This window comes from Notamacropus eugenii, chromosome 4 (genome assembly GCF_028372415.1).
Source record: "Notamacropus eugenii isolate mMacEug1 chromosome 4, mMacEug1.pri_v2, whole genome shotgun sequence".
Taxonomy (NCBI): Eukaryota; Metazoa; Chordata; class Mammalia; order Diprotodontia; family Macropodidae; genus Notamacropus; species Notamacropus eugenii.
This window is the reverse complement of record NC_092875.1, coordinates 107,600,295-107,888,652: the sequence shown is the minus strand read 5'-3', so window position 1 is coordinate 107,888,652 and position 288,358 is coordinate 107,600,295. Positions and strand designations below refer to the sequence as shown.

The 288,358-nt window shown below is 37.8% G+C and overlaps 1 protein-coding gene and 1 long non-coding RNA gene across 3 annotated transcripts; one reads left to right on the top strand and one right to left on the bottom strand.

Moving 5' to 3' along the window:
* The first annotated feature begins 74,263 nt into the window (after positions 1 to 74,263).
* On the top strand, positions 74,264 to 142,769 carry LOC140500442 (uncharacterized). Its single transcript, XR_011965739.1, has 5 exons — positions 74,264 to 74,607; positions 81,697 to 81,856; positions 98,867 to 98,925; positions 99,665 to 99,889; positions 139,368 to 142,769. It is a non-coding gene; the product is annotated as an uncharacterized lncRNA (long non-coding RNA).
* On the bottom strand, positions 130,228 to 234,233 carry DNAAF11 (dynein axonemal assembly factor 11). Of its 2 annotated transcripts, XM_072603043.1 has the most exons (13): positions 234,140 to 234,233; positions 216,561 to 216,728; positions 210,379 to 210,456; positions 208,726 to 208,898; positions 201,794 to 202,026; positions 194,709 to 194,894; positions 187,620 to 187,697; positions 176,556 to 176,621; positions 172,946 to 173,015; positions 169,972 to 170,067; positions 136,680 to 136,762; positions 136,369 to 136,487; positions 130,228 to 130,590 (listed from the first exon to the last, which is right to left on the bottom strand). In XM_072603043.1, the coding sequence occupies exons 1-12, from the start codon at positions 234,147 to 234,149 to the stop codon at positions 136,382 to 136,384; spliced, it is 1,347 nt and encodes a 448-aa protein (XP_072459144.1). In that variant the 5' UTR covers positions 234,150 to 234,233; the 3' UTR covers positions 130,228 to 130,590; positions 136,369 to 136,381. The 2 variants fall into 2 exon arrangements, with proteins under 2 accessions (XP_072459144.1, XP_072459142.1); XM_072603041.1 differs by lacking the exon at positions 136,369 to 136,487.
* Positions 234,234 to 288,358: the final 54,125 nt, after the last annotated feature.

Genomic DNA, 288,358 nt, shown 5'->3' with positions numbered 1-288,358 from the left:
GAGGGACCCATCCTAATGAGGGCAGGATTGTTCTGGAGCAATATGTGGCTCCAGACTAACCCCTTCCTATTTTGCCGACACTTCCCATGCATACTTTATATGGCACCAAGGTCTAATGCTTTCCATCCTTGCCCTCTGGCAGTCATGATCAATGAAGTGCACTAGACTTTTGGAGTCAGATTCAAATACCAATATTTTTACTCTGTGACTTTGAGCAAGTCATTGACATCTCTTTGGCCTCAGTTTCCTTATCTGAAGAATGAGAATATGGAACTAGGCAATTGTCAAAGTCTATTTCAGTTCTAAAGCTACAATCCTATGATCAAAGATAATGCTGTGTAGATCAAGGGATAATCTTAGACTCAGGAAGAGGCAAGTTCAGTTCCTGACTGATACTTACCAACTGTATGATAAACTAGAGGCAAATAACTGTGCTTCTCAGAGTCTCCAGGCAACTATTCAAGACTGTAAGGTAGAGGAGAGTTCTGAATCTCCACCTACGGAGGGCATTTCCTTACAAGGAGTTCCTTGTATTGATGAAATCAAGGTTGGTGCCAAAAAAAATTTTTTTTCAAATAACCTATTAAAAAAAGAAAAGTTGCTGGATTCATCATCTGCACATCATCCTTTCACCACAGACCAGTTACTGGCAACTTCTTCCTAAAAGACTAGATCCAACACAACCAATCCATTACAGCTATGATCCTGGCATGAGACATTGTCAGTTGTTGCCCTTCAAGACTGAGTCTGAAGCCAGCATTCCTCCCTTCCCAAAATTGTTGTATCTAGTGAAATGAGCACAGGATGTAGAATCCCATAAACTATGTTTCAAACCCATCTTTACTGCATACTACTTAATAGTGAGTGAATCACTTGACTATGTTCAGTCATTCCATGAGTAACATGAAGAGTTTAAGCTAGACCATCTTCAAGGTTCCTTTCAGTTCTAACTCTTGAGAATTGATGATGTATTCAGCATTGCCCTTGCAATACTCTTTTTAAAAAAATTATTTTATTCTGAAATTGAAATTTTTTCCACAATATAGAAATATAGAAAATAGAAAATATAGAAAAAAGAGTTGGTATTCCTATTCCTATCTACCCACCTATCAAACTCAAGGGAATTAGTTTTTTTCTTCCTCAGTTGATACCACTAACCTCTATCAGAGTGGGGTAAGAACTTTGATACTCCACTTTTCACAGGCTGTTAACTCCTGTTTTAACCCCAGTCTTTAACCTATTCTAAAAGGCTACCTTTTAAAATGAATGAAATGAATGGTGATAAAGTTACCCTCTATGTGTACTTCAAAAGGCACTGACCTGAGGTGCTTAATCTGGCATCTATGAACTTAAAAATATTTATAGTAACTGTATTACGATTTAATTAGTTTCTTTGTAATCCTATATATTTTATTTTATGTGATTAAAAACATTAATCTGAGAAAGGATCCATAGTCTTCTCCAGACTGCCCAGGGGGTATATAACACCAAAAAAGTTTAAGAAATTCCAATTTAGGAGCTTTGTTGGATATTATTGTCACCACCTTTGACATTCTTACACTGTTATGAATACAGTGGCAAGGAGGAACAAAAGATAGCCCAAGGACTGCAGTGGTATCCATGATCTAAAGAAAAGATGCCTTTGCATGGGACTCTAAGCCTGGGGTCTATGGAACTTCTTTATATATATATATATATATATATATATATATATACACACATACACACACACACATGTATGTATATATACATACATACACACACATGTATGTACATATATGTACATATGAATGTGTTTATATACATATGTGTATGTATACATATTTATAACTACATTTCAATATAATTGATTTCCTTGTAATTCCATATATTTTATTTCATGCATTTAAAATGATCACTTTCAGGGATCCATAGGCTTCACTAGACAGACAAAAAGGTCTATGATATAACAAAGGTCAACAATTCCTTCTACCTATTTCAGGACTGGAAAAAATGTCCTTATATTGTGTGGTTGTAGACCATCAGACTAACAATCAAAGCATCATAAAACACTGGAGCCAGAAACAAGGAATTCAGAGATCATTTAGCCCAGTTCTCTCTTTTTATAGATATGGAAACTGGTATCATGTGATTAGCCCAAACTCACAGTTTTTGTTTTCATTTTAGACTTGCTTCATTTTCATATTCACCTATCATTCTGCCATCTTTTTTTTTTTTCTTAAACTAAACATAGAATAGTTTCCTTTGTTCATGCCTTCTCCCATGGTTACATAGCAAAATTCTATGAATCATTCCCTGGAGCTCTCTAAGGGCAGAGATCAAGTTCTATGTTTCTTTTGTGATTTCCACACCACAGGATATAGAAGACGATCCAGCATACATATGATAGGCATTCATTGAACAGTGGTGAATGAAATCGAGTGGAATGCAATGGAACAGTATTACAGGAAAGATCTGAGTCAGCCCAGTTCTATGAGAATTTAGCCTTATGAAAGGAAAAATTGCGTACATGGAACATTTGTCAGTTAACAAAAGGAGATTTACTTAGCCATAGCAGGGGCAAGATATTCATCAAGGATATTAAATGAGTACACCAAGTTGATTCAGTTGAGCATAGCTTCTAGTGTTGGTCATGCTGCTGAGCTGACAGCCCAAAGCCTCAGGGCCCTGCTTAAGCTCCTCATTAGCAGGAAGTTGTATCAGCAGACCAAGCCCCAGTGCTCTAAGCACACAAGACTCAAGGACAATTTCAAAACTAGTTCAGTTCACATGGCAGGGGATATGTTGCCTACCACAAATGGAATTTAATATAATATAATGCTATGCTAGCGGAATGATTTAATTTGGGAATGGCAGCGTGGTATGACGAAATCAATGGCTTGGAGGTAATAGATATCAGAATCTTGACTCTGCCTCTTACTCTCTTTGTGACCTTAGTCAAATCACAGTCCTCTGTATCCCACTTTTCTTAGATGTAATATGAAAGGATTGGAGTCAATGACTTTTAAGGCTCCTTCCACCTCTCATATTCCAAGATTCTAAAAGATATAAGAAGTTTTCCCCTTTGGAGAATGTCATCCATAAGGAACTAGTAGAAATAATTTTATGAAATGGCCTTTAGCCGCCAGTATCCTAGAAATAAAGTCATTTAATTAATGCTATTAGTTGATCCAGGCCCAGTTGTATCAACAAAGGTGGCTGATTTTATGCAAATGAAGTTTTTAGAGTGGTGAGAGATCTTGGATTACCTAGATATGAGCAGACCATATGAGAGTACTATGTCCAATTCAAGATGCTTATGAGCTAGACTCCATCACCTCTATGGCTCCTTTGATCTTAATGAGAATTTTATTGGGGAAAAAAGAGGCTTTTGCAAGCTATATTCAACAATGGAGCAGATCTTCACCATTTCACTATTAGATAAATGATGCATAGAAAATAATATCCCACTCCGTATTTTATTTATTGATTATAAAAAAAATTGATTTGGTAGAATAAAACAGGCTTTTATAATAAGGTACTTCCCATCCATTCTCCAAAATCATTCATGATTCCTTGGAGGATAAAACAACCAAAATAATCCTATTCAATAACTATCCACTAAAAAACATCAGTGACATATAAAACAGGTGTGTGCATCAAAACCATTCGTCATTGTGATGGAGAAGATTCAGTACTGAGTACAAGTTGAAGAGGAATTCCTTGTGAATGGAGAGACCCTGTTTGCAGAATAGGTTATGCTGATTACATAAATGCCCTTATTATTGGAGAGACTTTTGAAAGAGATTTATAATTGTTCAAAGGAGTTTGACCCGGCCATCCACACAGTAAATGCCAAGAGGATGAATAATGTCAAATTCCCAGCTTTCAACATATATTTGGATGGAAGCTTATAGAGTTGTGAGTCAAAGAATATCAATGGATGATGAGTAGGAGCTAGAATTGACAAAAAGAGGGGAGCAGGCTAAGTTGCTTCCAGGAAATTGCAAAGCTTTTTTTACTGACTCCACAATCCCCATGAAAACAAAGGCCTTTCTTTTCAATATTGACATTTGACCTCTTTGGCAGTGGAACATAGAACACAACTGTCTTCAAAGAACTAAAAGTGATTACCACTCGTATAGGAACGGAGAGGTGTATGGTGGGTATAAACAGGCTACAATATATAACCAAGGAAAAACTCTGATCACTCCATCACTTGGTTCTGGGAATTTTCTCTGGCTGTGCCCCCCATGCCTGGAATGCTTTCCTTCATCATCTTTACCAATGAACTTCTCTGAATTCCTTAAAGCCCCAACTAAAATCCCATCTTCTACAAGAAATCTTTTCTAACCCTCTTATTTCTAATGCTGTCCCTCTCTTATTTACTTCCTATGTGCTCTGTATATAGCTTGTTTGTGTATATTTGTTTGTTTGTTGTCTACCCTATTATATTTTAAGTTCCTTGAGGACACAGATTGTCTTTTGCCTCTTTTTGTATACCCAGTGGTGAGCACAGTGTCTGGAACATAATAGGTTTTTTTTTTCATTTAACTTTTAACATTTGTTTTCACAAAATTTTGGGTTACAAATTTTCTCCCCTTTTATCCCCTCCCCCCCCAAACCCAAGCTTTCTAATTGCCCCTGTGACCAATCTGCTCTCTCCTCTATCCTCCCTCCCTGCCCTTGTCTCCGTCTTCTCTTTTGTCCTGTAGGGCCAGATAGCTTCCTTTACCCCTTAACCTGTATTTCTTATTTCCCAGTGGTAAGAACATTACATTTGATCCTAACACTTTGAGTTCCAACATCTTTAGCTCCCTCCCTCCCCACCCCTTCCCTTTGGAAGGCAAGCAATTCAATATAGGCCAAATCTGTGTAGTTTTGCAAGTGATTTCCACACTAGTTGTGTTGTATAGGACTAACTATATTTCCCTCCATCCTATCCTGTCCCCCATTACTTCTATTCTCTTATGATCCTTTCCCACCCCATGAGTGTCGACCTCGGATTGCATTCTCCTCCCCATGCCCTCCCCTCTATCCTCCCCCCCACCCTGCTTGTGCCCTTGTCCCCCACTCTCCTGTATTGTGAGATAGGTTTTCCTACCAAAATGAGTGTGCATTTTATTCTTTCCTTTAGTGGAATGTGATGAGAGTAGACCTCATGTTTTTCTCTCGCCTCCCCTCTTTATCCCTCCACTAATAAGTCTTTTGCTTGCCTCTTTTATGAGAGATAATTTGCCCCATTCAATTTCTCCCTTTCTCCTCCCAATATATTTCTCTCTCACTGCTTGATTTCATTTTTTTTTAAGATATGATCCCATCCTCTTCAATTCACTCTGTGCACTCTGGCTCTATGTATGTGTGCGTGTGTGCATGTGTGTGTGTGTACTCCCACCCAGTACCCAGATACTGAAATGTTTCAAGAGTTACAAATATTGTCTTTCCATGTAAGAATGTAAACAGTTCAACTTTAGTAAGTCCCTTATGACTTCTCTTTGCTGTTCACCTTTTCATGGTTCTCTTCATTCTTGTGTTTGAAAGTCAAATTTTCTTTTCAGCTCTGGTCTTTTCATCAAGAAAATTTGAAAATCCTCTATTTCATTGAAAGACCATTTTTTCTCCTGAGGTATTATACTCAGTTTTGCTGGGTAGGTGATTCTTGGTTTTAGTCCTAGTTCCTTTGACTTCTGGAATATCCTATTCCATTCCCTTCGATCCCTTAATGTAGAGGGTGCTAGATCTTGTGTTATCCTGATTGTATTTCCACAATATTTGAATTGTTTCTTTCTAGCTGCTTGCAATATTTTCTCTTTCACCTGGGAATTCTGGAATTTGGCCACAATGTTCCTAGGAGTTTCTCTTTTTGGATCTCTTTCATGCGGTGTTCTGTGGATTCCTTGAATATTTATTTTGCCCTCTGGTTCTAGAATCTCAGGGCAGTTTTCCTTGATAATTTCATGGAAGATGATCTCTAGGCTCTTCTTTTGATCATGGTTTTCAGGTAGTCCCAGAATTTTTACATTGTCTCTCCTGAATCTATTTTCCAGGTCAGTTGTTTTTCCAATAAGATATTTCACATTATCTTCCATTTTTCCAATCTTCTCGCTATGTTCTGTGATATCTGTCTTTCTCACAAAGTCCTTAGCATCCATCTGTGCCATTCTAGTTTTGAAAGAACTATTTTCTTCAGTGAGCTTTTGAATCTCCTTTTCCATTTGGCTAATTCTGCTTTTGAAAGCCTTCTTCTCCTCATTGGCTTTTTGAACCTCTTTTGCCAATTGAGTTAGGCTAGTTTTCAAGGTGTTCATTTCTTCAACATTTTTTTGGTTCTCCTTTAGCAGGGAGCTGATCTGCTTTTCATGCTTTGACTTCAAGTCTCTCATTTCTCTTCCCAGCTTTTCCTCCACCTCTCTAACTTGATTTTCAAAATTCTTTTTGAGCTCTTCCATGGCCTGAGCCCATTGGGTGGGCTGGGACACAGAATCCATGATTTCTGTGTCTTTGCCTGATGATAAGCATTGTTCTTCCTCATCAGAAAGGAAGGGAGGAAATGTCTGTTCTCCAAGAAAGTAACCTTCAATAGTTTTATTTCTTTTCTCTTTTCTGGGCATTCTCCCCAGCCAGTGACTTGACCTCTGAATATTCTCCTCACACCCACCTCACCTCCTGGTCCTCCCAGCCAGCGTTTGGGGACTGAGATGCAAATGCTGCTTCCAGCCTTAGGGCTTTTGGCGGGGGCAGGGCTGCTATTCAGTGTGAGAATTAAGTTCAGGTGGTCAGGTCGGGGCAGGGCCGCCTCTCAGGCTCAGTTCCCTCAGGGGGTTTATGTACAGACCTTCCACAATGGATCCAGGCTCCCGCCCACTTGGGGAGCCCTTGTCTGCAGCCGCCTCTCAGCTTCTATCTCCTGGGGGGGCCCGAGCCATGGGGGCACCCCACTCCCCTCTCAACCTGCCAAAGAGACTCTCTCACCGACCCCCGTCACCTGTGGGTGGAGGGACTTGTGCGGCCGCTGGAGATCCCGTCCCTGAAGCCTGCTCGGATCTGTACCTCTCCGAGCGGCAGCCGCCGCAGGTCTGGGCTGGGCTCCGCGTCTGCAGCGCGAAGGACCTTTTGCGAGAGGTTTGCAGGTCCCTCTGTGGGTGGAGGGACCCGCGTGGCCACTGGAGATCCCGTCCCCGTAGCCTGCTCGGATCTTTTCCTCACAGTGTCGCAGCCGCTGCAGGGCTGCCCTCTGCTCCCAGTCCCGACGCCCAGTCCGCAGCACAAAGGACCCCCCGTGAGAGGTTTGCAGGTCTCTCTGGAACAGAAATCTCCCTCGCTCCAATATTCCGTGGCCTCTGGGTGCAGAATTCACAGTGAGTTGGTCCCCTCTAGCCGTTCTGTGGGTTGTGGGTCCGGAGCTATGTGTATGTGTGTCTTTCTACTCCGCCATCTTGGCTCCGCCCATAATAGGTTTTTAATAAATGTTTAGTTTGACTGAGAACAGAAGTCAAAGACATTATCAAGGAACTGTAGGATAGGAAGACACAATGGGATAGTTATATGACAAGAATGAGGGTTGGCAAGTGGACAATCAAAGTCCTCCACTCATACCCTAGATATTGAGATGGCCTACAGCACATTGAGTGGACCCCTGTACCAAACTTTTAGGAGGACATAGACAAGCACAGGATGGGCAAGCATAGGTGGATGTCCATCTGCTTCATTAGTGGGAACTTCTAAATCAAAAACAGCATGGATTCATTAGAATCTTTCATATGATTCTTGATCCTAAACCCCTCATTTTACAGATAAAGAAACTGAGTCCTGGGGGGTAAACCAATTACCCAATACCAATCACACAGATAGATTAGTGTCAAAGTTGCCTTTGGATCCCAGGTCTCCTGATATCCAGGCCCAGTATTCTTCCCATCACAATATATATTTTCTTGCTTGAACTATTTCTCTGTAATTCACTTTTTTCTTTCATAAAGGGGACATATGGATATAAGCAAAATTTCTTTTTATAATTTGTTTCTCTATATTTATATAGCCCTTTTTTTCTAAAGAGCTTAAACCATGGACACATCTGTTAGTTTGTCCTCACAGGATCTCTGTGAGGTAGAAAAAAAGGTAAGGTATTATTAGCCTCCCTTTGGGAATGGAGAACTGAGAGTTACAGAATATAGGAAAGTGACCCAAAGTAATACAGGTGTCCTCACTCTAGTGAGACCAGCTTGCCATATGACCAATATTTCCCAACTATAGGTCCATGGTCCATATTTTTGCTAGCTTGTGAAACTTTTACTGCAAGAAGTCTTAAAATCTATAAACTAAAAAAATCTTCCTTCTCTTTATTCTGTTCCTTTTACCCCCGTCCCATTTCTTAACTCTTGGCCATAGCTCCCTGAGCTGCCACATTGAGACTGTGGAAGGCAAAGCTATTTACAGAGAGGCTTTAGATCTTTCTTCACCATCATTTTTATTGAGAAAGACCACAATGACTTTTGATTTGAAATATAAATAAAATGCTTTTTTTTATATTTCAGCTCACTCTCCTCATCTCCAACCCAAACAGGTAGCAATACCAGATATCTGATCCTGGATATCTCTTCTTTCATGACACATAGTATATGAAATAGTATGAGTAAGTCCCCTGAAATGCTGCCCCAACACTGACCCTAGATAAGAATACATCTTATGTAGAGGTGATGGATCCTATAGCCCAGTCAGTAAATTATTATATCTTAATGTATAAGATACATGTATAGTACATTTGATGGGGTCTGAGAAAACAGTGTTGCATAGTAAATAGAACAGGAGATTTTTAAGTCAAAAGATCTGGATTTGGTTCTTCAATACTTTGGTTAAATTTCTGAATTTCTCTCTACCACGGATATCTCATCTGTAAAATGAGATGATAACAGCAGTTGTGAGTATAAATGGCAACTCTTTCAAACTGTTATCAATTTTACTGATTGAAAGGGATGAAGATGAAGACAACTGTGACAACTAAGGAACACTAAGGAAACAACATACAGAGATAATGCACAGATCTGACCAAGATGTTCCCCTTTTCAAAAAACCAAAAATATCAGAGGCATGTGGGGTATTCAGTAGGACTAGCACCTCTGGTGTGAGTCCTTGCTGAACCCTTTTAGGACTGCTCATCACCTTTGGTGTCCACCTTTCATCCAATTCTCATCTGTGGCTCCAAGAAGCTGTACCATGCACAAGAGTCACATCATGGTAAAAATAAAATCAGCAGATGGGATAAAGCTGAGGTTGATAGGCCTCAAACTCATTAGTGCATTGGAGAGATGTCTAGAATAGGTGAATGAGAACATCCACCATTTAGAATGTCGTTCTGATAGCCATGAAGCAGGCTCTGTGGAGCACTTAGACCTTGGTCAGGCATTGAAGACACTTGTCTTGCCTCTGGACTTAGATGACTCAGGAACAGAGGATGAGACTGATGACTTTGTGCCTCTCTGCCTCAATCTAGATCCAATTCACACACAAGTTAAGACATTACCCTGGGATATCATTGATCTTCTTTAAAAGCAAAGTCTGGACAATAAGATAAAAACTCCTCAGCTTGGCATTTAATAGTCTTTACAATCTGGCTTTAGCCTCCCTGTCTAGGATCTGATATTACTCTGTATACTTTGTATACTCTATATTCAAGCCAAATGAGATGGCCTACTCTTCCCCAAGCTCAGAGTTCTATCTCCCACATCTGCACATTTACACAGGCTGCCCTGCCATGCTTATGATGAATTTGCCTTCTTTGGTTTTACTTCTTAATAAACCAGGCTCAAGTCAGGTGAAATTCTCTAGGGAAAGTCTTACATGTCCCTCTACCACTCAGTTATTAATATTCTTTCCCTCCTCAAATTATGTTGTGTTTATGTAACATATAGAGGTCACTATATAGGCTTATGATCTGATGAAGCAAATTTTAAAACCCAAGTTCATACTTATTCTATCTTTGGAACATATAAATTATTTATGGTCACACCCCCAGTTAGAGAAGAAACTATCTAACAATGGGCTATGAGCTGGGATCCCAACTCAGCACTAAAAATGATCTTTTCTCCTGTGTACTTCTCAGAGATGTCCTTTGCTGTCAACAAAGGGACATAGGAAATACAAAGACCAAAATCAACCATAGCTATTTCTGAGAAACAGCACTTGATCAAGGAGATTCAGTCATTCACAGAATAAGACTTAGAAGTAGGTGTCAGTCCCAACCATCTGAAATAAGGCAGTGGGAGAGGGAAAAACCTCCCAGTTCCTTCTTTTTTCCACCCAGACCTTCTGAGTATCTTTCATCAAGAATACACACACGCAAAAATAAAAGTTATACCATGCTGCTTGATGCTTTAAATTTCACCCCTCTGATGTCTCAGGAGAAGGTGTGAATTTGAGGAGGCAAACCACATATGCCACTACCATACTCCTATGGTCCTACATCTTGTGTGTGTCTTTGGGGGGGGCAGGGGAATACCACCACTTCTATCCTCTCTATATACACTCTCTCCTTTCATAGTTGTCCTTTTAATCTCACCTCAGTTCAAAACCTTAGAATGTTGTCTTACCTTAGAAAATAAGCAAATATTATAAAATCCCAAAAGTCAACGCAAATCCGTAACATTCTTACCCCTTGACAGAAGACATAAAATTCATTTATCTCTCCATATCTTGTATGACCTAACAGAATGTAAGCCCTTAGGGGCAGGGATTGTTTTTTTTTTTTATCTGTGTATATTCCCAGGATCTAGTTTTATATCTTACATATGTTGTTCCTCAGTCATGTCAGATTTTTCATGGATCATAGCACACCAGGCCTTCCATCCATCCTTATCTCTCAATGCCTGTCCAAATTCATGTTCAGTGTTTCCATGATGCTATCTATCCATCTCATTTTGCACATATTTGGGTTTTAATAACTATTTGTTAAGTGGAATTGTAGAATTAGATAGAGTATTGTGAAGGTGGCTGGTTGGTAAGAAATAATCAGTCTTCACTTTCAGATCCTTTCTACTTTGGAAAGGCTCCTTTTCCATAATAATTTAGGACCAGTGAGTCCATTAATCTACAATAAGTTCTCTTGTCCCTGAATGGCCTGGAACTAAATTTATTTCACATAAGTGGATATTTCAAATAACTGAGAGTTATTTTAACAACCCACACAAGAATCCTATCCTGAATTCTTTGCGACGTGACTTAGAAATGGAAAAAATCTCAGTGTTAGATCTCTAAGAAATCTATGAGATCATCTAATCCAAACCCTTCTTTTTGCATGTACAAAATTCTTCTACTTTTTACTGAAGTGATAGAGGAAGCCTAGAGGCAAAGATGTGGTGGTTCTCTAAGAACAGAGGTATACAAAATATTTTTTTAAATCCATACTATTATTTTTTTACATCATTATCTTAAATCCTACTTTGTATCATTTGCTGATTTTCAGAGATTGAAAGCTTAACTTAAATCACTGAGTTTCCCCAGTCAGCATACTCCTAAGTCATAAAGAAGTTACTCAAGGTCCCACCCTGAGAAAGCTATGGAGAAAGGCCTAAAACTCAGATCTTCAAGTGTATATTCCATTCAAAATATGGTACTGATTCTATATTGAGCCTTCCCAATGGGTGCAAGTCCATAGGTTCCTGACCATGGGCAGCACTATGGGGCAGCACCTACAGCTGGGCCCATTAATTTGAGATAACTGAAAAAAATTCCAATGATCTTTCATCTAACATAGAGTCATTCTGATGTGGGAAGAATTGTTTAGTTTCTAATTCCTCACGACCCCATTTGGGGTTTTCTTGGCAAAGATACTGGAGTTGTTTTGACATTTCCTTCTCCAGTTCATTTTTATAGATTAAGAAACTGAGGAAAACAAGGTTAAGAGACTTGTCCAGGGTCACACAACTACTAAGTGTCTGAGCCTGGATTAGAACTCAGGTCTTCCTGACTCCAGGTCCAACATCGCCTCACTGCCCCTTAAGAATGGCACTAGTCCTAGAGTCAGGATACAGAAGTTCAAATCTCACTTTGGATATTTACTAACTTCCCCAGAAGTTTTTGTCAAATATTCTTTATCCTAGTGGTCAAGGATATTCAATCTTACTATATCTCTCATTATCCTAGATTTTTAAAAGACCACTTTAATTTCTTTTCTGAGCACTGGTGGCACACCAGACCTGGAGTCATGAAGTATCCTCTTCTTGAGTTCAAATCTAGCTTCCGATACTTAGTAACTGTGTGACCTTGGGCAAGTCACTTAACCTGTTTTCCTCAGTTACCTCATCTGTAAAATGAACTAGAGAAGGAAATGACAAACCACTCTAGTATCTTTGCCAAGAAAACCCCAGATGGGTTCGTGAAGAGTCAGATATGACAGAAAACAACTGAACATCAGCAAAAACAAATTTTATTGTCTATGAAACCAAAGTGAATTGTTTGAAACCATTTTTCCAAATGCTTCACTTTCACAGTCATTCATCCCATAAACATTTATTACGTATCTATTGTGTGAAGAGCACAGAGCTAGGAGCGAAAGGAGACACAGAGAGATTAAGATTGAGCTATCATCCTTGCCTTCAGAAAGTTCACATGCTCTAGTAGAATGGAAGGTATGTGGGGAAGCCTGACTATATATGGTGCTTTAAAGTTTACAAAGGCATTTCCTACAATAGCCCTAAGAGGTTTTTACTGCTCCAAATATAATTCAATCAGAGAAGAAAAGTCACAGAAATATAAGGATGTCAGCACATTTTAGGAGGAGCATTTAATAACTGGAGCATGTCCAGAGGAAAGCGACTAAGATAGTGAAGGTGATTCGAAATCATGACATACTGAAGCAACACAGTAATTTTGCAAAGAGTCCAAACAATGGGGTTCAAATCCTGCCTCTGTCACTGATCTCTTGTATGACCTTGGGCAAGTCACTTCATTCCCTTCTGAATCTCAGTTTCCTTTTCTGTAAAATAAAAGAATTAGAACAGATGACCTCTAAGATCATTTGCAACTCTAAATCTATGAGGTTATGATCCTATGAGACTGAAGGAATTAACATTATTTAATCTGAATAAGAGATCTAGGAGAAAGATGGCAGCTGCCTTCAGGCACCCAAAGGACAGTGTTGTTTAAGAGGAAGTAGGATAATCATTCTTGTCTCCAAAGGGTAAAATTAGGACCAATGAATAGAAATTAGAGGGAGATAGATTTAAGAAAAATTTTCCTGATAATTAGAACTGTCCAATAACAGAATCAGACACCTTGGGAAATGGCCAATTCCCAAACATTGACTGAGTTCAATTACAAGCAGCAAGGTAATTTATCAACAATGTTATAAAGGGATTTCAATCAATACACTGGGGGTTGGGTCAAATGACTTCTAAGTTCATTTTAAACTTTAGGATTCCATTATTTGGATACTTCTCATGCAGATCCAACCATCTGGGGAATGTTGCATGTAATAGGTGCTTAATAAGTGCATGTTAAATTAATGGACTCTTCCCTATGGCTATATTTTTACTTTTGCCAGACCTGACCTGGAAGCAGTTTAGGGCAGGGAAACAAGCACCTTCACTCATTCTTCTCTGATCACTGGTCCGTTTGAGGGAATTGGAATATCCCTTGCTCCCCATTATCACTTCCAGATTCTCTCCCTCCCTCTTTTGAGGTTCATGAAATTCATCTCTACCACTTGATTAAAATTCTGATAGCCATTAGCCACAGATCTCCAGGTTACTCCCCTTCCTTCCTCAATGAATTCAGTATTTGGTTCACAGTTTTTCTGTCATTCCCAATTCCTGCCCTCATACTAATTAACTTTAATATACATATTGATTTTCCCTCTAACACTCCTCAGCCTACTCATTTCCACAGTCCACTTCTCCACCCCACTTTAGCCACACATATACATTTGATCTCCCATCACCCACAAATATACCCCCTTTACTTTCAAGAATTCTGAAAACTTTATCTGACCATAATCCTTCCACCTCTCCTTCTGTCTTCCCTTACTCAACACTACTCTGTCTCTGTCATGACTTCCGATCCCTTAACCCTCCAGTTCTCTCCCAGGCCAACTCCCCTGCACTGGCCATTTTCTCCTCTTTTTCCCATGTTGATTCCTTGGTGAGCCAAATTCAACTACCCACTATTGTTGTTGTTCAGTTGTTTCAGTCTCTTTGTGAGACCCTTTGGGGTTTTCTTGGCAAAGATATTGAAATGATTTGCCATTTCCTTCTCCAGATCCTTTTACAGATGAGGAAACTGAAGCAAATAGGGTTAAGTGGTTTATTCAGGGTTGCACAGCTAGGTAGTATCTGAAACCAGATTTGATCTTGAGTCTTTTTGATTCCAGGCATGGCACTCTATCAACTGCACCACCTAGCTGCCCCTGTTCTCCTCTCTTTAATCTCTAGACCCTCCCTGACTAGCCTCAGACTTGGATCACTCCAACCATTTGCTACCTTTGATCCCATGCACATGGTGCTGAAAAAGGTGGAGAAAATTATACAACCATTCTGACTGGATCCACTACAAATTTATGCTATAAATCTCCAATGAGGCCATCAGCACTGCTAGGCAATCCTAGAATACTTCTCTTATAAACTCACTATTCCACTCTCCTTAGTGCCTCTTCTAAATCTTTTTATCTTTCCTAAGTCTTTCCAAGCCTCTCCCTACTCCCACTCTCTCAGCCAAGAATCATGCCTCATAATTTACAGTAAAAATTGAGGCCATTTGCCACGAGCTCCCTCTTCTTCCCTCATCCTCACCTCCTGTCACTCAGATGCCTCCTGCTACAATCTCCACCTTCACCCCTGTCTCACATGATGAGGCTGCCTTTCTCCTTACCAAAATGGACACCTCTCCAGTTCAAGTGATCCCATTCCATCCTTTCTTCTCCCACAGTTTGACTCCTCTGCCATTCCCACTCTCTCAATGATTTTCAATCTTTCCTTCTCTGCTGGATCCTGCCTATAAACATGCCCCATGTCTCCCTTATCCTGAATAACAAGCAAACAAACTCACTTGATCCCCCCATCCTGGTCATCATGCTGTGTCTCTTTTGTCCTTTGTGGCTGAATTCCATCTATAGTTGGTGCCTCCCCTTTCTCTCTTTGCATTCTCTTGCAATCTCCCTTATATCTTCTGACCTTATCATTGTACCAAAACTACTCTCTCCAAAGTTACCAATGCCTTCTTAGTTGTCAAATCCAATGGCCTTTTCTCAATCCTCATTCTCCTTGACCTCTCTGTCACATTGGACTTTGTTGATCACCCACTCCTGCTTGATATTCTCTTCTGCCTAGGTTTTCAGGAAAACACTTTGTTCTGGTTCTCCTTCTACCTATCTGACCACTCCTGCTCAGTTTCCTTTGCTGGGTCCTCTTACAGATAACACTTTCTAACCATAGGTGTCCCCCAGGGTTCTGTCTTGGATTCTCTTTGCTTCTTTCTCTATGTGACTTTAACATGGAGATCTCATCATCTCTCATGGATCTGGTCATACCCTATGCTGTTGATTCTCAGCTCTACCTGTCTAGTCATGACCTCACTGTTGACCTCCAATCTCACATCTTCAATTACCTTTTCATCAAATCAACTAGATGTCCAGTAGACATCTTAAAGTCAATATGTCCAAAATCATGCTCATTGTATTTCCCCCTGGCCTGTTTATTCTGTTTACTTGTTGTCTCCATTAGACTTGGAATTCCTTGAGGACAGGAATCTTTTGCCTTTTTCTCTATTCCCAGTCATTAGCACAATGCATGTTAAATAGAAGGCACTTGATAAAGATTTACTGACTAACTGACTGACTGATTAGGAAGCAGAACTAGTTGCATATTCTTGTTCCACAGCTGAGCAACGAAGCAAACTTTTTCCGTGGGTAAGTAACTTGTAATTTCTGTGCCTGTTTCCAATTCTTGAAAATAGGAATAATAATACTTCCACTCCCTGCCCCACAGGATTGTTGGCAGGAAAATGTTTTGAAAATGAAATAGAAAGCACTATATAAATGTGAGCTATTAATATCTAGAATGAAATAAGCCAGAAACATCAGTCAAGATAGGGGTGAGGGACGACAACTGGAGAGGGTCTTCACATGTAAATGTCAACCTGAATCTGACTCGGAAGTAGGAGAAAAACAAACAGGACCTGAGACTAAGCACTACAGTCTTTGCAAACACAATTATCTGTTCAAAGAAACACCACCCTGTGATAAATAGTTTCTGTTTTAATCAGGAAATTGCATGACCATTAATTTAAAAAATGTTAATAGGCTATATCATGTATTTATATGCAATTTTGAAAGATTTATACCCGATTTAATGGCTGGAAATGTCCTTCAAATTTTCCATCTGCCCTGAAATAGGTTTAGCAGGCTGCCAACAGGAAAATGACTGGGCTTGGAGACATAACACCATTAGGTATGACAAACAGCACTGTGGAACTGTTATTGCATGTTAATTAGCTGATATTTTTCTTGTTGGTTTGGAGGTACAGAAAGCTAAGACTTCTTTTGCACAGACTAACTGTGGTATTATGGAAAGTGTTCTGGACTTGAGACCTGGAGTCCGAAGTTCAAATTCTAACCCTAACATCTATGACCTGGATGACCATGGGCAACCCATATGCTTTCTGAGCTTCTGTTTCCTCATCTGCCAAAACAATGGAATCCAATACAAATTCACTGGGAATCTACCATGTTTAAGGATGGATCATCAGTGCTGGTGATAACAGGTCAAAAGACAAAACAGTCCTTGACCTCAAGACCTTTCAAATGACCATTCCAGAAAATGCAGGGACTCTTTCCAGTTGAAGAAGATCATCCTTAAGGTTCTGGTAAAAATAATTTCCTTAAATGTTTTCTAGTGGTTAGCACCACAGAAACAAAATGATTGGACTTAATTTATCCATTCTTATTAGTCCAGGTCCATGACCACACACCTTATGTCAAACAAAGAAATATGGATGTATATAATTATATTTTTAGAGTAGGAAAAGACTTGAACAAATTGAATTTTATGGCCTTTAAAGTCCTTTCCATCTACAAATCTCTGATTTCATGATCGTTTAGGCCACAGGTATCACACTTGTGGTCCATAAAACTTCCCAGTGAGGCTAGAGTCAGATTAAAATGTAATTGGGATCAAAATAAATAAAATTGTAATACAATCTAGATGATGTCAATTTGTGGTTTTCTAAGTCACTATGCAGCTACAGGGATCCTTGTCTATTTGCATTTGCTGTAGGCATACTCAAACCATATCTGAAGTACAGGGTCCAACTGTAAGTGCTATCCTCATTTTGACATATGGGAAACCAAATACCAGAGTGAGCAGTTGCCTTATAGAGCTAATTTGGTGACAAATCTGTGATTAGGCCCCAGAGCCCCCAGCTCTCAGTAATATTCTCTTTCCCTAACTTGAAGGTTGCTGTAATTCTTTTTTTTCCCTTTTATAAAAGAGGCACATGGTTCCAAATGGAATTTCTTTTTATAACACTTGTTACTGGATATAGTACTTGGACTTCCTGCTTCATAGAGTTGTTTTGAGGAAAAAGCTTCAAAGACCTTAAAGTACCTTAGGAGTGTGAGCTGTACTGCTTCACTTTGCTTCTGGCCATTGTCAAATGGATGACTTGAGGATGAATCTTCCCATGTGACTGTGCTGAGCTCATATGGAGTCCAGTTTCCTCAAGTGAAAAGCAGAGTTAATAATAGCACAAACCTCACAGGATAGTTGTGGCGATCAAATATACACAAAACACTCTGCAAACTTTAAATGGCAACTGTTGTTATTATAGTCATCACACTACATGTTTATATAGTGCCTAAAGGTTGGCAAAGCACATCATATGGATTATCTCATAATAACCCTGTGAGGTAAGAACTGCAGGTATTATTATCCACATCTGACAGCTGAGGAAACTGAGACTCAAAAATGTAAACCAACTTGCCCATGGCTATCCATCTCATAAAGGTCAGAGGCAGGATTTAAATCTAGCCTTCTCTTGATTCCAAGTTTCCTGCTCTTTCCACTAAACCATAACAGCACTGGGTCAAGATGGATAGCTAGGTATATGGTCCTGTCTTGGGCTAAATGGATTGTGGTTGAGTACAAGAACACACTTGTTCAAATATATGAGCTGGTTCTAAGGCCAGTGGTTAGTTAGAGGCAGTGGGCCAGCTGTTCAGGGAGGTACTTAAGGAAGTTAGACTACAGGGGCTGGAGACAACTTTATTGGATTCCATCACTGCCTCTTCAAAGAGCTGAGTCCCAAATTCATTTAGGTTAGCACTGACATAATACTTCAAAGTTTGCAAAGTACTTTACAAGGATCATCTCATTTGATCCTTATGACAACCCTGAGTAGATAAGAAACTGAGTAGAGCGAGCTTAAATGACTTGTCACACAACTAGTAAGAGTTTGCGGATAGATTTGAACTCCACTCTTCCTGATTTCAGGTCCAGAGTTCTATCCACTGGGCTGTCTAAGAGGCCTCTAAAATATGAGATGCAAAATAATTTATTAAAATACTTATTACAATAGCAATTGGGGGGAACATAAAAATGAAACTCAATTCTCTTCATTTTGTCCCCAAATTTTCCCAACCCAACTTTACTACAGCAATCTTTTCTCTTCCCAACTTCATGGATTCTGTCAGTCTATTTCAAGCTCCTTGGAGGAATTAGTTTGAGAAGCTTGGAACTAGATGACGTAGTCTAGCTTTAATCTTCTGTGAATAGCCATTACTTGATTAGCTCTCAGCATGGCAGCCATATTAATCTTTATTCTAAGCAGACTATCTCTGTTTGGGAGATGACGCATTATAATCAAGAGAACTGAACTTGGAATCAAGGGAGATCTGCCATGGTCTCTCATGTCTGACATTTATTAGCTGAGTGCTTATGGGTAAGTTGCATAAACTCCTTGAGCTTTAATTTTCTCATCTGTAAAATTAAGAAAAATAAAACCTGTACTACCTTCTAGGTTTGTTTTTAGAATCAAATGAAATACCATGTGTCAAATGCTACGTAAATGTCAACTACCATTATTAAAAAGACAATTCTAATTATTATCCTTGACACACCCATTGCCCCTAAGCGCAAATGTGTGATCAATCCAACCTAGAACATTTATGCAACTTTCTTCTAAATCATATCCTGTCCATCTTTAAAAACTCTACAAGAATTCCCAAATAAGGCAGAAGTAGTTCTAATTGTTTACATTCAACTCCAATTAATACTCACATCTCAAGACTAAAGAGATCTTTTGTTTTAACTCTTCCCACCTCTCTGATTACTTAGCACTCTAATTACTTAATTCACGGAGTCACAGGCAGGGATGTAAATATTTAATGACCGGCTCTACAAAAATTAAAAAAAGTGTCAGTGAAATACTTTTAAGTTTAATCTGGATTATTAACATGTTTTCTATGCCTTGTTTTAAGTCTAGACAATCAACAAAACAATTTCCCAAATCCTGATTTTAGTGTTTTCCAATTTTCAAGGCTCACACTGAAAATTTAACAATCAGTTGGTCTGAGCTGACAATCTTGGTATCAGCTCAGTGCTAGAAGAACTTTAGAGATCACCTATTCTACCCCCTTCCCACTTTTAAAGAGGAGGATACTGAAGGACAAAGAAGTTAAAAGAACTACTTAAGGTCACACAGGTAAGAAATGGAGAAGGTGAGACTTGAAGCTAGGTCTTCTGACTCTCAATCCAGCACTCTTCCCTCTGTTTCACCCCATCTGGTTGGGGTCTAGGGAGAAAGTCTACTATAGTAGAGTGTTGGACTTGGCATCAGATAACTGGTCCTTCATGTCCACCTTTGCCCCTTAATAATTGGGTAATATTGACCATATAGACAAGAAACCCAAGACCCAGAGAGGTCCCAGTGGTAGTAAGGGAATAGCCGGGATTCTCACTACACCATACTTCTTCATTTGTTTATGCTAAATAAGATGTTTTGTCTGTAGTAATTCAATTCAGTAAATGTTTATTATTAATAAACATTCATTATTATTAATGGTCAGTTATTAATCATTAATTAATTGGAGATTATTAATTATTAATAAACATTATTATTAATAAAGAATTATACTTAATAATAATATATAGATGAGTCTGTGATCTCACAGACATAGGTGCTCTCTCTACCCAAGCAGATTCTAACTAGCACCTTCTTATCTTGCACAGTTTTCCTCCAAGTCTTCCATATAAATCCTCAGTGGAGGATTTATCCACCATGCTGGAGGCCTTTCTCTGGTTCCTTTAATATTTAATAGATTGTAGCGACCAGCCTTTCTGTCAGTCATCTCTTGCTCTGTGAACCTGACTGGGCAACTTCCTTTTTCAATCATGCATATCCTTCATAGCATGTATTCCACTCCTTACCTGATAATATAATATGTATAAGATATAAGAGAATATGTCTTCCCTGATTGATGATATGCTGCAGCTTAATTACTCCACCCTCTTCCACCCCCATGCAGTTTTCTATTGTCCTCTGTGAAAGAGAAGTGTAACAGTAAGCACCCCAACATACGCAGGGGAGCCTGCTATCACAAGTTCTTAGATCTTCATTTCTAAAAGGAAAGCAACTTTCAAAAGGTCAACAATCACTTTAATCAAGCATTTATATCATCCACTTAGTTCAGGGGGAAAAGTCAGCACCTAGAACTTCAGAGAAAATACAGAGAAACCAAAATCAACAGACATGCTTCCAAATGTCTGACATAAGTAATACATATATGATAGCTCAAAAGATACATCCAACTGTCTGACCATAATTACCAGAGACGGAAGCAACAACATCTGGATTTTCAAAGGGAGTTCTTTAGTGGCTTCCCAGAGTCTCCTCTGGCCAAACACTTCCAGTTAGAAAGCCTCAAAAGGAAAACCTCAGCTCAGAGTATTTATACCTTTTTAGAGCCAGAGAGCATCACAACCCTAGAGAACCAGTGCCTCATTAACTAAAACGGTGTGGACCTTCCTGCAAATCTTCCCAGGCTTATTAATAGGTGGGGAAGATCTTTTTTAATTACATTATACAATCAGAAACACTTTATACTAAAACAAAACCAGCAAAAGATCCTACTTTGCTTGCCTTTACAAAAAGGGAAACAAGCATTAATGAAGTGCATATTATGTGTCTGGCACAGGCAGAGGTGGGAAACCTCTGATCTTGAGGCCACATGTGGCCTGATAGATCCTCAAGCATGGCCTGTGACTGAATTCAAACTTCACAGAACAAACCTTCTTAGTAGAATGGTTTGTTCTGTAAAACTTGGACTCAGTCACAAAAGCCACACTCAAGTAAATAGGCCACATCAGGCTTCAGGTACCCCACCCCTGAAGGTCTTTGAAAATATTATCAGCCTAGCAGATACTATTATTATCCTCATGTTAAAGTTGAAGAAACTGAAGCAATGAGATTAAATGACTTGCCCAAGGTAACCTTTAATTGTGATTCTTCTGAAATCATGATTCATTGTGGTACAGTATCAAGAACAGAATGTTGGTGTTTGTTTTTGTTAAGATGAGTTTTGGGGGCAACAAGCGCACTGAGTGACGTACCTGAAAATTATCCCCTCTCTAGCATTCCCTGTAAGTGGTCCTCATTCAGGTTGAATTTGAACTCTCTCTAGTGAAGGGAATCTCCTAAAGAAGTCCATTCTACTTTCAAATAACTTTTATTGTTAGGAAGTTTTTCAGACAGCAAGTCAAAATGTGTCTTTCTGTAGCTTCCACCCATTGCTCCTAAATCTGTCCTTCAGGGCCAAGTGGAATCCTTCTTCATTTACTACCAGATGCAGGGCAGCTAGGTGGTGCAATGGATAGAGAGCAGGAGTCAGGAGGACCTGAGTTCAAATCTCACCTCAGACACTTGACACTCACTAGCTGTGTGACCTTGGGCAAGTCACTTAACCCCAATTGCCTCATCCTGGGTCATCTCCAGTCATCCTGATGAATATCTGGTCACTGGACTCAGATGACTCTGGAGGAGAAGTGAGGCTGGTGACCTGCACAGCCCTCCCTCACTCAAAAAACAAAGTCAAGTGCAAGTCATGTCATAATTTCTCTGATGGCATGGTCTTTGTCAACGAAGGATGAACACACTACCAGATGCATTGCTCGGTTTTGACTACATTATCAATCAATCAATTAACATTTATTAAGCACCTGCTGTGTGCCAAGCACTATGCTAAACGCTAGGGATAGTGAAGTAAATAGATAGGAAAGTAAAAGACTGTTTCTGCTCTCAAAGAATTCACAATTTAATTGCCATCACCACCACCACTGTCATCATCATCCTGATGCCTCTTAAGCAGATAATCCCCACTCCGCCTCTTTTCATCCTCCTTTTTCATATTCTATTCCTTCATTAGATTATAAGGTCTTTGAAGACAAGAGGTGTCTTTCAACTTCTTATTTCTATCCCCAAGCACTAGCACCATCTGACACATAATAGGCATTTAAGTGCTTATGAAGTCATATTGCTCTTCTTCCATAAGGCAGCCTTTTAAATACTCAAAGATAGATGTCATGTCATAGGATCATAGATACAGATATACCTGAGAAGTAATTTTTCTCTAATTCTCACATTTTACAGGTGAGGGAAATAAAGTCCACAAAGTCTAAGTGACTTTCCCAGTGTCATAGAGAAATAAATGACAGAACCATTCCCTAATTTTCTTCTCTGGGCTAAATACCCCAAATAAGTCTCCTATAACACATTATCTGGTCGTTTTTTCATCCTGGTTACGATCCAGCTTGTCAATATCCTTCCTGAAATATATCACCCAGAATTGAACACATTGCTCCAGGTGTGGTCTGACCTGGACAGAGTTCAGTGGGATGATTCCTTCTTGAGCAAATGGTAGGTTCTGGCAAAGAAAACCCTGCAGCAGCTACAAGTGCTTGGAAGAGCCAAGTGCAATTCATGTCATTATTTTTCTGATGGCATGGCCTTCTTACGCAACGAAGGACGAACACACACACATTGTACTCTGCAATTCCAGTCCTTTTCTCTCCTCAAGCCACCCACAACCCCTTCCCCTCCCACTCTCAAGTTCCTCCTTCTCTCCAATTTTATATTTCAAATCTCCTCATTAGCATGCCCTATCCTCTCCTCCTTTGCTCCACTCTAAGAAAAGGTACCTATTCCTTTTGTAAATACCAACCCTCTTGCTTGTATTCTTGATTTCATTTCCATTGGTGTCCTCAGAAGTTTGTCCTTTCAATCACTCCTTCTCTCCCTAATTTTTAGTTTCTCCCTTCTCACTCTTTTTGCAGCTGCCCACAAATATGCCCAGGTTTGCCTTAACCTTGAAACCCTTTACATGATCCTTCTATCCCTCAAGCTATTGGCCAATATTGCTCCTTCCTTTCACAGACAAATTCCTAGGAAGGAAAAAACATTTTTACATTCATTGACCCAACTTCTCACCTCTAAAATTCAGTTCTCAACTCCTTGCAATCTGGATTCTAATCATACTTCTCACTTCACCCACCCCATTAGTATTCTCTTCCCTAAAGTTGATAATTGTTTTTTTACTGCTAACTTCAATGACATTTTCTCAGTCCTCATTCTTTTTGGCCTGTCTGCAACTTTCCACACTGTTGACAATTCTCTCCTCCTGGGTATTCTCTCCTTCCTAAGTTTTCATGGCACTGCTTTGTAACAGTATTCCTCCTACCTATTAGGCTGCTCCTTTTCAGTCTCCTTTAACTGTATTATCCATGCCCCATCTCCTATTCATGGGTGGTGCTGCCCAAGGTGCTACTCTGGTCTCCTCTTCTCTCTGTGGTCTCCATTGATTATCTCATTATCCATCATAGGTTTGACTATCATCTCTCCGCAAATGATAACTAATCTTTTATGCCAGCCCTCATCTCTCCTCTTAACTCTAGTCCTTCATTGACAACTGTCTGATAGAGATCCCTACTCAGATTTATGACAAGCATCTCAAACCCAACAAGACTAAAACAAAACACTTCTCTTTTCCCCTAAATGTACCCCTTCTCCTAACCACTCATTTTATCAAAGACAGAACAATTCTTCCTCTTATTCAAGAAGTAATCTTTGACTCTTCACCCTCATTCATCTTTCACATCTAACCAGTTGTTAAGTCTACACAAGGGGCCATCTCCAGTCATCTTGATTTCTGTCTTATCATTGGACACAGATGGCTCTATAGGAGAAAGTGAGGCTGGTGACTTTGCACAGCCCTCCCTCACTTAATTCAATTCACTTGCAGGTCATAGCATCACCTCCCTGATGTCATGATACTCTTCAAGGACGAAGGACAAACAACAAGTCTTCACATCTTTCAGTCTGTCCCCTCCTTTTCAGCCAGTAATAGTTTAATAACCAACTCTCCAGGAAAAAAAAAATATATCCATGACACACTTTTAAGTTTAATCTACATTATTAACATTTTTATCACTTTCATAAGTCTAAATAATCAAAAAATTAAGCTCTGATTTGTAGCATTTGCCATCTTCCAAGGTATAAATGCTCACACTAAAAAATGAAAATTTAGCTCAGGAGTCAATTGGACCTGACTCCAATCATTTTTCTAAGGGGATAATAAATCATGTATATCATTACATGCAGGAAGGAGCATACAACCCCGCCTTCCTTCTCTTCTCCTGAACCACATTGAAGAATAATCTGTCAGCACACCACTATTGAGATAGGAGACTATAGTCTCCTAATTGATTTCCTTGCTTTTGGCCTTTTCTTTCTACAGTCTAATTTCCATACAATTGCCAACTAGAAATTCCTAAAGCAGGATTGCAGTGTTGAGCCTCCTATGCTTAGGAACCTTCAGTGTGTTTGTCTCTAGCATAAAAAACAAAATCCTCTCCCAAATCCACTCCAAAAATCTTTCCAGACTGGTTACCCATTATTTCCCCCACCTCGTACACTCTACATTTCAGCCAAATTGGCCCACTAACTTTGAACTATTCTATCTCCTATCTTGGAGTCTTTGTAGCAGCTGTAACCATTCTGGGAATGCTCTCTACTCACAGGAACTTATGGCACCTTTCAATGCTCATTTCAAGTACCACCTCCAATAAGATGTCTTTCCTGATTTCCCCACTTCTTAGTGTCTCCCACACAATTATCCTGCGTTCATTTTGTACATAATTTGCATCTACTTAGATACATTCCGTTTCTCCTCAGCCCCAACATAGAACTTCTCACATAGTAGGTACTAAATCAACCAACCAATCACTATTTACCAAGCATCCGCTATGTGCCAAGGCACTGTGATAAGTTGTGATAAGCTCAATGAATTGAAATGAATAAGGATGGTGGTGCATTAGCATTGTTATTTTAACTGTAGTGTAAAGGTTGGTTTGCAGAGGCTAGAAGGTGGAGGCAAGAAGATTACTTAAGAGACTATTATATTAGGTAAGAAGAAAAGAGAGCTTGCGCCAAGATGAATGTACCAAGAATTGAGATTAAGGAATGAAAATGGATAGACTGAATGAATAGCTAAGAGAAAGGCAAAATGATATCAATCCTATGAGCTTAGGAGAGAGGGAGGAGTAACAAAATGGCGAAAGTTGCGGGTAAGAGCAGTTTTTCTAAGAGGATGTTAAGACTTGTACAATTTTACATGAAGGAAGGAATATCCAGCCCCACCTTCCATCTGTTCTCCTGAATCTCAATGAAAAATAATCTATCAGCTACAAGGTTATTTGTTTCTTCAAAAAGCATTTGGGCCTTACATCCCATCATGCCAAAGATTATCCTCCAAGGAGACAAGAAGAGTAGGGAGATATAACTCTTGCAGTCTCTTGGAGACAAAAGCTGTGTATCATGTTTGAAGACAGGCCAGAAAATTCCAAGGAAAGTCTGAGTCTTGAAAGAATTCTTCTGTGACTGTGGCTCAGGTTCTACGTCTCTGCTCAGTTTTTCCAATTCTTAGCATCACAGAGGGAGCACCCACACTGTCAAAATCACAGATTCTTGACGTATTGAAGTGTTGAAATATCTTTAGCTGATTCATCTAGGGCTATCTTGCCACAGACTCATGGGTTGACGTCACCTCATTCTGTTCTATCTCAGGCACAGTGCACTCGCTGTTGCCTGAAAAAATGTTGTCTTTTAGACTGGATTTGTCATGTTGAACACAGGGGAAACCACATTGTTTGACATCAAAAAAAAAGCATATAATACATGGGAAAATCATATCACATGTAACCATGACTTAAGATAAACTGAAGATAACTGCTACTGTAGATGTAGCATTAGAGGTGAGGAAGAAGACAGAAGGACTGACTTAGAAATGTACAAGGAGACAGACGCCTCTTTGAAAGATGGTGCCCTGGGGCAAAGATCCAGTTGCCTTAGTCTGTACTGTCATCTATTATTCTCTATTGATTGCAGTGAGACATGTAAATAAGTACATTTGCCTATGCTTATGTGGCTACTTCTGGGCTCTCTGCAGCTGGAGATAAGGATACCCTTTACACATACTATTTATGTGGTGCAGCCTATGGTGTCTATACAAAAATCAGCAGTCCAAGACATGCTATGATGCAGTCAGTTTCTGAAAGCCAGTTGCTGCTCAGGTCCCACTGCTCCATAAGAGGAAAGGGGAAAGACTAGCAATTATGTTATTTAAAAAATTTTTTCAGCTTATTTTTAGTTTTCAGTATTCACTTTTAGAGGATTTTGAGTTCCAAATTTTTTCCCTCCTTTCTTCTCCCCTCCCCAAGATGGCAAGTAATCTGATATAAGCTATACATGTACAATCATTGTAAACATAATTCCACATTAGTCATGTTGTGAAAGAAGAATCAGAACAAAAGGGAAAAACCATGAGAAAAAAAACAAAGAAAATAGTATGCTAATCTGCATTTGGACTCCATAGTTCTTTCTTTGGGTGTGGATAGCACTTTCTATCATGAGTGGTGATTGGGACTGTACCCTAGGATAAGACAACTGGGGCCTTACTCTAGAGCACCCCCGTTCAAGGGGCAAATATTCTCACTGCTGAGGTCCAGAGACTATTATTCCTACGTCTCAAAGTCTTCCACTAGCTTGTGCTGAGTAGCACAACCCTTTCATCTGACTCCCAGACAGATATCCCTGGTGTTGACCTCATGGTATTCCTTTCCCAGGGTCCAAGTTCCCCTCTATAACCTCAGTGGGAATGTAGGTAGGATTTTCTGAGAAAGAGGCTACCTTCTTCCCAGTGAGATTACAATGGTGGCATGCAATGTTCTCTGCACTGCCACATACCACCATATACTCTCAGCGTCTAGCAACAGAATTACTATTGCCCCACATAAAAGAATTCAAAGTTATGGCTCTGGAACCTATCTGAGATAGTTCAGGTAGAGGTTGAGTAGGGAGATAACTCTTGCAGTCTCATAATTGCCAGTCTTTTAACATGTTAGGTATCTTCCTACCTTACCTCTTGTTTCTGTCTCTATTTTATATTTTATTATTTTATACTTCCCCCACTAGAACTAGAATATTAGCTCTTTAAGGGTAAGTTTTGCCTTTATTTCTGCTTGTATTTGTTTTTCCATCACTTATCACAGTACATGACATGTGGTAAGTGCTTAATAATTTTTTTTTAATTTGTCTTGACTTGCACTCCTTTAATTGATTCACTAACTCACTCAATATGATATCTATTCCAGTCCTTTTCATCCCTTCTCAGACCTCCCATTGCAATCTCTCAGGGGAGGACCCTGTCTCATTTTTCACTGAAGAAATTGAAGCCATTTGCTGAGACTCCCCATTTTCCCTCTCCTTTTCATTTTGTATCACTAGGATATCTTCCTCCTTTATCTCTATCTCACACAACGACATAGCTCTTCTTGGCAAGACAAAACCCTATACATGCAATCCCGGTCCCATTTCACCTTCTCTTTTCCAGTAGACTGACTTCTTTATCATCACTATACTCTCGCCAGTCCTTAATGTAGCCTTTTCTGCTGTTTGCTTTCCTGTTCCCCATAAACATACCCATCTCTCCTTCATCCTTTGAAAGCATCTTTACTTGATCTGACGATCCACACTAGCTATTATCCTATATTTCTTGTACTCTTTGTCTAAATTCCTTGAGAAAGCAACCTTCTATTGGTGCCTCTACTTTCTCTCTTCTTAACTTCATTCTAAATCCTCTGCAGTTTGAATTCTGGCTTCATCATTCAACTGAAATTACTCTTTCCAAAGTTACCAACAATCATATAATTATCAATCTACTTTACTTTTTATTAATTGTCATCCTTCTTGACTTCTTTGCATCTTTTGACAGCATCAATAATCTTCTCCTGGACACTTCTCTTTAGCTTTTTGTGACAATGCTCTTTCTTGGTTCTGCCACCTTTGTTCTGTTTTTATGCCTGTTCATCCTTGTTTGTTTAACCTCCTTGCCAGGTTTGTCTCCTCTAGGTTCCAAGCCATCAACTTCCAGATGACTTCTCAGGTTACATAGCCCTTGAGCAGGACCCAGCAAAGCAAGGACAGTTCTGCACCCCTTGCCAGCAGGAAGCAGTTTCAGAAGCCAAGACATTTGCCCCTTGCCCCAAAAGAATTTTGGGTCTCATTTGGTAGAGGGGGGAATGATGGGGTACAGACTTGGGGAACCTCATCTGTTACCCTTAATCTAGCATGGCCATCCATTATCTGTTACCTCTGGATTGCCTCACCTGTTCCTACCCCGGCTCTCCATGGTCTCTTATCTCCTGATTGGCTCCAACTGTTTCCCACCCTTGATCAATCACTCCAGTCCCATTAAGATCCTACTTGGACTCCTCCTCAGGACCTCCATAAACCACTCTTCCCATCATCCCAGACTACTCAACAGCCCTCAGATTCCTCCCACAATTTTTTTGTATATAAATTCCATCTCACCTCCATAAAGGCACTCATATTCAGTCTAACTCAGACTCATTCTAACTCAGATTCTTCCTGACCTGCTTGTTAATACAAGCATCACAAATGGTGAAGCTTCTTAAGAGTCAACCCAACGTGGGGAATCTTTAATAAACTTTGTTTTACCTTGACTGAAAGAAGGTTTGGGTCAAATTCATTTGGGCAAGAGCTGGGTTGTCAGTATTTTGGAGTCCCAAGCACTGAAACCTCAAACAATATGGTTCCCTGTCCTTAACATATTTCTCTCTAATCTCATTTGCTGAACCATCACACCCACAAACAATGGTCCCTTCCCAACTAATCTGGTTTCTTCTAACTTTCCAGTCTTCTTATACCTTACTCCCTATCACATACTCTGTGATCCAGCAACACTAATCTTGCTGTTTTCCACACAGTACAGTCTATCCCCCAACTTCATGCCTTTTGACTAGATCTCACTCATGATTAGAATGTTCTCCCTTTCCACCTCCACCTTCTAGCTTCCTTCAAGACTTAAGTTTAAGAAAGAGAACAGTTTATACAACAATAACTTGTAAAAGCATACAGTTTGAAAGCCTAAAGACCTCAATGTGATGATCAACCTCTGTTCCAGAACAATGATAAACTAGACTACCTACCTCCTGATAGAAAGGTGGTAGACTCAAGATGCAGAATGAGCCATGGGCTTCAGACATGGCCAATATGGGGATTTATTTTGCTGGACTGTCCATATTTGTTTCAAGATATTGTTTTTGTTTTTCTTTTTTCCTATAGGTAAGGGAGGAGGTAGTGGAAGGGAGAGAAAAGAAATGTATTTTAATCAACAAAATGAAATAAAAAATTTAGACTAAGCTCAACTGCTAACTTCAGTTCTAGGGTCTTCCCTCTGAGATTACCTTCTATTTACACTGAATCTGTTTTGCATATCTAGGTTTCTTTCATGGTATCCCCCCAAGGAGAATGTGAGTTCCTTAAGAGCTTGTGTTTTGCCTTTCTTTGTATCGTCAGAGATCTTAATGATACAAAGATCATCAGCACAATGTCTAACACATAGTGAATACTTAAGAAATGTTTGTTGTCTGGCTCCATTATTCAAGTTCAATCATTCATCAATGGAACAAGACAATTTTCTTCATCATTTCCACAGAACTTTCTCTGTCATGCCTTAGAAACCTGCTGCTACCCACAAACATACCCAGGTTTGCCTTAACCTTTAAAGCCCTTACATGATCCTTCCATCTTTCAAGCTACTGGCCAATATTGCTCCTCCCTTTCACAGATAAATTCCTAGGAAGGAGTTTGTATAGTATGGTTTAAAGAACGCTATCCTGAACATCTGGAGAGCTGCTTCGTTGTTCCACCTACTTTTGTATAACCGTATGAACATGAACAATTCACTCTGTGGACCAGGAGTCTCTCCTGAGATGATGTAAGCTCACTGAGGACAGGGGCCCTTTTATTTATGATATCCCTAGTGCCTAGCACAACATCTGACATGTAGGAAGAGTTTAATTAATGCTTGTTGATTGACGGATTAAATGTTCCTTAATTTGTAAAAAGAGTAGTGATAGTTCCTGCTAAGCTATGATTATAGCATTTTAGAACAGAAAGGGGCCTGGAAATAAAATAAAAATAGCTAGTATTTACATTATGCCTTAAAGTTTGTGAAATACTGTACAAATATTATCTCATTTATCTTCAGAAAAATTCTGGGAGGTAGGTGCCATTATTACTTCATTTCATAGATGAAGAAACTGAGGCAGACAGAAGTTAAGTGACTTGCCCAGAATCACACATCTAGTAACTGAGAATGGATTGAGTTCAGGGTTTCCTGGCTGTAGTTCTAGAATTTCACTCCCTTCACCACTTAGCCCAATTTACTTTATAAAAAAGAAAACAGGGCTCAAGGACATTGTATTCAAAAAACTATAGGGACCATAAAGTCAGAGACCATACCTTATTGATACTTTTTTGAAATCAGTACTAATGCCACCAATCATGCTCCCAGGGTAGTGAATTTTGAGATCACAAGGACTCCTTATTAAGTTATAGGGAATTATGGGTGAAATCATGTATTCTTGAAAAACTGAATTTTTAATACACATAATAACTAACATTTATATGTTAGTGGTTTACAGATGTTTTGCTCCCTTCAACCCCAGAATGGTACTCTGAACAGATACTTAATAAATGGTTGTTGAATGAAACAGCCTAGAGATCCTTATAGGAGTGGTAGGTAAGTGTTGCAGAACTAGTGCAGAACTTGGAGAGAGAAGTCCTGGGTTCAAAATCTGCCTCTGATATTTTCTAACTTTGTGACTCTGGGCTAGTCAATTAACTTCTATAAGCTTTATTTTCCTCATCTGTAAAATGGGAAGGGGAAGGGAACAAGTGCTTATTAAGCACCTGCTATCTAACAGATAAAGTTTTAAGCACTATACAAATAGGATCTCATTTGATCTTCACAAATACTTTAGGAGGTAGGCACTGTTATTATGCCTATTTTATGACTGAGCAAACTGGGGCAGATAGAGATTATGTGATTGGCCAGTGGTCACATAGCTTGCAAATGAATGAGGCCGAATTTGAATTCAAGTCTCCCTGCCTCCAGTTCAAGAGTACCAGCCATCATGTCACCTAGCTGCTTGTAATTGGGGCACCATTATCCTACTCAGAGAGATAATAACTAAAAATGAATAACAAAATGAAAATAGTAATATTTGTATTATTGCCTCTTAGGGTCATCATAAGGAAAGTGATTCACAGATCTCTAAAGAACAACCCAGACTGGAGCTATTGTTAACAAAGGCAATATTGCATAGTGCCAGTACATTCCGAAGAGCTGACCTTGACTGAGTTGCCTCTGACCCTTGTTAGTAAGTGAGCCTGGTAAAGTCATAAACCTCTCTGAGCTTCAGTTTGTCCTGCTGGGAAATGGAGATGATATTTTACTACTTTTTTAACTGAGTTTTTTTACCACCACAGTTGCTTTGGAGAGGATCTTTTTTAAACCTCTAAGACCTATATAAATTTATACTATTATTAGATTCTTCAGCAAGGAGCAGAGGCATGGAAATGTGGCTGTATTGGTAATATCTGAAAAACTCAAACTACACTGATCTGTTTTTAAATTTCCTCTCTTATTCTAATATTATTGTTATGCTCCTCTATTATTAACTAATTTCAGAAGATATTTTATTTCATTTTCTTTCAGTGTATTAGTAATATTGATTTACTTAAGTCAAATTGCAAAAGAAATTTGTTATTGTATAGAAAATAGAGTGATGCATCAAGGAGTAACAAATGTTAGGTACACACAGAAAAAGAAACCAAAAAGAGAAGCAGGAGGATGAGAAGGAGAAGGCAAAGAGGAAGAAGCAGAAGAAGCAGAAGCAGAAGCAGAAGCAGAAGAAGCAGAAGAAGAAGAAGAGGAAGAAGAAGAAGAAGAAGAAGAAGAAGAAGAAGAAGGAGGAGGAGGAGGAGGAGGAGGAGGAGGAGGAGGAGGAGGAGGAGAAAAAGAAGAAGGACAAGGAGAAGAAGGGGAAGGAGAAGAAGGAGGAGAAAAGAAGGAGGAGGAGAAGAAGGGGAAGGGGAAGGAGGAGGAGAATACAGGAAGAAAGAGAGGGAGATAGGAGAGGGAGGGGGAGAGTTTAAGAAAGAAGTCTCCTTAGAGAAATGATCAATTGCTAAAATGATATGAGATCTAAGTTCAGGGAAGTCTACCTATTTATGGTGGTGACACTTTAAATAATTCCTATTCTCAAGGAGTTTACCCTATTCTAATAGAGGAAAACAAAACATAAAGGGGACATAAAGACTGAGGGAGGTGTCGAAACAAAGTTAAAGAGGAGCAGCAGAACAAAGTGGAGATATTGACATGAGAAGGAAGCAAGTATGGCTGGAGTTCTTCAGTGATACAGCAAGCCCAGGCAATGACTCCCTAAGCAGAAGAGCAGGATCATGGGTGAGTCATCTAGAGTAGGTGAAACTGGTGAGAAGGTAAGACTGGGCACTGATGCAGTGTATCTCCAGCATTGTCTAGTCCTTCATAACAGCCTTATGTGGAACGTGGTAGAAGTATTATTATAACCATTTTACAAATGAGGAAACTGGCATAAAAAGGTATGTGACTCACTCAGGGCTGCACAGTTATTAAGGGAGCAAATTCAATCCTACCTAACAAATCAAGTTGTCCCCAAGACCTTGGTGAGTAGTGAGTTCCCTATCATTAAAGAGCTTCAAATAGCAGCTGTATGACCACTTCTTGGGAATTATCTAGAGGGGATTACTCTTCATCTTTGGTTTGAACTATATAACCTTTGTTTTTAATTATCCTGGTTTCTAGGGTTTTGTCATTCCCAAAGCAGTGTTTTCCCCATTATATCATACTGGGTTTACAATCTCAGATCCACTGCTTACTAGCCCCATGAGTCAGACTATCCTCTTCTGGCTCTGCTTCTGACTCCCAACTTTGCCATCCTGCCTAAGCTATATTAATATCTGGAATTTCTCTATGGCTTTCTCACCTTGGAACACTTTGTCATCCTTGTAGCTTTTTTCTTCTACTGGTATGTTCCTCTGGAAACCTCCGTTTTAAAGAAGTGCCTAGATCATCTAGGCTTCATTCCTCTCCCAGCTATGAGCATTTCTGGAGTTTGCCACCATGATCCTCATTGTTAACTCCCTTTTATGTATTGTTTTCCCTGTTAGAGTAGAAGCTGCTCAAGGACAAGGACTGTCTCTCTTTTCACTTGTATCTGAATCCCCTTTGTTCAGCACAGCACCTGGTATGTAGTAAGTGTTTAATAAATACTCATTGATTTGATCCATTTCTGTGCCTCAGTTTCCTTATATGTAAAACCAGCATGATGATATTTGCCCCATATTCCTCACTGGGTTGTTATGAAGAATTGTAAAGTGCTATATAAATCTGATTTATGATTATCGTTGTTATTCTACATATTCTCTTTGAAACTGTATACTCTTGATTTGACTTCTTCAATAGAATTCTTATTCTTCTAGAGCTTTTCCTGTAGGGAATGGATCTGGATGCTTCAAAAAGAAAGCAACTGCTTGTAATTCAAGAAATTGTGATATGAAGCCACAGATGCTGTCAGGTGAGAGAACATTTCCGAAAGTTTAGAAGAGGAAATTAAGTAGTAGAGATTGGTGGCTATTTGTCAACTTGATAACAATAGAAAAGTCTGCTGACTGCCTGGGGCATGTATCCAAGACTTGATAGAGAACCTCCCAAGACGTGTCAAAAAGCATACACACTGTCCATTTCTGGTGATTCACATTGGCAAAAATGATACTGCTAGAAAGACTGTATAAAACAGAGCTAAAAATAACGTCTTGGGCAAGACACTGAAGTGCTGGGGCACAATTGGTGTTTTCATCATCATTGTAAATACAAAGAAGCAAGAGCTTCAGAAGAGAAAGGCAAATTTGGGGAATCAATAAACAGGTAAGAACAGAACACATGACAATGGTAAGTATCTTGGGAGCAGAGATGGCTTCATTGCTATCTTTGAATCCCTAGCTCCTAGCAAGATACCTGACACAGGGTAAGGGCTTTGTAAATATTTGCTTGCTTAATGGATTTGGGTTTTTCTGAGCACAGATTAAAGTATAAGAATGAAAGATGCCTGGCCAGGAAAAGTAAGGGCTACTTAGAGAGATTTTTCTATAATTCTGCAAATCTCATCTAAATCACTTTAAATGAAAAATAAAGGTGAAAGGAGACTATTTGCATGTAACACTGAGCCAGCTGAAATAATTCAAATGAATAAATTACAAAGAACTATGAAGTGATTACTACGTTCCAAGCACTGAGGAAACAAAATTTTAAAATAAGAACATCCCTACTTCTAGAAGCCCACATTCCAAAAGAAGGTAATAAAAGATCTAAGAGAATGGTGGCCATGGAGAGGTGTTCTGGTTTGAGAAATCACAGGGATGGTCAGTAGACTCACAGAGGGACAGTTTGAAATCATGTTTCCAATAGCAACAAGCAATGTTGATTGTATTACTGTTTCACAGCTGGAATTGGGATGAGGAAAGTGAAGGGGAGGGTACGTATGAAGTTATAAGGAAAGAAAGTGGATGGGCTGAAATATGAAGAATCTTTGGAAATGTCTCAATATAGGGAACCATGTTATCTATTCATCAAATGGAGCAGCACTGGCCCCAGGACAAGCATTACAGAACTGAGAGGGTTCAATGCCCTATGAGGGTACAGCTGCAGGACAAAAGTTCCAGGGGTTCAAAGGATGCAAAGACAGACAGAGTGGCTGGTACGTTGAGTACCTATCATCTAGGAACAATAACTATAGAGACGTTTCAAAGTTCACAGAAGACAAAAACCAAGAAAAGAGTCAATAATACCCATGATACCATTTGACTATTTGCAATGCATAAAATATCAGAAATGAATGAAATCCTGTGATTCACTGCTGGAGAAATGATATTTCAAATTGTTAAGAATTAAACTGGTTTCCTGGTACAAATTAGTCTTGGTGAGTTTGCACAGTAGGGGGCTGATTGCCTCTGGAGAGCCTGAAACATTGAGATTTCAGACCCTCCATGTTAGGAGAGCAAGGTGTGGGATTAGAGATGACTAGTCATTAAAAGGGAGCATGCAATATCTTTTCCTGTTCCCAGAACCTAGCACAGGGCCTTGCACAGAATACAAGCTCAAGAAATGCTTATTTATCTTTTTGGTTTTACTTTTTGGAGGTAATCAGGATTAAATGACTTGCCCAGAGTCATACAGCTACTGTCAGAGACTGGATTTGAACTCAGGTTTTCCTGACACTAGATCCAGTCCTTTATCCACTGTGCCTTCTAGCCACCTCAGTGCTTATTTATCTTGATGGTGGAGTTATATACGTAAGCCTCAGAGCATCACTTGACCAAATACCTATTTCAATTATACTGGTATTAGAAAACCAAAATTCTAGCTCTCCAACTACTGACAGTTTGGATTACTGTGGGGAGCTGGTTTTGGTCCTGAAACAGAAAATAAAATGTCTTTCTAGTGCTGTTGATTTGTTTGCTACTTAGATAAGCCTTCCCCTTCCCTGTTTGCTCATCACCTCCTTATTCTCATACCTGTTGTGGGGAGAAGAGAGGAACCTAAGACAAAGAATAAAGAGTAGCAGCTTTGGAGAAAGAAGAGGAAAATCATGGTCACAACTGCAGAACACTCAAGTGAGAAGTTTAGAAAATATTTCATTTTCTAAAAGGGGAAACTGAGTCTTAGAGAGGTGAATAAAGTTATGTGTTCAAGTCACACAAACATGACTAAAACTAACCCAGTGTCCTTTGATCTCCACCCTACTATGCCTACATAGCACTATGTAAAGGCACCTGAGTATTGGCAAAGAATGTCAAGAGAGTTACCTAACTTAAGGCAGGAGACCAACATCTGTGAGCATCATAACTTCTTTTTCATTGAATGGGGGTAATGCCCTTCTGAGGGATGATCTTTCCATTCAGAGAAGGACGTAGACAGTCACTTTCCTTCAAGTTATAAGATCAGAGAATTGTGGAGCTTGAAAGGATGTTAAGGATCATCTGGGTCTCTCATTTTTTTTAATAGATGAGGAAACTGAGGCTTAGGGAAATGAAATAGCTGGTCCAAGAGCACATAGGCAATGATTGGCTGAGCAGGGACTTGAAGAAGTATACCTTGGGTTTTCCCATTACACTAAATTCTTTGGAAAAGCAGTAATGCAGTTTGCAGTCATTGGGCTGGGAGGTAGCACAATGGATAGAGTTGGCCTGGTATCAGGAAGACCTGAGTTCAAATCTGGTCTCAAACATTTTCTAGTTTTGTGACCCTGGGCAAGTCATTTAACCCTGTTTGCCCAGTTTCCTCATCTATAAAATAAGTTGGATAAGGAAATGGCAAACCACTCTAGTATTTTCACCAAGAAAACTCCAAATGGTGTTGTAGAGAGTTGGACATGATTGAACAACAAAAATGAAGTTATTAGAAGTCTTGGTAGGGATGCTATAAGCAGGATTCATGATGTGGCATGGTGAGATGACCTCTGGAATCCCTTCTAACTCTAAGTCTAGAATGATGATTATGATAACTCTCATGATCATGAGGAGGAGGAAAAGAAGGAAGAGGAGAAGAAAGAAGAGAAAGAAAAGGAAGAGGAAGGGGAGCAGGAGAAGGAAATGCACTACTTGCTAGGATCCCCAGCTTCTTAACAACCCTAGGAGGTAGATGTTATTATGCACATTTCACAGATTAGGAAAGTGAGGATAGGAGAGATTGTGATTTCCCCAGGGTCACACAGCTGAGAAGCAGCTGAGGCTGGGTTTGAACAAAAGTCTTCCTGATTCCAGATTCAGTATTCTATCCACTGTGCACCTAGATGTAGAGGTCCTATATATATCAAATTGTGTTTAGTACTCCATAGCCAGAATCTTTCCTGTAAGAATATTCTGTTTCTTCCTTCTTCAAGTGGGTCTACTTTATAGAAGGAACAACCCACTAATTAAAATGGTAGGGGGCTAAGGTGATTTTTAATAAATGCCTTCACTTCCATGCTATGGCCTTAGATATGCCTGATGAATACTAGAAAAATAAAATTCTGCTGATTTAGGGATCAAAACTTTCTCCTCTTTTACCACTGCTTTCTGAGCTGGTTCAGTAGAATGAAAATGGCTTTCCATGGCTAAGCAGTTAATCACAGTTCTGTTATCCTATTCCTCTATGAGGCAACATCTTGCAAACTCATGTCTGTCTCCAGAGACCCCAGTTCAGGAATATACTGTGTCATTCTAACAACCTCATTAAAGCAGTTATTGGGTGAAAATAACCTCCAGTCCAGATAGCGGTCCTTAGATAGATGTTTTTCATTTAAAATTCAGTGAAATATGTTTTGGGCAAAACCCTGAAGTATCTTTCAAAAAGAATCCATGAGAAAATATCAATCCTGTGTCTGATCTTAAAACATACATAAGGTAAAAATGGAATCTTAAACTACAAAAGAAAATCTAAAATTCGGTGTTATCATCTGTGACCATGAGTTGCAATTGACGCATTCGTTGAAGTATCAATTACATTTGTATGTCTTTTAAGTGCCACATTTATAGAGAACCATTGTCAACCCAGAATGAGTCCAGTGTAGTATAACAAATATGGTGAAGACTAGTACTGGAAATCACCCTAAAGGAGGATCCATGAAAGTAATTTGGAATTTGGAATCTGAATGAGGCTTAGGATCCAGGAATCTTCATCCACACTATCATCAAATCTTTGAAGAGCTTTTGTGTTGACTCTGAAGTTTCCTTCCATCAGTGAGAGCCTATGATAATCATAAGTTTATAGGTCATCATTTTCATCCACAGCTAGAGTTTCTTTGAAGTGGAGAGAGGTACAGACTCACACTTAAACAAAATAAATAAATTAATAAACATTGATTAAATACTCAGTATGTATCACATACTGTTCTAAGCAATGGGGAAACAAAGGCAAAAATGGTCTCTGATCTAAAAGAGCTGACAAAATTGTCACAACATTAATTAGCCTACCTTAATTACACAATTCATTCTGGATTACCTTTATAAATTGAGCAACTAGTTGGCCCAGTGAATAGAGTGCTGGGACTGCAGGCAGGAAGACATCTTCCTGAGTACAAATTTGGCCTCAGACGCTCGTTAATTGTATTAGCCCGGGCAAGTCACTTAATCCTGCCGGCCTCAGTTTCCTCATCTGTAAAATAAGCTGGAGAAGAAAATGGTATACCACTCTAATATCTTTGCCAAGAAAACCTGAAACAGGGTTGGAAGAGTTGGACACAGCTAAATAAACTGAATAACAAAACAACAACTTTTCTGAGTTATCCCTTCCAAGTTTAGAAAGGATGCATAAAGCCTTTCTAATGTCCATAGTCAAATACACACCACACTTTCCTTAGACCAAAGCTAACAGGCAGAACCCATGGTAGACACACATATTTATATATGGGATAGTATGGAAATATTCATTGGTCTTCATGTTACAAATATTCCTTTGTTTTTAATTCCATAGTTTGTCCATCCTAGAACCTCCATTTTAAGGTAAGTGTCCAGATCAGCTACGTTTGCTCCTTTATTTCTCTCAGGCTCTACTGCTGACTCTGAGGATTTCTCCATCATGTCCCCATGCAGGTAACCTGTCTTCCTCGCCCCACCTCCCCCTTTGCAGGTTCTTTATGTGTATTGTTTTGCCCCATTAGAATGTTAACTCTTTAAGACAAGGGTGGTCTTTCTGCCTGTATTGTTATTCCTAGGGTTTAGTGTAGTAGCTGAGTTGTAGTAAGTGCTTAATAAATGCTTGCTGATTTAACGTCAGCTGTTCCCCAGTCTCTGGGCATATACTTGGTTTGAAACTTTTTGGTAACATAAAAAATGCTGCTTAAAATGCTTTGTACTAGTAAGTCTGTTTGTGATCCCAATAACCTTCTTGGGAGGACAACCCCAATAACTGAATCTCTGGGTCAAGGGGAAGAATAATTATTAATCTGTTTTTTGTATGACTCAATTTTTTTCTAGAAGTGTTTAACCAACTCACAGATCCAACAGAAGACTTAATGTATCTGCCTTACCATAGTCTCCTCAAGGATAAGTTTACCCTTCGTTTACCATACTTACTAATTTGATGAGTGTAGGATGATTCCTCCAGGTTGGTTTAATTTGTACTCATCTGATTATTGGGGTTTTTTTTTACATTTTCAGGTTGTTATTAATATTTTGCATTTCTTCTTTGAAAAACTATTCATATCCTTTGACGATTTGTCTGTTGACGAAAGCCTCTTAAGCTTAAAGATGTTCCTTATAGATTCTGGATGACAGATACTGATTGCAATCCAAAACTTTTTTTTTTTACTGATTCTAGTTGAATTGATCTCTTTTTGAGTATCTAGATTTTATGTAACTGAGATTGTTGATTTTTTCTTTCATGATCTTTTCTTCTTCCATAAAGTCCTATTCTATTGCTGCATCATGGTATGAAAGTGAATTAATTTTTGGAGGTTATACTATCAAAGTGCAAACTCTCAAAAGGGCCACAATCCTGGAAAGACTTCAAGTATGTGGTGGTGGCAATAAACTATAGCTACTATCCAAGGTAAAATCTAATTAAGTACATAGAGGCTCATCATGACTGGTGACTTGGTGGTGAATTTTGGGGGGTGTTACAACCCATGAAACAAAGAAAATCAGAAAGTGGCTTTTAGTTTTTGTGGTCCCTTTACCACTTCAGCAGTGGCACGCTACTGGAAAGGGGTAGGGAGCAAAAGACTTCAAGGATCACAAAGTGTTAAGATCATCTGTAAACATTAGCTAAACTCTTGGTATGCTAAATATTAGAATCATACCTCGTAACCAATGATCAGTGATTAGATGTACTAAGAGAGGAACTTGATAGTATTAATCTGGAACTTCTCATAAATGAAAGCATAAGACAGGAGGAATTTACAGACAAAGGATGGTTTTCAGATTATTCTGAGACAAAGAAATTGGAGGATTTCAGTTTATTGTACATACAAAAACAATAAGAAATACTATCATGTGGTACATTTGGTTACATTATATGGTCAAATCAGGAGGCAGAAGACATGGCAAAAATAACAGAACTATAGTGATTTTGATTATATTTTAAGACAGGAAATGATAAGTTACTGATGTGGGAGTTGTTCTCAAAGAACTCCCTGCACAAAGTCAGACTATTGACTTGATAGAATAAAAATAAAAAATAATATGGAACTAAAAATAAAATAAAAATGAGAAAACATGACAATTAAAATAATTCCAATTTGACCTATTTAAGTAAACTCTTGAAGTGAAAAAATGGAATGTGCATAGATGAATGAAATTGATGGTAATTATAACAATTTCCTAAAGAAATGTAACTGCTAGGAATCAAATATCATATTTGAGAAACTGAAGACCCTAGAAACTACCTTAGACAATAAACATTGGACTAAATGGAGAAATATGACATCCAAGGGCAACATAAATTTAGAATGTAAACCTCTTTGTAAAATCTAACGGAGAAGCCTTCATAAGCATTGAGAAAAGATGAAGGATAAAACAAGTTTAAAGAAAGTTTGGTGAGAGATAATAATGCGGAAAGTTTAAAACATTTAAGGATAAAACTGGACAGAGAACAACAGAAAGATGAAAGATGAAAAAGATCTGTGCAGAATTTTAAAGAAAAAACATTTTTGTATCATTAAGGAGAGAGAGTCAGCACATTTGGATGCGGATTTCACAGCCCAAATATATTTTCAAAGGAATAGAAATGGAACTGAAGAAAATAAAGATGAGGAAAATTATTAGACTAAATCAAGTATATTCTGACACAGTCTGAAACTGGAATCAACACATTTTTAAGAAGACTGAGGGATGGATTCTCAGAATATTTTAAAGATGGTAAGATATCATAAGGACAACTAGGTGTCACAGTGGATAGAGGACTGGACCTGGATTCAGGAAGATCTGAGGTCAAATCCAGCTTCAGACACTTACTAGCTGTGTCACTTTGGGCAAGTCACTTAACCTCTCTTTGCCTCAGTTCCTCATCTATAAAATGAGTACATTGGAGAAGGAAATGCCAAACCACTCCAGTATCTTTGCCAAGAAACACCCATGGACAAGTCCACGAGGTCATGAAGAGTTGGACATGACTGAAAGACTGAACAAACAGACTATAAACCATAGGAAAACAATTTTGAACTTATAATTGCCCCTTCCACAAATATTGTCTAGAGAATATCAGTAGCTCTTTTCCCATTCCTTATGAAGCCCTTCTCTATTAGATTTTCCATCTACTATATGTCTACTATGTCATCTGTTCTACTTGACTATGATTTAATATTGAAGAAATGAAATATTTGGATTCAGTATTTGAATCAAACTATTTTTTTTACTGCTACAAAAAAATCCCACATTGAACAAGTCTCCCTCAAGCCTTTTTTTCTACAAAAGAAACCTCAGTTACTCCAAATGAACAGTTTCTATAGTCATTGCATTATGTCTGAAAAATTCATGAGAAATAGACAGAGTAACTTCTAAATGCTTTTTAGAGCTACCTCCTCTTCTCCAGATAATTGTTCATCCTCCTCAGGTATATGGGGCAGGTAAGAATTGAGAGGAGAAGTTCCTTATCAATAGTCATTTACCACATGGCATTCAAATCAATTATCACACTATATATACAAAATGTTTACAAAAATCATATTCACACACAGAGAGTGTCCTTGATGAAGATATGAGAGGGGAACAGAGAAGCTTTCATAAATAATATTCCACATTAAGTCACACCTTTACTTTTGTAAAAATTGATTTAAAGAAATAGAGAGTACAAGATTTCCCTGAGCTAATTGTCTGACTATATTAAAAACAGTGTATATCTATCTATCTATCTTTCTATCTATCTATCTATCTATCTATCTATATCTGTGTGTGTGTGTATATATATATATATATAGAGAGAGAGAGAGAGAGAGAGAGAGAGAGAGATGTAGATATATATATACATATATATGAAGCAGTGTCTGCTTTATAGTTCTTCTCCAATTAGGTTTCTCCCTCACATCTGTCAAAAAATCATGTAAAATCTCTTAGAAGCTATAACAATAGAAATGACATCTCTTTGACCCTTTCATTAATGAATTGCAAAGGAAGCATAAAATAGGGGGACACATATTGGCCTAAGGTGCTCAACAGTTTCTCAAAGAATGTTCAGCAGAGAGTCCAAATGGAAGAAGAATTCTTTATAGTTCTCAAGATCCTCTCAATCAGTCAATCAACAAACATTTATTCGTGTCAGGTTCTGTGCTAAGTGTTGGGAACGTAAAAAAGTGTTGGGAACGTAAAAAAGTGCCTAACCTAATGTAGCTTAGGCTGTGAGCTCCTTGATACCAGGGACTATCATGTGCCTCTTTTTGCATCCCTAGAATTTAGCATAGTGCCTGGTACATAGCAGGTGTTTAATGAATGTTGATTAGCTGGCTGACTAATGGGGAAGGCAACAAATAAATAACTAGGTACTGAGACCATGACATCCGGAAGGCAAGGCCATGACTTGCAAGTGAATTGGATTCAAGTGAGGGAGGGCTGTGCATAGTCACCAGCCTCACTCTCTCCTCCAGGGCCATCTGGGTCCAGTGACAAGACGTAGATCAGGACAACTGGAGACGGCCCCAGATGCAGTGGGAGACCTTGGCCTTTTTTAATAAGTTAAGGTCTTTTCCAGGTTTCATTTTAACTAAGGCAACATCCATTCAGTGATTAAAGTTAAATAAGAAATAAGGCAAAGAATGGCCTTTTTTACCTAGTTAAAAAAAAGTCAATCTGGGAGGACAAGACCCTCTGGCTGAAACAGAAACAATTGCTATTTACACTCACTCTGAGTCATCAGGGTATGGAAGGCAATCTGAGAGGAGAAAACATTAACAGCTGGAAGAACTGGAAATGGTCTCCTGCAGCAGATAGAATTTAAATTGAATCTTGAAGGAAGAAGGGTTTCTGGAACTAAAGAGAAACTAAGAGTTGAAGGTGGAGGTGAGGGATGGGCAGATCATCCCAAATGTGGGGAATATACATTACAAAGTCATAAAGAAAGGTGAAGGAGCATCTAGGAACTAAAAGTAGGCTAGCATTGCTGGAGAAGATTGAAGTATGAGTCAGAGACTATGAGAGCAGTGCAATCAATATTGGAAAGGATGACTAGGAATGTAGTGCTCTCCAAAGGAAGCCAAGTCTCAGTGGGTCCCAGAAGATAGAAAGAACAAGGGGGAGAAAAGGTATAAAATGAAAGATGTTTTAAAATTATATAGATCAGGTACTCCAGGATGGAGTTAAAGGGATGGTGATATCTGCAGTAGAGCATTGGGAAATAGGATTGAAGTGGATGAAAATGAGCAAATCAAAAGCTGTGTTTGGGGAGGGGAGTTTGTTTCTTCATAGCTGGTTCAGTTTCACCGGGATGGAGAAAATAGGAAGGACTCGGTGTTAGCTAACTGATACATAATTAGACCAGTAAGTGGATGGGAAGAGGTCTGCTCATGGAAGCAGATGACTCAAAGGTCTACCTGGACCCCAAACCTTTGAAGTGGTGGGAGGTGCTGCTGTGTCCCCGGGACATCCAGAAGCACTGCTTAGCAAAAAAAAAAAAAAAAGTGTGAGTAAATCTTGGCAGAGTTTTGTCCCTGAGGTTTCTGGAAGCCAAGCTAAGAGGTACTGTTGTTGAGTCTTTTCAGTCATATCCAGCCCTTCATGACCCCTTTGGGGGTTTTCTTGGGAAAGATACTGGAGTGGTTCATTTCCTTCTCCAGCTCATTTTACAGATGAGGAAACTGAGGCAAACAGGGTTAGTGACTTGCCCAGGGTCACACAGCTAGTAAGTGTCTGAAGCTGGATTTGAACTCAGGTCTTCCTGACACCTGGCCTGGTTCTCTATCCAACATGCCACCTAACTGCTCTGCTAACAGAATATGTCATAATTTGCTCAACTATTTTCCAATAGGTAGGTATACTTTTTATTTCCAGGTTTTTTGTTTGTTTTTTGCTACTTTCATAAGTACTAAAAGGAATATTTTTGGATAGAAGGAAGCTTTTTATCTTTATCTCTTTGGGATATATGTCTAGCAATAGGATAGATCATGCCCTGTGCCAAAGGGTATGAACTTTTCTAGTGACTCTTCTCAAGTAATTTTCAATTGCTTTCCATAATTGTGAGTTCAATTCATAGTTCCAATAGTATATTACTGCTTCTGTCTTCCTGAAGCCACTCCAGTACTGACCATATGTCTTTTATCACCAGAATCACAAATCTCACTTTTGCAAATGTGTTGGATATGAGATAAAACCTCCAAGTTGTTTTAATTTACATTATTATTAATGATTTGGAACAGCCTTGACATATGATTGTTGATAGTTTATAATTCTTTTGAAAAAATTTTGTTCATATCCTTGGTCCACACTTATCTCTATGTAATTTAGTCTTGTCAGATTCAGTACATTGTTAGAAGCTGCTGAGTCTTTTTACATCTGAGTTTTATCATCCCGTGTGAATAAGCTATTTCTTCCATATTTATTGGCAACTTCAAATTTGATAAGCATGCCTTCACTTACATGTTGATATTCCACAACTTTCATTTTACAGAAGATGCTGAGGTCCCAAAAAGTCCCCAATACCACACACATCATTTTATCTATTTAGGTCACAGTATCCTCATGTAAAAGTAAGGCACTGTATTGAATGGCTTCTCTGTGATTCCACATTTATTGTGATTCATCCTGAGCCCTAACATTAATTCAGCTCATTCTTATGGCCAATTTAGCATCAAAATTCTTGTGACTTTTCACAATGGTTGTCTATGAATTTGCTTCGGAAAGGTTAGCACTAAGCTAATAGTCATTCAAATTTCTTACCTTTCTTTATATAGCTCTTTGCAAACATTATCTCATTAGATCCTTACAACAACCTAGTGAGGTAGGAGTTATTATCATTCTCATTTTGTAGATAAGGAAACTGATATTGGGTCTAGAGACCTAACTGGAAGTATGTGAGGCAAAATTTGAATGCACTTCTACCTGACTCTAAATTCATCGATCTAAAAGAGGTAGGAACAAATATTTATTAAGCACCTACTATGTGCCAACCACTCACTGTGCTAAGCACTTTACAAGGATTATCTCATTTGATTCTCACAACAATCCTGGAAGGTAGAGGTTCCCTCCCCCCCATTTTACAAATGAAGAAACTGAGGCAGAGATTAAGTGACTTGCCCAACTAGCAAATATATGAAACAAGACTTGAATTTCATCCTGACTCTTAAGTCCATTGATCTAGAAAGGGATTTTCTAAACCTGTCTGAAGAAATAGTTGAGATTTGAATCAGATTCTTCTTTTGCAAAGCTGGTACTCTCCAAGGTCATGCAGAATGTTTTAAACAATTTTTATTTCTCAATTCTGTAAGGTCTGGAACTTTAGTTAAGATTGAACCTTCAGGAAGGAAATAGTTTGATGGAGAAAAAGCCATTGACTGACATTTGGCACATCAGGAAGTATATCATTAAGAATGAGTCAGATCTTAGAAGCATTCTTATTTAGGAAATAATTATTTTAGGGCTCACCTCAGAGCAAGGCTACACACTGAAGGACAGAGGTACCACAAGAGACCGAGGCTGGTAAAGATTTCACTGGTGGAGCTTTTTTCCTATCTTTGTGCCTGGGGCTTTTAAACAATATGACATCTACAGCAGCTAACTCAAGAGCAGCAACTTGGAATTCAAGAGCAGAGTTAGTGCTAGGGTAGGACAACTGGGCTTTTGTCCCAGGCATCAATATTGGGGACATATTTTCCTGATCACCCCCCACAACCATGTCCCTTGATTGTAATCCTTCAAGGTCCTACAATGGTATATAAGTCCCTCCATCAAAATGCTGTGTGAGGTGAGGGGATTGGGAAGGGGATTGGGAAGGGGTACTGTCCAAAAGGTATTCCTGGACTTGGGAGGGGACATCTGAAATTAATAGCAAAGGCAGCATAAGATGAATCCTACACTCTGCCCACCCCCATAGCAGTCTCAGACCTGGCTGTCCTAAGTCTTTTCTTGTCATTGTACCCTTTGGAAATCTCCTCTACTACTCTCCAGTTCTCTCCTTCTTCCTATATTTCTTCTTATACTGTTTCCATTTTCAGGTGTTCACTGAAATGTAGTTTCATCTTGAAGACATCACATATCTTGGCACCTCTCAAAGTCTGGATATTCCTCTCACATTCCCTAAGATGGAGAGCCAGGAGGATGAGCTGGCAGATTCCTTACTTCCTAATGCTACCTTTAGATCCTTTTTCTGCCTTAAAAATTCATTTCCTTTACATTTCACTCCATCCTGCAGTGATTTTTGTTGTTGCCATTTATGCATCTACATATCACCCTCCCTCCACCCCTATAAGTTTAGTACATTCCTCTATCTCAATGTCTACCTCCTTGCTAACACCCTGGTCTCTCAACTCTTCAGCCTGTCTCCCATTACTTCTATCCCTCTACCTTCAGGCTACCTCAGCCATGCATAAGAGAAAACACCTTCTTCCCCAAAAATGCGTTTGCCACTGATACCAGCACTCCTAAAAATATTCCTAGTCAGGAAACATGGGTTCTAATCTTAGTACTGCCATTGGAAAACTATACTGACCTGGACCTCTGTTCTCACATTTATAAAGTAAGAAGATTATACTAAATAAGCTCTAATAATAATCAATATTCAAGTAGCATTGCAGTACTTATAAAGCATTTTAATATTCATTATGTCATTTGATATTCCTAACAATGCTTTGATATACATAGGGAAAGGATTAGTATTCTTATGTGACAGAGAAAGAGAGACTCAGAAAGAAGGGACAACTATGGTGGTCACTGGATTGTCCTTAAGGTGATATCCATCTCCAACCTTCTAGGTTCCAAGTTATCTTCCAGCTCTGACATCCTATACTCCCAGGTCCCTTCCAGTCATTATATTCTTTGTTCTAACATTCTATATTCCCAAATCCCTTCCAGCTCTGATAATCTTTATTCTAACTTTCTATACTATAAGGTCCCTTACAGCTCTGACAATCCTTATTCTAACATTCTATACTCCAAGGTCCCTTGCAGCTATTACATTCTTTGTTCTAACACTTTCTGTGCCAAGGTTTCTTCTAGCTGTTTCATTCTTTATTCTGAATTCTACTGTCCCTTCCCATTCTGACATTCTAAGTTTCAGTGGCATTAGCTTCCCAGCACCTAGGGCAAATCATTCGGCTTTATTTTATGTGTTACTTTCCCCATTAAAATTCACAATGGCAGATGGTAATTAGTTGATGTGCTCCCTTTTATTGTTCCTTGTTCAACACATGTGCCTTATTACTTGTTAGCCCAATAGTGAGTACCCTGTGCAACCCATCAAGGGCTTTTGAGCTTTGGGTTGCTTGCTAGCAGGATTCTCTCCCATACATTATTCACACCAGTGCTTCCCTTTCTATTTTTAATGCTTCTTTTACAGCATTTCCCTTCTCAGCTATATTTAGAATCCTGGCTGTTGTCTGACTGCCAGAGGAGAAAGTACATAGGTACCTTGAGACAGACAAATGGCGATTTTCATGCCTATTAAAACAGAGGCATTGAGCTTCTCAAAGAAAAATATGCCACAGAAGTTCAGGCAGGAGTAGTTGCATGGAGGACAGTGAATGCACACTATGGACATTGTGTTAGCCCGCTTTTCAAGCTCTAGAGTCAAAAGCCAAGTCCGTTTAACAATCTCAGCCTCCAGATTCAAATGTGTAAAGCTTTCTTCAAATAATACACTATTTAAAACAGAAGATCAAAGGATTTTAGATCAAGAAGGGAAATTAGAAATTATCTAGTCCAATTCCCTCATAGTAACATAAAGAAAAGTGGGATTTTGAGACATAAAGTGTTTTACTTGTCCAAGGTCATACAGCTAGTAAGTAGTAACTCCAAGAAGAATCACAACCAGGTCTCCTGATACCATATCTATTACTTTTTTAAAAAATTTATTTGTTTTCAGTTTTGTACAATCACTTCCATAAGTCTTAGATTTTCTCCCCTCTCCCTTCCTCCCTCCCCGAGACAGCATACAATCCTATATGGGTTCTACACATACATTCTTATTAAACATATTTTCACATTAGTCATGTTGCATAGAAGAATTAAAATGAATGGAAGAAACCATGAGAGAAAACAAAACAAAATAAAACATAACACAAGAGAAAATATTCTGTTTCATTCTGCAATCCAATTCCATAGTTCTTTCCCTGGATGTGGAAGACATTTTGCCTCAAGGGTCCATTGGGAATGTTTTGGGTTCGTGCATGCCTGTGAAGGGGTAAGTCTACCAGAAAAATTCCTCACACACTGAGGTTGTTACTGTGTACAATGTTGCCCTGGTTCTTCTCACTTCACTCAGCATCAGTTCGTATAAGCCCTTCCAGGCCTCTCTGAAGTCTTCTTGTTTATCATTTCTTATAGCACAATAGTATTCCACTACATTCATATACCACAACTTGTTCAGTCATTCCCCAATTGATGGGCATCCCCTTGTAAATCCATTATTTTTGGAGGGTAGTTGGTCCATAGGACCAACCTCCCTCATCTGACTCTATGTCAGTTGTTATAGACAAAGAGATACAAGTTGAAAAGGAGAGAGACAGAGACAGAAGGACAGACAAGGAGAGACAGACACAGAGAGATGTATGTACATAAACAAATACAGAGGCAAAGAAAAACAGAGGCAGACACATGGAGACAGAGAAAGAGAAAAGAGATTGCTACAAAGGCACTGGGTTAATCTCTGGACTCAGTGATCCCAGAGCTTATCATAGTGAGTTCCTTGCCAATAAAAGGTGGAAAATAACAGTTGAAACAGTAGATTTAAGCCAGATTCTAAAGAGTTTTGAATGACAGGTGAGTGAGTTTGCACTTTACTTAGTACATAATGGGAAGTCATAAATAGGGAAGTAAATAGGGAAGTAAAATTACCAAAATTGTGTTTTAGGAAAATTAATTTTATGGTAGTGAATTAAAAGGGAGAAAGACTGGAGACAGAGATCAGTTAGGAATTTCTTTCAATAATCTGGGTGTTAGGGCATAAAGGCATGGACAATGATAGTAAGTAATCAAAGTATAAGTAACAGAATGCATGTGAGAGACACTGAGAAGAAAAAGGAAGGAAGGAAGGAAGGAAGGAAGGAAGGAAGGAAGGAAGGAAGGAAGGAAGGAAGGAAGGAAGGAAGAACCCTCAGATATTTTTTCCACATAAACTAATATCTACCTATGCCTCTCCTTGTGAAATTAATTTTTGAACCCAAGTGTAAATAATGTTTCTATCCCCATTGTATTCCATTGTATTTTGGCCCAATAATCTTGCCTGTTGAGACAGTTTGGATCCTGACTTTGTCATCTATGTTATTCCAACACTGAATACCAGATATATTAAGAAGGAAGAGAGCAAAGCCAATGGTGTATATCAAGGAAAAGCTTTGTAAAGTGTACAGCAGCTGAGCTAAGGCTTGAGGAAATTGAAAAGGCACTGATAAGGCAGAAGTACATTCTGCATGTGGAGGGGTTGTACTTTTAGAAGAGCTGAGGAGCCCAAGGTGCCCAAAGTGGCCTATACCATAAGTAAAAATGGCCAAGGGACTAAAATTGTGGTTCAATCTGTATCAGGGTCTTCATAAACAATTACCTCTTTTGCCTAAGCTTCAGGTTTATATTTCTAATTGGCTACATAACCTCATCTACCTAGATGTCCCATCAACACCCTAACCCCTTTATGCTGCATACTGAACACAGCTTTACCCCAAAACCTGCTCCACCTATCAAAAAGTCATCTGATTTCTTTCAAAATCACAAACAATTTACTCAGTAACCCATGGACAAATCATTGGTATTTTCTTTTACTCTTCATTTGACAAGTCGTATTGACTCCATATCTAAAACAGCTGCTCATTTTCAGTCTTATTGCCTCCATACCAACTCAGGCTTTCATTACCACTCACAAATCTATTGCAATAGCTTTCTACCTGGTACGAAGGGATTTATGATTCTCATATTAATCGATACGATATATGTAATGAATATACTAACAATTTTAATTTCTCAGAGCTCCCATTTCCCAGTAGATTCTGGCTTGGGAGTCAGAGACTTACAATGCAGTTTAAAGTGATCAATCAGTTATCACAATTCCTACATTTCTGTGCTTGTGTACCTTAAGTGAAATGAATCAAAGTTTGTAAAACCTCTTTCCATCCCAGAACTCTGGTTTGGTACCCCACTGAGTAATCACGATCCCCAAGATTTGGGACAATCAACTTAAGAACTGTTCCCACAGGACTTGAAAATGCCTGCATCATCCTGCACTCATAGATGAGCAGTTGGAAACTGCTCAAAACCTGGAAATGATTGTGCTGTAATCCACCTTCCCCACCTCTTCTACTTGTGATTTATGTATACAAACTCTGTCTTTATTCAAGCACAATAAGCTGCCCTCAAGAGAACTTCAGGTTCACAAACCACATTCCTCATTCTGAAATTAATTAATTAAACCACTGTTTGATTGCTGACACACCTGCCTCTGACCTGCTCTGCTTCATCTCTGGCCATTCCCAACCAGTGAAGTAAAATTCTGTTGACAGTGGTCTTCCCAATTTTACTTCTTCCCTTTCTTTTTCTTTTCTCTTCCTCCACCCCCGGCTCTGTCCTTAGTGTGATTGTCAGATTTCTTTCCTAATACGTTTTTTTTGAGCATGCTACTGATCAGTTACTTAGGAGTAGGTGACTTGCTCCTTGACTCTGCCTCTTAGAACCCCCAGCTCCCTTGAACGGGTGAGTTCAAGTGCCACTTTCTGGGAGAAATGTCGTTTGATGTCCTCAGCTATTAGTGCTCTCCCCAAATCACCTAATATATGTTTTGTTTATTGCCTATTTACTTATCTGCTTAAATCTTATTTTCGCCTAGTTGTATGCAAACTCCTTAAGGGCAGGGACTATGTCTTTGGATTCCTAGCACCTTGGGCAGTGTTTGACACACAGCAAGCGCTTCAGGAATCCTCGCTGAATTTAATTAAACTGACAGGACAGAGAAGAGGAATGTCTTTTTAAGTGCCTACTGATGCCTGGGAAATGAAGGGAATGCTATCAACGTAGTTTACCTTGATGTTTAGCAAATTATTGGATAAAAATGTCTCATATTACTATTGTGGAGAGATAAAGAGATGTGGACTAGATGGTAACACAATTAAATTCAAAACTGGTTGAATGAGTAGACTGAAAAATGAGTCATTGAGTTTAATATCAGTATAGCAGTACATCTCCAGTGGAGTAACCTGAGGATCTGTGCTTGGCCCTGTGGAGGTTAACATATTTTATCAGTAAATTAGATAAAGGTATAGAGGAAATGATCATCTGAATCGAAGATGAACTCAGCTGAGATGAGGATACCTAAAATACTGCATGATAGTCATTCTCTTTCCCTCCCTTCCTTCATTCTTCTCCCCTTCCTCTTTCTTTCAATCCTTCCTTCCATCCTTCTTCCTTCTCTCCTTTCTCATTCCTTCCTTCCTCTCTGCCTTCTTTCCTTCTTTCTCCTTCCCTCCCTTCCCTTCCTCCTTCCCTGCTTCTTTCCTTTCTTCTTTCCTTCCTTTCTTTCTTCCTCCCTCCCTCTCTCTCTTCTTTCCTTCCTCCCTCCCTTCCTCTACCTCTCCCTTCCTCTACCTCTTCCTTCCTTCCTTCCTCCCTCCCTCCCTTCCTTCCTTCCTTCCTTCCTTTCTCCTCCCCTCCATCTCAGAAGTATAATAGTAGAAAAGGCAAAGGACCTGGGCTCAAAGACCTATGTTCAGATTCCAGCTCTTTGAACTCTGCTAAGCCTCACTTTCTTCCCCTGTGAAATGAAAATGATATTTGTCCATGATTACTGTGAGAGAGAAAAAACACTGTAACCCTTAAAGTTCTATTAAAAGTGAACTATTCTTATATTTTGAAGACTGACAAAAGCTTTTCAGTCTTCTTTCCCAAAGACATTATAAAGGGTTTTTGTTGTTGTTTTTATGATTATAGATGCCAAGGGAAAGTCATTCTGAAGAGTCATGCTTAGCTTTTGAAACTATTGAACAAACACAAGCACATGTTGGATTTAAGAGAATAAAATTGTCTTACTTCATAGGGAACAAAAAGACACTCCATGGGTCTAAAGCCTGAAGGATGGTACAAGGAATACATATTAACCACTTTTTAATAAGCCCATAAAACCATAAGAATAGAAGGGATTTATCAATACAATAAGCACGTTCTCTCGCCTCTTCCGGAAAATGAAGCTTGGAACAGCTCACCAGGCAGTTACCAGGCTTCATAATTAGAGGCAGAGCTGTCAGATTCAGCCCATCTCCCCTTGTGCCTCTGACACCACGGTTCTGAAGGCTTCTTGCACCTGGAGCATGCCTGACTGCATATCTTCTGCTGGCAGTGGGAGAGGCAGGAAGCCCTGCTGAGGTGGCATCACCAGGATGCTCTTCTATCATCAGCATCCAATCCACCTGTTCTCATTGAATGGTGTGTCGTCACAGGGAAGGCTCTCTCTGCTTCACATGCCAAGCAGACAGTTAAGAGAGCCAGTTGTCATGACAAAGGACACTCCCTCTTTTCAAGGCCAATGCTCATCTTTGGGACCCAGCAACAACAGTGCTGATAATATCGCTGCTGTGTGTTATATATTTCTTTGCAGTTAGGTAGGACTTTATATGCATTTTCCCTTTATAGTTTCACAGCTTCTCTGCAGAATAGGCAGACCAGCAGTACCCAGGGTGAGAAGCATAAGATTTGAAGTCAGGGGGCCTAAGTTCAAATCCTTTCTTTCCCACTGTACTAATGTGTGACTTTGGACCAGGCTCTTCCCCTTCCTGGGTCTCTGTTTGTTAACCTGAAAAGTGAGAAGGTGGGATTAAATGAACTATTCTAAGGTTATATCCAGCACTAACTGTAGTGATTATTAGCCCTATTTTACAGATGAAGAAACTGAGACTTAGAGAGGGAAAATGATTTGCCCAAGATAGCCTCACTAATTATTGACAGATATCCTCAGCCTTTTTTGACTGCTGAAGCAATGTGAGCCAATAAAACAATCCTGATAAATGGAGCAAGAAGAATGTCCTCCGCACCAAGCATGCCATACTGTGCGGCATTCTGCAAGCCATTTTGAGCCTCAGTTTCCTCATCTATGAAATGGAAACATATTTTTGCTCTACCTACTTGAAAGGGTTACTGTGAAGAGTTTTGGCATATTTTAAAGTACTATTTACACGCATCTCCCAACTAAAGAATTCTGATGGCAATTTGGAGTCTTAAAAGCAAGGCCAGAATAATTAAACATTTTAATTAAGTTAGAAAGCTTGAGCACAAATTTGGTGATGGATTATCATCTGATGACCAGCCTAGCTTGGTTTAGAAAGCTCGTTAGCAGAGGGGCGGCTACCAACGGATGTGATTGTTGCTGTGTCGTTGTTGCTGCAGTGATTCACAAAGGCATGAGAAATGCCATCATCATTGGGCAAAGGAAGAGCACGTCTGGTTCTAGGAAACAATATTGCTGTTTATTGTCCCATCCTCTTCTCCTGTGGTTCCATGTTTCTATTCAATGTGTTGTGCTATTAAACAGCACCCATCTACTCCTTTGCCAGGTTCATTTTCAGATACTGCTTTCAAAGTATTGGGCATGATGTAGTGGAATGGACAGATTGCATTGTATTTGGAGTCAGAGGGACTTGTGTTCAAACCTTCCTCCAGACAATAGCCATTTAACCTTGAGCAATAACACTCTCAATCTTAATTTTCTCATCTTTCCAATGAATGAGTTTGGCTTCATAATCTCCAAGATTTCTCAGGATTTACTCTGACCCTGCCATTTCAGTATCCCCTTCCCTGTTTCCACCTTTTGCCAAGATTCTGATTCCTTCTTGATTTTGTTTTTGTGACATTTACCTTTTCTGCCCAGTACAATCACGGCCAACCCACAAAAGGTTGAAAACTCTTGCCATTTATCGTGTCTCTTCACAATCTGCCCAGAATGGCATAAGCACTTGAGTCTTCAATCCTATTCAAACAACAAAGACTTTTGTTTCAGTGACATTTCAGGCATAAGATCATTGGACCATAGATTTAGAGCTAGAAGGATGTCAAAGGTCATCTAGTGTAACCCCCCTCATTTTATAGATGATGGAACTGAGAATCAGAGAGGGTAACTGATTTGCCCAAGATCATGGAGTAAATAAAGAACAGCTCTGGGTTTTTTAAGCAGGCCATTATGTTCTTGTTTTTTTGTTTATGGGGAAAATTGATTTGACTCCCTTAATTATTCTTCTGTTTAAACTCCTGATTAGGAATTCTAGATTAGTATCAGAACACCTGGATTCAATTCTTCACTCTGGAATTTACTTGTTTGACTTTGCTTAAGTCATTTCATTGTTCTGGGCCTCAGTTTCCTTATTTCTTAAAGGAGGGATTGTACTTTATGAAAATTCCCATCCACTTCCTAATCCTATGACCCTCTACTATGATGTAGTAACGAGAACAGTCAATTTGGACCCAGAAAAAAACTGGCCTCAAGTTTTGAGTGGGACAATGTAGCCTTGGAAAATCACTACCTTCCTGATCCTCAGTTTCTTTATGTATGAAATGAGGCTGATAATACTTGACTAATGTACTTCAGAAGGTTGTTACAAGTAAATTGCCCTATAAACTGAAAAAAAAATGAGATATTATTTCTCTTTGCCCTCTTAACTATAGATTATAGGTAAAACACATATATTCTGGTAGCCCTCATCCCTTATCCAAATGACTTATCCAATCACCATTTATTAAGCCCCGGCTACGATTTGGGTGAGTTTGTGTTTGTCCTTTGTTGCCAAAGAAGATCATGCCATCAGAGAAATGATGACATGACTTGCACTTGACTTTGTTTTGAGTGAGGGAGGGCTGTGCAGGTCACCAGCCTCACTTCTCCTCCAGAGTCATCTGAATCCAGTGACCAGATATTCATCAGGATGACTGAAAATGACCCAGTCTCTGGAGGTACTCACTTAGGGTGAGGTAATGCCCATTCATTGAATAGGCAAGTTTAAAAAAGCAGCCAGGGGCAGTGACTCCTGTCAATGAGGCAAAGAAAAAGAAGTGACATCAGGTTGGGAGGGAAACAGCAACAGTTATTACATCACTGTTAAATCAGGAGGGTCCAGAAGAGCCCTTAGGCAGGGGCCCCATGGTGTCTGGAGCTTTGGCGTGCAGTAGGTTTAAGGTTTTAGGAAAGAAAGGAGAAAGGAAAGGAAAGGAAAGGAAAGGAAAGGAAAGGAAAGGAAAGGAAAGGAAAGGAAAGGAAAGGAAAGGAAAGGAAAGGAAAGGAAAGGAAAGGAAAGGAAAGGAAAGGAAAGGAAAGGAAAGGAAAGGAAAGGAAAGGAAAGGAAAGGAAAGGAAAGGAAAGGAAAAAGGAATCTAGCCAGTAAAACCAAGTCAACTAGGCATCATTATGTCATAATATTATATTATTATATTATTTATATAGTATCATTATCATATCTAATCCTTTCTGAGACTTTCCAGCTGGATTCACAGGATCATAATCCAAAGCTAGAAGGTACCTCAGACGTCCTTCATTTTACAGATAAGAAAGCTGAGGCTGAGGTTAAGTAATTTCCCCAAGATCACTTAAGTAGAAGCTACCAAAAACAAGATCTAAACCCAGGTCCTCCAGCCCACACCAGTCCTCTTTCCTCTGTACTAAATGTCATCTCTATAAAAAATGTCCCCTTACAACTTAGGTTGCTTTCTTATTGTTGTTCAGTCATTCCATCCTGTTTGACTCTTGGTGACCCCATAGCATATCAATACCATCCATGGGATTTTCTTGGCAAAGATACTGGAGTGGTTGGCCATTTCCTTCTCCAAACCTCCAGATTTCTTAAATATTGCTGATAGCAGAGTTCTGGAAACTATGAGCATGGACTCAAGCAATACCCAAGCATTCCTCTAGTCTAGAGGGGAAGAGGTGGCCAAAGTCAAAGGTAGGACTGTTTCAGGACAGGGAGGGGTATACAGATTGCTGAATAGGCTGCTAGGGGTTGGAGTTGGAGCCCCAGTAGACACAGACTCCGGGTAAATAGCCAAAAGCAATTATGCATATTATCATAGCAGTTTCCTCCCAACAACTCCATGAAGTAAATTATGTAAAATATTATTACTCCCATTTTACAGATGGGGAACATATATGTACATATATACATAGATAGATATACATGTATGTAATAATCTCATGATGTAATGAATCTAATTGTTTTGTGTGACTTGCCCGGTATGAGATGTACCGTCAGAACCAGTATTCATGTCCAACTCACTTCTATTCTTACTCTAAATTCATCCTCCTTTTCACTACGCCACATTTCCTTGGCATTTGGGGGGAAGATTTGGTTATTTATAAAGTTAAATCAGACCCAGATAAGCTTTCAGGACTCAGAAGGGCCTCAGGACTTCCTGCTTTATCTGGCTTTCTGGAAAGTTTCTTTGATATGAGCATGTCTCTGTGCCTTTCTTCCTCATAATGTTCCAGTTGGGAGAATGTTGAAGGAGTAGTGTGTTGTATCTGTTTCTCCCTTAGGTATCTTGCACATTGTGTCTACACTTAGTTGTTCCTTGTTTGTCCTTCACTTTCAAAGAGGACCAAAGACATCACAGGACAGATGTATGAATCAGATTTAAGTGAGGCAGTTTCACAAAGTTGTAAGCCTCCCTCTGTCTTCCAGAGTAATCACAGTCCAGTGGCAAGACAAAAATAAGGAACACTGGTGATGGCCTGGGATGCAGTGGATGACCCTGCTATCTTCAGTATCTGACCAAGCTCTAAGGGCTGAGTCTGGGATTGTGTGACCTTTCAAATAATCATTAGTCTATTCTGCCGATCAGCCTGCAGCTTGTTGTAGAGCCTTGACATAACAAGTGAACTCTGATAGCATTTTCTTTAGCCATTTGAGCCTTTATTCAAGGACATATACTGGAGGTATAGGGTGAAGGGAAAGGAGGTTATAGGACGGAAAGGGAGGAGTTAATATCTACTAAGGCAGCCCAATACACATTGGTACTTCTTTAATTGTTAAGATATCTTTGGTGGCAAATGTAAGTGAGATGCAACTAGGTGGTCAATGGATTGAGCACTGGACCTGGAGAGAGGAAGATCTGAATCAAAATCCAACCTTTCACACTGACTAGTTGTGTGGCCCAGGACAAATCACTTTACCTCTGTCTGCCTCAGTTTCTTCAACTATCAAATGGAGTTAATAACACCTACCTCATAGGATTGGTATGAAGATAAGATGGCATAATATTTATAAAGAGCTTTGCACACTTCAAAGAGCCCTTGAACAACTTTTATATGAAGGTTAGCTATTATCATTATTAAATGTGGAGATTGTTTTGCTTGAATGTGCATATTTTATAAAGTATTTTTTTCCTTTTTTTCCTCTCTCTTAATGGGGGGGAGGGATTGTGAAGACAAGAAAATAAATGTTTATAACTGAAAAAAATGCAAACTAAAAACCTTTTAAAGGAATAATTAAAAAGTGGTTTTGTTTGTTCGTTTTGTAGAACAAGCCTAAATTTGCTTCTCCATAGCTTCTACCCATTGTGCCTGGGGCCAGATAGAACAAGTTAAATTTCTCTTTCCTGTGATAAATCCTTCAGTGTTCAAGTGATTGACACATGGGCACAGAGCTAGCATGTGTCGGAGTCTGGACTGGAACTCCTGTCTATTTGACTCCAAACACAGTTCTCCAAAACTATGTCACACAGTCTGTCACTCCCCTAGTGCTGTTATCAAAAAAAGAAAAGAAGAAATGGGGTTAGTTTGGCCTGATCTGCCTCTGATGATGGCTCTTCGTGACCGCTGCTTTTGAACATTTTTTGTCAAAATATTTTATTTTATTTTATATCCCCTACATTTCTCTAACATTTCTCCTCCTCCCTCTTCCAGGGAGCCATCATATATAACAAGTAATATTTTAAGTACATAATAAATATACAAATAACATTTAAAAACAAAGAAGAAAAAATAGTAAAATCAGTAATGAATATATTAAGAAAATATATTTTCTTATATATGATATACATTAAATATATAAATTTATAAATATATAATATATATAAATATCTGAAAATATATGTAATGTTCTACACCTTGGATTTTTTACCTGGACAAAGAAGTAGGGAAAGCTGTCTTCTCATATCTTTCCTTTGGGTCCATGCATACGCTTTGAAATTTCACAATGTTCCCTTTTTTATGGTTATTATTCTTTCCACTTACATTGTTGTAGTCATATGTATTATTTTCTTGGCTTTACTTACCTTACTGAATCAATTCATGTCATTCTTTCCATGCTTCTCAGCAATAATCATTACATTCATAGTTTCTTACAGCGCAGTAATATCCCATTACATTCAAATGTCACAATTTGTTCGGTCATTCTCCAATGAATGAACTACTTTATTTCCAGTTCCTTGCTACCACATACACACAAATGCTATTAGAAATATTTTTTGGTATATATAAGAGCTTTCTTTTTTTTTTATCAATAACCTCCTTAAGATCTATACTTAGGAAAAAAAAGATCTATACTTAGTAGCAGGATTTCGAGGTTACAGGTAATGGACAGTTTAGGCATTTTATTTGTTGTCTTTATTAATTCTCTTCCCTTTCTGCCTATTCTGAAATTTTATTTGTGATTCCATCAGTCAAATATTTAAGTACCTGCTGTGTGATAGTGATACGTACCGTACTAAGTTCTAGGGATATGAAGAGGCAAAAAAAAGGCTCTATTCTCAAAAAGTTTACAGTCTCATAATGAAAACAACAAGAAAACAAATATGAACAAGCTATATATATATATATATATATATATATATGTATGTATGTATGAAAAATAGGCAATAATTAAAAGAGGGAAGAAAATTAGAACTGAGAGATCGGGACAGGTTTCTTGTAGAAGATGGGGGTTTTAGTTAAGACTTAAAGGAAGCCAGGGAAGGCAGAGATGAAGATGGAGAACATTCTAAACATGGAGAAAAGTCAGAAAACAATTCCCAGAACTGAAAGATGGAGTGTCTTGTTCATGGAACAACAAGGATGTCAGTGTTAATGGATCAAAGAGTACGTGGTAGGGAGTTAGATGTAAGAAGAAAAAATTAGGAGGGAGTCAGTTTATGAAGAGCTTTGAGAAATGCCAAACAGAAGATTTTGTCTTTATTTTTGAGGTTATAGAAAGCCAATGGAATTTATTGAAGGAAGGGGGGTAATACAGTGGGACGTACACTTTAGAAAAATCACTTTGGTGACAAAATGGAGGACTGATTGGAGTGGGGAGAGATGAGTCAGGTAGACCCATCAGTAGCCTGTTGCGATAGAATAGGAGTGAGGTGATGAGAGTCTGCACCAGAATATGCCAGCACTTCCTCTGAAGCCATGGCAGTATTCGAGAGATATTGCAAGGGTGAAAGCAACAAGATTTGTCAACAAGATGGGATGTAGGGGGTGGGAAATAACAAATGAAGAATGACACCTAGGATGTAACATTGGGGGATGGTGTTACCCTCTACAGTAATAGGGAAGTTAGGAGGGGGGATGGTTAAAGAGAAAAATAAAGAGCTCAGTCTGGAATTTGTTGAATTTAAGAAGTCTATTGGACATCCAATTCGAGATGTCTGAAAGGCATTTACAGATTTGAGAATGCAAGTCAGCAGAGAGGCTAGAGCACCTTCTCTCACCATTGAATTTAGATTTTTTTCCCTTTCTTTCATCCTGCTTCACTCTCTCTCCCTTTGCCAACGCAGCCCCTTTTCTTCCAGAGAAAATACAGAAGTTACTTCCTTTCATGGTTTACCATTGACTTATATAGAGTGCATCATTTATTTCCCTCTATCTTCTTCATCTTGTTTCCCCTTTTATGTCAGTCAGTCAGTAAATAAGCATTTAAGTGCCTACTACATGTGATGCACTGTACTAAGCATTGGGGATACAAAGAAAAGCAAAACAAACAAACAAAAACAAAAACCTAGCCATGACCTTCAAAAATCTCACATTCTAATGGGGGAATACAACACATAAAGAGAAGCTAAAAAGAAGTGGTGGGAAAAGAGAGTACTCAGCATCTGGCAAGGTGAAATCCTGCAGCCAGGTTGGAAATGATGAAGTGGCTGCCCTGGATGCCCTCCTTAAACTGAGAATCTAAGAGGAGATCTCTAATATCTTTATCAGTAAGCACCTCAACATACATAGGGGGGCTTGCTATCACAGGTTTTTAGATCTGCATTCATAAAAGGAAAGGCAGCTTTCAAGGGATTGAGAATCACTTCAATCAAGCACATGTATCATTCCTTTAACCAAACACATATATCATCCACCTAATTCAGGGGAGTCAGCACCTTGAACTTCAAAGAAAATACAGGGAAATCAAAAAATCAACAGAAATGGCTTCCTCCGCCTGAATTCAGCAGACAGTTGGATCCCAGTTCTCTGACCATAGTTACCAGAGAGGGAAACATTGACATCTGGATTTTCAAAGAGAGGGGAGGAGGGATTCCTTAAAGCAGCTTCCCAGAGTCTTTGTCTGGCACTCAAACCTTCTTGCAAAAACTAAGCCCCAAAGTAAAACCTCACCTGAGAATATTTATACCTTTTTTAGAGTCAGAGGGCATCCCAGCCCTTTGACTCATTTCCTCACAAGAAAAAACAAAAGGTACCTGGGACCCTCCTACAAAACAACTCCCTTAATCAAGTTTCCCATAATGGGTAGGCCCATCAATGGGTGGGCTTTATATCTTTCTTTAATCACATTATTCTGTCAGAAGCACTTTTAGTAAAACAAAAACAGCAAAAGATTCTACTTTGATTGCCATCACATGTCTACACTCCACACTTTCTAGAGGAAGGCAGGGGCCCAAGGGGCTGCAGGAACTAAGGTGTTGTGCAGGTTAGAGTTGATGTGACATTGTAGGAAGATGAGTTTCTGAAGACATAATTTCCTCCCATTGTTGTATCTTACCCCACAGGTATCTTTATCTTTCTAGATATTTCCTCCTTGGGAAAGGGGTAATTTTTTATGTCTATCTATCTATTGATCTATCTATCTATCTATCTATCTATCTATCCATCTATCTGTCTTTCTGTCTATCTCTCTATCTGTCTGTCTATCTCTCTGTCTTTGTCTCTCTGTCTTTCTATCTATCTATCTGTCTGTCTATCTATCTCTCTGTCTATCTCTGTATCTATCCATTTGTTTGTCTTTCTATCTATCTATATGTTTGTCTGTCAATATATCTATCACTTATACTTTCCTTGGTTCTCTGTTTTTCTTGAGTTTATATTGTCTGGAATGTTTGCAAAAATAAAAATCTCTTTTTTTTTGTATAAATACATAGAATATTTTTTCTTTATCTTATTTCCATTATTCATTTTCTTTTCTTTTTTCATTGATTATTAGATTCAAGTTTATAGGATATCTCACATTTGTTTGCATCTTGAACTCCTTTGCTCCTCAGAACACATTATTCCATTTCCTTCTATGGTTTCTGTTGAATGTAGAATAGTTTTGTATTATGTTCATTTATTTTCTTTAGTTTTGAAGGCCTTTTTCTGAGTACTTACAGAATTTGTTTGTCATTGAGGCTATTAAATTTAACCTCTGTGTCTGGTACTTGGCAGCATTGTTTGTTTGCATACTTGAGGCAACACGTGAATTCTTTCAATTGGCCCTTTACATTCTGTATTTAGAAGTTCTAGAGAGTTTTCTTTAATTATTTCTTGTATAATAGTGTTGTGTTCAAGGTTTTTAACTGAGTTTTATTCTTTTGTATTTTGTATTCCTTTCTAATTTCAATCTTTTTTCCTCATAAACCCCTTTCATTTACTTTCTGACTCCTTCACTTTTGATGGTGAATTGCCCAATGCTGGACCTCAGAGCTGTCTTAACCTCCACTCCTGTTGGAGAATTCACTTTTCATCAGCCTCAATCTCTACCCAATTGACTTCTGAGAAGACAGAAGAGCCCCTTTCCTTCAGACTTGCTGCAGTCCCAAACACATGAATGCACGTGCCCAGTTCCCTCTGTTCTTTAGTTCTGGGGCTGAGAGCTGTTGCATCCAGCAGAACACGCTTCAATGCTTCCTCATCTTCTGTAGAGGGGATGGGCAGAGTTAAGATCACCTGCTTGTTGCTACAGAATGATGAAGTGACGATAAGAGTCAAGGCATAGGGCAGACAGTGTAGCTGTAGAAGTAACAAGAAAATTGCTAAGTGTAACCAAGGGCACAAGCTATTGTGTCAGATTATACAGTCTTGCCAGGGTATGGGTGGTGGGCAAGGGTGTGAGGAGTTAATTGCATTAAAGAGTACCTTTACCTGCTGTTAATTAATCAGGTAGTTACCTCGTGAGATTTTGAGATGTCTTGGTCCGTGCTTAGCAGCAATTACTTTACCTCTTGCACTCTTTTTTTCATGAAACACTTTATTATTTCATTTTTCATTTTGTAGGATGAGCATAACAAAAGGACAAACATGAAGATAATTAAGTGTATGTAACAACATGCATAAGAATGTGAATGTAGAAAAATTCTATGAAGCAGCTGACAGTATCCTCCAGACCAACTTCAAAGTGAAAATAGGGGGATATAGGAGAGGATAGGTAAAATTATGTTGGGAAATATGGCTTAGATTTTTTAAATGGAAGAAACAAAGGCTTATAAAGTCTCATGAGCTTCATGCCTCCAAGTCATTAATTCTTTCTTTCAGGAGAACATTGGAAAGCACTGAACATGCATCAAAAAACATTACAAGAAAGGAAAGAGGAAGGATGAAGGAAGGAAAGAATAGAAAAAAAGAAAATATATTTCCATAGGCAGGAAATGACAGATTATTGATGGGGGAATCATAGCAGAATTAATTCTTGATATGTAAGCCAGATAATCCACAAATTAGAGGAAAAACAAACATCATCATCAGATAAAAAGATGGAATAACTTCTTACACAAATTTAAGGAAATGGAGGAGGAAGGAAAGAAGGAAGGAGGGAGAGAGAGAAGCAAGGAAGGAAGGAAAGAAGGAAGGAAGGAAGGAAGGAAGGAAGGAAGGAAGGAAGGAAGGAAGGAAGGAAGGAAGGAAGGAAGGAAGGAAGGGAGTTTTGAGATTTTGGGAATTGGAAAAAAAACCTAAACATCTAGTCCTCCATCTTGTTGGTCATGAGGTCAACTGCCTCCTTTTTTAAAATGTTTATGATTCATCCCCTTAAACTAACATTAATATAGTATTTTAAAGTTTACAAACCCTTTGAAGCAGGTAGTACAAGTATTATTCCCAAAGGAAGAGAAAGCTGAAGCCCAGAGAGATTAATTGATTTAACTAGAATGATATAATTAGTGGTTAATAGGGCAAGGACTTGTTCTTAGCTTTCTTGATTCTGATGGATCAAGCTACATATAAAAATTGGGAATAGATGCTGAAAGGGGAGCTAGACATACACTAAAAATAATATAGAGCATAGAGATCTGGACCTGTAGTCAGATAAACCTGAGTTCAAATCCCACCTCATCAGAGGTCAGTTTGCTAGCTGCATAACTGTCAGTGAGTCACCTTGTCTGATGCTCAGTTTCCTTATCTGTAAAATGAAGATGAAAAATACTCATAGCTCCTCACAGGGTTTTTCTGAAGTTAAAGTGAGATATCCTATATAAATCACTTTGTAAACTTTAAAACATTATATACATTTCAGTTACTATGATTTTGTCAAGAACCATCCCTGCTCCTATGGGAAACCTGGATTTAGCTTTCATTGCCTTTTCAAACCACTAACTTGTGAAGTGCCTTTTTAAAGACCTTTATTGTTATTTTTAGCTGACCTCCTTCTCATGTTTTACAATTCACCACCTCCCAGGGCAGGCAAGACAGCAGCCCTTGATGGACTCCTGCCTCAGTCTGTGACTGGCAGTTTTGCTCCAGACGGTTTCTGAGTACTCTGTGACAATCACTCTCTCATAGTGACCTGGGTGATTAAGGAGTCTCACACACACACACACTCACACACACACACACACACACACACACACACACACACACACACACAAGAGGAGGCCTCACACACTTGACTCTCCCAAACTCTGGGATGCTCCTGCCTTCAGATTATGGAAGTAACATTACCCTGGCAGAAGCTACAGCTGGGTGGAAGCTCTTCCCCAGCCCCCTGATCCTTTGACAGACAATATGAGCAAAGCTCTGTCAAGTCAAAGTTCTTGAGAAAAGAGGAGTTTCCCCCTTCTCACTATCTCCCCCTTCCTTCAACTTCCAACCCCTTGGTAACTAAGATGTCAGCCTTGGCTGAGGTGGTTTCCAAGGCCTCACATGAAATGTCAATCACTTCTTTTCCAAAAGCCAGCAATTATGTGCTGTCAAATAATAAATTCAAGGGGTTGGGGTGGGAATTGTATACGATCTATTTATTCATTCAACAAACACTTAGTGTCTACTGAGAACAGAACATTGTGGAAACGCTCTTGTTTATATAGGATAAAACTCTTGCCCTCATGGAGAGAAAGAAAAAAATAAAGGAAGAAAGGAAAGAAGGAAGAAAGGGAGAGAGGGAAGGTGGAAGGAAAGAAGAATAAAGGAAGTAAGGAAGAGAGGAAGGGAGGCAGGGATGATTTGTTAAGTACTTACTCTGTTCCAGGCACTGAGCTAAGAGCTAAAGATAGAAATATAAGAGAAAGAGTCCCTGTCCTCAAGGAGATTCCATTCTAATCTGGAAAGAAATCATTGGATTTAAGTGAGGCAGAGTTGAACAAAAAACTCATCAACCTCACTCTGTCTTCCAGAGTCATCAAAGTCCAGTCACAAAACAAAAATCAGGGCAATTGGTGATGGCCTGGGATGTAGTGGATGACCTTGGTATCTTAAATGTTTAACCTAGTTCTAAAAGCTCCACAAAGCCTGTTTCAACTGTCTTCATGACGGTTAGAACAAAATGTTCTTATCCACCCATTGCAATGGGGGAAGTCTTCACATGCTTGGGGTAGATACTCCCTTAAATCATCAATAAGTTTGTGGCCAGTTGGTTTCCCACAATGTGGTTTAATCTGTCTGCCCACATGATTTACTGAGGTGTGACCACTGTACATATTACAGCTCCTTGGAGCCATCGGTGAGAGATGAGTGCCAAGTGGACACCAAAGATGGATGAACAGTCGTCACACCAAAGGTACTAGCCCTCCCTTAGCACCCCACACATCCCAAAAATAGCAGACAGATAGCAACAGTAAGGAAAACTCATCTAAGTAGACTACTGTTTCTTGCACTTTAAGATCAGAGGCAAAGGAGGCTGGAATAATTTGTAAAACATGATTTCACTTAGCTATAATGTCCCTGTTCCTACCCTCACAAGCCTAGATGATTGAATTAGCTAGCTCTTTACAATCCTTTTCACATTCTCTTCCTACTTTAACCAAGTAATTCTGAATCTTTGCCCCAACCCACACTTTCAAAGGAAGCTCTGTTGGCCTGTTTTCCTGAGGCTGTGAACACCATTCCTTGGCTACCAATTAAATGAACCATTTCCTTCCTCAGCTCGTGACCTCAAATTGATTTTTGATGATTGACTATCTGCCTCTTTCTTTTTATTAAGGTGTTAAGAGGAAAACACTGTATTTTAAAGGAACCACTGGCCCCTAACTCTGAAATATGTACTATAATAACAATGCAACATTATAAATAAAAGTATTTAAGCAGGGCTTTAGGGTTTACAGAGTTCCTTTATTGGGATGACTCTGTGAGGGGAAGTGAAAGGATTAATATCCCCATTTTATAGACAAGGAAACTGAGGCTCAATCAGGCAAAACTAGCTGGCTCTTTGTTACCGTGCTAGGAGTTCAAGGTCAGGTCTCCTATTTTTTAATGTAGTATTCTTTCCACTATTTGACACTGTCTTGCATGCTCCTGAATTCTTCTGACATCTTTTTAAAATTAGGACCATCTGGTGGGGGGGGGGGAGAATATAAAGGAAGGAATATTTGTCTTTGGAATATTTCCACTGCTCATTTGAACCTTCCCTCATCTCTTGCACTGTCCTCTTCCAAACATCTGAGTAATTAGCTTCTCTACATCTCAATTTCTTTATTTAATGCAATTCAACAAGAATTTATTACCTGCTATATACAAGATACACTGCTAGGTGCTGGGGAATAAGAACCCAAAATAAGGAGGGAATAAGGGATAAACATTTCATTAAGAGCCTACTATATGCCAGGAACTGTGCTAACCACTTGACAAATATCTCAGTTGATTCTCACAACAACCTTGGGAGATAGGGGTTATTTATGATCCTCTTTTTATAATTGAGGAAATTGAGGCAGGCAGAAGTTAAGTGACTTGACCAAAGTCACACAGCTAGTAAAATGTTTGAGGGCAGATCTGAATTCAGGTCTTCCTGACTCCAGAGCCAGAATTCTACCCACTCTTACCATGGTAGAGTGCATGTCCTCATGAGTAAGCATGTCTTCAAGGTGCTTACATCGTACTGGGGTGGGGTGTAATAAATACACACATATAAGCAGATATAATGCAAGTTTTCCCAAAAGTCTTTGTGTAGTTTTAAGTTAATAGCTAGTTTGGGTGTATTCCAGACATGGGAGTCAAACTATGTAAAGATACATAATTGGGAAATGAAAAACTAAGTTCAAGGATTAGCAAATAAGTCCATTTGGCTGAAATGGAGAATATATTAATAACATTATTTATATATAAATATGTTAGGGCTTACAAAGCCATTCACATATATTATCTCATCTGATACTCCCAACAACCCTATGAGGTGGGCACTGTTATCTCCATTTTACAGGAGAAAAAACTGAGGCTAAGAGAGGTTATGACATGCCCAGGATCATGCAGCTAGTAAAAATCTAAAGCAAGGTTTGAACTTGGATCTTCCTAACTCCACATCTAACACTCTGTCTTCTGTGTCACTATGGATATAAAGGACATAAATGTGAAATAAGCCTGGAAATGTATACTGTAAAAGAAGAAAATTGGAATACAGCATAGGATCAGCTCTAAAACTGGACAGGATTAGAGGCCATTGAGCCTGACCTCTCATTTTAATGATGAGAAAATTAAGGCACAGAGTAATTGAGTGACTTGGACAACCACACACAGCTAGTAAATGACAAAGCCAAGATTTAAACTATGGTCTTCTTTCATATTTCCAGCTGTATTACATACTGCTTCTCTAGAAGACCTTCTCCAGCTCTAAATCCCATGATTTGTCTGGGGTTATACACTAATAGGTGACAATGTGGATTCAAACACAGGTCTCAACTCCACTCTAATGCTTTTTCTACTTTTCCACACTAACTCAATGACTTTCCTGGTGTTCCCTAAATCATACAACAAAAAGCCTATGTTGAACAACTTATGTTTAATATTTCATCCTTCAAACATTTATTTTTGCTTATTTATGTACATTCATAGATTTGCTGATTTTGATCCCTCTGTATGCACATATGCTTGAATGAGACCCCTTCATGGCAGGGTCAATGAAACTGTGAGTTAAGCCTGACAGGGTTATCCAAGATGGACCGCTTATAGGGGAGAGTTTTGACAAAAGCTCATCCTCTGAGAAAGGAAATGGCAAACCACTCCAGTATCTTTGCCAAGAAAAGTCCATGGACAGTATTAGGGTCCACGAGGTCACAAAGAGTCAGACATAAATGAACTCAACAACACCAATGCATGAAACTGATGCAGTACATATTAAAAAGGACCTAAAATGTAGGGGGGAATAATGATATCAGAGTAGGCAACCTGATGGGACAAGAAAGAAATCGAGCCTGACAGGTATTAGATTCCACTAAACTAGCTCTGTGACCTTGGGCTAGTCACCTGTGATTATAGGACTAGCAGGAACATTAGAGATTACCTCAATCCAAAATGGCTATGAGCCAATATATACCTTTTTATAGATGAGGACAAGTAGACCCTGACATGTCTGTGAGTTGTCACAGGCTATAAAGGCAGAAAGGAACAGAGCTGGGGTAATAGAATCATGAAATTGTAGATTTTTGAGCTAGAAGTAACTTCAGAGATCATCAGTTGAAGTCTCTCCCTGACATACACACATTTTACAGGTGAGGAGGCTGAAGCCCATGATGTTGATTACTTACTCAAGATCACACAGGAACCAAGAAAGAGAGGAAATATTCAAACCCAAATCTTCTGATTCCAAATGAATACGCAGCTACAGATGCTAGAGTGGATGGAGAGCTGGGCATGGAATCAGGAAGACCAGCTGTGTGACTCTGGGCAAATCACAACCTCTGTCTGCCTCAGTTTCCATAACTGCAAGATGACAGTTAAATGAGAAAATATCTGTAAAGTACTTAGCACAGAGCCTGGACCCTAGTAGGCACTTCATCAATGCTTGTTTTCTTCAAGATTCCTTTGTAGGCTTCATTTTGCAATCTGTCAAACAAGCCAATTGGATTAGGAAAAAAAGTCTCTTCCAGCAACAATATCCTAGTGATCCCTTGATAAAATTAGACCCAAAACCATGCCAGCTGGCCAAGGTTGGTTAAGTGAAGCAAGCGGCTTTCGGAAATGGCTCTAGAAATGACCTCAGCTGCAGTTCCTAAGTGTGAAATGAGATAGCAGAGGTTTGGGGACCCATGAGCCTGCTTAATTCCCATCCATTCACTGATTTGGGTATTTGCACAGATTTCGAAGCACACAGATGAGCTATTAAACATGAAAAAGATTCCAGCCTACTTCCCTTTTCCAAGGTGAGTTATGAGATGCTACTTTATTTTTACCAACAAAAGCATAATTTTAATAGTTCAATGAAAACTGCTGAACATATTGTATAAATTGAAATAGCAATCTTGGCTGACTGATGGATATATGAGAAAGGAGGAGGGGTGCAATTTTAAAATTTCCACGATATTGTTCCCAAAACGCCTCACTAAAGACTTCTACAGGGTAATTTCCTCATCAACATATTACCCTCTCAGCTCCCTATTTATCCTACTAAGCACACCAACCCTTTTGTTTTCTTGTTGTTGTTCTGTGGTTTTTCAGTCATGTTTTACTCTTCATGATCCCGTTTGGGGTTTTCTTGGCAAGGATACCATAGTGATTTTTCATTTTCTTCTCTCAGCTCATTTTACAGATGAGGAAACTGAGGCAATCATGGTTAAATGATTTTCCCAGGGGTCACACATCTAGTAAGTGTCTGAGATCCAATTTGAACTCCAGTCTTCCTGACTCCAGTTCTGGCATTCTATCCACTGCATCAGCTAGTTGCCTCTTTTGATCATATATAAGGAAATATTTTAAGAAAATGTATTTAATGCAGTTCAGAAACATTTCATTCTATAAATGGTCACTCTCTTCCATTCATTGACTCATTAATTCAACCCACAATTACCTTCTATGTGCCCCAAAGGATACTGGGTCCTCTGAGATTGAGGAAGGACATAGTCAAATCAAGTCAAGTAAACAGACATTTAAGTACCTACTAGAGGCCATACACTGTGCTAAATACTGGAAATATAAATACAAACAGAAAGAAAGACAGACTCTGTCATCAAAGAGCTTCCATCTAATGGGAGAAAATAGAACATAAAAGCATGAGGTGGGAAGAGGGATAAAGGTATCTGTCCAGGAGCATTATAGGGAAAGTCCAAGAGAGGCATGAGTATAGCTTGAAGATGAATGAAGATATGGATTATATGAGTCTCTTCCTTAAAATAGAGACTCTGGCAGAAACCTAACAACCAGAGAGACAGGCATGTAGAGGACACTTCCAATGTATGGAGTTCATAAATGGGATGAGTTTCCAGGGCGGAGAGGTGTCTAAGGCATTGTAGACAAAGGTCCATACTCAGGAATGCATCCTGGAGATAAATGAAGACAGAGAGGGATACCAGAGAGCATATCCTTGTCTCGAAGAAATTTATCAGCTAGTGCAGGGGCTCTTAACCTGGGGTCTGTGAACTTGTTTTATTTTGTTTTATTTGTTAATTATGATAAGTATATTGCAATATAATTGGTTCCCTTTTAATCCTATGAATTTTATTTTATGAATTTAAAAGCATTTTTCTAAAAAGGGTTTCAAAGGAACCCAGGCTGCTACAAGCATCCTGGACACACAAAAATGTCAAAGCTCCTACTCTAGTTGGAGAAACTGAACTTACATGCAAGGAACATCAAAAGAAGGGTATACAAAATTGATTTGGGGATATCTGGGAGGAATAATTAATGCATTTGATAGAAGAATCAGGATCCAAAAAGATCTTGATAGCTTGGAACTGATGAGACGACATTCACAAGATGAAATTTAATAGTGATAAATGGAAAGAGTTCTACTTAAGTTAGAAAAAAATGACTTTACACATGCAGTACTGGGAGCAAAACTTTATGTGAAAAACCTTTGAAATTTTTGGTGGACTGATCACTGAACATGAGTCAGTATCATGATGTGGCAGCCAAAACATCTTAAAACTCAATTTTTGATCTATTTCAGTATGTTTCATTTGTACTGTGGCTGAAATTCCCTCCACTGATGAATATTACAGTCCACTGGTGACTCAGTAGACTATCTTTGACAGTTGCTGAGGCTGCAAAATTTATCATGATATGAGCAACAGGGGGAATCATAACCTTAATAAGACTGGCCCTCAGGCATATAGTCCAACATTATGCTCATTATGCTCAGTCTTGGCAGCACTGAAGGAGCTGTTGGCTTGTGCTACCCTGGCACAGTCTTCAGCAATCTAGGGTCACCTCCAGACCATGCTGGTTTCCAAGTGGAATTTTTTTTTTTTAATTTAATTTATTTTATTCTAAACTTAAGAAAATAAAACAAGCTTTTCCATAGCATACTAGAATAAAAATAAAAAAGCTGATTGTAGGTGAAACTACAAATCTGTTATGTACAAATTGGTATTACTTTTAAATATATAATAAAGTTGCCATGTAACTTTCTTTATTTCTCTTTTCTTCCCTCATCCCTCTCTGCCACCCTAGAGATGGTTACCATTAGACACAAATATGTATATACGTAAAACTATTCTATGCATACTTCTATTATCAAATCTTTCCCCAGTTGTAGATAGATCTTCCTTCATATGTCCTTTGTAGTTAATGTGGGTGTTTATAATGGTCAAAATGACTTAGTCATTCAAAGTGATTCTTAAAATAATATTGTTGTTACTGTACGCAACGTTCTCATGGTGTTGCTCATTTCACTCTCCATTACTTCCTTCAGGTCTTTCCATGTTTTTTTTTCTAAAATCATTGAGCTCATCTTTTCTTATAGCACATTAGTATCCCATCACAATCATATACCGCAATTTGTTCAGGCCATTCCCCAACTGGGATTTTAATGGAGGAATATAATATGAGGATGAATTAGTAGGGAATCTAGTGAACAAAGTGAAAAGGAATAATCCCTTTATCCTCTATCCTCATCAGTCCAATGTCCAGTTCTAGATGCCATATTTTAAGAGTGATGCTGACAATCTGGAACATGTCTAATAGAGGGCAACCAGAATGGTAAGGTGACTCAAACCCATGAAACATACAGATTATGTAAAAAATAAGTGATGCTTACCTTGGAGAAGAGCTTCAGGAACATTCAATATTATCTTAAAGTCTTTCATGTAATCACGTTGGAAAAGAGAAGGATTCTATTTATTTTGCTTTACTTCAGGGACAATGTTTACATAGTAGAAAGAAGCCTGGCCTTGGAGCCAGGAAGACTTGGGTTTTTGCACATGCTAATCTTGTTACCTTGCAGAAAATACTTGAATTCTCAGTTTTCTCCCTCCTCAGGCAACTCCTTAATGTCTAAATTGCAGAGAAGATGCTGACCTGAAGAAGGAGAGAGTTTTTTTCATCAATGAGTTCCCTCTACAAATGAAATCATAGGTTCCCTTGCTATATTCCCTTTCCCTTCAAAGGGCAGAACTGGGACCAGTTTGACATTCCAAGAGTTCAGATTTCTGTTCAATATAAAGATTTCACTGAAAATAGAGAGAGTCTTCCTGGACTTGATTACCTATGAAGTCTTATTCATCTCTGAAATTCTGATTCTATCTAACACTAAATATTATTGTGGGGTTTATTATCAACCCATAGTAATTGATACCATTATATTCCATAGAGATAAGCTGCCTTAATTATGAAGTCCTGAACAAAAAGGTCATGTCTCTCCAGTTCATCCTCCATTCAGCTGTCAAATTGATCTTCCTAAAGCTCAGTTCTGATCATATCAACCCCTACCCCATTCAAGAAATACCAATGGCTCCCTATTACTGCCAGAATCAAATAGGAAATTCTCTCTTTGGCTTTTAAAGCCCTTCATAACCTATTTTTTGTCTTTACAATATTCTTCCAGCTTACTCCCCTTCCGTGAACTCTGATCTCCATGATGCTCCTCATACACAATAGTCCATTTACCAAGCCTGGGTATTTTCACTGTCTTTTCCCCATGCATAGAATTCTTTCCTTCCCCATCATTTACCTCTTGGTTTTCCTGACTTCTTTCACATCACAGGTAAAATCCTACCTCCTGAAAAATCTTTCTGCACTCTTCTTTAATCCTAGTGCTTTTCCTCTGAGATTACCTCCAATTTATCCCATTTAGACTTTGTGAGTATTTCCCCATTAAGGTGTATTCTTAATATTTAGCATAGTGCTTGGCACACAGTAGGTATTTAATAAATGTTTAACAACCTGATGACAAAAAACCCTGAGTGAAAAACCTATTTACTCCAATGACAGAATACTTTAGAGTCTTTAGACTGACTTAGGAAAGACATCAGAGATGTGGGCAAAGGACAAGCTTGAAGATATCTTTGTTTTTTGCTTTGCCAGGAAGTCCTTAATGAGGTAATAGCCACCTACAAGCCCCTGGTCACTGGGAATTTGACAGAACAATGTTTCACACACTCCAGCCAAGGCTTTAAGAGCCTGTCTCTATGAGAGCACAGCCAGTACATTTGCAACATTAGCCATGGGGTGAGCCAGACTCTCTCCTCATTTCTTTTCTCTAACTTTCACCCATTTAACTGATTACAAGATATAAATTTCCCAAAGCAGATATGAGAGTAAAAGTAAATAATAACATCTTGCTTCCCCACTCATCATTTCCCTGAAAGCCTTGAGAAGCCAGTGTAACTAACAACAATTTGATGATGGGCCCATGGGAGTGGAACACTTGCCCTTCCGCTGTGGGGTTCCCTATTTCTGAGCATCCATGTGGACTGAACTCAGTCCTAGGGGAGCCTCTCCTCTAAAGAAAAGGGTCAGATGCCTTCTGGTGTTTTACATCCCTACCTCCTAACCCCAAGGAAAAGCACTTAAAGCTCAGGTAAGTCCAGGTTCTCTCCAGGAGGAAATAGAAAGATATTCAACATATTGTACAGGGAACCTATTTGTTTCCTCCATACATAAGAAATTTTTAAGACATGAAGATTCACAAATGAATACTGACCCAGAAGGGAGATTTTAGCTGAGATTTCAGGAAAGTCAGGGGAAAGAGATGAGGAGGGAGAGAATTGCAGGCATGGTGGACAACCTCCAGAATCTGGAGATGGAGCATTGTATGTGAGAAACAGAAAGGAGGCCAGTTTTACTGGCTCAGAAAGAATTGGGGCAGGGACTAAAGTATAAGAAGACCAGAATGGGAGGTGGGGTGGGACAGGTTATGAAGAATTGTAAAAGCCAAACAAAAGATTTTGTATTTTGTACGGGGCGCTCTGGACCTGGGCCTCCCTGAGAGGATAGGAGATGCCAGAGGGTCTGGACCTGCCGACGTGGCTTTGCCACGCTGGCACTGGGGCGGCCCTACTACTGAGCTGTGCTCCGCCCTCTGGGAGGAACTGGGGAGGAGCCTACCCGGAATGGGAGGAGAACTTCCCCGAATGGGAGGGAGAAACCTAAGGTATATATTCACTGACCAGGAGGGGCTCGGGGGGATTTCTTGCTGACCGTCATGTAATAAAGCTGCTCTTACCCACCTCCGGTGTTCTGCCTAGTGATTCTCCCCTCGACCCCCGAGGGGAGCCAGAGACGTCTGAAGACCCTTGGGCGGGGTGAGTAGAGGCGGTGGTCGGGGGTCGCCCCTGACAGTATTTGATCTTGGAGGTGACAAGAAACCATTGAAGATTTTTTTGTTGTTGTTGCTTTCATTTTTCAAAATAATAAAAATAAAACTACATACTTTATTATTACAGAAGAAGAATCTTAAGTCTTCAAAGACAAACTGTACAAGGACTAGGGAAGATAGAGTAGGAAGGCTTTTCAGAGAGTTTGAGGGTGGAAAAGAACAGGTAAAAAGAAAAGAACAGTACAACAGGAAAGCGGTCAATCAAACTGAAGCAGTGGTCTCCAAATTAAATTAGAACTTACTTCAAGATCTTTGTGTGGGTATCAAAAAAAGCTACTTGCTCAGTGATGGAGTATTTTGCTTTCTTTCCTAACTACCTTTTCTTTAGAGCAGAAATAGCAACCAGAAGCTTAATGGTTATATAAGGCTCTCTATGTATATAAATGTGGATCTTTTAGTCGAAATAAACAGACATCATCATCATCATCTCATTAGTAGACAGTACTGTAAAATAGAAGGCAGCTAGATAACTCAGTGGAAAGATCTCTGGATCTGGAGTCAAGAAGACTACTGCTCTGAACAATGCCTTAGAAAGGAGAGAGGTCTTAATCATGAGTACGCAAAATTGTGGGGTTTTGTTTTTTATATATAATATTTTTGCATATACTATTTCAATATAATGAGTTTCCTTTGTAATCCTATGTATTTAGTTTACGTATTTAAAACCAGTATTCTGAGAATGGGGTTCATGAACTTCATCAGGCTGCCAAAAGGGTTAATGTTACAAAAATAGTTAAGAAGAGCTAAAAGATTTAGAGATAGGAGAGCTCAAATCATGAGTTTTCATACACCTTCATTTGTTGATGTTGTTACTGTTCAGTCGTTTCAGCCATGTCCAACTCTTTGTAATCTCATCCAGGATTTTCTTGGTAAAGATACTAGACTAGTTTGTCATTTCAGTCTTCAGCTTATTTTACAGATGAGGAAACTGAGGCAAATAGGATTAAGAGACTTGTCCAAGGTCACAGCACTGTTAAGTATATGAGACCAGATTTGAACTCAGAAGATGGATCTTCTTGACTTGAGATCCAGCACTCTATTCACTGTGCCATCTTGCCACCCATGCCTTCTTTACCTCATGTCTAAAACACAGAGAACCTACTGGAGTGCTTCATTTGGACTATTTCTACCTAACCTATTTGTCCCACAGTCCTTTTGTGAGAATTAAATAATACAAGTAAAATTATTTGTACTCATTTCGTTATTATCATTAGTCATTGCCCCATATAGCAAAACTTTCCCCTGACTATCTTTAGTCCTAACTTATAGTCTCCATCCTTCCATTCTTCTCTTACTAAGTTTCTTCCAGTACTAAATCTTAAACCAATCTTTCAACATGACAGCTAACTAATTTGATTAAGAATAGATTCATATCATAAGGCTATGAGTTGGAATGGACTTTTAAAATTATGCAGTTTAAGCTCTGCTCAAATCTTGGATCCTGTTAACAATATTTCCAAAGCCATATCAATTGGATAGTTTCTTCTCCACCTCATTTGCTGGATCATCCTCCATACTTCACCCCCTAAAGCTGGGTGTCTTGAAAAGCTCTGTTCTGGGACCTCTTCTCTCTTTGCACACTGTCATTTGGTGATCTCATCAACTTCCATGTATTTAAATTATTAGTCCATATATTACTCATTACTCTCAGATATATCTATATCTATCTATACATATATCCATATCTATATCTATGTATATCCATATCTATCTATATCTATATATATATATGTACATATATAGAGAGAGAGATAGATATAGATATAGATATATACAGTCCTAGTGTCTCTCCTGAGCAAAAGTCCTACATCACCAACTGCCCATGGATACTTCAAACCAAATGTCCCTCAGGCATTTCAAACTCTTCATGGCTAAAACAGAACACATTCTTAGGGCTCCACCAGCCTTTCCAGTTACTGAATTTGTAGTTTCAGTGCTATCCTTGACTCTTTATTCTCACTCGAGCCACATATCAAATTAACTGTTGAATCTTGTTTCAACCTCTATGACATCTCCCACATCTATACCCTCCTTTCCACCCCCACCCCCACAAACATCACCATAATTAAACCTTTTATCACCTATCATCTGGACTATTACAATATCCTCCTGATTGGCTTCCTGACCTCTACCAGGCTGCTAAAATGATCTTTTTGAAATAACAGATTTGACCGTGTCATCCCCTGCTTAATAAACTTTAATAGCTCCATACTACTTGTAGGTTCAAATATGAATTCCTCTGTTTGACATTTAAAACCTTTTACAACCTGACTCTAAACTACCTTTTAATCCATGTTACACATCATTCACTTTCATACATCTTATGTTCTACTCAAGTTGTTCTTCTCACTGTACCTCCATTTACTTCTCAGGTCCTTTGTATAGAATGCCTCCCACCTCACCTTCACCTTTCAAAAAGGGAGGAGAGGCAGAGGGGGAGCGCATCCCTTGACTCAACTCTTATAGTAGCCAATTCACTGAATGGGTGTCACCTCACTCAAAGTGAGAAGCTGAACAGACCTTAGCTTAAAAGGGCCAGAGTCTTCCATTACATCCTGGGCCATCTCCAGTCATGCTGATGAATATCTGGCCACTGGATTCTGATGACTCTGAAGGAGAAAGTGAGCTTGGCGACCTTGCATAGCCCTCCCTCACTGAAAACCAAGTCAGTTGCAAGTCATATCATCTCCTTGATGTCATGGTCCCTTTCAAGAACAAAAGACAAACAACCTCTCAAAATCCCTGGTCTTTTTCAAAGGTCAACTCAACCTACCTTCTAAAAGAAGCCTTTCCTGATTATCTTGGCTCTTAGTGCCCTCTCTGCCCAACCCCTTATATCCATTTTCATCTATTTTGTGTGTATTCCTATATATGCACATGTACCCTCATCTGTTAGAATATATTTCTCATAGGTAGTGACTATTTCTCACTTTTGTTTTGGTTTTCCCAGTACTAAGCACAGTCTCTCAAACATAATAACTTAATAAATACTTGTTGACTTATTTTTTGAGCAAAAAATCTTCAAAAATCTCTGCCCAATTCCTTTCAATGATGAAAAACTCACTGTACTCTGAAGCAACCCCCTGTGTTTTTACTCATGCTGGGCCAAAATCTGTCTCCTTGTAACTTCTACCCATTGGTAATAGTTCAAAATACAGAGCCAAATAGTGCAAGTCTATTTTCTCTTCCCTAGGACAATTCCCTCCATATTTGAAGCATTTGATCATGTCTCTACCCTAAATATTCTTTCTCTCAGACTAAAAGCCCTCATCATTAGTCCTTTCAACTTCTTGTATGATGTGATTTCAAATTCCCTCAACTATCTACTTTTGGAAAAGATCCAGCTTGTCATTGTTCCTTCTAAACAGTAGTGCCAATAAATGGACACTCAACTCCAGATTTGGGTTGACCAGGGCAGAGTCAGTGGGTCAATCTTTTTATTCAGATTGAAGCCACCCATTAATGAAGACTAAGATGGAAATAATTTAATGGCTACTATATCCAAGTCTTGATTGATATTGATTCAATATCCTTACAGAACCCCATCATCTTTTTTTCACTATAACTTCTTTCCAGTCATATGTAATTCCTTATGACTTTTGTGCTATGTCATTTTTTAATGTAAGCATGGGAATTGACACTTATTACTACAGATATACTCTTGTTTGCCTCAGTTCACCCCTCTAGCCTATCATTAAACATTAGGATTGTCATCCCATGTGCTTGTTATATGTCACAGCTTTGTGTTATCCACCAATTCAATAATCAGATAAGCTACACCTTCATCCAAATCTCAGATAAAAGAAAGTATCAATCAGAACAGATCATGGTTTCATAACTCCTTAGAGGTGTGCACCAATCTATCACTTATCACTTTCTGGGTCAGATTAGTAGACTTGCTCCAAACCCACTTAACTGGATTCAAATATAGTTCGTATCTCTCCATCTTGAGGTAGAACATCCAATAGAGTGATGAGTTTGGAGTTAGGAAAAGATTTGAGCTCAAATCCTGCCTTAATCACTTACTGGATATGTAACTATGGCCAAGTCTCTTATGGTCTCTCAGTCTCAGATTTCATACCTGTAAATCAAGCAGGCTGAACTTGTTCTACCATTTTTAGTCAGCCAGTCAGTCAACAAGCATTTCTGAAGTATGTACCATGTGCCAGGCATTGTGAGATAGTGTTAGAATTGCCTGGGAGAACTGAGCAGCCTGTATGTGTCAGATTTTTTTCTTGATTCTGGGGATAGTTCTCTATCCACTGTGTTGTTTGGCATCTCAAATACACACACATAAAGATCTATATGTGTAGATTTCTAGTTAGATAATATACATATATGTATATTTCAGCTCTTCAAATAGTTACATTCTAAAAATATAACTTCAAATAATTCTTCACTACAGATTTTACAGACCAATTGGGCAAACTTAAGAACCACTTCATAGGACTATAACATCCAAAGATTTAGAGTTGGGTCATTAAAAAACACCTAGTTTAGCTTTATTTTACCTATCATGTAACCATGGCTCTCAGAGTTTTCATACAACTTGCCCCAGGTCACATTGGGTAGTTAAGTGGCTCAGTAGATAGCACACCAAGCTTGAAATATGAAAAACCCATCTCTTTGAATTCAAATATGGCCTCAGACTAGCTGTATGACCCTGGACAAGTCACCCTGTTTATCTCAGTTTCTTCCTCTGTAAAATGAGCTGGAGAAATGTCAAACCACTCCAGTATCCAGATCCAATATCAAGAAAACTCTAAAAGTGGTCGCAATGGGTCAGACACAACTGAAAAATAATAAAAGGTCACATAGGTACAAAGAAACAAACTTAAACCCAGATTCCCTAAGTCCAGGCTTAGTGTCCTCTCTACTATAAGTTTCAAGTTGAATCCAGTGACCTCATCACTCAATTCTAAGAAAATCGAATTTCCAGACTTCAAATTGTGCCAAAATCATGGGAGTTTTTATTCCTTTGGGGGCTTCCAAAAATATTGACAGCTCTTGGAAGATGTTCAGTACTAATTTGGGGGCCTTTCTTCTCTGTTCCATGGCGACAGCTTTCCCAGCAGCAAGAAGCCAAGAATTTCTGCTGTTTAAATGGAGATTGAAAAAAATATATAATGATCTCATCTCAGATCCTCTGTTTTTACTGGATTGACTCTAGAAGATGCCCATATGCCAACCTGGATAAATGTTTGTTGTTTTTTTAGCAGTGGCATTTGGAAGGCTGGCATATCACGGTAATAGTTTAATATTTTTTGGAGGTCAGCTTGTTATTGAGTAGAAATAGCCTGATGTGGGGGAAAGCACACTCATCCTAAAGATAGGAGGCCAGGGTTTGAGTTCTGACTCTTGCCAGTGACCAGCTGTGTAAGCTTGAATTAATTAGGTTAACTCTTTTGAACCTGTTTTCTTATCTATCCACTGAGGATAATACCTTGTGCACTCCCTACTCGCTGAGGTTGCCCTAAGAAGCCCATGAGATAACATGTATAACAATTTTATAACTGTTAAGAACCAACCAAATTTTACTCAACTTTAAAGTCTAGTTCTGTGTATGATTGTCCATTGCATTCTAAAATGGTTTTTCCAGCATTATTACCTCCTCCAAAAGACAGCGACTGGATTAGCATGCATGAGATGTGACCTAAAGGAACAAGATTGATTTTCTTGTTTGGTTCATTTCTTGGCTCTGAAGGCATTTTCCAAAAAGGAGGCGTATTTTTGAGTACTGGCTGCACTGCTGGAATAAATGTCCAAAGGACCACATGCATTTGGATGCATAAGCTCTGGTGTGTTTGCCAGAAGACCAGCCTCATTCCTGCTCTTGTGGACAGAGACCACAGCTCTTCTGCATCCTTTATCTGAATTTTGTTATTGTTCAGTCATTTCAGTCATGCCCATCTTTTTGTGATCCCATTTGGGGTTTTCTTGGCAGAGATTTGGAGTGGTTTGTCATTTCCTTCTCTAGCTCATTTTACAGAGGAAGCAACTGAGGCAAACAGGTTTAAGCAATTTGCCCAGGGTCACACAGCTAATAAGTATCCGAGGCCAGATTGGGACTCAGGTATTCCTGACTCTAGGGCCAGCAGTCAATGCCCTATGCCACCTAGCTGCCTCACTAGAGCTTAATCTCCTTCATTTCTGAACCAGGCCAATTCACCCCTCAAGGGTCACACCACTAAGAAGTATCTGAGGTCATATTTTAACTCAGGAAGATGAGTTTTCCTGACTCCAACCCAGGCTCTCTATTCACTGTGCTACTTTGGCTGCCTCATTTATCTGAATTTAACAACAATTCAGCAGATATTTACAAAATTCCTACTACATGTAAAGTTCTGTGACTTCACTGGGGACACCAACATGACCTATAACATGTCTTCATGGGGTTTACAGTCTTCTGGAGCACCAGGATGGTAGAGTGAAAAGAAAGTTATACTTTAAATCAGGAAGACTTGTATTCATACCTCAACTGAGACACTAGTTATGTAACCTTGGGCAAATTGGGTGACTTCTCTGGACCTCAGTTATCTCATTGGAAAAAGGAGGATAACAGTAGCACCTACTTCACAGGGTGGCAATGAGAATCAAATATTATAAACTATGTAGAGCCTTTTGCAAACCTTGAAGTATAACATAAATATTTATTATTTTTATTATTGTGTGATCTGCACAAATTTGCATAGCAAATGGAAAAACTGAAGTAGAGGAAAAGGAGACATCCAGTAAAAGTGCTATATGCAATGTGAAAGAAAGATTCCTGTCATGGGGGGACGGGTTGGCATCAGGAAGGTAAGAAAGGCACATGGTACCCTTCCCTCTTTCCTAATGATTATGTTTTTGGTTTTGCCTCGGTTCAATATCGCAGTAGTTATGACTGACCAGCTCCTCTTAGAAACCACTGTAAGAATTATCTCTATGATTCTCAATGCCTTCTCAGCTAAAATAGACTCAAATGAATCAGAGCATTGCTCCTGATCTATACTATGCTGGTGACTATTTCTTGCAGTTGCTGTCAAAAGATAGAGACATGGCTGTGATAGGAAGTGAAGAGTGGAGGCAAGCACTGCCAGTGATGAAGGGGAAGTGTTTCCTTTGCCATTCACCACACTGTAAGATGAGTTGATTCCAGGCACAGCTATTTACTCCACAACTTCCACTGATGCATGGTGAGTTGCCATAATATATAATAGGTGGGCCAATGTACAAATAGATGGATTGTGAGGCCATTATCTGTCTGGTAGAGTGAATACATGGAAAATGTCTTACTTAGGGTGAGCAAATCCATTATTCTTACTAAGTGGAGGTCTGTAGAGGGTTAGGTAGGGCAGGGACCCCTGAAATCTTTGATCTTAGGTCTTCCTTTTTCATTATCATTGTGGGGTGGGGAAGATGTTCATGGGTATAGGTTTTAGTTTGCGTTTTTGATTTGTAAGACGTATCAGAATTGAAAGAGCAAGGAATAATGAAATCTGTGTCAGATCTAGTATAGCATTGCCTTTTAGAATTGTAACAACTAAATTAGATTCCAGTTCACTCCCTAGGGAAGAGTGCCTGGAAGGCACTGAAAATTTCTAATACTTAACCTCCAGTTTCCCCAGGAGGTCACTTAGAATCACAGAATCTCAGGGTTCAAAGAGTCTCAGAGGTCCAATCAGCCAATCAACCAGGCAATAACAAACACATTGAGTCTTAGGCAGAAGCATAGTGTTTGGAATGAGAGAGATGGTATTCCTTATGATCTTGGCTCTGGTCAGATGACAGCTGTGATATGGTGTTCAGTTATGGATACTACGTTTAAAAAGAGGTATTGACAAGGGGGAGTACATCCATTGGAGGGTGATCAGAATGGTGTGAGAACTCAAAATTGTGACATAAGAAAGTTAAGGAACTGAGACAGTTTAATTCAATAAACATTTATTGCATACTTATTATGTATAGAGTATGTAATGTACACTATGTTTTATGTCAACTGCTGGGTAGCTATGATATTTAACTAAGAAATGATTCATCACCATAATCCGCATTTATAACAAACTTTAAAGTTCACAAAGTGCTTTATACACATTATCTCATTTGGTCTTCACAAAATTCCTGTGGGACAAATGCTCTTTTTATCTTTATATTATGGGTGAGAAAACTGAGCTTAAATGACCTTCCGAGTGTCACACAGCTAGTAAGTGTCTAAAGGATTTTAACCCAGGTCTTCCTGACTCCAAGTCCAGCACTCTACCCGTTTTACCACCTATGTCCTTCAAAGGACAGAGATATGTTAGGTGCACTAGACAGCTGTGAACCAAATACTATGCCAAGACCCAAGCTGTAGAAAAAAAACCATTGTTACCCTGAGGAAAATAAGATTTAATACTGTCTTCAAACACATGAAAGACTGTCATATGGCAGATAGATTAAGTAACTCCAAAAGATATTATAAGATTTTCTTAAGGGAATTACTGGGAGATAAGAGAGAGAGAGAGAGAGAGAGAGAGAGAGAGAGAGAGAGAGAGAGAGAGAGAGAGAGAGAGAGAGAGAGAAATAAAATTGACAACACAAAATAAATGTGTGTTATAGATAGGATAATTTTTGGCATGGCAAACATGTCCATTTGTAAGAAAAAAAGTCATATACAAAACCATCTGTCACTGTGTTCCCAGACTGTGTGTTTGGTGGCTGGAAACCTTCTTGTTAGTTCCTATTCCCAGGTCTGTATCTTTTCATTCTCAAGGGTACCTTGTATGGAGCCTTGTACTTAGTAGTCACTCAATACATATTTGGTGAATAAATGATTGAATGAATGACACTTGACAATTCAACATTTTGGTAAGTGACTTAGATGAAAGTATAGACAGTATACTTGCCAACAAAGCTGGGAAGGATAGTTAATACATTGGATAATAGCCTCAGAATAGAAACATCTTGACAGATATGATAAGGTAAAATTTAATAGGCATAAAGCTCTGTAAATGATTTAAGAAAATCAGTTGCATAAATAGAGGTTGAGAGAGGTCTCTCAACTATAATTGTAGGGTATTGCAAGCTCAATTTAAGTCAACAGTGTGACATAACTGCTGGAAAAGCTGGTATAATCATAAAATGCATTAAAGGGGTTCAGAAAGGAATTCAGAACATTCAGTACATACCCTTTGGAGGACTGAGGGGAGGACTAGAAACAGAATTGCACACAAGGAGAAGATATGTATGGGTTGTGGTATGAACTGTTGGAGAGAGTACCCATCAATTTTCAGCAAGAGTGAGTCAGTCAATAAGTATTATATGCCAGGAACAATGATGAGTTCTGGGGCTACAAAGAAGGACAAGAGACAGTCCTTGATCTCAGAGAATTCACAATCTAAAGGGGGAGATATGGATTTGTTGTACTCTGTCTCACATAGATATGTGAACAATTATGCTCTGAGAGCCCCTCATTCTCAAAATTATTTTTTAAAATTTTGCATTATGGAAGAAAGGGGGTGAAGGTAGAGAAACTTACTATATCACATTATCAGGGTAGAAGCCTACACAAACAAGGAGGAAGAGGATAGAATATGCATGATTTGTACATCACTTTCATCTAAATTGTTCAAAGGGAGGCAGAATGTAAACACACACATACAAACACAAAGAAATGGGCATAGAAATATATTCAGCACATTGCGAAAAGAAAGGGAACAAGGAGAAGGGAGAGGACAGGAATTAGAAGATGGGATAACGGAAGAATTAGTCATACACAAAGCTGTAACCTCACAGAGTATATCATGAAAAGAGGTTTTAAAAGGAAAAAAGAGAGAAAGAACCTATGCCTGGGATCTGTATAAGTAGAAAGGAGGAAGGCTGGGCTGGGATGGGGGGGGGGGGGGAAGGTGGAAGCAGATTACTGCAAGAAAGGGCATTGATATGCCCTTGTTTATCACTATCCTCTTCTTTATACAGAAGTGGATGGAAAGCAAAGAGAACAGAAAGTACAGAATAGAAAGGAGGTAAATACATAATTGGCAGTTAGGTGGCACACTGGCATACCAAGCTTGAAGTCAGGAAGATCTGAGTTCAAATCAAGCTTTAGACACTCATTAGTTGTATGACCCTGAGAAAGTCACTTAACCCTGTTTGCCTCAGTTTCCTCATCTGTAAAATGAGCTGGAGAAGGAAATGGCAAACCACTCTAGTACCTTTGCCAAGAGAATCCCAAAAGGGATGATGAAAAGTTGGACATGACTGAAAATTATTAAATAGCAATAAATACATAATTCACTACTATAACTGTGAATATGAAAGAGATTTATTTGCCCATAAAACAAAAGAGGAAAGCAGAATGGGTTAGAAAGCAGAATCCAACCATACATTGTTTACAGAAAACTCACTTGAATCATAAAGATAAACACATATAAAGATAAAGGGCAGGAGCAAAATCTATTATGTAAAATATCTAATTTAGAAAACACAGAAGGTAGCAATCATGATATCGGGTAAGGCAATAGCAAAAATAGACTTGTTTAAAAGAGATGAACAGGCAAACTACATTATACTAAAACGTACCATGGACAATGAATTAATATCACTACTTAACATATGCATGCAAATGGCATAGCACTGAAATACTTAAAGAAAAATTAAATGAGTTGTAGAGCAAAAGAAATAGTAAAACTGTAATTAGGCACCTCAACGTACCTCCTTTCAGACCTAGACAAATCTAACAAGAAAAAGAGAATTGTGGAACTGAATAGAACTTTAGAAAAGTTAGATAAGATAGATCACTGGCAACTACTGAAGAGAAATTTTAAAAGAGCATTTATATGTGTATTTATTAAATATGAATATGGCAGCTTTACAAAAACTGAACATGCATTAGTGCAAAAAAAACTCACAAAAATGTAGGAAAACAGAAATAATAAGCATATACTTTACTGACCATAATGCAAATGTAATTCAATAAATGTCCACAGAAATGAGGATTAAAAACTAACTGAAGACTAAGTAATTTAATCTTAAGAATTGGTAGCTCAAAGAAGAAATCATAAAATTAACAGATAATCACCAATTAAAATTACAGTAATAAATACACCAAATTTTTGAGATTGGCCAGTTGCTGAGGGGAAATATATGTCTCTAAAACATTTTGTACAATAGAAAAAAGGAATAGATCAATTAATTGGGCATGCAACTAGTAACAACACTTGAAAAATTAATAAAACCTCAATTAAAGACAAAAACATTGAAATTGTGAAAATGAAAATGGAGATTAACAAAACTGATAATTAAAATAAACATTGAATTAATCATTAAAACTGGGGAGGTTTAGGGGGGATAAAAGAAAGCATTGAAGAGTTTGATTTTTTAAAAGAAGGGCAAATAAATTACCTGAATCAAAAATTAAAATGGAGAATTCACAACAAATAAAGTTAAAGTAAAAGAAATTATTATAAATAAATTTGTCCAATTATGTGGTAGTAAAACTAACAAATTAAATTTGTTTATACTTTCAAAAAATATAAAGTGCAAAGATTATCAGAACAGGAAATACAACATTTAAATAACCCATTCAGTAAAAGAAATTGAAAAGCTACAAGGAATTCCCAAAGGAAAACAAAATCCCAGGAGTAAATGGATTTATTACAAATGAATTATATTAAAAAAAGAACAACTAATTCTAATATCAAATATACTATATATAAAAATATTCAAAAAAAAGAAGGATCTACCAAATTTCTTCTAGGATACTAACATGTTCTTAACATCTAAACCTGTAAATGTCAAAACAAAGAAAGAAAACTTTAGGCCAAGGACCAACAAACTACGATCCATGGGTCAAATCTAACCGTCCTTCTATTTTTGTATAACTCATGAACTTTAGCTAAAGCTACAGGTCATGGGCCACAGTTTGTTGAACCCTACTTATGGCTCAATATCCCAAATGAATGTTGATGCATATTGATTTTAATTAAATATTATCATAATGGCTGCAGCAAAATCATAAAGATTATGCATTATAACCAAGTTGATTTACACTAGCAATGCAAGTTGAATTCAGTATCAGGAAAACTAGAAACATCAACGACCAAGTAAATAAAAAGAACAAATATCATGTATTTTATTATATTAATAGATGCATAAAATGCCATTGACAAAACAACAGCCACTTTTATTTAAAAGGAGAGAAGGGGACACCACCATCACCATCATCATCATCATCATCGTCATCACTGTTATCCCCTTCCCTACTTCCTCCCACCCCAAATTTGAAAACAGGGAGGAAAAAATCCCATGTACCAAATAGGCAAAGTGAAACACATAAATCTAGGCAGTGGCAATGTCCAAAAACACGTTTCTACATCTTGTGTCTATCATTTCTTTATGAGGAGAAGAACATCAGTCTTCATTAAAGGTCCTCTGGATTAATCATTATTTTGATCAGAATTTGTAAGTGTGACAGTTGTTTTTTTTTTCTTTGCAATATCATTATCATTGTATACATTATTTTCTTAGTTCTGTTTGATTCATTCTGCATCAGTTCATACTACCTAGGATTCTCACACACTATATTTTTTTTAAAGCTCAATAATATTCCATTACATTCTTATACAACAATTTATTTAGTCATTCCCCAGTTTCCAATTCTTTGTTTATCTTTCTTTTTTCTTCCTTTTTAATTACCTTTTTGGAATCAGGCAGCTTGCTTTCTCCATGACTATTCCCTCCCCAGTACTATCTTCCCTCTTAACTCCACCTCTCCCTAACCCTGACTGTTTCCCAATTGAGTTTGATATATTTCTGCTGTGTGTGTGTGTATGTGTGTGTGTGTGTGTGTCTGTGTGTGTCTGTGTGTGTTCAATCACCCTTGGGGAGTTTAGATTCTATCACAGGGAAACAGTGCAAACTCAAATAAGTAGATTTAAAATAAATGCAGAGTAAATGTAAAATAATTTCTGCAGGAATAACATTAGCAACTGGGGAATTAGAATAAGCTTCATATAAGAAGTGACATTTGAGCTGATTCTTTAAGGAAGCTCGGGATTCTAAGAAACAAAGAGAGGAAGGGAGTATAGTACAGGTATGTACAACAGCTTGTACAAAGAGGTGGGAGATGCACCACGGTGTTTGGGGAAGAGCAAGTAGCCCAGGTTGGCTGGAACACATTGTATATGAAGGAAAATAATACCCAATGAGCCTAGAAATGCATATTGAGCCAAACTGGAAAGGTTTTAAATGCCAAATAGAAGAGCTTGTGTTTTTATTTTTTATTTATTTTACATATTTGTTTTTATTATTTATGGGTTATCAATAAATTATCACTATATATGTAGTATATATTACATGTATATATGTGTATTTATATTTATTTATCAAAATGGAGAAATTTGAGGAAGTGTAGAAATATGGGGCTATCTGTGTTTGTCCTTTGTTTTCTTTCTTTATTAATTAATTTATATGTTTTCAGTTTTCTACAGTCACTTCCATAAATCTTAGATTTTCACCTCCTCCCTCTCCCCTCACTCCCTACTCCCTCCCCAATAGGGAGTGCAGTTTTATATGGGTTCTACACATACATTCTTACTAAATACATTTTTGTCTTAGTCATGTTGAATAGAAGAATTAAAATGAATGGGAGAAACCATGAGGAAAACCAAAACAAAACAAAAGAAAACACAAGAGAAAATAGTTTGCTTCATTCTGTGATCCAGTTGTATATTCTTTCTCTGGATGTGGAAGGCATTTTGCCTCAAGAGTCCATTGGGAATGTTTTAAGTCCTTGCATTGCCGTGAAGGGCTAAATCTACCAGAAAATTCCTTGCACACTGCGGTTGTTATTGTGCACAAATTTCTCCTGGTTCTGCTTCTTTCACTCAGCATCAGTTCTTATACATCCTTTGAGGCATCTCTGAAGTCTTCCTGTTCATCATTTCTTATAGCTCAATAGCATTCCATTACATTCATATACCACAACTTGTTCAGCCATTCCCCAATTGATGGGCATCACCTCAATTTCCAGTTCTTGGCAGCCACAAAGAGAGCTGCTGTAAACATTTTTGTACATGTGGAACCCTTTCCCATTTTTATGATCTCTTTGGGATACAGTCCCAGAAGTGATATTGCTGGGGGTCAGAGGGTATGCACATGACATCAGAGAAATATGACTTCACTTGCACTTGACTTTGTTTTGAGTGAGGGAGGGCTGTGCAAGGTCACCAGCCTCACTTTCCCCTCCTGAGCCATATGAATCCAGTGACCAGATATTCAGTAGAAGGCCCAGGATGCAATTGGAGACCTTGGCGTATTCAGGTACTCACTTAGAGTGAGTTAATGCCCCTTCAGGGAATAGGCCTCTTTACAAAGTAATCAGGGAATGGCCTGTTTAATGAGCAAAAGAAAAAAATAAGTAAATCAGGTTGGGAGGGAAAGAGCAACAGTTACTACTGATAATCACTCTGAAGCCAGGAGGGTCCCCAAAAGAGTAATTAAGTGGAGTTTTGTCAGGGACCTATTGTTGTGCAATGTATGGGCTTCAGAGTGCACTAGGTTTAAGGTTTTGGGAAAGTAGAAAGGAAGGAAGAAAGATAGGAAGGAAGGAAGGAAGGAAGGAAGGAAGGAAGGAAGGAAGGAAGGAAGGAAGGAAGGAAGGAAGGAAGGAAGGAAGGAAGCTATCCCTATCCCCTTGTTGACCTTGAAAAAAACCAGAGAATATTTCCCCAGGAAAAATCCTGGAACAGCAGGATCAGCTGAAGGGATAAACAGTCTCTTAGCCCATGAGGCTAGGAAAATCACAAAAGGGAGTCCCTCTTGCTGTGCCTGAAGGAGACAAGTGCAGGACTGGAGCTGTTACAGACAGCACCAATTAACTGAACCAGGAAGAGATACTGAGCCAGGGAAGGGGCGGGTGGAGCCCATAATCACCAATACTGGGACCCCAGGTTTGCCTCAGTACAGCCAAGGGAATCAGGAAGACACTATCGCAGATGGAGTTCACCAACCACTGAGTTTGCCTATTGTCTAGCTCAGGAGACTAGACCTCCTGTGGCCAGACCACCCCTCACCCACACTTAACACAGCTAGCTCCAAAGTACCTCTGGTGAAACTCAGAAAGACTTCACCTGGCCTCTGCTTTGGCACACCAGCCAGCTCAACTCCAGGTAAGCTGCACCACTTTAGCTTCTAGCTGAAAGAACCAGAGCCCACAATACATAAAGCCTCAAGTTCTAAGCACAAGAACCATGGAACAGAATTCCCTTTGCCCCAGAAGCAGAGATCCACTTTAAAAGCCAGGAAAAGGGTGATCATTATGAGCAAGAAGCAAACCAGAAAAGAAAAGACCATAGAATCTTTCTATGGGGGGAATGTCCAAAACACAAATACTGAAAAGACCACCATTGAGACTGTACTCCCATCTGAAACATCAGAAGGGAATATGAACTGGTCTCCCAAAGAACATTCTTGGAAGACCTCAGGAAGTATTTTAAAAGCCATATTAGAGAAGTAGAAGCAAAACTGACCAATAGTTTTAAAAATATGAAAAAAAGAAATCACAGAAGAATTTAAAAGCAAAATTTGACAAATGGAAAAGGAAGCACAAAACCTAACTGGGAAAACTAGACAAATGGAAAAGGAAGTGCAATACCCAACTGGAGAAAATAACTCCTTAAAAGGAACAATTGGACAAATAGAAAAGGAGATGCAAAAGTTAATTGGAGAAAACAAGCAAGGAGAAGCTAATGACTCTATGAGACATCAGGAATCCGTCAAACAAAATCTAAAGAATGAAAAAACAGAAGAAAATGTAAAATATCTCATTGGAAAAACTGACCTGGAAAATAGACTCAGGAGAGAGAATCTAAGAATTATTGGTTTACCAGAGAGCCATGAAGAAAAAAAGAGCCTGGACAAATCTTTCAAGAAATCATCAAGGAAAACTTCCCAGAAGTCCTACATCCAGAGGGCAAAAGAGTCATCAAAAGAATTCACTGGTCACCTCCTGAAAGGGATCCCAAACTGAAAACACCAAGGAATATTATTGCCAAATTCCAGAACTATCAAGTGAAGGAGAAAATACTGCAAGCAGCCAAAAAGAAACAATTCAAATATTGAGGAACTATAGTCAGGATCACACAGAACCTTGTAGCTTCTACATTAAAAGATCAGAGAGATTGGAATATGATATTCCATAAGGCAAAATAACTGGGACTATAACCAAGAATCAATTACCCAGCAAAACTGAGCATAATATTTCAAGCAAGGAGATGGGCATTCAATGAAATAAGGGATCTCCAGATCTTTCTGATGAAAAGACCAGAGCTCAATAGAAAATTCGATCTTCAAACACAAGTCTCAAGAGAGGAATAAAAAGGTTAGTTGGGGGAGGGGGCCGGAACTTGTTATTCAATATGGGCAAACTGTCTACATTCCTATCAGGGAAAATGATATTTGTTAATTTTTAGAATTGTATGTTTATTATGATGCATAAAAGGGATATACATAGATAGAGGGAGTGGATATAAAGTACATGATGTGATGATAAAAATGTGATTTAAGGGCACAAAAGGATTGTAATGGGAGACGTGAAAAGGAGGAAGCAGAAAAAGGTAAATTATATCACAGGAAGAGGGACAAAACCATTTACAGTACAGGGAAAGAGGGGATTGTTAGAGATTCACTCTCATTGGATTTGGTTCAAGGAGGGAACAGCAAACTCAGTTAAGTATAGAAATCTAACTAGTTCTATAGGCAGTAGAAGGGGAAAGGGGAAAGAAAATGGAGGGGAGGCTAAAAGGGAGGGGAGAAGTAGTAAGGGAAAGGGGAAGTAAGGGAAAAGGGGGGCTGAAAGAGGAGAGGGAAGACTGAGAGGGCAGTGGTCCAAAATTAAAACTCTTATGGAGGGGAAGGGAGAAGGGAAAACTAAAAGCATAAGTGGGAGGAAAAACAATGGAGGGAAAGACATAGATAGTAATCATAACTGGGAAAGTGAATGGGATGAACTCTCCCATAAAATGGAGGTAGATAGCAGAATAGATTAGAAACCATAATCCAACAATATGTTGTTTACAAATAACACATTTGAAATAGGGGGAAACACACAGAGTAAAGGTAAAATGCTGGAGCAGAATATGTTGTGCTTCAGCTGATGTAAAAAAAAGCAGGGGTAAGCAATTCTAATCTCAGACAAAGCAACAGCAGAAATAGATCTAATCAAAAGAGATAAGGAAGGAAATATATCCTGCTAAAAGGCACCATAGACAATGAAGCAATATCATTACTAAATATATATGCACCAAGTAGTATAGCATCTAAATTCTTAGAGGAGAAATTAAGGGAGTTACAGGAAGAAATAGACAGCAAAACTATACTAGTGGGGGACCTCAACCTCCCCCTCTCTGAACTTGATAAATCTAATCTGAAAATAAACAAGAAAGAAGTTAAGAAGGTGAATAAACTCTGGATAAGGTAAATGTGATAGATCTCTGGAGAAAATTGAATGGGGGTAGAAAGGAATATACGTTTTTCTCAGTGGTTCATGGCACATATACAAAAACTGACCATGTACTAGGACACAAAAACCTCACAATCCAGTGCAGAAAGGCAGAGATAGTTAAGGCATCCTTCTCAGATCATAATGCAATAAAAGTTATATGTAACAAAAGGTCATGGAAAGATAGATCAAAAATTAATTGGAAACTAAATAATCTAATCCTAAAGAATGAGTGGGTTAAACAACAAATTTTAGAAACAATCAACAACTTCATTCAAGAGAATGACAATAATGAGACCAAACTTATGGGATATTGCAAAAGCATTTCTTTGGGGAAGTTTTATATCATTGAACTCCTACATGAATAAAACAGAGAAGGAGGAGATCAATGAATTGGGCGTACAGCTGAAAAAGCTAGAAAAAGAACAAAATGAAAATCCCCAAGTAAATACCAAATTAGAAATGCTAAAAACCAGAGGAGAGATTAATAAAATTGAAATTAAGAAAACTATTGAACTAATAAATAAAACTAAGTTGGTTTTATGAAAAAAACAATAAATTTGATAAACCTTCGGTCAGTTTGATTAAAAAAAAAAAGAAAACCAAATTACCAATATCAAAAATGAAAAGGATGAACTCACCTCCAACGAGGAAGAAATTAAAACATTAGAAATTACTTTGTCCAAATGTATGCCCATAAATTTGACAATCTAAGTGAGATGAATGAAAATTTAAAAATATATATATATAAATTGCACAGATTAACAGAAGAGGAATTTGAATACTTAAATAGCCCCATCTCAGAAAAAGAAATTGAACAAGCCATCAATGTACTCCCTAGGAAAAAATCTTCAGGGCCAGATGAATTTACAAGTGAATTCTATCAAATGTTTAAAGAACATTTAATTCCAATACTAATTAGACTATTTGGGAAAATTGGTGAAGAAGGAGTGTTACCAAACTCTTTTTGTGATACAAATATAGTTCTGATACCTAAACCAGGAAGAGCCAAAACAGAGAAAGAAAATTATAGACAAATTTCTCTAATGAATATAGATGCCAAAATTTTAAATAAAATATTAGCAAAAAGAATACAGCAACTTATCACAAAAATGATACATTATGATCAAGTAGGATTTATACCAGGAATGCAGGACTGGTTCAATATTAGGAAAACTATCAGCATTATTGATCATATCAACAACAAAACTAACAGAAATCACATGATTATCTCAATAGATACAGGAAAAGCTTTTGACGATATATAACACCCATTTCTATTGAAAACACTGGAGAACATAGGAATAAATGGATGCTTCCATAAAATAATAAGCAGTATCTACCTAAAACTGTCACCAAGCATTATATGTAATGGAGATAAGCTAGATGCATTTCCAATAAGACCAGGGATGAAACAAGGATGTCCATTATCACCACTGTTATTCAACATGGTACTAGAAATATTAGCTTTAACAATAAAAGAAGAAAAAGAAATTGAAGGAATTAGAATAGGCAAAGAAGAAATTAAGTTATCATTCTTTGCAGATGATATGAGGATATACTTAGAGAATCCCAGAGAATCAAATAAAAAACTACTTGAAATAATAAACAACTTTGGCAAACTTGTAGGTTACAAAATAAACCCACATGAATCATCTGCATTTTTATATATTACTAACAAAGCTCAACAGCAAGAGATAGAAAGAGAAATCTCATTTAAAGCTATGGTAGACACTATAAAATATCTGAGAGTCTACCTGCCAAAACAAACCCAGGAACTGTGCAAACCCAATTATAAAACACTTTTCACAAAAATAAAGTCAGATCTAAGGAAGTGGAAAAACATCAGTTGCTCGTGGGTAGGCTGAGATAATATAATAAAAATGACAATTCTACCTAAATTAATTTACTTATTCAGTGCCATACAAATCAAACTACCAGATAATTATTTTCTAGACCTAGAAAAAATAATATCAAAATTCATCAGGAAGAACAAAAGGTCCAGAATATCAAGGAATTAACGAAAAGAAATGCAAGGGAAAGTGGCCTAGCCCTACCAGATCTCAAATTGTATTATAAAGGAGCAATCATCAAAACCACTTGGTACTGCCTACAAAATAGAGGTATAGACCAGTGGAAGAGGTTAGGTACTCATGACACAGTAGTCAGTGAATATAGCAATCTACTATCTGATAAACCCAAGGACCCCAGCTTCTGGGATAAGAACTCACTGTCTGACAAAAACTATTGGGAAAACTGGACAGCAGTGTGGCAGAAACTGGGAAGAGACCAATGCTGGACACCATACACAAGAATAAAGTCCAAATAGATACATAATCTACGTATAAAGATTGATACTATAAACTAATTAGGGGATCAAGCAATAATGTATTTGTCAGATTTGTGGAGAATGGAGAATTTTTTGACCAAACAAGATAGAGAACATAATGAAGTGCAAAATGGATAGTTTTGATTACATTAAATTGAAAAGTTTTTGCATAAACAAACCCAATGCAATCAAGATTAGGAGGGAAACAGAAAACTGAGGGAAGAATTTTGCAACTAGTGGCTGAAATAAAAGTCTCATTTCTAAAATGTGTAGAGAACTGAGTAATTGTCAAGAATTCAAGTCATTCTGCAATTGATAAATGGTCAAAGGATATGAATAGGCAGTTTTCAGAGGAAGAAATTAAAACCATGTATATTCATATGAAAAAATGCTCTAAATCACTATTGATTAGAGAGATGCAAATCAAAACAACTCTGACATAGCACATCACACCTATCAGATTGGCTAACATGAAAAAAACAGGAAGATGATAAATGTCAGGGAAGATAAGGGAGAGCTGGAACACTAATTCATTGTTGGTGTAGCTGTGAGCTGATCCAATCATTCTGCAGGGCAATTTGGAACTATGTCCAAAGGGCTACAAAAATGTGCCCTTTGACACAGCAATATTGCTTCTAGGACTGTATCCCAAAGATACATAAAAATGAGAAAGAGTTCCACATGTACAAAAATATTTACAGCAGCTCTCTTTGTGGTGGCCAAAAACTGGAAATCAAGGGGATGGATGAATAAATTGTGGTATATGAATGTAATGGAATACTATTGTGATATAAGAAATGGTGAACAGAAAGACTTCAGAGAGACTTGGAAGGACTTATATGAATTGATACTGAGTGAAAGTAGCAGAACCAGGAGAAATTTGTACACATCAACAACCACAGTGCGCAAGGAATTTTTCTGGTAGACTTAGCCCTTAACAGCAATGCAAGGACTTAAAACATTTCCAATGGACTCTTGAAACAAAATGCCTTCCACATCCAGAGAAAGAACTATGGAATTGGATCGCAGAACGAAGCAAACTATTTTCTCTTGTATTATGTTTTGGTTTGGTCTGGTTTTTTTTTCGTGGTTTCTCCCATTCATTTTAATTCTATTCAGCATGACTAAGGTGAAAATGTATTTAATAAGAATGTATGTATAGAACCTATATAAGATTGCATGCCTTTTTGGGAAGGGAGACAGGAGGGAGGGGGAAAGGAAGGGTTTAGGAAGGAGAGAAAATCTAAGACATATGGAAGTGATTGTAGAAAACTGAAAACAAATAATTTAAAATAAACAAAAAAATGCAGCTTGAGCCACTTATTAGCTATATGTCCCTGGGTAAGTCATTTAACCTCTGTTTGCCTCAGTTTCTGCATCTTTAAAATAGAAATAATAGTCCCTTTCTCCTCAGAGGTGTTGAAAGGATAAAATAATGTTTGCAAAGCTCTTGGCACAGTGTCTGGTACTTAGTGGGTGTTATTATTAATTATTATATTAGTATAGATATGAATATCTATCCTAACTTAAATGTCACCTCTTCTCTGAAGTTTATTTAATTTCCCACTTAGTTAGAATCAGCCTTTCTACTTTTGGATCTCACATTGTACTTTTTGCATAGATTGCTTATTTGTTTATTATAGATGTCATGCATTATCATTATCTTATTCAAGTTGGAAGTTATCATAAAAATCATCTATTCCTACCTTCTCAATCTACTAATGAGGAAATAGAGGTTAAGCTATTTGCTTAAAATCACAATCAAGGTAGGAATGAATGAATGATGAATTAATTAATTAATTAAGCAATTATTAACCATTTACTATATACCAGACATTGTGCTAAATATATCTGGGACTGGAACCCAGATCTTCTGATACTAGGTCCTGTGTTCTTTACATTGCAATACACTACCTCTCTAAAAGACTGTGAATTCTACAGGTGCAAGGATCATGTCTCACTCAAATTGTAACTGTCCCATAATAACATAATGACTTACATAAAACAAGTGCAATAAATGTTTATTGGATTAAGTATTAATAATATGAATCCTTGCACCTTGAGGTTGTTTCATTAGAAAGCGCATTCTTCAACCCTTTGTGAAATCTGAAGAAATGGAGCAACTAGAGAGATCAAGTGAATTGTCCACTGCTCAAAGGACTATTAATACATGATGAATAGATGTGCACAAATACTGTGCATTATGAATAAATAGGAGGTGATAGAGAGAGAATTTGAACACTTCTGGCTCAAAATCAGTGGTTTCTCTCCTTTTTTTCTCAAGTACATTCTTATACTCCCTAAATTCGTAACTCATATTTGGATTTCCTTCTGCCTTTTCAGTTTCCTTATCGTCTTTTCCATTTGGTGCTTTAAGATTTGCAAAGCACCTTATACAGATTATAGTGCATACTATGTACCAGGCATTGTGCTAAGCCCTTTATATTATCTCATCTCATCCTCACAATAACCCTTTGAGGTAACTGCTATCATTATCTCCATTTTATACGTGAGGAAACTGAGTCAGATAGTGGTTAAATGATTTGCCCAGGGTCACCCAGCTAGTAAGTGTCTGATTCTGGATCTGAATTTGGGTCTTCCGGATTCCAGATCCAGACCTCATCTACTTTGCCACCTAGAAGCCTTGTCTCAATAAATTCCAATGGTTCTCTCTTACTTCTAGGATACAAGTCAAACTCTGTTTGTCAATGAAATCCCATTGCAAACTAGCCCTAAGCCTACCTTTCCAAACTTATTATGCCTTACTGTACCTCATGTACTCTATGGTGGAGTCAAAGTGACTTTCCTCCAGTCCCCATCCACACCACTCCATCTCCCAAGATCATGCCTTTGCACTGGCTGTCCCTCATGCCTGGGATGCCTTTCCTTCTTACCTCTGTCTCATAGCATCCCTCTATCCTCCACCCATTTTCCTTCAATGCATCTCATTCATCTTCTCCTATCTGAGGTCTCTCCTGATTCCTTCCTCTACCTTGGATCTATTTTGTATATACCTAAATGTGTATAGGTTGTCTCCCCCAACAAAATGTAAGTTCTCTGAAGTCAGGAATATCTCTCTTTTGTCTCTTTAGTATAGTGCCAGGCACACATGCTGCTGATTGATTGATTGATTCAAATAACATTTGGACAAATCCCTTTCCCTCTCTGCACCTCAACTTCCTCAGCTGTAAAATGAGAGGACTACACTGAATGATCTTCTCTAAGATCTAATGATCTTTCTCCTTAGAGAAAAGAAAAGATTCTTCTCATATCTAAATCCTATAATCCTCCTTTAATCTCCCCAGTTACCTGGACTTGAGGAAAACATTGCTAGAGAACATGTAGCCATCTCAGAAGGAGGTCTGATCAGATGCTGCATTGGTTTTCACAGGGAAAATACTGCAGCTGCAATTAACATTTTCATCTCCCCTGCAGAATCCCCAGTTCTGGTTGATACTGTAGGAGTTTCTGCAACAAGGACGTGGACAGAAATCATGTGCCACACCTCCAGCAGTCCCTGACCGTCTTTACATTTCACAAAGAAAGATGGAGACCACTGCTGCCCTCTAGTGATCTCATACCTCTATAGCACATCCCCTAGTAGGACCTAAGTTGACTCTTGAAAATCTAGGTATACACATAAACCTAAAATACCTGTGATTCAGTGACTGTGGACTAAAATGTGACCTCAGCAGGAACTGGAGGTGGCAAGAATAGCTTGAAACTCTATTTTATTTTCTTTCTTTTTTTTTCCTTTGAAAGAGACTATTTGTCCAGTGAAGAGAAGAGAAGGGAAGGTGAATTGGAGGTGGTGTAGGGAGAGTTATCTTCTCTCATTTTACCGATGTGCTTTGAAAATCTGAGAGGGGACAATCAAGAATACAGCCTTTGTGTAACTCAAAGAGCATTGGGCACAGAATTAGATGACCCGAGTTCAAATGCAAGCAACAGTTACTACTTAGGAGAACTTTTCCTCCGTCTCTGAAATGGAGATGATATCAGTGATACCTACCTACATGAGAATTCACAGGGTTGTTATAAAGATTAAATACGATATATCTAAAATGGTACATGTGCCTTTTATCGTTATTAAGAGTCATTTGCGCAGTTTTAGCATTTACACCAGACCCCAATATCACCAAACAATAAAGCTACAAAAATTTTGAAAATTGACATTGTCGCTCCTGTCTTAGAGTTAGGATGCTGACAGTATAATCCCTTTCTGAGGTTGCCTCTCTAGCAACTCCAGGTTCATTTTTCTTCTGGGAGAGCCCAAGCCTTCAGTACGCTAATGTAAAGCTGAATGCCTTTGTTGGACTCTGGAGTGAAATGGGACTTACTGGAATGTGGTGAGGAATGTTGTCCCACTAGTAAAGGTAAGTTTGTTTTTCTTTCAAGGGGAGTCTGAACCACAGGATGGTGCTATGAGCCTGGAGGACTGAAATATACTTGGAAAGGTGAGACTCACAAGGGAGAGAGGATAATTGTATCCAGCTTTTATGCATCTATTGTAGAGAGGATTCCTGTTCTGTCATAGATTGGACAAAATAGCCGCAGATCTTTTCCAGCTTTGAGATTCTGCAACTTGTTGGCTAGGTTGCAGCTAGAAGTTATTTTTGTCCAGTTATAGTTTGGACCAGACAGCCTCTTTCCTAGAGAAATGAATACTGGATATTTAGTTGCAAATAATGGCTTCTAGTTTCATCTAACATCGATACTTCCCAGCTATGCATCCTTAGATAAATCACTTTTCTTCACTTAGATAAGACTCAGAAAGGTAATGCAAAGTTTAATAAGAGGCTTAAAAATAAAGTTTTAAATGCTTTAATTTTTGCTACTAAAATTATGAAAGTACCAGATGAGTTATTAATGCTAGAAAATAATGTCTGATTTCAAAGTTCTACTCCCCTATAAATATCCTCAAAGATATCAAGAAATCAAACTAAGGTGATGTCTACCATTTCTCTGAGATTCAAAATTTTATGATTTAAAGAGCATTTCAGTTCTGAGACACTTGTGAAGTATTTTTTGTTTGCTTTTTTGTTTTTAAATGCATTTGTAAGATTGTAAATGAAAAGTAATCTTGTTAGATTTGGTCCAATGTTCTAACTTGTTGCAACCTTTTTAGATCTTGATTCTAACATCCAATATGTTGGTAATACCTTCTAAATTTGTATCATATGTAAATCTGTTAAGGTGGTGTTTTCCCCCCTTTATTCAAGAAACTGACAATAATGCTAAACAAAACAGGATGGAGGACAAGTTCCTGGGAAGCATGTTGGAGATCTCCTTCCAAATTGAAATTAAGCCATGGATTAAGCGTTCAGTCACTCAGCCAGTTCAAATATAGCCTTCCATCATCTCATCCACATTTCTCCATCTCATACACAGGACCGCAAAGACTGTTTTGTTACAATCTAGGTAAATTATATCTTCAAGATTATCCTTATCTGCCAGACTAATAAATCTGTCAAAAAAGAAAATGGAAATTTTGTAATGATTTGTTCTTGAAGAAGCTACATTGACTTTATTGTCACTACATCTATTTTCCACAAGTTCCCCAATCATCCTTTAAATAAGTGGTTCTAAAATTTTATCAGGAACCAAAATGAAGCTTTTAGAAGTCAGGGACTGTGTTTTCACCTTTATTTATATTCCATTATTTAGCATAGTGCCTGGTGCATAATAGTGCCAAAAAAATTGTTGTTGACTGACTTCGTTTACAATCTCTCTTATTTTTTTTTTAAATATCATGACATCTTTCTTCTCTGGACTTCTATCCCTCTTTCATCCTTCTACATCTTTCAGAGTCTACTCTTATTAGCCTAGTATCCTTTTGTCAGTATTCCCTACATAGACAAACTTCTGCACATAATTTATTTTTTTAAAAAATCTAAATTTGTGAGTTCCTTATTCATCCTCATTTCTCTTTTAAGTTTTAAAAATATATTTTCCTCTTCAGAATTATTTCTCTTTACATCTTTAGAATTTCCTCACATGACAATATTTTCTTATTACAAAATTAAATTCATCTGGCTTTTATTATTGTGTCTCTTTTGAATAAAGTATACCCTTTTAGATCCAAATAAAAGTCATGAGTCCTATCCCAAGTAGTTTTAGTGCTGCCTATGAAGTCAAATCTGCCTTAGAATCTTTAGTGTACCCTTCTTGTTACACATACTTGGTGCATTTGTGTATAACTTCCAGACATTATGGATTTTGTTGCTGGCTCTTTACAAAGTATTGAATACCTCTATTGCTACTCTTTTAATGGTATAGTTTCTCTCTATGATATCTAGTTTGGCAAGTATATGTAGGCAGTGTTTTTTCTCCTCCTTCCTCTTCAAATGTAAAGCTCTTTTGATTAGATTTGCAAGATTCTAGGACCCTTCCCCATTTTTTCATCACTCTGTTCCTAATTAGATGAGTAAATCAAGATCCAAAGTGGTACAGTGACTTGCTTCAAGTCACAAAGTTTTCATTTTTGTAGCAGAATCTAGACTTGAAAGTGGGTCCCCTGATTCTAGATATAATGGGATATACAGTCAGCACAGCTGTGTCTAATTATAAGGATTTGTGCAGTATTGGAAAGATGAGGGGACCAAAGACTAAAGAAAAACCATATGACAGTGACAGGGGTATACAAAAGATGGACTGAAAGACCAACTGAAAAAGTTTAAGTCAAAACTCATCACACAAATAGATAAATGAATAGAAAAATCCACAAAGACAGAAGGAAGAATGTTCAAAAACTCAAAAAGAGATCAAAATGTTATGACTAAGTACTATAAATTAAAGAAGATGAACACACATAAAGGAAAATGATTCAGCCAAAATGAGTCTTCTGCACGCCCCTCAGAAATCAAGGAATAACAGAAATACCAGAATGAATCAAAAGAGAAAATATTGGGAATTAATTAGGTAAGATATCAGAGCTGTCAATGTGACTGAAAAAATCTAACAGGAGAGTATAGAGATATGAAAGATATTTTTTATAAATAATTAGAGGCTCTAAATGAGAGAAAAATAAGTAATTGGAAAAAATTGACAGAAGAAAAGCAAAATACATTAAAAGAACATATGATTATGTTAATACAGATAAAGCATTTAATAAAATGCAATGCTCACATTGTCCTAAAAAGCATGGATATAAAAGTATCATTTTTTAATATGAAAAGTATATATCTAAAGCCAAAAACTAGCCTTATTTACAAAAAAGATAAATACAATAAATACAGGCATACAATAAAAATGTTCATTCTCTTCATTATTACTTGACATAAATCTAGAAATACTAGTGATAGCAATAAAATGAGACAAAGGAATTAAAGGTATAAATCTTGGCAAAGTGATGAGAAAATTATTGGTATTCACTGAGATATGATGGCTTAGTGTGAAAACCTGTGAGAATCAGCAAAGAAGCAGATTTAGGCAATAAAGTAGAGGATGCAAAATAAATCTTTAAAAATCATCAGCAGTCTTATAACAATAACAGAATTCAAGGAGAGTTAATAGAAAGGTAATCTCATTTTTAAAAAGACTAGAAAATTCACTGTATATATATGTATATATATATACATATATATATATGAAATATCTACCAAGACACATCAAATACTCACAGCAATTCATTAGAAAACACTAGGAAATTTAAAAAATGAATGTGTAAAATAATTCTCAGGATTTTCATTGCTTTTGGTTGAGTTAATTATACTCAAATGAAATTTATTAGAACAATTAATATATGACAGACTGCCAAGTGAATACTTAGATAGAGTTAGACAAAGTAACAATAAAATAAATTTTGAGTAACAAAATATTTAGAATCTTCAGGGAAATAATGAAAAAGTAGGGATGAAGGGCAAATGACATGTTTAGGTCCTCAATTACAAGTCAGCAATCATCAAACTATTTTTCTTGGGTTTTTTTATACAAGTTCTTTTAAATCTAAAAGTATGAAAAATCAGCTACCGTTCACAATTTCAACTAGAAAGAGAATTTTTTGTCAAATAAAGAATAGAGGATATCACAAAAGAAGAAATAAATAGTATTTTATAATATTTTATGAATTTTTATATTGTATTAATTAATTAATTTAATTTAATAATTGATTGATTTATAAATTTAAAATATTTTATATTTTATATTTTTAAAGTAAATAACTAATTTTGATTTTTGAATGAAATTTAAATGAAATGAAAAATTCAGAATGAATTTTGAATGAAATTGAAAAACTTTTTATGCAAAACATTTCCATATTAGTCATTTAATAAAGAAGTTTCAAATAAAAGGAAGAAAGAAAGTGAAAAATAGCATGCTTCAGTCTGTACTCAAACAATATCAGTTCTTTTTCTGGAGGCAGATGGTATGTTTCATCATTAGTTTTGGGGGATTGTCTTGGATATTTGTATTGCTGAGAATAGCTAAGTCATTTACAATTCTTCATTGAACAATATTGTATTACTTTGTACAACATTCCCCTGGTTCTGTTCAGAACATGAAATTGAAAACTTTTTACACTAACTAGATCAATGCAGGTAGGGGAAGAGGGAAACTGTCCATTGGGGGAAATTTTTGTCTCAAATATTTCTATTAAGAGTATGATAGCGAACATATAGCATATACAGTAGCATAACTGTATGAGTCATTCTCCATTGGATATAAATAGTTCTCAAAAGTAGCCTCATGAAAAATTGCTCCAGAACACAAATAATAAGAGACATCCAAGCAAAAAATATATTATGTTTTACCTCATACCCAAAAACTTGATGACAATAACAAAAGAGAGAAAGTTAAGAATGGAGGGACTTCAGGAAGACATAGCAATACACCTTTAGTGGAGCTGTGAGCTGAACTATTGAGGAGAGGAATTTAGAATTATACTTTAGCAAATTCCAAAAAAAAATTGTCAATACCTTTGGTATTGGAAGTCAAAGATGGAATGTATCCCTACGTACCACTGTATTTATTGCAGCACTTTTTGTGGTCAAAATTTATGTTCTTTTGGGCAGAACCTCACAAGATATCTTGGGATTTACAAGCTAGTTTTCTTTCTTAAGGTCTATGTTTTAAACCCAAATCACTCTGGCATTCAGTGATTGGCTAACCATAGGTTCCAACCCAAGCCCAACTGGTCATTGTTCGGGCCTTAACAGCTCAGAGTGCATATAAATAGCAAGTGTTTCTTCCCATCTTCCCATCACAGATTGATTTTTTTTAACTAGGTAAAATAGGCCATTCTTTGCCTTTTTTACTGAAGCCATCTCCAGTCATCCTGATCTTTATGTTGCCACTGGGCACAGACGACTCTGGAGGAGAGAGTGGGGCTCATGACTTTCACAGCCCTCCCTCACTTAAATCCAATCCACTTGCAAGTCATGGCATCACCTTCCTGATGTCATGTCCTTCTTTGAGAACAAAAGACACACCACAGCATTCTGTGGTAGTAACAGATTGACAATGAAGGAAATAGGAATAGTTAAATGAATTGTGGTACATAATGGTAATGGAATATAAATGCATCAAAAGAAATTTTATACACACACATATACATATATGTACATAAAATTCAGAGAAGCATGGGAAGATATATAAAATGATGCAGAATGAAATAAGCAGAAACAGAATACAGTTTACACAGTGATTGGAAATGGAATGTACAACAACAGCAAAATTAATACTGAATGCTGTGTAGTCATAATGATCCAGTTTGGCCCCACAGAGGACTTGAGGAAATGTGCCAACCTTCCTTCATTAGAGATAGGAAACTGGGTATGGAATAGTTCATATCCTATCCGATATGGTCAGTGTGTTGGTAAGTTTAGTAAACTGATTTTTTTCTACTTCTTTTTTCCTTTCTTACATGGGAAGGCTTAATGGGTAAGGGAGAGGAAAAGACATTCTCAGAGATGAATGTTATCTAAAAATAAATGACATCATAAAAATCAGATGTACTTTAGAAAAAGAGAAAAAAATCACAGCTATCCAAAAGAATAATAGATAGGGGAAACTGGGTTGCCTATTATTAGAATTTACTAAGCCAAAGCTGGATGGCCACTTGTTGAGCATATTGAAGAAAGGATTACTATTAATTTGGTAGTTAGATTACATGGTCTCTGAGGCCCCTTAACACTCTGAGGATCTGCAATTGTTTGACATAAATTAACCTTGTCTTTTCTAATAGATCTGTAAGTTTTTGAAAGCAGAGAGAAGAGGAGATGGTGGAATAGCAGGAAACTGTATAATGACCCCTTGTTTCCCCATCTCCCCACCCATCAAAAAAATCCTTCAAATAGACCTAGAAAATGCACCAAACTGTATTCTAATGGGGAAATCCAAGCAAAAGCCACAGTAAGACAATTTTCCAGTCCAAGTCAAGAAAAGGAGACAGATAAAGAGGTTTATGAACACTGAAAGTTAGGTCTGGTCAGGAAAGGTTGGACAGAGCACTCTGGTGCCTATGGAGAAGCTGTGAATCAAGGTAAAAGGAGGCTGTATATTCATACCTGGGCATGCGCAGAAAAATAACGGGCATTGCAATGGGAACAGGTACCAACTGGTAGCTCCGTCAGTCACTATCCAGTTCTGAGTCACAAATCCAGGGTAGACTGTACTATGCCTCAAGGATGGTGTTCTATTCTAGGATAGGCCATAGGTGGTATACATTCACAATATATGCTCACACTATAGAGGGAGAGAAAAACAAAACAAGATAGCAGTAGTGATGTAGCTCAGACTCCAGGAACAGAACAGGGTCTCAGTTCAGGTTTCTGCTACGGTCTGAAGCCTACAAAGGAATACTCAGGGAAGAAATCCCAAATCAAAGGGGAGCATACACTTACATTACTCTGAACTAGCCAATCTTCCCAGATGATGGATAGATTCCTAGTCCAGAAGCACTCTACTACTGCTCAAATCCAAACCAAGGGCAGGAACTTAGAGAGTTTGGACAAATCAGGCAGCAAACAGACTTTGCTCTGTATCAAACTGCTTTGGGAGCACTAAAAGTTTGCAGGTCCCCAGCCTTGGGCTTCCCTGAGGTCCTGGAACATAACACTCTATACCCCAAGAAAGTATAAACAAGCCCAGGTCAGATCTTTCCTCTAGAAGCACATAGAATGCAGAACATTGTATCTGGAGAAAGACAGAGAGAGAGAGAGGGAGGAAAGGAAGAATGAAAGAAGGAAGGAAGAAGGGAAGGGAAGAGAAGAAGGGAAGGAAAAGGAATAATCCCATCACAAAAAAGCTATTATGTTGTTATGGTAAAACAAAAAGACACTCAAGAAACAAATCTAGAAGAAAAGAATTACTTCAAAATATCTACAAGCAAATCCTCAAAGAAAAACAGAGCTTAGATAAAAATCAACTAGAATTAATAGAAGAGCTGAAGTAATTGTTGAAATAAACTTTTTAAATGTTTCTATTAATGAGATGAGAGTACTAGGGGGAAATAGAAGAAAATGAGAACTACAGAAGAAAAAAATTGAAAGGTGATTAATAGCTTGGCACGAGAAGTATAAAGCCTTGTCCAACCACCAAACACTCTGAAAATTACAATTAACCAAACAGATGCCAATGATTCCATGAGATAGTGAGAAATATTAAAATAATGTCAAAAGATGGAAAAACTGAAGAAAATCTATGGTATCTCATAGCAAAAACAACTGACCTGGAAACCAGGTCAAGGGGGGGCAGGAATCAAGAATATTGAACTACCTAAATGCCATTACCAAAAAAAAACAAAAAGAAAAAAAAGCCTAGACATCATATTTCAAGAAATATATATTTTTTAATTCCCATACTTCTTGGAATCAGATAACAAAGTAGAATAGAAAGAATCCACTAGTCACCTCCTAATAGAAACTCCAAAATGAAAATTCCCAGAAACATTATAACCAAAAATCCAGAGCTCCTAAGTCAAAGTAAAAATGCTGCAAGGAGCTATAAAGTAATCCTACACATAGTAAGGATCACACATGATTTAGCAGTCACCGAACATGATACTCTAGAAGGCAAAAAATATGACTTAGAATCCAGAATGACTTACCCAGCAAAAGTGAGCATATTTTGATTGGAGGAGAGGCATTGAGGGGAATGAAACTTTAATGAAATAGGGTAGTTCTAAGCAGTCCTAATGAAAAACCAGATGTGCATAGAAAGTCTGAAGTTCATATACAGGAGTTAAGAAACACATAAAAAGGTAAACGTGAATGAACAAAGATGAAGAAATAACAAGGAAGAAATGCTTACTTTCTAATATAAGGAGATGATACACGTGTCTCTTATCATCAGGGGTCTAAGTACACAAGGTCTGGGAGTCTTGATCTTAGGAGAAGAAGGAAAAGAGAGAGGAAGAAAAATGTACTATGGGAAAGGAAAGAAAAGTTGGGGGAAATTATTTCAGTGTGGTGCTCTATTAGAAACTGATACAAACAAGGATTAGGGGTTGGGGACAGTGGATGATGCTTGCACATTACTCTCATCTGAACTGGTCAAAGGAGGGGAAAGTACACACACACACACACACACACACACACACACACACACACACAAACAGACAAAGACTTGGGTACAGAAATACATTTCATTCAAGAGGGAAATAGAAGGAAAATGGGAGAATGAAGAATTAGAGGAAGAGTAGCAAAAAGAAGAGATTGGTCCTAAGCAAAACAAACTCTAAGAATGTACAAAAATGTTTATATCCCCTTCTGAGGTGGGAAAGAATTGAAATCTGAAGGGATTTACATCAAGTGGGGAACGATTGAATAAGTTATGTGTTACAAATAGGATGGAATACTTTTATACTATAAGAAAGGATGAAAGATATGCTTTCAGAGAAATTTGGGAAGATTTATATGAGTAAAGTGAACAGATCCAAGAAGAAAAAATATACAATGAAAACACTGTGGTAAAGACAAACAACTTTGAAAGAATTAGGATCATCCTGTGATGACCAACCACAATTTCCAAGAACTAATGATCACACATGCTACTCACCTACTCGATCCTGAATTCAGAATGCAGAATGAGATATTTTTTGGACATGAGCAACGTGGAAATTTGTTTTGCTTGACTACACATGTGCACATTTGAAATGGAGTTATTTTTTTCCTTTTCAGTGGGCAGGGGATGGTGTGGGAAAAGACAGAAAAAAAGAGAAACAGAGACAGAAAGAGTGAGAACAAATCATTCTGATTAAAAATAACTTTTTAAAAGTTTTTGAGGACAAGGATGATGACTTAAGATTCGTTACAGCACCCACCTACACATATATAAACATACACATTTACCTCAGTTTTGGACACACTAAATCTCAAAGGCTTTAACTATGGAGGTTCATGAAAGAATGTAGAATCACAATGGTATGTTCTACAGCTGAAAGGTCTTCTCAAGTACTCCTGACAATAGTGTAATACATCGCATGACAGGGCTAGAGTCAGAACATCTGAGTTTAAATCTTACCTCAGACACTTACTAGCTCAGTGACCTTAGACAAGTCACTTAACCTCTATCTGTCCCAGTTTCTGTAAAATGGGGATAATAATGGGATCTACCTCTCAGGGTTGTGGATCAACTTAGATGATATGTGTAAAGCACCTAGCACAGTGACTAGCATGTAGTATGCATTATATAAATATTACTTTTTATTATCACGATATTGGACTATTTTCAATGTAAATTAAGTGGTTTATAAAATTTGCCTATAATCTTTTAGCGGCATATAGAATTCTATGTCTATGTGTATCTGTAGATACATTTTTCTGTGCATTTCTCTCTGTATACAGTGTTACAGTAATCAAAGGAAAAAATACCTGAAGCAAATAATGTATGAATAAACAAGAAATGAATTGGGTCCAAATAATACCTCCTTAGAAAAGAAAATAGCTAAAGCTAGCATTTATATAGCATCTACTATGTGTCAGGCACCATGGTAGGTGCTACTTTTATCATCATTTCACATTTGAGGAAACTGAGGTTAATTGATATGTCCAAGATCACACAGCTAATAAGTGTCTCAGGCCAGACTTGTTCTTGCCTTTCTGATTTCTAGGCCAAGTACTCAATCAACTATGCCACTGGCTGCTCTACATATGTAGATTTTTAAATACGCTGTCTATTTAAGTTTAATAATATGCTTCTTTGTCTTTTATTATTGTGTATTTAAGTTTTAGTATTTGTTTAAAATAAATTAACAGAAAAATACTGCCTGTCCCATCCATACCTTCAAGCAAGAATCTGAACATAGCCTCCAAATGGATGGTTCAAGGATAAAGTCAAAGAAGGGGTATCCTATTAGCAAATTTTAAGGACCCTATCTGGAGCTGGGCCGAGGAATGGAGCAGAGAATTCTTTATCGGATTATTAATCACGAGAAGACTTGCCACATAACTCTTTCACTAACATTAACACTTTTCTGAGGAGGAACACCTTCCCCCTAATAAATAGCTTTCCAAACCATTCCCTGCTGTCTAAAACTGTAACAGCTGGGCTGCAGTGTGAACATCCCTATATGTACTGTGTGCATGCATGTGTGTGCATGCGTGCGTGTGTGTGTGTGTGTGTGCATGTGTGTGTTTGGGAAGTGGAGGTGACAGAGGACAGACAGGCTTTGCATTATCCAGTTAAACTCTGTTGATTCTGGTCTATTTTAACGAATTTGCCATTTGGAAATAGTTCTTAAATTTGAAACATTTTCTTCATTTACTGTCAGTTCTCATGCCTCCATCAACATGGACAGTTCAGACGAGTTAGAGACAGAGTTAGAGATACAGAAAGTCTGTCTCCTATTAATTCACAAACATTTTTAGTGTCTAATTAATTCGGATGGTTCCATCCTGGGCTTTTTTTCTTTTGATTAGTCAAGTTCTTAAACTGGCAGAGTCAAGTGTTGCTAAAGTGTCCCCAAATTAATAGCACCTCATCAAGGCTGATAGAGGGTGAGAAATTATCTTTAAAAGTGTCACCTGAAGGCTGTTAACACCCCCATCAGGTGCTACCTTCATATTTAATGGGCCTAAGCAACAAACTCTGCACTTCTAAGACGGCCCTCAGCAAAACTAGAGGTTCCACGGAGGCAAAGTTTGTCATCTTTTTCACCAATCTTGTTTTTTCTTTTTCTTATAAAAAGTGATTCCCCATCTTCTATAAGATAAAGTACAGTCTCTTTATTCTGGTATTCAAGTCTTCCTTAGTCTGACTCAACCAACTTTTCTAGCCTTATTTAACATTACTTCTCTTTACATATTCTACATTTCAGCCAAGCTGGACCAAGTGCCAGGCTGTCCAAACTACTGGTTCAATCAATCAAACAAATTAACAAGCATTTAAGTGACTGCTCTGTGCCTAGAACTCAATCAACAATCCTCCACTTCTACACATTTATACAATTCATTCTCCTTCTTGGAATATATTCCCTCTTCACTTCTACCTGTTGAAATCTTTCTCTTCTTTCCAGTCCAAGTGAAGACATCATCTCCTTGAAGCTTTCCTTTATCCTCCTCTCAATGCAAATGACCTTTTGGTCTTTTGATTTTTCAAAGACAATTGGTCTGGATCTTTCTTTTGGCACTATCATATTCTGCATTGTATTGATGTACATAATATATACTTCAGTAGACTGCGTAATCATTGAAGGAATGGGCTATTGTTTTTCATTTCTTATCATCAGGATGCAGCATAAGATGCCATAAGGCTAATTATAGCTTTATGCACCAACATTAGTTACAGAGGATAAGCAGTGAGGTAGAGAAATTCTATAAAGAATTTGAGTAGACCCTTAAAATTAAGTCATCATATGCTTCAATACTCACTGATAAAAAGACAAAAGTGGATATGGGGGAGGATCTTGGCAAATACATTGGAAAACACATTTCAGGAATGATAAATGAGAGAGACCAAAACCTTGTAGACTATACAAAAATCTCATGCTTGTAACATGAACACTTCCTTCAGGAAGAGAGCATGGTGTACTGGTTAGCAGTAGTTTTCATCACGACTCAGTTATGCAGGTTCTAGACTCACCTCAAGGGTCACTTCTAACAGGATGCCTCTCCTGATGCCCCAGTAGAGCTCTCTATGTCTTGAAATTACTTTGTCTATATTTTGTATTTATTTATCTATTTACGTTTCATTCCCTGTCTAGAATATAAGCTCCTTGATGGCAAGCATTATTCTGCTTTTAACCTTTGTATATCAAGTGTCTAGCACAAGGTCTTACATATCATGAATATCTTATAAATATTTGTTGAATTGATAAAAATGATCATTCAAATATGAAATGAGACCTCCAGTTCAGAAACATAAGAACACAAAGTGAGAAAACCTATAATTTTTAATTTGGCATCTTGGCTCCCAATTGTACCATTCCATTGGTATGTGGCACCCTTATGATGGCATCTTATTTTTTGAAAAATCAGTATTGTAGGAAAAAAAAAAACACTTGAGCTTAAACTAGAATTGAAAGAATCCTAGGAGAAAAAAAAAAAACACCGAGCTTAAATTAGAATTGAAAGAATCCTAGGAGAAAAAAAAAAAACACTGAGCTTAAACTAGAATTGAAAGAATCTGATTGAAATTGAAAGAACTAGGATGATATCCCAAACAGTCCACTTACAAGTCATGAGACTTGGCCAAGGTAGCTTAACTCTCTGAGTCATAGAGTTTTTACCTGTAAAACAAGAACAATAACATTTGCGAGACCTTTTTGAACTTTATAGGAAAAGGACCTTGTAAACTGTGTAAGTCACTATAAAAAATGTGTTTCTGCTGCTGCCGATGAGGATGATGATGATGATTTAGGAGCCAGAAGAATGTATGCTCACTATAGCTTCGTAATAGTGTTATTGATAAGCAGGTCAAAGAATGGCTCTCTTCTCTGGATTGCTCTCATTTAAGTCCACATCACAATGACCTTCTTGAGGCAGCTAGATGTTGTATTGGATAGAGTGCTAGAAAGATCTCAGTTCAGATCTTGCCTAAGACACTTGATAACTATGTGACCCTGGGCAAGTCACCACCTCTGTTTGTCTCTGTTTCCTCATCTGTGAAAAGAAGACAATCATAGTACCTACCTCCCAAGGTTATTGTGAGAACTGAATGAAATTATAATCTATAAAGCACTTAGTACAATGTCTGGAAAATAGTAAACTTCATATAAATGTTAGCTAGTATCATTGTTGATGATATTAATGCAGCATTAGGCTAAAAAAAAAACAGTGGTCATTTCTATTAAACATTAATGAACATGAACACACATATACACACACATATATGCATGTATATTTATTTATAAATTATATAGAATACTATGGCACCAAATTATGCATATTATTAAACATGTATAAAATATATATCTTCCAAAGATAAATATTTGATCATAAAATCAATATGGAGTCACTTGAATTTGAGTTAAGGAATGTCATAGATTTGTGCTTTCGAAAAAATCACTGGCAGCTGAGCAGAAGAGCAGGGGGAGACTTCAGGCAAGGGAGACCAATTAGAAGGTTCCCGCAAGGGTTCACACTAGAGGTGATGGTGCCTAGAGTAGAATGGTGGGCAATGTGAGTAGAGCGAAGAGAACCAGACAGAGAGATGCGGTAGAAGGAGAAGCAATAAAATCTGACAATTAATTGACTATATGATATATAATGAGTGTGAGAAATCAAAGATAGCAGCAAAGATTTGAATCTGAATGACTGGAGAAATGGCAAAGTCTTTGACAAAAATAGGGAGGTTCAGAAAAGGAATGGGTTTGGGGGGAAAGATACTGTAGTGGGATCTAAGATGCAGATTATATAACCAATCCATGGTTATATAACTCTTAGTGAACAATTCATTCTGCCTCACTGGAAAAGAAAGGAGGGAACAGAATGGGGCAGTAACTCACTGGCCATTGTCCCTGATTACGGGGTCTATCCCTGAGATCCTCACAGAGGGGCATTTGCTCTGGTAACAAGGTGATCAGAAGGATAGAGTGGGGCTTTGATAAGAGAGGATTTTGATAGAAATACTTCTCATGTTGAAGTAATAACTCTCCTGAAGGTCCAATATCAATCAGAGAAAGGGAGAGGTTGGCTTACATAGCCATGGGAGGATAGCAGTAAGGAAGTGTTGGTGATGATGGGCAAAGGAGATCATGAGGTTGTTTTGGAGATGAGCCTAGCAGTTGGCTTTCTCAAGGAGGGTGGAATGTGATCTTTCACTGCCCCAATTAGTTGATCATGTACCCCAAGGAGTGAGGGGATCAAGTAATCATTTTGGAGAAGGCTGGGAGCCCCATTTAGAAACAACAAAATTGAGAGAACCCTATTGTACTGAGTGAGGAAGAAAGTAATTCTACTGTCTCTGCCCTGGTAGGGCCACATCTGGAGCTTTGTGTCCAGTCCTACCAATGGGTTTGGGGAACGACATTTATAAACTGAATTTAAAGGAATGTAACCATGATGATGAAAGGATTGATGAAAACGTCACACAGGGATCATGTGAAGTAATTAGAGATGTTTGACTCAAAGAAAAGATTTTGAAGGAAGAAGGGGAAATGATAGCTCTCTTTGAGTATTTAAAGGGCCACCAGGTGAAAAAGGGATGAGGCTTGTTCTTCTTGGCCCCAGAGGGCAGAACTAAGACCAATATATGGAAGTTGCTGAGAAGTTGGTTTCAGCTTGATGTAGGGAAAAAATTCCTTGGCAATATGAGCTCCTTAAAAGTGAAATGGTCTTCCTTAGGTGGTGGGTCTACCATTACTAAAGGCCCTCCTGTGGCTGAATCATCATTCAATGACCCTTTCAAATCTGAGAGTCTGCCTCTAATGCCCATTCCCTCTTCATATGAATGACTTTGTCTGCATTCCTCACAACTGCACCCTTTCCCACCAAAAAGAAAAAAATAGATGACACTGTAGTGAATCTTTCTGTCTTCCTAGCATATATCCCTCTCAGCTTCCTGACAGTGTACATTTTCCTTCACCTCTGGTAACTCCAATGTTTGCTCCCTCTTACCCCACTACATATATACTTCTTTTCACCATGAATCTAAGTTTTTAACCCACATATAAACGCCATAGGCTTATCCAGTTATGGCAGATATCTATTCTTCTTGTAGAGACTTAGGCTGTCTGATCTTCAGAACTGAGAGGGTAATGAATACACCCAAAGTGAACATTTCTTCAAAAACATGAATATTGCTTTATCCCTCAATAAAAGCTGATTGCTATTCAGCCCTATACATTCTCGGACTCTTAAATCTTTCAGAGTCAAGAAAGAATTGAAATTAGTTGAATAATTGAGCAGTTCTCAGTGAATGAAATATGGAGACATGAAATGAAAAGAACTCAAGAAATGGAATTAGAAAAGCATGATTTCAAGTTTTAGTTCTGTGGCATTGGTTAAGTTTCACTTTCTAGGACTTAATTTCTTCATCAGTACAGTTGGTGGTTGAGCTAGATCATCTCCAATATCCTTTCTAGTCTTAACATTTCATATTTTAAGCCCCATTACTGAGAAAGAATTCTCTATGCCTGAAGTTTCATTGCACTACCACACTGTACTGGGCTCAGTAATGACAACTGATATCAGATTTTTAGGGACAGCCTCTCCCCATTATAGGAACAGGCCTTTCTCAGAGGAAATTTAGGATAATCAGAAGTTAGTCTAAGCCTGCCTTAGACTTTAAGGTGTCGCAAACAAATGGAATCTCTAAATAAGAATACTTTGAATAAGACCACTGAGTGCTGCTGTGGTATGTACAGTTGACCTGGGGAGTACAATCCTTTTCTCTGATGAATGAGGGAGGGGCTGAATAGTTCCCAGGACCTGCCTATTACCTTCCTGGGGAAGGAAGATGGTTTAGAATGTGATCTTTTCTTCAGTCACTTCCCACTCCTTTTTTATTTCCCTTCTCTCTGAAGGTTTAATCAGAAACATCCTGTTATAATAATGAGCTCACTTTTCAGTCAATGAGGAACAAGATGGCCCTCAGAGACATATGGTCCTTCCTCTGCTGCCTCAAAAAATTTATATTAGACACAATGTTATTGGCATAATCACAGTAACTTCAAGCCCTCAGTTATGAAAATTTCCTAACATTCAGAAAGATATTTGGCTGTCTGTCCTAATTTCAATTTAGTATTAATTAATTCTATTAAATTATTAAAACATTAATAATTGACTTAAATTTACTTTGATATTAATTAATATTAAAAAATATTCATCTAATTTAAAGCAGGAAATGTTGAGATAAAAGGAGAAAGTGCAGCATACTTTCACTAGACAAGTGCAAGGAAAGTTGAGGAAGGATCAGAACTTCTATGGAAATGAGTCCTTGAAGACCTGAAGTCTTTGAGACCTTGAGTCCTTGAAGAAGGGAGTACAACTGATGATTGCAGATCAGGTCCTCCATTCTAAGATGCTTTTAGAACCTAGTGGTTCACCTGGCTCTCTCCCTTGTCTGCCATAGTTCTACCTCATTCTCCTTTTGGTTTCTTCTGTGCCACCATTGCCTTTATAGATCAGCTCATTATTTCTCCACCCCTTCCTCTCAGTCTGTCCTTTCACAGACTATGGATGTCACTTTTAAAAATCCCAGGTTTGTCTCAAGTTCTCTTTCTCATTCAGAGATCTCAGTATTCCAGATGATTTTCAGAGTTGCCAGGAGTACTCCACCGTCTGAATTATAAATCCCAGGATGCCAATCAGTTCTCAAATTCCTATCATGCTTGTGGCACAGAAAACTTCCCCAACGTCAAGCACCTAAGGGTCTTACCTAAACCTTCGATCTCCTCTCAGGGTCTAGCACAATGTTCTATATACAGTTGTTGCAGTTGCTGCTGTTCCTCTGTTCTCAAAGCAGACCAATGGATAAGTATTTGCTATATGCAGGGAACTATAAAGAAAAAAATCCCTTTTCTTCTTGATATTATGGTAAAGCATGGAAGTTAAGATTTGCAAATAACTACAATACAAAGTAGAATATAACAAGTGCTGATAAGAGGTACAAACAAAAAAGATGTGAGAAATTCTGAAGAGAAAGGGAAGACTTCTTGCTGAAGAAAAAAGTGGAGGCTTCATGGAATATGTGTTACCTAAGTTTGGTCTTGAGATATGTGGAAAATTTCAACCACTAGAAACATGAACAGAAAGAAAGATAAATTCCCAGAATCAGGAGAATAGTAGGAATAATGATGTGCAGGCAGGAAAGATGACAATGGTGAATACTATAGTTTGGGAAAAACACAAAATATTGAAAGAGGAGTAATTGGAGAGAAGGCTTAAAAATACACTAGAAGTTGCAATGTTCCTTGAATTCCAGGCTAATGAGTTTGCATATTATTCTGTAGGTAATAGGGAGCCATTAAAGGATTTTGAGCATGAGAGTGACATGATGAGAACTGTGGGAACATTACTCAACCATGCATCTAAATTAGATAGCAGAGGGGAGAGTAGAGGAAGAGGAGTTAAGAGGCTAGTCTAATAATCCAAGTAACTAGAATTATTATCAAGGTAATTTACCCCTAAACACAGTATTAGAAATTACATCATTAAGGAGTGCCAGGGCAATAAAGCAAGCCATTATCTACTTTCATAGTATTTGGCTCTGATTACAAACTTTATTCAAAGTTAATATCTTCCAATTTCCAAGCAGAAGAATCAAATTAAAGGCCAAAAGAATGAGAGAGAAAAAGCAATCAATAAATAACTGTGCCACATTTAGTAAATATCTATCATGCGCCAAGCAACATGCTTGAGATACAAAGCCAAAAATGACATAGACTCTGCCCTCAAGGAATTGAAATTCTATGTAGGAAAAGTAACATATGTATATACATATATATATATATGCATGTACATATACATACATATGTGGCTATTTTATGTTTATATACATATATATCCACATATTTGTTTATACAAATAAATGTAAAATAACTTTTGGGAAAGTGAGCTGACAGATAACTCAATCAGGAATCATGTATGTTAAGTGTATTCAGTACTCTATATTCCTTGGACTAGGGATTGCTTACTTATTTTTTTTTTTTAACGACAGTAGGTAGCACTGTGGAAAGGACTACATCCTTTCTGCTTCCTTTTTCTCTTCCAGAAAGGGCAGAAGCTAAATCTCACCTGGGCTTGATTGCTTTACTCCTCTGATTCCACACTCTCTCCATTCCTTCCTATTAGCTATACCTTGTTACAACAGCTAGTTCACTTTTTAATGAGGAAGAAATATAATGACCCTCAGTTCTATGTAGTCCCTTTTCTTTGTTGTTTTATAAGGTTGATATGAGATGAAAAGTTGCTAACACAACCACGGTAGCTTGGAGCCCATGGTTTGGAAAATTGCTAGCATCCAGACAACGGTTTGACTGTTTATTCTAGTGTAAAGTTTTATGTGTCTCTAGTTAGCACTTGGCCTTTTGAAGTAACTAGGTGGCTGTTTGTAAGGTGAATAGCGTAAGTAAGGTGGATTTTAGTGTATGTGAAGCGAATTTTTGTTCTGTTTCCCAGGATTCATAACCATAATTTCCTGTCTCCAGGTATTAGATATGAGTTCCCACAATTATGGTTCAAAACATCTCCACCTCACTTGCACAGCATTATACAATGATATATAATATAAGTATCCACTGTTGTAGTGGGCCTGTGTCCCCACATGGCTCGGTGATGTGGTGAAGAAGAAAGACAGGAGGCAGGAGAAGATAGACCAACTCCATTTCTTGATCTGAGGATCTGGGTATTTATAGACAGAAACTGCAAGCCTCCTTGACATTCTGTTTGTCTCCTGTCCTAGTGATTTAACCAGTCTTATCTTAAAGACTGTGAGTCTAGAGCGCATCTATTTTACACATCCTTTGTTTTCTGTAATTCTTTTGTTTGTCTCATGGAGACAGCAACTTCTGGGGGGCATGGAGACCTAATCCGGATGATAATGAGCACAGTCTCAAAGAACAGTTTCCCCGAAGGCCTATCCTGATGTTGTCAACCGCACTCCACCCAGGCCCTCAACATACTGTGGCTGCGCAGTGAGATACAAATATGAGATGACATAAACTTCTATGCCTTCTTTGTCTTTTGCCCCTATAAAGCAGGTGGTCACTGGGCAATGAATGGGGAATTTTAGAGTTAAATGCACAAGTAGAGAATGCTGTGTGTGCTTTGATTGGCCCCCATAAAAGCTGGGGGGGGGGGGGGCGGTAATCTGTGGTTGCCTCCACTGGCCCCCATTGAGGCTTGGGAATATTTAGGGGAAACACAAGTAGTTCCTGTCTTGATTGAGCCATCGAGAGGTAGGGGTAGTTGCCCCCCCCTTCTCACCGGGCCTAGAGAAGGGTGACTAGGGAATGCTGTAGGAGTTTGTACTCTCATAACCAGCAATTCTCTTCCGAGAAAACTAGACTAGAATGAAGTAAGATTATTAACCGCTTCTCAGTGTCATTCCTATCTCACCAGATCAAGAGTGAACCTGTGCCAGCAGCCCTCCTGTGTGATGTGTTTATCTGTATTAGAGTGGCACACTGGATAGAATACTGGTCCAATGACTGGTCTTGGAGTCAGAAAGACTTTAAGTTTAAATCCAATGTCTTAGACTTGCTGTGAAATCCCTGGCAGTTCACTTAACTTCTCTCTGCCTTTGTTTCCTCAACTGTAAAATAGGGATAATAATAAAGTCAATCTAAGAGGGTTATTGTGAGGATCAATCAATAAACATTTTTTTTACATAACTACTATGCACCAGTCAGGCTAAGTGCTAAGAATACAAAAAAAAAAAAAAAAAAAAAAGCAAAAGATTATCTCTGCCCTCAAGGAGCTTACAATTTAATGGGATCAAATGAGAGATTATTTACAAAACACTTTGCACAGTGATTGGCACACGTCAGGCATGTAATAAACTTGTTTCCTCCATTGTTTCCTTTTCTGTGTTTAAGGTAAAAACTGGGATGCAAGAAGTGATTCGGCAAAAGGTACAAGCAATACATTCCTGAACAGAAAAGAAATTTGAGGAAAAAACAAATATTTTCAGGGAGTGGGGTTGAGGGTTTCCCTCACTGCTTGAAGGAATGAGTGCAACTGATAGCTTCAATCTTAATCCTCTGTTCAAAGATACTTTCAGGGCCCAATGTTCTCTCTGCATCTCACCCTTCTTTGCCACAATTCTGTTATTCTCTAATTTTCTCTTTTAAAGTTTCTGCCTTTCAGTTTCTGCTTTCCCTTGTTACCCCAGATTTTTTCCAACTCCAGTCATTAAGTTCTAGTGGAGTTGAGGCCTGTGGCTGCTGCCTTCCAACTCTGGCCTTGACTGCTTTTTGCTCTAAGTCTGTCTCTTCTAGACTTTGTGTGTGTGATGTTAATACAAGGTTAATGGTGGGTTGGGATGAAGAGTTAAAGACCTTTCCCACCCATGAATAGGTCTCAATACCTTTTGTTAATTTTGTTGATTTCTCCTGAGGCACTAGCAAAGGGTGGTACCCTCTGGCTCTAAAAAGTGCATAAATACGCTGAGGTAAACTTTTACTTTGGGGCTTACTCTTTAGAAGTGTTTGTTTGGCCAGAGGAGACTCTGGGTAGCTGTTAAGGAGCCCCTCCCCACCCTACCCCTACTTTGAAAACCCAGATGTTAGTGCTGTGTAAGTATGTAATGGTCGGGCAGATGGATCTATCTGTTGATCTGTCATGTATGTATTGCTTATGGTCAGACAGTTGGAAGCCCTGTGTGTTGGTCTTTATTTCTCTGTTTGTATTTTCTCTGAAGTTCAGGGTGCTTTTCCCCCTGCACTAAGTGAATGATATATGTTCTTGATTAAAGTCGATTGTTGATCCTTCAAAAATTGCTTTCCTTTAAGAAAAACAGATCTAAGAAGCAATGATAGCAGGGCTCCCTGTGTATGTCGGGGTCCTTGCTGTTATGGTGTTCTCTTTGAGAATTCCCACGAATGTCTGGTGTACCCTTTGGCTCAGAGATCACAAGACTGGAAATTCTGTATTAAACTGCCTAATCGTGACACTGGCAAATTGTTTTGAGAATTGAGAGGGAATGCTTGTGCCTCTGACCTGCACATCCCAGCACACCAGTCCTGGATACATTATACTTTATTCCTTATATCTGAAAAAGATAGCTCAAATTAAATACAGACACATTAACAGGTACAATAGTCTAAGTTTTCATCTCAGCCAAGTATAAAGGAAAAATTTGTAATCTTTTGAAAATTTAGAAAAAACAAAATTGACTGAAATGTAGAAAGTTAATGAGCTGTAATAATCACTTTGGGGGGTGGTGGTGGTGGTGGTGGTAGTGGTCAGTTGTGAATAAAAACACAATTTTAGAATTACAAAATCATAGTTTGAGAGTTGAAAAAGATCTTAGGAGTCATCTAGGACAACCCATATATGAAAGGAATATCCATTCTAAGATACCTGACAAGTGAGAAAAGTGAAATATGAGCAGATAATTAATTGATTTACAGCAAGATATGTAAGTTACACGAACACATTGTGTCACGCATCCTGAAGACAACAAAGTTTCCCATCAGGGAAACACTTTTCTATCATATTTCAAGGTCGAAATAACTTATGTATCCATAGCCTCTTTGCAAATGGTAAACTCTTAGAAACCCAACAGTGCTAAAGCCTTTATTATGTAAGTAGGAAGTAATGCTTGAGTTGAGCCTTGAAGGATGACCTAAGTTCAAATTCTGCCACAGACATGCTATCTTATGACCCTGGGCAAAAGTTTCATTTTCCTCTAGTTCAGTTTCCTAATCTGTAAAATGGGGCGCCTACCTCACAGGTATCAAAAGATTTCACATATTAAAACACTTGGCAAATCTGAAATTACTATATAAATGCGAGCTGTTATTATCATCATCATCATTATTATTAATTTCAGGTATGATGGACAGTGTCTGCAAAAACGCAAAAGATGGGAAACAGTATGTCATATATGAAAAACAGAAAGCAGTCCAGGTTTAGTTTTACAATGTGTTCAGGAGGGTGTCACCTGGGGTCAAGGTCTCTCCCCCTGCCAAATACTCTGGGCTTACACAGATCCAAGTTAGAACCTGAGACCTTATTAAGGAAGAAAAAGAATAAACTGCCAAATGCCTAAATTCCTACCAGAATACTAGTTTTACCTAAACTAAGTAGACGGATACAATTAAGCATCAATTAAATATAAATCTTCCTCTACTCTTTGAACACAACCCTTCAGTGACCAGAGTCATAATTTAGTACTCTAAAAACAATAATAATACAATTTTTGATTTTAATATGAGTGAAGCTGTTACTTTGTATCCTGGATAGATTTGACAAGTTAACAGTTGGCCTTTAACAGGTGTTTCCATTATGTGACCTAGGAGGTGTTTTTATAATCCATTAAACAATGAAGAAATGATAGGGCATTAACAGATTTCCCTGGAAGAGTTCCCAATGGGAAACATTTTATTCATTATAGCTTCACAAAATGTTAAAATTGGAAGGAATTTGGAGATCATGTAATCCAATACCATGAATTTATTGACAAAGTAATTGGGGCCCAAAGAGATTAAAATAATCACCCTCTTTCATGCCTCAAAGAATCAGTGTTTCTGCTTCTCACCAAGGATAACCTCTATTAGTAAACTTTATCCATTCTATTCTCCCTTCTGTAGGAACTTAGTCCTCCAATTATTACCCCTTTCGTGCATTTTCATCTTGAAACAATTAAATTTTATTTTAAAATTATATTTGATTTATTTGCAAACAATGAAATTCTACCTTCTTTCCTTCCCATCTACCTCTACTGTCTCATTGAGAAAAAAAGGAAAGCAAAATCCTGGTAACAAATGTGTATATTCAGGCAAAACAAATTCCCATATTTCTCGTTCAGGCAGGGAAGAAGAATACAGACTATGTCTTAATCTGCATGTGAGTCTATCAGCTCTATCAGAAACTGGGTAGCATTTCATCATGGTTGCTCAGGACCTGTAGATTGTATAATTCAGTTCTTTATATATAAATTGTCATCCTGTTTTCTGCCTTGTTCAGTTGTGTCCAACTCTTGGTGATCACTGGAGTATTTTGGCATTTCCTTCTCCAGGGAATTAAGCAAATAGAGGGTCACACAGTTAGTATAGGTCTGAGGTCATATTTGAACTCAAGTCTTCCCAACTCCAGGCTCAGTGCTCTATCCACTGAGCCATCTAGCAGCCCTGTTTCTGCTTACTCTGATCAATTCATACAAGTCTTCCCAGGTTTCTAGGATACTATCCCCTTCTTTATTTCTTAAAGCATAATAGTATTCTGAAGTTTCAAATGTAGAATTTATTTTAATTAGTACAGATTTTAGTGAATGAGATGAAAGTGTGATACAGCAGACCAAGGTCTGGATTGCCAGTAAGGGAAACTGGGTTCAAATCCTAACTCTGCCACTTAGTAGCTATGAAATATTAGATTTTTTTACATTAGGACAGTTTCCTGAGCTGTGACATCCAGGGAATGGGACAAGATAACCTCTAAGATGCCTATTCTAGAAGTTCTGCTAGGGTCTAGGCTATAATGAGTCTATATGATTATTATTAATTATATTAAATATTGCATTTTTATTTCTGGCCTTTCTATCATAATATACCACCAACCAGATATTCCTTCCCCCCTCACCCTGCCAAGGAAGCTTTACCTATCCTTCAAAGGCTAGGTGGCACCATAGTGTACAGAGTTCCAGACTTGGAGTCAGGAAGACTCATCTTGAGTTCAAATCTGGCCTCAGACACTTACTAGCTATGTGAACCTGGGCAAGTCACTTCATCCTGTTTGCTTTGGTTTCCTCATCTGTAAAATGAGCTGAAGAATGAAATGATAAACTACTCCAATATCTTTACCAGGAAAATCCCAAATGGGATCATGAAGAATCAGATACAACTGAAAAACAATTAAATAGAATATCCTTCAAAACCTGGTTCAAATTCTTCCATGGGAAAGGAGCCCTTGCAGTGCACAAAAATTTCCCATGCCTGGCCTATTTATTATCTTTGTAGCTTATTTGGCACTTAGAATCATAAGCCACTGGAAAAAAAAGTTTCTTACGGATAAAGCTATTTCTCTTAACAAGCCTCCTTAAGTACAATAGTAAAGTAGAAAATCAACATCCAGGATAATATATTGCTTTTTCTCTCTTTTTTGAAAGAGGCTCAGAGGTTTGTACTCAGTCCTGTACTATTTTTCAAAGGAAGCATTTATATGCCTTTTCACAATAAAATATGTGAGTATGTGTCTATAGAGAAGTGGGAGTACATAATAGAACCTCTTACGGGAACAGAATTCTAGATTTAACAGAAAATATAATTAATGACAAATTTATATTTACTACTCGATAGTTATTTCTCACTAGACAAGTGGTCTTTAAAACAGTATAGGTATAACTGCTAGAGAAATTTCTTTTGGAAAAACTGTCAGGGCAATTTTACTTGTCCTATAAGACGTTATTTGTTCATTCTCTGAATATCTCTGTTCATTTGACTAGTAGGACAAATCAACATGGATTTGCTGTACCAATGAAATTATAATATTTTAAACACAGAAGTGGTTATTTGTCATATATGAAATTTCAACCTACTTTATCCTTTAAAACCCAAGTTGCTTTTTTTTCCTAATTCAGTTGTGTCTGACTCTTTGTGACCCCACTGGGGATTTTCTTGGCAAAAATATTGGAGTGATTTGCCATTTTCTTCTCTAGTTCATTTTATAGATGAGGAAACTGAGGTAAACAGGGTCACACTGCTAATAAGTGTCTGAGTGCAGATTTTAACTCATGAAGATGAATCTTCCTGATTCCATGCCTGGCATTCTATCAACTATGCCACCTAACTGCCCCTTTTCCTTACGGATACCAAGTAATTAATACTTTATTATGGTGGTGGTAGAGAAAAAGAGGGGAGAGATAGGGGACACATGCCCATTTTTCCTTTAATTCTCTCTGTTCTATGTTTCTTCTCCCCCACCCCTTCTCTCTCACCAGCAGGGGAGGTACAGAGATTGTACAGTTAGACACTACACTAGAATAAACTGAACTGGAATCTAACTGAATTGTATGAGGCAATATAATATCTTCCACATTTCCTCTGCCTCGTACCACTCCATATCTGCCAGCTGTGCCTGAACTTACTCCTTGGTACTGCTGCCTGCTCCCTCTTCACAATGCTGCCTGATGCCCTGAGAGTGCTCCACCCTGAATCTGAACCTCTAGGGAAGCTGAGATCCTACCTGAAGATATTCCTCAATTATTAGCAAGTTCACATTCCAGTGGGCTCTCCTCATCCCCTTTCCCACACCTCACCTTAGACCATGTGCTCCTTCAAAGTCACATAAACAACCACTTTATTTGTAACTGAGAAAGCCGAGTCCCTGAGAAGTTAAATGATTTTCAAATGTCACTCTGGTAATAAGTAACTGAGCCAAGATTTGATTCTAGCGCCTTTCATCCTAGGTCTGGTGCTCCCCAGTACTAGCACCTGATTCCTCAGTATTCCCATATTGTTTCATTCAACTGCTTAACATTTTCCCCTGATGAAAGAAACCTTTAAGACTAGAATATTAGCCACTCTGACAAGTCAATAGGAGGTAGAAGGGAAAGGCTTTCCTGCTCAAACTACTTCATCCAGCTAAAGCTAAGACTGGCTGCCAATGATGTATGTTGTCCATGAACTTCACGTTGTATTTTTATTTAATATTCTTATTTTGGAGTTTTTACTCCATCAACTCCAGACCGTGAACCATCTTCTACATTTCATCCAGCTATCCATACTATCAATCTCCCTGCCATCTGCCCTGATACTGTCTCCCATATGACCAGACCTCCTGAGACAAAGCCCTGGGTAAAAATCCACTCAGTTTTGGAATGCCCAGACTAGGACTCTGTTCTCTTGATTAATGTCAGCAAAAACATAAAGGGCCCTCCAGATCTCATCATTCCCAGACCCTAGTTCGTGTTTTAAATATCCTATTAAATATCTACCTTGGTCACCTCTTTGCCATCATTCCTGTGACTTTCCAATCAAAAAAAAAAAAAATCTGTACCCTGACCACCAATTCCTTATATATGTTAAAGCTTTCTATTAGTTCCCTGACAAGAGGAATTACTTTACTTTTTATATTTGTATCCTCAGGATTTAGCAAGTAAGCAAGCACATAATTTTCTCTCCTCCCTGCCCCTCTCCACCAATTTCCACATTCCTGGCAGCAGCAGGAGCATGTGCTGTGTAGGTAAACCTACCACTAGAAGTCGTCTTTCCTTACCTCTTCTTTGCATTTCTTTCCCTAAACACAGAAGTGACAGCAAGATAGATGTCTCTAACCTTGACAGCAACCTCATATCAAGAGCTTTTGGAGCAGGGTTCAGTTGTCCAGTAGGAAGGAAGATCTGAAACAATTTCTAGGAGAAATTGATGACCCCCAAGCTATGCGCTACCTTGCCAGAAGATAAGGATTTTAAGTGAATTGCTTAGATACTACAAATCTGAGGTGAAGATGGGATTCCCATTTCACAAAATGTTTTGGTTTTAGTTATAATAACCTTTTAAAAGGGTGTTACACAAATGGGGATCACAGAGAGTCAGACACTACTAAAAGAACTCAACAATAAATGCCATACTAAGCATTTTTTAATAAATGATTTTGAATTTTTTTGTGTTTAAATATATTTTGTGGTAAAGAAAACTAATATCTTTCTGACACTTGATCATTAGATTATTATATTTTATCATACTTTGAGTATCTTTCTAGAAGAAATAGTTCCTCTATGGGAAACACTAAACAAGCTGTTTCTTAGTTTTGTCTTAGGGATTTTCCCCAGTTCTACTCTGGGGTAGGGATATAATATGCCAGAGAGGGTGGCCCTGGAAAGTCTGATTAGTCTCCCTCAGGGACATAAACCTGGTCCTTGTAAATAAACCCAGAGCTGGACCTTAGAGCTGAGAAGACACCTTCCCCCACTGTCCTAGAGCACGTGTCTTTACATTCTCTACCATTGTCATTTGACAGATGAGGAAACTGAGTCCCAGAGAGATTACTTGACTTGACAAAAGGTAGTAAGTAGCAGAGTCAGGACTCAAACTGAGGTCCTCTGATTCCCAAACTCTTTCCTTTGCAGCATTCAGCGGAGAACAAGGAAATATTCCCTTTTGACCTCCTTCTCCCCCTTGATGGATGTCTAAAAGAGACTCAGAATATCTCTTTATGCCCAACAGTCAAGGAAAGTGATAACAGAAGTCGTTTCTCTTTTTAAGCTTAGTGGAGGGAGGGGTAGGAGGGACTTTTCCTGTTCAATGGCTAATACAGCCCCCATATGTCCCTAAACTTTGTTATGAGGACCAAGGGAACAATAAAGGGATTGCTTTGTTTCCAGAGTCTAAGTTGATGGGAACCAATAAAGAGCTGCTTCATCATTCCCAAGTCTGTCAGTGCTAAGTAGGAATGCATCTCTCCGGAAGTGGATTAGGATCCATCAGATCAGGAAGGATCCTCTTATTCTTCCCATTATTCCAGCCCACAAAATAAAAAAAAGAAGAAGAAGAAAAGAAAGTCTTTGAGATTTCAAAAGTCAACCCTTATCTCTGATAAGGCATCAAGGTAGCACTTTAGTAAAAGTGTATATAAGTGCACCCCCTCTCCAAAAAAAGAGATTTTATGAAATTATATGTATCCAGTTACTTCCCCCTCTTTTGCCTTTCTCATTCATACAAAACACATAAAGTGGATGGAGTAGAATAGATGAATGGTAAATTAGGAGAAGGTCTGAGAGGATTTTATAAGACAAAAGCCAGATAAGACTGAAACACTCATGGGATACTTCTGATGAGAGCTGGGGTAATCATGATAATACTTAGAAAAGGATTCTTCACTTTACAAAAGAATTTCTAGGGAAGACAAGACTCAGAAAAGGCATGATCGTTATTTTCAAGTCCTTAAAAGATTGTCAAGTGGGAGAGGGGTTAGATTTCTTCTGACATCCCAGAAAGTCAGGAATTAGAAGCAATTAAGTGGAAGTTGCTAAAAAGTAAATTAAGGCTTGATGTAAGGAAAAAGTTGCCTAATGGAGCTATCCAAAAGTGGAAGATAGTTGGCTCCCACTCATTGGAAGTCTTCAAGGGAAAGCTATACGACCCCTTGTTGGATGTATCATGGCAGAAATTTTGCCAGGCATGGGTTGGACTAAATGACCCTGAGGTCTTTTTCAATTCTGAAATTTTTCTGGGATTCACAAAAGGATTTATTTAAATAATGAGCTCTCTTATTCAAATGGATTGCTGATTCAATCAAGTCTAAATTCCTTCCATTCATATAGATTACAACTCAACCATACCTCCCCAGCCTGTGTGATTCTTGACCACATACTCCGGAAAGTCACTAGAGGAGTCAACTGAACATACTGGAGACCTTTCTCTCTTTATCCTGACATGAGCATATCAGTGGAGTTCTCTAGTTCGCCTCATCATCCTTCACTCTGCCATGTGGCCACTCCATCTTCTCTTCCTATCATACATTTCATTGATGATATCTTTTACTACTGTTCTTAGGAGTTAATCATTGGTTATGTTTTAATACATATAACTTATGCAACCTACTCATACCCACCATGTGCCTTTCAATTGTCCCTTGCGATGTTCATTTTTAATCTTGGGAAATAATGAATGTTAGCTTAAATATTACTTGGTACATAAAAGTTTGATGTATAGACATTTTTTCAAGAATGTATCTATTGCATATTGTATGATGATCAACTGAGAATGACAGCTATTCTGAGCAATACAATGATCCAAGACAATTCCAAAGGACTCATGATGAAAAATGCTATTTGCCTCCAGAGAAAGAGCTGATGGAGTATGATTGCAAACCCAAAGCATACTATTTTCCACTTTTTTTGTGTTTTTTTCTTTCAGTCTCTTTCTTTTTTCATGATATAACTAATATGGAAATGTTTTACATAATTGCACATATATAACCTATATCGAATTACTTACTGTTTTAAGGAGGGGGGAGGTAAAAAAGGGAGGGAAGGAAAAATATAGAAGTCAGATTTTTAAAAAAATTAATGTAAAAAATTCTCTTTACAAGTAATTGGGGGAAAACATTTTCAAAAAAGAATATATCTATCGCAGATATAACACCTGCTCTGGGATACTTCCCCAATTAGCACTCCTTCTTGTACCCCAGAGGCTTCTAGGGGTAACCCTGCGAGCCTACTTCCAAGCACTATAACTTATGAGCCTCCACCTGTGCACTTCCCATTAACCAGCAGTCAGTATATCCAATTAGCTTAACTTTTTTATTCTGTACTTAAACCATAAAAAGAATATTTCTATATAAATGGCCAACTACAAAAACAAGAATTATATATACAACTGGTATATATAATAGGCTCCATTTCACACTACTCACTTTAAAAAATTAATTCCACATGTTACTTTTAATACTGACATGATTGTCTGTGTTTCCTTCTGAATATCCTACTGCTCATTTCTGTGTATTTAAAAATAAATTTTAATAGCCCTTTTGGACATAATTTTTGCTAATTTTAGCAAATTGTTCTTCTCTCCTCTTCAGTCTCTCCCCCCTCCCTATTAAAAACGAAGAGGGAGAAATCTTCTGTATCAAATAAGCATAGTCAAGCAAAATACATACACAATATGTCCAGGTCCAAAAATCTATGTTTCTTTTGGTACCTTGAGTCCAACACTTCTCTTTCAGGAGGCAGGTAACATGATATTCCCTATGCCATCAGCAGACACTAATGATCAATGCATTGATCTAAGTCCTTAAGTCTAGCTATTTTTATTGCATAATAATATTTCATCACATTAATATACCACAATGTTCCCAAACATCCCCCCATTAATAGATATCACCACTTCTTAATTTCTTTACCAATTCCTTTTCTTTTTTTTTCTTTTAATTCACTCTTCAAGCTTAGGAAATTTATTTTGATTGCATCTACTTCCTCCCCAAAGTTATCTTTATTCTTAACTCCCCCTCCCCCATTTCTCCATTTCCCCATTGAGCTCTTCCATATATGTAAATGTATGTGTGTTCAGCTCCCATTTGTCTGGTTGAGATTAGAGTGAGATTCATCTGGTGTCTGCTATTGTAGTATACTCTTCTTCTCATGTACCTTACAATTATGAGAAATAGCTAGTTCCACTCCCTTTTTCCTCCTTTCTACAACAATGCATTCCTTTTCCCTTAAAAATCTTCAGAACAATTATTAACTCCATTTCACAGAAGAGGAAATGGAGATATTGGAGATGTTTCTGCCCAGTTTTTCTTTTATTCTGTTTCCAATATTATTCCTACTATCATGCATGACCTTCGGATAAGAAAGAAAGTCCTACTGAGAAGAGTTTCTATATAATACTTCCATGGAAGAAAAGCAGAATAGCACATAACATAAGCTTATTTTGTTGTAGCAAGCTTTTATTGTGTCATTATATGCCATTTTTATGTTTGGGAAACACTTGATTTGACCTATGGTATGTCAGCACTTGGTTACGTTGTATATGGTAAGATAAACTTGGGATAGTTTTACTAAGACCTAGGAAAGCTTTTGGTATAGTTACCATTGCAAATTTAAAAAAAAAAAACAAAAAAAAAAACCTTTTACAAGATCAGAGAGGTCTAACTAGTTCATTCTAGCTTTGCAGAAAAATGTACAAGGAACTAGGCCTTTTCTTTTCCTTAGTTCCCTCTTCTTTGCCTTTCTGAGTGCCTTCCAGACCTTCCAGGTCTTGTACTGAGAACCTCCTGGGTTACTCTTGCATAGGTTTTGCTGCTATGTTAAATTCTAGATTTGAATTCATACAGATTTAGTTTGGCAAGTCTGTTAAGGTTCTTAACCCTTAGAGACGTCACCTCTATAACCTCAGTTCTAGGTGTAGATGTCAGACCTTCATAAGAAGCTTCAAAGCTTCAAGACGTAAAAGGTCTAATTTTGTCAATCACAGACCATTAGAAACACTGTTAATGTTCCCAGTCTTCCCTACTCAAGAGAAACCAACCATTATCTGGCAGCTGGAGGTTAGCATGCCCACACTCATTCAAGAAATCACCTCCCAGAAAGGTCAATGGCTCCAGTTTTGGAAGATGTTTCACGTTTAAGGGATTCTCTCTGTCTTAACTGGTTTATTGAAACAGCTTTCCTCCATGGATAAGTGCAAAGGCTGCTTCTGACCTTTATGGGGAGCTGCCTCCTTTACTCTTTTCTCCTGGCCAAAAACCTCAGTCCCTTTCCATGTGGAGGCATGCATCGAGCTTTCAGAAAGTGATTTCCTTTGCTGACAGCTAAACCTCGGTGTTACTTGCCAACATGGGTTCCCCTCCATAACAGTTTCTCTTTCCCTGCTCTAGGCTCCAGCCTTTGGTTGATCTTTCCTGGATCCAGGACCATTGTTAGAGACCAATGAAGAGCTCAAATCTTTTCCAGGAATAAAAGACTATTCTACCTTGGGATCAGATTGCCATGTTCCCCACTCCTTACATCTCTAACGCTAGAAGACTAGAATCCAGGTTCACAATTAGAAAAATTTTAAACATAAAGAAAATAGTTATCTCCCTACCAATTAACTGTAGAATAATAACTCTACACAAATGTGAACTAAAGACTACTTTCCCACTCTAATGGGCAGTCTTATAATCTACTGACCACTTGCTTTCATATGTTCTTAAAATATTTCTGTGGTTTATATGAAAAACTCAGTAGAAAAATGTTAATAAAATTTAAATAATTTCTGATGTGCTACAATAGAATCAGTAGTACATAAGCAAAATATTTTATTCTTAAAAGAATATTATTCAAATTAGGTAGAAATATAATAGAAATCATTTTGCTTACAGATTAAACTACAATGTAATTTTAACTTAATATGATGCATTTTCTGAACTGAAGGAAACAGGCCATGCAGATCATAATCAATGAAAGTATTTTCTGAGGTTTAAATCAAAGGTGGGACTTCAAGGTTATCGTCAAAGTCTGGGTCTTCAGCGCAGGGTACCACCGGAGGTTTAGCTTGGATTCTTCCAGAAGTGGATTTTTTCTCTTGGACAATATTAGTCACATCAGGAAATGAATACTTGCTGGGATCTACTTCAAGTTTCTCAATTTCTTTGTTTCTATAATAACAACAACAAAAACAAAGAGAAAGATGTTTATGGAATCAGAGATTTTCAAAGCTAAAAGCTATATATGTTAAGATAACATAATTTAAATGAAAGTTTCAAATATACTTAATTCAATTTAATAACTATGTGTTAAATACCCAATGTACAGGGATCACTGTTCTAAGTTCTGGGGAAGATATCAATTTTAAATAAGACATAATTGCTTACTACCAAAATAATAACTCATTTGCATAGTGCTTTAAGATTTACGTAGTACTGCTATCTGAACAATCCCAGGAAATAAGTAGTGCAGATATTATAATCCCCATTTTGCAGGTGAGGAGACTGAGGGGGTTTGTCCATTATTACAGAGCTCGAATCAGAACCTCAGAACCTAGTTTTTCAACATAAGACCAGTAGAGCACATAACCTCATTAGCTTACAGCCTATTAGGGAGAGATAGTGCTTCTAGAACATGAACACAGACTCTACAATCACATATGCAGTCTATAAAAGATGAGAGTGGAAAGAGTATCAGCTTTCTCATTTATTAGCATATTAACCTGAGCAAGACATGAAATTTCCCTCATCTGTGAAATGATAATGCCATCTCTATTATATCTACCCTCAAAGGTTACTGTGAGGATTACTCTAAGTAATATGATACATGTAAATGTCTTTTATAACTGTTGGTGCAATATACTTATATATGCTTTTACTTGAGAATTAATCTGTGATCTCATTGATAGGCTATCCAGACTACAGTCCAACCAAACTCTCCTACTCTGTGAGAGCCTTGTCTGTTTTCTATCACAGATGCTTTAAAGAGAATGTACCCAAGACGCCAAAGGTTTCTAAGTCTTTTTTTTTTTTAAGATACACTATTTTGGTTAGTTTTTGTAAAATATTTTTTCCAAATATATGTAAAAACAACTTTAACATTTGTCCTTGTAAATTCTGAATTCCAAATTCTCCCCCTCTCCTTCCCTTTCCTCTTCCCTGTGATGGCAAGCAATTTGATATAGGTTACACATGCCTTGTTGCTGGTGAGTAATTTCAGTTGTGTCCAATTATCTGTGACCCTGGGTTTTCTTGGCAAAGATACCAGAGTAGTTTGCCATTTCCTTTTCCAGCTCATTTTACAGATGAGGAAACTGAGGCAAACAGTTAAGTGAGTTGCCCAACGTCACAAAGTCAGTGTCTGAAGTCAAACTTGAACTCAAGTTCTTCTGATTCTAGGTCCAGCATTCTATCCACTGTACCACCTAGCTGCCCCAATTACACATATATAGTCATGCAAAACAGCTATCCATATTAATCATATTGTGGGAAATAAAACACAGACAAAAATATACTAAAAAAATAAAGTAGAAAATAGTATCTTCAGTCGACATTCAGATTACATTAGTTATTTCTCCGTAGGTAGATAGCATTTTTCATGAGTCCTTCAGAATTGTCTATGACAATTGTATTGTGGAGAATAGCTAAGTCATTCACAGTTGATCATCTTACACTATTACTGTACACTGTTCTCCTGGTTCTGTTCACTTCACTTTGCATCAGTTCATGGTGGTCTTCCAGGTTTTTCTCAAAGCATCCTGGTCATCATATCTTAGAGCACAAGAGCATTCCAAAACAATCATATAACATAACTTGTTCAGTCATTCCCCAATTGATGCTCATCCTCTCAATTTTCAATTCTTCGCCACCACAAAAAGAGCTGCTATAAATATTTTTGTACATATGTAATGGCAAGTAAAATAGGATCTTTCGCTGTTTTTGTTTTAGTATGATCAAGAAGTATAGTGTCTCTATTTGAATGTGACTGAGGAGAATCTTTCTCACCCATTGTCAGGCCTGGGATAATTTGTAAGAAGGTGCAAGCCTTTTGTTAAGGAGGCACTGGTTCTCAAGGGATATGATGCCCTCTGGCTCTAAAAAGTGTATAAAGACTCTGAGGTATTGGGTTTTACTTTGGGGCTTACTTTTGGTAAGAAGGTTTGATTGCCAGATGAGGACTCTGGGAAGTCACTAAGGATCCTCCCCCACCCCCAGCTTTGAGAACCCAGATGTCACAAATGACATATTTCTTAGTTAAAGGATTGCTACATGTACTTGGTTAAAGTGATTGTTAACCCCTCAAAAGTTGCCTTTCCTTTTATGAATGCAGATCTAAGAACCTGTGATAGCAGTTCCCCCTGTGTATACTGGGGTGCTGTTACAACATATAGGTCTTTTTCTTTTTTTTAATGTCTTCAGGATACAGGTCTAGTAATGTGTCAAAGAGTACACACTTTAATAGCCCTTTGGACATAGTTCCAAATTGTCCTCCAGAATAGTTGAATAAGTTCACAACTCCAAAGTGCATCAGTGTCCCAATATTTCCACATCCCCTCCAATATTTGCCATTTTCCTTTTCTGTCATATTAGCCAATCTGATCCGTGTGAGATGATACCTCATAGCTATTTTCATTAGCATTTCTCTAATCAATAGTGATTGAGAACATTTTTTCATATGTTATAGATAGCTTTGATTTCATCATCTGAAAACTGCCTGTTCATATCCTTTGAACATTTATTAGGTAAGGGATGACCTGTATTGTTATACATTTGATTCAATTCTCTATTTTTTTAAATGAGGTCTTTATGAGAAATTTGATGTAAATTTTTCAGTTATGACTACTGTGTATTTCCCTACACTTCCCCATTTATTCCTCTCCTCTTCCTCCTTATTCTTCCTCCCTCTCTCTCTCTCTCTGTCTCTCTCTCTCCTTTTTCACTCTATGTCTTCTGAAAATTGTTTTACTTCTGATCACCTCCCCCAATCCATCCTTCTTTGTATAACCTCTTAAATTTTTCCCCCGGGGTAACATAGATTTTTAAACCCAACTATGTATGTATGTTATTCCCTCTTTGAGCCATTTACGATGAGAGTAAGGTTCAAGCACTGCCTACCACTCCCCTTCCATGTTCCCTTCCACTGTAAAGGACCTTTTGAGACTCTTTTATATGAGATAATTTGTTCCATTGTACCTCTTCCTTTCCTCTTCTCCCAGTTCATCCCTCTTTCTGAAACTTTAATTTTATTTTTTACATAGTATCCTATCCTAGTTAATGCACATCCATGCCCTCTGTCTATGTATACGTATTCTAACTACCTTAGTAATGATAAAGTTCTTAGGTATTACAAGCATCTCTTTCCCACGTAGGTATATAAACAGTTTAACCTTAGTGAACCCCTTGTGATTTCTCTTTCCTGTTTATCTTTGCATACTTCTGTTGAGTCATATTTGAAAGTCAAATTTTCTATTCAGTTCTGGTCTTTCCATCAAGAATGCTTGCACATCCTCAGTTTCATCAAGTATCAGTTCTTTCCCCTGAAGGATTACATGCAGTTTTGCTGGGTAGGTGATTCTTGGTTGTAATCCTAATTCCTTAGCCCTGTGGATTATCATATCCCAAGCCCTCTAATCCTTTAATGTAGAAGCTGCTAAATCTTGGGTTATTCTGACTGGGACTCCACAACATTTGAATTGTTGGGGGTTTTTCTGGTAAATTGTGATATTTTCTCCTTGACCTGAGGGCTCTGGAATGTGTCTTTAATATTCCTGGAAGTTTTCATTTTGGGATCTCTTTCAGGAATTGATTGGTGGATTCTTTCAATTTCTATTTTGTCCTCTATATCTAAGATATCAGCTAGTTCTGAGGGTCTGTAAGTTTTCAATTCTTCCAAGGTGGTAGGGTTTAAGGATAGGTGTGGTCATTGCTCTCCTGGCCTCTGCTCTGGTCTGTGACCAACCACAAGCATTCTTTTCTGTCCTTCAACTGTGACCAGGGTCCCTCTTCCCCTGCAGTCATATAATGTAGTGCACTAGTGTTCCTTCTTTCCTTGAGACTGTGACTGGAAACTACATATGGACAATGTAACAGAGTTCTACACCCACTGCCAGTAAAAGGTCCCTTGTAATCTCCATCTGACCCCCTTGCCATCTGCGAGCTGAGAATTTCCGAAGCTGCTACTGCCAATTTGGTTGCCCATAAGATCTACTGCTCCCTTTCTCATGTTTTCAACAGGGATATTCCATCTCCTTTCTCTTCTCACAGTCTGCCCCAGCAATTCTCTAATTCTCAAATTCTCTATATCTACTGCATATTTTCCCTGAAGTTCTAAAAAGTTACCATGGATTCAACTATCACCTCTATGCAAATGACTCTGAAACCAATTTATCCATCCATCCATCTAGCCATTTATACAACTAACTCTAGTCTGACTCCTGACTATTAGTTTTGTATTTCCAGCTGTAAGCATCTTAAGCTCAAACATGCCCCAAACAGAATTCATTTGTTATCCTTCACCCACTTCCCCCTACTTTCTTCCAAAATTTCCTATTTTGACTGATAGAAGCACCACCCTTCTGGCAAAGTACCTTTTCAACCTCGGACTCATCTACATATATTTCCTTTTCCTCTCTCCCACCCCCAACCAATCAGTTTACTAAGCCTTGTCAATACTTCTCCTTTCTTGGCATGGCATAGTGGAAAAAATATTAGTTTTGGCATCAAAGGACCTTACTCTGAATATTAGCTCTACTATTATAATACCATCTAGAAGATACAAGAACTGGGCAGTGATTTCACTAGTATAAGGAAATTGTAGGTAAAGAATTTGTCTCTATTGATGTGGGCCAATATTTTTTTCTGCAACTTAAACTAATTGTTAACTAGAGCTCAGAGAGGTTAGATTACTTGCCTAGGAACAGAGAGGTACTTTTGAGGCAATAACTGACGATTTACCAAGTATTTTATGTACATTATCTCATTTAATTCTCACAGTAATTCTAAAAGGTAAACATTAAACTATTATTAGCTTCATGTTGTAGGTGTGGAAACTAACACTCAGAAAAGTGAGATGACTTGTCCATGACCAGACATCAAACATGTAGCAGAGTCAAGTGGCAGTGTGGTTTCTGAGACACTGATATCTGAAGCATCATTCTGGGTGAGGGAATTAGAGAGAACAGTTGTCACTTCTTAACTTAGTGCTCACATGATCCCTGTCCACAGACATCATTATCTACCACCTGTATCTAGTACCCTTTCCTCCCTCGGCCTGTCAATCCTTACCCAGCCTAAATATTTCTCACTGGCAGACATCCACCCCTACACTGTGCACATCATGTTGTCCAAGAAGAGGCAATAATAATAAAAAAAAAATACCTCCTTCTGAATGATAAAGCACCATATATAGCCTAGGCAAAAACATCTTCTATGTGATGAAAAGTGATTAGAGCATTATTAAGTAATCCAGCTGATAGAGAGCATGTTTTCAAAAGGCAACAGTATAGTTAAGAAGGTCATGCAAAGCTTGAAGAATATTCCTGAGAGTTCTGTAAGCCATCAGCATAATCACTTCAGTAAATGGAGGCCCTGTCATCAGAAAGTGACACTCCTAATATTTTGATTACCTATCCCATTACTTGTAAGACTCAAGGCTGATACCCCTTCTGCATACTGCTACTTTTTCCTGCAGTTAATTCAGCTACAATGACCTGGATGTCTTGCAATTTACAGATGTAGGAGGAATTTAAATTGCTATGTTGAAAAAAGAAAAAAAGACCTGTTTAACTGATTGGGGGGTAGGGAGATTATATTTCATCTAGAAACAAAGACCACACCTGTAGTTCAAACAAACCTTTTCTTTGGGAGCCTTTGCACAAGCTCAGTTGCCTTTAATCAGGGATATGCCCATCTCCTTGAATATGCTACATTAGAGACATAAATATAGCTTACTCTTTTTCTGTGGTTACAATATTGGCATACACATTTGCAAGGCATGTGCTGATGGTAGGAAATTTGGGGACTTTAAGTAGTTACATGTACTCTTCTTCTGGGACCACTGCAACCAGCACCTTTACAAACCAACACAAGAGTCAAGTCTCAGGTTTCTCAGACAATTTTTGCTGTTTATAGCAATATCATTTGTTCTTTTACTTTGCATAATTACAGGATGGTATACAGTATTACAGGATTAAACAGTAACATCCTCACTTCAAATTAAAATGGAAAGAAGGCAAACTAAAGTTTTAAATAAGAAATCTTACCCTTTCTTTTCTTGCAATTTGTTTCCTTGGGGATTTTTCACAGGCTTACTTGCTTTTCTGTTAGCCACAATTACTTCTCCTACCTGAGACAAGGAAAGAATAACCATAAGTACCATGTTATTTCCTGATCTATCTTCCAAAACTACACATGATATATTTGTGCGTGTGTATGTATTTACAGATTATTAAACATTAGCAAATTTTCAGCTAACAGGACATGAAAGAATCACATTTTAAACTTTGGCATGTTTAAACAAAACAAGTAAAACAAAAGCTTTTTTCCCAATCAAGAGTGTGTGTGTTCATCCTTCCTTGCCGAAGAAGACTATGCCATCCATCAGAGAAATAATGACATGACTTGTACTTGACTTTGTTCTGAGTGAGGAAGGGCTGTGCAAGTCACCAGGCTCACTTCTCCTCCAGAGCCATCTGGATCCAGGGTCCAGATATTCATCAGGATTACTGGAGATGACCCAGGATGAGGCACTTGGGGTTAAGTGACTTGCGCAAGGTCACACAGATAGTGAGTGTCAAGTGTCTGAGGTAAGATTTGAACTCAGATCCTCCTGACTCCTGCACTGGTGCTCTATCTACTACACCACCTGGCTGCCCCTCCCAATCAAGTAAGGCAAAATTGAATAGCTTCTGTGAGACTGGAGCTCCAGACTCTTAATTATGAAATAGATGACCTGTCTCTGTACAAATAATTGTCATAAAAATATCATCCTGACAAAGTAAGATAGAAAAAGACTGGTTTGTCACGTAGAAAGAAAAGTAAATAACAGCGGTGATCTGACCCGGGCAGAGCACATACAGTTGGACTACCACCACCAGACCATCAAATATTACCTTCCTAGAGATAAATTCAAAATCTACATATTCAACCCAAATGTCTTTCCAGGCATGATTCTCACATTTCTAATTCCCTGTTTGTCATTTCCACTTGGATGTTTCAATGGCACCTCAAACCTAACATGTTCTAACTCATCAGTTTCCCCCCCAAAACTACTTCTTCTAATTTATCTGTTTTTATTGATGCCATTAACATTCTCCTAGTCAAAAATGCTGACATCTGAGTAATCTCTGATTCATCCAATCATCTGCTAAATCCTGCATACTCTATTTTAAAGAATCTCTCAAGTCTATACTTACTTTTCTACCCATAATGTCAAAACTCTAGCTCAAGTCATCTTCATTTTCCTATTTGGACTACTGTAATGACCTACAATACCAGACTAATGGGTCTCTCTGACTTCCACCCCTTATCATATTCATCCTTCACAAAGATGTCAAGATAACTTTCCTGAAGTACAGTACTCATAGTGACACTGCCATGTTCAAAAACCAGTAATATCTAGGATGAAATAGAAACCTCTTAGTCTAGCACTGAAGGCTTTTAAGTATCTTGCTCCAACAGACTTTTCTGGCCTTATTTGCAGTAATATTTTTTATTCACTCCATACTGTAATAACACAGAACTATCAGCTCTTTGATTTCATCTAACATTCTCCTACTTCCATATATCCAGGCAGATTTTCTCAACCTTTACACCTGGAATTTATAGTCACTTCATTTCTTCCTGTTTAAATCCTTCTCCTTCCAATGCCCAATGAGACACCATCTATTGTTTATTGATAAATTTAAGACAAAACAATGAGTAGATAAGAAGAAATTGAAGATGAGAAGGAAAAGAATATTGAGATTGCCATCTGCTGGAGAAGGCAGGAGGGGAGAGGATCAAGGACTCACCTAAAGGGGTTGACTAGCAAAGAGGGGGCACTTCTACTGTCAGAAACTGAAGGACAAGAGGAAAGGTTGGAAGACAATGTATAGAGATTTTGAGATGAAGATACAAGGAAAAAAAGGAAGCTTACAGCAAACACCCTCAATTTTCTTCAGCAGAGTAAGAGGTTATGCTCTTGGCTTGCAGAGAGGGGAAAGTTCAGGGGACTTAGCAGTTTTTGAGGGCAGTGAGGCAGGGAATCAATTAATCAGAAATGTCAGGGAATATATGAGTAGGAAGCTAAGAGTGTTTCCATACAGGAGAGTCTAAATCACAAGGTAAAACCATATACCTGGCTACTTGTGGGGGATTGCTCGGGTAGCAACTCCAAGTTAGTTTCAGTTCCTAAGAGGAGTCCAAACTACAATATGATACTATGGATACAGATTCTGGGACCCTGAGAGGTAGAGCTCATTGGAAAAAGACAATGATATCAATTATTATCATGTTCTTGAAAGCTATTGAAGTATTTTTGTATATTATGTGAGACAGAATAAAGGTTGTTTTGTACCCAATATAGGTATCATTACTTTGAGTGCTGGTATGAGATCTGGATATCCCGGAATATTTCCACACAGAGAGGCTAGGGAGCATCTGAGATAATCAGAAAATCCTGGTGACACATCAGGGAGGTTCCTTGGAGAGACTGTAGGGCATGCACAAACACTGTATAACTTGGTCAGGGAGCTAACTTTGTTGAAGAAGAATCTATTGGATGGAGGCATTTATCATAGGCATATCTGTCAGCATCAGCCACCTCCACTTTTGTTTCAGTCACTCATTCAAAAAGTCAGAAAAGAATCCATGGGGCAAGAGACTTTCAGGACTCCTCCCTTCTGAAGCCACATGTTTCCCCCAAACAGGCCTTGATTTTTGACTTTTTCATTTTTTCTTTTTCATTCTAGGTGGGATGGAAGTATCTGGAGGGTGCCTCAGCATCCCACCATTCCAGGCTGGATTCTATAGCCAGTCCCACACTGATGTCTCAAGCAGCAATGAGCAACCTTTTGGACCTATGCCAATGAAGGCTGAAATAACCTACCTGCTAGTGATAGCATCTTTGGATATGAACATGATGGGACCAGTTTTAGGTACAAACTGAACTAAGTTGAATTTACTGCACATTCCCCCCTCCCTTGCCCCATAATGAGGTGACGTGGGGGAATGTATGCTAACAAGATATTGCGTAAATGCTTCTAAGTTTATTCTTTTTCTATCTTTGAAATAAATACAGTTTTGGAAGAACTGATCAACATTAAGAGCTTGAAGGGAACTGGAGTAAGAATTACTGGCCCTTAATAATTGGTGGAACAAAATCAGTGGGACTCAAGGTAATAGCAATAGAGAGGAGAAATAAAAAAAATATCAAAGATGTTAACCCTTGGAATTTTGAGGGGAGATACAGCCTCCCTCGCTCTGAAAGAGGGCCAGAACATACATACTACACATATATTTAGAGGCCTACACAAAAGCCATACTCCAGTTTCAGTCTATTACTTTTCCAGATCAAACTACGAATGAGGACAAAATGAGCCAAAAGGAGAGTGATGACAGGGGGGAGGGTGGACAATCCCAAGACAGGACCTAGTCCACATGAGGCCAGCTTTTAGGTTACTAGACATTCATAATATCACAAAATCACAGAATCACATAATTTAAGAGAAGAAAAGGACCTCTACAGCCATCTCCCCAACCCATGTACAAAAGAAATCCCTACTATAAATAGCTGACAAACAGTTATCTAGCTTTTCTTCCTGAAGCCCCTCCAAAGACGTAGCTCATTTCAATTTGGGCCAGCTCTAATTGTTAGGCAGGGTTGTTCTGTTTTCTTTTGTTCTGATTTTTACTGACATCAAGTCCAAATATGCCTCTTTGCAAGCCTAAGTTTGCTTCTTTGATATATATTACAGGCAACTGACTCACATCATTTGTCTCTCCACTGACCTTAAGGTAATCTTCAATATTGATTATTTAAGGATTATACAGTTATATGATTGACAGCCACATAGTATGCTGAATGTTAATGTTATAAAGATTTCTTGTGTATTTCTTTCATGGAAAGAGGAAAGAGGAAGATATCTGAACTGTTAAGATTTATAAAAGAATGTCAGAGGTAGAAGGAGCTTCAGGAGTCTTATAGATCAACCCCTACCTGAAGCATAAATCCTACCAACTACATAACTGAAAAAGAACCAACCAACCTTTCTTGACGACCTTCACTGACAGACAGTGACCACCTTTTGAGACCACCCATTCTACTTTCGTAAAGCTCCAATTTTAGGATGTTTTCCTTAAATCAAGACCTTATCTGCCCCACCTATTGTTAGTAGTTCTGTCCAAAGGGGTCAATCATAAGTGGCCTAAATCAACTGCCTAGCAAAATTGAGCATAATCTTTCAAGGGAAAAGATGGATATTCAATGAAATAGGAGACGTTCAAACTTTCCTAGTGAAAAGGCCAGAGCTGAACAGAAAATTTAATCTTCAAACATAAAACTCAAGAGAAGCATAAAAAGGTAAAAAGAAAGAAAAAAATATTCAATGAGGTTAAACTGTACATCCTGCACAGGAAGATGATATTTGTAACTCTTGAGAACTACACCTTTATTAAGGCAGTTAGGAGAAGTATACATAGACAGAGGTTGTAGCTATAATATGATATAAAAAAATTAAGGAATGAAAGAAAGGATTGTGCTGGGAGAAAAAAAGGGAAGGCAGAGTAGGATAAATTACATCACATGAAGAGACACAAAAGACCTATTATAGTACAGTGAAGTGGGGTGGGAGGGGTGAACACTGTTTGAACCTTATTCTCATTGAATTTGGTTCAGAAAGGGAATAACATACACCTATTTGGGTATAGAAATTTATCTTACTCTATAGGGAAAAGGGGAAAAAAAGGAGGGGGACAAATAGAAGGGATGACAGATTGAGGGAAGCCGTGGTAAGAAGCCAAACACTGATGAGGAGGGATAGGGTGAAAGGAGAGAGAAATGCATAAATGGGAAAAAATAGGATGGAGGGAAATACACAGTTAGTAATCATAACTGTGAATGTGAACGGGTTGAACTCTCCTATAAAATGGAAGCACATAGGAGAGTGGATTAAAAAACAGAACCTTACAATATGCTGTTTACAAAAAACACATTTGAAGCAGAGAGACACACAGAGATAAAGGTAAAAGACTGGAGCAGAATGCATTATGCTTTAACTGAAGTTAAAAAAAAAGTAGAGGTAGCCATCCTGATCTCAAAGTAAAAGAAAAAAATAGATCTAATTAAAAGGGATAAGGAAGGAAATTACATCTTCCTAAAAGGTACCATAGACAGTGAAGTAATATGCACCATATGGTATGGCACCCAAATTCTTAGAGAAGTTAAGTAAGTTGGAGAAAGAAACATACAGCAAAACTATACTAGTGGGGGACCTCAACCACCCACTCTCAGAATTGGATAAACCTGACCACAAAATAAACAAGAAAGAAGTTATGGGGGTGAACAGAATTTTAGAATAGTTAGATATGATAGACCTCTGGAGAAAACTGAATGGGGATAAAGGGTAATATACCTTTTTCTTAGTGGTATATGGAACAAACACAAAAATTGATCATGTATTAAGACATAAAAACCTCACAATCAAATGCAGAAAGACAGAAATATTAAATGCAAACTTTTCAGATAATGATGCAAAAAAATTACATGTAATAAAGGGTCATGAAAAGATAGGCTAAAAACTAATTAATCTAATTCTAAAGAACGAATGGATCAAAAAACAAATCATAGAAACAATAATTTGATCAGAGAATGACAATGATGAGACAAAATACCAAAATTTATGTGATACATCAAAAGCAGGTTAGGGAAATTTTTATATCTCTAAATGATTACATGAATAAAATAGATGAAGAACAAATCAATGAATTGGACATGCAATTAAAAAAGCTAGAAAAAGAACAAATTAAAAATCCCCAATTAAATACTAAATTGGAAATTCTGAAAATCAAAAGGGAGATTAATAAAATTGAAAGTAGGAAAACTATTGAATGAATAAATAAATCTAAGAGCTGGTTTTATGAACAAAAAAATCAATAAAATAGATAAACCTTTAGTTAATTTGATTAAAAATAAGAAGAAAACCAAATTACCAGTATCAAAAATGAAAAGGGTAAATTCACCACCAGCAAAGAGGAAATTAAAGTAATAATTAGGAGTTTTTTGCCCAACTATATGCCAATAAATTTGACAATTTAAGTGAAATGGATGAATATTTACAAAAAATATAAATTGCCCAGATTAACAGAAGAGGAAATGAAATACTTAACCCCATTTTAGAAAAAAAAATTGAACAAGCCATCAATGAGCTCCCAAAGAAAAAATCTCCAAGGCCAGATGGATTTACAAATGAACTTTACCAAACATTTGAAGAACAATTAATTCCAATACCATATAAACTATTTGGAAAAACAGGCAAAGAAGGTGTTCTACCAAATACATTTTATGACACAAATATGGTACTAACGCCTAAACCATGAAAAGCCAAAATAGAGAAAGAAAATTACTGACCAAATTCCTTAATGAATATTGATGCAAAAATTTTTAATAAAATATTAGTAAAGAGATTAAAGCAATTTATCACCAAGGTAATACACTATGACCAGGTGAGATCTATACCAGGAATGCAGGTCTGAAAACTATCAGCATAATGGACCATATCAATTTATTAATAACAAAATTCATCTGGAAGAACAAAAGGTCAAGAATAGGAAGGGAATTAATGAAAAAAAAATGCAAAGGAAGGCAAACTAGCCATATCAGATATAAAATTATATTACAAAGTGGAAATCATCAAAATTATTTGGTACTAAGAAATAGAGTGATAGATCAGTGACACAGGTTAGGTACACAAGACACAGTAGCAAATGACTATAGTAGTCTACTATTTGACAAGCCGAAAGACTCCAGCTTCTGGGATAAGTACTCAATATGTGACAACAACAAAAAAAAAAATCTGGGAAAACCAGAAAATAGTATGGCAGAAACTAGGCATAGACCAATACCTAACACCATATATCAAGATAAGATCAAAATAGGTATACATTTCAGATATAAAGGGTGATGCTATAAGCAAATTAGGAGAGCAAGGATTAGTTTTTCTGTCAGAACTATGGAGAAGGGAAGAATTTATGATCAAACAAAGACAGAGAACATTATGAAATGCAAAATGGCTAATTTTGATTACATTATATCAAAAAAAGTTTCTGCACAAAGTCAATGCAACCAAGATTAGAAGGAAAGCAAAAAGCTGGGAAACAATTTTGACAGCCAGTGTTTCTAATAAAGGTCTCATTTCTAAAATAGATAGGGAGGGGGTGGACCCAAGATGGTGGAGTGAGAGCAATGATTCACTTCAGATACCTCTGAAAGAGAATCTGACCAAATTTTGGAGGTGCAGAATCCAGTGGGAGACAAACTGTGATGGATTCAGAGCCCAGGACAGACTGGAAGGTCCACGGGAAGGATCTGTTCCGCGGGGGTGAGCCCACAGCACACAGCGCAGCACATCCAGCACAGTGGAGCTGAAGGGCCCCAGGAAACCTGAGAACAGCAGACAGAACCCGTGGAGCAGCAGCTGAGGGCAGGAGACCAGCAGAGCTGAGCTAGTGAGAGCTGCTGAGTACCAGTAGCACAGCAGCTCCTGAGACTTTCAGCCCGCAGATTAAACATCGGTAAGTCATCTATTTGAACTTCCTGGAACCAGGATGGCAGAGTGATCAGTAAATGCTCTCTCCAATCCCCTTGATGATTGTGAAAGAACCATAAAATATTTCCCCACAAAAATCCTGGATCAGCGGGAACACCAGAAGGGGCCAATAGTCTCATAACACCTGAGGCTAGGAAAATAGCTAAGGGGGATTCCTCCTACTGTGGTGGAGGCATACCAGAAGGACAGAGGATGCAGGGCAGAGAAAACTTGCACTAGGACCCAGGCAAGCCTCAGCACCAGGAGAGGAGCCCCAGGAGGGGTGGGAACATGCATTACCATCTAGGCATGCCTCAGCACTCCAGGGGAAACAGGAAGACAATAGGGCAGCTGGCACCACCATCCTCTGAGCTTGCATTTGCCTCAGCTCAGTTGAGGAGATCTCCTGTGACCAGACCACCCATCCTCCACACTTAACAAGCTAACCCCAGGGTTGATCAGGAAAGCAAAAAACAAAAACCTGCTCTTAGCTTTTTCACACAGTCAGCTCAACACCAAGTTCTGCAGCTTCTAACTGAAAGAACTAGAAGCCACAACACACAATCAACATCATGAACAAGAAAAAGCAAAAGAAGGGTGAAAAAACCATAGAATCTTTCTATGGGGAAAAGGAACAAAACACAAATACCAAAGAGGTCAGTACTGAGACTGTAATTCCATCTGAAACTGCTCACATGAACAAACAGCTCTCCTGGAACAGCTGAAGAAGGAAATAGAAGAAAAACTGGCCAATGATTTTAAAATCATAAAAAAAGAATTCACTGATGAGAACATATCTTTGAGAAGGAAAATTGAACACATGGAAAAGGAAGTATAAAAATTAACTGGAGAAAATAACTTCCTAAAAGGAACAGTTGGTCAAATGGAAAAGGAAGCACAAAACCTAAGTGGGAAAATTGGACAAATGGGAAAGGAAGTACAAAAGTTAACTGGAGAAAATAACTCCTTAAAAGGAAAAATTGGACAGATGGAAAAGGAGATGCAAAAGTTAACTGAAGAAAACAATTTGATAAAGATTGGAATTGGGCAAGTAGAAACTAATGACTCAATGAGACAGCAAGAATCAGTCAAACAAAATCTAAAGAATGAAAAGATAGAAGAAAATGTAAAATATCTAACTGGTAAAACAACTGACCTGGAAAATAGATCCAGGAGAAAAAATTTAAGAATTATTGGCCTGCCAGAAAGCCATGATGAAATAAAGCATCTGGACAATATCTTCCAGGAAATCATCAAGGAAAACTGCCCAGAAGTGCTAGATTCAGAGGGCAAAATAGTCATTGAAAGAATCCACCGTTCACCTCCCAAAAGGGATCCCAAACTCAAAACCCCAAGAAATATTGTTGCCAAATTCCAGAACTATCAAGTGAAGGAGAAAATACTACAGGCAGCCAGAAAGAAACAATCCAAATATCGAGGAGCTACAGTCAGGATCACACAGGACCTTGCAGCTTCTACATTAAAAGATCAAAGGAATTGGAATACAATATTCCGTAAGGCAAAGGAGTTGGGAATACAACCAATGATCAACTACCCAGCAAAGTTCAGCATAACATTTCAGGCAAGGAGAAGGTCATTCAATGAAGTAAAGGATTTCCAGATCTTCCTGACAAAAACGCCAGAACTTAATAGACAATTTGATCTTCAAATGCAGGTCTCAAGAGAATCATATAAAGGTAAACAGGGGAGAAAAAAAAACAAAAACGTGTTACTCAATTTGGGCAAACTGTTTACCTCCCCATAAGGGAAGATGATACCTCTTAATCTTCAGAATTGTGCATCTATTATGAAATATAAAAGGAATATACATAGAGGGAACAGGTATAAAGCAAATGATGGCATGTTAAAAATATGATTTAAGTATACTGAAGGGATTGTAACAGGAGGTGTGAAAAAGAGGAAGCAGAAAATGGTAAATTACATTATAGGAAGAAGTATAAAATTATAGTAGAGGGAAAGAGGGGAGGGAGATGAACATTGTTTGACAGGTACTCTCATCTGATTTGTCTCAAGGAGGGAACAATAAACTTAAGTAGATAATCCTAACAAGTTCTATAGGCAGTAGGAGGGGAAGGGGGAAGAAAGGCGAGGGAAGCTAAAAGGGAAGGAAGAAGCAGTAAGGGTAAAGGGCAGTAAAAGGGAGGGGGGTTAAAAGAAGGAAGGGAAGGCTGCAGGAGGAGGTCGTGAAAAGTGAATACTATTGAGGAGGGGAAGGGAGACAGCAGAGCTAAAAGCACAAACAGTGGGAAAGAGGATGGAGGAAAATACATAGATTGTAATCATAACTGTGAATGTGAATGGAATGAACTCTCCCATAAAATGGAGATGGATAGTAGAATGGATTAAAAGCCATAATCCAACAAACTGTTGTTTACAAGAAACACATTTGAAAAGGGGGAAAAACACAGGATAAAGGTCAAAGATTGGAGCAGAGTATATTGTGCTTCAGCTGATGTAAGAAAGGCAAGAATAGCAATCCTAATCTCAGACAAAGCAAAAGCAGAAATAGATCTAATCAAAAGACATAAGGATGGAAACTATATCCTGCTAAAAGGCACCATAGACAATGAAGCAGTATCATTACTAAACATGTATGCTCCAGGTGGTATAGCATCCAAATTCTTAGAGGAGAGGTTGGGGGAAATAAAAGGAAGAAACTGACAGCAAAACTATACTAGAGGGGGACCTCAACCTCCCCTTTTCTGAACTTGATAAATATAACATCAAAATAAACAAGAAAGAGGCTAAGGAGGTAAATAAAACTCTGGATAAGGTAGATATGATAGATCTCTGGAGAAAACTGAATGGGAATAGGAAGGAATATAATTTTTTCTCAGCAGTACATGGCACATTTACAAAAATTGACCATGTACTAGGACATAAAAACCTCACAATCCAGTGAAGAAAGGCAGAGATAATCAATGCATCCTTCTCAGATCATAATGAAATAAAAATTATATGTAATAAAAGGTCATGGAAAGATAAACCAAAAATCAATTGGAAACTAAATAATCTAATCCTAAAGAAGGAGTGGGTTAAACAACAAATCATACATACAATCAACAACTTCATTCAAGAGAATGACAATAATGAGACAACCTACCAAATCTTATAGGATGCTGCAAAAGCAGTTCTTAGGGGAAGTTTTATATCTTTGAATGCCTACATAAATAAGACAGAGAAAGAGGAGATCAATGACTTGGGCATGCAGCTGAAAAAGGCTCGAAAAAAAAACAAATTGAAAATCCCCAAGTAAATACCAAATTAGAAATACTGAAAACCAAAGGAGAGATTAATAAAATTGAAATTAAGAAAACTATTGAATTAATAAATAAAACCAATAGTTGGTTTTATAAAAAAATAATAAAATTGATAAACCTTTGGTCAATCTGATTAAAAAAAAGAAAGAAGAAAATCAAATGGCTAATATTAAAAATGATATGGGTGAACTCACCTCCAATTAGGAGGAAATCAAAACAATAATTAGAAATTACTTTGCCCAACTTTATGCCCACAAATTCGATAATCTAAATGAGATGGATGAGTATTTTAAAAAAATACAAATCGCCCAGGTTAACAGAAGAGGAAGTTGAATACTTAAACAATCCCATCTCATAAAAAGAAATTGAACAAGCCATCAATGAACTCCCTAGGAAAAAATCTCCAGGGTCAGATGGATTTACAAGTGAATTCTATCAAACATTTAATTCCAATACTATATAGACTATTTTTGAAAATTGGGGAAGGAGGAGTCTTCCCGAATTCTTTCTATGATACCTAAGCCAGGAAGAGACAAAACAGAGAAAGAAAATTATAGACAAATTTCTCTAATAAATATCGATGCAAAAGATTTAAATACGATTTAAGCAAAACGAATACAGCATCTTATCATGAGAATAATACATTATGATCAGGTAGGATTCATACCAGGAATGCAGGGCTGGTTCAATATTAGGAAAACTATTAGCATTATTGATCATATCAACAAAAAAACTAACAAAAACCACATGATTATCTCAACAGATGCAGAAAAAGCTTTTGACAAAATACAACACCCATTCCTATTAAAAACACTGGAGAACATAGGAATAAAGGGAACTATCCATAAAATAATAAGCAGTATCTACCTAAAACCTTCAGCAAGCATTATATGCAATAGGGATAAGCTAGATGCATTTCAAGAAGATCAGGGGTGAAACAAGGATGTCCATTATCACCACTGTTATTCAATATGGTACTAGAAATGTTAGCTGTAGCAATTAGACAAGATAAAGAAATTAAAGGAATAACAACAGGCAAAGAAGAAACTAAGTTATTACTCTTTGCAGATGATATGATACACTTAGAGAATCCCAGAGACTCAAGCAAAAAGCTACCTGAAATAATAAACAACTTTGGCAAAGTTGCAGGTTACAAAATAAATCCACACAAATCTTCTGCATTCCTATATATTAGCAACGAACTCCAACAGCAAGAGATAGAAAGAGAAATCCCATTTAAAGCTAGGGTAGACACTAAAAAATACTTGGGAATTTACCTGCCAAAACAAACCCAGGGACTATATGAACACAATTACAAGACACTTTTTGCACAAATAAAGTCAGATTTAAGTAAGTGGAAAAACATCAGTTGCTCATGGGTAGGCTGAGTTAATATAATAAAAATGCCAATTCTAGCTAAATTAATTTACTTATTTAGTGCCATATTAATTAAACTATCAGATAATTATTTTCTAGAGCTGGATAAAATAATATCAAAATTCATCTGGAAGAACAAAAGGTCCAGAATGTCAAAGGGACTAATGAAAAGAAATGCTAGGGAAGGTGGCCTAGCGCTACCAGATCTCAAATTGTACTATAAAGCAGCAATTATCAAAACCACTTAGTACTGGCTAAGAAACAGAAGGGTAGACAAGTGGAATAGACTTGGCACTCAAGACACAGTAGGCAAGGGATATAGCAACCTCCTGTTTGATAAACCCAAGGACCCAGCTTCTGGGATAAGAACTCACTGTTCGAAAAAAATTGCTGGGAAAACTGGATAACAATGTGGTGAAAACTAGGCAGAGACCCATGCCTGACACTGTACACAAAAATAAAGTCCAAATGGGTACATGATCGAGGTATAAAGATTGATACCATGGACAAACTGAAGAAGTAAGGAATAGTGTATTTATCAGATTTATGGAGAAGGGAAGAATTTTTTACTAAAGAAGGGGTAGAAAGCTTTATGAAATACAAGATGGATAACTTTGATTACATTGAACTGAAAAGTTTTTGCACAACCAAACCCAATGCAACCAAAATCCAGAGGATATAGTAAATTCGGAAAGAATTTTTACAGCTAATCTCCGGGATAAAGGCCTCATTTCTGGAATATGTAGAGAACTCAGTCAAATATACAACAATACAAGTCACTCCCCAACTGATAAATGATCAAAGGATATGAATGCTCAATTTTCAGAGGAAGAAATTAAAGATATCTATAATCATATGAAAAAATGCTCTAAATCACTTTTGATTAGAGAGATGCAAATCAAAATAACTCTGAAGTACCACATCACACCTATAAGACTGGCAAACATGACAAAGCAGAAAAATGATAAATGTTGGAGAGGATGTGGGAGAGTTGAAACACTAATTCATTGTTGGTAGAGCTGTGAGCTCTTCCAACCATTCTGGAGAATAATTTGGAACTATGCCCAAAGGGCTACAAAAATGTGTATACCCTTTGACCCAGCAATATTGCTCCTAGGACTGTATCCCCAAGAGATCATAAAAATGGGAAAGGGTCCCACATGTATAAAAATATTTATAGCAGCACTCTTTGTAGTTGCCAAAACCTGGAAATCAAGGGGATGCCCATCAATTGGGGAATGGCTGCATAAGTTGTGGTATATGAATGTAAACGAGTACTATTGCGCCATAAGAAAAGATGAACAAGACTTCACAGAGGCCTGGAAGGACTTATATGATCTGATGCTGAGTGAAAGGAGCAGAACCAGGAGAACTGTGTGCACAGCAATGACCACAGTGTGCGAGAGTTTTTCTGGTAGACTCGGAACTTCATAATAACACAAGAACTTAAAAAAAATAATAATTCCTAATGGTTTTCTAAGGCAAAATGCCTTCCACACTCAGAGAAAGAACTATGTAATTCATTTGCAGAATGTAGCAGATCATGTTTGTTTATGTGTGTGTGTGTATTACGTTTTGATTTGTTATATGATTTCTTCCATTTATTTTAGTTTGTCTACATATATTCAATAGGAAAGCATATGTACATCCTATATAGAATTGTATGGCATCTTGAGGAAGAAGGGGGGTGGTGGGAGTAGGTGGGGGGGGTAAAAATCTAAGGTTTTGGTAGTGATTGTAGAACATTAAAAAAAATTAATTAAAGTAAATAAACAAAATAAAATAGAATAAAATAGGGAACTGAATCAAATATATAAGAATACAAGTCATTCTCTAATTGATAAATGGTCAAAGAATGTGAACAGGCAGTTTTCAAATGAAGAAGTTAAAACTATCCAAAGTCATATAAAAAAATGCTCCAAATCACTAGTGATTAAAAAAATACAAATTAAAATAACTGTGAGGTATACCTCACACCTATCAGATTGGCTAATATGACAGAAAAGGAAAATAATAAATGTTGGAAATGTGGGAAAATTGGAATATTAATGCATTGTTGGTAGAGTGTGTGATTCAACCATTCTGGAGAGTAATTTGGAACTATGCTCAAAAGGTTATAAAATGATGCATACCCTTTAATCCAGCAATACCACCACTAGGTCTGTATCCCAAAGAGATCATAAAAGAGGAAAAAGAATCCACATGTTAAAAAATGTATATAGTAGTTCTTTTTGTGGCAGGAAAGAATTGGAAATTGAGTGGATGCCCATCAACTGGGAAATGGTGGAACAAGTTGTGGTATATGAATGTAATGCAATACCACTGTACTATAAGAAATGATGAGCAAGCAGATTTCAGAAAAACCTGGAAAGCTGACATGAACTGATGCTGAAGTGAACAGAACCAGAACATTATACATAATAACAGCAATATTGTGCCATGATCAACTATGACCGACTTAGCTCTTCTCACCAATACAATGATCTAAGACCATTTCAAAAGACTCATGATAGAAAATGCTATCTGCATCCAAAGAAAGAACTGTGGGGTCTTAATGCAGTCTAAGGCACCCAATTTTCACTTTTTTTTCTTTCTCATGGTTTTTCCCTTTTGTTCTCATTCTTCCTTCACAACTCACCTAATGTGGAAATACGTTTAATATGATTGTATATGTACTACCTATATCAGATTGGTTGCTTTCTTAGGTGGAAAGGGAGGGAGAAAAAATTGGAACTCAAAATCTTATAAAAGTAAATGCTGAAAATTACCTTTACATGTAACTGGAAAAAAACAAAATTCTATTAAGTGGAGGAAGGGGAAGAATTTGCTTGAGAAGAAAAAGTCTTTTTAAAAGGACTTTCCTTTAGGGGAGGGTGTGAATTAAGATTGTATTTGTCTGTTTCTGGTCCTGTTGAACTCTTTTGAGAAGATTCTTTTTTTTTAGCAGATCTTTCAATCGCATGGGCCTTATTACTTGAACTCTTGCTCTCCTATTACCATTTATTTTGGAAGTTTACTCCTTATTGGATGTTTTTGTTCTTTTCCCAGTTCAAAGATTATTTCCCTTGGCAGAGAAGAGAAACAAAATAAGAGCCCAGTAGTTTTGTTCCCTCTCAATAGTCATTTGTCATAGTCCCATTTAACCAAAGGCATTCTATTCTCTTTTTTGATCATTTTCTTGGCCCCAAAGTAGCTTGAAATGCTATTTTTCTTGTGCTTGGCATGCACTAGCCCTAGCTTATGACGAGCTTTATCACTCCTAACACTTGATTCTATTATTGTGCCACTTGTGTATTCAATATCAGTTTCCTGGAATGTCATTTTCTTTAAACAAGATTTTAAAATCCAGGTTTGTACATGATTTCCCTCAGCATGGACACTGGTCTCTTTAGACAGCCTCTTCATTTCTTCTGTACTGAATTTGTTTGTATCTTTATCTCTAAAATAGAAAATATCCCATCCCTTTGGCAGCCTTCTTTTTGTAGGTATTTTTCAACAAGGGGTTGTACTTGCCCTTCCTCTGGTCTCTGAAATCTGCTCTTCCCAAGTCGAGCGTGCATCAGATGTTGCCCACTTTTTCTCTTTCCTCATAGTAAACTCCAAAATGTAGTGGTCACATCCTTTCCAGAGCAACTAGTTCTTTCTTATGAGTCAGAATGAGGTCCAGAATAACAGTTCCCTCCATCACTTTTCCCATCTTTTGATGACTCAAAGTATATAAGGCAAATCAGCCATTTTAATTTGCAGTTCTAATTTAGATAGCGTGTTCGGGTCAATGTTTGTCTAGTTGAGGTCTGCCAATACTAAAGCATGGTGCCTCTGTGCATATTTCCTGAACTCATTATTTCTTTCCTCCTGATGATGAGCTAGTAAACTTCTAACACAATATTGTCTGTGTTTCTCCCTCTACTGACTTGCACTCAAAAACTTTGCACTATGCCTCCCCATCTCATGGGCCTATCAGCTTAATATATGAGACAACTCCACTGTTTCTGTTCTTTCTGAGTAAGGCATACCCTTACAGATAGATATTCCAGACACTAGTCACACATTTTTCCTAGTTCTAGGGCCAAAAGAAAGGCCAAATTCACAATATTAACTCCACACATGAAACTGAGAATAAGGAAGGCATTGTTATTGAGCTGTTTCAGTCATGTCCAACTCTTTGTGACCCCATTTGAGGTTTTCTTGGCAAAGATACTGGAATGATTTGGCATCACCTTCTCCAGTTCATTTTACAGATGAGGAAACTGAGGCAGGCAGGTTAAGTGACTTGCCTGGGGTCCCACAGTTAGTAGGTATGAGACTAGATCTGAACTCAGGTCCTCCTGACTACAGGACCAGCAGTGTATCTACTGCATCCAGCTATCCAAGAGAAGCTTTGACAGATCTCTAATTCTGTCTAATCTAAAAATACAGGTACTAAACTAAAAATACCCAAGTATCACTCACCTGAAAATCATATGCTTTTATATAAAATCTCCTACTTATAATGATTTCTGCACCATTTCCATCAGCATAAGAGCAAAATACTATAATATTTACATTTTTCCACATAATTATTGTATTCTATCACTATTATAATTCATATTTATGTGGATTAAATTTATTTTGTTTGGTCCCAGAGGGCAAAACTGAGAAGAGAAAATGGAAGATTCAAAGAGACAGATTTCCGCCTTAATATTAGGAAAATCCTAAAGATTGAACAATTCAAAAATAGGACGAGCTGCCTCAGGAAATTGTATGTTTTCCATTACTGAGATTTTCAAGACGAAGACTGAATCATTACTTGTTGGGGATATAGTAGAGGAGATTACTATTTTGGCATGGGTTGGAGTAATCTCTGGATCCCTTCTAATTCTGAGACTCTTTGAGGCATCAAGTTTTTTCTGGGACAGCTTAAAACTTTCACATTGCAAACGTATTAACAAGAAAGTACAGCATATGCCTAATTACTATCTTAAAAAAAAAAACCCTCTCCAACACTATCATTTTGCTGCATAAAAAAAGGACAAGGATTCTCTGTGTTTAACGAAATGCAAATAGAACAACAAATACAGAACTTTTCTTCACAGAAAATTTGCTGTGCTCCAGAATCTAAGGTTTTGGGATTTGTTTGTTTTTTTAAAGACGTTTCTAACTGATCTCGTCACAAAGCCTCTTTAGAAGCAAAACAAAATTCAAGATTTTGTTTCTGAATTAAATGTCAGAAAAATAAAGAACACCTGGAGATGCCTGGATTTCCACTATTCATAGTTATAACAAGATAATACAGCAATGCTATCTTTGACTCCTCCCTGACTCTTATCTCTCATATCAAAATCTGTTACCAAGTCTTGCTGATTTTATCTCCACAACATCTCCAGAGTCTATGTCCTACTGCCTATCCATATGGCACTAGTAGAGTTTCTCATTAGCACCCACCTGGACAACTGCAAGAGTTTCCTAACAGTTCTCCTGCCTACACTTTGCTTCTCTTTTAATTCATGCTCATATTCTTTCCAAGCTAATCATCATAATGCAAAGCTCCAGCAAAATCATTCTTCTATTCAAAAATTTTCAGTGGCTCATTATTGAATACTGAGAAAAGTTCACATTCATTTTTCTGACACTCAAGGCTCCTTTTTCTGACCTTATCTCTTATTGCTGTTCTACATGGATCCTACTGCTCCTGCCAAATGGGATACATTTCTATTCCTTGAATAAATCATGTGCTTTCTCATTTCCATACTTGTATTTCCTGTGCCTGAGATATCTGAGTATCCTCTTTTTCTCTCATTGATTTGTATTCATCCTTTAAAATTTATCTCAAGTACCATTTCTTCCAAAAAGCTTTTCAGGATCTCCCAGTTGGTTTTCTTCTAACATTCATAAAACATGGTTTCATAACTCCCTAAAGTATTTGGAATTCATTATTTTGTATTTTACACACACACACACACACACACACACACATACACACACACATTTGTGTATGTGCTATAGCCCTCTAATTCCCCAATCCCAAGTCCATGAAGCTCAATGAAATCAGGAACATTGGTACATTTAATATCTTCAAAGTAGTCACTTCATACATGATGGTTGAACTGGATATCATCTACTAATATAAGATGTAAGGTAGTCACTTAAGCTAGTAGAAAGCTGCAACAGAAAGAGAAACACGTTTATGCATCCACCATCCCAACCCCACAATTGCCCAAATTAGCCTGCCTTCCTTCTTTCAAAAATCCTTTAGGACTGAAATATTTTCAATATTTATTCAATATAAGATTAATGATTACTTGGATGTATGGGAAAGGAATAAACATTTATAAAGCACATACTTTGTATTAAGCACTTTTTATCTCATTTCATCCTCACAAAAATTCTGTGAGGTAGCTGCTATTATTTTCTTCATTTTATAGTGTAGGAAACTGAGGCAAACAGAGGTAGCAGAAAACACCACACCATCCACCCCTAGGTCACTGTAAGAACAATCTTAATCAATACACAGTGTCCAAATAAAGTCTTCTCTCATCTTGACTCCAGGCTGACTCCCAAATCCCATGGTTCCTCCTCCACCAGCTCTTGCCTGGGTTCACATGCAGGCAGCTCTCTGCTCCTGCTCCCTGGGGACTGCTCCTCTCCAAATTCTTTCTGCTTCTGCCTGATAGCAGGCTCCAGGGACTCCTGCCCACAGCTTGTGTTTCTAGGAAAACAAAGCTTAACAGGGCTATATAACAATATTTATACACATTACCAGTGCCATCATCTCAATTCACTCATAAAGACCAACAGACAGGGCTTCTGACTGAGGAATTAACACAGATCAACAGACAGAGTGCTGACATCATGAACATTCTTTCGGTTAGGCCTCCCCACAAGCAAGCTCCTGTAGCTAGCTCATGGTCACTTCTCTCTCAGCTCTTCTTCTGACTGCTCTCTCTCCAACATATATACATATACATATATGTATATATATATATGTACATACATATATATGTATATATATATATATATATATGAGAGAGAGAAAGAGACAGAGAGAGAGAGAATGTATCTGTTTCTAATCAGATTATTGATGGAATCAATCAAAGGCAAGACTCAATCAAAGGCACTTTATTGGCTAAAACTCAAACAGCAAAAGATCATACTTTGCTTGCTGTTACAGAGTGGTGTGTTACAGGACTTGCTGGACTATACATAAGGATCCTTGTGGGTCATATATTGACTCAGAAAGCCACATGTTAATATGATCTATGTTTTACTGCATTTTTATTTTGTTAAATTGTCCAATTATATTTTGATGTCATTTGGGCAGCACTCAACAGTGTTGTGGGTCGCATGTGGTCAGCTGGCTATGTCTCTTTATGTTGGAGTAATTAACTGAGAGTCAAAAGATGTGGGTCCCCATTTTGGTTCTGATGCTGACTAGTTATGTATAGTCAAGTCACTTCCCAACTCAGAACCTTACTTTTTCCATTTATAAAAATGTACAACTAGGACTGGATAAACTCCAATTCCATTTGATTCCAACATTCTATGAAATTATGCCATGTCACATAAACCCACAACAGTCATAAATACTACCTTTCCACAAGACCAAATTTGGGTATATCTATTAACATGTTATGTTAACAGATTTTCCTTATGAGATGACACTTCCCCCAATCCATTGCATAAAAGGTGCAGGGAGATGTGGAAGAGTACAAAAATGTGAAACATTGTATGTACAGTCAGATTTTTTTTTCAATATATAGACTGATTTTACCAGCTTTTTTCACTCTTTTTCTTAAAAAAAAAATCTTGTTATATAGGATGGTTCCCTGAGAAGGAGATACAGGAGGGAATTCAGACTATGTAAAAGATATCAATAAACATTTTTATTTAAAAAATCTATTGTATCCTTTTCATTATTACATTGTTAGAACTTAGCACAACACCTTGAACACAGAAGGTCTTCCTTAGTCCAGTCCTGTTATTTCATTGATTATAAGGAACCCAATGAGGAAATTGCCTCTACCAATGCATTTCAAAAAAAATGTTCTGCAACTTATAGTCTTAGAGAACCTGTTTGGGTCATTGAGAGGCAAAGTCAATTGTTCAGAGTCACAAACTCAAGACAGACTTGAACCCAAGCAATCTTGACTTCACCATGGACAGTGACTGCTTCAAACAGGCCTTAACAAATACTTTCTTGGAACATTGAAGAAAAAAAGGAAAAATAAAGAACTCTATACCTTGGTGTGTGTGTGTGTGTGTGTGTGTGTGTGTGTGTGTGTGTGTGTGTGTCCATCACTATCACCACTGGGTGTCAAAGAAACACAGAAAAAAAAAAAAAAAGTGATGACCCTGAAGTGCAAAGCCACTTGTGGAGGTCCTCAGAAACTGGGTTAAAAGGCAGACTTCATTCAGCAGTGAAAGGTTTCAGCATCATTATTCTATGTTATTACATCAATCTCTGCATGTGAAACAATTGCTCCTTTAGGAATTTTTGTTCAAGTATTTTATTTGCAGACTTTGCCTTTTTTATTCACTACTCCAAAGACATATTTCATGTAATGGTATTTGAATTTATATGTTTTTGTGAATTTATAACCAAATTCTACCATAAATAATTTCCTACAAGAAATTTCTATTCTCAGAATTTTCAATATGACTAAATTGTTTGATACCAAGAAACTGTGAACTATATCAATTGCTTTGCAGATTCATAAATCAGTCATTTGGATGAAAGCTCACAGCAATTAGGCCCAGATATTAAAATACATTATTTTTCTAATGATCCTTATATCAATGTGAATTTAATTCATTCATTAATTGTTAATTTCTTTAAAATTTTCTGCTCTTGATATTTATTACTAAGCACCTGTAGAATTGATGCTGAATATTTTAAGCACCTGGATTTTTAGGACAGAATATGTATGTCACAAATAACTTCAAAGTTTACAAGAATATTATGATTTTACCCTTGTCTCACAGAATTGAAGTTGGTGGAAGTTGCAGCAAAGCATATTTTGCCTGTCTATAAGAAAAATATGTCCTAAAAAACAGAAGTATACAAAAATGAAATTTCTTGAGTTGGAATAATAGGTTCTTTCTTTCATGATGACCTATTTGAGATATTATAGAAAGGAGTTGTATTCAGGCCTTGAATTACTTGAGATTACTTGAATTACACAGGTCATTTTTAACTGTGGGATTCTGTAATTATGAAAACAGACAGTTGAAATTTCCTGCCTTGTTTCTCACTTTTCTTTACTACAGACAGCCGGAACCACTTTCTGAAGAAAGGAAAATGCAAATTCCTAATTCCCTAGACCTCTCATAGGATTTATCTAGCAAGAATAGAGTGATTTACTTCTTTGGAAGGAGGCTTCCTCTTCTCCCATCTTCCTCATCTCCTATCACTCAGGTACTTTCTGTCATTTTCTCCTCTTTCTCCCCTTTGCCATATGATGAAGTGGCCTTATTCCTTACCAAGGAATCTCTTGTTCAAGTGATCTCATTCCATCCTGTCTTCTCCAAAAGATTGCCCAGTCTGTCATCATCATTTAATTTATTTTCAGACTCTCCCTCCTGTCCAGTAGCTCATTCCCTACTACCTACAAACATGCCTATCTCTTTCCCAATTGAAAAAATCCTCATTTGATTGTTCCTATCCACTATCACCCTGTATCTCTTGTGCCCTCCACAGGCTAACTCCCTGAAAAAGTTGTCTACACTTTCTTTCTTTCCATGCTTTTCTTAACCAACCCCTTATAGTATGGCTTCTCATCTTAAAATTTCACTGAAACTAATCCATTCATAACCTACCCTTTCCTACTTCTTCAGTCTTCTTACATCTTAACACATAATCTTAGATACAGTGACACTGACCTCTTCAGTGTTCCTTGAGAAATAGTTCAGACAAGAGGTAATAAGATCCTATACTAGGGAGGGAACTACGCAAATGGGAAGATGAGGACACTTAGAGAGATGCAAAAACAGAAAAGACCTGGCAATAGATTAGCTATGTGGAGTCAGTGATAGTAAGGAGTTATAAACCTGGAAAGCAAACAAAATCTGAATGACAGTAGAATTCCTTTTCATTCCACTAAGGTCCCTTCCAACTCTCCAATTCTATGATTCTATAAGACTGGCAGAATGATAGTTGTTTCAGAACAATAATGAAATCTGGAAGAGGGGTAGAACTGAAGGGAAAAACAATAAATTCTATTTTGGACATGTAAAGTTTGAGATGAATTTGGGATATCCAGTTCAAAATGTCCAAGAGTAGTTGGAGAATTAACACTAAGAGAGGTGGCTAAGGCTAGATATAGAGAACTAGAAATCATCTGCATAGAAATGACAACTGAACCCATAGAAGCTTGATCTCACCAAGGCAGGGGGATAGTAAAGAAAGAGAAGAGAATCCAGGCTTTGGGGCAGTTAGAGGAAGAGATTTAAAAACTTTAGTTTTATTTTAACAGATATTGTTAGATGAGTGGGGGAAAATACGAGTAAAAGATGGAATTGCTAACATTTTATATAAAATAATATAGTGGTTATTTAAATGGGAAGATCTTTTCCATTTAATAGTAGGCCCATGTGACCTGCCTGAGTCACATGGAAGCCTGAGTCACATGAATCTGAGTCACATGGAGGCTTTGGTAGGAGGAGTTTGGTGGAACAGGAAAGGTAGAGCAGGAAGAGGCAAAGCTAGAGCAGAGTTGAGAGGAAGTTAGTCATGAGAGCAGTAAGAGCTAGGAAGGACGTAGGCTGCTGGCTAGCATGAGTGAAAGAGCTTGTTTGTGATTTTGTTTAAGGGAGCCTGCTTGTGATTTGTTTAATGGAGCTTGTTTGTGGCTTGGGGATAGTGTTGCCCTCTGCATTGTTGTCATGTGTAGATTTTTGTTACTATGGTGGATTTGGCTTTCTGGTGTCTGAATAAATGTTTTGGTTCTGTCTTCCATGTGGAGAGTCTGTTGTATTTTGCAATTCAGAATTGTGCCAAGACATTCATGGCTGCCATAGGCACTGTGAATATGTTGGTGCTACAAATAATTATACATATATTTTTTTAAAAATAGAACAAAAAAAAAGAACAGAACTCTCTGAATCAACTGACTCTTCTGAAGTTGCATCATGCTTGAGAAGGTACATAATATCTGACAATACCACACAAAAGAGTATCAAAATATTATAACCTAAAAGTGGAAAAAATTACTAAGTGGCTACGGGCAGGTCACTAACCAAGGATCAGGAACCTGTGGTCTGAAAGTCACATGTGGCCCTCTCAATTGTGAAGTGCATCCCTTTGAATGAATCAAAATTTCACAGAACAAATCCCCTTAATAAGAGGTTATGTCCTGTAAAACTTGGACACAGTCAAAAGGCTGCACCCCTGTAGCACCAATGTGATATTCACAGTGCCTATAGTGGCCATGAATATGTTGGCTCAGTTCTGAATCACAAAATATAACAGACTCTCCACATAGAGGACATAACCAAAACATTTATTCAAACCCTGGAAAGTTGAATCCCAGTACCAGAAAGCCAAATTCATCACAGCAACAAAGAAACCCATCATAAGAACCAAAAAGTCTATACACATTATCAGACCTTCCCACATACAGTCACAATCCTAGTTCCTGCTTCCTCTGTCCTTCCCAGCTCTGACTAGTCTTGACCAACTTCCTCTCAGCTCTGCTCTACCCCCCTTCCTGTTCCACTCACATAGCAAACTCCTCCCTCCCACCACAGGCTCCATGTGACTCAGACTTCCACGTGACCCAGACAGGGTATATAGACCTATTAATGAATGGGAAAGATCTTCCCATTTAAATTACCATTACATTCTTTAAATTATCATTGCAACCCCAAGCACTTAGAAGACAGCAGGCTCCCCACCCCTGCACTAAGCATTCTAGCCTTAGTTTCCTCATTTGTACAATTAGAGGAGTAGACTGTAAGATCTCTAAAGTCTTTCTTTTCCCCAGAAGTCTAGTTTCATATTATCTCACTCTTAAAAAGTTAATATTTGACAAAGAAAGTCAAGGTAATATATCATTCATTCCTGTGTTTACCCTTGTCCCTGTTACAACATATCTCTGTCTACCACCATCTTCCATCTGTTTTGGTATGAATTCAGAGGATTCCTGAGGCCTAACAGATGGAATGTACTTACAGATGTTTTTGCCTATGTAAGTTTTACTTAAGGATATACAGGGATAGAAGCAACTATATCAAGATGGCCCTAAGCTGTAGCAGCTGATCTGGTTTGCTTGGCCAGTCCTGATCCTGGGAGTGCAATGACTTGTAAAAGCAGTTTGTTCCACACAGGTCAGTATGCCCATGAGAGCCAACTTATTCAGGCACCAAATCCTAAAATCAAATAACCTATCGTTTGTCCAAAAATCTCACACTGAATTATGAAATTTTAAGAATGTTTCCTCCTCTCCTGAAGAATCAGGAGTTCTTGCAGAGCTTCAAAGGAAAAAAAAATCACAAGTGGCTATCTTGTAAGTAGCAAAACAGGAAAAAAACAGATTAGTTAACTCCTTCAGTGGCTGAATATCCTGAAGAGCCTTCAGAAAAGATAATTGAGAACTCAAAAGAAAAATTCTTTCCCCTTTCTTCTCTTCTCCCACCCCTTCCCTATAACGTTTCTCTTAGATAAATGGGGAAAAAATTAGAGAAAGAGTTATAGGACATGCCACGAAAGGGAAATAGTCAATAATAAAATTAGGGAGGAAAAGGGAGGCCTTCAGCGATAAGCTTAGCAATACATTTATTAGAAGTCAAATCATATCTAAGAAGAGTAAATTTTAATTTTTTCTACAGTGACCAACCAGAGAAGAAAAGGATCTTTTGTGCTCAAAATGTGTTGCATTAAAGGAAAAATCAACTTGTAAATCAGGATAAAAATTTCTTTCCTTACACTCAGAGAATCAAGGAATCAGGCATAATCACTCAATATGAACCTGGAGTCATGTATAACTTGAATTCAGGGTGGAAAGATAGTCTGAAGGCTAAATACAACCTGGACCAGGTTGAGATCAAGCCAAATCCCTTTCACACATGATCTTTGGGGCAAAAAGTCCCTATTTAAGTCACAAGCTTCACTGGAGGAATGTTTTCCTCAACTCTGGTAACATTCCACAGTTAGATAGAGCAGCTACTCATCTTGAGATATCTAACTCTTGATTCTGCATAGCCTCAAATAAAGTCTAAGCAAGCTAGACTAGCCATAAGTATATGATTCAATTACACACTATTTTTTTACTATTGCAGCTGATTCCTATTATTAGTTGTTGCTTTCCCAAATTATGATTATTTGAATAGATGGTACAGTGTCCTATATATCTCCATCCCTAGAGCATCTAGATTACTTCTGAGCACCACAACGACTTAAGTGCTATACCAGAAACTTAAAAGGAAATGTACTTGCCTTATAATCCTGTGTGATAATAAGTACTGTATTATTCCCATTTAACAGGTGAGGAAACTCAAATACAGAGAAGTTCAGTCTCTTGCTCACAGTTAGATGACTAGTAAATAGTAAAGTATCCTGAGCAAAGGTCTTCTGACTCTGAGGCCAGTGTTCTAAGTCACAGAATACTTAATCAGGGACCCAACAACAAGGAAGTTATATATATATATATATTGAAAAAACAACAATATTACCTTGTTTATTACAGAAGCACAATATCAAAGCTTAAAGAAAACAAACTGCAAAAGGTTTGCAATACCTCTGTTGAATATAACATTTATCCAGACTTTGCCACAATGCCCTAGTTTCTTCCATTGGCAAGTTCCTCCTGGAACTTCCATTTTGAGGAAGGGCCCAGATCACTCATCCTTCATTTTCTAGATTTCACCCATATATCTGCCCCTGGGTATCTTCGCCCCTCCCCTTTTGTGTGGTCTTCACTCACTGGAATATAAGCTCCTTGAGAGCAGGGCCTATCTTTCTTTGTGCTTGTTTTTGTATTGCCCAAGCTTAGCATAGTGGCTGAACACAGAGTAAGCATTTAATAATTCTTTATTGCTTGTTGACCTGGCTTCCAGACATGAAAATAACCTTGGAAGTCCTCTGGTTCAATCCCCTCATTTTATGGATGATGAAAGTGGGAAGTAGTATTAAAGTTGCACAGATAGGTAATAGCAGAGGTTGAACTAGCTTGAACTTATTTAGAGTCTATGAAATATAATGTGAAATAATTACCAGGGTTTTTTTTTTTTAATTTTACCAATAACTGTATGCTGGCAGAGGAAAGGCTCAGAACCATGTACCCCAAGTTAGCAGAGAGGAATAAAATATGAGATATATATGGATATAGATACATAAAAGCACATGTCTTATTCATGAAAGATAAAGTGAGCTTTGCATCTTTTCAATCACTATGAGTTCATGTTGAGCTAGGTATATATTCACAGGTAATTCTGATTCAGAATGTATATAGATGGCAACTTTCTAAATCTCAATTAATTATTCTTAAAGAATGCCCAAAGGAAAACCCTGAATATCTACCTGGAATGTATGTCTAATGTGAGGATTGAGTATCTAGATTAAAGTTTAATTTAATGAATTGATGAAACTGAACAAGTCACTTGGTAAATTCAAATTTTCTGTTAAACAATTTAAAGTTACACCCTCAGTAGAAACTGCCCCAAATATTGCAATGCTGATGAAAATAAATTTGAATATTAGTGTACATAGACACAATATAATTGTAGATTACAATTCAATCTAACCAAATATCTTTTTAATGAGAATCCATTATAAACTGAGGATTGAGAGCATTGTGTTAGATATAGATATGTATATAGACATGATATGATATAGAGAAGTATAAGACATGATTAACATCCTCATCAGGCTTACAATATAGTTGGAAATACATGACTCTAATGATTAGAAAAAAGTACATAGATTTAAGGGCAATCAGGAGGCACACAGAAAGATATGAAAAAAGGAGGTCACTTGGCCTAAGCTTCAGCTTCAAAAGAAGCCTAAAATTTACAAGATAGAGAGGTAACACTTCAAACACGGCACCACTGTGTTAGTGTAGTCCCATTAGATTTAATATCAAACTGAAACATTACACTAAAACTAGATTTTTCCCAAAACGGTGCATCAGCACAGAAAAAAATGCATTTGTTAAATTTTAAACTATATTCAAATTCCACTTCTTTTCACTTATTTTGATGCCTTATTTCCTTTCCATGAAATTCAGGAATGTCTGTACATAATACAATAGGAATCCAGCAAGGCTTTTCCTAATAATGTATCCTCGGGATTTAGCACAGGTCCTGGAACATACATAGCAGGTGCTTAACAAATGCTTGTTGACTGATTAAAATTCCCAAAAAGAGAATTAGGATGTAAACCCAGATTTAGAATTCATGAGCATAGAAGCTATTGTCATAATTAAGAGTTCTTGACAAACATATGAAACAGACAGTACAAGTGTATAAATAAAGCTAACTGAGGGCAGGTGCTAGTACATCTTTTGCTTGTACCCACAGTATCCAATGCAATATGAGGTGCTTACTACTGATATTTGTTGAATGACAAGAAGAAGAGAACTGAGACTTAGCCAACTGAGACTTACACCAAACCGCAAGGCCAAGGAGCTTGATGTCAGGTCTTCTGTTTCCAAGTTCAGGGTCCTGCTACAATAAAATGCTACCAGGTTTCATTAGAAATGAAGAGCTTAACTAGGCCTTGAAGAATGGGTAGGATATAGATTGAGTAAGAGAAATATGTCTATTAATCTCCTTTCCAAGTAGAGGCATTTAGATACAGCATCAAGAGCAGAGAAAAAGTCAATCATATGATTAACAAATATTAAGTGCTTGCTATATGCCAAATACTATATTAAGTGTTGGAGAGAATAAGACAAAAGTGAGGAAGTCTCTGCCTTAAAGGAACTCACATTCCAGTGGGAGAGACAACACAGACATTTACAAGCATATGCATAATGTATATAAAATGAATATAAATTAATTTGGGGAAATAGTGCATGGGCAGCTGGGAAAAAAGGAAAGGTTTCCTGTAAAGGTATCTCTTGAGCTGAATCTAAAAGAAACCAGGGATTTCAAGAGGCAGAGGGGAGGAGAGAATGCATTCCAGTCTGAGTGACAATCAGTGCAATGGCAGGAAGAAGGAAATGAGAGTGTCTTGTGTGTGATGGAAATGTGGAGAGAGGACATTTTCTGAAAATGAATTGCAGTGCTATATTTGAGGCTCTCAAACATACCCTGAAAGTGTCAGGATGGAAACCCAGAAAAATCACCATATCAGAAATGAACTTAAACTATGTCTGAATGGTCTTATCATCAGAGTCTTAACTATTTCCAAAAAACTAACCCTTAGCAAAAGAGGTGATAATAAGCATGACCAGAGCACACAAAACAAACAAGGGAGGTAAAACCTCAAGGGAACCAGTGTAACTAGATTGAAGAAAACTTGGTAGGTAGCAATACATTTGAAGACTGGAAAGGTCAGACAGGACTAGGTTGTAAAGAGATTTAAATGTCAACAAGTTCACATTTGATTCTGGTAGTAATAGGGTAACATGACCTGATTAGTGCTCTATGAAAACAATTTTGGTGGTTATGTGAAAATGGATTGGAATGGGGAGACATCTTTCAAACTCAGACTGTCCAAACAGAGCTCATTGAGCTTCCCTTCCCCTCACTCCTCTCCTCTTCTGAACTTTCTTAGTACTTCATCATCCTCTCATTCATCCAGAACCACCATCTTGATGTCATCCTTTACTTTCCCTCTCAGTCACCCTAAATATTCAGTCTGTTGCTAGATCTTGTCATTTCTAATCTTTACAGCATTTCTCCTTCCCTCCACTCAAACAGCCACAACTCTAACTCAGATCTTCGTCATCTCTTGGGTGGACTATTGCAGTAGCCTTCTAACTCAGTCTCCTGACCTCAAGCTTCTCCCTACTCAAATCTACCCTTTTCTCATCTTCTCAAGGTGATTTTCTAAAGCCCAAGTCTGAGCATGTAGCCTTCCCCACAACAATCTCAATTGAGTTCTAGGATTTTCTGTTACCTCCAGAATGACATTTAAAGGGGAGAAGAGAGAATTCACAGTAAATGGCCTAATTATTTTCTGTAAAATATGAGGAAGGTTCTCAGCTAAGAGAGTGAGGGGAAGAAGAGCCATGAGATATTTGAGGAGGGATGAGCCTCAAAATTTGGAAGAACCATTGTGGAGAGTGGGATAATGAGCTGATAAGGGAGTTATAGTAGGATTGTCTAGAGGCTGAGGAGCCAGTTGAGGCTATGGAATATAAATCTGTTTATGATTAGATGGCCTCTGAGGTCCTTGATTGTTCTAAATTCATTGCCCCACAGTATTAGGAAAGAACACTGTTATGTAAATCCAGTTAGGAGAGAGTAGTATGCTAATAATTGTGAAGGCTACAAAAAGGGCCTATAGGATTAAGAAGTGAAAAGAGGCTATCAAATTTAGCAACTCAGAAGCCTTTGGAGGACTTTGAAAGTTTTAGTAGAATGGTAGAATCTAAAGACAGATTAAACCTTGAATGGGCAATGAGAAAATGGAAGTAAACCAATAACATGTTTTGTTAACAGATTTTCCTTATGAGAAGACACCTCATAGATTCTTTTTAGGTGATTTCTTCAAACTTGAACTGTATTACAATCTATCTTGTAAGATATTTTTAACAGAAAAAAGGGATCCCAGAAAAAGAAAATATGCTAGCAGCTGCTCTTAGAAGATAGGCTAAAAGTCTTCAGCTTCTCCAGAAGAGAACAAGGCTTGATAATGAGATTCAGCTGCCTCCAGAAATCTGGACAGAGAAATCCATCTCCACCAGACCACTCTGGTTGGTTTTCTCTTTCATAATCTGGGTCACCCTAAACTCCAATGGGGGTACAAGAACATGGGCTTATTCCCTAATGGCAACAATTCACCTACATTAAAATGTATTTATACTCTAAACAGAAGTAAGGTCTACTAGTTGGGTGGAGTACTGCCCAAGATGGAGGAGTATGTTCCCATGGATTAAGTAGGAGTGGGGAGCCTGTAGCCTGGAGGCCACATGTGGTCTTCTACTTCCCTGGTTGCAGCCTTTTGACTGAGTCTAAGCTTTACAGAACAAATCCTTTTATTAAGGGGTTTGTTCTGTGAAGTTTAGATTCAGTCAAAGGGTTGCACCTGAGGACCTAGAGGGCTACATGTGGCTTCAAGGCCACCAAGTTCCCCATCTCTGGATTAGGGTAATCTCATTTATTAGCCATGTCCTTCAGAGATTGATTGACTAACCTACAAGAACTGGTTCCTGAATGAGGAAATAAAGAAAATAAAAACAATCCTAATTTAATAATTTATTATTAACATAATAGCAAAATAATTTCTCTCATTCCTCCTTTTCTTTTGAGAGATACAGTCTCCTCAGAATCACTAACTGAGATGACAAATGCTTCATCAAGGGTTTTAAACTATAGGACTTATGAGCAGAACAATGTGAGGGGAAGAGTGAGAGAGACTGACTGACACATTGACAGGAGCTGTTGAGGGCAATCCCCTTTGGCAAGCATTGAACGCCATGAACCTCCTCTTCTACCCAGGTCAATCCATCTCTTTAGCCAGTCTCTCTAAGGCTGCTCTCTAATGGGCACAGAATCTCCTACTGAGTGAGCTGTTCCACTTCTAGATGTCATTGCTCATGGGAAGGAATTGAGAGAATGATCCCTTCCCCTTTTCTCAGTCACAAGGGAAAAGTTTAAGAGGGATTCCCTGTCCAGAGCTGGGTTCATCCATAACTGGCTGTCTTTCCCAAGTTTTAGAAATGATCTCTTTCCAGTGCTAGGGACAGCTTTCCTAATGGCAATAATCTCTTACCCAGTGTATCCAACTAGCTAAGACTTTTTAAAGATCACCAGGGATGTGAGTGCTCCTTTAGCTGGCCAACAGCTGCCTGATAATTGCAACAAGTTGATAGAAGACTATCTTCAAACCTCCTAAAGAACCAAAAATGTGTCAAAATTCTTCTACACTTTCTTCAAAGCCACTAATCGAACTTTAACACCCTTAATTAATTGTTAAAGGTCCACTCAGGGTGTGAGCCACTCAAAGTCATACATATTTTACAAAGTACAAAGTGACACTCAAAATGCAAAAGGGATCCAACCCTTCACATTCTGCAATCTCATCAAGTGGTCTGGAGGAACCAAACTGATCAGGAGTCCCATGATCAACTCTCTACAGCTATATTACCATATGTTACACCAGAAAGGCTCATCATTTCTGTAAGCAAATCCAAGAACAGTTCTAGAATGCTGTAGAAGATGTAATTACAATATTCATATATATATGTGTGTGTGTTTGCATATAGTCATTTACAGCACATATACTATATATATATTCGAGATAGAAAATGTCCTAGTTAAAAGAACATCATAAATGTACATAAAGAATCAAATAGCATAAAGTAAACAAACTCTCAAGAACAAAAAACAAATGTGAAAAACAGCTCTGATGTCAAGAAAAGATAAAATTATGAAAATGAAACAAGATAATAAGATTTTCCAATTACAAACAACTACCTAAGGGTGAATTAGGCATTTCTGGAAGCCAAATCAAGGAAATATTTCAAGGAAATAAGGTATTATTTTAGGCCACCAAAGGAAGAATTTATTAATTGTATCTAATGAGCATATAGAATGTCTAAGTCAGTCTTGGGGTACAGTGTCCACATTCAGGGAATATGATTCAAGTCATAGTAACTGTGATAATGACACATTTCCATTATCATTTATTTTAGTCATATAGCTTTCCTAATTCAGAAAATTAGGAAATTTTCTACATGACTCCAGAGAGGAGATTAGAAACAATGAGTGAAATTTAGGCAAATTAGATTGGATGAAAAGGAAAAAATCCTGAACAATTATAGCTGCCCCAATGTAGAATGCCCTGCCTTGGAAAATTAGTGGTTTCCTCCTCTTTGGAGGGTCTTCAAGTTGAGACTGATGACTAATCAGGGATCTCATAGAAAAATTCCTGACCAGGTCAAAGGATTAGATGCAACATGTCCAAAACTGAACTGATTATGTTTCTTCTTAATAGAGAAAATCATAACTTTTTTTGTGTCCTGAATCACTCTGGACATCTAATAAAACTATGGACCTCTTCTCAAGCTAGTATTTTTATATGCATGGGGCAATTCATGGATTATGAAAGAAACCAATTATATTGAAATAGTTATCAATTTTTTAAATCAAGAATCTTTAGCTTAAGAGGAAAAATAATGAATTCAGTGTTCAGGTGTTTGTAGCACCTGTTCTGTGGCTACTTTCCTTATCTCCCATTCACATTGTTGGTCCAGTACCCGAGAAGGTATCTAACTGCATCCCATTGAGTTATAGGGGTAGCATGAGTATTTTGTTACAATGAACCTAAATAACTAAAATAAAATCTATTTGCTGTCTTTGAAACTTTTAGGGTTTTCTGCAATATACCAAGGCATAAATTTAAAAATATTTATGTTCCTATCCATATCATATAAAATTCTTATAAGAAATATGTTAATTATATCCTTTAGCTTAAATTTCTATAACTATAAAATGAGGGAGGGACTATTTGATGTTCAAGGGAAAGAAGATCAGCTGGATTTAAAGCCCAACTCTGATTCTTACTATCTGTATCACTTAACCTCTGTAATCCTCAATTTCTTCATTTATAAGATGAAGGGATTAGACTAGATGGTCTCTGAAGTCCCTTCCAGCTCTAAATGTATGATCCTATAGTCCTATATATCAGAACTCTTTTTCAGTTCTAATTTTCTATCATTCTAATTCAATAGCATTAAACATGAGAACATGAGTTTCTTTAGGTAATATGATACTCAGTATCAGAGGATTCACAGGGGCAGAGATTCAGGGTGAGAAGGAAACTTAGAGATCTGGTCCAAACCACTCTTTACACAAATGAGAAAATTAAGGTGCAAAAAGTTTAAGTGGATTGTTCAAGTTCACACACCTGTCTATTTCAATGCAGGGTTCTGAACTGAGGCCTTGTATGCCTTCATTTTAATCACTATTTCTTCATAAAGCTGAAGATTTTAAAGACTATCTTTGTCTGAAATCAGTTCATTACAGACCTTTGGCATGGTGATCATCAGGTGTCCAGTTGTCTGAGATCTTTTAGCAAGACTACTATCAGGTTTCACTTCGGCAGGAAGTACAAGTTGAAATGCCTGAAAACAAACCAAGAGTAAAAGAGTGATGCAGAGAGTAAATGGGTGATTTACTTTGATAGATATCTCCAAAGTTTCCCTCTCAGATATGTGTGTGTGTGTGTATACAGACATATAAAAATAATTTTTTACTCACTTAAGAAACCTACACATAAAAAAATATCTCTAAGCCTGTATCCCTTTGTACAGCTGGTCTTGACCGTAACAATCAGGTATTTTGATTTATCTGGTTGCTTTTTTAGATTGTCAAACATTAGTTTAAGTATTTAAACAGAGTCTCTAACTATACACATAAGCGTTTCATAGCTAAATCCTACCCATAACACATATTAAAATCTGATAGTTCAATACTTGAAGTTTCTGTGATTTCTTCAGTGTGAATATACTCACCAACAACTTAGATTGCAACCCTTTAGCATTTATTCAGTGTGTGTTTCTGTGGTTCTCCTAAATTCATCACTCTGTGGCTAACCTGCTGATGAGTTTCTCTAAAAGTTGGTGTGCTGGTCCTTGCATGACAGACATATTATTCATGAGTTATGGGTTGAACTAGAGGGATGTTAAGGTCCTTTCAACTCTGAAAGGCTGTGTGATTCTGTGCTCTATCATGGGACTACAGACAAAGTCTTTCTAGGTTGGGAGGACTGGACAAAGCTTGAGCTCCACTGGAATAACTTTCCAGAACCTAGGATCTCCTCCAAGCTATGCTGAGACCTTAGAGTATTATTTAAAAGACTTATTGAGGGAGTGGGCAGAACTAAGATGGCAGAGTAGAGGAAGCATTACAGCCAAGTTCTCCCTATATTCCATCCAAATAACTTTAAAATAACACCTCAAATCAAATTATGGGTGGCAGAGCCAACAAAAGGTCAAGATAATTCCAAAGGACCCATGATGAAAAATGCTATCAATTTCCAGAAAGAAAATTGATGAACTATAACTGAAGATTCAAGCATTCATTTTTCACTTTCTTAATTTTTATTGCTTTTTTTTGGTTTCACTTTCATTGTGACTAATATGGAGATACATTTTGCATGACTTCACATGTATAGTTAATTTCATATTGTTTGCCTTTCCAGTGCATAGGGGAGGGGCTGGAAGCAGGGAAAGAAATGCAAAATTTAAAAAAAAAAGAATGTTAAAAATGTTTTTTTAAAAAAGAAACATATTATTGGCTAAAAATGATTTTTAAAAGATGCTTTCTATAAATAAAAATGATAAAAAGATGCTTTCTATACATTAAAACCAAAACATGAAAGGGATTGCATTATTTAACTTAAAACAAATTACTTCAAATTCTTTTTACGCAAAATTCAAATGTCAACATTATCATAGTACAAAGTCAATATGTAGACATATTTAAAGAGATTACGAAGCTCCACAATTTTTAGCAGCCACTAATTGTAACTGCCAGTGTAATAAACATTGGTTTCCTAAATAACTATAGTGTTAACTTGGTTAACAATTTTTCTAATTTAACTAAAGTTATCTAAGGGCAACATCATTTCTCTAAAACTAAGCATACTTTATTTAAGGATTTGAATTTTTGAACTTACATTTTCTTTTCCTATAGCATCAATGTGATATTCACAGCACCTAGAGTAGCCATGAATATCCCAGTGCAATTCTGAATCGCAAAATACAACAGACATGGAAGAAAGAACCAAAACCTTTATTCAGATACCAGAAAGCCAAATCCATCATAGCAACAAAAATCTATAAACAATAACAATGCAGAGAACAGCACTAGGCCCAAGCCTTCCCCCTGCTAGGCTTCCCACAAACCAGCTCCATCAAAGAAATCACAAACAGGCTTCCCTTAAACAAAATGCCTTTCTCACATTCACAAACTGCTGTGGGTTTGCCTGCATCCTTCAGTTCTGACTGCTCTCTCACTAATTTCTACTCAGTTCTGCTCTACCACTACCTCTTCTTGTTCTACCAGTTCAGCAAACTCCTCCCACCACAGGTTCCATGTGACTCAGACTAAGGTGACTCAGGCTTCCATATGACCCAGGCAGGTCAGATGGACCTATTAATGAATGGGAAAGATCTCCCCATTTAAATTACCATTACATTCCCCCAAAACCCTATTTCCAAACCACTAGCAGTCACCCCACATATTCAATCTCGTATATTCCTATCTTCAAAACATTTCTTATATATGTTTCTTTCTCTTGAATCACATAGGCATCACCCTGGTGCAGACCCTCATCAATTCATGCTTAGACTTTTGCCACAGCCTTTTGGTTGGTCTCCCAGCCTCAAGATCCTCCCTATTCAAATGCGTCCTCGGCTGCCAAAGCCATCTTTCTTTAAGGTGTAGGTCCAACCATGTCACCCTCCTATCCCCTTAAAACTCCACTGGCTCCTTATTACCACCATAATCAAATATAAAGTCCTCTCCATTTAGCACCCGAAACCATTCACAACCTGGTCACTTCCTAACTTTTTAGTCTTCTTATTCTTTACTCCCCTTCATGTACTCTGTGATATTGCTACGATGGTTTTTTTGCTATTACTTGTACATGACACTGCCTCCTCACTGTCTTTTCATTTACTGTCCCCCATGCCCAAATGTTCTCCCTCCTTACCTATACCTCCTGACTTTCCTGGCTTCCCTCAAGACTCAGCTCAAATTCCTTCTTATGAAAGAAACCTTTCTATGTCTCCTTCCCCTAACCCCCTGCAAGTTATCTTGTAAATACAATATCTGTATTCTTTCTCAGCTATTAGAATGTAAGCTTCTTGAGGACAGAGGCTGTGTTTGCCTTTCTTTATATCCCCAGTACTTAGCAATGCCTGGTATACAATAAGGGCTTAATAAGTGCTTGATGACTGACTAGATGATCATACTATTATGCAAATTTATACCTACCTTCCCCTTGACCATTACTCTAACATAAGTTGGCTGCACATCGACATCAATTAGAGAAGTATCCATGAACCTATAGGATTAAATGTATCAAAAGGTTGTAGTTCTTATAAAAACATAAGCGTATAGAAATGTTAATCCAGATATTCATATGTAAATTTAAATTAAGTAAATTCAATTCTATTCAACTAAATAAATGTTACATTAGTACCATATTCAATTTTTATTGTGGTGACCAATTCTCAAAAATTAAGTCTCAAGTCAAAGTTCTAGGAAAACTTCAGGTTGAAAGGAGTTCTATTTAATAGTAACTCCAGTTTTAGAGCCATTGGCATATTTGTATTTTATCTTTTTATCTCCAAATAAATGATATCTGTAACAACAAAGGTAAGTTTTTATTATATGAATATACTGTTTTATATCCCTTCACCCTGAAATGAGGTCTTCCAGTGAGTCTGCTAGTTCTACCACTTTTCAGCCAGTCACCTTGTATATAATTAATAGCAGATTATTCAACATTGCTTAAACACAGTCAATAGAGGGGCTTCTTGTACTATATATAAAGTAATACCTAGCAGAATGAGCATGAAGTAGGAAGGTCGGATCTCCCAAACTGTTTATATGACAAAGTTAGAATTTTATTGAATAGGCTAAAACATTTATATAGATATATAAGGTCTGAGTGATTGCTTTACTCATGTATCTCATAAATGTCCAATCAATCTCATAGGTATTAGATTAAGGGTGGAAAGTCCTTCAAACTATAGTGCTGTTGCACAAGAATTGTGTTGAGAAAGGCCAAGAGAATTTGGACATGCCCCCACAAGAATCTATAACTATCAAGCAATTTGAAAAGGGATGGACATGAGGAGTTTGAGCAAGTATGGCATTACCTTGGGGAACAAAGGTAGAAGTGAATGGTGGCACAGAAAGGAGATACCAAGGACAGTCATTGACTAAATAGGCATCTCACATGAGATGCGGGTTGAGGAAGTCCCAAGGAAAGGTCAGCTCTTTCCCCAATTTTACGTTCTAGTACCTGAACACATGCATAAACTATATTGTAATCTTCTTTCATTACCCAAATATTTCTGGTAAACTGAGTTTTGCTTCAACCACAAAGAAACCACGATCAACTTTAAATTTATATATATAAATCTAAGTTAGAGAGCCCAACCTTTGACTAAATATTGGGAATTTTTTTAACAACTGTGACTAAACTTATACCTTTTCCTCTAACATAAATTCCCTAAAGCTAAAACCATCACCTCCTAGGCCTAAAACTTGGGTAATTATTTTAATGGTGATGTTGCTATTATTGCTATTCAGTCAATCTGCCATGTCTGACTTGTTGAAACCCCATAGACCACAGCAGCCAATGAGTAGCTTGCCATTTCCTTCTCTAGGGAATTAAGGCAAACAGAAATTAAGTGACTTGTAAGTGTCTGAGGCTGGATTTTAATTCAGGTCTTCCTTCCCTAGGCCAAGCACTCTATCCACTGAAACATCTAGCTTCCTTTCAATAGTATTACTTATGGCCAAATGCTTTTCTGCAATTTTATTGTATTAATAAAAATTATATTAGAAAATTCAGTACAGATGAATAAAAATATGAATAACAAAAAGGTAAGAAAGAAATTATGCTAATTTAAACACATTTTTAATGTAATATTGATCACTGGAATGATAATTTTAATTTCATTTTATTATTTTGATGAAAATGCATCTTAATTCAATTCTTTCAACCTTAAGAATTTCTCGCAAGGCAGCTTGTCCTAATTCCAAGTGCATGAGCCTCGGAGACCTGAGTTCAAGTCTTGCCTCCAACACTTACTATGTCACAGTGGCTCTTCACTTCCCTGAGCCTTATTTTCTTCATCCACAAAATGGGGGCAATAATACTTCTATGACCTAAGGCTGTTGTGAGGAAAGTACTTCATAATTAAAGCAATGTAAATTCAAGATATTCTTACTATTTACATTATATATCTGATTACTCCAAGATGGCCTAATGAAGCTAAGCCCAAAAGTCAACACACACAATGACTAAAACTATGTAAATGAAGACCACACCAAAACGTAACAGAAATTAAGCTAAATGGTTGCTGCTGATTCCAAATTATTAAAGTAAAAGCCTTCCTCAGTTCATCACCAAGAAAATGAGGCTAATAATGCCTGTAGTACCTGGTTTTCTGAGTTTTTGTGAAGCTTGAGTGAGATGATATGCACAAAGCCTTTTGAAAACAAAAGCCACTAATTTTTATTGTTCCTTTTGTTAACAAATGGTGAGCTACAACGATGAAAAGTGACATCTATTTTCAGTCACAACCACTCAAGCAGGAAAGAGCAGTTTTCTTATTATGAGGGAATATACTTTGTAGAGAGCTTGTTTGTTGGAATGTGTCTGTTACATCAAAACAAAATGTTATGATAAAATGATAAGTAAATCACATGGCAAGAAAAAATATTCAGCAAAAAGATATTCAGATTAAGTTCAAGAGGGCTGACCTAAGCTAAACCAGAGGTGTCAAGCACACAGCCTGCAATGTTCCCAAGTGTGGTCCAAACCTGACTAAATTATAATTGAAAATGCTTCTAAAAATAAATAAAAACTACATTAGAAGACAAATAATACTAATATGTGGTTTTCAATACGCAGCCCAGAAGGATCTTTGTGTGTTTCTATTTGAACTAAGATCCCAATGAGCTAAACCACATCTCATTAAGTTTTCTGACCACATATGTAGGTGCTCCATGATTCACAATGATGCCCCACCAAAACATCAAGGCCTCCCAGTTCTAATGAACTTGCTTTATTTCTATGACCTAGATTGATGTGGCAGTCCAAAACATTAATGTGATCTTAGGCTGCATTTAAGTGTCTAAAAAAAAACGGAGATAATTGTTACACTGTCCTCTGCTCTGGTCCAAACACACTTGAAGTATAATGTTTAGTCTGTGGCATCACAGTTTACGAAGGATATGTACGGTTGGGAGAATGACAAATGGCTGTGACTAGAAAGGTGGAAGGCCTCAAAATCATTCTGTATGAAGACTGGTTAACAGGGGATATTTAGCTTGGAGGACAGAAGACTTAACTAAGATATGAAAATTATCTTTGAATATCTGAAAGATTGTCACCTGTAAGAGGAATTAAATATTGTCTTTGGACACAGAAATCAGCAGAATTTGTAGAGAAGCATATTAGGCTTGATAAAACGAAGCAATCCCTAACAACGTTAACCAAAAATGAAATGGAATGTCTCAGGAGATAGATTATTCTCTCTCATTAAAAAGCAAAGGTTGGAAGACCACTTGTTGGATATGTTACGTGGATTCTTGTTCAAGCCTGGATTGGACTAAATGATTCATGTTATAAAACTGGTCACAACCAGTACTCTCAGAATCAGATTGATACTAAATGTATCAATCTCCATAATCTCCCTTTTGGAATGTCTAATCCTGAGGTTTTAGCCTCTAACTGTGAATCACTGGGAGGGCTACCTATCACAAAGGAATGACACATTTTCTTTTTCACTTAGGCATGAGAATAAATAAAATCACATTTGTAAGTTAAGCAGCAACACCATAGAAAACAATAAAATACTTTTACCTATATACAGCAAGATCCAGGACAATTTGATTATTTTCTTCATCATCTTTCAAAGAAAAGTCAAGCCTAGTAGAAATAGAAAATAGAAAAAGAAACAGTTTATCCAGGAACAAACGGATAGATAAAAGCCTTACCACAGTATATTTAAAAGCAAAGCAGGATACACTACAAAAATTTTTATTAATGTGAGCATTTAGATATTTGAATAACAATATTCCTCTTTTATTTCCAAAACTCCACCAGAATCAAGCAAAATACTGAAAATTAAGTTGGATTTATCTATTTTTTTTAACATAAAATTCATGGTAAGTTACAGATATTTTTAACACTGGTGCAGAAATAGAGACATCTGGTGGTTGAAACTTTTCTTTTTTTATCCTGTTAATCTAATTTTTACTGTAGAAATCTAGAAGGTTAAGATTTGTTTGTGTATAAACAGATGCCTTATTAGGCAGAATTTTCATATTCTGATTTTTAAAATCTAGATATCATCCTATAGGTTTTACACACAAAAGATATAAAAACTCAGATCAACACAATGACCAATATGAATATAGGGGACCATGATGAAATACCACCTGATATATCAGGGATGGATTCAAGAAAACATTAAGATATATATTTTTGGTAGTGACAATGTGAGACTTTAGGGTTTTGTTTGACTGTATAATACTTAAAAGAAATGTTTTTTTTTTTAATTTTTTAACTTCAAGGGGGAAAGGAAAGAAAAAGAGAAAATATTTTGTTAATTGAAAATAAATTAATTTGGTCATGTGAGCAACTAGACAAATGTCTGTGATCCCCATGACTTCTCAATCTTCTCCAAAAGAAATTATCTGCCAAAAAAACAATGTCTGGTATTTCTACAGTATAGGACACTCAGATCCCAAAAGAAGGCAAATAAACAAAAAAATGACAACACAAAAAAATGACAACACAACACTCACTGACCCTGAGGTCACTCAGTACTCCTCTCCAACCTTCCATGCTACCAGCAGTGAGATCCCACTAGCAGACATACTACAAAAGCTTACATCGAAACCCACTATTTACTCAAGCCTTGAAAGTCAGCTTGGCTACAGCCCTTAGGGAGCAAAAACCCGCTGGGGGCTAAAAATTGGAAGTACCAATGCAGCAAAGATCTGAACTACCAGTGCTGAGATAAACAGATTCTGAATTGCCTGTGCCAGGCCAGAAAACTGAAGAACAAAAGGAGCGGGACAGTTCCCTAGGACAGAACATAGTATACTGCAGAGTATATGTAGCACTCTATCAAGACTGAGGGAAAGAGTACAGCACCAAGTAGGGGGACCATTCTGACCACCCAATAATCACTTGGGACAAAGAACTAGACTGGTAAAATGCCTACTGTGGTAGAAGACCAAGATTCTTTGAGATTTAGCCTCCAATGAAATCACAGTCAAAAAGGAGGAAGTCAGAAAGCAAGTGATAAGGAAAATAAATGCGATGCGGGTGCTGGGGGGTCGGGGGTGAGGAGGCTGGAATTGAAAGTACCAAAATTTCAGGAAGAAGAAAAGAGGTTCTCCAGATCTAGTAAATGAGTTCAGTAAAAACTGCAAAATAAAGGTAAATGATCCAACACTTGATGAGACAGAGAACCCACAGGAATGTGAGGAGAATATGTAACCATAACACTATTCCTGAGTGGCTTAAAACATAACTGAGAATTATGAGAGTAGAAATTATGTTCTGCACAGAAAAACAATGAACTGAAGAGAAAAACTTGAATTTGCAAGGAGCCCCCCCCCAAAAAAAAGATGAAACAAGAGATTGGAAATGCAAGTACACAGAAGTTAAGGGTAAACTAAAAGAAGATAATTAAAAAAGAAAGACCATTAAAAGAAAATATGCACACTATGTAAGCAAAATGTATTATACTCGAAGACAGGCTGCATAGAGAAAACCTAAGGATCATAGGTCTCCTAGAAGAACATGTCAGGAAAAGATAAAAGGATATGAGGACCTTAGACTAGATGAGGTCTGGGGGTTTTAATGCCTGAAAAGTCTTCTTTTCCTGAAAATACAGGCAAATGTAGAAAAAAGAGTAAACAAGGGAGGATAAAAATTAGTGGTGGACTGTATAATCAGAAACATAGTGGGGAGGTGTCCTCTCTCCCCTGCAATAACTGGCATTGTTCTGAAGTGAGATACAATGGAGAAGAAGAATTCATGGGGCAAGATCTACAAGGCAGTGAAAGAAAGCACCTAGAAAGAAAGCACTCAGGAGAGCCTAAAATGGATGCCTTGCAAGCTTTGGATACCTGAAGAATGCAGAGAAAAGAGAGATTTATAAGGGTCATGAATCAGAAGCTGAAAGAGAGGAAGGATAATAAAAGAGCGAGAAAAATCATTTTTGGAAAGGGGGACAAAAAACAAAAGTCCAAACTAAGGCACAGGACTAACTAAAGGGGAGGAGGGGGAGGCAGAATCTACCTGACTACTTTCCCTCTCTACTTGAGAGGAAAAAAAGAGGGGAAAGAAGTATATAATCAGATAAAAGGAGTTGGGAACAAAGGACTAATAAATAAAACCCTAAAGGAAAGGGTTACCAAGAAGAAGGGATCATGGGTGAGAGGAAGAGAGCCAGTGAGAACAGTGCCCCTTTAAAAAAAAAAAATTAAAATAACTGAAGAAACATAATACTGTTTTTACCTCACAAGAGCAAACTTGAATTTGAAAAATTTTTGCAGACAACATTAATGTATCTAGGTTAAGAAGGGAAAAATAATAAGGATAATAAGGAAAATAAATCAAATTTTTCTGATAATGGTTTAGTATACAAGATATATACAAACAATTAAGAAATACAGTTAAGACTAATAAACTCTCCAAAAGGAAAAAAATGGTCAAAGGATATGAACAGTTCTCAAAAGAATAATGAGTAATCACAGTCACGAGAAAAGACACTCCAAATCACTAATAATAAGAGAGATGCAAATCAAAACAATGCTAAGGCTTTACTTCACATGCTGAAAATTGACAAAAGGACAAAAATGGCAACAGTCAATGCTGCAGAGGTTGTGCAGACATAGCCACACTAGTATACTGTTGGGTGGAGCTATTTCATTTTGTAAAGCAGTTTGGAATTCTGCAAATAAAGTGACTGAAGTGCCCATATCCTTTGAACCTGAGATTCCATTTACTGAGCTTATAAACCAAGGAAGACATTAGTAAGAAAAACATCTCCATATACTTAAAAATATTTGTAAGTAGAACTTTTTTTTGTGATAGCTACAAAGAAGAAACAAAGCAGATACCCATCATTTGGGAAACAGATTAACACACTGTGGTACACAAATGTAATAGCATATTATATGCTGTAAGAAATGATATGTGATGAACACATAGAAACATGGAAAGACCTACATGAACTGATGCATAGTGAAATAAGCAAAGTCATAAAAATAATATACACAGTAAATACAACAAAAGAAATGGAAATGACACACCAAAAAGTCAAAAGTAAATATAACAAAATTAAAAAGAACAAGCGAAACTCAAATGAAGAGATATGAGAAGACATCCCCAACCCATCTATTAGTGGAGGTGGCAGGTCCACAGGTATTACATACTGAACATGTCTTGGGAATTTTTCCACATATTGATCAGTTGTACTAAGGCTTTTTTCCTCTTCAAAAAATATTTATTATATCTGGAAGGGGTAGGGGTAGGAATACATGGGATACTATGGTGATTTAAAAATAGAAAATCTCAATAAGAACTTATCTTTTTTAAATATACAAATTTATTTTTAATGTGTAGACAGAATTCTTGTTAATAAAAATTTTCATAATTTTCCCTTTGGTAGCTAACATTCCTTAGATTTTATATACTAAATTTCTTAAACCTCAAAAACAGACATAGGGAATTATCTTTCCAACATTTTCCTGGATTTATTGTTCTCCTTTTATCACTAGCCTTTTAATCTCCATGCTATGAAATTTTCTTCCACTAAACTTTTGTGTTTTGTGTTTTACCAATCTGGGATTTCATCAGCAGAGTGAGCTCCTGGAGAGGAATACCCCTCCCCCCAGAAGCCTGAAACTTTCTCAGCAGCTGCTCAAAAACTACCTGGAGAACTGGGAGGGTAAGTGACCTAGCCAGCAACATACGGCCACTATGTGTCAGAAGTGAGACACAAACCCAGGTCTTACAGACTCCTAAATTACACACTAAATATATTTTTCTTTAAATAAAATGTGTTTTGTTTATAATTCATATAATTCTCCAAAGTACATTCCATATGAAATTAAGGTATATGAAATTAATTTTACAAATTTACAAAATGTATATGAAAGTAGTTTACAGTGACCTCTACAGATAAATATGAACATTATACATGTCAGCATAAAGAATAGGATTTTATTATATATGTGCACATAGTCAATTTGTGTTATAAAGAAATGATGTGTAATTTAGATAACAAGTTTGCATAAAAAAACAATTTAATTCAATTAAATATACATCTCAGTGTCCTAAGTACTATTATTCTAGCTGCTAGGAATATATACAAAACTTAAAGAAGACATGGCTCCTTCCATCATTGAGCTTACAGTATAGTAAACGGTATAAGAAACACAAACACATAAATATAACAAACAGTTATGCATGCTACGTACACTAGAAAGATGTGAAACAAAGTGCTATGTAAGGTTTCAGGATAAATAAGTTATCATTAATAATGGGGATGAGGCTTGCTCTGATGAAGGAGGTGCCATCTGGTTTGGGCTTTGAAGAAAAGGAATAAATTCAGTAAGAAAATTGAGGGGGGGCAGGGAAAGACAAGTCACACATAATGAATAGTGTAAGCAAAGGCTTATGGGTGAGAGAGTTCCAACTACATCCACATACAGAGAGATAGTGGCCCAGTTGCAACATAGGATAGAAAGTAATATAAAATAAGGCTTAAGATGAAAAGTGGTACCAGACTGTGGATGGCGATGGAATCTGAACTTGATTCTGTGAGCAACGTATTAGGTGTATTAGGTGTATATTAGGGTGTATTTGAGATTTTCAAGCCTAGGAGTATCCATTCATAAGGGAAATTAGCATGGCAATGGAATAAAGATGTATTAGAGAAAGGAGAAAGTATAATTTGAAGTCTTTTAACAATGAAAATAAATAATCCAAGAGCTTTTGGCAGATATTGTAAGAGTGTAATAACAAAAGGATACTGAATTGAATCAGAAAAACAGAACACAAAGACATTTCTGAAGGAAAATATGTCATCGATGAAGCATTATTTTAAACTACAACAATAGCTATCCAAAGCATAACACAAAACAACGACCAAAATGATCTCTCAAGGCGGTAACGGAACGGATGCACCCACTGCCACAAGAGAAGGAATTCACAATTTCATTTATATTATTCATGGTTTATGAAATTTAAGCAAAAAAAGTCAAGATGAATTAGAAAAATTTTATCTATTTATAATTCACAGGAACTGTTAAACATATAAGTTTTTTTTTTTTAATTCAGCCTGTACATAGCTTGTTTGCACCAGTTGTTTACACGTTGTCTCCCCCATTAGACTCTGAACTCCTTAAAAGCAGGAACTGTCTTGCCTTTCTCATATTCCTGCACTTAGTACAGTGCCTGGCACGTGGCAAGAGATTAAGAAAATGTTTACTGATTGCCTGATAATGGATATTTGATCTCATTGATATAGATACTTCCTCCAGTGACGTTAATAGCTGCTTTTCACATCCTCTTCAACTTCCTAGCTATATCTTCCAGTGAATCCTTCGGCAGGCTGGTGGTTGATCTCCAGGTCTCTTGACATTTCATGGATATCAGTATGGCAGGTAGGCTATCTATGATTATCCTTCAGCTGGCTCCCACACCAACCTACCTCTAGTAGCTCCCTATTGCCTCCAAGATCAAATACAAAATCAAATATTTGGTTTAAAGCCCTTTGCAGCCTGGCCCCTTCATACCTTTTCAGTCTTCTTATAGTTCTTTACCCTCCACATAATCTATGATCTAGTGACTCTGGACACTTTGCTATACTTTAAACAATACACTTCATCGCCCAACTCACTGGCTGCCCCAACACTTGGAATTTTCTCTGTCCTCACCTCTGCCTCCCAGCTTTGACTTTGTTCAGTCCCCAGCTAAAATTTCACCTTCCATTACAAAAGATACATTTCCTGGTCTTCTTTAATATAAATGCTGTTTGACCTAGAGGCTGATAGGCTACCCGAGTCTTCTTACCTTTCATCCAGGTCTTTGGTGGCCAACCAGATAAACGAATTGAGAGATGAGACTTTCCAGAGTCAAACAAGGGTTAGGCTTTATTCAGGGTCTTAATTATGTATCCATATGCAGGATGAGTTCTTCCCCAGGAGAAAGGAACCCTTCTCCTCCCAAGGGGCAAGGATCATACAGCAAGAGGATGGGAGCGGAAGAAGGGAGGGACCCTCTTCCCTCTAAGGGCCCTGCAGCAAGAAGGGGGCCCTCAGGCTTTCCTGTCCCTACTTAAGCTCTCCCAGCAGCATAGTTTGCATGTGAATACCGTGCCTGCTCTCAGCCCCTAGCAGCTAATTAACAACAAGTATGCTCAGACCATGGACCAATCTCAAGGGTGGGATGCTCTCCCTAGCAAGTTTCCCACTGAGAAGAGGTGGAAAGACACAAGATAGCTCGTGTTGCACGCCTCAATCCCTAGCTGTTCCCTGGGGGGGCCTCATGAGAACTCTAAGGTTTAGAAGTCCTCACTTTTACCTGCCTGAGACTGTTCACGTGAAAACTGAGCTTACACCCCCAACAAAGTGCTTTCCCTCTAAGATTGCCTCCAATTTATCCTATGTATATCTCATCTGTACACAGTTTGCATGTAGTCACTCTAATGGTAAATAAAATAGGATCTTTTGCTGTTCATTTTAGTATAATCAAGAAGTATAATACCTCTATTTGAATAGGACTAAGGAGGGTATTCCCCACCCATTGTCAGCCCTGGGAAGATTTATAAGAAGGTCCATGTCTTCTGTTAATGAGGCACTGTTCTCAAAGGATGTGATGCCCTCTGGCTCTAAAAAGTATATAAAGACTCTAAGGGTAAGGTTTTATTTGGGAGGTCTAGTTTTTGTAATAAGATTTGAGAACCAGATGAAGATTGTGGGAAGCTGCTAAGGAGCCCCTTGGCTTTGAGAACCCAGATGTCGTGCTTCTCTCTCTGGTAACTATGGTCAGACAGTTGGGGTCCAACTGTCTGTTGAATTCAGGCTGAGGAAACCATGTCTATTGACTTTTAATTTCTCTGTATTTTCTTTGAAGTTTAGTTGACTCCCTGAATTAAGTGACTGATATATGCGCTTGGTTAAAGGAATCATATGTGTGTACTTGACTGAAGTGACTGTTAACCCCTCAAAACTTGCCTTTCCTTTTATGAATACAGATCTAAGAACCTGTGGTAGCAGGCCCCTCTGTATATGTTGAGGTATTTACTGATGCATTCACCTCCTATTAAATTGTAAGATCTTTAAGAGCAGGGTCTGTTTTTGTTTTTTTCTACATCCCCAGTGCTTAGTAGAGCATCTGGCACATAGTATGACAAAGGGAAAAGAGAAAGAATGCATTGATCACTTCCTGAAACAAAAACTTCAAATGAAAATGTCCCAGAAATAACAAAGCCAAATTCCAGAGTTCCCACTCGAAAAAAAATATTTCAGGCAGCCAGAAAAAAAGTGTTCAAGTACCAAGGGAACAACAGTTAAAATTATAAAAGACCTGGCAGTTTCTACAATAAACAAGATGAGATCATGGAATATAATAATACAAAGGACAAAAGACATGGGCTTACAAGAAAGAACAATTTACACTACAAAGCTGAATATAATCCTACAGGAAAAAAAAAAAAAAGATGGACCTTTAATGGAATAGAGGACTTTGCAGCATTCTTGATGAAAAGACCAGACTTAAGTAGGAACTTTTAAAGACAAACAAGAATCAGAAGAAACCTTGAAAGGTCCACTTATATTATCACAGGAAGGGGCTGGAAGGACATAAAGTATTGACACTTTAATAGAGAAAGAAAAACAAAAGTCCCTTCAGAATATTAATGTTTCCTGAAAATACTAAGGGAATTAATAAGAAAAAAGAGAGAGAGACTTTATCAAGAAAAAAAGAGAAATAGAAAAGAGAGGGAGTAGATTGGTCCTATTCTGAGGGTTTTAAGAGGGAAAGAAAAGTAAGGATAAAGGGAAGAATATAGTAGTGTAGAAAGGAGGAAGAGGAAGGTGAAATTTACGATTTGTCACAATTGAGGTGCATGAGAAGAAGCATATCAAAACTTATACCTGAATCAGCCAGAGGAGGACAATAGTGAGAATAACCATACACGTGCACACATATACACACACACACACACACACACACACACACACACACACGCATGAACACACACACTTCTACACTTGCCAAAAGTTAGGTATAGAAATACAATAAACTCAACAGGGGTTTGTTCAGGCAGGAACAGGGGGTAATAGTTAAGGTGGAGGATAAGCCTAGAGTGGGAATAGTTGCAAGCAAAAACAACTTTCCTGATCCTGAGGGAAATTTTTTTTGAATTTAAGAAATAAAGGAAACAATATGGAAATTAAAAGGGTGACAATCAAATGGTGAATATCTGAACAAGCCATTGTATGTGAAATGAAACATTATTACACAATAATAAATGATGAAATATATGGTGATAGTGGTGGTTATCCTTTGTTCTCAAAGAGGACCACAATGACATCTCCATGATAAAGTGAACTTTCAGTGTGTCCAACTATGGCTGATCAGACCAATATGAGCTTGGAATGCTCTACCACAGGTTGGGCACAGATAGACCCTGTGAATATTTGGGGTGGATAATCCAAATTTGTGCATCCTGTGTTTACTTTGTGCTGTCTCAATTCTGCTTTGCTCAGAGAGCACAGCACCCTTTCTGATGTGGGTAAGCCATGCTGAGCTGTCCTGTCTCAGTGTCACCCATGTCGCACCATAAATTCCAAAGTTCTTGAGAAAGATCTTGATAGTGTCCTTGTTTCACTTCTTCTGACTACCATATGATCACCTGCCCCATGTGAGCTCTCCATAAAACAGTCTTTTTGGCAAGCATACATTTTGCATTCGAACATCGTGGCCAGCCCATCAGAGTTGTGCTCTCTGAAGCATAGTTTGAATGCCTGGCAATTTGGTTCAAGCAAGGATCTCAGTCTCTGGTACCTAATCCTCCTAGCTGATCTTTGGAATCTTACCAAGACAGTTCAAATGGAAGTGATTCAGTTTTCTAGCACAGTGCTGGTAGACTGTCCATGCTTCACAGGCATATAACAATAAGGTCAACACAAGAACTCTGTAGACTTTCAGTTTCATAGTCAGTCTAATACCTCTTTTCTCTCAAACTTTTCTCCACAGCCTCCCTAATGCTGAGCTAGCTCTGGCAATGTGCACGTCAACCTCATTGTTGACATGTACATCCTTGGAAAGTACATTACCAAGGTAAGTGAACTCATCCACAGCATTCAAAACTTCTCCATTTGTTGTAACAGATGGTTCCATGTATGGATGGTATGGTGGTGGCTGATGGAGCACCTGTGCTTTCTTGGTGTTAATTATTAGGCCAAAATTGGCACGGGCAGCAGAAAATTCATCCATACTTTGTTGCACCTCAGCTTCAGAGGCTACATTGAATGCACAATCATCTGCAAACAGAAAATCATACACCAACACTACTTCCACTTTGGTCTTTGTTTGTAGTCATTTCAAATTGAAGAATTTGCCATCAGTACGGTAGCTGACTTTGATGCCTTGTTCATCCTCATTGAACATTTGACAACATGGTTGAAAACATCATGCACATGTTTAGGTATGTATATGTACATGGGTGTATGTGTGTATGTATATATGTGTGTGTGTATATATATATCTCTGTATATATACATATATATATTTATATATATATATATATATATATATATATATCTCTATATATATATCTCTATATATATACACAGACACACTAACAGAGGGCACAGGGTCAGCTGAATATTAAGAGAGAATACCTAAAAAAAAATAAACTACCTAAAAAAATTTTAAAAAATAATGTTGAATGGAATGCACTAGGAGCAAGAGAAAGGGAGAGGTAGAATGTAGCAAATCATCTCATATAAAAGAGGGAAGAAAGAGCTTTTACAATGGAGATGAAGAAGGGGGAGATGAAAGGAAACAATTGAGCTTTACTCTTGTGAGATTTGGCTTAAGGAGGGAATCGCACACACACAATTGGATATGGAAATCTATTTTACCCTGAAGGAAGGCAATGATGGGAAGAGGATAGGAGAGGGAAGGTAACAAAAGGGACAGCAAATTGGGGAAAGGGATAATCAGAAGCAAACACTATTGTGAGAAGACAGGCCAAGGGAGAAAATGGAATAAATGAAGGGCAAGATAGGACAGAGGGAAATGTGGTTAATCTTTTACAACATAACTATTATGGAAGTGCTTTGCATTGTTACACATGTATGACCTATACTGAATTGTTTGTTTTCTCAATGAGGGTGGGTGGGGAGGGAGGGAGAGAATATGCAACTCAAAGCTTTAAGAATTAATGTTAAAAATTGTTTTAGCATGCCACTGAAAATTAAGCTATACAGGCAATGGATTATAGAAATCTATTTTGCCCTACAGCAAAACAGGGGTGAATGGGGATGGAAGAAGTGTGGGTAACAGAAGGGAGGACAGACTGGAGGAAGGGGTGGATGGGGTGCATGCTGTCCTGATGTGGGGGTGGCAAGAGATGGGCAGAAAATTTTGAACTCAAATTCTTTTGGAAGTGAATGTGAAGAACTGAAAAATAAATAATTTTTTTTTTTTAAAAGAAAACAGTGAATTTTTACTTGGGAATATGTGGGAAAAATGACATTTTTTAGAGTTTCCAAACCAGTTAAAATTGACAAATTTATTCACTGCAAAGCAAACCTGTTATTAAAAACAAAGCCATGATTACAAATCCTACTAATTTTATGTCTTTAGGTTACTGTTTTTCTCACTTACTTGGGTTCATTAATATTCAAGACTCGTCCATCTGCAGTGATCAAAGTCCTAGGTGGCTTTTGTTTCTTCTTTTTGTCACTAAAAATAAACAGAGAGAGGTGGGGTAGGATGGAGATGAAAGAATATTCTTGTTTTATTAAAGTAAATGTTAAAGGGTGTAATACCTCTGTGAAACAGTTCATGAAAAATAAATAAAAACTTCTGAATGCCACCAACATTTCAGTATCATAAGTCAAGTTACTATAATCATGTCATCTGTTTGGAATTCAAATCAGAGAAAGATTTCAATGTAGTTATATCTACAGCAATGAGGCAGATTTGCAAAGCAAAGCAATTTGCTGAATGATTCCTATGAAAGAGCTTTGGTTGCTGTACAGTGGTTTTAGTCTTTTCCCAACTCTATGACCCAACCTGGGGTTTTCTTAGCAAGGATCCTGGAGTAGTTTGGCATTTCCTTCTCCTGTTCTTTTCACAGATGAGGAAGGTGAGGTAAACAGAGTTAAATGATTTGATAAAGGCCACACAGGTAGTAAGTGTCTGAGGTCACACTGAACTCAGGTCTTCCTGACTCCAAGTCAAGCGACTTATCCTCTGTGTTACCTAGCTGCCCAAAAGATGACCTTTTCTTGACAAGTCCATATAAATTGGTTTGTCCATGCAAGTGAAGAGGGAAGGGAATGGGTCTAGGTGTTGTATGGGAGGGTCCTCCCTCTTTCCACAGTGTTACAGCTAAAGAATAGCAGCAAAGGGAAAGCCAAAGCTCCTTGCTTGGCCGAGAATGGGACAGGCCTTTTGGAGCCAGCTTTGATCCGCAGTCACTCCCCTTCAAAATCTGACTGCTCAGCCCCCTTCCCTTGTTTGATCCTATTGTCCCAAAGGAGATAGAGAGCAGAGCCCCTTGTTCGAGGAATCCTCATTGCCCTAAGTACACAGACAACCTATTATTTCTTTGACCCAGCCCTAAATAGTCATAAGCTGAGGAAGACACACCAACATATTCTAACACCAAGAGTGAGAAGCCCCCAATTCATATGGTCAGATGGTCCCATGGCTATCCCACATGTGGCATGCTGGGGTGTGTGTGTGTGTGTGCGTGCATGCATGTGCATTCGTGTGTATGCATGTGCGTGCATGTGTGTGTGCATGTGTGTGCGCAATAACTACATGACTAGTCAAAAGAAGGAGGAAAAACAAGATTACCAACCTCAGGTCATGCCTGACATGAGTGAGGGAAAAGTGACAGCTAAAGCAAACCTATGTCAATTTCACAGCTACTACAGATTCAGCTCTGTATATAATCTGAGAGCTGCCTCTCCTCCACACCCTTGCATAGGGGTATGTAGTTTTTATTAAGCATGTAGGGCTGAATGCATACTGAACACCCAAAGGGCTAGGTTAGGGGTGGGCCATCAATGAATGGCTATCGTATTTTATTTATGGTTTATCCAAGGACTTGCTATTTACCACTCTACTTTGTGTATATAGCCTCTAATTTATTTAAAACTACAATTTACAATATTCCATAAATTGCTTCATGATTTAACAGTCAGGGCAGTTTGCAACAAACAAATGCTTAGGGGAAAACCTAATTTTCAGTTTGTCTCCAACCTTGTCTTTTTCATTAATGAAGAAAAGTGCATGAAATCAGCAGCAGCCATTCTCTGACATGATGCTCTTTCCTTTTAAATTGCCTTTTGTTCTTTATCACAGGAATGGGGAAGATACTTTATTTCATTTTGTGCTTTTCTTTGATAAAGTTACTTTAAAAGGCAGCCAGTTGATATAGGGAATGGGGAGCTGGGCACAGAGTGGGGAAAATCTGAGTTTAAATCCAGCTCAGGCACTTACTGGCAGTGTGATGCTGAGCAACTCACTTAACTTCTGTTTAACTCAGTTTCTTCAACTGTAACATGGGGATAATAATTGTACCTACCTTACAGCGTTGTTTTGAGGCTCAAAAGAGATAATATTTGTAAAACACTTAAAAAATTTATAAAACACTCAGAACAGTCACTGGCTTATTCCCTTCTTAGCCCGCCTCCTACCTCCCAATGTTATATAGACAAAATTGGGATAATATCTACAAAGCATGTGTAAATACTAAAGCAATATATAAACGCTACCTATTATTATTAAATGCACTGATCACATCCTTTAATTTGCTTCCTGAGAGGCCAAAAATTCTAAATAATCCCCTAAGTGGTAGGTGTTACGGTAGATGGGCTGGCTAAGCAATTAGATGAACAGAATGGCATTGTATCTATCTTTATTTAACAAACTTAAAAAGAACTACTTTGGGGACTATAGATCAGTTAACTTCAAACACATTATTAAATAAGCAATTTATAAACACTTCAAAGATTGAAGGGTGGCATTAAATAACCAATGTAGCTTTGTAAGGAAGAAATAATTCCATTTCTATTGACTGGTCTTATAGATAACATAACAATAGACATCCAAAGAACAGGTTCCTGTAAAAATGAAAGTACCACCCCAAGTAATGCAAATGTAGGGTCATGCACTGAAATATAATTCATGAGCACAGTCCCTGATGTATGTACAACTCAAAAATTTTATAGGTGAGCTGAAAGTTTTGTCCTTTGTAGAGAATACTACCAGTACCCTTCTGCCCACTCACAAAGTTATACAAGTATGTGCCAACTACAATAGGGGAGCCATTTTCCTGGCTAGTCATACATGGCAAGCATTTAGGGAAATAAGTTCATTCATCCCTCCAAAAAGAGTAAGCTATAGCAAAAAGGAAAATTCTCAAGGAAAGAGGAGGTGATTTTTATTACCTACAAATATAAGTAACATGAATTGTCTAGCATAAACAGGACAATCAAGCTGAATATATCTTAGCTTCACAATTGGCTTAAAAAAGAAAAATAATATTTCACTCATTCATTTTATAGACTGGTTCTATTTTTAAAGTGAAAAAATAATATATTTTCCATTTAATCAAAACGGCTGGTTAGTTACTTAATGCAAGCTCTTAATGAGAGAACTTGACAAGAACACAAGTAAATCTGCTCATCAAATAAGACATTACAATGAAATGAAAATATCCCCATTGTTATCATTTTAGTGTAAAGATAACTGGGTTCTCAAAAGCCATACCAATGAAACACAATCACTGAAAGATCTTATCAAACTGGAAAGCTTCTTAGTTTAAGGTCAGTGACAGATTGTAATCTGCTATCTAAAGCCTAGTGTAGCTAAATGCAAAGGGGCCCCTCACCAGAAGCTGGACATCACAACTCAAGAACAGAAGGATTATTAGTGGCAGAAGTATCTATTCTAATAAAAATGATGTTCTTTCAAAGTGTCAAAATCATGGGGTAGAATCAAGATGGTGGAGTAGAAGCAGAGACCTACCTGAGCTCTCTCCCCAAGCCCCTCAAAATACCTGTAAAAAATGACACTAAACAAATTCTAGAGCAGCAGAAGCAACAAAATGACAGTCGAACAGATTTCTAGCCCAAGACAATTTAGAAGATGTACAGGAAGGGTCTATTGCACTGAGCTCAGAGTGCAGCCCAGTGTGGGCCAGCTGGCACAAAGTGGACAAGAGCAGGCCTCAGGGAGCTGAATCACTGGCAGCTGTAGTGGTTTCCAGACTTCTCAACCCACAAACATCAAAGACAGCTTCAAAGGTCAGTGGGAACATGCTCCGGACCTAGCCATAGCCCCAGGGCAGTGGCAGCCACTGCAGAAGGGGTAGCTGCTTTTGGATCTCTCAGCCTACAGCAGTGGGGAAATCAAGAGGCTGATTGGGGTCGTAGTCCTGGATGGCAAACCTGGGGCAAGAAGGAGCACTGGTGTGGCAGACATGGTGGCAGCTGTGGGGAGGGAACCCTACCTGCAGTTCCAGGGCAGAAAAGAGTGCCTGTGGTTGCTCACAGACCAGAGTGCAGGCCAGGAGAGGAGAAAACACCTCTCCTTTGTTCATACCACTTTGGAGGAACTGAGAATTCACAGGTACCTAGAGATGTCTCTGAAAACAGTTGCATAAAACCTTTGAAACTTGGTACAGTACACCTCCACTTAACAAAGAACTCAAAAGTCAAGTAATTGGCTGGAAAAAATGACCAAAAGGTGGGGAAAATAAGACTATAGAAGGTTACTTTCTTAGTGAAAGAGTATTTTCTTACAATGAGGAAGATCAAAGAATACAACTGTAGGAAGACAGCAAGGTCAAGACTCCTACATCCAAAGCCTCCAAGAAAAATATGAATTGGTCTTAGGACATGGAAGAGTTTAAAAAGGATTCTGAAAATCAAGTAAGAAAAATAGGAAAAATTGGGAAGAGAAATGACAAAAATCATGAAGAACGAGTCAACAGCTTACTAAAGGAGACCCCCCCAAAAAATGCTTAAGATAATAAGACCTTTAAAAATAGACTAACCCAAATCACAAAAAAAGTTTAAAAAGCCAATGAGGAGAAGAATGCCTTAAAAAGTAGATTGAGCCAAATGGAAAAAGAGGTCCAAAAGTTCACTGAAGAAAATAATTCTTTAAAAATTAAAATGGAGCAAATGGAAACTAATGACTTTATGAGAAACCAAGAAATTATAAAACAAAACCAAAAGAATGAAAAAATAGAAGACAATGTGAAATATCTCACTGACCTGGAAAATAGATCCAGAAAAGACAATTTAAAAATTATTGGACTACCTGAAAGCTATGATCAAAAAAAGAGCCTAGACATCATCTCTCAAGAAATTATCAAGAAAAATTGCCCTGACAAACTAAAACCAGAAGGTAGAATAGATACTGAAAGAATCCACTGATCACCTCAGAAAGAGATCCCAAAAGGAAAACTCCTAGGAATATTATAGCCAAATTCCAGAGTTCCCAGATCAGGGAGAAAATACTGAAAGCAGCCAGAAAGAAACAATTCAAGTATTGTATAAATACAATTAGGATAACACAGGATTTAGTAGCTTCTCTACTAAGGGATCAAAGGGCTTGGAATATGATATTCCAGAAGTCAAAAGAGATAGGATTAAAACCAAGAATCACCTACCCAAAAAAGCCAAGTATAATACTTCAGGGAAAAAATAGAATTTCAATAAAAGAGAGGACTTCCAAGCATTCTTATTGAAAAGACCAGAGCTAAATAGAAAATCTGACTTTCAAATACAAGAATCAAGAGAAACATGAAGAAGTAAACAGGAAAGGGAAACCATAAGGCACTCATTAAAGTTGAACTGCTTACATTCCTACATGAAAAGATGATATTTGTAACTCATGAGACCTTTCTCAGTATTAGTGTAGTTACAGGGAATATGTGTGTGTGCGTGTGTGTGTATGTATATACTTGTGTGAATGTATATGTGTATATTTATATATACATAAACATACATATGTATTATACATATATGGTATATGCATGTATTTATATACTATATATACAAACATACATATGTATTATACATGTTACATGATATATATGTGTGTGTATCTATATCATCTCACATAAAAGAGGCAAGAAAGAGCTTTTACAATTGAGGGGAAGATGGGGGGGAGGTGAGAGGGAATAAGCAAGTCTACTATCATCAGATTTGGCTTAAGGAGGGAATAACACAAATTCAATTGGGTATGAAAATCTATCTTACCCTGCAGGAAGGTAGGGGGAGAAGGGGATAGGAAAGGGAGGATAATAGAAGGGGGAACATTGAGGGAAGAGGTAATCAGAAGCAAACACTGTGGTGGGGGGACAGGTCAAGAGAGAGAATGGAATAAATGGAGGGCAGGACAGGATAGAGGGAAATGTGGTTAGTCTTCTGAAACATGACTGCTATGGAAATATTTTGCATGGCTACATATGTACAGCCTATATCAAAGTGCTTGCTTTCTCAGTGAGTGTGGGTAGAGAGGAAAGAAGGGAGAGAATGTGGAACTCTAAGCTTTCAAACTGATTGTTAAAAATTGTTTTGCGTACAATTGGGAAATAAGTTGTACAGGCAATGGGGTATAGAAATCTATCTTGCCCTACAGGAAAATAGAGGGGAGGGGAATGGGAGAAGGGGGGAGTGATAGAAGGGAGGGCAGAATGGGAAAAGGGATGGTTGGGGTCCATGCTGTTCTAGGGTTGGTAGGAGAGGAGAGATGGGGAGAAAATTTGGAATTCAAAACCTTGTGGAAGTGAATGTTGAAAACTGAAAATAAATAAATTATATTTTTAAAAGTGTCCAAGTCAAAATGTACATTAAGGTTCTTGGAAAATTATAAAGTATAATGAAAAGATAAGACATTATTATCATGCTTATTATTTTTGCAACTTATTTTTGAAAACACAGAAATTCTTCTAAAGGATCATGAAGCAACTAAGTGGTATAGTGGAAAGAGCACTGAATATGTAGTTATAAAACTTCCTTTGGACACTTACTAGGCAGGTTTGGGACCCTGAGCAAATCACTCAACCTCTGCCAGCTTCAGATTTTCTATCTGTAAAATGGAGATTATAATAGCCTCTATTATCTCAGAGGGTTGTTTGTGAAGATTAAGTGAGATGTTTTAAAAAGCTTGTAAATATTTTGTAAGTAAACATGTTTCATAGGAATATGCGTGTAGAGCCCAAATAAGAATGCATGCCATCCTGCTGAGGGAGGAGGGAAGTAGGGGAAAAAATTTAAAACTTATGGAAGTGGTTTTTGAAAACTGAAAACAAATAAATTAATTTAAAAATTTTTTAAAATATTTTGCAAACCTAAAATCAACAAATAGACAGATAATGGATAGATGACAGACATATCTTTGTATGGTAACTAGAGTGATAACTAAAATGATATTAAATTGTTCTATGTACTAATTGATTATCTAAAAATCACTCGTTAATTATTCAATAAAACCTAAGGTTGGCATATTCAATGGTGTCTAAAGAACTAGGTTCATTGCTGTCAAACTTTTTGGTAACATTTAATAAGGAAAGGTCCAAAACATTGCATTTGGCAAGGAAAACCAAAATACATTAACAAGAATTTTAGGCTAAAGGTCTAAAATAATCAGTGAACAAAGAAATGTGATTTCTGAGAAATCCATAAGAATTTAATCAGTTACCAAGACATGAATTAGCAACAGTACCTTAATTTTTCTTTATCTTTCCTTTGTTTTTCCAAGTATCTATGAGTTTCTAGTCTAGACTCAGGGGTAAATAGAGTAGGCTTCTCCCAGAATTCCTTGTCCAATTCATCTGGTGTCTTTTCACTAACTTTCTTCTCTTCTATTGCTGGTTGTTGGTTTTCTTTCTTCTGCAGCAGAGAATGTGGACTACAAAAGAACAAATGCAAGGTAAATGAAAATAGTCAAATCAAATCTTTTATTTTCACATTCTGGTACAACAATGTAACTATTACCTACAAGATTACTATCAAAATTGAGATAGAGTATTACACAGAAGAAAGATTTTTGTATAGAGCTATCTCATACCTCACAGTGAGGCTGCTATATGGGTCAAAATAAAGAAGGTAGTAGAGGATTCTGGGTACTCTCAAATGCTATAGAAGTGCCAGCCACCACTATTTTTCCTCATCTATATGATAAAAGATTGCCCTGTTCTGATTTTTTCAGATTTGGTGAATGGTTGCTACTGGGCAATTCTTTCATAAGTCTCTCAATGACTTGCAAGAGAGACAGCCATCTTCAAAACTGAGAAGACCTGCATTCAGATGCTAGCTCTAATGTATACTGGCTTTATGAACTAAAGCAATTGAATTGGCCTCTCAGTGCTCTAAGCAGATTTCTGTGACTATTAAGCTCCCGAGAAAGTAATGACCTACCAGGACATCTAGGTAACAGTGCAGAGAGCACCTGAGTTCAAATTCAGCCTCAGACACATACTGTATGCCATTTAACCCTGTTTGCCTCAGTTTTCTGATTTGTAAAAACTAGCCAGAGATAGAAACGGTAAACTACTCCAGGATTTTTGGCAAGAAAATCCCAAATGGGATTACAAATCAGACACAACTGAAACACAATGACATACATTGATATGGGAGTCACCTGGGAGTTCCTTATATTATCAAAATCACCAGTCAGTTCCTATCCTGTCATTCATTTATCTGCTCCTAACTAGTTGTGAGACTTTGGCAAATCACCTCACTTTGGGGACTTACGTTTCCTCCTTGAAAAAATTAAAGGATCAGACAGGAATTCTCTGATTCTAACGGACAACGACTGTCTCTTTGAAGGAGGACTAGACTTGTTCTTTTTGGTCCCAGAAGGCAGTAAGAAGGTTGCAGGGATTTTGTCTCAATGTAAGAGAAATCTGACTAAAAGTTAAAAGTTATCTAAAAATGTAATAGGATGCCTAAGGAGGTAATTGATGGGTTTGACGTTAGGCCACAGCCTGGATGGCCATTTATTAGCTGTGCTATAAAGTGGATGACAGCTTGGGGATGAACTGGACTAGATATCCTCTGAGGTCCCTTCCACCTCTAGGATTTCCTGTTTCTGTTCCTCATAATAACTGCTACAAACCTCCTCATTCTCCTCTCAAGATCTCTAAGGTCTTTTATCTTTCCTGTCTCTGAGAAAGAAATGTTTCTTCTCACCTAGGTTAACCTAAGTTATATATCTATCATTTCCTTCATCCCAGGCTCCTCCAAACCTTCACTGCATCCAACACGTCATCTCTCTTGTGCATCTTCAATCTTTCCCTCTCTATTGCTTACTTCTCCTCCTCCCACAAATATACTCAAGTATCCAATATGAAAAACAACAATAAAGCGCCAAACCTCCATCAACCCTACTTTTCCCTCAATGGAGAAGCAATTCTGCCTTACCAACAGATCTTGATTTTATTTCAGTTGACCTTAGAACAAGTTAGAATATCTATGAAAACCCTCATTAGAGCCTACCATTCCCAGTAGTCGTTGTCTTACGTATCTTCTTTGCTTCTCAGTAAAAATTCTCGAAAAAACTGTCTACAACCAATACTTGCAAGTGGTCTCTGGAGAGTGGAGAGTGATATGGCTCATTTCCTACTTCACATTATTTCTCCACGGTCAAGTCCAAAACCCCACTAGACTAACATGCTAGACTGAAGCTCCTCAAGGATTCCCCGCTCGGTTGGCTGCAATACTGAGGCTAGAATACTGAGATTCTCATGACTCATACTGTCAGGCCAGACTCCATTCCCTAAACCTGGATCTGAAAATTGCAAAAGAAGGCCCAAACTCTGACTTTTTTCTGGGGTTGTATGGCTTAAGTAGGACAAGGACAGACCTCAGGGCCTCCCCTTTTACATCACTGTGTCATTTGTGTGAAAGAGTCCTTTGCCTTAGACAGATAGACAGATAAAAGACCCAGTCAGTTCTGTCCAGATTTCTAACAGGAAAAGGTTCCAACCACATTGGGGCTGATGCAAAAACAGACATGTATGCACCAGCTCTCCTGTCTGCCATGAGCTGCTCCCAAGAGTCTTCCACATGTTTGACAGTGTTTCACATAGTCTGGGCAGGCATCAAACCTCTTTTACGTTACTTTAAATTTCACTGCGCTACTTGGCCTTTATTCTCTTTATATTAATTCTAAACCATTTTTTAATATGCCCTTGTTTACTCCATCAGAATGTAGGCTCATTGTGAGTAGGGATTGTTTCATTTATTATATCTGTTTCCTTAGTACCTACCATAGTGTCACCACTTAATAAATGTTTGTCAATTGACTGATTTTTCCCAAAGGCCATGATGTTTCATTTCTGGCTCTAAATCTATACCACCATTCAGGATGCCAGAAGATGGCCTCTCATTGCATATTGCCCATCCCTCTCCTTTTTCCCAAAGGTATCATGAGGGTATAGACATTTTAATCACTTTCTTAACATAATTCCACTACATCCTTATCTGCAGCTTCAGTGACTGGTTTGTATATAAATTTTAACTGCCAATAACAATTTGGATCCTGGCTTTGTTACTAATAATGCTGGGTCAGAAAAATCTAAGCTCAAATCCTGCCTCAGACACTTACTACTGTATGGTCCTAGTCAAATCATTTAACATGTCTGCCTCAGTTCCTTCAACTACAAAATAGGGATAATAAAAGCACTGACTTTCTAGGGTTGTTGTGAGGCTTAAATGAGATGATATTTGGAAAGCACTTAGCACAATGCACGTACATAGTACACACTTGATAAATGTTTATTTCCTTCCTTTGCTCTCTCTGCAATCTGGCTTCCAAACTCAACATTCAACTAAAACTGTTCTCTCCAAAGTTATCAATGATCTTTTACTTGCCAAATCTAATTCCCTTTCTTAACATGCATCCTTCTCTGTAGCATCTGACATTATTGACCAACCTCTTCTGGATCCTCTCCTCTCTGGATTTTTGTGATAGTTCTCCTGGTTCTCCTACCTGCCTGACTCTTCTCTCTAAGCCCCTTTTGCTAGATCATCCATGTCATGGGTGACCTCCAAAGCTCTATTCTGGAACCTCTTCTCTTTTCTCTCTATACTCTCTTAAATGGTGATCTCTTCAGCTATCATGTCACGTTAATACTATGAAGATTATTCCTCAATCTATTGATCCATCATTAGTCTCTCTCCTGACCTCCAGTCCTACATGACATTTCCAGTCCTACACTGGACATTTACAACTCTCAAACTCAATGTGTCTAAAATAAAATGCACTTTCCCCTAAAACTCACCCTTCTTCCAAACTTCCCTATTATTATTGAGAATATCACCATCTTTCCAATCACTCAAGGCTGCAACCTTGATATCACCCTTGATACCTCATTTCTCACTTACTTCACATATCCAGCTGCCAAACCTTGTTAGTTTTTTTCTCAGCATTTCTTAGATATATCTCCTTGTCTCTACTCACATAGCCACCACCCTAATTCAGGCCCTTTTTATCTCTCATCTGAATTACTGTTTCCCTGCTTCAGGTCATTCCCCATTTCAATCAATTCTGATAATCAATCAAGCTGACAAAAGTGATTTTCCTAAGTATGGATCTGACCATATCACCTTCTCCTGACACTCAATAAACTTCAGTGGTTCTCTATTAACTTTAAGATAAACTATAAACCCTGTTTGGTAAGTAAAGCTATTCACAACATGGTACCTTCGTATCTACCTAGTCCTCTTACACATTATTCTTTTAATTTATTCTATAGTCCAGTAATACTGACTTTGCTTGAACTCCATCTCCCATCTCTGCGCCAACGTGCATGGAATGTTTGTGGAACGTTCTTTTTCGTTATATGTGATTCTTAGAATCCTTCACCTCCTTCAAGCATTATTTCAAATATCACCTGCAGGAGGCCTTTCCTGATCTTGGCAGCTGCTAATACCTTCAACTGCTATAGCACGTTTCTTGTATAGACTTCTTTATCTGCACTTTGTCTCCTCTATTGGAATGTCAATTCCTTGCAGGGTAGGGACCATTTTTTACTTTTTCTTGATTCCCTGGCCTTTAACAGTTCCTGGAACATCACAAGTGCCTAATAGACAAACATCTATTGTCTGATTGAATAAACCAGTTGTTTTATAAAGGATGAAATATTTCTCTTCAACTCAACAATCATTTATTAAGCATTAATTACATGCAAACTTCTCTGCTAGGTCCTGGGGAAGATACAAAGTTGCAATGTTAATGAGATTTATGTTAATGAAAGATCTTCCCTGATCATTCATGGGCCTCACATTAGGGGAGGCTTGTTCTGCAGGAAGGCAAACCTTTAGTTAATTGCTAATGACACACTGGGTCCAGAGGGCCCTGCCCTCCAGCTCTGAAAGTGCATATATACTTTGAGATGAGGTTTTGTTTTGGAAGCTTGGAGGAAGGTTCATGTGTCAGATGAGACTCTGGGTAGCCATTTAGGAGCATCCCTCTCCCTTTGAAAACTGAGATGTTGGTGGTTCTCTCTCTAGTAAGTAACTATGTGTGTATGTAATGATCAGGCAGTTGGATCTGTCTGTTGATCTGTGATGTATGTATTGCTTACAGTCAGTTAGAAGCCCTGTCTGTTGGTCTTTATTTCTCTGCTTGTATATGTGATTAGTGGGCAGCTAGGTGGTGCAGTGGATAGAGTACCAGTGCAGGAGTCAGGAGGACCTGAGTTCAAATCTCACCTCAGACACTTGACACTCACTAGCTATATGACCTTGGACAAGTCACTTAACCCCAATTGCCTCATCCTGGGTCATCTCCAGTCATCCTGATGAATATCTGGTCACTGGATTCAGATGGCTCTGGAGGGGAAGTGAGGCTGGTGACCTGCACAGCCCTCCCTCACTCAAAACAAAGTCAAGTGCAAATCATGTCATTATTTCTCTGATGACATGGTCTTCTTCGTCAACGAAGGACAAACACATATATCTGATTAAAGAAGATTGCTGACCTCTCAAAAGTTGCTTTCCTTTTAGTAAAGCAGATCTAAGAACCTGTGCAGCAGGCCTCTCCTGTGTATGCTGGGGTGCTTGCTGCTACAAAAGTTTATAGGAGAGGTAGGTGATCCTTCTGCACAATGAGCTTACTCTGCATACGATGAACAATATTTTAAATTTCACAAATGACTGTAATATACAATGATACAGAGGAGTAATCAAAAACATATGTGAAATTAGAGGCAGGAAGGATCATTAGCAAATGGGTAGTTAAACTTCATGGAGAACGTGGGAAATATAAAGCGTATATGCAGCTGTTTCTTCCATGCAAAATAATTTAATCTTCTATCTTGTGAGCAATGACTTACTATAATGGTAAATATAGTGCATTCAAAAAGACTGGGTGTAAATGTAAGCTACTAAAACTTAAAAGAATTTCCTTAAAGGTTAGCTACTGAAGCTTCAAAAGTACACTAACACTTTTGGAAAAGCCTGTATGAGAAAAAAAAAAATAAGATAGGGAAGAAAGGTCTATCTAAGCCAATTACTTCCAGCTAAATACAGAAGCACACTATGATATGCACAATGATTTTGATCACTAAAAAAAATTTCTGATGCAGGCTTAGACTCAGGCTTCCAAGGTAAATTTACCACATTAGAAAACCATAGTAATAATTGTGGCTGAAACAACTGGCTCTTTTTTTTTTCTTTCTTCCTGGGGGAAAAAAAAATTCACCGGGTGCCACTTTTACTTCTGCAATCTAAACAATTAAAGTTTTAGAAAATCCATGAAAGAAAATTATTTATCAGCAAATATGTGCAGAAATGCAAAATGCACATATATTTTTATTGGAAAACCATTGCAATGCAAGCCCATCTCTCTCTCAAATGATTTCACAAGGAAAAACTGTTAATAGATTAGTTCAGAATTAACCAATATTTCAGGAGTAATGTCAATAAATAATATGATATTCACACTTACTGTGTGTGAACAGTGTGACTGGAGGAAAATGAGTGAAATCAAAAAGATCAGTAAATATTAGACTGTTTAGTAGAGCATGAAGAAATATTTGAGCCTTTTCCTTATACAGAATGAATGTCTAAAAATAAATATAATAAAACTTGCAAAATACAAAAGATAACCAGGGGCATGTTATGTGATGCTAGAAATCAGGGACATACAAAACAACATGCCACAGAAGTCCCCATGTAATACCTTCCTCTTTGTTATAATGACAGTATGATTTAATTTCTAAAAATGTGATTTACATACATTTCAAAAACATATAATTCATAAAGGCAGACCTATAGATTTATAAACAAGTCAGATCATATATCTTCCACTGCTTTTGCTGAGTACATTTTAAGATACAATAATTTAAATGATAAGTTGAAAATACTGGGCTTTAGTAGGAAGTTTTACACATACATTGATGGAAAACAGGGGTTCTGAGCCTTTTTTTACAACATGGACCCCATAGCAGTCTGATGAAGCCTGTGGACCTCTTCTTGGAATGAGATTTTTAAATGAATAAAATAAAATACTTAGACTTACAAAAGAAACCAATATATTGAAGTACAATTATCAAAATATAATTTTATTTTAAATTTCACAAAATCCAAATTAAAAACCCCTGATCCATACAGACCATTTGATGGCCAGAATCTATAGAGTTATCATCTGTAATCAAGTAACTGGAAGCTTATGGCCTTGGAAGTAAGCTCTTTGAATGTAAAATGAATTTGTAAAAACCTTGATAAGAAAAAGAAGTTTTACAATTTCTATTGACTTTTGAGTCACCAATAAGCAATAAACACGAATGTTAGTTTACATACATAGAGTTGTCGATGTCTGTGTACGAACATCCATCAAAGACTGGATTATTTCTGTTTTCCTTCTGTTTTTCCTTCTCTTCTTCTTCCTGAAGTTTTCTCTCAGCCTCTTCTTTCTCTCTGGATCTTTTCAGGCAATAAGCCTTTTCCTGCTCTCTGATTTTCTGTTCAATTACTGGGTAGTTCTGCAATGCCTTAAGCCTCTCTGATCGCTCTATTTCCTTGCCATCCAAACGCTTATAATAAAATCAGTCATGATAACAAAATGATTATTCAAAAGTAGTGATTCAAATGGACTTTATGTTGAACATGGTTAAAATATTTTAACTACATGAATGTACAGTGTGTCATAACAGTGACATAATTTAAGTAATGCATGAAAAATAACTCTCATAGCTCATTTATCTCCGGAATCCAATACAAAATCTGTTTGGTGTTCAAAGCCCTTTAAAAATTTACCCCCTTTCTATCTCTCCATATTCTTACACCTTAATCCCTTCCTTGTACTCTGCAAGCCAATGACATTGGCCTCCTTAGGCTTGGAACATTCTCCCTCCTCATCTCTGCCTCCAACTTCCCTGGCTTCTTTCGAGTCGCCTTTCCCAGGCCTCCTTAATATTACTGCCTTCCTTCTGTGACTGTCCCCAATTTATATATCTTGTTTATACATAGATGCATGAATATTGTCTCTTTCATTAGACTATAAACTTCTTGACAGAAGAGACTGTTTTTTGAATTTTTTTGTATTGCCCAAATTCAGCACACACAGGGCTTGGCATGTTGTAGGTGCTTAATAAATGCTCACTAACTGACAAAATATTTAATGTTCTGATGAATATTTGATACATATCAGATACACCAGCTAAGAGAAATTATTTAATGCTCATTATATTTTATTAAAACAATGTAGCTTGCTAATTATCTTTATCAGTAATAATAATGCTAAATTAACACTTCTGTCAATGATTAGCTCTGTTTCATTTTCTTCACATCTTTATAAAATCTGGGTTTTAAAATATAAATGCATATTGATACATGAATACATATTGATATATTTAAAGTACTCTTTTCCTACTCTTTGGAAATTTGTTCTGAAGATGGTTTTCAGAATGTCACTTTTGAGAGCTTGCCATCTCTCCTGGTCATATTTCTGCTTTCAAATTGGAATCCAGAAGTCAATTAACAAGGAGTTATTAAGGTGTTTGTACACACCAGGAAGTATACTCAAGCACTAGGGATATAAGGAAAAATATGAAATAATTCCTGTCTTCAATGAACTTAAAATCCTATAGGAGAAACAAGGGAATGCAAGGGAACCTTAGGGAGGAAGCACTGGCAGCTAGAGGGAATCAGGGAAAGACTTCATGTAGAAAGGGGTATGAACTGAGCTGAGAGAAAAGAAGCAATTCAAAGAGGCAAAAGTGCATTCCAATCAATCAAACAACCGATAAACTTTTATTAAGTTTCTACTATGTGCCAGGCACTGTGCTAAGTACAAAAACGGGCAAAAGACAGTCCCTGTCCTAAGGAAATGGCACTCTAATTCCAGGCCTTGGGGTACTGGGGGGAGAACAGCCAATGCTAAGGCTTTGAGACAAGAGAAGGAATGCAATGTGTGAGGAACAGCCAGAAGGTCAGTTTGGCTAGAATAAAGAGCGTGTAAAGGACACTAATTCATAAGGCAGGAAAAGGAAGGTGGGAGTTAATGTATCATATTTGATTCCAGAAGTAAAGGGAAGCCACCATGATCAAAAACTGGTTGGGGACTATTTCTTCAGCACTTGTTTGGAGAGAAGAGATTTCAGGCAGAAAGTGCAATGAGGAGACTCTAAGTCAGAGGTGAGAGGTGCCATTATACAAAATGATTCCATCACGATAATTAGCTCTTCCCCATGAATGAAAATGAAATCTAGAATACAATTTTCCCTTATTGGTTTCTCCTGGCTTTGGAGAGATGACATTATCAGTAAGGAAAGCCAAGAAATGATTAGCTACTTTGCTTTTGCCAAAAAACATGGGGGGACTTCAAAAAATAAGTGGAGTTGCCCATCATGGTAACAACATGCCTCAGAGCTAAGTTTGTGAACTGTTTTCCTCACCTAGTTCCAAACTTTTCATAATATGCTTCAATAATGGTGTCACTTAGGTCTCTGCTTTCCTTCACCCAAATGATCTCCAGTATGCTCACAATACCTGGCTCCTGAATCTCCTTACATAATTATAATTTAATATGCAAAGCTACCTCCACCCCCCTTTACCTATCCATAATAAAGGACAACCTTCCTAAACCATATTCCAGTCACTGCTAAAAACAGTGCCTGGCACATGGTTAAGCTGTTTAATATCCACTTGTTGAACTAATGAATGAATGAGTCTCATCTCACTGGGTCTCACTGATATCTATGAAGTCAAATTTTCCTCCTTACATCAGGAGCTCTAGTTCCCCTTCTTGGTACCTGTACCTACATTTTGTAATTTTGTGTAAAGACATGAGCATTCAAGTTATAAACTTAAACTGGACTGACTTTTATTTTTTTTCCCCGCAGAACAGAGACATCATGAGTAATGACAGTGCCAAAGAACGGGAAAAAAAATCTAGATGGATTACTCTTTTGATTTGCCAAAGTTTCTTACATTATTCTTATGAAAAAGATCATGATACATGTGTTAGGGAAGAGGGAAGAGACTAAGCATTTATATAGCATCTACTATATGCCAGTCACTGGACTAAGTACTTTACAATTATTACCCCACTTGATTCTCACAACAACCTTTTGAGGTAGGTGCTGTTATTATTCCCATTTTAATGTTAAGGAAAGTGAGGCAGACCAAGGTTAAGTGATTTTCCCAGGGCCAAACAGCCAGTAAGAATCTGGAGCCAAATTTGAACTCCAATCTTCCTGATTCCAGACCCAGTGTCCAATCCACCTCATCACCTAGCTGCTAGTTCAGTTAAGTATATTTGGAATGCTAACAGCTGGCTAAGGATCCAAATCCAAAATGCAGTCATAATGATCTGATGTCAACTTGAAAGTAAATCTCCAAGGAATAATCCCGGGAATTTCACTTGGCCCTGTGCTGTTTAACTTTTATTTTTTTTCCGATGATCTGAATAAAGGCAAAGATATCTCACTTGTCAAATATGGAGACAGCACAAAACTAAGAAGGATAGATAACGTGTCTGATGAAAGAGTTGTGTCCAAAAAATGTCTTGTCAGGTTAGAAGAATGATCCAAATAAATAATATGCAGCCTAATAGTAATAAATTTATCAATGTAAAGTTTTGCTTGGATTCAAAAAATCAACTTCATAAGTATAAGACAGGGGAGCAGAGGAACAACAGTTTGTATGAACAAAGATCTGTGAATTCTAGTGGATTTCAAATTCAAGATAAGCCACCGATGTCATGAGGCTGCCAAGAAAATAAATGTTACCTGAGGTTGCTGTAAAAAAAATATATAGGTACCAGAACACGGGAAGTTTTGGTCCCATTGTCCTCTAACTGAGACCTCATCTGGTATACTGTGTTCAGTTCTGGGTGCCATGTGTTAGGGAGCGCAGCAATAAGTTCAATAAGAGAGAGCCCAAAGAAAGGCAACCAGGGTAATGAAAAGCTCAGTCATGACATCTAAGGATCAGTTAAAGGAGCAAGGGATGTTTAGCCTAGAAATTTTCAAGAAACGCTTCTTCAAGTGTTTTCTGCTTAGCCTCAAAGAGTAGAAATAGAAACAGATTTTAGGCCAATGTAAGAAAACAGTTCCTAACAATCTGATCCAAAAATCAGGAAGGAACAGGGTTACTCCTACCTAGAGGTTGAGGCTAGACTAGATGGTCTTTGAGGTTCCTTCCACCATTGGCATTCTATAATTTTGTGATTTTCTTAAATTCACAAATAGCTGCAAACCCTGAGTCAGTTAGAAGATGTTGTTCAGATACTACAGGACCCTTAAGGTCTTAAGCTATTTAATAGAAATGTCTTTTGCAAGAAGAGGCTAAAGCAAAGCTAGAACCAGGAGGTCAGACTTCTTAGGTCTCAGTAAGATATGATATGGGTTGTAAAAATGATCCCTACCCAGAGGTTTATTTTTACATATTTCATTCTCCCCAAAGTTTCTCAGGCAAAAACTGGTACCCTGCCTTTTAAAGGAGCGCTGATGATGGATAATCCTCTGGAGGAATATAAGCCTCAATCAGTCTGTGCTAGCTACAGTTAGTGGTCTGAATGAAGGATAATTTCCAGAGAAATCAGGGAAACAGAATTTCCCTAATGGTCTGAGAATGTTCTCCAGCCTGAGACTATCATGGGAAATTAGTTTTTAAATGAAGCCAAAAAAGGGAAGACATCAATTATACCGAAAACATTAAATGAAAAATCAACCTTATGGCTCATAAAAAAAAAAAAGTTGCACCAAGAAAACCACTCTAATCAAAGCTATCAAAAGTCACATGAAAAATTATTCTAAACTGCTAGTGATTACAGAAATGGACGTTAAAACAACTCTGAGATAACTATCAGATTGGTTAACATGGCAGAAAAGGAAAACTATAAACGATGGAGGGGATATGGAAAAACAGAGATACTAATACACTGTTGGTGGAGCTGTGAACTGGTTCAACCATTATGGAGAAAAATTTGGAACTACACCCAAAGGGTTATAAAACTGTACATACCCCTTGATCCAGCAATACCACTACTAGGACTATATCCCAAAGGGATCAAAGAAAAGGCAAGAGAACCTATATGTACAAAAATATTTATAGCAGCTGTTTTTGCGCTGGCAAAGAATTGGAAATTGAGAGGACATCTATCAAATGGGGAATGGATGAAAAGTTGTGGTACATGATTGCAATGGAATGCTACTGTGCTATAAGAAATGATGAGCAAGATGGTTTCAGAAAAACCTGGGAAGATTTACATAAAATGATCCAAAATGAAGACAGCAGAACCAAAAGAACACTGTACACAATAACAGCAATGTTCTGTGTATGGTCAACTGTGAATGACACAGGTTCTCTGACCAAGACAATGCTCCAGGGCTATTCCTAAGGAAACATCATGAAAAATGCTAACCACTTCCAAAGAGCGAACTGATGAACTGAGTACAGATCGAAGCATTCTTTTTTTCACTTTATTTTTCTTGTTTTGTTTGACTAACATGGACATATGTTTTGCATGACTTCACTTGCCTTTTCAATGAATGGGGGAGGGTGGCAGGAAGGAAAGACAATTTGGAACTCAGAATTTTTTAAAAAATGAATTTTAAAAATAAATTAAAAATTAAAAAAGAAACCCACTGCAGAGGAATATTCATAAAAAAGAACCATTACTAAAAGACACAGAACAATTCTATCTAAAAATGCATTTGCAGACCCTCCTAAATGGTCATGTGGACTGCTTGTGTCCAACCTGTGGCAGAGCTTTCCAAGCCAGCAGTGGTATGATTAGCCACAGCCAGACACACTGTACAAGGACCCTGACAATGATTTTGGTCCTCTTGGAGCACAAAGGTCAAACAACGACATCTACAGATTTGTAAGTCTGGCACTAGTTAGTATACAAATTAAAAAACCCTGAAAACTTCAATAATCTCTCAGAGCAATATAGTGTAATAATTCACAAAAATGATATTGATGCTATGTCATTAAGAAAAAGTCAAATTATGTTTATTAGATTATATTTAATAAAGCAGGGAAATATGTACTGCCTTTTGAATGGTTCCCATAAAAACTGTCAAAATACAAAAAAGTTTCAGTCCTTAAATAAGCTTCAGTTATCTACATGACCCACCTATGCAGAAGATCTTATCCACTGGTGAAACTAGACAAATTTAGCATTACTCTAATTTTTAAATTTTGGAATTTTTATGTGATTGTAAGTCAATAAAAAAAGTATTATATGCCTACTACATGCAGGGTACTACGCTAAGTGCTGGGGATACTGTAAACAAATAAAAACACAAATAGATAGGCATTTATATATCTATATGTAAATATTGATATATGTATTTATAAATGAATGAATAAATGAACAGACGAACAAATGAATGAATGAAGGCAAAGGGACAATTCCGGCCCTCAAGTGTCATGCAAACAAATAAGGGAGACAGCAAGTAAACAAATATGCACAAACTATATAAATAGGAAATAATTAACAGAGGGAAAGCTCTAGAAATAAAGGGACTGGGAAAGACTTTATGTAGAAGATTGGATTTTGGCTGGGACTTAAGCCAGGGAAGCCAGCAATAGAGGTGAGAAATGAAAGCATTTCAGGTACGGAGGCCTAGCAGAGTCCAAAGGTGGAGCGTCTTGTTAACAGAACGCCCAGGAGGCCAGTGTCACTGGATCAAAGACCAGAAGCTGGCGTGAGACAAGGAGGGTAATAGCATGATACAAGGTATAACAAGGTAGAACAAGATTTGAAAAGTGGAGCAAAGGGGCAGGAAGGAATCTGGGGTAGGAAGAGCTTGGAATCAGAAGATTTTGTATTTGATCCCAGAGGTGATCGGGAGCTACTGGTGTTTGTTTTTACTCAGAAGAGGTGAGACATGGTCAGACCTGCATTTTAGGAAAATCACTTGAATAAAACCCAGACTTGAGTGGGAGAGACTTATGGCAGACAGATGCACCAGCAGTCCAGGTAAGAGGTGATAAAGACCTGCACCAGGGTGGTGGTAATATCAAAGCGGAGAAGGGGGCATGTTTGGGAGGTATTACAAAGCTAAAATTGATAGGCTTTGGCTACAGATTGGATATGTGGGGTGAGAGTGAGGAGTCAAGGATGACACTTATGTTGTGAGCCTGGTGGACTAGGAGGATGGTGGTGCCCTGGACAGCATTAGGAAAGTTTGGATGATGGAAAGGTTTAAGGAGAAAGATAACAAGCTCAGTTTAGGACAAGGTACTGAAGTATCTAGAATCACGAAAAATATCCATACTTGCAATTGTTGAAGAGTGGCAACCACAAACTCTCTGTATCCTTCAAAGTCTGCACATGGATTACCCATAAGAAAAATTTCTTTAAGATGTATATTATGCCGAAGAATTTTAATGCTGCTCAATTCTCCAACAAAATTTACTGTCAGATCAAGTTTTTCCAGTCCTTCACATCCTGTCAGGGGGAAATGGTGAATCAATTCTAAGTGGTAAGGAAAGAATGTAAGTACCAAAGAATGTACGTACTTGTGTGTAGTATCAATAACAGCCATAATACTTATAAACCACTGATTACCTACTGGTTAACTTTCTAAATTTATTAAGCATTTCCTTTGAGCAGGCCATCACACTAAGTGCTAGAGTAAATAGAGAAGTCACAATCACTGACCTCAAAGAGCTCATAGACTTTGAGAGAGACAAAACACACAGATAATTACAATACACCATAACATATGACAAATGCATTAGAGTGCAAAACAAAGTGATTTGTGAGGTACAAGGGGTGAAAAGTTGTTCATTCCTTTAGCAAACGTTTAGTGTCTTTTGCGTGCAGAACACTATGTTTCTACCCTCACTGAAATCACTACCCAATGGGAAACAGAAAAATGAACATACATAACTATAATACCCCAAATAATCCATGGCCCAGGGTCCCACAAGAAATCTGGCATAACACAGATCAAGTCAATCCAAATTTTACCCAGAGTAGGTCTTTAGATTCAACATCCCCAACTAAGATAGTAACTCCAGGGAAATCTCTAAAATAAATTTTAAGCACTCCTTACATATAGCTTTTCTCAAATGTGGGTAACAGGGTCTCCAATTCCTATATAAACACTTCATGGACAACATCAGTGTCAGGTGGGATAGCCCTGCTGACTTTCACATCTATAGTTTTATCACGAATTCTACTCAGTATGCTTAAATTTGATGTACAATTTTTAAAAATATAACAACCAAACTCTAGGGATTCTAAATCAGGGGTGTACAATTTTAAAAGTAACAATAGCAAGCATCTATCTTGTGTCTACTATGTGCCAGGCACTGTGCTAAGCACTTACATATATTACTGCATCTGATCCTCCGAAATGGGAGGCAGGTGCTATTATTATCCCCATTTTACAACTGAGAAAAATCAGGCAGACAGCAATTAAGTGACATTCTCAGCTACTAAGTTTCTGAGTTTGGATTTGAACTCAGGTCTTCATAACTCTAGGCCTATCAGGCCACTGCATGAACTGTCTTTTTTTTAGTGATTTGGTAACTGTACTTCAATACAATTTCAGTCTAATTAGTTTCTTTTGCAATCTTATGTGCTTTATTTTATGCATTTAAAAATATATTTCCAAGAAGGGTGGCTAGATTTTACCAAACTCTCAAAAGATTCCATGAATGAAAGAGATCAAGAAGTCATGCTTTAGGTCTGTCCTACAACTGATACTGAGCCCCTAACAACATAAAAACTTGGAAGCTCAGGAAAGACTCCATCAAGTCTTAGATGGAATGAAAAGTAATGGTTCATGACTGAAAGGCCAGTAAAAAAATAATACCTTAAAGTGAAAAAATTATCCGTATTTAAATAACTAAAATTTTCTTAGTAACCAAATTTCTTTATGCTTCTAGTTTATTTTCAACATTGGAGAGAAAAATCTTACCTTCCAAATTTTCAATTTTTTCAATGTTGTTCAAAGCTAAATTCAGATATTGCAATTTCTTTAGTCTGCTAATATTTTCTGAAATAAACCAAGAATTAAATTAGTTTTTATTATAAAACAACTTTTGTACACACCAAATGGTATGCACAGACAGGCCAAATCAAGCAATCTCAGAAGTCACAGCAGCCAGCATATGTGCTGAAGGATGGGGGCTGAGTTATGATTCCTTGTCACAAGGGACTCCAACCTGTAATCATAGGTTTGGAGTTCACCAAGTCCAACCCCTTCATTGTAGAAGTTAAATGATTTTGCCAAAGATCACAGAGCTAGGAAATCTCTGAGGTGGGATTTGAACCTATGTCTTCCTGACTGCACATGCAGAACTGTCTCTATGACATCATGCTATCTTTATCCATAATTAAAAGGTATAAGTTAATAATTATAACAAGAGCTTTTCAGGTGCTACTTAACCTGACAACATCAAGCTAGAAAATTCTACCAAAAGATAAACAAAAAAGATTCACTAGATACTTCCTCAAATGAGGTACCATGTGAAAGCACTTTAATAAAGTATAATAACATTAGAAAGACACACAGACTCCCTTGGATGTTAGGAATTCCCAGTTATCACAGGTCATCAAGTGGAAGTTAGACTCCAGTGGCTAGGGAGATGTAACAGTAAGCACCGCAACATACACAGAGGGACCTGCTACCATAGGTTCTTAGATCTGCAGTTGTAAAAGGAAAGGCAACTTTTGAGAGATTAACCATCACTTTAATCAAGAACATGTATCAATCCTTTGGTCAAGCACATATATCATTCTCTTAGTTCAGGGGAGTTGACACCCTGAACCCCAAAGTAATCAACAGACATGGCTCCCTTTGTCTGACCATAATTCAACAGACAGATGGCTTTCTGATCTGAGAGGGAAGCATGACATCTCGGTTCTCAAAGCCCGGGGAGCTCCTTAGTGGCTTCCCACAGTCTTCATCTGGCACTCAAATCTTATTACAAAAACTAGACCTCCCAAATAAAACCTCACCTTCAGAGTCTTTATATACTTTTTAGAGCCAGAGGGCATCACATTCCTTGAGAACCAGTGCCTCATTAACAGAAGACATGGACCTACTTACAAATCTTCCCAGGCCTGATAATGGATGGGAAAGATCCTGCTCAGTCACATTCAAATAGAGGCATTATACTTCTTGATTATACTAAAACAAAAAGATCCTGCTTTACTTGCCATTACAGGAAAGTAGTTGATAATTTGACTAAGGGTGGGATTAGATGGCCTCTGAAGTCCCTTTCAATGCCAAGAGTCTATGATTCTATATTTTTAGATCATATGTGTACATACATCACTAGTTATATGTTTGCACCTATAGCCATACATAATTTTCTCTAATGAATACATAAAAGTTATCAAAAGTTATATTATAACATTCATTAAGCACCTGAAAGTATGTGATACCTTCAAAATGAAAATGTGGGTGTTTTAGAAAGATTAACTTCACTGAGGTAGGAAACAGATGCTGTCTTTTTCCTTTTTGTGCACAAAACTAAAGTTACTAACTTGATGAGAGTAGAGTACACACTTTGAACTGGTTTTGAATAAAGATGGTGGGTGGGTGTTCCACCTCCACATGCTCTATTTCCTCTCACTGTAAGAGATACCATACATTTTCACGAGTTGACTGTGATCTCTGACCACTGGGCAAAGCAAATAAAATGGTCTACATAGGGTTTTGATCCTCGGTCTATGCCTCATTATCACGGTGATTTAAACAAATGTCCTCATTTATCAATGTAATAATATTAAATAATGAGCTATTATATAACAATAACTTAATTCAAGTTTAAACATTATTTTTCAAACATTATTGTTCCCATTTAAGAAAATATCAACAGTATTTTTTTTGTAAAGTATGCTAGCTCACATAAAGCAAAGTAAACAATATTTTTTCACTTAATGAAAAGATAAGCTGTTTTTTTAAAATGGACCTTAATTTTGTTCTGAAGTTAGCCTGAACAATAAACAGAATTACATGTTTTAGAAACATATAGACCTAGCTTCTAAATTCTATCTAACATTTACATAGGGCTGTGTGACTTACCAATTGCTTTCCGTACAATCAGCCTATGAGAGAAATAGGGTAAGTAGTATTATTCCCACTCAACAAATGATGACACTGACGCACAGGGTAGTGCTGTCACTAGAGCACGATCCATGGCTTGGTTAATGATGGACTCAGGACAGGAAGTGAGGTGTTCTGGGCCTAAGTCCAATCTGTCTACTACACTGCTTCTCAGCTTAAAAACTATCTAAAATTAGTAAACACATGAGTTTATGCCTGGGTTGTCACTGAATGAATAAATGAGTATAAGTATTTTTAACTTACATATTGCAATCACCTATTACTGAGAACTACAAGAAGACAAAACTTGCAATCTAATATATCTTCACTGATATTTGAAAATTCCAAAATAAGTGAGAAACTCTGTACCTTTCAAACCAATTTCAGACAGACTACTTAAGAGTAAATGCTGTTACAATCATATTGGGGAAAATCTTAACTTGTTGAAGGAACCTTCCTCTGAACTTCAGATCTGCTCTACAGGTGACAGTGTTATTGAAGGGTTCTGAAGAACACGAGATAAACCAAGTAAGACAGATACATCAATGCATCTAGAGGTGTGAGGGAGACCAACTAGTGGGCTATTTTAACATATGATTTAGAACTGAAAGAGATCTTAGAAGTCATCTAGTCTAATCCCTTCATTTTATAGAAGGGAAAACTGAAACCTAGCAAAGGCACATGACTTGCTCAAAATCAAACAGGTTCTAACAGAGGGTCTTCAAACTATAAAGTGATGAGGGTCTCGACTAGGCACTGAAAGTGAAAATAGAAAAGAAGACAGAAATTGAAGAGGCATTAGGAGTGAGGAGGGGCAGAGGAATAGAATTGAATGTAATAATTAAGTGGATATAGAGGGAGATGGAGGGTGAAGGCAAAAGTAAGTCAAGTTTTGATCCTGGGTAACAGGGTGAATTAACAGAAAAAGGAAAGTTAAGAAGGAGAATCAGTTTGGGAAGCAAGATGAGGGGTTAGACTTCCAGACATGTTGAGTTACTGTGGAATATTGAAGTTGAAATGCCAAGCAGGCTGTCGGAAATGTAAAACAAGAACTCAGGAGATAAATTAGGGTTGTAGAACAAAAAGTGGGAACTGCAAACATGGATGTGAACACTAAAGCAGGGAATCAGATGAGATCAACCTAAGTAAAAAATATAGTGGAAGAAAATGCAGACAACTAAGAACAATATCCAAAATGGGGGAAGGACTGTGTATATGTGAAAGTCAGAAGAGTGAGTGTATTGTTAACGTATTTTTGCAAAATGGGAAGATCCTTCCCATTCATTAACAGGCCCATGTGACCTGTTTGAGTCACATGGAAGTCAGAGTTACATGACTCTGTGGGAGAAGCTTGCCTAAGGGGTGGAGCAGGAAGGATGGAGCAGAGCTGAGACAGCAGCTGAGACAGCTGGACACAGCAGTTAGAGTTGAGGGAGACAGAGGAAGCAGGCAGCAAGATATAAATGTTCTTTTGTGGGAAGACAGGAGGAAGGCTTGGGGCTGGTGGTGCCCCCTGAATTGTTATTGTGTACAAATTTCTTTGTTCCTATGAGGGATTTAGCTTTCTGATGTTAAGATTAAGCTTTCTGGTGTTTACATAAATATTTTGGCTCTGTCTTCCATGTGGAGAGTCTTTTATATTTTGCAATTCAGAATTATGTCGGCATATTCACAGCCACTACACACACTATTAATATCATATTGGTGCTACAGTGAGTTAGGGACACAGGAATAATTACAGATGTAGAAGTAAATCCAAGGTGGTGTGACATCCTGAAAGCCAAGGGGAGTGTTAATTCCACAGAAAAGTCAAAGAAAATGAATAATACTAATAATAATAATAATAGAACACTGCTCTATTCTGGTGATTAGAAAGGTCTTTATCATAGGATTCAGGATTGAAATGATCACTAAAAGTATAGTTTCATTGGAATAGAGGGAACAGAACCAGATTCCAGAGGGTTAAGAAAAGAGCCCTATTATGCACAGGAAAAATAACAGAAACTTGTGTAGTTAAAAATATTTGAAAGCAAAAACTGAAACTTTTCAACAATTCTAGAAAGGCTTGGTATAGCATGCTACCATTTATTAGTTTTAAAAGACCCAGCTGTGGAAATGAAGAAACTGAGAAACTATTTTAAATCTGTACAATCAGTACTAAACTTCAATGTCCCAATGCATAAAGGCTGGTGATTTGATGTACAGCCTTTTAATTCAACTATGTGCCATAACTTCTAATTTCTGGTAAAGATCCTTGAAATAATTATCTAAAGAAATCTGGAAGATTTCAATGTCTAGTAAAAAGGAATGCAAAGTCTAAATTTTCAGCAAACAATTCTAAATTATTCATATATAACAATAGCAACAGAAAAACTCACATTTAAAAATTTCACACTGTACAAACCCCATACCCTTCAAAACCCCAAAACCTTTCTCATAAGTCAGTATTTACAATAATAGAACCCACAACACATTTGCTAACATGTCTGGCACAGGTGACATTTCAAGCCTTCTCTGTTCTCAACCTCAATATAAATCCTTGCTTCCTCACTTGAACTAACAAAATATTTCATTCCTCACTATAATTTAATAATGAACTTTTCTGTGTAATAATTTGTGTATATATATATTTCTAACTCACACACATGTGTACCCCATGAGAGTAGCAACCACCTCTTTTGTATGTATTCACCCCAGTATGACTTGCCTTGGACATAATGAGTACTCATGATGAAATATTGTCTCCAGGAGACCTTCCCCAACCCCACCAGCTGGAAGTGACTTCTCTCATCTAATCTCACTGTGTGCATTTATATTCTGATAGCACACCTGATCTATTTTGTATGCATATTCTAATTTGGATTCCATTTATCTTAGCTTAGCTACTTATCTGATCTCCTGTATTGGGCCATAAGCTTCATGAGAGAAAGTAAGCTGTTTTACTTGTCTTCCTATTAATCTCAAGTCCCTAACATATACTTTATATGACAATTTCAAGGATCTATTATTTTATTAGTGAAGGTTGATCAAGAAAAAAACAACTTATCCCCTTCTGTATATCAGTAAGATCCTAAGTTGCTATGGCAAACTAATAAATTTAAAAATTCAACCCAGTGACTAACCTTATGATAAACCTCTTTGAACTTAGAAACACTGGTATTCAGAAAACATATGCAAAGAGAATATGTATTGTACATATATGTATATTGTATGTGAATATACATATATACATATATGGATATATAGATATAGATATATAGGTATATATATGTTTTATATATATATATATATATATACACACACATTATGGTGTATATGTGTGTATATGTATGTAGGTATGTATATTTACCATAAAATCTGCTGCAGAACCCAAACCCATATTCAAAAATCTCTGCATTTTAGTAGGATGAACCTATACTGGCATAACCTTTGGGAATTAGTCACCTCCATACCACAATGAACCATCTGAGTAGATCTTTAAAAAGAAAATAGTTCATTTTATCTGCTTAATAAATATTTCCTGCTTCTAATTAACTCCAATAATAGTTTCTTCTCATCATTTCCATCTTTGTTTGGGCAATAAACATAAACATAATAATAAGGCATACAATGAGAATCAAAGAACTGCTACCATTTCCATTGACATTCCATGCCTCACCCAGTCCTCCATGTTCCCTAAGACTGAGGAATTGGTGTAAACATTCAGTTAATATTAGGGTCATGTCCTTTTTAATAACTAAACTTTTTACCAAAGCTACATGGAGTCACATCAAAAACTCAAAGCTACAAATAGCCAAATGAGATTCACATTCTTTTTTTATCTTTGCAAACTCTCTGATGAAAGATATGACATGTAACTAAACTGATTAATGGATGGCAAAGGGAGACAACAAATTCAGTAATCAGTCCCTGAATAAAAGAGTTCTCTAGGCTTGTGCTTTGAGTTATATTCTTTATTCTCCATAAAAGATTGATTCCTCCTTTGAGAAAGTTTTCCAATTCAAAAATGCTAAAACAAAATTGAGAGAAAATTATCAAAAACTTACCAATTTTTGCAATGAGATTGTTTTGAAGGTAGAGAATTTTTAAATCCTTACACCATTTGTCAATATTTTCTAGTTTTTGAATTTCTTGTTGGTGTAAGGAGAGCTCCTCCAACGAAAAAATTTCAGAGTCGTTATGTTCTGCATTTCGCCTAATAAGATCTTCAGTAACTGAAAAACAATTTGTCATTATTATACATATTTCATTTTAAATGATTTACTATTTAGTGAATTATAAAAGGAATTGCTTACTTTTCAGCTAAAAACATCAATTCTTTACCCTTAAGAAATCCTCAAATAGATGAACTGGAAGAGTATTGTAACTGAAGCACATAGCACTAATGTACAGGTGCCTAGCAGTTACTGTTAGATATTGTGTGAAACAGAAAAATTAGGATCTGTAGAGCAAGTGAATATGATGCCATCATCATCAGTCAGTCAATTAGCAAATGCCTACTTACTACATACCAGGCACAACGCCACTTGCTAGGGAAACAAAAAAAAGCAAAAGACAGTCCCTGATTTTGAGGAGCTCACAATCTAATGGGGAAGACAACATTCAAACACCTATTTACAAAAAAGAAATATGAAAGATGAGTTGGAGTTAATCGATAGAGGGAAAGCACCAGTATGATGGGGGTTCAAGAAAGGCGTCTTATAAAAGGTGAGACTTGGAGACTGCGAGGAGGAGGGAGAGAGCTCTGGTCACAGGAGCACAGAGTCAAGAGATGGAGGAGCTTGTAGCAAGAACGCAAGGAGGCCAAAGTGTCTGAAGAGCAGAGTACACATGGTGAGAGGGGAGCAGCTTAGAGAGGGCTTTGAAGAGAGGACAACAAAGAGGGTTAAGAAAAGACCAACAAATGTAGCTATCTATTTGTGAGGCACCAAGTGCTGCAGATACAATGAAAGGCAAAAACTGGACCTGTCCTCAAGAAGTTCGTGCACCAATGGTGGACCCAACAAGAAAACAACCATAGACATACAAGATCTATTCAGAGGAAATGGGAGGCAATCTCAGAGGAAAGACACTAGCAGTGGGGCTGAGATGGGTGAGGTGTTTATTGTACAAAGTGAGAATTGAGATGATTTTTAAAGGAAGCCAGAGAAGAAGTCAGGAGACATTTGTGAGGAGAAAGAGCATTCCAGGCATGGGGGGACAACCAGTGAAAGGCAAGGAGATGGGACATGGAATGTCATGCAAGAAACAGCAAGAAGATGAGTGTCACTGAATAAGAGGAGGGGTGTCAAGTATAAGAAGAAGGGAAAGGTAGGAAGGGGCCAGGTTGTGAAGGAATTTAAATGTCAAACAGGATTTAATATTTGATCCTGGAAGTAATAGGGAGACCACTGGTATTTACTGAGTAGAGGAGTGGCAATGATCAGATCTTTGGGGAACTTACTTTGGGGAAGTTACTTGGGGAGCTGAGCAAAGGATCAACTTAAGTGGGAAGAGATGCCAGGGCAAGAAAATCAGAGAAAGGCAGAGAAAAGTAAACAAGGACAACAGTCCAGGTGTGAGATGATGGGAACATCGGTACAGTAAGTGCAAGTGGGAAGTTGAGGATGACACTTAGCTTGGGAGCTCAAGTGACAAGAAGGATGGCAGTGCTTTCAATGGAAATGGGAAAGTTCAGGAGGAGGAGGGGTAAGGAGGAAAAATAACGAATTGTGCTTTGGACAAAGTTAGTTTTAAATATTTATGGAACATCCAGTTCATGATATTCAGTAGGCAACTGGTGATGCAAAACTGGAGGTCAAGAGAGAGGTTAGAGTTGGATAAATTGATTTGAGAATCATTTGCACAGATGAACATTAAATCCATGGAAGTATTTATCACCAAGAGAGATAGAGTAAAGGGAGAAGAGAAAAGGGACACAGACAGACCTTTAGGAGACATTCACATTTAACAGGCATGTCTTAGATGAAGATCTAGGAGACGAGATTGAGAAGGAAGAGGTCAGACATGTACGAAGAAATCCAAGAGACAGCAGTCATGAAAAACAAAAGATGAGAGTATCCAGGAAAGGAGGACAGTCAACTGTTTCAAAGGCTGCAGAAAGATCAAAAAGGATGGAAGGAGAGCCCTTAGATTTTGCAGTTAAAGGATCATTGTAACCTTGGAAAAAGCATTTCAGCTGAATGATGAGGTCAGGAGCCAAACTGCAGAAAGTTTAGAAGAAAATGAGAAGAGAGGAAATGAAAGCTTTGATTGTAGACAGCTTTCTCAAGGAGTATAGCAACAAAAGGTAGGCAGCATACAGAATGAGAGCTACTACAGATGATCAGATCAAGTAAATGTTTTCTAAGGATGGGGGCAGAAGAGATAGGTGAGAGCATTTGCAGGCCAGAGAGAGGGAGAAAATTAATGAGAACAAGGATAATGGGGACAGGGTGAGCAAGTTGCTACAGAAAGGCTGGATTGAGGTTAAGGATACATGGAGAAGGGATTGACTTGGCAAGAAGGGAAACTTCATGTGAAACAGTGATGTGGGAAGAGAGAGTGTGAAAAGATAGCTAATAATGGAAGAAAGAGAAGAAGAGGTTCTTAGCAAATGGTCTCAATATTTTCAGTTAAGTATTAAGCAAGGTCCTCCATTAAGGTGGTGGTGGAAGCGGGTGCCACTGGAAGCTTGAGGTGGGATGAAAAGTTTTGGAATAACTGCTGTGGTGGGTGGGAAAGGGAATAAATTAGGAAGGTGTTAAAGATTGCCTCACTGCAATGAGGACTCAGTTGAGACTATATAACATAAATTTGAAGTGAATCTAATCAATGTAATTTTGTGAGTTTTCTCCAGCTTTGTTCAATAACATATAAATAGGAGCAAAGATAGAAGATGGTGAGAGTAATCCAAAGATAGGGTTTGGCAAGGCAAGATCAGGAACAGGATAAAAGGACAAGAGACTCCAGGGTAAAAGATAGTATAGAGTTAAACTGGTTCACCAACGGTTCCAAATGGGAAAAAGAAAGTATAGCCAGTACAGGCATGATTGCCTTGGAAAAAACTGATGGCTGGAGAAACCAGACATTACACTGAGAATGATGAACAAGTTCAGTGGTCACAAGGCAGAGGGAGGGAAAGATACAATGATAAAAGATTGTGATCTAAACAATTTTAGAGTTTATATACATGGAAATATACTTCTGGGTAATAGGAAGACCAAGTATATTACCATATCTGTATTTAACTCAGATGGAATAGAAAACTAGACTGTGGTAAATTAGTATAGCAAAGAACTGGGCAGTTAGGGTGTTTGGGGGAATATCATTACATATGCGGAATTCTGCAACAATGAGGGCAGGAATTGGGATGGAGATAAAGAATATGAACTGGCATTATATTCACTGAGGATGGAAGGAGTTTTCTGGGCATTAAGTTAGATAGATAGATAGATAGATAGATAGATAGATAGATAGATAGATAGATAGATAGATAGATAGATAGATAGACAGACAGACAGACAGACAGACAGATAGATAGATAGATAGATAGATAGATAGACAGACAGACAGATAGCTATAGATACAGATATGTATATATACATCTTGATTGGGTGATAAATATGGATTGCATGAACCTCAAAGGAGGAGAGATTACTAAATGATGACAGTGGTTAGAAAGTCTAGAAATGGTGATGGTGATCAAGGAGAGCTATGGGGATTATGCCAGAGTAGTTCAGGAAAAGTATTAGTGTACAGCACTGAGAGTTCCACTGAGATTAAACAAGATAAATTTGTAGCAGACTTCATCTGCGTGCAATTAAATTACTTCCTCCAGCTGCATTTAGCAGCATATGAATGGGAGCAGAGAAGGCAGATGTTTTGAGTAACCAAGTCTGGAAAAGAATAAGTAGTGATAGAACAAGGAGACCAGGGAGCCAAGGGTAAAGAACGAACTAGGAACTAATAGGTAGATTAAGATGATAAATTTTCGTGGAGGGAGCTTCAAAAAGATGCATCATTACTGATGTATGAAACAGTATTGGTGATTCAATAGAATACTATTAAACTGTCATAAGTAACACTCCCAAATGTCAAATGCAAGAAAAACATTAATTGGACTGAGCTGTTGCATGGGTTCTTTACTACTCTCAGTGAGTATATGTGACAGTCATTAAGAACATTAAGAAAATTCTTTATATTGCTGTAAAGGAATTGTCTTCAGTGCCCTAAGTCTTATTAAGCTTCTAATACTTGCCTCAACTTCCAGTAGAATACAGCTTTCATCAATTAAAGAACCTATGAAGATGAGATTGGCCAAACACCACTACTCTAATATATACTACCAGACTGTCACTGATCCAGGAAAACAGAGAAGTGGTTTGGTTTCAGTTGTTTTATTTTTTTTAAAGGACTCAATGAGACTAAAGATAAGGCTTTTCATAGCTAAAGACAAGAATCAGAATATGAATGATATTATTGAAATAAGTCATGATACAATGGAAAGGATAAATGGACAGAAATTAAAGATGCTATATTAACATAGAATAACCATGTTTTCCAGGTTTATAAAGAAAAAAAAGGAGCACATCTCAAATTTAGCAAAATTTTACTTATCACTTTAGAGTCAACGTATCGGGAAGAATGTGGACAAATTGAAAAGGTCCTATCAATAAATAATTAAATCATCTTAAAATGAGATATTTGAGAAACAAATGAAAAGGGTGCTATGGCATAATAGTGGTTTAGAGATAACTTCATATCATTCCTTCGTTATACAAGATAAATAAAAAGGTGCCTTTTCTCTTACTTTTCATTTCTATAAAAAAAATAATATAGAGTTGAAAAAGCAAGACTGTAACAAAAAATGACATGTATGGACTAACCAACAGCCAGATATTTGAATCAAATACTACAAGTCATAAAACTATGATTCTGATTAGACAAATGATATTTTAGGGTTGAGAAACCCTAGAGAAAGGCAATCCAGGGACAATACAGCCAGCTACAATCTTGACTACTCCCCTGACTATAAAAAACACTTCTACCTTTAAGATGGTCTAACACTAGAGATCACTGTTTGCTATGACAACCTAAGGTGCAGCTCCTTGATATATTTAGTTACGATGAAGTAGAGTATGGTTATAAGTGAATAAGGGAGAATGTAAAGGCAAGCATGACAGAGAAGGTAAAGAAAGAGGCAGCAATTTTTTGAGCACATATATGCTCAAAAGGTATAGGCATAGTGTGACTGATGAAAGGCATTTGAGTGAAGGTCCTCAGAACCAATTCTATGTTGAGTGAAACTAGGGAACTTTATAGGTTTTAAATTCTAAAACTAAGCTCACTTCATTACCAAGGTTTTTACTCTTGACCAGAAGATCATCTACCAGGAAATGGCATGTGTCAACATTCACTCTGTATAATTAAGATCATTCTCATAATATCTTTCATCCTAAAAACTCCTTGGGAACACCATCCCAGATCTAAGACCATACTGAGCATCTGATGGAATATGAGGAATAAGATTCTTCTGTAGCCAACTTAGAGCTGACAACATTTTCTTATTAACATGCAATAAACCTCAGGAAAATTCTCAGAAGCAAGCAGACTTCTCAGTCGTAGGAATGAGTCAAGGGTAGTAAAGGCTAAGTCAAGATCTTCCAGGGCTGTTGCCTCTAGAAGTATATTACCATGAGATGGACTCAAAGAATTTGGTGAGAACAGGGCTAACTTGAATAAACTGACAACTGATTAGCTATCAATTTGTGGAATAAGGCTTATCATGAGGTTTCAGGTGAATGCCCTACCAAGTTTATACACAGAAGTAAATGGCTTTATGTAGCAGTAATGGTCAAAGATTTGAGAAAACAAAATCTATGGCAACAGGAACTCCCCCACCTTGACTGCCATCCCACAGAAAAAAAGCACAAACTGCAGATTTCACAAAGACAAAAGGTGTGGCTTTTTTAAATGCTCACTTACACAGCAGGGAAAAGACCACCCAACAACAGTAGTAATACATAATTAAAATAGATTAAAAGAAAATGGAAAATCACAGAGCAAGGTAGAACTGTGAAAATCTGGAATTTCCCAGTGGTTCTGTTCTGAACTATACTATATTAAGCCAGAGCCTTCTGTAGCATACCATTTTACAGCACCTCTGAAAATTGTTTCACAACATAGCTTTTTCTGTAATGGCAAACATTAGTTCTAAAAACAGATTCTGCTAGAAGAAATATGCCTGAATACCTACATGGAATTGGAAAATGATAGTATTTCACAATTTTAATCTGAAGGCATCTTATAATTTTATCCATATAACTTAGAACAGTTAAATTCTTTAACAAAAATCATTTTTGTAAATTATTTTTAATTTAATTTTTTCAATTAAAAATCTTTTATCTCTCCCTTCCACCTCCCACCATTGGAAAAAACAAAACAAAAAAAACCCTTATAACAAATATACAGACCAAGCATAACAAATTTCCTCATCAGATATGTCCAAAAATATGTATGTCTCATACTATATCCTAAATTCATCACCTTTCAGTCAGAAGGGTTTGGAAAGGTATTTGGAACCAAACCCTAAAAGTTACTAAACCATGTCGCTGCTAGGCATATACCCCAGACAGATCACAATAGAGTAAAAGTTCTCATGTACAAAAATAGTTACAGTAGTTCTTTTAGTCAAGGTAAAAACTAAAAACCAAGGGAGCAAATTATAGTATATGACTGTAAAGGAATACTATTATTCAATAAGAAATGATGAAAGGGGTGGTTTCAGAGAACCCTGATAAAACTTGCGTGAACTGAACTTAAACAATAGCAACACCAGAAAGATAAACGACCTTTAAACATTTTCATAAATTATCACACGTTTCCTCCTTCCAGATCTGAACTTTTGAGAAACCATTTAGCCAAATCTCAGAAATGTTAACTTGACCTCACAGGATTATTTAATGCAAAAAATAGAAAGGATCAAAGCAAAACAGAATGTTGAAAAGGTTTCACAAAAATTACTGAATTTCACTTTTTTTTTATTTAAAACATCAAAGCCCCAGGACACATATGGATCCAGTAAAGTCATTGAAGATTTGCCCTGTCATAATCCTCCTTATTTTCATGGATTTAATTAAATAAAAGGACAGGGATATTAGGGGTATTTTCCCCAAATATTTACCCCTTTCAGCAGAGAGTCCTATCGAGAAATCCAATTCAACCTTATCAAAAGAGACTTATTTTCAAATTATTATTTCAGTCCTTCAAAGGGATTGAGGCCACTGACATGTGAGGGCATAAAAGATGAAAAAAATGGGGAAAATGAAAAAGGAAAAGGAGAGTTTTTCAGTTTCTGCTCTTTGATGTTGGCTGGACTCTACCTGCATTTTGTCTTAGCATATTTCAGAAGTGTTTCTATCCCTGGGCCAAAGACCTGGTGGCTTCTAAGTGGGGGTTAGTGTTCACTCCTTATTCTCTACATTTAATGGCAGATAGAAAATAAAAAGGCAATTAATTCTAAGCACCATAAACAGCTATCCCCAGTGAGTGCTTCTTCTAAAAGAGCCAAAGGGAATAAAACAGGAATTCTGTGAATGTTACAGAGAGAGAAGAATGTGAAAGCTTTGAGGATGTTCAGTTTTTTATGCTTACATACACTTTCTTTATGTGGGTACTGGAACAAGCAGACTGTCTCAGACTTATCTACTGTACATACAGCTAATCCCTCTTTCAGCATCACTAGTGAATGAGATATCCTAAATGACTAAGTTGTGCACGTAACTGAGGCATAATGCTTTAACAACCAATACTTTTTATTATAAGAATGTTATCATCTTTCTAAAATGTGACCCATACTTTCTGGCTTTCTTAAACATCTTATATTGAAGCAAATTTAAATTTTTCTTCTGGGAATAATATAGTATTGACTCCAGGGGCTAGTATAGCACTTTGGTCTATTTCTTCCTCTATTAAGAATCCTGGACTACTTTGTGTTTTGAGTCTTTATGTCTTCAATTTTTTTTTCTTGTTTACTCATTTCAAACTGTCATATATGACCACTGGCAAATTTGGATCATTACAATTCTAAGAAACACTTATTTGACATTATTAATTTAAGCAGAATATTTTCTGCCTTATATACATAATAGCTGCCTAGCCATGAACATATAACTCAGCCTCTGAATGTCTCCTGGTAACTTTAAAATTAATAGTTACTGCTGAATTACTAATCTGCCTCTGACAAGGCATTTCCACATTTAGTGTCTCCCATGCTAATGAAATCACTGGACTGAAACAACTGTTTTTTTTAGTTCTGGACTAAAAAAAAAAATTGAAAATGCCAAAGTCCTTTACCAGTATTAATTTGTTTTGTTATAATACTTTTAAAAAGTGTATCTTACAGATGCATCTTACAGATAAACGAGAGTATCATGGTCCCATGATTTGGCAACACGTGCAGACAAATATAACCAAAATAGGAATTTTAAAAAGCCATAAAATCTGTTTCAGAATAATGTAGGACAACTTATTGAAAATAAATTAAAGAATTTTTTAGAGAAATGTAATCTTTGTTCTTGTTTGCACTTTGAAGTGCAATACATAGTAGAGTCTATCAGTTCTAGTGAGCAAAAGCGGGAGGGGAAGGCAGGAATCATGGTAGGTCTGCATTACATAATAATGTATCTGAAGCAAAAGTCTCTTGTTCTTTTGAAACAGGGCCAATTGCTAGTCCTAGAAATCAAAGGTCAACTGCAACAATATCCTCAATTTTTTGAGCTTTTGGTTTGGAAAAACTACTGAACTTATCCTAGATCCACTGTACCAATAAGTATTTTGATACTATCAAAAGAAGAAAATTTTGTTGTTCTTACATTGCTAATAATAATAACTTATTTCTGTAGCACTTTAAGGTTTGTAAGGTGAATAACCCTGTGAAATAAATGATGCAGATATTAGTATTCCCATTTTATAGATGAAAAGACTGGGATTGAAGGAGGTATACAACTAATAAGTTTAGGATCCAAGATTTGAACACAGGTCATTGGATTATACAGGATTTAAAGCTAGAGAGGGGACCTGGAAGTAACTTTAATCCAACACCATTCTTTTTACAGGTTAAGAAAAAAGAAAGCCCAGAGAGAATAAATGTCACATATAGTTAAGGATCAAAGACAGGACCCATACCATGGTCACCTGACTCCAAATCCAGCTTTCTTTCCATTACTCCACTCTCTAACCTCCCAGTTCCTCAACTTATTCATTTCTTACGTCCTCCCCCTCTACCCCACAGGCAAAGAGGGTCATACCCTTCATCTGGCCATCACTCACAAATGCACCATGTTTATGAACTCTGAAATTCCCTCATCATTCCCTCTCCCTCTCCCTTTCAATACTAAATTTTGCTCTTTATCTACACTATGACCACCAGCCCTTCAATTCTCTCCCTGGGCATCACCCCGAGCTAGCCATTCTCTCCTCCTCTCCCCATCTCTACCCTTTAATGAACTAGTTCAAGTCTACATTATTTTCTTCTAAAGTCACTGCCCCTTTATCATTCCTGATTGCCCCTAGTCAAGCTTTAGCCTTGAATCGGTTCCCCCAACTCCCACCATCTACTTTCTTCACTCCTATCCTCAGTCTCCTTTGCTGGATTTTTATTGCAAGTACATTTACTAAATCTGGTATCCCACAGGGTCTTTCCTATCCCCTCTTCTATCCCCTCTCTATACAATTTCATTTGTTGATCTCAGCAGCTCCCCTGGGCTTAAATTATTATGTTATGCTGATGATTTTCAAATTTACTTGTCCAGTCCTAACCTCTCTGCTTACCTCCAATCTCACATCTTCAACTGCCTGTTAAGACATTTCAAAATAGACTTTGTAAACTCTACATGTTCCAAACTTCCCATTACTATAGAGGATAACACCATCCTCCCAGTCTCCAGGTTTATAATCTAGGTGCCATCTTTAACTCCTCACTCTCATCTCCCTAATCTCATTTGTTGACAAAGCCTGTTGGTTTCCCCTTTGCAACATCTCTAGCATATGCCCTCTTCTCTCCTCTGACACTGCACCCAGGTGCAGATCCTCATCTCCTCATGGCTGGACTATTTCAAACGCCTGATTGTTGGTGTCCCTGACATAAGTCTCTCCTCATGCAAGTCCATCCTCCATTCAGATGCCAAAGTGATTTTCCCAAAATGCAAGTCAAACCATGTTACCTCACTCCCCCTCCAGGATCAAATATAAAATTTTCTCTTTGAAGCTCAAAGCCCTTCATAGCCTAGTACCCCCTCCTATTAACTTTCCAGTCTTCTTACACCTTATTTGTCCCACTGGCAATGGCTTCACTGTGGCTCCAAGAGTAAGACACTCCATCTCTGGATGCCAGGCATTTTTATAGGCTGTCCCCCTTGCTTGGAATGCTCTTCGACCTCTTTTCTGCCTCCTGGTTTCCCTGATTTTCTTCAAGTCCCAGCTAAAATCCTACTTTTTACAGGAAGACTTCCCCAATTCCTCTTAATTCCGGTGTATTGCCTCTCTGTGTGGATTATTTCCTATTTATCCTGTGTATATCTTGTTGGCCCATATTTATTTCCTTGCTGTCTCCCTCATTAGGCTGTGAAATCCTTGAGGGCAAGAGATTATTTTTTTGCCTTTGTATTCCCCAGAGCCTAAACGGTGCCTTACACATAGTAGGTGCTTATAGACTGACTACTTTATACTAGTTAATAGGAATCACTTCTAAGTTGGAATAGATCTCAAAATTTATATGTACTACATGAATATTTAATAACAAGAATCTATCAAGTCAAAAACTTCAAGCTGCACTAAGACTGTATTATCTTAGGAAGTTGCATAGTAGAATGGATAAATGGCCAGCCTTACAAAGACGTGCTGGGTTCACGTTCCCCCTCTAAAACATACTGGCTGTGTGACCCTAGACAAAGATATCCAACTTCCCCAGTATCAAGTAATTCTCTAAAACTCTAAGTGAAAATAGACAAGTAGGGGATCTGCACTGGAAGTGGGAGCTTCCATACCAGGAAATCCCCACCCTGGTGAAATCACTGGTCTAGCTAGATTAAAATAAATATATAATTTTATCTGATCCCCAGACTCAACACTGCCAGGGCTGCAAGGAATGCATCTTCATTTTACATAGAAAACTGCGGCCCAGGGAAATGAAAGGGTTTTCTTCGATTCACATATTAATCAACAAGTATTGCTAAATGGCCTGCTATGTTCCAGGTTCCTGAGGATCTTGAGTCCTGGGCTTGTTCAGGCCCATCAGGCTTTCTGGTTCTTTACGTACATGCATGGATCTAAGATACCAAAGGCCTCCCGGATGCCTCCCCAAAAGAGGCAGATAACAAGCCCTTCCCACCAGCCCATGCTAAAATGTCCTAAGTCAGGGCCTGCCATAAAGTTATCAGAGCAGATCCCCCATGCTGGTGAACTTTCTATGATTCCTGAACTCTCTGAAGGCCATCTGTCCCCAAACTCTCAACTTGTGACCAACCCTGTTACTCTTTCTTTCGCACATACTCTTGTCTTTATCCTACGTTTCATGTCATAATGCTATAACCTGTTTTACAACCACCATGTGCTTTTCCATTGCCCTTCTAGACCCCTGATATTTTGCTTTGATTTTTCTCAGTTCATGGAATTTTCTGACACAGTTATACAGCATCATCAGGAGAATATTGGTTTGCCTCTCACATTGATTTCTTAAAATTAGTACAGAGCACAAAGTGTTTTCTTTTGCTGAAAACCTCACTGCATTTATCTAAAGTAGCTTCATTAGACAACTAGGTAATTATAAAACAGAACAGAGATTTTCCAGTTTTGAGCCTATTTTAAAATTAAAAGGTATCTTCAGCATTTGTGTAAAGTTACACAGTAAAAACAAAGGCAAACAAGATTACATAAAGCTGTAGGAGTAATTTTTGTGAGCCAGAAAATATTTTTAAAAGACCCTAATTTGAATACTAATCCAAAATATGGAGTGAAGTTTATCTGATTAATAATTTTCTTTAGGTAATACTTTTGTTTATATACTAAACAGATTATCTAAATATACAAGATTACCCAAAGGTCTCACAGAGAACTTAAAAGCTTTTAAAGCATAAAGCTACATTAAGATTTCTGGTATACCCCACATGAAAATGTATCTTTTTTTATAAACTTACTATCTGTTAATAATAATTCTCATATGGCAGTTACTAAAATTGAGGGAAACAATCATTATGCAGTCGGAGCCCACCTGCATCACCAACTACTGATCATGCCACTGTTAGGCAGGAAAGCCCTTCGATTCCCCAGAATGCCAGTGCCCCCTTCCTATGCCATCATCCAGAGAAGCAACCACTCAGGGAAATTCAAGCTAGCAACCACTTCTGCAGGTGCTGAAGCCCCCACTTCCCTGGCCACCATGGATAGGCACAAAAATAAAAGTTCTCAGCAGCACAGTCCTTGGTGCTGTCAAATGATTTGAAATCAGAAACAAGTATTTTATCCATGGAAACACTAAAGCTGCATTACCATTCGCTATTCCCTCAGGACCATGGGATCTTTCCATTTGAAATCTTCTGTATGAGTTGTCTTCCTCATTAGAATGAGAGCTCCTTGAGATCAAAGATTGTCTTTTGCTTTTCTATGTGTAGTCAGCCCCACAGCTTAGTAGGCATTCCATTTCATTCATTCATTTATAAGCATGAGATGAAGTGTTACATGGGGGAAGTGATCCTCATGATCTTATGTGTAAGATGGGCTGAAAAGGACTCACATGACTCTTCCTTCTATTTCTGCTAAGAACCAGAAAAATGAAGACACCTGAGATCTGGTCCTGCTTTGCCACTTAGCGACCACAGAAAGTCTTTTTGCCTTTCATGGCCTCAGTTTGAGAGAAGTTAAGTAACTTTATGAGCTAGAGCTATAAGGCAACTCAGAGTTCATCTAGTACAAGTAGATGGGAAAGGAAACAGAGGCCAAAGGTCACACAAGTAGCAAGTATTGGAAGTGGGATATGAACTCATTCCCTAAAGTCACTTCCTGCTCTAGAATTCCAGGACTCTTGATTCTCTGATCAACTACTCCCTTCCCAGCTGTGTGTAATAGCCTTATAAAACAAACAACATTTTCATTTTATGAGACTAAAACTAAGTAAATCAGTGAATTGAAATAAACAAATTAAAAACGAATATGTGAAAGTGAAAGAGAGCACAAGAATTAGTTCTTCACCAAGTTTCTACCACTATGGGCTGGTCAATACTGACAGCATTCAAACAGTAACTCTACCCGTCCCTCTCTCTGCTGCCTTCCCTGAAACCCAAAATTCAAAATTCCCTACATCTTTTCCTGGGAAATAAAGTAGGAGAGCAACAAGAAAATTTGTAAGGAGAGACTAAAGGAGCTCTGTTATAAAGAGTGTAGGGATAAGAACTGGAACAGGGACTGGTGAGGGAGGAGAGAGGCTGGGATGAAGCTAAGGACAGAAAGACCTAGGAGAGAAGCAAAACAGGATGAGGCTGTCAGGATGACAAGGAGAGATCTAGAGACATGATCATTGGTAGGTAGACTAGCAGGTATCTGCGGTAAGAACAGAGAACAAAGAAAATGGTCCTGGAGAGAGAGGTAAAGAGAGAAGAGACAGGATAGGGATAAAGTAAGAGAAGTTTGGCAGGGAGAGAATGGCCTGTATTATTAACCCTAATGAGAGGCTAGAACGGGAAAGAATGGAAATGACTTCCTACTACTCTAAGCAGATCTTGCATTTAAATCTTCTGAAGGCCATTCTTGGGATCTTCCAGGCAGGCACTGAATATGAAAGTACCTGGTATGAGAAACCCACAAAATGGGCATAACCTTGTTCAAAAGTAAGAAAGATGTTCTGCTAATAATCAAGCATATGGAATACAAGGGGAAATTATTGGCTAAATATTCATCTTCAGAAATGATTCCTATGTAATAAAAGTACAATACTTAATAACGCAAAAAACATAAGATGTACTTTTATTCCTGAAAGGAGGATGACAACAAATTAACTCTCCTAGGTCAAATTGGCATACCTAAGACAAAGTCGTGCAGATTTCTAAATCCCATCAGAGAAAAAGGAACTGAACTGTTGGCCATCTGGGCCAATCCAAAGGGTAACTTTCTAGCCACCTGTTCTCCTCGCTGCTCCTTTATCCACATGAGGAAAGAATCATGGATTTAAGAGGCGGATGATACCTTAGAATCCATCAAATGTAACCCCTCATTTTATAAATGAAGAAATTGGGGCATAGGAAGAATAAGTGACTTGCCCTTGATCACCCTACTTGTAAGCATCTATGCTGGGATTTCAATTTGGCTCTAAGTTCTATGACCACTTACTATGCCATACCACCTCTGAAAGTGCCAAGAAAAAGAGTATGGATAGGGAAAAGTCAAGAAGCTATAGCTCTTCTGTGGCCAACCAGAAGAGGAGAACAAGATCGATGTGAAAGACCCCAAAAGGACTATCTGAAGTCCCCCATCCCACTTTACCACTGCTGGTTATCATATTCTCCTAGTCATGTGCTCTTGTGCTAGGATCAAACCCAACCTGCTCAGCCTCTCCACCAAAAGTGAGACAACATCTTATCTGCATCCAAAACTCTGATGGCAAGAATCAATTTTGAATGCAGAGGGTTCAACCCTGCTCACAACAGAACACTGACTCCTCAGTTCAGTCTCCAAGTTTCACTGAGGCATAGAGTTTTTGAATCAAGGTGGACCCACCTTAAGCATAAAAGAAAACTCAATCTGTAAGCCAAGAGGGACCAATTCCAAACCAACTACTAGAGCCAAGTGAAGAAAAGGATGCCCTCCCTTATTCAACTCACTAGAAGGTATCCATGCTGACACTGCCAAAGGCAGAAGACATGAGGAGGCCTTGTAACAGAAAGGGAAAGGGCAACTGGGCCAAGAGATAAAGGGGAAAAGCTAGGGTAGAACTGAACAGTAAGAGACTAGAGAAAAATGAGCTGGGAACGAGAAAGAAAAGAAAGGTTTAACAGTGCTAGAGGAAAACAGAAAGGAGCTGAGTTGAACAGAAAAATAACATAAAGAGGGGAAAATAAGAGACATCCAGATAGTGGAAATCATCCAATGAATAGGGAGTCATGAGGCCCAAGTATTCAATTTAATAGCCATGTGACCTTGGATGAGTCATTTCTATTCATTTAAGGTACAAGGAGCGTTTATTAACCACCACTCTGTATCCAGGATTCAATCAAAACTAGAATTTTAATTGCAGCAGTGCTCTGATCTGAAATTGTATTTGCAGTAGCATTGTGTCCAGAACAAGGAAGGTTATGGTTCCACTGTAGTATGCCTCAGGGAACCATGTTTTTATGAGAGAAATGTGTCTTGAGAAAGGCAATCAGGACAGTGAAGGATATCAGAAGGATATCAGAATCCATACCATAAGAAGAATAAAGGGAAGAACTGGATGTGCTAACCAAAAGAAAACTTAAAAGGACATTTTTAAAGTAGGTGAAGGGCTGTTTGGCCCTGACACAACTAGGAGAAATGGATGAAAGTTGGAAAAAAGACCTATTTTGCCTCAATATAATTTAACAGAGCTATAAGAAGTGAAACGGTTGCTCATACAGCACTGAGTTTCCCAAGACTAGGGTTATTTAAGTAGAGGTTGAGAGACCTTGCCAGGAATACTGTGAAGGGATTCCTGCTCAGGGCTGATGCTTCTCCTAGCTCTGATTATTCAGTGATTCTGTGACTTAGAAGATGTGTTAACCTCTTAGCCACAGGTCCTTTTTTCTACTAAATAGTGATAATACTGCTCATATTACCTGTGTAAGCATGTTGTAAGGCTCAAAAAAGATAACACAAGCAAGGTAAGGACTATCTATAAAAATGTGATTTTGAAGGGTTGTATCCATTAGCATCATGATTGAAAACAATAAAAGAAATGTACTGGCATGTTCTTCAAATCTGCAAATGCTACATAGTCAGAAAGGACAGCTGATGACACACTGGATGATAGTGAGCACGCAAAAAGATTCTGACAGAAGATAGATGACTGGTCAAATTGATTTTTGACCAGGCCTGGTGACATAGGGCTGCATTTCCTTCTCCTGGGGGAGGTTGAGGCTGGTGAATTGAGACTGGGGGTTCTGAGATGCAGTAAGGTTAAAAATCCAGACTACCTAGCAATCCTTAGGGAGAAGAGGGCTACCTGAGGGGCAAACTGGTCCAGGTCAGAAAAATGGAGCAGGTTAAAGCTTTCATACCATTCAGCAATGGATTAGGTCACAAGTGACTGTATTTCCAGCCCTATAAGATAATCAGTTCACAAGCATTTATTACTAAATGCCTTTTAGGTGCCATGCACTCCTGGAGATAGAAAGAAAGGCAAAAAATAGTCCATGCTCTTGAGGAGCACACAGTCTAAAGGAGAAGGCTATGTATAAAGAGGGTACCAACACCAGTCATCCTGACCTATATGTTGTCACTGGACTCCTGAGGATTCTGGAGGAGAGAGGGAAGCTGATGATAGGCAAAAGCACAGCCCTGTCTTACTTAAATCCAACTCACTTTCAAGTCAAGACGACTGCCTGATGTCTTGGTTCCTCAAGAACAAAGGACTTTTGTACACAACAATGTACAAACAAAATATATGCAGGATAAACTGGAGATAATCAGAAAGGGAAGGCACTAACATTAAGTGGACAAGGAAGGCTTCTTTAAAAAGGCAGAATTTTAGCTAGGACTTAAAGGAAGCCAGCCAAGCTAGGGGAGATGAACAGAAGGGAATTCCAGGCATGTGGAGCAGTTAGTGAAAATTCAGTCCAGAGATGGGGTCTCAGTTTCTCCCTCTGTAAAACGTAGACGATGGCCTACATGGTATCTAAAATGGATTCTATTTGGTTCTGTCCAATGCTTCATGACCCTTTGGGGGTTTTCTTGGCAGAGATTCTAGAGTGGTTTCCCATTTCCTTCTGTAGCTCGTTTTACATAGGAGGAAACTGAGGCAAAGACAGTAAAATGACATGCCCAAGGTCACAGAGCTAGAAGTATCTGAAGCTGCATTTGAACTCAGGAAGAGTCTTCCTGACTCTATCCACTGTGCCATAAGGTCCTAATAAAATAAGGAACCAAAAGAAATAATCAAACCTAGTTTGGTTTCCTGCGACCAAGCAAAATAATTCTAACCCATACACCATCCCTTCATAACTTGAAGACACTTATCACAGTCAAAGGGAAGGGGGAGGGGAGGGGAGGGGAGGGCGCGAGGGGAAGGGAGGGGAGGGGAAGACGGGAGGGAAGGGGAGGGGGAGGGGAGGGGGAGGGGAGGGGGAGGGGAGGGGGAGGGGAGGACGAGAGTGGAGAGGAGGGGGAGGGGAGGATGAGAGGGGAGGGGAGGGGAGGGGAGGGGGAGGGGAGGACGAGAGTGGAGAGGAGGGGGAGGGGAGGATGAGAGGGGAGGGGAGGGGGGCAGGGGACGGTAGGGGGGGCCTTAACTCCTTCCTGGTCCCGCCCCTAAGGCGCTGTCCCCTCCCTAATAAGGAGCCGGAGGGAGGGAGTGGGGGTCCCAGGCCTTGGGCCCCCAAAGCCGGGGTCTAACGGGAAGGAAAGGAGCGTGGGAAGCGCTTACTGCGGCCCATGGTTCTGCTCCCGCTCCGCCACCGGGAGGCTTCTCTTGGCCTACAGAAACGTTACCATGGAAACACCAAACTATGGTGGCCGCGCGGGACCCACCTTCTCAGAACGCGAAGGGCTGAGCGGGGGCGGAGCCAGGTAGCTGGAAGTGAAGTTGTAGGTGAGTTTATTGAGTGTTGTGGAAGGAGATCTAGTACAAGAGTTCTTACATGGGCTTTTTTTTTTAATGTTTTGAAAACTAATTGTTTTCCTTTGTAATCCTAGATAGTGTATTTATTCATTTTAAAAGGTGGGGTGCACAGACTTCAGCAGCCTACCACAGCAGTCTCGGACCCAGGGTAAGACCAGCTCCAGCCGACCTTACTTTGCACACAAGGTTGTCTCCTGCCGCATCGCACAGGTAGCGTTAGAGCCTCCTGGCTCTTTCCTCTGCACCAGGGAAGCTCCCCAAACTAAAGGGCACTTGTGCCCCTTTTCCAATCATCTTACATCCTCCTTCCCACCCCAAAGTGCTGCAGCTTTTCAGACTTCCCAAAGCTGCTTTCTTTTGTGTAAAAGAGTTCCCAGCTAAGTTAAGGAGGCAGGTGAAACCAACTTCTGTAAATAATAAGATGTAGGGCAAGTGAGACAGCATTAATGTCACCATTTTACAGAAGAATAAATGTAAGGAGTGCCCCTGTTCAGTGGCTATTTAGAGGTAGGTAAGGACTAGAAGAGCCCTTGGAAATTAAGTCCTGCTCCCTCATTTTATAGTGGAGGGAACTAAGGTCCAAAAAAGGGAAGTGATTTCCCCCAAGGTTTCACTGGCAAAAAAAGTCTCAAAGCCAGGATTTTAACGCATACTTCTCAAACCTAACCCTTTCCCTCAAAGCTTGAAGTTGTGAAGTTTTGCTGTCTGTGCTTCGTTTTGGAAGAGGATTATATCACTGGTGTGATGTCTGGAATTGTGTGTGAACTGGATTGAAGTGAGAGAGTTGTACTCAGCCTCTCTCTTCCAAAGTCATCGAAGTTCAGTGGCAAGACACTTCAAGATGACAGGTGATAGCCCAGGATGCAGTAGATAACCTTGACTCCAAGCACTCCACAACATCTCCACAGTCACCCTCATGGCCATTGGAACAAATTGTTCCCATCCGCCCATTCCACCAGGGGAAGTCTTTACAGGCTTGGGGTAGATAGACCCCTAACTCACTCATGGTTTTGAGGTCTGTCAGCTACCCTGCACCTGATGTAGGCCATCTGCTGAAACTTGCCGGGATGTGGACGCTAAACATGCTACAGCTTCTTGGAGCTACAGGTGAAAGTTGGGTGACTGGTAGACTCTAAAGGTGTATGAGCAGCCCTGAAAAGGGCTTGGCAAGCCTTCGTATCAGAGGTGCTAGTCCTCGCTGAACACATTATACACAATTATTAAGTACATATTTTGTATAAGATACAGGGTATACAATCATGAATAAATGACGTAGTCCATACTCTTCAGGGTTTTTATAATCTGATAGGAACATATGTAAAATATTATACACGGTAGAATGTGATTAGGACAAAGGAGAGATGAAGCATAATGGGAGTTCCAATTCTCTGCTCTGATCTACATAAAAATGTGGGGAGAGTGAATTTCAGAAATCACTGTGAAGGTTTAAAGCCCCTCCACTTCATTTATACTATCTGATGAGTTTCCTTAGCCTTCTTGTGACCTGCTAGATTCACATTTCCCCAACTTTGAATCATTGATAAGCTATCTATTGTCAGCAGGAAATCAAGAAGTCACCAGACTTATGTGAAAACCAGGTTTATTACAAGAGAAATGAACATGTATGTGGTACGCCTAGTCTTTACAAAAGTTTACAGTTGTATAGCAGGACAAAGGGACGAGGGGATACCAGAAAGGGGTGTGACATGTGAAAGGGAACTGTGCATCAAAGGTGGGGAAAAAAGACAAGACCACTCCCCATGGGGAGGAGCAAGGTGGTTGCAAAAGTGTCATCCTAGACTATGAAGATAGGAGGGTCTGCTTACTTGCAAAGGACCCCAGCTGCACAAGCATTATCCCAGCCTTGGTGCCTGAGTCCAGTCTGGGATGCAACAACAAATTATATCACCTCAGAGGGAGCTTTGTCCTTGACATATTCAGGGTTTCCTTCATGCCAGCGTTTCTGGAAAATATGGCAACTCAAAAAGACAAGTTCAGGGGACCCCCTAACAGCCATTAACACACTTCTTAACATTACAACTCCTAGAAGTTTTCTCCTAACAACCCCACCTGTTATCCAGCCCAGAGGAAAGAACAATGGATTTGGAAAAAATTTGCTTTTCTGTTCACCTGATTTTACAAATGAGGAAGCTGAGACCTTAAAGGGGAATTACTTGGCCAAAATCACAAAGCTTACAATCCATGGAGGGCAGATTCAAACCCAGGTCCATTACCCTTGCCATGCTACCTCTCCCAGACCCAAACCATGACAAAAGACAATAAATCAATATGAGTGGAAATATTAGGATAGAATGCACTTCACGTTGGAATCAGTTTTGAGGATCCCCACAATGAAGACTTAATTAAATATATTTCCTTGCGCTCTTGTTTTGGCTGCTCAGCATCTTTCCTTGTCTCTCAACTGCCCTCTAATGGCTATTAGCAGTACTACCCCCACCTGGACCACACCCTTGGTGTGCTGGAAGCACCTTAACACAAGCAATTGTACCAAAATTTTCTGTTTGATTGATTATTCATTCAGTCAGTAAGATCTTCAGAACAGCCTCTCGGTGTCCGTTCACCAGCAGCTAAATCTTGTCTGTTCTGCCTCTGTAATATCTGTGGCTTTCCTCCACTCACGTGGAACCTCTCTACCCCACTAATGTAAAAGCCTCTTAATTGGTCTCCGAGCTTCCGATCTCACCCTTTCCAATTCATCCTCCACATAGCAGACAAGACAATCTTCCTAAGGCAATGAAGCTGTTTCCCCCATGACGACCTCTTTCCTGCACAAAAGAAATAAAAAGCATGGTTCTTCCCTTCAATTACCTTAAATATTAATCCTTTACATTTGTATAGTGCTTTTTACATGTCTTGTTTAAGCCTTGAACAACCCAGTGAGATATTATTATCCATCCTTATTTTACAGGTCAGAAAATAGAGACCATGCTTATAGAATGAGCTTAAAGGGATCTCAGAGTTTGCCTAGCTAGCTATGATTTGAGTAGAGAAATTGAATCTGAGGCTCAAAACTTCAATTCAGTAAACATTTATTAACCACTTTCTGTATGCAAGGAAGTATGCTGGGCACAAGGATAAAAATGAGACAAGCCCCTGCCTTCAACGAGTTTCTATTCTACTGGAGATACAAAATGCACACAAAGAAATATGAGATGATTTGAGGAGAAATGGAGACCACCTTAGATGGAACTTGATTCCAAACAAAGATTTCAAAAGGGGGGATGTATTTGAGAATCCCAGGAACATACTTCCCCCTACTTTGTTTTCCCTCACCTCCTCGAACTTCTCTGGGCAGTCTCAGAACCCATGAAAGATATATGAGCAGACACCAATCTCCATTGCCTTCTTCCTCTACCCCCTCCCCCAGTGTAGATGCCCCAAAGTTCAATATTCTTCCATGTGTGGCCTCCCTCAATTAGAGTGGGAGCTCCTTGAGAGCAAGGAATGTCTAGTTTTTTCTATGTATATCCCCAGCACTTAGCATATAGTATGCACTTAATTGTCTTTCATTCTTCCATGCATTTCAGTCGTAGAGAAGGGATTGTGATACTGCATAAAGAGTGCAGTTATAATAACTAGTGCGGGGAGTATAGCTAGTAGTTCAGAGTGACTGTAATTTATAATAGATGAATGAAAATAAGATACACTAAGCTTGGAAAAGTATAGTAGAATTAGATGGCCTGAGGTCAATTAGATGATTATTACAATAGTCAAAAAATACAAATAGTAAGGGCTTGAACAAGTTGGATGCCTGTAGGGGTACAGAAAATGGCATGGATGCACAAGGTATTATGGAAATAGAATCAGTAAGATTATGGAAATAAGAATCAGTAAGAGAGGCTGATCAGAGGACTCTACCATAGCATACAATCAGTAATATCAATAATAATACCAACAGTAATAATAGATAGCATTCATACTACGTGCCAGGCACTGTACCATTTTACCCTCACAACAATCTCCCTAGGTTATCTCCCACTTTACACTTGAGAAAACGACAGCAGAGGTTAAGTGACAGAACGTTAGATGGAAGGAATCGCCAAACATTTAATCTAATTCCTTCATTTTATATGAGAAAAGAGAAAGGAAATAAATTAAATATCAAAAGCCCTGTGGTTAGGAAGAAGCAGAGCCAGAATCCAGGTCTTCTATCTGTAAGAAAGAGCTCTTTCCATGAAACCAAGCAGCCTCTCACACATATACTTGACCAAAGTCATATGACAAGTAGGAAGAGGTTTCAAATCCAAATCTTTCAAACCCAAGGCCAGTCAGTATACTTCCTACCACCCTACTCTGCTTCTGGACACATAAATAAGCCATAGAATTTGCAAAGGAAGATAGGTAGTTTAATGGATTATGCTCTCAGAAAGATCTGAGTTCAAATCTGTCCTCAGACACTTACTAACAAAATGACCCTAGGCAAGTCACTTAACCTCTGTCAGTCTCTTTTTTTTTTTAACTGTAAAATGGGAATAATTAAAGCACCTATCTCTAAGGGTTGTTAATGAGATATTTGTAAGATGCTTAACACAGTTCCTGACATTTAAATAGGAATTTAAATGCTTGTTTCCCCTTTAAAAAAGTTTATATGAATATCTAGCAATGTACTCATGGTGGGCAGCAAGGTGGCACAGTGGATAGAGATTGGTCTGGACTTTGGAAGACCTGAGCTAAAATCTAGCCTCAGATACTTATTAGCTGTGTGACTCTGAGCAAGGGGCTTAACTCTGCCTCAGTTTCTTCATCTGTGAAATGAGCTGGTGAAGAAAATGGCAAGCCACTCTAGTGTGTTTGCCAAAAAAAAAAAAAAACTCCAAAGGGATTTTCTTGACTGAAAAACAACTGATTGTTGTTTTATACTTATTGAGGGAAAGTTACAAAGTAATAAAAATAATAGCTGATATAACACTCCACATACTAATTAATATCAAAATATTGATATTAATATATCAATTATATTAAAATATATGAACTGAACATATATGCACCAAATGACATAACATCCAAAATTCTTGAAGGAAAAGTTAAATAAATTACAAGAGGAAATTGATACACTAGTAGGAGACCTTGTACTATGTGTCAGATACTTTGCTAAGCTCTGGGGAGACAAAGGGAAAAAGATAGTTCTTGCCCCAAAGAGCCTTTTTTTCTTTTATTGAAAAAGACAACAAACACAAAGAAGCTGAAAATTAAGGGGATCAATGGAAGGGACTCCTCTCAGGGGCATAATGGAGAGTCCAGCCCAAATGGGGAATGAAAAGATGGCTAGCATGGGTGCTCTTCTATGGAAATTCTGGGAGGATCAACTCACAACAACCTTATCTAAGTAAAATAAGACCACTCATTGCAGCAATTTGAATGATGATGACTCTTAGGTTCAACGAGTTTAAAAAAGAGAAGACTTGAGTTTTTTCTACACATTTCAATTCTTTCATTGGATGGCAAATACATCTGCCATTAAGTACAATAAGGTGTAATCCTACCTTCACACTAGAGAAGATGGGAAAGAAAGTCTCCATATAAAAAGTATGTGTCTTAAAAAGAAGCTAGCCACTTCATTTCCCATCCACTTTCATGCCCCTGGAACCTGTTCATCCTGTGAGATTCACATCAGCCCTGAACTCACAGTGGAGAACAGAGAGATCCTCCCTGAACTTCCATTGAAGAAGAACACCTGTGGTAGCTATCTTCTCATTTCCCACCTGGCTATGTTATTCTCAACTCTCTATCATGCCCCTGAGATTCCACTGAATCCCCCTACTTCTCAGCTTTCTTTCTCCACTAAAATGTAATCTCTTTGGGGTAAGAACTGTCTTTTTCTCTTTTTGTGTCTACGCAGAGCTTAGCACAGTACCTGGCATGTAGTACCTCCTATGATAAAATTTTATTGACTGGCTGTACATTCTTTGTATCTGGAAGGAAGTAGGCATGGGGTATTGTAGGCCTTTAAATTTGTTTTCATATTGTGGTGATGGTATGGCAACTCCAAAGACAACTTCCTAACTGTCTCTTTTGTATAAGAAGTGTTACATTCTACCTATTTTAGAAATAGTACCTCCTTTTCAAGGGTTTCAGGTAATGAGGAGAAATCTGATACCTCCACTTCCAAATCTATGCTTTGGTATCTCTGAGTACAATAACTGGTTAAGGGGAATAAAAGTATGAGACTGAAATGTTTCTTCATTTATTCAACATTAGCTAACAAAGTCAGGTGCCCTGGGGCTACATGGGTCTACATGGACACGTCTCTGATGTTATAACTGGGCAAAGAAAGAATATTTTCTTAGGAGTAAAAGTACAGTAAAAAGTAAAAGAAAGCAAGAAAAAACCAACAGGATATTAACCAAATATTATAGGTATATATCTCTCTCAGGGAGTTCAGGAGAAGTGACAGGAGGATGGGATGTTTTCTCAAAAGATAATAGAGAGATAATTATTGATATAGCTATGTATAAATTGTGCATGCTCATATATATCCTAGAACTGGCAGTATTGATTTATTTACATTCCCCAGAGGTTAGGTAACATAGTTATGAAATTCTAAGGAGAAAATATAACCTTATCCATATAACAAGATAGGATCATAAAACTACAAACAAGATACTATGAAAGGAATTATAAAATGTCACATTTTTAACAACTTTAGGAAGGGGAAGGGGATTTTATTCAACTCAACAAACATCACTTATTAAGCACCTAGGATATATAAGATGCATAACAAGCACCTAATTACCATTCCATTTTTAGATGAGATCATACAGCTCATAAATGAAAGAGCTGAGACTAGATTCCTAGATGTGCTAACACTAAGTCAAATGATCTTTGGAATGTAGCTTTGTAGAAGACCTAATGAGGTAAGTCATCAGAGGAGACATACCAGTAACCTCCTTATCTTCACCATTTTTCTCCTATACTATTCTGTTCACACTTATATTTGAGTTTACATATCACTGATACCAGAAAAAGTATTCTGGTATAGGTCAACTATTTTCAAAGGCTAATTCTGCAAAGACATTCATTCTTTCAACACCTATCATATGAAAATACACACAAAGCCTTAGAGTATACAAATATAAACAAGTTGTAGTACCAATTCTCCAGGAACCAACAGTCTAGCAGAAGAAACAAGACCGGAAAATATATAACTATAAAACAATTTAGAATATGATAGATAATAAAGAAAGAGAGATAGGGATTAAGCCTGTGATTTTATTGATATGGGTAGTGACCAGATGAGGAACATCCCCCTGTTGAAGCAAATCAGAAATTTCCCTGCAACACATATCTTAGAGAGTTGTCTAGGTATATCAGTAAGCACCCCAACATACACAGGGGAGCCTGCTATCACAGGTTCTTTGATCTGCTTTTCTAAAAGGAAAACAACTTTTGGGGGGTTAACAATCTCCTTTAATCAAGCACATATATCATTCACTTAGTTCAGGAAATCAACAGACAGACCTTCCAAACTGTCTGACATAAGCAATACATATATCACAAATCAACAGACAGGTCCATCCGTCTGACCATAGTTGCCAGAAAGGGAAGCACCAACATCTGGGTTTTCAAAGCCAGTGGACTCCTTAGTGGTTTACCAGAGTCTCATCTGGCACACAAAGCACCTTCCAAAAACTAAGTCCCAAAGTAAAACCACACCCTCAGAGTATTTATATCTTATTTTTAGAGCCAGAGGGCATCCCAACCCTTGAGAACCAGTACCTCATTAACAAAAGGTGTGAACCTTCCTACAAATCTTCCCTAATCAAATTCCCTTTAATGGGTAGACCATTAGCGGATGGAAAAGATCTTTAATCACATTAACAGTACAAATACAAATACTGTTTCTAGTTAATGAAGCTCTTGCTTCTGTACTTTAGTCCTAGTAAAGACTCTTGGTTGATGAAAGCAAGATTCAATCAGAGGCACTTGATTGAACAAAAACAGGGAAAGATCCTACTTTGCTTGCCCTTACAATCCACCCTTCCAGGATCTTACAATCTAAATGGCCATGGATCCTGAAACAAATAGAGGTATTATAGTAAAACAAAACCAGCAGAAGATTCTACTATGCTTGTCCTTACAATAGGGCACTGAGAGGTCAATTTACCCAGGGACATACAGACAGTAAGTATATTCCACCTCTGATATAAAAAAAAGATCATGGAAATAAAGTATTGTGAGAGAAATAAGATAAGAGAGATTACTTCTCATTTTGGAGAAGAGCAGAAATCAAGAAATTGTTTTTGCTTGTATGAGGGAGGTAACAATACCTAGACTATCCTTTAATGCTCAGCATTAAAGGATAAGATCCATAGAATCATCTAATTATAGAACTGGAAGGAATGTCAAAGGTCATATAGTTCAATGACCACATAAAGCATGAATCTTCTTTATAGCACCTCAGAGAAGTGACCATTCAGCCTGTTTGAATTCCTTCCTGTGACAGAAACTCTGGCCCACTCCCATGCTGGAGAACTCAGATTGTTAGGCCTTTTCTCTTTAAGTTGATCCAAAATGTATAGTATCAATACTGTAACTTCCACACATTGATCCTGGTTCTGCCCTCTGGTGCAAAATAAAATAAATCTAATCTCTAAAAGGAAAGGTTTATGGTGGGTGTAAGTAGCCTGAAATTTATGACCAAAAAGAATTGTGTGGAAAAAGTGGTATAAAGGATATAATTGAAGTGATGCATAACCAGAAAAGGAAGTATGCAAAGGGTAGGAGTAGCCAACAGTATCTCATGGACTACATGTATATTGATATAACCTCAGGAGGTCTAAAGAATGATTCTGAGAATGTTGGGTAGAACCCTTGAGAGAATTTACAGGAGAACATATAAGTGCCATAGGTTATGATGGCATGAATTGTTAGTAATCTCTACATTTGGAGGAATTAACCTTGCTATAATTAGCTAAAAAAAATCCATCAAATGATTAAAGTGTCTATATTAGAAATCTTTAGATATTTAAAGACAGATAATATGCCAGTCAGTTGATTGATAACATTCCTTATGTTCTAAGCATTGTGTTAAATGCTAGGGGTGCAAAGAAAGGCAAAATCCATGGTCCCTGCCCTCATGAAGTTCACTTCTTTGCTCAAATTCCACAGTGGTTTCTATTGCCTACTGAATAAAATACGAATTCAGTCTAGCATTCAAAGCCATTTGCAAGTTGTCTAAAACCTACCTTTTTCTGCCTTATTTCATACTTCCTTTCATTATGCACTGTATATTATAGCTAAAGAAAACTAGTCACCATTCCTTAAACTTGTCTTGCCTTCCCATGCCCTCTCTATTTGCACTCAGCAACCTCATTGCTAGTTCAAATTCATCCTGTTGAGATCCTCCCTTTTCTCTAAGTCCCTGCTTAGGTGCTACCTTCTCAATAAAGCTTTCCCCAACTACTCCCACCTCTCAACCACCACCACCACCACCCAGATAGAAACGATTCCTTCTTCATGGAATCTCAAGCTTCTTTATTTAACTTCTCTTATGCTTGTAATCATATCCCAACTTAATAAATAATAATAATAACGGTTGGCATTTATATGATGCTTTGAAGTTAGCCAAGTATTCTATATACATTAAATCATTTAAGGACTTAGAATAGAAAATGGCAGAAAGATCAATCAATACATCTATTTTAATAAGGCATTTGACAAAGTCCTTCAGATATCCTTTTTGATATGATATAGAAATGAAGACAGTTTGATGGCTCTGGTTGATGAACCAGATCTGAAGTAGAAATAATTCATGTCAACCTGGAGTACCATAGGGCTCTGTCTTTGGTCCTTCGTTTTCAATATTTTAATCAGTGATATGGACAAAAATAAATGGTGGCATTCTTACCAAGTCAATAACCATTTATTAAGCAGTTACTTACTATGTGCCAGGCTTTATGCTAAGTGCAAAGAACACAAGTGCAAGCTGGGAAAAAAAGATTCCCTGCCCTCAAGGAAGCTTGCATTCTAATGAGGGAAAACAACACATAAAAGGAAGCTCAAAGGATGAAGGGGGAAGAAAGAAAAGGAGAGGGTACCAGTGCAGGACCATGGGAGAAAAGTCCTGAGAGGCTAATTCAGCTTGGAGAGGAATAAAACACAGGACAACAAACAATCAACCAACTAAGTTCAGTATAGTCAAAACACAACTCATTATCTTTGCCCCTAACCTTTCCCCTCCTCCTACCTTTCCTATTACTATAAGAGAACAACAATTCTCCTAGAGTCCTCCTTCTCTCATCTTCCATATCCCATCTGTTGGGATGAGCCAGAGCCCATCAATTTCACCTTTACAACATTTCTTGAAATCACCGCCTTCTCTCCTCTGACACAACCACCACTCTAATGGAGACTCTTATCACCTCATGCCTAGACTTTTACAATAGCCAATTAGTGGGTAAACCTGCCTCAAGTCTCTCCGGACTTTAATCCAACCCCATTGAAACACCAGTGATATTCCTAAAGTGCCTGTCCATCCATGTTACATGCACATGCACACACACACACACACACACACACACACACACACTCAATTAACTTCAGTAACTCCCTATCAGGGGGTAGCTAGGTGGTGCTATGGATAGATCGATGGCCCTGGAGTCAAAAGGACCTGAGTTTAAATCTGACTTCAGAGACTTACTAACTGTGTGACCTTGGGCAAATCACTTCACCATCTTTGCCTCAGTTTCCTCATATGTAGAATGACCTGGAAAAGAAATGACAGTATCTTTGCCAAGAAAATCCCAAATGTTATAGAGTCAAACAAAATCTAGTCTCCTCCTACCTTTCCAGTATTGTTACACCTCACTCTCTCATATACTCTGATTCAGTGACATTGGCTTCCTTGATGTTCCACGAACAAGACCTCCCCATCTCTCTGCTCCCAACATTTTCTCCCACTGTCCTTCATGTCTTGAATGTTCTCTCTCCTCATCTTTACCTACTGACTTCATTGTGAATCATTTTTCCTAAACTTAGTCAGTAAGATTTTCCCCTATCCTGTTCAGCACGGTAACCACTGACAGATAGCAATATCAGGTTGAGTTACCACCTTGACTTTGTCTATCATGCCATACAACCCTCTTCACCTTGGAAGCTCTCTCCTCCCCTGGGCCTTGGAAGTGTCTTCCAATCCTGAGTCCTTGCTTGTTCTCATTATCTGGTTATTTCCAGAACTTTCCATTTAAGGAGGCAGCCCAGCACAATTAGGCCTTTGTGCCTGTTCAGTTCCCACTGTTGACTCACAACCTCTAATATGCCATGCCCCCTGAGTGGGGTAACTTCACACACATGCCCCTGAGAAGGGAATTATAATTTTCATATTAATCTATAGATGTATAATGAATATGATAATAATTTAATTTTCTCAAGAGCTGCCTCTCTGGCTGGGGAGTCAAAGCTCACAATGCAGCTTAAACTGATTAATCAAAACTCTGACATGCTCACAATCACTGGACCTTAGGTGAATCCAATAAAAAATTGTAGAACCTGTTCCTGTCACCTAGGGGAGGTGATGGTGATCCCCAAAGACTTGACTCCACAATTCTTATATTGTGGGATTTGTGGGTTTCTCATGGGAAACCACTAAAGGATTATTTGTTAATCACCTTCCTCTCTTTTTTCCCACTTGTGATTTAAGTATATAACCTGTGCTTTTATTTCAGCTATGAGAATATTCCTCATTCTGAAATTGATTAATTAGAGTACTTGATTACTGGCACTCCTGTCTCTAGGCCTGCTTTGTGCAGCTCTGAGCATTCTCAGGTTAGAGGCTGCCTCAGTAATACCCTGTTAACCACCTTTTAAGTGTGATCTTTCCTCATTAGAACGTAAGCACCTACACTTGCACAGACTAACTTTCCTTCTCCTTCTTTTTGTATTTCTAAAGCTAAGTACAGTGCCTGGCTCCTAGTAAGGGCTTATTCCTCTTGGACTTGACTTGCTAACAATTATTTAATCCTTTATAGTTTATAAAATGATTAGCTCACAAGTACCTTATGAATGAGGTAGTGCAAGGATCTGAATCTTACATGGGATACAGAAATTGAGGCCAGAAATGGTAAGTAAAAGGTCCAAAAAGATGGCAGAGTTCCTTCAATTCGATAAACATTTATTAAACACATATCATGTGCGGGGCACTGTGCTAAGCACTGCAATACAAAGGCACAGTCCCTGCCCTCAAGGAGCTTATAATTCAGAGGATGGTTCAGTGGATTTGTTGTCAAAGGAATTTGTAGTGGTAGCTATACTATTTGCTACCTGGGTGATCTTAGACAAATTGTTTGACCTCTCAAGTCTTCAGTTTTCTCATCAGCAAAATAAAAGCCTTGGACTAGATGACCTCTAAAGTTTATAACAGCTTTAAATCTGCCTTGGTCACTTTTCTCATCTGTAAGTGGGAATAATAATAGGGCTTACCTACCAGGGTTGTTGTGACATTCAAATGAGATCATATTTGCAAAGTGTATTGCAAACTTAAAAGTGCTTTATAAATTTTATCTATCTATTATTATGACTAATAAATCTATGATCCTGTGAAGACTAGGTCTTTCTGTTCCAAGGTCAGTGTTCTCTCTACTACATAAGCCACTAGATATAATTGCTTGCTTACTTCTGTCTGATGCTTTCTCATATACTTAACTGTCTTACTGAAACTCACATGTACTATGTCAGTGGCATCACTGCTCAAAAAATAGAGTGAAGCTGGCTTGATTTATTCTTCATGAAGCCATGTGGGTTCAGAATGAATCCAAATCCAGTGCTCTGTATTCTCTACAATGAATGATTTATGAGTACTTAGCTCAAGAATCAGTGATCATAGATCACAGTCACCATCTTTCCTGCATTCTGAAATCTTTATGTAATAGCATCTAAAGGCTAAGTACAGAGGAGAGCTATAGCTGAGAGCAGGCCTCTATGACAGAAAGGTCTGGGTTCAAGTCTTTCCTCTGCTAGATACTGGCAGCATGACCATAAATCAATTTAATCTCTCAGATCTCCAAGACTACAAATTATAAAATAGTTGCTGATCTGCTTTAATAACTGGGAGTTTCCTATATTGATAAAATCACAAGTCTGAAATATATATATAAATGAGAAAATATAAATGAATATAATGGGAGAAAGAGAGAATTTCACCAATATTTGCTCTGAATATTGAATTTTTACATAACTGTAATAAGTGGCATTAATTTTATTTTGGGTTTGAGCCTGCAGAAGGTAGTATGTACAAGGATGACTCCAGCCAAAGACAAAATCTTTTTCTTAAAGAGAACCTTTCCACAGTCCTTATTCCCATTCCTATCTTGAGAAACTGGACTAAACAATCTAGAAGAAAACTTAGTATTAAAACTATATCTTGTTTGGGTCTCCCTAAACCCCTCCCACACACACACACACATTTTATAGTTAGCATAAAAAATTTATAAGTAGTGTGGGGAAAATGATTTATTATATTGTTTGGGAAAAAGTATTACACTGTTTAAATCCAATGCTATGTGAGTAAAGGTTTTCTGCACCCAGAATATCCTGATCCCAGTAACTTTCTAAGAATGGTACAAGGTATCTTGTGTTCCCCCAGGTCCTGGATCCACCCAAAGCATTCTTGTTTGGGTTTGCCTACCCCAAGACTTGTTTTGGATCCACCCAAAACTTGTGGTCCACAAGCTTGTGTTTTGGGTTCTTTTCAGGTGATTGTGTGCAATACCTTTATCAGAAGATTGACTCCTTGCATAAACCTTTGTCAAAATCCTATCTATTGTATCTAATTCCAGAACTTGGGGAGAGGGAGGCAAAACTCCCTTCCCCCTGGCTCTTTTCTACCAAATGACCTAATAAATTCCTTCTAAAACTTTTTCAGATTTTGGGATTTGTTTCGCAAACAAGAGTAGCCAGTGTAAAGCGGCAATGACAGGAAATAAGACCGCTAAGAGAGAACTAGTTGTCACGTACCAGCTGTTCCAAAGATCAAAGAAGAATAATTTACAAATTGCATCATATATTAACCAAAATTCACATCCTGGTAGGCTGTGCTGAATCAGTGGAAGCAGACAGCTAAGTGCTGCTATTAGGGTCTTTGGGTTCCATGATTACAAATCTCAGACAAGTTCTAGACATCCACAATAAAACCAACAGAACACCAAAAGGTGCTGATAATTTTGAAATGACATGGATTTGTTCACTTGAAAAACTTTAATATTTTACTGACAACCTGAAGAGGATTTAGATATGTTAATGAGTTACCCCCAATGTCACACATATAAGAGTTTGTTCGCCAAAAAACTCTATAAAAACAAGACTTCAAACTCTTGCTCACCCTCCCACCCCACCTCCTCAGCCAATTCTGAAACATCTCCGTTGGGTCCAGGCTGCCTAGTGCTCTCTGCTTCTCCTTCTCCGTCCTCTTCCTCATACTGTCTGCTTGCCTTCACCATCCCATCTCATCTCCTGTCCCTGCACCATCACCCCATTCACTCCTTTTCTCAACACTTCCTGTGTAGTTTGCCCCAATACCCTCTGTGCCGTTTTTAAAGTGAAATTGTAGTCTCACTTCACAAAGCCATCATGACTTTTTCACAGTGAATACCTAAAAAACCAGGGGTACCTGCTCCCATTTCATAATTTCATAAATCATCAATTCACCTTTTATCTCTTTCTCTTGAGTTTAGAATTGAGTTCAACAGTCCTAAAAATAATTATCATTTAAAAAATCAGCTTCCTGCTTCCTGTTCTTTGGGCCCCACCCTTACTCCTCTAGTTCCCAAGGGGAAAAGAAAAGGAAACTCTCAAACCCAAAGGCAACTTCAGAACATACAAAGTCCTCTTGCCCAATCCTGTGCCACTTACATCCAAGAAGGTAAGGAGAAGGAAAGCAGGAAGGTGCCTGCTCTTTTACTTTCCTTTTTAACTCTGGGTAGTCTGGTTGCATTTCAATGACAGATCCTTTCCTCTCTCACTCATATAAGACCCATAGAGAGAATAGGAGTCACATCAGTGACATCCAATCGACAGTTCTAATGAAGGAAGCAAAGGGATCTAAAAAGCTGCAAAACATTCTGTGAGGGAAAAAACCTCACATGAAAGTAGAGGAATCATCATAATACCCGCCCCCCCCCCCCGCCCTTGACCGGCTCCTATCTTGTTTTTCACCTCTCTGTTCCAGACAGAAAGGCTGTGCCCCAAACTAAGACATCCCCTGACATGACCACATCTAGCCTCTAGGGGCAGTCTTATATCTTTATCTTTGTCTACAAGTAATAAAACCTCCTTTCTTCCTTGCTTCATTTAGACCAGTGGTCTCCAATTTCTTTTATACATCCCATCAATTAAAAAAAATCTGAAGACCCACACACAAAATGTGAATATTTACAAAGTATACACATATATGCTTGTACAAAGTTGTTGTGTAATTATAAAATATACACAAAATAGGAGTGAAAGGATGAAATAAATATTAAATGAATAATAATTTGACATTAGCAGTTCAAAAAACATTTTCACCCTTGAGAGCAGTGTGACTGAATATGCTCCAGTATTTTTGAAATATTCTTGTGTATGTCCTGTGCGATAAGGTAAGACTTGTAAATGATAATTATTGGCTAGTCATTAATTGTTCAAATAATTTGATCAGCGTAGCTAGCTGCAACTCCTGCTGAGGTCAGGAGAGCTGGGGAACTCACCCTCTATCACTATGGGCCGCCTTTCTTTGGACTCAGATACACAGACCATGTTCAGTTCTGGAGGAGCTTCCCCTGAAGAGAAGGATGAGCGTTTTTGTTGTTGTTTTTTGTTTTTTAATTCAACTTTCTACCTCTTTACATCCCTCTCCCAAACTCCCATAGAGAATCATTTAAAACTTAAGAGTTTGGTCATGATCAGAAGTTCCTAGAACATCTACAGAGTTTTTCTTTTCTCAGTCATTTCTTAAGTTCTAGATGGACCTAAAGAGCAACAGTCCCAGATAGGTTTCCTTTTTCATTTCTTCCTTTCTTTCTTCTTTTCTTTCTTCCTTTCTATCTTTTTTCTTTTATTTCTTTCTTTCCTTTTTTCTTTCTTTCCTCCCTTCCTTCCTCATTCCCTCTCTTCTTTCTTTCTTTTTCTCTTTCTTCCTCTCTTTCTTTCTCTCTCTTTCTTCCTCTCTCTTTCTTTCTTCCTCTCTTTCTTTCTTTCTTTCTTTCTTTTCTTTCTTTCTTTTCTTTCTCTCTTTCTTTCTCTCTTTCTTTCTTTCTTGCCAAAGGTCACACAACTAGTAAGTATATGACCTCATATTTTAACTCAGGTCCTCCTCACTCTAGGGTAGGTGCTCTATCTACTGTGCCACCTGATGCAATATGCCTCTCTAAAGTTTTGATTTTCTATGATGGTAGCATGTAATCCCTATTTTTCTGCCTTGTTTTTGTTTGCCAGGTTTTTAGCTCTTCCTTTTCCTAACCCATCCATTTTGCTGTGAGTCTCTGGGCTCACATAGCTGTCACTTGTGTTTGGAGTTTCTTTTGGTTTCCTTTCTTTCCTAACAATGCTTTAAGGTTTACAAAGTGATGTAAAAATATTATTTTATTCTCATAATCCTGAGAAGTATTTTACAAATGAGTAAGGAGACTGAGGCAGGCAAAGATTATGTGACATGCCCAGGGTCTCCCAGCTAGAAAGTATCTGAGGCTGAATTTGAAGTCAGGTCTTCCTGACTCCAGGTCCAGCACTCCATCCAGTATAGCATCTAGCTATAAGAATGTTTGCAGAATATGAATGTAGAACACAAAAACCTCCACCTCATATACTACCAGGAGAATGGAAAAGTGTATGAGTGTATAAGCAGACATACTTTGATGGTAGGTTTTAGAGTTTTCAAAAATGATATTTCATGGCAAGCATTCTCCATGAAATCCCTCTATGCCCTTCATATGCTCACCAATGAGGCTAGCCGATGGGAAGACAGAGAGCAAACATTTGTGGAAACTTTGTTAAAAATGAATAAGTGAACTTCCTGACATGTTTGTCTTCCCATAAGTTTCCTTCTCTCGCTGACAAAAATACTGCCAAAACAATAAGGAAATTCCTTTTTTTTTAATCACAAGAGCCATAAGTTAATTCATTTCTTCAAAGACTTCCAGTTCCTAAGATTATCCCTGGACTTGACCTCAGTTTTAAAAATAATTGGCAAAGGATATGGTGACCTTGATGTCACTGAATGAGTACAAGTGGGACAAATTGTCTCAAGTGTCATTGGAGTGGATCTGATTGTCTCTGTACTTCATTGTAGAAAGCAAAGTACAGGGTGTAATGTGTCATTCTGAATAAGGCTAAGAACAGAAAGAAACAGGAAATATTACTGATAAACTGCTATAATTTTAGTGTGTTTAATTGTCAAGAAAAAAAACAAAAGCTGGGAGAATCTTATACCTGATAAAAAGCAAATGAAAATCTCGTCCCTATCTTTTGGCTCCCTACTTCACATTTTCGTGTTTTCTGTTCCTATACCAAAATTTTTATAAACATAAAGGGCATGCAAGGCTCTCTTCTTTAACACCATAGGACAGTTGTTCTATCTTGTAAGTTACAACGTGTCACTGGAGTTCAGAGAAACTAAAGGTACATGGTCTGCTTTTGCCTAGAACAGGTCATTGTGCCTCAGCTTTGGAGGGCATCTCAGAAATATCTTAGTCAGGCCCTCCGTACATCCTCAGTAAGTCATTGGCAGTATCAGTATAAATATTCCCAGTCCCAGGGAGCTCATTCTGTCTCAGACAGTTCTAATTGTTAAGGACTTTTATCTTTAGATTGAGTCAAAATCTATCTCCTCACAAATGTCATCCATTTGTCCTGATTCTCCCATTCTTATTTTGTTCAAACAATCCCAGAATGAGAGAGGGAATATTTTTAGGAAAACTCACTCTAAGTTGTGTTGTACCTAAGACATTTTTCAGGTTTCTAATCTCCAAATAATTAGCTGCACCTGACTCAGGGGTGAAGTGGGGCCAGTTCTAAGTAGTTTGGCTTGTGAGAGACAATTGTTAAATTTTCAACGTAAGCCTTTACACTTCAGAAATAGGCAATAGGGCTGGATTTATTGTTTTGTCTAGACTTAAGAAAGTGTTAATAATGCAGATGATTGTGAGGAAAATTGCAGCAAAAAAGGGCAGGCTGGGACACAGTTTTTTCCAGGGCAAGATAACTTTTTGTTAACAGTGATAATCATTTAATATCAGTTTAATAACCTCAATAAGGGTCAGAACCTGAATTAATCAACCAAAAGAAGAGCCTGGATCTAAAGCTTCTTTGTTCTCTGAGTAAACTTAGAAAATACCTTTTCCTATGTCAACAAAGCCAGAGGGAGCTGACTTAAGAGTATTTTTTTCCTCTGTTTAAGGATGTGACCCTTAACCTGAGATACTATCTTGAATAATAGAACTTTTCCATATCTTAATATTTTATGGACATATATTATGTTATGGCATGTTAATGGTAAAGAAAACACAGATGTCCTGGGATCATAATTTCCAACTGACTCTACCTTGTCAATTGTCTTATCTCACTGTATTTACAACTTATTCAATTAAAAAAGTTCCCTTCTCCTGGTATAGATAAGGAAAAATATGGAGACCTTAACTTGAGTTGGAATTGTTCTAAAGTATTTAAACCCTCTCATTCTTGTATTAGTCAGCCAGAAATTTCCTTCTGGCTTCATGATCATGTATCTGCTAGCTTTAAGCAATATGAATATACATATCACCTAGCCTCTTTAATCAACCTTTCAGGTCAACAACAGTAATGCATAAACTGTTAGTAAATTGTGTCACATTGGTCATCTCAACCAAAAAGTCAGGGACCTAAGTTAGCACGATCAACTTATTAGTCAGGCTACCAATAACCAATAAATTGCGCCAATGTCCTCTTTTAATGATGAAAGACCTCCAGTGAGGATCAACAGGGTCTTTTAACCTAGGTCTGTCTTTCAATTGATTGGCCTGATGGTAACATCACTTGAACCTGCACTGGCAAAGGTAAGAGAATTCCAATTGGTAGACATTATAGTAAGGAGAAAGGTTAAGCTAGGTGGTGAAGTGGATAGAGTGCCAGCCTGAAGTCAGGAAGACTTCTTTTCCTGAGTTCAAAAGCAGCCTCAGACACTTAACTAACTATGTAACCCTGGACAAGTCACTTAACCCTGTTTGTCTCAGTTTCCTTGAGAAGGAAATGGCAAACCACTCCAGTATCCTGACCAAGAAAACCCCAAAGAGGGTCACTAAGAGTAGGAGACCACTGAAAAACTGCTAAATTTGAGAATTACCTCAGCTTCACTCTGTTACTTCCTTTTTGGGAGTAATCTCCCCATGATAGGATTAGTCTGCAGCTGGGGAAAGATGTGGCTGATCTTGCTGTTCTCTGGTAATTTAGAAATGTTAATTGCTTATAGGGTATCTACTGTCTCCAATAATGTTGGCTAGAAAATCAGAACCATCCCAATCAGAATCTCTGTTTTCCCTCGGAGACCAGATCACAACTAACTTTGACAAGAAAGGAGAAGGACAAGAGATTCATTTCAGAGGAGTCGCCCAACCCAAGCTGGTTCCTTATTTATTTGTTAGTAAAAGCAAGAGTCCCAGATTAGCAAGCAAGTGCCAGAAGTGATTATTCAACCATGCCTACAATTTGAACTGAGAGAGTGTCTTTTGAGTTTCACTGAGAAATGGGGTGGAGGGTGGGGAATTGACAAATATACAGAATACTATAGATTACATAGTAATATTAATTATTGAATAATATAGCATAATATTCTATTTCCTCAAGATTTAACTTAAAAGTGTGTGCATGCAAACTTTTTTTCTCTGTAAATATTGTCTGAGCTCAGCAGGACTATAGTAAAAGGCTCAGGGAATGCAATTATTATCAGACAGTTGAGATGACTAGAAGGGCACAAAAGATAAAATGGAAAATTTTGATTACATACAATTTAAAAGAATTTGCACAAAGCCAAATGAATCAAACACTGGAAGTAAGCAAATAACTGAGGTAAAAATCTTTGCAACAAGTTTCTGTGAAAAGTCTATTTGTAAGATATACATTGATTCAATTTGTAAAAGTTTTAGTTTTCTAGGAAAACTATAAATAGTCATATTTTTTAAAATGCTCCAAATTTCTAGTAATTAGAGAAATGCAAATTAAAGCAACCCTGTGGTTCTTCTTCATACCATTAGATTGGTAAAGCTGACTAAATAAGGAAAATAATAAATGCTGGAAGAGCTGTGGAAAAACAGGCACATCCGTACTCTGTTGGTAAAGCTGTGAACTGGTCCAGCCATTCTGGAAAACAATTTGGAACTACATCCCCAAAGTTGAAATCCTGCTACTAGGTCTGAAATCTAAGAAATCAACAAAAGAGGAAAATGACTCATAAGTATAAAATATATTAATAGTGCTCTTTTTGTGATGGCAAAGAGCTGGAAACAAATGGAGGTGTCCATTAATTGGGAATTGCATACCTTGTCCCATGTGTATCATAAACATATTATGGAGCTGTTGTAGTAAAGAACCAAACCAACTTTATTTGCCAACATTTTTGTAGAGTTGCTAGAGTCGTCTCATTTTCTTGAGTGAAGTTTTGTTGTTGTTCAGTTGTTTCAGTCATGTCCAACTCCTCCTGACTCCATTTAGGGTTTTCTTAGCAAAGATACTACAGAGATTTGCCACTTCCTTCTCCAGCTCCTTTCACAGATGAGGAAACTGAGGCAAACAGAATTAAATGATTTGTCTAGGGGTCACAAAGTATTAAGTGTCTGAGGCCAGATTTTAACTCAGGAAGATGAGTCTTCCTGCTTTCAGGCCTGATTCTCTCTCCACTGTGCCCATTTAAGTTTAATTTTCCCACAAGTTATATGATTTTAGGGAAGTCATTCGTTATTGTACCAATAACTGTTCTGCAGGATGCAGATGTAACTAGTCAGAATCTTTAAACTCTTAAAAGCCCCTAAATCTAAAAATAATAACTGTACTTTACTATAAAAACCTTATGAATGTCTCTTCAAGGTCCTTGTGCCTGCTCAAGGGCCATGGACCCAATTTATCCTACAATTACGTGCCTTGCTAATAAACCACATCCTTCAGACTTTGCTTCCTCATTTCTTATAAAAGTACTCATGAAATGTATTGTAAGAAAGGATGAAGTGGATTGTTTCCTGGAAAGGCATGTATGAACTGATGATTCAAAGTGAGTAGAATGAACAAAACAGTTTATACAATAATGACAGCATGGTAAGGACAAAGAACTTTGAGAGTGTTATGAATTCTGATGAATATAAAGACGGTGAAGCATGCTGGCAGAAAGGTGAAAGACTCAGAGTACAGAATGAGACCTGTGTTGGACATAGGGAATTCAGGAATGTTTCTCTTAACTATGTTGTAAGAATTGTGTTTTATTTCATTGCAATTGCTGAGATGATTAGGTACCACAATGCTAGCACATTAGACTTGAAGTCAGGAAGACCTGACTTTGAATTCTACCTCAGGCAGTCACTAGCTATGTGGTTCTGGGCAAGCCATTCAACTTCTCTTTACTTCACTTTCCTCATCTATAAAATGGAACTAATAATAGCACCTACCTCACAAATGAGGAAAACATATGTAAAGTACCTGATCAACAGAACATGAATTTCTGACCATTTGAATTTCCCAGATAGTAGTTATTAACAAAGTTTGCAACTGAAACAATTCATTAATGGAAGTTTGATGGGGGGGAGAGGAGGAGAAGGAGGTTAACCAACATTTTATTGGTATAGATTTTCATTACTTATCAGGTTCCGAACCTTTTCAGTTATTTATGTGAATATTTTTGTCTGCCAGTAGTCTAGAAATTCTAATGCTTTGTAAAATGTATAAATTGTGTGTACTGTGCTCAACTGCCAAGTGTTTCAAACGATCTTTGGGGAAATGTTTGCAAGAGGTTTAGGGAAACAAACAAAAATCCAGGGCATAATTGTTTTTCAGGTTTTGTCTTTCAAGATGTCCAAACCACATGAACTGAAAATGAAACTTACAAGGAAGTATTCCAATCATTTTATCGAAACATTTTAGTATACTGGACAGAATAGCATAAGCATTTGAGAAGGATTTTTTTTAATAGCTTTGATTTTAATTTTTTGGGTGTGGTAACTTTCTCTAAATGGATCATAATAAATCATGTGCTGATTCTATATGCAGCTGATATGCATTACTTATTCTACTGTGCTTTAATAGAAAGAAATGATTACAAGCTCCTAAATTTTAGAGGATTTAAAAAAATCAGGTTAAGATACATACAAAGTATTTTTCCAAGAGGGTTTTTCTAACCAAAATCTAATTTAAGGCTTATCAGTTTAAAAATAAGGCAATTTTAAAACAATAATTCATGTAGAAAATATTTTATGAGGTGATAAATGGTACCCTGGTAAGAAAAATTAACTATTTTTATACAGTTAAATCTTCATAAATTCTAAAGTTGTGTTTATGCTTATTTTATGTTTATGTAGTTTTTAGTGAAAAAAATACACATTTTATCTCAGATGGTCTTTTTTATATTCATGGGGAGTAAGGTTTTTTGAATTGCAAGTATTTGAATTATGTGCATCTGAAATCCAAAATATGTTGCTACTGTATCAGGACTTCTACAATCAAACTACTCATTTTTGAACTTATCTACAAAAAGATCAGCAGCTCTTAATATATAATATGTATCATTATGTCTTATTCCTTTAAAAATTAAAGGGCATTTGAGATTTAAAAGAAATTGTGACAAAAATTCATGACTTTGCAGTCAACTTTATGACCCTGTCCAATCATAGCTAGGGTGGTCCTTAGACTATGGACACGCTATTCATTATTGAGCCCATATTCAAAGTTTTTAAAACTCAGGACCTCCCAGAACTTTCTCTCCATTGGATTATCCTTAAAGAACTTCAGTGACCCATTAGAGAAGAACTTTTATAGATCACATAATAGGGGGATCATAGCTTGAGAGTCTGAGGAAGGTGGTCTTAGAGGCAATTTAGTCCAACCCCCTCATAAAATAGATATGGAAACTGAGGTTCAGGGAGACAAAGTGACTTATTCCTTTTGAGACCTTGGCACTTTGATGATCTGCTGCTGCTCCTTCACTGCCAATGCTTCTGCTGCCCTCTGCTTCTCTTTCGTTAGGGCAGTGTTACAAAGGGTTACTACTTCTCTGGCCAATTAAACATATTTCTAACTCTTGTTAGTTAGGCTTCCAGTTCTGCTTTGTATACAAAAGATCCCTTAGGCAGTTGTGCAGAACACACTGATTCTCTTGCAACAAAAGGCCTCTAAGCTATAACTCCTAGCCAACTTTATACAACAGAATTTCATTCACCTCTTCCCTACTTCAATATGTAAATGTTGCATCTGCCATATGGTCAATATTGCCTACTGATGAGTAAAAGTTTACTGGGAGTAAATATTCATACCTCCTTTCTTTGGTCTTTTCCATCCCCAATTTTCTTTCAGTGACCTGGGCTTGGTCATTAAAATTATCCCGTGCTTAGAGAAGACTCAAGAAAGGATGAGAAACAATAGAGGGGTAAAGAAACAAAGCTAGAGTCTGCTGCTGACAACCCTGAAACAATCACTAAGCTATATCCGGATTACCTTCTTCTCCCAGTTAGCAAATTATACTGGATGGAAAAGTAGTCCATAAGTACAGTTATCTTCAATTATACATATAGCATCTATCAAATTATTATATGTACTCTATTACATGCAAGGTATATGAGAAACATGGATATGATTTGGATTATATCAATGTGCATTAACTCTCTAATAACTAGATAGCCATAAATGGCCATTTACACCCAAAACACATTGGAATGATGTTCCCTGTGCTCATACCTGTTAAAAGGAAAATTCCTCATTCTATCTTTTCCCCTGATTAATGAGGCAAAACTCAGGAAAAGGAGAATTAAAAAGAATATTAATCTATGTCAAGGTAGCAATACATTGATGGACTGATCACTAGAAATTAGCAAGGGATTCAACATGAAGCCTTCTTTTATTGATAACTTTTGTAATGAGATGAAGACAATTCAGACAGGCATGTCAGTTAAAGGGAATGGGCAATTCCATCTCAGTTCATCCTCAGTTGCTAGTACATGATGTTTAACAGGTAGAAGTATATGCTAAATAGAAGGTAATACAAAAGCTACAGAGTGGGTGACCCTTCTCCCAGAGTAGAACCTCTCTCAACAGAGGCTCTCCCAATACTGACAGCAAACAATGCTCAGAACCATGGGTTACTGAGTCAGCATAACTTTCAATACACTGACCCTGTTGCTTGCAATTTAAATTTGGCCACTGTTAAAGTCAAAAAATTGAGCCCAAACTAAAACAAAATCAACACTACTCAGACCCTGAAAATATCAAAAAGGCCTACACCTCTGAATAAAAAATGTCCTGCATAAACTTTCGAATGTATAACCTAAGCAATCAGAGTTTCTCTGGTAGCGTCAATATAACACATATTCTGCCCCTTCTCAGAGGGTCTCTCCTTCGAAGAATATCTGAATTCATTGCAATTCAAAATGGGTATTCGAGTTAATCTGCACACACTTGAAGGTAATAACAAACATTTTAAATATAAAGTAAATTTATTATTACAAGTATAAAAAAAGCATAGGAGGCAGCTAGATGACTCAGTGGATAGAGCACTGGACCTGGAGTTAGGAAGACATGAATTCAAATCCATTACACATTTACTAGCTGTGTGACCCTGAGCAAGTCGCCTAACCTCTATTTGCCTTAATCCACTAGAGAAAAAAATGGTAAATCACTTCATCTGTGTCATCGACAAAATGGCTCTCTAATACAAGATCAAGATTAAATTCTTAGAGAATTCTATTGAAGACCTCCTTCCAAGTTTATATTGACCAAGTTATGACCCCTCTTTGGGTCTAGTCATCTAACTGCACCCAAATCCACCTGAATTTAGTCAGGTATAGGAGACAAAGAACCTGCTATAATGGGACAGTGCTGGCTTTGAAATCTTACTTGTCCCTGGAAAATTAATGTCATCAGTTTTCTCATGCTTGAAATGACTAAATGATCTCTAAATTCCCTTGCAATTTCAAAATTTCTTATCAACTATAGTCAATACGTACAGCATTCTCCTAATCTACCAATCTAGTAACCTTGTCAAAAAAGTGAGGTTCATCTGTGTAAGGTCAATGAGAGTTAAAGAGTGGAGCCCATTAAGGGAAGCTTGGTTAGGGGAGGCTTGTTTTGTAAGAAGGCCCACACCTTTTTTTAATTAGGCACTGAAGCTGGAGGGCTGTGGTGCCCTCTAGTTCTGAAAAGTGTATATGTACCCTGAGGTGAGGTTTTGCTTTGGGGCTTGCTCTTTGGAAGAAGATGAAACTCTAGGTAGACATTAAGGAGCCTCCCCTCCCCTTCTAGCTTTTAAAGCCCAGGTGTTGGTGCTTCTCTCTCTGGTAACTATGTATGTATGTAATGGTCAGACAGTTGGATCCGTCTGTTGATCTGTGATGCTTATTGCTTATGGTCAGACAGAAGCCCTGTCTGTTGGTCTTTATTTTTCTGCTTGTATTTTCTCTGTTGGTATATGCAATTAAAGATTCTTGACCCCTCAAAAGTTGCTTTCCTTTTAGAAAAGCAGATCTAGGAACCTGTGCTACCAGGCTGTCCTGGATGTGTCAAGGTGCTTGCTGCTACAATCTGTCTTTACCATTCTTGATGATACCATATTGGTTCTTAGTGATGACCATTTACCTCTCCAAATACTCACAAATTGTTCCATTAATGCACTTCCTAGAATTTTGCCAGAAACAGAAATCAAGCCAATAGACTTAAGGGTTGAAGAAAGCATTCTTCCTCTTTATAAAAATCAGGAAAATGTTTGCCTGCCTCCTATTTTGAAATACCTCCCCTGTTCTTCAAAATTTTTCAAAGGTTACAGACAGTGGCTTAACAATTATTTAAGTCAATTTTTTTTTTAAATTAGTAGCTTTATATGTTATGGTAACTTTGTATGTTGTGTAGGAGTAAACTTGAAGTGAGGCCCATGGAGAATTAGATGGTAACTGACAATTCTGTTAATGATAATGCATTTATTTTAATTGCTAATGTAGTTCCTAATCTCTTTGGCTCTAAAATGTTTACTTGTCTGTCAGTCATTCTCTTTGATTTATATTCATTGTGAACAGACTTTGTCATATCAATCAGTCATTTTTAAGTTCAATGGCAGCTGAATTTCTAAAAACCTAAGGTATATCTCTTAAATCTATGATTCCTCTCCTAAAAAAGCCTAGCTTCTCTCTTTTTCCCTGTGCCCAGTGAAGCTGTTGCCTATGTAGGGTCAAGAAAAGTGGCTGTAAAGCTGGAGGTTCATCACCACAAAGTACTCTATCAAGAACCTTCTTTTTCTCCTTCTCCATGGTGCCTTTGGAAGTTTTCTTTCATTATTATAAATGATCTAGTTAGGCAGGGTGTGGGTTGGCATGAAGAAGGGGAAGCAACACGGAGATTTAACCATAATCAAGGTGCTCCTCCTGTAGCACTCTTCTGATTCTAGGGGCAAATGGAGAGGTCAGACAACTGCCCAGATTGTCCTAGAACCCTGTGGCTAATCTCTCTTTTGACACTACCACATTCTACCATCTTGTTTCCTACATATTTATTTATGTGCTATACCTCCATGCTCCTATTGAGGTTAGGGATCATACTTTTCTTTCTTTCTTTTTTTTTTTTTTAATCTTTGTCTCTCTGCCCAGCATAGTGTCCTACACATAGCTGATGATTAAAAAATAAACTTCTTGAATTGAATCAAATCTGACCTAACTACCACAGGTCAACACTACTTGAGTAAAGACAGAGCATGATGCCCATATAATTATCTCCATTTGCTTTATTCCTCATTTATATCCTCATAGGATTCAAAGTTGAAAGTTAGTTTTGGAAATCTTCTAGTCCAGCTCCCTCATTTCAGTAGGGAAACTAGAAATAGGAAGCAGCTTGTAAAGTCAGAGTAGCAGAATTCAAACATACATACCACGTTTTAGAGACAGGGCTTCTTACTCCTTTTCATATCATAGATACCTTTCATACTGGTAAGGCTGATGGCCCCATTTTCAGAATAATATTAAGTGCATAAATAAAATACCTAAGATTACAGAGGAAAATAAGTACATAGAAATATATTGGTCATACTCACACACATATATACATATATTGTTTCATAAACCTCAGATTAAGAAACCCTTTTTGGTTAAGGGCATAAGGGAGAAGTGTAATCATTTGAAATCTTTTTTTTATTTAATATGTAGCTTGATTGTTTTATCATCTGCCTGAATATGCAGTTTTTGCTTTGTTTGCATAAGTGAACTTCAGGTGGCATAAAGAAGGTCCAACTGAAAAATCCCTGAAGGGTCATCACAAGGAAGAGAAATTAGACTTGATCTGCTTTGCTCCAGAGGTCAGACCTAGGAGTGACGGGTGGAAATTGTGGAGATATATTTGAGCTCAATATAAGGAAGACATTTCTAACAAACTACCCCAAAGAGAGTGGGCTCTTGGTGAGGTAGGGAGTTTTCCATCACAAGCAATCTTTAAGCAGAGCCATAAAGAAGTCTCAGGCTTTAAGTAGGACAGGATGTTTCCTACTCAAGAACAGAGACTTAAGTAGGGAAGGCAACTGGGGCTTTGCACCAGGACACAAACATTTAGAAGGTGCAAACAATAAAGGTACGTGCTTCTGTAGCAGCTAGAAGCTATTCTAGTAACTGATTTACCCTCTCATCCAATTGGATCTGGTCTAATTACTTCTTGTCTTAAGCAGACAAGGTGTAGAGTGGTTACAGTGCTTGCCTCAGAGCTTGGACAATCTGCCCATGTGTGTCAGAGGTAGATCTTAGCTCTGAGGCAAAAAGCAGCTCACTTTACCTCTCAGTACTCTGGGCAACTTGCTAAGCCTTTTAGTTGTAAAGAAGGTGCTGATCTGCTTTAGTAGAGGGGGCTCCCTTCTGTGAGGTCCCTATGAAATCACAGTTTTAGTCCCAGTCCTATTATGTTCATATTTGAACTACAAAGCTGACTTGAAGGATATTTTGTGTGGCTTGTTCTTGTGTACCTAATATGATTTGTGCCATGCCTGCCTTTCAGTTGTAGCTTTTCTTGTGCCTGAGAAATCTAAGTAATGCAGTAGATACAGCATTGAGCCTGGAATCAGAAGACCTGAGGGGCCATCTCCAGTCATTCTGATCTGTATCTTTCCACTGGTCCCAGATGACTCAGGAGGAAAGAGTGAGGCTGGTGACCTTGCTCAGGTCACTTAACTCCACTTCACTTGCAAGTAATGGCATCATCTTCCTGATGTCATGGTCCTCTTTAAGGCTGAAGGATGAAAACAGCAAACAGTGAAAACCTGAGTTCAATTCTTGCCTCAGAAATTTACCAGCTTTGTGACCCTGGGGAAGTTGCTTAACCTCTGTTTGCCTCAGTTTCTTCATCTATAAAATAGAAATAATAATTGTACTACCTCACAGGGTTTCTGTGAGGATCAAGTAAGAGAATATTTGCAACTCATTTAACCACAGCGTTTGACACCTAGTAGGTGTTATATATAAATTCCTGCCATTATTATTATTAGTTATCATTAGTGTTCTAATTCTAAGTACCTGACATCTACCTTCTGGCTTCAATGTGCTACTAGCCTATTATCTCCTCCCCTTTCACATGACTTTTGGGACTTTGTTTTATGAATCTAAGTCATCATCCATGCTCATCCTGGACATCTGACTTGATATAGGTGATTGTATAGTATTTATGATGCCAGGACTTTGATCCATTGTGCCTGCCATGACTTTCATAGTAGCTTCTTCAAGGGTCTTCCAACTTCTACTCTCTTCCTCCCCAGGTTCCTTCTTCATACCACAGCCAGATTAATTTTTCTTATACCCATGGCATTAATCTGCTCCAGTCCATTCAATTATTCCCTATTTGTCTTCAGAGTGAAGGTCGTAATCTCTACCTGGCATTTGAGGTCTTTACCAACACAGTACCCCCATTTTGTTTCCAGGTTCATTTATTTCCAGTTACCCACTTCCATGTGGTCTATACTCCTACCACACTGGACTGATTTCCGTCCTTCAAATACTCACAACAACACACAATAATTCATATTTCCATGCCTTTCTTTAGTCTGTTTCCTTTATATAAAATTTCTCACCTCTTCCTCGTTATCTATTGAATTCCTATTTGTCCCACACAAATACCATCTCTTCAACAAAATGTTTCATGATATCTTTGTCTTATGCCTCTTCAACACATTGCTACCTACAGCTAGAGTGCCAGAACTGGAGTTAGAAAGACATAACTTCAAATCTGGCCTCAGATATGTTCAAGCTATGTGACCCTGGGCATGTCACTTAACCCTGCTTGTCTCAGTTTCCTCATCTGTAAAATGAGCTGGAGAAGGAAATGGTGAAGCACTCTAGTATCTTTGCCAGCAAAATCCCAAACTGGGACATGAAGGACATGACTGAAAAGCAAATAAACAATAAGAAAATGTCAACATACTATTGCAGTATAGATAGAAAGATAGATAGAAAGATAATCCAGCCGCCCTTCTCCCTTTCTCACATTCTGCTTTCTCCCTTTCCTTTTCTGGTAGTCTGCTCAAAGTGACCAGGGGAAAGTAAAGGTACAGGAGGAGCTCCCCTTTGAGTCTGGTCCAGTATAGTATTCTTTTGGGCAACTATTCGAGATCAGTGCAATTGAGATATTTCACAACATATATTATTAGGGTCATGGAATATGAGATTTGAGATGACATTGGAGACCAGGTATCTCATTAAAACCTCTTCTTTTACAAAAGAAGGAAATGGTTCCCCTAGTACTCTCAGTGTGTACAGGAAATTTATTCCCCTAGAACAACTTCCCCTCATCTTGAGGGGTTTGCAGGACAGCCACCTATGGGGCAGCAAAAGTCAAAGTCAGACTATGTGTTCCTGTCATCTGATCAGATTCAATTACTGTTCCCTTGGAATCAGCCCACAACCTACCAGGCAGCTCTGGCCCAGTTCTGGAGACCAGTGGGTTAAAGTATCCTTACTGGTTTTTGCTGTTTCAGCTGGAATTATTTTCTCCTTCAGAACTGAAGATGGGCATAGTGAAAACATGCTGAGCTTGGCATCAACACAGATAATTTAAAATACTGCCTCTGGTGCTTCCTAGCTATGTAATAATGTGAGGGTTACCAAAGTTCTCTGAGTCTAGTTTCCTGATCTGTACAACGTGAACAACAAACATCTATCTCCTAGGGTTGTTGTGAATTTCACAAAGTGTGTGTGTGTGTGTGTGTGTGTGTGTGTGTGTGTGTGTGTGTGTGTGTGTGTGTGTGAGAGAGAGAGAGAGAGAGAGAGAGACAGAGAGAGAGAGAGAGAGAGAGAGAGAGAGTGTGTGAGTGATTAAGTGCCTACTATGTGCCAGGTACTGTGCTAAGCACATTTTACAAATGTCTCATTTGTTCCTCTTAACAATTCTGGGAGGAAAGTGTTACTATTATCTCCATTTTACAGCTGAGGACATTGAGACAGATGTAAAGTGACTTGCTCAGGGTCACATTGCTAGTAGTAGGTATCTAAGGCCAAATTTGAACTCAGGTCTTATTAACTCTACACCCAGCACTCTTATCTACTGGACTACCTAGCTGTAGCCAGTTCTAGCCTTCATTGCAAGGGTTATACTTACCAATATTGCTATGAATATATTCTCTATCAAGAAATATTAATTCATCTGTGTTTGAAGAGAAAGACTGATAGTTGTGGTTACAAAAGTCTTAAGTGGAAAACATACCATTACGTTCTTTATTAGTAAAGGTATGAAATTACAAAGACCAGACATCATGGAAAGTGGCAAGTACTTACTGAGTCAAAGTCCTGCTAACCCTACCACAACCTCAGATGTTCTCTAGTTTATTTTTGTAAAGCTTAATTGTCCAAGGACATATTCCTGGTTCATACTGCTCTTTGTAGACACAAATTCATTAATGGTCAGTCTTTTGATCCAATCATTCAGCTAGTTCCAAATTTATTTAATTATATTATCATCCAGCCTATATCCCTCCATCTTTTCCACTAGGATATTATGACTTTGTAAAATGTTTTCTTGAAATACAGCTATGTTATTTTGCCAACAGTCCCCTGATGTGCCATTCTATTAAACTTTCAGATTCCTTTTTGTCCTCCAAAGCTTAGCTCAGATGCTACTAGCTTCATAAATCCTTCTACTATATTCCCTGCTGAGATTGGAATCTCCCTCTTCAAATTTTCTAAGACCCATTTATCTGGGGATCTTCTTTGCCTCCATCACACTCTGCCTTTTATTAGACTTATGTGTCATCTGCCTCAGTAGAATATAAATACCTAGATGTCAGAAATAGTAGACTGTACATAATAGGCAGTCAAAATGGAAGGGAAAGAGGGAGGAAGGGAGAAGGTCATTTGTGGCAAGTTTAGGATTAAAGATGGCAACTGTCCAACTCATTTTCTGTTATCAACTTTATTGCCTTAAATTTCTTTCCTAAGGAAGATTTCATTTTCTTAGGAATTAGCCTAGAGCCCTTCCTGATAAAGATTTCCTGATTTCCAATGAATAAATGAATGAACGAAGCATTTATTATTTGCTATGTTGTGCTCTACTTACCCTATGCTAAATTCTGAGCATGCAAATAGAAAAGTAAGACTATACCTGCTCTCAAGGAGTTCACATGCTAGTGGAGGAATCCAATACATGAAAGATTTCACCTGCAAGGCAGATGGAAAGGCCCCATGTTCTTTAGGGTACAGAGGCAAAATACATGATAATACCACTTTTAAAATTTCATTTCTGCTGATAAAATGATATCAGTTTATATTGTTGAACTACAATGCCAAGGGTTTTCTTGGCAAGAACTACCCTCTTGGGGTCTTTGTAACTGTGGCTGTAACTTCTGCAGAAATAGTTATCAGAATGATGGCTGAGGGCGCTGGGTTTGAATCATCACTTTTCCCAAAGCTCTTGAAGTTGGGTCCTGAGTTGAATTAATCTGGATCTGAGGGGAGATGGTGGTGGTTTGATGTGCCTGGCACATGCTGCTTCCTGCCTCTGTTTCAGAGTGCCCAGCTGCTTCACCAAGTCTGGCTTGTCTGCCCTGTCAGTGGCAGTCAGTTTGTAGCTTGTGGGGGTGGTTGGCCCCTTCTTCATAGGAATTGATTCTTCAAATGATGGATGATTGTGAGGGCTGGGCTGAAAGTGTCTGGTGACCTAGAAAGTCCCAGAGCTTCTGTGCCTATTCATTTATTCATTCATGCTGAATAAGGCAGCAATAGCAGCATTTGGAGAAGGCTTTAAGATGTTCAAAGTGTTTTACAAATTTTGTTTCATTTTATTTTCATAAATAAAATGGGAGGTAGATACTATTAACCCCTTTTTGCAGATAAGGAAATTGTATCTTTAGGATTGTCAGACTTTTTCATCTATCCTGAAGTTTAATTTCCTTTTATGTATTGTATCCTCTAAGTATGAGCTCTTTGGAAATAAGGACTATCTCAATTTTCATATTTGTATTACTAGCACTTAACACGGGTCTTAGGCAGCTAGCTGGTTTAGTAGATAAAATGCTGAGTCTCAAATGAGGAAGATCTGAGTTCAAATCGGATCTCAGACACAAGCTGTGTGACCTTGGTTTGCCTTAATCTACTGGAGAAAGAAATGGCAAATCACTCCAGTATCTTTGCCAAGAATACCCCATGGACCATATAGTCCATGGGATCATGAAGAATTAGATGTAACTGAACTACAACAAAAAGTCCAAACAAAATCAAGCAAGCAAAAAAGAAAATTCATTCTAACCCTAGGCATTTTTCTAGGGAACTGATGTCCATGGGCAGGGCCATTCTGAAAGGGGCACAAGCCTTAGTGCAAATAAATCACTGTGTGGCAGAGGATTCTAAGGTCCAACGTTAATGTCTTATTTCTTTTTTAATTCTCACAGATGCATGTTTCAGGATTTTAGAAAGATCTTAAGATTATAGATTTAGAGCTGGTAGAGACCTTACAGACCATGGAGTCCAAGATGAGTTTCTCAGCTCAAAAGATCCATTGATCACCCCTCCCTACTTAAAAAATACTTACTTTTGTTGGTTGGGAACCCTATTTTCTTGAATCAATCAGAACTAAGTGGGATGTGGTTTTTTCTGAGTGGGTAGGAAAGTGTCATGCCCTGGAAAGTTTGTATGAAATCAGGGATGAAGTCAGAATAATAGAAAGATTTCAAGAGTCTGGCAGAGGAAAGGAAGTAGGGGCACCTCCAAAGCTGAGCCAGAAATAATCACAGGAAAAAGAACAACCGGTGAAAGGAGAAAGAGAAAGGAGGACCGAGCTATGTAAGAGAAAGGAAAAATTGAGGAGGGTCATTGCCCCCTTGGGTATCTCAAAGCAGAACCCTTGGACTAAAGGAAGTTCTAAGAAAGGTCTGCTTCAATCTATTTTCATATACCGTGACTTGAAAGCCCTTCACTATCCTGGCTATTCTCCTTTAGATACTCTCCCCTAATCAATGTCCTTTTAGAAAATGTGGTGCCCAGAAATGGTCCTAACGCTCTGCACATGGTCCGATGTGGGTGAAATGATCATCTCCATATTCCAGGACACCAGGCCTTTCAATTCAAGTTAAAATTGCATTATATTTCTTGGCTGACATCAAATTGTTCACAAGGTACTAGTCTGCTAAAAGCCCTACATCAGAAAGGTACAGAGTTCCTGCTTCCTGGAGGTCTCCCAGCAGAATCTGGGTCAATGCTTGTCAATAATATTGTAGAGGGATTGATTTCTTGATCAGATACAGGTCAGACAGGATGGTATCAGAAATCCCTTCCACAGGTCATTTTCTTTGAATTCATGAAGGTTTTCCAAACATGGCTTGAGCTACCCAGACTCCATGAATTTCCTTTCCCCTGAAATGACCTTCTTCCTACTGAAATCTTATTCCCCCTTGAAGGAGCAGCTCAACTTCCATTTTTTTCTACAAAGATTTCTCTTATGCATCCAATTAAGTGATCTCTTCCTTCTCTGAATTTTAATTTTTGTACCTCACTAATAATTTATTTTATTGTAAATTTTATTATATTATTTGTGCTCATGTTTTATATCCCCATCCCCAAAGACTATAAACTCCTTAAGGACAAGGATTGTATCTTACTCAAATTCTACATACATACATACATGCACACACATGTACACACACATGCACACATACACACATGCATGCACATGCATACAGACACACATATACACACATACACACACATACACACACAAATAAATATATGTGTATGTATAAATGTCTATATATAATAAATATTTATGTGTATATACATAAGTATATATGATACAAATGTGTAAATACACACAAACATATACATATATGTATGTGTGCCTGTGTTCTGTTCTATTCTGAACATTTGCTATGTTCAAGGTACCATGTTAGGTACTGGAAATACGTAGATAGATTATACAAACTTTTCTTTCAGTCCAATGAGGGGAAACATGAACAAAAATAATTGACATGGGATGGTATAGCACCAATGCAATATTCATAGCACCCACAGTGGCCATAAATATTCCGGTGCAATTCTGAATCACAAAATACAACAGACTCTCCACATGAAACACCAAACCAAAACATTTATTCAGACCCAGATCCATCATAGCAACAAAAATCTATACACAATAACAGAGAACAACACCAGCTCCAAGCCTTCCACCTGCTAGGCTTCCCACAAATCAGCTCCATTAAACAAACCACAGACGAGCTCTTTCACTCATACCAGCCAGCTGCCTGCTTGCCTGCATCCTTCCTAACTCTGACTAGACTCTGACCAACTTCTTCTCAGCTCTGCTCTAGCTCCACCTTTTCCTGTTCCACCCATTCAACAAATTCCTCCTACCACAGGCTCCATATGACTCAGGCTTCCAAGTGACCCAGGCAGGTCACATAGGCCTATTAATAAATAGGAGAGATCTCTCCATTTAAAATACCATTACAGAGGGGAGTCAGGGAATGTTGTAAGTGCAAAGGAAATGTCTAAGCAAATTGCTGTGACAAATTGGATTAGGGATGAAGTAAAGGAGAGGAAGAACTTGACTTGGATCTTAAAGGTAGGGAGTGACTTTAACAGTTAGGAGTTGGGGCAGGCTGGGGGCAGAGTCTATTTAAGGCTTGAAGGAGGGACTGAACACAAGAGTGGAGATAAAAGAAGATAACATAAGGACAGGTCAAATTGAGGTAGTATTTAGTATAGATTAATAGAAATAGTATACAATAAAATTGGAAAGGTAGATTGGATCTAGGTTGTAGAGAAATTTCTTTAAATCTTATAAGAGTTTATACTTTATTTCATAGGGAATAAGAAGCCACTAATTTTTTTTTTTTTTTGAGTGGAGCATTAGAAACATAATTCGAGAGCAGAATGAAGGATGGTTTGAAGAAAAGATAGATTAGAGGCAAGAAAACAAAGTAGGAGACTACTACAATAAATTAGAAAGAAAAGAAGGCCTAAATAATGGTGGTTTCTGTAGAAGTGAAAAGTAAGGGACAGATTGCAAGAAAAATTGTGACTAGAGAATGAACAGAACTTAACAGTTGATCAGATGTTTGGGATGAAGGAAAGAGAAAAGGAAAAGATGACCCTGAGGTTATAAACCTTGATGACTAAGAGAATGATGGATCATTAAGAGAGGTAAATTATGGAGAAGGAAAGACATTTCAGGGAATATGATGAATTCAATTTAGGATGTGCTGAGCTTGTTTGCTGGAGGGTATAATAGGTGCCCAATCTCACTTTGTGTCATTTATCTGCTTTGGCCTATATCATGAGTGCAAGACACTCCAACTATAAGAGCACTGAACAAAAGCCCCCTTGATTGAATCTCTTTTCCCAGAAATTGCCAAGCTACACAAAGAAATCTCCCCTCTCAATGAAATAACCCTCCAAATTATCATATAATCAAGCTGCCACAAGTCCTTTGCATGAAATTATTTGAAGTGAAAAGAAATGCCTGTAATTAGAATAACATGTGTCTGTACATAAATACGTGCTTTTTTTGTTAAGTACTTCAGTGGCACTTTAGTCTTGGCTGCAATTGCATTCCTGAACCCTGAGGCCCCTTATCCAGACTCCCAGAGACCTCTAATATTATAGGTAACAACCATGTGTATAGAAGTTGTTCAGTCATTTTTCAGTCATATCTGACTTTTCATGGTCCCATATGGGGTCTTCTTGATAAAAGATACTAGAGTGGTTTATCATTTCATTTAACAGATGAGGAAACTGAGGCAAACAGTGTTAAGTGACTTGCCCAGGGTCACACAGCTCATAAGTGTCTGAGCCCAGATTCAAATCCAGAAAGTTGAGTCTTCCTGACTTCAGGACACATATGGAAGAGGGAGAATGTAAAGTTTCACTTTAATTCAACAATTCATCAAGTATTTATTATATGTCTACCAAGTTCTAGGCACTGTGCACTGGAAATAGTAACACAAAAACGATCCCAAGCAAAGTGGGATTTTTGTTGTTTTCTTTTTGGAGTTCAGTTTCACAGGCTCATTGAAAACATCTGAAGGATTGACCTCCTTTGAACCCTGATGGTTCACATCTGTGCTGAGTCATGCAGGTTTCATGCTTTTACTGACTCGGAACCAATCAGGAGCCAAGTCTTTGTTATATATATACTGGGAAGTTGGCATTTTACTTTGGGGGTTCACTTATGAAAATGACCTTTTGATTTCTTGAATGGAACTCTGAGTAGCCATGTGTTAAGAGCCTCCCCAATTACTCAGAGGTTTGTCCTCTCCCATCCGGTGGTATATGTAAGTGGTTGTATTACTTTAACAGTAACAGCCCTGTCTGTTGAATCTTTGTGCTAATTTGCCTGCTTGTATTTTCGCGACATTCAGGGTGTCAACCTTTCCCCTGTTCTAGTGAATGACTTATATAGGATTGTTAACCCTTTGAAGATGTCTTTCCTTTATAAGCAGATCAAAGAACCTGTGCTAGCAGGTCATCCTGGGGTGTGCTAGGGTTCTTGTTACTATCTCCCTGGACTAAGGGAGCTCATGCTCTACTGGGGGAAACACACATACGTGAATACAAAGATTTATAAAAAGTAATTTTATGGGTTAGGGCATTATCATCTGTGAGTATCTAGAAAGGCCTCATCTAGGAGGGGGCTGGAGCTGAGTCCACATTTATACTTTAAAGTTTACAAAATGCTTTATCTCACCTAGTTCCTTCAAGAATCCTATGAAATAGGGTGCTATTATTATTCCCATTTTACAGCTGAGGAAACTGAAGCAAACAGAGGGTGAGTGACTTGCCTAGAGTTGCACAGCTAGTGAGTAACAGGACAGATTTGAACTCAGGTTTTCCTGACTCCAGGCCTGCTACTCTATCCACTTCAACATCTTGCTACCTAGAATAAGAGAAGCCTGACTGCCCTTTTTTTAATGAATCATTGCTCTATGAACACTGAGCTAGAGCTCAAAGCAAAAATATTGATAAGGTATCACCAGCATATGTCGGAGATGGTACTTTTTCTCTCTATAAGGGGAAAGTCAAAAGACCTTGATATGTTATTGTCATCCCACATGCTAGTCTGAAGATGCTGAAGCTCACCCAACTATGTTTTCTTGGTAGAGGATACATGTTACAGGTCCAGACAAGATGACTTCTCTCATGATCATTATGAATGTAACTGATATTTTTGAGAATTTAATGTCTTAAGGCTTATAAAGGCCTTGGCACACCTTATCTCATTTGATCTTCCCAAAAAACATGAGGGAAAGCCTAAAGACTAAGAGATTCTTATCCCTATCTTACAGATGAGGAAACTGAGAGACATTTAAATTACTTTTATAGTGTCAGATAACTAACATATATTAGAATTGGGTTTTAAAAATATTTTTATTTTGTTAAGTATTTCCCAGTTACATGTAAAAAAATGAACCATCATTTTTTTAAAATTTGAATTTTAAATTCTCTCCCTCCATTTCACTCCATTTCCCTCCTTGAGAAGACAAGCAATTTGATATTGATTACATATGTGAAGTCATGCCAAATGTATTACCATATTAGCCATGTTGCAGAAGAAAGTGCAGGGACAGCTAGGCGGTACAGTGAATAAAGCACAAGTCTTGGAGTCAGGAGTTCAAATCTGGTCTCAGACACTTGACACTTACTAGCTATGTGACCTTGAGCAAGTCATTTAACCCCAATTACTTTGCCTTCCCCTCTCAAAAAAAACAAAAAACAAAAAGAAAATACAAATAAAATAAGACAATAAAAATAGAGTACTATCTAAATAGATGCAGAAAAAACTTTTGGCAAAACACAACAGCCATTCCTATTAAAAACTCTAGAAAGCATAGGAATAAATGAAGTCTTCCTTAAAATGATAAGTACCTATCAAATCTACCTAAAAGCATGAGCAAGCATTATATTTAATGGGGATAAACTGGAAGCATTTCCAATAAGATTGCAGATGAAATAAAGATTCCATTATCACCACTGTTATTCAATATGGAACTAGAAAAGTCAGCTTTAGCAATAAGGGAAGAAAAAGAAATTGAAGGAATTAGAAGAACAAAGCTATCACTCTTTGCAGATGATATGATGATATGTTTAGAGGATCCTAGAGAGTCAAGTAAAAAACTATGTGAAATAATAAGCAACTTTAGCAAAGTTACAGGATATAAAATAAATCCACACAAATCATCTATATCTGTGTGTGTGTATGTGTGTAACTAATAAAGTCCAACAGCAAGAGATAGAAACAGAAATTCCATTTAAAGTTACTGTAGACATGATAAACTATCTGGGACTCTACCTGCCAAAACAAACCCAGGAACCTTATGAACACAATTATAAAACCAGACCTAAATAATTGAAAAAATATCAGGTGTTCATGAATAGGCTGAGCTAATACAATAAAATGACAATTCTACCTAAATTAATTTACTTATTCATTGCCATACCAATCAAACTACCAACAGATTATTTTCTAGAGCTATAAAACATATGAAAATTCATCTGGAAGAACAAAAGGTCCAGAATATTAAGGGAATTAATGAAGAGAAATGCTAGGGAAGGTGACCTAGCCATACAAGGTCTAAAATTGTTTTATAAAGCAGCAATCATCAAAAAAAAAAAATACTTGATACTGGCTAAGAAATAGAGTGGTGGATCAGTGGAATAGCTTAGGTACACAAGACACAACTGTTGATAACTAGAGTACTCTACTCTTTGATAAACCCAAAGAATCCAGCTTCTGGAATAAGAACTCATTATTTGACAAAAACTGATGGAAAAATAGTATGGCAGAAACTAGGCATAGACCAACATCTTACAATGTATACCAAAATGGGTTCACGATTTAAATATAAAGGCTGATACTATAAGCAAACTGGGAGAGCAGGGAATAATTTACCTGTCAAATTTTATGGAGAATGGAAGAATTTATGGCCAAACAAGAAATAAAGAACACTATGAAAAGCAAAATGGATAATTTTGATCACATTAAATTGAAAAATTTTTGCACAAAGCTAACTCAACCAAGATTAGGGGGGAAGCAGAAAACTGGGAAAGAATTTTTACAACCAGTGTCCCTGATAAAAGCCTCATTTCTAAAATATATAGAGAACTGAGTCAAATTTATAAGAATACAAGTCATTCCCCAATTGATAAGTGGTCAAAAGATATGAACAGGCAGTTTTCAGATGAAGAGATTAAAAGTATCTATAACTATGAAAAAATGCTTTCAATCACTAGTGATTAGGCAATGCAAATCAAAATAACTCTGAGGTACCACATCTCATCTATCAGACTGACTTACATGACAAAACAGGAAACAGATAAATTCTGGAGAATATCTGGGGAAATTGAAGCACTAATGCATTGTTGGTGAAGTTGTGAACTGATCTAGCCATTCTGGAGAGCAATTTGGAACCATTCCCAAAAGGCTATAAAAATGTGCATACCCTTTGATCCCACAATACCACTAGTATGGCTATATCCCAAAGAGATCATACAAATGGGAGAAGTATCCTCATGTACAAAAATATTTATAGCAGCACTTTTTGTAGTATCCAAGAACTGGAAATTGAGGGGATACCCATCAATTGGGGAATGGCTGAACAAGTTGTGGTATATGAATGTGATGGAATACTATTGTGCTATAAGAAATGATGAGCAGGCAGACTTCAGAAAAACCTGGAAAGTCTTACATGAACTGATGCCAAGTGAAATGAGCAGAACCAGGAGAACATTGTTACAGTAATAGTCACATTGTCTGGTGACTAACTTTGATTGACTCTTCTCAGCAATGCAAGGATCTAGGACAACTCTGGAGGACTCATTATGGAAAATGCTGTCCACATCCAGAGAAAGAACTATGGAATCTGAATGCAGATGGAAGCATGTTATTTGGTCTTTCTCTCTCTTTTTGTTTCTTCCTTCTCATGGTTTCTCCCATTGGTTCTAATTCTTCTGTACAATATGACTAATGTGAAAATAGACAATATAAATGTGCATGTTGAGCCTGTATCAATTTACATGCCATCTTGGGGTGGGGGAGAAGAGAGAGGTGGATACAATTGGGAACTCAAAATCTTATGGAAGTGAATGTTGAAAACCAAAAATAAATAATTATTTTTTTTAAATAGAGTAAAAATGAAAGTATTTTTCAATCTGCATTCAGAGTTCTTCAGTTCTCTCTCTGGGGATGGATAGCATTTTTCATCATGGGTCCTTTGGAATGGTTTTGGATCATTGTCTTGATCAGAGTAACTAGATCTTTCACAGTTGATCATTTTTAGAATATTGCTTTTGCTGCGTACAGTGTTCTGATTTTTCTCATTTTACTCTACATCGGTTCATGTAAGTTTTCCCAGGCTTTTCTGAAACCATCTTGCTCTTCTTTTCTTATAGCATGATACTACCCATCACAATCATGTACCATGACTTTTTCCATCATCCCCCATTTGATGAGCATCACCTCAATTTCCAATTCCTTGCCATCACAAAAGACTTGCTATAATATTTGTAAAAATATGTCCTTTTCCTTTTTCCTTTATCTCAAGCTTCAGGGGGTTTTTTGGCACTGCTATTTTCAAAGATAGTTTGAACGTTTTCAGTGTTTCCAAAGTCATGTGATCTGGGGAGAGGTTTGGTCACCATTCTCATGATTTGCCCTCTGGTCTTTACCCAGAAAGGGCCCCTGATTCCTGAAGATTGCAATTGATACTACTCCTCAGGGTCTCTTCTCCCTTTGGACCAGAAATGATACTGACCCTGAGGGCTTCCAATCCTTCTAGACTGAAAATGCTTCTCTCTGCCCTTGAACTGTGACCCAGAAGTTCTGGGAGTATTGGGTATGAGCAATGAAGTTGCCAAAGAGCTTCTGTTCCTGCATCCAGTGCTACCACAGGGGTCTCCTGTAATCTCTTTCTGACCAGTTGCCAGGTCTCTTTACCATCTCTGGCTTGAGAGCTCCCAAAGCTGCTGCTGCTTCTGTCACCACCACCTGGCCCCAACCTTGGTTCATCCGCATGAGCTCTGAACCTGCCTCCATTCCCCTGTCACAGATCTCTCTTTCCAACTTCCTAAGTTGTTTTAGGCTGGAAGAATATCTCACTCTTACCTTTTGTTAACTCTGCCACTCCAGAATTTAATTTGAGGCATTATTTTAAAGATTTTCTGGAGGGGAAGGTTGGGAGAGCTCAGCTGAATGCTTTCTCTACTCCATCATTGTGGCTTTGTCCCCCAGAAGTCTCCTGAAGGTGGGTTTCAAACCCAGATCTTTGACTCCAAATTCTGCATACTATCCACTGTGCCCTGCTGTGTTTCATTTGAAAGCACCTGACAATATCACGACAGATGGCATTTTAGCTCTTGCTTCCTACTCAAGACCCTGTCAACTGAACTTACATCCTTCAATAAACTTCCCTAGGGTTCATATTTTCCATAAGCTGCATGTCCCTTTCTCATTCTTCCTGCTAGACTTCCTACATTACCATCTATTTAAAGATGATTCACTTCTAAATGGTCACAAATGAACAGAAGAGACTGACCACTATTTTAGTCTCCAACAATTTGTCCCTCAAACCCATCATAGTGGAACATCCAGTTAGAATTAGCCAATAATTGCTAATTCAGAACTGGAGCTATAAGAATAGTTTGGAATAGAGGTATGTTTTGGGGATCCATTTGTATAATGGTGATAACTGAAGCTATGGAAATGGATAAAGAAAGAGAGAGAGACAGAGAGAGAGAGAGAGAGAGAGAGAGAGTGAGTGAGTGAGTGAATGAATAGAGAAAGAAAAGAAGAGGGCCAAGAATGTGCTGGGGAATATTCACATTTAAGGAATTAGGAGAATGCAAGAAATAAAAAAAAAGAGTCAGTAAAGTAACATTAAGAGAAGAATGCTATAAGTTCAAAGCCATAGAAACCAAGGGAAGGGAGCATATTACATTGAGAGGAAGACTACATCTTTACAAATACCACAGAAAAGTCAAAGAAAATGAAGACAAAGGAAAAAATCCATTTGCTTTAATAATAAAGGAGGTCTTGAATGACCTAGGAGAGAGCTTTATCACTAAGAGCAGAAGACAGATTGAAAAGATGTGAAATGAGACAGTCCTGAGGAAATAGGAGAAAATGTAGGCTACTCAGACCTATTTCATCCTTCAAGATTGAAAAGAAGGGAGAGCAGGGGTTAGGATGTTTCAAGTTTAAGAGGAATGGAAAGTAGGAAATGAAGGATTTGATATTGGATGATCTCAAGCTTCATAATGAGGAAGATGAGGTTATTTTCTGAATAAAGAGGAAGGGAAGGGAGATGGAGACTAGAGGATAGAAGAAAACATTAATCTTGCTATCTTCCATGGCATCTTACACAGAGCTATATACACAGAAAGGATTTACTAATTAGACAGATGGAGACAGATGGAGAAGGGGTGCAATCAAAGAGCAAGGAGAATACTAGAGAAAGAAGTTTTAGGAAAGAATTCCATTTTATCTTATCTAAAATAAGCAGAGACAAGGAGAAACTTGGGAGCTTAAAATTTTAAATAGACTGGAATCGTGAGCTAAAGCTAGCAAGAAAGATGAAATGTATTTGGGATAAAGGTAAAGTCTTGTACTTGGGTTCAAAAAATAACTTTGCCAGCACCGGATGGGTTAGGTAGTAGCATAACACAACGATCAAAAAAGCTACTCCCATCTTCAGTTCTATTTGTAAAGATACAAAGTCCAGTATCCAGCATGAAGGAGTTGATATCATCTGCCCAGGTCCAACAATATTGGGAATACTGTATCCCATTGTAGGTGGCACATTTCAGGAAGGATATTGACTATCTCCAGAGAAGGGCAATCCAAGACAGTGACCATGATTTACAAGGATAACTGAAATGTCTAGCTTTGAGAAAAGCAAAAGCAGATGTGTAGGGAGAGGAGGTTCCATTTAATTCAACAAAAATTTAGTAAGTGACTCCTATGGGCAGCATGTGTGACTGCAAAGACAGTCACTCTCCTCAACATGCTTATAATCTGTTTTCTGATATTTAAAGACTTTTTTATGTGTAAGAGGAATTATGCTTGCTTTGTGTTGGCCCTTCATTGCAAAACAGGGCAATGGGAGGAAGTTATAGGGAAGCAAATTCCATTAAACCTAAGGGGAAAATTGCTCATAATAAGAGCTTTCCTAAAGCAGAATGGATCGCTTTGTTGGGTAGTAAGTTTGCTGTCATTTATGGTAGTTAAATGAAAACTGGATCACCAACTGAGCATTTTGTAGTGGAGATAGAGGTTAGATGAGAATATGATAATTGGAGAAAGTAAGAGTTGGAAAAAAACTTCACATGCAATCTTTCTTCAGAATTTCTCTATCTGCTGTTTTAGTCACCAGGTTCATAACCTCTGGTAAGGTATTTTGTGAGGCTCAAATGAGAATGGTTATGAAGCAGCTTTCAAAGGTTAAAGCATTATAGAAAGGCCAGTTAGTAGCAATAGTGTTGTTATTATTAATTATTATTATTAAACTCTGGTCACAAGACATCCAGTCTGGTGACTACTTCATTCCCTTGACCTCCTATAGCACTCCTACTGAGCTGAAACAATGTCTATTTAGTAATACATCAGTATGTTGGTAAATGTTTAACAACCAGCATATATATGTACTTTTAAATTTAATTTAATTTCATGCAGTATTATTGATTTGATGTTTAGTTTAGACAATCCACAAAGCAATAAATCAGACCCTGATTTGTAATGATTGCAGATTTCTGAGGTGCAAATACTCATACTAAGAATTTAGCAGTCAGTTCTCATAAGAGCTAGCTCCTGAAAACCCTTGTCTCTGAGTCATTCTTTGCCAAGCCTAGAGGCCTGTATTGGGCTACCCGAGTCTTCCTTACCTCACCTCCCGAGGTCTTCGGCTGGCCACGCCGGATGCACGTATGAGAGAAAGGACGTTCCAGAGTCAAACAGGGGTTGAGCTTTATTACAGGGTTTCGGTTACAAGTGCAGGGGGTCTTCTTTCTTAGGACGAAGAGGGGGAGATTTCCTAAGAAGGCTAAGCTTAAGGGATTGGAAGTAGAAGTACAAGCGGGGAGAGAGGGGGAGGGGAGAGAGGAAAGAAAAGAAGCGGAGCCCTACTGTCCTCTTTGGCTCCACACGTGCTAAGAGAGCTTTTAGGCTTCCTCAATCCTACTTAATCTTCAGCCACACAGTTTGCATCTCAATACCATGCTGTTAGGTAACTAGGTGTGCTCCAATCCGGGACGACCTCGAGGGCAGGGAGACTCCACCCATCAGGTATCTCCGGGGGAGAGGCGGAAATACCCGAGCTAGCCGAGCTAGCTCGGTATGACCTTCTCGAACCCCCGCTGTTCATGGAGGGCCTCGTAAGACTCTAAGATTTAGAAGTCCCACTTTTACCCGCCCGAGACTGTCCACACGGATTTGAGCTTCCAGTCCCAACAATTCTTGACTCTTCACTTTCTCTCACCACACAAAGGCAATCAGTTGTCAAATCTCTTCAATTTTCCCTATTCAACAACTGTCTCATTAATGCCCTCCTCTCTGCTCACAGGACTATGACCTCTGCATCCCATTAGACTAGACTATTGCAATAACTTCCTGTTTGGTCTCTGCCTCAAATATCTCCACTCTCCAACTTCATCTTCCATACAATTGTTTAAATGATATTCCTAAAGAATAAGTCTGACCATATTTTTTTCCTGGTCAAAAAACTCGTTTTTCTCCATTACCTTTAAGTCAAAAAACTCTAGTTATTTGCCATTACCTCTTTAAAAAAATACTTCTGTTTGGTATTTTAATCCCTTTTCAACCTGATTTTTCAACTTTACAACCGATTTTTCCAGCCTTTTTACATACATCAACTCCCCTTCACTCAGCCTTGGATCCAGCCAAACCAGACTACTTACCAATTTTCACTCTAAAAATCCTCTCAACTCCATTCATTTCTACATGGTTTCCTCCATGCTTGGGATATATATATATATATCTTTTTTATTTTTTTCCTCCTAGAATCCCCAACTTCCTTCCTATACATTCGATCAAATACCTCCTCCTAGATGAAGTCTTTCCTGATCCCTCCCCCTTCAAAATCCCCAAGTTGTGTATACTTATATATGTGCCTTTTTGCTTTTTCCTATAGAACATAAGCACCTTGAGGGCATGGTCTGTTTAATTTTGGTCTTTGCATCCCTGGTTCCTAGCACAGTGCTTAGGTACAGCTTAAATACTTGCTAGTTGATTGATATATGTTAGTCTTGAATTGTGATGTCAGTCTCTAGGAAAAGAGCCACCAATCTATACATAAGAATCACTGTGGGCTACAGATTGATTTAGTTTAAAATTGTAATGTTATTCATGCTTTATTTTATTTTAATGCATTTTTTTTGTTAAATATTTCCCAATGACATTTTAATCTGGATCAGTGGCCAATGAGCTGTGTGTTTGACACTTCTGGAGATAACCTCTGAGATCTTTTCCAAATCAGTCTATGGCTTTGTGCTTCTGTCAAATTGCTTGATTTGTTCATTGGCACATACTTTAATTATGGCCTCTACAATTATATTTTCAGTGTGCACCTCAACGATGCCTGCACTCAAAATGATGCCCTTTCCCTTTGGATGCTATTTTGCAAAGGTTCAATGCACAGACCAATTCAACATTGAAAATGGCAATGCTGTGCTTGATGCATCAGGTTTTTTCCTCTCCTTTGGGTTTCTGAATCAGCAGAGTATTTCCCTCTTCTTAGTTTTTTTTCTTTTAAAGTTACAAAAAGATTTTAAAATCTGTGCAGTATGACTGCCAACTCTTAGCATCCACCTGCTGAGTTGGCCTTCCCCCAAGAATCCCTGCCTGGCTGTGGAACAGGTGTAGTTTGCAATTGCACCAGACTTAGCACAACCAGGGACAGATGGATTGGATTCAGGAATAGCAGTGGGGCTATTTTAAAAAAAATACATTATCAAACCTTCATCAGTGTCTCAGATGCATCCTATTTCCCTCCTTCCTTCTAGGAGAGAAATGTGACGATCAATATAACACTTGCCAAGTTGGCAGGGTAGGCTAAAAACTGGATTACTTGACCACTGGACTACATGAGCAGTATAGAAGGAAAGAAACAAGCAGTTATTAAATCCTGCATGTTCCAGGCACTGTGCTTAGCATTTTATAAATATTATCTCATTTGATCCTCACAACAATCCTGGGAGGCAGGTGCTATTATTGTCTTCATTTTAAGTTGAAGAAACCAAGGCAGACAGAGGATAAATGACTTGGTCAGAGTCACTCTGCTAGAAGTATCTAAGGCTGGATTTGAACTTAAATCTTCTCAAATCTAAGCCCAGTGGTCTATCCACTGTGCCACCTAGCTGTCAATAATACAATCCTTGCTGAATCATAGAATCTCAGATCTGACAGGGACCTAAGGCCATATAGCTCTATCCCTGACCAGAAATCTCTTCTATATCCCTGACATTTGTTCAGTCAATCAAAAATTATTTACTAAACACTAGCAATATGCCAGGCACTGTGCTAAGTACACGGGATGCCTTGAAAGACAAAAACCCCAAACAGTCTGAACTCAAAGTGCTTATGTTCTAACCCGGGAGACAATATACAAATAATATAAAATATGTAGTGTAGAAGGAAATGAACCCTAGGAAGAGGAAGGATTAAGTGGTTGGAGAAAGTGTTAAAAACCCTGGAAGAAGATGGAGTTTGAGCTGAGTCTTGAAGGAAGCCAGGGAAGATAAGAGAGAGACCATTCCAGGTAAGGAGGAGAGTCAGTGCAGACACACTAAGATGGGAAAGTGTCATGTATGAAGAACAACAAGTAGACTGGTACCAGTGGACCATAGAGTGCTTGAAGGGGAGTAATATATGAAACAAAATATCAAGGAAGGAAGATGCCAGATTGTGAAAGGCATTAAATGCCAAAGGACTTTATATTTGGTCCTGAAGATAAGCAGGGAACAGTAAAAATTGCTGGGCAAGATAATTGGCATGATTAGACTTACTCTTTAGGAAAATCACTTTGGTAAATGAGTGGAGGACAGGTTGGAATGGGAAGAGACTTAAGGCTATTATGACAAGCCTCTGGACTAGGGTAGGGGTTGTGTAAGTAGAGGGAAGGTAGAAATGACAGAATTTGACAACATATTAGATATATGGGATGGATGAGAGTGAGAAATCAAGGATGGCACTGATGTTGCAAACTTGGTTGGCAAGGAATGTGGTGGCAGCTTCAACAATAATAGAGAAATTTGAAAGAAGGTTAGATTTTGGGGGAAAATGTAAAGAGTTCTGTTGTGGACAGGTTGAGTTTGAGATGCCCATGAGATGTCTAGTTTGAAATGTCTAATTGGTAAGGTGATTTGGGACAGAAACTAGGGCTGGATATGTTGACCTTGGAGTCATCATTAAAGAGAAGATAAGTGAGTTCCTAGGAGAGGCTGTGGTCACCAAAAACAATATATGATTATAAATACATGCATATGGACAACTAGGTGGTGCAGTGGATAGAGCATTGAGCTTGGAATCAGGAAGACTCATCTTCATAAATTCAAATCCAGTCCCAGAGACTTATTAACTGTGTGAGCCTTTGCAAGTCATTTAACTCTGTTTGGCTCAGTTCCTCATATTAACATTAATTGGAGGAGAAAATGGCAAACCATTATGTTATCTTTGCCAAGAAAACCCCAAAAGTGGTCATGAAGAGTTGGACACAACGGAAAAATGACTGAACAAAAAGAACAATATGTATGTGTGTTTATTTATGAGAGATAGTGTATGGTTGGTTGGTTATTGTCCTGTGTGCTCAAAAAGGACCAAAATGACATCACTGTGTCAGGGTCAAGGTATGTGACTGATCAGATCAATCAGGCTCAGAAGCCTCTACCACAGGTCAGGCATAAGTTTGGAGTAGAGACAGCTCTAAATGTGCACATCTCACATTTCTTTTGAGCTACTGCAGTTGTGCTTTGCTAATGGAACACAGTACCTTCTTTGATGCAGCCGCACCATTCAGGGCAGTCTTGTGCCAGTGTCTCCTGTGTCTCACAAGTGATTCCAAAGTTCTTCAGAAAGACTTTACGAGTGTCATTGTATCATATCTTCTGACCTCCATGTGTGCTTGCCTTGTGTAAGTTTTCTGTAAAATAGTCTTTTAGGCAAACATAGGTTTGGCATTCAGATGGTATGGCCAACCCATCATAGTTGTGTTCTCTGCAGTAGAGTTTGAATGCTTAGCAGTTCAACTCAAGAAAGGGCCTCAGTGTCTGGTACCTTATCCTGCCAGGTGATCTTCAGAATCTCCCTAAGACAATTCAAATGGAAGCAAATCAGTTTCCTGGCATAATGCTGGTAGAGCATGCAAGTTTCAAAGGCATACAATAATGAGGTCAGCACATTGGCTCTGTAGACTTCAATTTGGTAGGCAATCTAATACCTCTTCTCTACCACACTTTCAGAGCCTCCCAAACACTAAGCTAGCTCTAGCAATATGTGTGTGTCAACCTCATCATCTATGTGTGCACCTGGAAAGTATACTGCCAAGGTAAGTAAACTTATCCACAGCATTCAAAATTTCTCGAGTGTATAGGGAAAGAGAAAAAAAAAAGTAAGGAAAAGAAAAAAATCTAGACTTAGGCTATTCCTCCAGTTAGATTATGGATAATGACTCAGTAAAAGAGAAAGAGAAGGGATGTTCATACATATAGGTAGAAGGAAAATGAAGATTGAATAGTGTCTTGAAAAACCTATGAAGAGAGAGTATCTTAGGTGAAGGTGACCATTGGTATCCAACACTACAAAATGGCAAGAAGGATGAGAATTGGATAAAAGCTGTCAAATTTGGTAATTAAGAGATGCACTAACTCTTCGGGCTGTTCATGCAATTGCATATCATAGTCTGGACAATAAACATTCTTCATCCACTTGTTTTTTTCCTATGGGAAGTTAAATGAAACTCTCTTGAATGATTATGAATTTCAATGAGAAATTTTTAGTGTTCTGAGGATTGGTGAAATCAGCATAAGGACCCCTAGAAATGGGAGCACTTGAAAGGCTGTACCATTTAAAATGAAAGTTCCTTTGGTATTCTGTGCTGAACATCTTCCATGGAAATAATACTTTTGGCAAGCATATATCTCACTGAATATTATTAATTAGAGAGTCATTGAACAAAGTCATCTTTGTTGTCACATCTTTTAAGGAATTTTGAATGATTTTAACATATGCATGGGAGATACCTTGTTGACAAAAGGTCTTTTTTAATATATGTATTTATTTATTTTCAGTTTTCAACATTCACTTTCACAAAATGTTGAATTTCAAATTTTCTCCCCATCTCCCCTCTACCACCACCCCAGGACAGCATGTATTCTGATTGCCCATTCCTCCAATCTGCCCTCCCTTCTATCACCCTCCTCATCCACTTGCTTTCTATTTTCCTGTAGGGTAAGATAGATTTCTATATGGTATTGCTTATATATCTTATTTCCTAGTTGCATGTAAAAACAACCTCTAACATTTATTTTTAAATCTTTGAGTTCCACATTCTTTCCCTTCCCCCCTCCTCATCCACCCTCATTGAGAAGGCAAGCAATTCAATGTAGGTTATACATGTGTAGTCATGCAAAACACCTCCATATCAGTGATGTTGTGAAAGACTAACTATATTTCCCTTTATCCTGTCCTGCCCTTCAATTCTCTTCTTTAACCTGTCCCCCCACAATAGTGTTTGCTTCTGATTATGCTGTCCCCCAATATTCTCCCTTCTATTATCCTCCCTCTCCTATCTGCTTCCCCCATTCCTTCCTGCAGGGTAAGAGATTTTCATGCTCAATTGAATTTGTGTTATTCCCTCCTGAAGCCAAATCCAATGAAAGGAAGACTTACTTATTCCCTCTCACCTTCCCTTTCTTCCTCTCTATTGTAAAAGCTTTTTTGTGCCCCTTTTATATAAGATGATTTACTACATTCCACCTCCCCCTTTCTCTTTCTCCTACTACATTCCTCTCAACCCTTTTTTTAGATAACATCTTTTCATATTCAGCTCACCCTGTGCGCTCTCTCTCTGTCTCTCTCTGTCTCTCTCTCTCTCTCTCTCATGTGTATGTATGTGTGTATGTGTGTGTGTGTGTGTGTATGTGTGTGTGTGTGTGTGTGTGTGTGTGGAGAGAGAGAGGCAGACAGACAGACAGAGGACAGAGAGAGAGAGAGAGAGAGAGAGAGAGAGAGAGAGAGAGAAATGCATACACATACATATACATATATATTCCCTCCAACTATCCTAATACTGAGAAAGGTTTCATGAGTTATAAATATCATCTTTCCATGTAGGAATGTGAGCAGTTCAACTTTAATAAGTCCCTTATGGTTTCTCTTCCCTGTTTATTTTTTCATACTTTTCTTGATTTTTGTATTTGAAAGTCAAATTTCCTATTCAGCTCTGGTCTTTTCAACAAGAATGCTTAGAAGTCCTCCATTTCATTGAAGTTCCATTTATTTCCTCTGAAGTATTATACTCAGTTTTATTTGGTAGGTGATTCTTGGTTTTAATCCTATTTCCTTTGACTTCTGGAATATTATTCCAAGACCTTCGATCCCTTAGTAAAGAAGTTGCTAAGTCCTGTATTATCTTGATTGGTTTTCCACAATACTTGAACTTTTTCTTTCTGGTTGCTTGTAATATTTTCTTTTTTACCTGGGAACACTGGAATTTGGTGAAAATATTCCTGGGAGTTTTTCTTTTGGGATCTCATTCAGGAGGAGATCAGTGGATTCTTTCCATTTCTATTTTACCCCCTGGTTCTAGAATAGCAGTGCAGTTATCCTTGATAATTTCTTGAAAGATGATGTCTAGGCTCTTTTTTTTGGTCATGGCTTTCAGGTAGTCCCATAATTTTGAAATTATCTCTCCTGGATCCATTTTCCAGGTCAGTTGCTTTTTCCAATGAAATGCTTTATTTTGTCTTCTATTTTTTCTTTCTTTTGGTTTTGTTTGGTAATTTGTTGATCTTTAAAAATTAGAAAGATGTCATTAGCTTCCATTTGCTCCATTCTAATTTTTAAAGAATCATTTTCTTCAGTAAGCTTTTAGGCCTCTTTTTCCACTTGGCTTATTCTGCTTTTTAAGATATTCTTCTCCTCATTGACTTTTTGGACCTCTTTTGCCATTTGAGTTAATCTAACTTTCCATGTATTATTTTCTTCAGTAATCTTTTGGGTTTCCTTTAGCAAGCTATTGACTCTTTTTCATAATTTTCTTGCATCATGCTCAATTTTCTTCCCAATTTTCCTCTACTTCTCTTACTTGATTTTCAAAATCCTTTTTGAGCTCTTCCATGTACCAAGACCAATTCATATACGTTTTAGCGGCTTTGGATGCAGGAGCTTTGGCTTTGTTGTCTTCTTCGGGCTGTATGTTTTGATTGTCCTCATCACCAAAGATGCAGGGAAATATTTCTTCACCAATAAAGTAAGAATCTACATTTTGTTTCTTTTCCTTCATTTGCTGATTTTCCCCAACAATTACTTGACTTTGGAGCTTTCTTAAGTGGAAGGCTCCAGAAGTGGACTTCCCTTCATTAGTGGGTGCAGCTGCCCTGGGGTTGAGTCAGGGCCCAGCAGTAGACCACGCTACCCCCTCAGCCAGGTTAGATACCCTTTCCACTGAACTTTAAAGCCATCTTTAGTATTTGCAGATTGAGAAGTCTCAAATCCACAGCAACCATTACCAATTCAGTTCCTCTAAGGCCTGCTCCTCCTCAGTCTGTGCTTCTGTGGCCCATCATGAACTTGGCTCTGCTCCCAGCCTCATGCAAAAGACCTCTCCTGTCTGTCTTCTAGATTGTCTTGGGCTGGAAATTTGCCTCAGCCTGTCATTCTGAGACTTCTGCTGCTCCAGAATTTGTTTAGAGTCATTTTAAAAAATATAATTTATTTATTATCCAGTATACCACATTCACTTCCACAAGAATTTGAATTTTAAATTTTCTCCCCATCTCTCCCCACCTCCACCCCAGGACAGTGTGCACCCCATCCACCCTTTCCTCCAGTCTGTCCTCCCTTCTATCATCCCCCTTTTCCTGTCCCCTTCCCCTCCATTTTCCTTTAGCACAAAATAGATTTCTATATTGTATTTCCTGTACTTTTTATTTCCCAGTTTCATGCAAAAACAATTTTTAACATTCATTTTTAAAGCTTTGCGTTTCATATTGTCTCTTTTCCTCCCTCCTCACCCACCCTCATTGAGAAAGCAAGCAATTCAATGTAGGTCATACATGTGTAGCCATGCAAAACATTTCCATAACAGTCATGTTGAGAAAGACTAACCACATTTCTCTCTGTCCTGTCCTGTCTTTCATTTATTCCATCCTCTCCCCTGATCTGTCCCCCCCACAATAGTGTTTGCTTCTGATTACCCCTTTCCCCAATTTGCTGTCTCTTCTATTATCTTCCCTTCTCCTATTCCCTTCTCCCCTGTCTTCCTGAAGGGTAAAATAGATTTCCATGCACAACTGAGTGTGTGTTATTCCCTCCTGAAGCCAAATCCCATGAGAGTAATGCTCATTTATTCCCTTTATCTTCTTCCTCTTCCCTTCCATTGTAAAAGCTCTTTCTTGCCTCTTTCATGTGAGATGATTTGCTGCATTCTGCCTTTCCTTTTCTTTTACTCCTAGTACATTTCACTCAACAGTAAATTTTATTTTTTAAGTATTCTCCCTTCATATTCAGCTCCCTTGTGCCTTCTATGTGTGTGTGCATGTATGTATATATGTACATATATACATACATGCATACACACCCATTCACTCATATGCATATAAATACCTACACGTATACGTATGCACATAAAGTATGCACATACATACATACCCATGCACACCTACATATACATATATAATATGTGTATGTGTACATGTATACACATACACATGCACATACACACATATACAAGTATATATATATATATATATACGCGTGTGTGTGTGTATGTATGTATGTATATGTATTCCCTCTAACTACCCTAATACTGAAAAAGGTCTCATGAGTTACAAATATCATCTTTCCATGTAGGAATGTAAACAATTCAACTTTAATGAGTTCCTTATGGCTTCTCTTTCCTGTTTACCTTTTCATGTTTCTTTTGATTCTTGTATTTGAAAGTCAAATTTTATATTCAGCTCTCATCTTTTCAACAAGAATGCTTGGAAGTTCTCTATTTCATTGAAATTCCATTTTTTTCACCTGAAGTGTTATATTCAGTTTTGCTGAGTAGGTGATTCTTAGCTTTAATCCTACCTCCTTTGACCTCTGGAATATCATCTTCCAAGTCCTCAGATCCCTTAACATAGAAGCTGCTAAATCCTGTGTCAT

Coding starts and splice junctions, on each gene's coding strand:
- DNAAF11 (XM_072603041.1), bottom strand. Junction 208,899..210,378: donor AAAAATTGAAAATTTGGAAG/GTAAGATTTTTC, acceptor TCCCCCTGACAG/GATGTGAAGGACTGGAAAAA. Junction 202,027..208,725: donor CCACTCTTCAACAATTGCAA/GTATGGATATTT, acceptor TTTTATTATAAG/CGTTTGGATGGCAAGGAAAT.